The sequence below is a fragment of the Ambystoma mexicanum genome, chromosome 14, assembly GCF_040938575.1.
Source record: "Ambystoma mexicanum isolate Mex_15411 chromosome 14, UKY_AmexF1_1, whole genome shotgun sequence".
In the NCBI taxonomy this organism is placed as follows: Eukaryota; Metazoa; Chordata; class Amphibia; order Caudata; family Ambystomatidae; genus Ambystoma; species Ambystoma mexicanum.
Window position 1 is genome coordinate 185,170,934 of NC_090940.1, and position 288,358 is coordinate 185,459,291.

The following is a 288,358-nucleotide window of genomic DNA, read 5'->3' on the forward strand; positions in this document are numbered from 1 at the left end:
TTTCTTGTAGTGGCAGAACGCCGGCTACGCGGCCTCGTTAAGGAACATTGGAGTGATCGGTCCATGACAGAATCCCGTACTTCTGAAGCTAAGTGCTTAAACCTTTTGTGTGGTCAAAATGCTCTCGTGTTAATGTTTTGGGGGCATTTACCTGTGTATCTGAATCCATGGGAGCTCTCTGAGTAATGCGCTATGGTAAAATCTATGAATCTATGAATGTATGAATGTGATATGGTATTGTCTAATGCATCCAAGCCTAGAGAAGTAATCTGGGTGTTGGAATTGGTAAGCACGAGAAAGTGCAAGGTGCATGAGTCTGGCAGTATCTGAGAGTCCACGGATAGCCCAGGAGGGCTGAACATTATTTTCCCTGAACTACCCCAACCCTATCCAAAACCTCTCCCTTTCCCTCAACCCGGTTTACCAAATACCCCCTACCCATCCAAACCAGCGGACCCTAACCCTCTTTCCCCGGCGGGTCGCGGATGCCTGAGTGCTGAATATCTCAGGCGCCAAGACCCAACGGGGAGGCAGGTGTACGTGCTATCTCCGCGCAAGACAACGTTCCTGACAGGAGCGCAAGCAAAGGTATTGCCAAGCGCCTGGGTAGCACGTCGCCATGGAGGAGATTTTAAATGCCTTACGTGATTTAAAACACGAATTGCAAACTACTCGGCATGATTATGCAAACTTGGCGGGTCAGGTCCAAGCCCTTACGGTGCAAGCCAATGCCCAAGCTATTCCGTTGCCTCCGAACCCAACTCCACCTGCCCCAGTCCAGGTATCGGTGACCACGGAAGCCCCTATTCCCTTGTCAGCCCCCGAAAGGTATCATGGGGATCCACATAAATTCAATCAGTTCATCATGCAATGCCAGTTGCATTTTATTACTAAGCCAAATGTCTTTCGTACCTCCCAGGCTCGTTCGGCTTTTGTGATCTCTTACCTTGGGGGGGACGCTGCATCTTGGGCTACACCGTTAGTGTCTAAGGACGATGAGCTTTTATACCAATGGGACATGTTCCTTGAGGAGTTTGGGAAGATTTTCAATCGTAGGGCGGCGACTCTGATTAAAGATCGAGAGCTTCTTACCTTGCGTCAAGGAGGCAGGGACTTAGTTTCTTATGTCACTACGTTTAACAGGTTGGCAGTAGAAACGGATTGGCCCCAAGAGAAACGCCTGGCCTTATTCTACCAAGGGTTGCGGGACGAAACTAAAGACCTCATAGCACAGGTTGATCCCCAACCAGAAACGTGTTCAGCCATGATTGACTTAGCCTTGCGGTTAGACCAAAGGCAGAGTGACAGGAAACTAGACAGGAAGAAATGGGAGGCAAGGCCCCTACTACGACTAGATCAACAGGTCAAAAATACCAGAGTAGAGAAACCCTCCGAAGAACCTATGCAGGTAGGAACAGTGCGAGGCCCTCTCAGTAAGGAAGAAAAAGACAAGAGACGTCGTGAGAGGCTCTGTCTTTACTGTGGAAAGGGAGGACATTTTGTTCGAGATTGCACCAGCAAGCCTAAGGGAGAGCAGTCGGGAAACGAAAAAGCTCGCCTGTAAGGGTGGCCCCGGCGAGCCAATCTGAAGACACCCCTAAGGTTCTCGCTAATATTCAGCAATCAAAATTCACACATGTAACAGTTTCCGGGCACATTAGTTGGGAAGATCAGCGTATACCAGTTAAGCTGATGATAGACTCAGGAGCTACCGGGAACTTCATTGACACAACCTTGGCACATCAGTTAGGTATTCCTCTAACCCTTAAGAAGCATGAGGAAGAAGTGAAATCCGTAGACGGATCACCCCTAATCTCAGGTCGCATAACTCAGCAAACCAGGTGGTTACATTTGGAATGCGATACGCAGCATCATGAGGACATCAGGTTCGATGTCATCGCAGCACCCCAATTTGGAATGATTCTAGGGTTACCTTGGTTGGGTACCCATAATCCAGACGTAGACTGGGTTCAAGCGTCGTTGTGTTTCTCGTCAAGCCACTGCCTTAAGACCTGTCTGCATGTTGGTAAGGTGTCAACGAAGGAAGAACAAGTAATAGGAAGTACCGAAACTACGTTACCCGCAGTGTACGAGAGCTATAGGGATGTATTCAGTAAAACCGCTGCCGAGACCTTGCCGCCCCACCGAACCTTCGACTGCAGGATCGACCTAGAACCTGGTGCATCCATGCCTTGCAGCAGAATATATGCTCTAACAGAAGCAGAAAATGAACACTTAAAAGCCTACATCGAAACTAACCTAGCCAATGGGTTTATACGCCATTCTAAGTCGCCTGTCTCGTCCCCCTTATTCTTCGTCCCAAAAAAGACCGGGGACTTGAGGACATGCATTGACTACAGAGCCATAAACCGTATAACCATAAAGAACAGGTACCCCCTGCCGTTAATATCCACTCTGTTGGATCAGGTGCGAGACGCTAAGATATTCACCAAATTAGACTTACGAGGAGCCTACCATCTAGTGCGGGTGCGTGAGGGTGACGAATGGAAGACTGCTTTTCGGACCAAGTTTGGCCTTTACGAGTATCAAGTCATGCCATTCGGGCTCTGCAACGCACCGGCCGCTTTCCAGCACTTCCTGGATGAAGTTTTGCGGGGGTATCTAGACGTTTTTACCATGGTGTATATCGACGACATCCTTATTTATTCTCACAACCTGGAGGAACATCAAAAACATGTGGAAGCAGTCCTACAACGCCTAAGGGAACACCAACTCTACGCAAAACTAGAAAAGTGCGAATTTCATCAGTCTACTATAGAGTTCTTAGGTTTTGTTTTATCCCCAGAGGGCATCAACATGGACAATAAGAAGGTGAAGGCCATCCTGGAGTGGCCTTCTCCTACGTCAGTGAAGGAAGTTCAAACGGTGTTAGGCTTTGCCAACTTTTATCGACGGTTTATTAATGGGTTTGCAAAGATGGTGCAACCTATTACCCGTCTACTCAAAAAGGGAATCACGTTCCTTTGGGATGCAGCTGCAGAGACCGGTTTCCAAGCCCTGAAAAACGCATTTGCTTCGGCCCCTGTGTTGCTTCACCCAGACCCCAATCGCCCCTACATAGTAGAAACTGATGCCTCCAGCTATGCGCTGGGGGCAATTCTGTCACAAAGGGACAATTCAGGTCAATTACATCCGGTTGCGTACTATTCGCGCTCGCTACTTCCTGCAGAGCGTAACTATGTGATAGCAGACCGGGAACTTCTTGCAATTAAGGTGGCCTTCGATGAGTGGCGTCACTACTTGATGGGTGCTCGTCACACTATCACCATATTAACGGATCATAGGAATTTACAATTCCTGAAATCAGCCAAGGCCCTAAGCCCCCGACAACTACGTTGGGCGATGCTATTTGCTGAGTACGATTTTATAGTGACTTATCGTCCTGGAACTGAAAATAAGAAAGCCGATATCCTATCTCGTTACCCCGAACCAGATCCTAAAACACTTAAGGAGGAGGAACCAAGGCCCATCGTGCCTTCCGCACGCATCATAGGCAGCGTCACCGTGGATGATATATTCAATGACATTAGGAATGCAATGACTGCTCAGGAACTAGCACGATGGAATGACCCTAAGAATTCACGAACCATCAAAGAAGGACTTCCTTTCCAAGGAGCGACTTTATATTTACCTACCACAGCCATACAACTGCAAGCTATTAAATGGTGTCATGATTCGCCATATGTGGGACACCCAGGGGTTGCGAAAACCTGCGAATTATTGAGGCGTCATTTCTGGTGGCCTAAGCTACGACGAGACGTCCAGCGGTATGTACTAAATTGTGAATGTTGCTTAAGGAACAAAGCGGACCATCAAAGACCTGCCGGAATGCTGCAACCACTACCGACACCACCAACGCCCTGGCATACTGTTTCCTTGGATTTGATTGTGGACTTACCCGCTAGCCATGGCCTCACCACAATTATAGTAGTAGTAGACTCTTTCAGCAAGCTGGCTCATTTCATACCTTGTAAGGGGGATCCTACGGCCAAAGAATTAGTCAAGCTTTTCCTCCAAAACATCGTAAGGTTACATGGCATCCCTCATTGTATGGTATCTGATCGGGGTTCTCAGTTTACGTCTCGTTTCTGGCGGGCTTTCTGTACATCAACTGGTATTGACATGAGACTGTCTACCAGTTACCACCCAGAAACAGACGGACAAACTGAACGAGTCAACCAAACACTCGAACAGTATTTACGATGCATGACCTATGATAATAATGCTTCTTGGGCTGATACTCTCTGGTTGGCAGAATTGGCTTATAATAATGCTGTACATTCATCTACCAAAATAACACCCTTTTATGGTACTTATGGTTATCATCCACGATTCCAACCTGTTCTCCATGGGGCTGTTGACATGGTGCCTGCGGCTCAAACACACAGAGAACACTTAGTAAAGATTTGGAAAAATATCCTTATGAATTTAAACAAAGCAAAACTAGCATACAAAGCGTCTGCTGATAGGAAAAGACGACCAGGCCCCCAGTACAGAATTGGTGATAAGGTCTGGTTGGCTACACGGAATCTCCACTTACATAGTCCCAAGAAGTTTCAGCCAAGATTTTTAGGCCCATTCTTTGTAGAGAAAGTCATAAACCCAGTAGCTATCCGCCTAACTTTACCACCGCAGATGCGTATACACCCAGTGTTTCATGTGTCTCTCATAAAGCCGGCACCCGCGTCCATCCACCTGAAGAGACCTCCCCCCATCGACGTACAGGGAAACCCAGAATATGAGATACAGTCTATTTTGGATTCACGTATACAACATGGGGTACTACAATATTTAATAGATTGGCTGGGGTATGGACCCGAGGAACGATCTTGGGAGCCAGCGACCAATGTCCATGCCTCTCGTTTGGTCCGACGGTTTCATGTCAACAACCCTGCCAAACCGGGACCTGTTGGGAGGGGGAGTACTGTCAAGAATCCTACTCCTGTGCGAGTAGCTGGGGCATATACTGTTGCCAAACTGCCTAACAGACATAAATGCCTTTATTTCAGGGCCCTCCTGTGTCCAAGGTGCAGGCAAATAACTTGGGACCAGCCCTTCTGGCATAGAAGTCCTCAAACACCTGAAAACAAACAGAAGACTACATTTCCCAGAGGCCCCGCGCGACCGCGAGCCTCTGGGAAGCTTTGGGACCACGCCCGCTCAATCGCGCATGCGCGCAGAACCCACACGGATCCCCGCTTGCGCTACAGACTCTCCGCCAGAGAAGACGTGTCTCCGCGGGCTCCTGCAGGCTGCTGTCAGCGGGGCCATTCCCCGCCTGCGAACACTGCAGGCCCCGCTGCTTGCTTGAGATAAGTGCTTTCACTCATTGGTTGGGAACGAGGGCGTGTGGGGAGTTTTTGTGCTACTAACCCGCTCCGACTCAGGGCCTTGAAACACCGCGGATTAGGCTCCGGCACCGGCACCATTAACCCTTGGTTGGCAGACTTGCATGCCGGACTCCAATATTGTAGTGAACCGAGGCACCCGGCATCGTTAACCCTTGCTTGGCAGAGCTGCATGCTGGATTCTATGTTGTAGCGAACCGGCACCATTAACCCTTGATTCTTAAAGTTGCACGCCGCATGCTATGTCTAACGCTGTTAAGCATCAAGCTCATCGGTGTTTCATTTCTTGTAGTGGCAGAACGCCGGCTACGCGGCCTCGTTAAGGAACATTGGAGTGATCGGTCCATGACAGAATCCCGTACTTCTGAAGCTAAGTGCTTAAACCTTTTGTGTGGTCAAAATGCTCTCGTGTTAATGTTTTGGGGGCATTTACCTGTGTATCTGAATCCATGGGAGCTCTCTGAGTAATGCGCTATGGTAAAATCTATGAATCTATGAATGTATGAATGTGATATGGTATTGTCTAATGCATCCAAGCCTAGAGAAGTAATCTGGGTGTTGGAATTGGTAAGCACGAGAAAGTGCAATGTGCATGAGTCTGGCAGTATCTGAGAGTCCACGGATAGCCCAGGAGGGCTGAACATTATTTTCCCTGAACTACCCCAACCCTATCCAAAACCTCTCCCTTTCCCTCAACCCGGTTTACCAAATACCCCCTACCCATCCAAACCAGCGGACCCTAACCCTCTTTCCCCGGCGGGTCGCGGATGCCTGAGTGCTGAATATCTCAGGTGCCAAGACCCAACGGGGAGGCAGGTGTACGTGCTACCTCCGCGCAAGACAACGTTCCTGACACAATGCCACCCGATCGATTGACAACGCCCTTCCTTCCTTTGACAAATCATAGCCCAAATAGTCAACTTTCCTTTGTATGTACTGCATTTTTGACAGGGACACCTTGTGGTTATGTTTTGCCAAATGAGATAACACGGAAATGGTTACCTCCCTGCACCCTTCCACTGATTCTGCACTTATCAATATATCGTCCACATATTGTACCAAGGAGTTTCCTGTCGGTAACATAAGCTCATCCAATTGGGCTTTAAGTGCTTGGCTGAAAATAGCCGGGCTTTCTGTATAGCCCTGTGGGGCTCTTGTGAAGCGATACTGCCTCTGTCTCAGTGTAAAACTAAACAGATATCTTGACTCAGGGGCAATAGGTAGGCTAAAAACTTCTTCAAATTGTTGACGCTAAACCATTTAGCTGTACTGGGTATTAAGGTCAAAATACTGGCAATACTGGGCACCATTGGGAATCGTGGTTCCACAATTTTTTTAATCTCTCTCAAATCAATTATAAACCTGTAGGGTAGCGTCTCGACCCCTTTCTTGTGAACAGGAAGAACCGGGGAATTACAAGGGCTATTGTTACACTCTTCCACCACCCCCAAAGTTATCATGTCATTCACAATTTTTCCCAAAGCTTCTTCCCCTTCTACTGATATCCTATACTGTTTCACCCTGGGCAATTTAACACCTTTTTTAAGTTTTATCACAATTGGGTCTACCAACAGTGTCCCTACATCATTACCGTGAGCTGCCCATAGGGTGTCTGGTCCTCTGGCAGGGGGTCTACTAAGTGCTACAAAGGCGTGGTTATTTGGGTCATTTATATCCATACACATTCCTGCAGGTGAACAATAAATGGTTGCATACAATGTTTTCAATTAATCAATTCCTAACAAGTTCTCTGGCTATTTATCCATTAGCAACCATCCATTCTTCCATTTCACGCCTCCTATTTCCGCTTCCATTTCTTCACTCATAGGGGTGACTATGGGTTCCCCGCTAAGCCCAACAGATGTCTTGTTCATTCCCGATAGTGGTGCTGAGGGAACGGCCTTGATGTCCACAGAACTGTTTCTAGCCCCTGTGTCCACCAAGCATTTTACTGCAGAGTGTTGTCCCAGGCGCACAGACACATATTGCCCTTTCTGATCAATTGGCACAAACACTGCTCCCTCAGACCCACCCCTGCTCCCTCATGGTAGACTACTAGTCATATCTTGGAACCTCTGTTTCATTTCCAAACAATATACAATCTTCCCCGTCACACTGACCGTACTGTACCATCTGTCTTGGTCCCTGGTCAAACACATTTGGCCCTGGTGGCGAGAAATTTGTCCTTGGCTATGGCATCATGCAAATCTGCTGTGCGGGTTGTCTTTGCCCTCCGTGTGGGAACCCTCTTCCTCGTCCCATACTCTCTGGACACTGGTTCTTCCAGTGTCCTGGTTTCTTGCAAAAGGCACATACATTCTGAGCTAACCCACCACGTCATGAGTATGTACCTACCTGTCCCCCAGTTCCACCCCGTCCATTCCATTGTCTGTTCCCACTTGATTGATTCCCCCTAAATCCCTGGGAATCCTGCTTTAGCTGCTGCATCAACCCCTTATTCTTAAATTCCTTTTCAGCTGATCCTTTTGACTGGATCTTTGTCTGTTCATTGCGTTCGTGGTATTGGGCCATTTTTAATAGATCCCTGGGAGTTCTTGATGCCGCATGCTTTCGGCACTTCTCAAATTTCTCTGAATCGGGATGTGAAGTCCTTCCGCAAAGCTTCTTGCGAAATATCTTTGACCTGTTTCGTCTGTTAAATAGAACCCACTATGTGCTTTGAAGGCTGTTTCGAACCTAAGGAAATAGGATGCAACATCCTCGGTTGGACCCTGTGTTACTGCTGCTAGTTTTTCCACATTTACATCTTGGGGTTTAAGTACCTTCTCAAGGGCTTTAAGTACTTTCATCCCATAGTCTTTTAACTCAGGTGGGTATTCGTCCTGGGATTTCCTATCATCATTCAATTTCTGCAGAGCCACCCAATTCACGTCCACATCCTCCCTCTTTCTAAAGGGGACCCATATCTCTTTGGATAATAAAGACATCATTATATTGTCAACATCTTCCACTGTATAGTGGCTTGGCCTAAATAGTTTCATCATTTCTTTGTAAAAACCTGCTGGGTCTATATGTGGATCCGGTATGCTCTTCGTTATCTGCATGAGTTCCATGCGAGTCAGTGAGACGTATACATAATTGCGTACCGGATCCCCATTAGACGTGTTATTTGGAATGGGTTGACATTCTCTAAGAGGGTACATTTCTCCAGTGGGACCTACCTTTTCTTTGGCCGCATGTATTTTTTTCCAGGTCAACGCAGACTTTTTGTAACCGCCGGAGGTGTTTCTTTCTCTTTGATATTTCAGCCCCACTATCTAGGTCTATCTCAGGACTTGACTCTGTTGCAAAAAAAATTCTATACCTGATAGGTCATACTCCCCTTCTTTATCTTGGTCCTCCATCTTCTCTCGGGCAACCTCAAACAACTGCTCCAAACACGTCATCTGCATTGGCCACTGGTGGGCTATTGCTTCCTCCATAGCTTCTGTAACCTTTCCTTCAATTGCTTGCTTGACCAGTCTTTCTGCCAACTCACGTCCCTTTAATGATGCCTCGTTCAACTTTCGATTTCTTTCCCCTAGAACACTTGTATTTTCTTCAACCCGCCTCTCCTGTTCTCGCTCCCCCTCGTATATCTCTATTACAATAATCATCATGTACTCCCATAATTGTTGGTTTGTCCTGACTGAATCAATTCCCTTTACTGCATCGAGCTACCGTCTGGAGAGTGCGTCGGTGGCCTCACACTGTTTCCTGTCATAATCATATTTTCATATCAAGTATTTTCCTACTTGTTTAATTTCTACCGGCCTCAACCCTTCTAAGGTTTCCTTTATCTTGTCGCTCATCTGCTCACTATAGAGGTTCCTTGCTATGTCTTTCAGCTCCTCTCTTCTTTTACCACTTATCTGAACCGTCCATTCCCGACCTATGTCCTCCACACCTGCGTCATATTTCATGGGGCGCTCCCCTTCGCCGACCACTTATGTTATCATCGGAGCCGTTGCTCCCGGGAATAACAAGTCGTTCGCCTTGGCTTCCTTAATTATTTCCTCATACCGAGGTGCCGGCACACATGGATACATACCTCCACTTTGCTTAATCAACATACATCTGTCCACCTGATCACATTTCTCTTGCATCTCCTTAACATCCAACTCCCTTGCCTTTTGACTAGCAAAACGTTTTTGTTGCTTTCTTTCATTCTTATTTTGCGCATTTCTCTGTCTGATGGCTTCTACCCACCATAACCTAATGGCTTCAAATTGTGCTGGGTGGACCTTTCATTTTGTCAACTCTATTTCTACTGTCGCTATAGCTCCCAAGTGAAATGTCCCATTCTCCGGCCACCTATGCTCTATCGAGTACTTTGTATATTCCGTTCATTGTCTCAAGAACAAATTAGAGTTCAGTCTGTGTTTTATTAGCATATCAAATGATGGGGTTCCTTCGAGAGGGGCATAGCTTGGTCTCGCTATTCGTCTCCCGCGGAAAGCCAAATTACCCATTATCCCTATAAATGTAGATAATAAAATCTCATATAAACAAGCACCTCCTCGTCGGACTGGCCCTTACAAAAACATCCTTTCATCTATTTTACTTCATTTTTAAAACTCTCACGTGATTTATCTACAAAATAGATCTCAAGTTGATACTTACCAAATAATTGATACTCTTCCTCAACGGCTTTACCAATCGTTTACCTAGTCCACTCACCTGCAGAGTCTTTGGATGAAGTTCGTTGGACCCGAAGGGCGGCAGCCTGCTGTCCTGTCGTCCGACGTGACTGGCGGAGGAATGGTAACGCGTTGGTTTGCAGTCAATGGTGCGTCTTCAGTCGTAGGGGCCTCAAGACCAATACCCCTCCTACCTCGCCCGAGAAGGCCTTACCCAGTAATGGGCTGCCGCGCCTTGGGGTCCCTTCATGGTCGCCAGAAATGGGGTATACTTTCGCTCACCCAAGACCCGTCCAAGTGACCCCACGACAGAAACAGACTCAGACGGTTGGTCATGTCAAACACTTTATTCTTCCATCTTTCGAGAAAGGGCTGGACTTCTAGCGTCCTCAGAGGAGAATGAGGAAAGTGAGCTGCTTAGCATTAAATGCACGTAGCTTATATACATTTCAGTGATCATTCACTTTAATGGCTTGAACTTACACCGGAAATATTGTTTGCATAAGCACCAGAAAATGTAATCATATCATTTGTTTCATGTCCTTATTTAGAAAAAGAAAGTTTTGTAAGCACATTCTTTTTTTTTTAATCAAAAACTTTATTTGATTTTCAAACATGAATAAAAATTACTATACATCACAGGGAAGGGAAAAGGAGAAAGGAGGATAAAACAACAACGGGGAAAAGAAGGGGAAAGTAAGTGTGGAGCCTTAGCCCTCGGGACCATTCAGTCTGCAATGAGGGAGCACATAAACAGCTTGTGCATATCGGGCTCGCTAACCCGGCGTCACCTCGCCCAATTAGTTCAACCTGCTCGTTTCGTCTCTTCGGAGACTTAGCCATCCTCTTCCCATCTCTGCCAAATTTTGTTTGCTTTTTGCGGGCATCCCCTCGCTGCATACACCCTGCATTCCATTATTACACAAATGTCCACGTCCGTGACCCATTGGTCGTAGCAGGGTGTTCTCTCTGATCCCCATAGCTGCGCAATGTTCCTTCTGAGGACTGCTGTTGCGGTCGTCCAGAGCAGTTTCTCATGGCGGGTCAGGTCACCTTCGATGGAAATCCCTAAGAGGAGCTGTTTTGGACCCATTTGTACTGGCCTGCCCATGACTCTGGAAAGTTTGTCACAACATTTCCTCCATAATTGCTGTATTTTGTCGCATTCCCATATGATGTGGAAGAAAGTTCCTTCCTCCCGTTAACAGCACAGGCATCGCGTGTCCGGGGTTCTGCCCAATCGGAAGAGTGCCACTCTAGGATAATAGATGCAGTGTAGGATTTTGAGTTGGACTAGTCGGAGTCTCGATGAAATGGCCACTTCCCGGGGGTACATCAGAGCTTCCGACCAGTCCTCTGGTTATAGTGGGCCCACGTCGCGCTCCCATCTGGCTTTTAGGCTGATCAATTCAGGCGTGGCAAAGGATGTGATCACACTGTACATGGTAGAGGTGACTTTCCGCTGTATTTGGTCCTGGACAATGTTGCGTTCCAGCGGGTGCATTCTGGTATATCGCTGATGATTTGCCGGTGGGCATGCAGTGCATGTTGCAGTTGAGTATAGTGGTATTCCTCAGAGGGTGGGAGGGCGAATTCAGAGCACAGTGTTTCGAACGGGGCCAGTGTCTCTTCCCTTACTACGTCTCTGACTCTGATAATACCACTTCGGGCCCATGTGTGCCATTTGGGCAGCTTCTGTATTTCGGGGAGAAGACTGTTGTTCCACAGTGGTTGGGCTAGAGTCAATTTTGCGTCCCATCCTATGTAGCGCTGTGCTTCAGTCATGATACGTGTGATGTGAGTGTCCATGTTTAGAGCTGGTGTGCGGCACTGGCCGCGATACAAAAGTTCCATGGGAGAGGTTCTGCTATGAATGTTGATCCTTCTGATGTGCGGCAGGTTCCCGTCCCCATGAAGCATGCCATTCACCACCGCCATCTGACCGGCCCAGTAATAGGTCTGCAATCTAGGCAAACCGATCCCACCCTCCCAGATGGACCTTTGAAGGGTAGAGAGAGAAATCCGTGGGTGACCTCCGCTCCACAGCAGTTTACGAAGGTTACAGTCTATCTTAAGGAATTAATAATGTGGGATGTGCAGCGGTGCATTTTGCAGGATGTACAGAAACTTGGGGAGTGCGATCATTTTGAATAGGGCAGCTATGCCCATCAGTGTTAGTGGCAGGGAGATCCAATGGCGGGTGTCCTCTGCAAATCTCGTCACAGCTGGGTGGAGGTTCAGCACTGTGTAGTCTGTAAGGCGCTTCGTGATAATTACCCCCAGGTATTTGAACTGCTCTGTCACGATTTGGTAGGGGCAGTCCGCGGGACGTGCAGCTGCCATGCTACCTATGGGGAATAGGATGGATTTGGACCAGTTCACGTGTAGACCACTGAAGGCTCTGCATCTCTTCAACATATGAGTAACTCTGTGGCAGGAGTTGCGTGGGTTTTTCAAGTAGATAAGCAGGTCGTCCGCGTAGAGTGAGACTCTGTCCTCCCATGTCTCCGACCAGCGGAAGCCCTCCCAGAGCAGTGTGTCACGTAGGAGAATAGCCAGGGGTTTGATGGCTATTGCGAAGATCATTGCTGACAGGGGGCAACCCTGTCTAGTGCCTCTGCCCAGACTGAAAAGATCTGATTGCCAACCATTAACCCTAGTCCTGGCCATCGGGCATCTGTATAGTAATTGCGCCCAGTTCATAAAATTTGCGCCAAACCCCATGTGCCCCATTATGTCCCAGATGGCCTCCCATCTCACAGAATCGAAAGCCTTTTCGAAGTCGATTGCCAGCAAAGCCAACGGTCCTTGTATACCATTGGCTTTTTACAATGCTGCATGCAGTCTGTGGAGGTTCATGCATGTCGATCTCTGGGGCATGAAGCCGCATTGGTCTGGATGGATCAGAGAGGGTATCACCTGTTGCAAACGGTCAGCCAGTATTTTAGCAAGAATTTTGGTTTCGCTATTTATAAGTGAAATGGGCCGGTATGAATTACAGTTGTCAGGGGGCTTTTCCGGTTTGGGCAAGACGATTAGTGTGGCTTCTCTCAAATCTGGAGATGGGATGCCCCATTCTTTTGCGTGTTGGTACATTCGCAGTAGATGTGGGGCAATTACGTTGTTCCCCACCTTCCGCCACAGCTCAATCGGGAAGCCATTTGGGCCTGGGGACTTGCCGGTTTGGAGGGCAGACATAGCACACGACACCTCCTCTTCCGTTATATCCCTCTCCAGCAATGCTTGTTGTGTCTCATTCAAGGTGGGGAAGTTGATTTCATCTACTATTGACGTGTCTATGCGGGTGGTGGGTTTCTTATAGAGTTCAGCATAAAAGTCCGCAAAGCCCTGCGTTATATCTTGATCTGACACTAGTGGACCTGGGCTCCCCACCTGTAGCTGACGAACATGGCTGCGTCCCTGCTCCTTACATTCCAGACACGCTAGCATCTTGCCAGCTTTATCACCTGTTTCATATACTCGTGCCCTCATTGCAGTGTGTGCGTGTTTGGCGTTGTCAAGTGCTGTGTTCTGGAGCAACTTCTGTGCTAGGAGTAAGGCACGGTTCGTCTCGGGCGTGTCTTGGATAATATGTGATTCTTCTGCCATTTAAACCTGTTGTTCTGCCTCGTGTACCTTAAGTAGGTGCTGTTTCCTATGTGCGGACGTCCATGAGATGAGTTCCCCCCTTAGCACTGCTTTGTATGCCTCCCATAGTGACTCAGGATCTGATGCAGACTCTGTGTTTAACTCGAAATATGTTTCGGTCGATTCTTGAAGCTTGTCTATCAGGTCCGGGTTACCCAAATAGTAATTATTCAGACGCCAGCTAGGCGGTGGGGTCGGTCCAGATGTTGTAATTTTCAGCACCAACGGGGAGTGGTCAGAGATGCCCCTAGGTAGTAGATATGCTTCTTGTGCTCTGTATAAGTCAGTTGATGGGATAAAGAAGTAATCCAGTCTGGAAAGCGAGGCGTGAGCTCCAGAGTGAAAGGAATATTCCCTGGAATCGGGGTGGAGATCTCTCCATACATCACACAAACCCAGGGCATTCGTAAATGTGGCAAGTTTGGTATGTACATTGAGGTTTCTATTGCGCAAGTGTGAACGGTCTAGGGTTATGTCCATGACTTCATTAAAGTCCATTCCCATTATCGTGATGTTAGAGGTGTCTTCTATGATCAGGGGGAAATGTCGGTGAGTAATGGCGTTAGTGGAGTTGGTAGTGCGTAGATGGCAAGCAATGTAATGGAGTTTCCCTAGAGCGTGCCTGTCGCATATATGTACCTGCCTCCGGTGTCCTGTGTTACTGTGTTCAAGTGGAAGGGGAGGTTTTTGTGTATCAATATCATGACACCACGTGAACCCATTGTGAGCCTGCATGGAGTGCGAGTCTGTAGTTTGTGCTTTGGAATAGAGAACATTCTTTGCCTGCAAGGTGTGTTTCAGCTAGAAAAACTATATCTGGTGCGTGCCTTTTCAAGTATTGCCCTACCAGTCGGCGTTTGATTGCATTGCCAAGTCTGTTGACATTCCAGGCCAACAGTTTGAGTGTTCTGGCTCTGCTGGCACTATTGTTGCTTGATGCCATGACTATCTATGGACGAGAAAGTGTGTGCCGCTGGTGGCGGCGCCAGGCGCCGAGCTCCTGTGCGTTCATTTGCTGTTGCCCCCTTATTTGACTTTAATGTGTTTCGTGCTTGACTGGTCCTTTTCATAACTAAACATAATAAACCCATAACCACCCACCCTATACTCCTCCCAACTAGAAGCATCGGTCGCCCGAACATGAAAGTACAAGTTTTCAACCGGACAACTCACATAGAACCAACTAAATTAGATGTACAGGTGGCTCCCCCTTGAAAGATACAACTAGGGGGGGATTGCCACTGTTAGTGCTGACGTGGATTGTATTCTTCGGGGGGTGAAACCCTCTAACGTACGGGTACGGGGCGTTCCCGCAACCGCTTTAAGCAAGTGTGAGTTACCTTGGATTGAGCATTGAGGTGTGCTGCAATTGGGCGATGGTTCACTTCATTGTTAGTGAGGAGTGTCGGGGCTCAGTGGGGGCCAAGGCGGGGGGTCAACCCCCCCATCTTCTGGTGGGACCTGAGCCAGTGGCTGCCGGGGTGCACGCTGTTGGTCAGGTGGTGGTCTGTGATTCCTCCCACTCCTGCTACGAGAGGCCGACCAGTCTCCTTCTATGTGTTGTTCAGCCCAGCGCCATGCCTCCTTGGGGTCGTTAAAGTGAACTGTAGTCCCTTTGTACTAAATTTTGAGCTGTGCGGGAAAAAGCAGACCGTATTTCACACCCATTGTTTGCAATTGCTTTTTGAGGTGGTCAAAGGACTGTCTTGCTTTCTGCACTTCCCTGGTGTAATCGGGGAAGAAGGCGATTTTGGAACCATTGAAGGTGATTGTGCCCTTGGCACGTGCGAGTTGTAGTAATGCGTCTCGGTCTCTGAAATTTAAGAACCTCGCTATCACTGTTCATGGGAGTGCCCCTGGTAACGGCCTGCCAGATGGCATTCTGTGTGCTCTTTCTATGGAAAAGAACTTGGAGAAGGAGTCTGGATCGAATAGGTCGGTGAGCATCTGTTCCAGAAACAGTTCCATGCAGGGGTCTTCTGCTTTTTCGGGGATACCGAGTATGCACACATTATTGCGTCTGGACCTGCCTTCTCCATCTTCAATTCTGTCCTCCAGCACCTTGAGTTTGGATGTAACGTGCTGAAGTTGTTGTTGCATGTTGTGAATCCCGTCTTCTGCGGTGGAGATGTCCTGTTCGGCCTCCCCAGTGCGCGCCGTTAGCTTTTGGAGGTTGTGCCTGAGGAGGGACACATCCATACTTTTACCGTCCATCTTCTGTTCCATGGACTTGCGGGACTCCATTACATCTTTCAGTGAGATTACATTGTCTGTGTCTGCTTCTTCCGCAGATAGCGAATGGGGGTCAAAGGCCTGCGGCGGAGGTATGGTGTATTGGTCCATTCTGCTTTGAGTGGGGAGTCTTTTCGTTTTATCTTTCCCCACGCTTCCTGTTGTGCCTCGTGGATGCAGTACTTGCGCGGTGATCACCTAAAGGTGGTTGAGTAACGGTATGTACTTTGTCTGCTCACTTCTTTATGGTCTATAGGCACTCTGATCTTGATCCAAAGCCTCTGCGGTGTGGGGGCTGGTTGTGACTCACGTGTCCAGCCCGACACCGGTGAGACCTTCTGCTTTTATCTGGTTGCCTCGTGGATGTGCCTGCTATTCTTAGCCCCTTGCCACGATCATCTCTTTCTGGTGCCTCAGAGGGTTGGGGCAGTGTGTGATGGTCCCGCGCCTTATGGGGGTAGTCGCCCCCGGGCCTCAGTGTTGTGCTGATGGCCGGTTTGGAGGTATGTGACCCGGAAGGCGCCCTGCCAAGTATGGAGGTCTAAGGCGGCGCAGCAAGGCCTGCCCACTGCGTGTCTCTGATGTGCCCTGGGTGCGAGGCGCATCTTTACCTTGCCGTAGGTCCCAGCGGCGTGTCTGCCCGCCGCGCTGGCTGGTGTGGATGTTAGGGATGCTGGGTGATACTGTGACCTCTCCTCCTCCCTCCAGGGATGGTCGGCTGAGCACCGGGGCAGGGACCAGGCCACGCGTGCTCAGGGTGTCGCAGCTGTGGTGCGCTGCAGCGCTCTTCGCCTCCCACCTCGGGCCGCGTAGCTGCTGTCCGTGTGGGGCACAGAGCTCCTCTGGGCCCCTTCGGATGGGCTGATGGTGTCCTTGTACGCGGCTGCTCTGTGTTCCTCCAGGCCCCCCACAGTGTCCGGCAGTTGGCGGCCTCCCGCTTGTCACACTGCTCCGCCGCAGCACATCACAGGCCTCCCGGGCCCTCAATCAGGCCGATGCACTTGACGCCAGAGCACCGCACCAATGCGCACTGCATGGGGGCCGCCAGCGGGGCGCCCAGCACCTCCTCCGCTCTTGAGCCCTGGGCAGTCTCGCTATCTCCGGCGGGCCGCCACCGGGTGAGGAAACCTGTCGTGCTGCAGGGCAGGGGGCCCCTGATCCGCTTTTTCCTCGGCGTCGCCTGGGTGCTGCATGCTCTCCCTCCCGTGGGTCCGCCTCGGGACACGGTCGCCAGGGCCCAGAGTGCCGCACGCCAGCGGGGGGCGCTCTGTGTCTCCGTCCCCTCTGTTGGTCCACCACAGACTGCCCGCGGACTTAAGCAACGTTGGAGCCTCCCCAGGGGCTGCGCACCACCTCCGCCGCTGTTGGAAAGTAGGTGGCGGTCCGGGTTCCGCCGCAGCGCAGCCTCACTGCTTCAGTATGTTGATTAATGCGCGCTGGCGGCCATCTTTGTGGCGGGCTGGTCGGCACTCGCTCGTAACTCTTCGTGCCCTCAACCCTGGAATATAGGAGCGATTTCTGCCGCTTTTCGCACCAGTTGTGCTCCAGGGTGTCCGACACCCGTCAGGAACGTTTGTGGTCCTGTAATGCTCAGGAAACAGGCGTTTTGATCAGGATGTGCGATGCGGTTGTGGGAGCTGGAAAGACTCACGTCTTTCGCATCTCGCTGCTGGCCACGCCCCCTGTAAGCACATTCTTGTGGTAAGCTGATAAGCTTGCAGCTGTGCAAACACCAACCCTTACCCTTATCTTTGTGCGATAAATTTCTGGGAATTCACTAGTGTTATTAATGATTAATGGGCAGTTTGTCGTGCCAAACCTCGAACGCCCTTGTCCTTCCATTCTTCTCGCAATCTATAATGGGATATGTAAACTTTGTAGTATCACCTGCTCGCACGCTATCACCCTTTCCTGTTCCAAGGTCCACAGGAAGAATCTTGCCCTGACATGAGCACAGCTTGCACATTCCTGCACCTCTATATATATCCCCACAGTAGTAGATAACACGTTTTTCCAAAGGTTGGCACAACATTTTCAAGAGCTCTCCAGGGATGATATTCTCCTGGGAGGTGACTTCAATGAGGTTTTAGACACAACACTAGACAGGAGCAAATATGTATCTCATCATGAAATAAGAAGGAATTGTAGGGCATTGAATGAACTATTGAGAGAGTTTATCCTGTTAGATGTATGGAGGCTAGAGCACCCCAAAAGTTTGGATTACAGCTTCCACTCAGGGGGCATGATTTATACTGATGAATAGACTACATATTAACCTCGGGGGAGGTCACACAGTAGTGCCTGGGGAGTGATATAGGCAACATGCTAATATCTGACCATGCACGAATCACAAAATCAGTCGCCCTTGATTACACGTTCAAAATGTCATCCACATGGAAAATTAATGTGTCCGTATTTTAGAATTTAAATATAAGGGAGCAAGAAAAGGAGGTAGAGCGCTTCATGAAAACAAACAGGAATGGTGAGGTTCTGGACCTAATGGTATAGGATGTATAGCATGCCAGTCTCTATGAAGTACAAATATCTAAGTCATGCAAATGCTTGAGGAAAAGATTAAGCACCTGAGAAGGTCTTTGCGAGCTTCTGAAATGAAGGAAGGCATAGAGAGCTTCTGATGAAGACATGTGACTTGGACAAGTTAAGTGTCCGAGAGTGGAGGAGGCACTTTTCAGAACATGCTGCACATATATTGAAGGAGAGAATTGTAGTCGGCAGTTGGCTCACCAGAAGAGAGTTATGAATAGTGAAAAGGTGATCTTTGCAATCCAGTTCAGTTCAGGGGGCGTGCCATACAATCCAGACATAAAGAATCCAAAATGTTGTGCCTTCCACAAGAATATTTACACTGTGCATAAGCAAGCCCACAAAGAAGACATGGAGACCATCTTCCACAGTGTGACTCTACCAAGACTGTAAAAAGATGGCCTTGGAGGAGGCATTCTTGAGATATTTAGAATCATGGGATGTTGGTGTACATTCTGAGGAAGTAAAGCAGAAATTGTAGCTTTCTGCAGATTACCTAGTGCTAGTGGTACAGCACTTGGAAGAATCTCTTCCAGCAATGATGTTTCATGATAGGGCTTTAACTGGGTATCTGGCTTACCAGTGACCGAAGACAAATGATGAAAGAGAACATGTGAACTATGATTGCGATCCTGAAATCGGAGTTGGAGAGATGGATGTCCCTGAAACTACCACCGTGAGGTTTATGATGATTGCTCTAAAGAAGAGGGCATCACTGCAGGTTAATTACATCTTAGTGATAGTTTCACTCCCACCTGGGAAGCGACTATGTGTCCAGAAGCCGCTGTGGTTGTATTTGTGGTAATTGATGCTATCATTTTAACAAAGGGTCTTGAACATGGCAAGCATTGACAAATTCCAGAAGGCATTCACAGCACACCACATCAACACCACATCATGGTGATTCTGGAAGCAGAACCCGAAGAATGGACGAGTGCGATGCAAGTATGATTGGTCCATTAGAAACAAGGGCTGTGCTAACCTCAGTGTCAAGGAGCAAGCAAGATGTTACATGACCGGTAGAATTGGGAGACACTGCAGGAGAAAAACATTGAGGACTATAGGCAGTGACCCTGATCTAGCAGGGCATACTTCATTAAGGTTCAATCTAATATTAATATTAAAGAGAAGATGCTATTCTGGCCTGTGTGCTACCTGGCTGCAGTGAGATAGCTTCATGACTGAATAGTGGCTGGGGCTTGGATTCCATTTGAGAGGCTCTGAGTGGACAGAGGACTACAAGACTGCACGTATAGTGCATACCGTAGTCTGAGGAGAGCAGTGGAAATTGGGCAAAACCATAATACAGTTGGGGACACAGGGTCACCGATATGCAACCTTCTACAGGGGCTAGGAAAAGGAAACACAAAGCTGCATGCTGCATGGTCTTGACCTCTATGGGCAGACATGAGTGAGGAGAAATGGGGAGCGCTGTGCGGGAAATCAAATTGGTATCCCTGAACTTGAGGGAGAGGGCCAGGCAGATAAAATGTTGAACAGGGTTTACTGGATCCCAGAGAGAATTCACATATGGGGGATGAACGACTAAGAAGCTTGCTGAGGCTGCAGACACAGGAAGGCTACCTTCGAACATATGATATAGGAGTGTAACTGGGTGGGCACCCTCTTGGGGTGGATCATAGAGGTTATGAATGATGTGTTGGGCTTGAGTTGGACTAAGATTTCTTCAACATTCATTCTAGGGGATTGGCGCCTCCTAATAATACCTTACTCACAAAAGAGGTGGCTATTCAGGTCAGCGATGACAGCTAAAAATACTAAGGAGTTGGAGTACGATAGTCATGAGACAATGGCTGAATTGAGATAAGAACTATGCTCAACATTGTTGGCCTGAGAAAGTATCACTGAAGAGACAAAAGGCGTACAAACAATATGAGTCTATGTAGGGCAGGTTCTTGGATATCGTCATGTAGCTACATTGATCTGTAAGAACAATGCTTGAATCCACCACCTAGAACATATCAGTTTAAGAATCGGGTGTGCATAGCACAGGAAGGAAGGATGGGTAAGGAGACCAGGGAAGGGATGGTTGGTTGCCTTGAGCCTTGCCACCCACCTGTGTTTCTAAATTTAGCAATATATGCATGGACATAGAAAATGGAATATAATGTTAATAAAAAAGATTAGTTGTAACCTGAAGACACCAATGCTATTCCAACTAGCAAAAAAATCACCAGGAAACCACCCAGAAATCTCTAAATGCAAAGTCTGCAAACAAAAGTGAATGGAGATACTTGGCAAATCTTAAACTGATCTAAAACAGACAGCGAAATCCTAACACATGGAAGTATAGTTAAAACGGCAGGGCCATGATCAACAGAACTGGGACTGGAAGGGTGTTACCTGCCCTCACAAAGAGAATAAAAGAGAGGCTGGGTCCTCTGGGTTTTTGTCGTGCCGTATGGCAGTACCGGTCCATCTGACCTGAAAACACATTTCCTTCCATGGCAAAATTAGCTCACAGGGGCTGACATGTGTGCAATATCAATTGGGATGTGACAGCCATGATCATAGGTAGCGCCATGCACTATGCCAAAACCTGGCATAGCTTATTCATAGAAATGACCCTGCCACCAGCATGGGGTACTCATGATCATTGTAGTTTTGGTACAGGAGGCATATCTTAAATGCCACCCCTGTGCTGCAGCGACTTTGCTGTCGCTGCGGTGGTCAAATGGGCATCTTGTGACGTCTGAACCTGGTATGCGCCACAAGCAGAGTGGGTGCTGCGGATGAGGCTACTGATGCAGCAGGGCACAAGTGCACTTTGCTTTTGGCATGGAGTTGCGACAAAGGCAATCTGACTAGCTGATTAACCCTTTGGAGAAGGAATCACCTGCATCATTTTATGTGCTAATAAAAATCAAAGAAGCCAGGGCTTTACACCCTTGCCAGATGGCATTTCCTCACACGTTCCCCAGCCACAAAGGTTGAGACTCACCTTTCTAAGGGCCTGGCTCATCCTCCTGGCAAAAGTAACTACTGAGGCTATCTGCCTTGGAGTGCTGAGCCCTCGTTTTGTGTTGGATGTCCATTTCCAATCCCTGTAGAAGTATGGCCCAACGCAGTAACTTGGGGTTCACTCTGTGCATGACCATAAGCCACTGCAGATGTCTATGGTCAGTTTGGAGAGTGAAGTGAGACCCAAAAATGTAAACCTTCAGCCTGCGTACAACCCAAATTTGATACAAATGCCTCTTTCTCAATGGTGGGCCATGTGTGCCCTTGCTTGGTCAAGCTCCTACTCAGGTGCGCACAAGGTTGCTCTACTTGATCAGAGTTCAGTCTCACTAAATCTGCACCGATGCCAAATTTGCAAGCATCTTTCTGTATGATAAACTCTTGTCCGAAATCCAGGATGTTCAGAAGGGGGGGATGGCAGAGGGCATCCTTCAAGCTCTGGAAGGATGACTGACAGGCATGGGTCCAAGTGACCTTTTTCAGCAGCTTCTTTGAAGTTAAATCATTCAGGGGGAGGGCAAGAGTCCCATACACTTTAATGAAAGGCTTGTAATACCCTGTAAGGCACACAAAGGCCCCCTCTTTAGTCTGGGTGGTGGGGACGTCCCTGAGGTTGTTTCTTACCACCATCAACCAGGTGTCCCAGGAAAGTTACAGTACCCTGCGCTAGCTAGCATTCAGACACCTTGATAGGCAAGCCAGCCTTCCGCATGGCCTGAAACACCTGTTCCAGGTGGAATAGATGGTCTCCCTGGTGTTGCTGAAGAGGGCAACGTCATTGAGATCCCATCAGGACCTGGTTTACCATCATCTGGAATGTGGCGGATTCTTTTATCCGAACGGCATAACAGTGAACTGATAATGCCCATCTGGGGTTTAAAATGCAAACCTCTCTATTGCAGTGTCAGTGAGAGCGACCTGACTGTTAGGTCAATGGTACTCATGATATGATATGATAGATTATTTATAACGTGCTTAATACCCAGAGGATTCTAAGCGCGGACCCGGGGTTCAAACCTGTGTTTCTCTGTATCGTCTTGATTACAAGGCGAGTACGTTGCGCCTAAGCTATCCTCCCGAGAACCCAAGAACAAAAGTCATGAATCGGGCAGCACCTAACTGGTCTTTTAGCTTGTCTGCCCGAGGGATGGGGTTTGCATCTGTCTTTGTGACAGAGTTGAGCCCCCGATAATCCATGCGAAAGCGTACCTCAATCTTCCCACTTCTCATCCTTTTAGGGTCCAGTACCACTGGGCTAGCCCCAAAGGCCAACATCTTGATAACCCCAAAGGCCAACATCTTGGAGACCTTCTCCTTGATGGTATATTTGGCCTTGTCCAACATCCAGTGAATCATACTCTTCACCAGCTTACTGGCTCCAGTGTCGATGTCATAGACACACCAATCGATCTGACGAGGAGTCAGGGAAAACATACCCGCGTACTGGTCCAGCAAGTACTGGCAGTCTTGCCTTTGCTGTTCGGTGAGGTCTGGAGAAAGTTGAACTCTTCTGAGAGACCCGTTGGTGGGCTCTGCGTGTAACAAGTCAGGGTGGGAATCTGCCTCCACCTCTGTTTCATCATCTGTGACCAGTGCCATCACAAAGTCATCCAGGCTGTAATGGGGTTTTAGCCGGTTGACGTGGAAGACCTAATTTGTCTGCCTCAGATTCTTTGTATCAGTGAGGTAGCTCACTGATCCTTTCCAGCACCACATAGGGCCCAGTTCACTTGTAATGCAAGTCACTGGACTTGAGAGGTTCCATGATCCAGACAATCTGGCCTGGCGTGTACTCTGTCATAGTCGCCTTCTGGTAATTACAGTGCTTTATGAACTCCTGGCTGCCCTTCAGGTTCTGGGTGCTCTGTTCCCTGTACTTGGTCATCCACGATCAGAGGCCGAGCACATAGTCCACTATGTTGTGGGAAGGACTTCTTGGATTGGCCTGCCTTCCTTCCCGCACCAGGCTTAGTGGTCCCCGAACGGGATGGCCACACAGGAGCTCAAAGGTACTGAACCCAACCTTGCACTATGGCAGCTCCCAGTAGGAGAACAGGAGGCATGGCAGGAGAATATCTCATTTGCTCTGGAGTGGCTTCTCCAAGCCACCTATTATACCTTTAAGGGTCTTGTTGAACCACTGAACTTGCCTGTTTGTGGATGAAAGGCTATGGAGAACCTATAGGGGACTCCATACTCATCCCTCATTGCCTTTATATACGCAGATATGAAGTTGGATCACCTGTCAGGAATAACTTCCTTAGGGAATCGCACACAAGAGAATATCTTGTTGAGAGCCTTTGCAGCCACAGGGACATTGATGCTCCTCATGGGTACAGCCTCGGAGTACCAGGTGGCATGATCATCCATGACCAAGAAATTATGGTTTCCTGAGGAGGTTTGTGGTTCCAAAGGACCAACAATGTGCATTCCTATTCTCTCAACAGGCTGCTCAACCATGCGTGGTGGAATTAGGGGGGCCTTTGTGGCTCCACCAGCCTTGCTGGATACTTGGCAAGTGTGGAAGGACCAGACAAATGCTTTTATTTATTTATTTTTTTTTTTTAAAATTTTTTTATTGGTTTTTACAAACCTTTAAAAATCTAACGCAAAACATCCACACGTCTTCATCAAATTTCCCTTGCCCCATTCAAGTTCCTTCCCTCATTACAGCTTTCTCCTCTCTTTTCATGTTTGGTCCTTCAACCACGGGCTCCATTCCCCGAAATGCTTTCCCCTAATGACAATAAACGTGCTTCTATGGTTTCCAGCAGTCTTATTAGAGGCAGAATTAGTTTTAGATCGGTTCCTTGATACATTGAACTCCACCACTCATCCGCACACAATGATGGGTGGGCTAAGCTCCATGGTCCCAAGTGTATGGTCCTCTCAGATCTCAATTTGGTGCAAAATAAAACTAGGTGTTTTAGTGATTCAGGACCTTTTGCACATAACCTACATTCCGGGCTTAGATGGGCAAAGCTCCTCCATGATCGGAGGCGATCCTTCGTTTTAAACATGTTTAGCCTAAACAGCATAAACAGTCTGCGTGCCTGAGAGTTGGGAAATAAAGACACATACTTCTGAAGGCTGTTAAAGGCACGTGCTTCCAATGGAGCATGACTCGAACTTCCAGCAGCAGCTCTTTCTGCACAAGTCTCATCCCAGTCTGTCCGCCAGATCTTTAGTTTAGCTGCATCCGGGTTCTCATGAAGCAGATCGACCGTTATGTCGTATTTTTTCAGAATTGTCTCACATCTTTTCAACCACATCTGGCTAATTTTGGAGTTTCCAGGTTGGATATTATGAAGAATCTCAAACTGTGGGATCTGCGCTCGACTGCAGGTTTTTCGATACAAGCTCAACAAGCTCCAACAGATTCTTGCGTGCAGAGATATTAGCGCCAGTTCATATCTTATGGAAGATGTTTTCACCCCCCTAGGGAGTGTTAATACTCTCGACCAAAAGCAGTTTTCAAGATTGGCCCAGGTCTCATAAGGGCATCCCAGCGCATTTTCTGCACCATAAGACACAACCGGTATCACCTTCTGTTGGTAAAAGGCTAAGACTGGACGTAGTGAGAATTTGCCAAATTTCTTGTTAAGTATCAGGGCTTGGTTTGCGAGTTGGTTACACTTCCTTTTAGTTTCCGCAAGCCAAGGCCCGTCGTTGATGGAAGAACTAATTGTCATCCCAAGATATTTGACACTTTGTGAGAACTGCAACTTTTCATGCCCCAGTGACCAAGCTATTCTTTTTCTTCTACCTACGCCGCCGCCATTTAAGTTCTGCAATACCAGTACCTCACATTTCTTGACATTAATTACAAGATTATTGGACACGACATAATGTTGCACAGCATTCAGTTTCCTTTGCAGGCCAATTGGTGTCATGTGCAATACAATCAAGTCATCAGCATAAAGCAGCCAACTTAGATGTGTGTTAGCCACTTTCGGGGAAAAGGATTTTGCATTATTGATTGAGTCGCCAATGTCGGAGATGAACAGTCCAAAGATGGCTGCTGCTAATGGACAGCCCTGCTTTACTCCCCTAAAAGTATCAATGGGGGCGGATAACAAGCCCGAACGATCTAGTCTCACTCGAATGGAAGTCTTTGAGTGGAGCTCCTTAATTGCTTCCCTTAAGTCTGCTGGACATCCCCAGTTCTTCAACTTCTCCCACAAAAGCGCTCTATCAATGGTGTCAAATGCATATGAAAAGTCTATAAAGGCTAGGTACACCTTTGTGTTCGTTTTAATTGCCTCCATTTTAATTATGTTTATCAGTAGAAGATTTAACGAGCAACCCACTTGTTTCACAAAGCCTGATTGACGTTTGTCGACGTGTAGAGAACTTGTTGACCAAGCTAGTAGTTTCTTTTGTAACATTGTTGCATAAATTTTCCCTAACACGTCTAACAGTGCCACAGGCCTGTAATTTTTCGGATCTGATCTGTTGCCCTTCTTAAAGATAGGCACGATGATCGCACTCTTCCACGATTTTGGGGATTGCCGAATCTGTACTATTCTTTTGAAGAGTGTCTCGCACAGACTTGCCCATATCTCGGGGAACTGCTTAATCGTAAAGTTTGTGAGCCCGTCTGGACCTGGTGCCCGCGAGTTTTTTGCTTTCTGAATGATTTCTATTATGTCTTCTTTTCTAAATTCCAGATCCCATGGTTTGGAACAATCCTCAATACCGACCTCCGGATGTCCAGCTGACATATATAAGTTTCTAAAGTGCGATATCCAATCAGCCTCTGACACCATACAGGTTTGGATTGATTCTTGGGGCACGTACACGTTGTTAATGAGAGACCAGAAAGCTGAAGTATTTTTATTTTGTAATGACCTCATCAACACTTCGGCGTCTTTTTGTAGTAACATGTGTTTATGCGCTTTTAGCCAGTTCTTGTACGATTGTTTTGCAACCTTAACAGCTTGTATACGGGCCAGTTGACCCAGGGATTTTGAGTGTCTTAAATTACTACGTAGCATACGTTTATGCTTTAGCACCTCCACATCAAAGCTGTGAGCACGCGCATAGCCCATATTTTTTAGACCTACCCTTTTAGGTTTAAATTGCTGTAGCAGCTGCTCATATTCCAAATGCTGACTAACCTTACAGTAGTCGCTTGCAAGCTTTTCCAGCTCATCTTTCTTTAGGGATAGCCGCACTCTGTTCGAGGTAGCCTGAATGTTATATTGCCACATCTGCGATGGAATTTTTTCGAGTGCGGTGAATTCTGCTATCAGCATGTCATGGTCACTAGCGTTTTTCTTTGTGACCTTCAATGAGACTATACGCGGATGTAACTGCTCTGAGACAAACATATAGTCAATCGTCGAAGCCTGGTCTGCACGGCGCCAAGTATTAGCAGGGGGCATGTCATTACAGGTATTACCATTTAACATTTGGAAGTTACGAGCGGCCATCTCATCTAACCATGCCTGCTTCAAGTATATTTTTGTCATCAAGTTTGGTGTTTTCAGCAGGTCAATGTTAAGATCTCCACATAACATTATGTTGGGCCATCCTGATGTTGACACAAAAGAGTCCAATATCTCCATAGTTTCGTCTATGAAGACTTGTTCGCCGGCCTTTTTATGATTCCAGTAGATGTTGACCACTATTAGGCAATCCACCGCCAAACCTGCTACACCGGCCCATTCTAGGTGGGTAGATTGAATGAACGGCGAGTGATTCATTGAGCTTACAAGTCTCCAGCCCGAAGATCTTCTGACCATGGTGGCCATCCCCGCCATAGGACGCCCTTTACTAGATTTAATGGCGGGATTAATCACCACCTCAAAATCATTCGAGATCGGAGCTTCTGTTAGCCATGTTTCTTGGAGACAGATTACCTGCCATTCGTTGATCCAATTTGAATTGAATAAATGCGTAAATCCCCGCGTGTTCCAAGATACGATGCTGCACGTATTTCGAACCGTAGGGTTCTGGCATTATTGCTGAGAGGTGTTTGCCAAGGCCTTTGGTAACCAGCCCCACTCCGGATCTTCTGTACTGGATGTCTCGGATTGCACTCCAACATCTTTAATGGTAATCTGGGGTGAGCTTCCATGTATTGTTATGGTTATCTCGTCTTTTTGAGCCGCCGGAGCCATTTTATGAGTCGATACGTTCTTCTCAACTGCTCGTAAAGTGTTTATGCCGCACAATGAATCTTTATTGTTACCTTGACCACAGATTTTCTTTTTTCCAATGTCCTCTAGCACCTTATTCCCTAACGATGGTTTCAGAATGGATACTCGAGTTACAGGTTTATACTTATCAACCGCATCAACTGTATTAGGTGATGCTTGCTGTAATCCATTCCATTCGTATACGTCAAAGCCCAAGGAGAATAATGCTGCGTTTGCTTCCATGATTGTTGCTACAATTAAAGAAGACGCCACGTGCAGTACTACTTTATCATTTCTGATCTCATCGTAAAATTCCACAATCTTCAGGTCGTTTGAACTTATCGATCGTAGTGAGGGGACCGAGTGCAGCAATCTAACAATGTTTCCTCGGTTCAGTGTTAAGTTGTCCGAGATTTCAAGGCTCTCGATTATAATTTTATTGGTCGGCATAGACGGGGAATTTTTTCTTAGCGAAGATCTTTTACTAAATCGCACATGTTTTGGCGCTTCCTTTGTGTCTCTAAGGCAACCCGTATTTCGTGTCGAAGGCTGTGTACCATCAACTCCTTTTTGGTCTTGTGTTTTTTTTCTTTCCACATATACAAGGTTACCAACCTTCGGTGCAGTTGCCTCTGCAATAATGAAGGGCTCTTGATGGTTGGCGGCCAAAGACCTCAGCCTCTTTTCTAGTAAAGTCAGAAAGGGAGGGCTCACAGGACCTTGTGAGCATGACAAAGCATGGTTGTTTTTATTGACAATCTGGCAAATTCTGCCACCTGGCGTCGTTGGTCGACCCACATCATGAGGAGACTCTTCTTGATTTCGATCTATGTTTGTTGTAACGGGTCCCGTTACGAGTGCCTGGTGACCGTTTGTGCAAACTTGTGCAATTACGCTCATCGATTGCTCCAGTGCAATTTGTTGCTCAGTCCCAGAGGGGGACGGTTCATTTTCAAGGTCTATGCAGTCCTCGTCATCATAAGTTGACATATTCAACAATTCTATTGAAGTCTCTTGAGTTTGGTCTGTAACGACTGAGTCTGTGTTATGTGAGGAAGTTGATTGGCAGGCAGATGTTTGTTGTAAAGGCTTATTTTGCAAAGCCGAACTACATATGCATTGTTTTAATGAGCTGACTTCGTTTGGAACCACGTTGATGTTTCGCAAGAATTTACGAGCACCGTTTAGGGACTTTTGTTTTCTGCTCGGTTGATTCTTAGTTTTTTTTAGTTGAGTTATCGAGTTCACGTTTGACCTTTTTGGTTGAGGTAACATTACCACTGATGGATGACCTCCGTTAAATAACGGATAGGTAGCGGTTTGAACCCCTTCCAAATTTTTTGCAGGCGACTCTGCAGAGGAGTTTACAGTCAAAGGCTGCTTTGAACAAGCTGGCACCTGAGTATCCGTTTGCGCTTGATTCGAAGTGCTCCGGGCTTGTTCGAAGGCGGTATTAAACGAGATATCTAAGGAGGATTCGCAACCTGTACCACTAGAGGATTCAGAGTTTTCAGTTTGATGTACAGATAATTTCTGGTTTAGGTCTCTCAAGGCTTCCATCGTTTGCACAGATGCAGCAGACAGCAGTGCAGGTTGTTCTCCGCTCTTGGTGGCTACTTTTAACAGAGTGCTACTTTCACTATCCGTGAGCACTTCTTTGCCTAAGTTGACCACAGGCGGACCTTGTGCACAACTTGCTTCATTACTTGTGACCAATGGAGTTTTTAAACAACCCCCTTCTTTGGGGTTGCATTCTCTAGTTGAGAAACGCCCCTCAGATTTGAATAACGCAAGAGCTTCTCTAGCAACATCAGCCAGTAATTTTTTATCCAAGGTGTCATTTAGCTTTTGCTCCTTTAGGAGGTTAAAGGATAGATCAAGTCTCTTAGATCTTTCTTGTTGACTGTACTGTATCTGCTCACAAACTTGCTCTAAGTGGATTATCTTGGACAAAGCTAAGGCCACCGTAGTAGTTAAATCCCTTGTTGCCTCGTGCAAAGTTTCGTATAATTTCATGAACGGAGCCAACGCAATTGTTGTTGATGACAATAAAATGGCCTGCAGATCTTGCGGTGATGGGCGAGTGTCTTCATTGGGCGAGGACTCGTTGACTTGATAGTCCCTCACGTTCGTCGTTAACGGTACTTTGCAGTGGCGTATTTTAGGGAAAGGCCGTTCCATAAAAGAAGAGTCTTGAGAGTCATCTAAGCTTGTGCCATTTAATCCAGGAGATGCCGACATGGCTATGGGAATATCGTTTACTGTGTTTATGTTGTGTCGAGTCGGAGCTACCCTCTTTTGAGATGATAATAGTTGGGTAGGTGGATCATCAACATTAGCATTGGTCTCGCAGCACCTATCGAATTTTGCGCGCTTATAACACACTTTGTGCCATATATCCTCATTTGCACCTGACAGCTGGCAGTTTGATCTTTTGACTAAGGGTCTTTCCATTAGATTTGAAGACTGCGTAGAACCTCTGTTTGGAAGTTGCCGGTGTAATTTGTTAAGTGCTATCAAGTTACCCAGCACTTTGTCTGCAATTCCTAGGGAGTCTCTCCTGTTTGGGTCGTGCGCACAGGCGACCGCTTTGGGAGGCTCACTTGCGCTTGGGGTTATAACGCAGTCTGCCAGGAGAGGCTGCACCACGAACACCTCGTCATGCAACTCTTCTCCTTGATAACTGCAGGATAATCCGGCTGTCCGGGCGGGATTAGGCGAGGTCTCATAAAGAGATACCTCCGCGTCTGGCTCCTCGCCAAGACCAACTTTCTGTGAATCAGCACACTCGCCCCTGGAATCTGTTGCTCGGTGGCCTAATGTCCGCGCCTTATTCGAAGACGCGCTAGCCTTTTTCTCGCTCACGGGGCGGCCTCCAACACGGCATACAGATACAACGTTTTCCCTCCACTCTATAGACCGCCCATGCTCACCCGGCGAATCCGGCTGTTCCATCTGTTCTAAATCGGCCACAGACGCCACGGTTTGAATCCCGCCTCCTAATGCGGATTTTCCGCCTGGAATGATGTTAGCGGGCGCCGGTACCGTGAGTGTGGCCGCTAACTCCTCAGAAGATACAAAGGGAATTAACTCAGGATGTATATCAGAGCTGGTATGATCGCTGTCTTCGATTCCCATTTTGGCCTGAATTCCATTGTTTGAAGCAACGGTCTGTGATGTTTGGCCATTGTAAGCATCAGCACTTATGCCGGGTAAGTTAGTAGCGCTCGCCCCGCTCAGCTCGACTGTTTCGAGCTCACTTGGTTGTGACTCCATTGTACTAGATAGCGTATGTGGATTGGGCACGACCACTTGCGTGCATGAGATTTTGGGTTCATGAGGGGCAGTGCCGGGAGTGTGGCATCCTGGCTCCTCTGTGCTAGAAACACATGAAAAATAACGACTTACTGTGTTCGTCGGCCCCTTGATATTAGATACTGCAGACCCTCCGGGTGCCTCGCGTTTCCTTTGCGCTCGGGTCCTAGAGGCTGATGGGGCCGGTGATGGAAGTGTTGACCCAGGCATAATCCTCGGCGGCTCGCAACTCGCCAAACAGCCTAACAGCCAGGAATTAGAGTACAGCCCTTTGCTCACAGGGCTTAGCGCCGCAAGGGCGCTGGAGGCGGCCACAAGTAGGTGGGAGAAGTCAGGTGACTCCGCCAGCTGACACAATAGCTCCTCCCCCTTAAGGGCACACGCACCTCCGTGAGTACACGTTCTTTCTGTCAAAGAGCTTCTCCAGGCAAGCTTTCTTTCTTCAATATACTTCTCCAAACGAACGCTCGCCACAGCCTAACAGCCAGGAATTAGAGTACAGCCCTTTGCTCACAGGGCTTAGCTTTTATCTCAGACCCCATCTGGGACCAGCAAAAAATGGGCCGACAGCTGGTCTGCTGTCTTTGTCATCTGAGGTGACCTGCTAACGGAATGTCATGAGCCAAGTCCAACAGGAACCTTCTGTGGCATTGGGCAACCACCAAACACTGACATCCCCGTCTCAGACATCTAAGGTTCAGTGTACATAAGACTTTTCTCCTAGTAAGCTTTGAACATCTCAGGGGCTTCACCCCGGCTTGCATCTCTGCCTGCTCACTGTAAGGGTGCAGAAGAAGGAAACTGACACAAAGGTGTCATGTTTGGGGCTAAAGACTTTTATTAAAGAAGAAAGCAAGAGAAAACCTGTCTTTTCCTATTCCTAAGAGGGGGATGGTTCCCTGCCTCAACTAAGATAAGGTGTCTGTTAGGGTGTATTGTCAGCTCAAAAGTGTCCACTATTCTGTGTCAAGGAAACCCTACTTCTGTTCCTTTACACTAGAGACTAAAGAAGAAGGCAGTTCGATCTGGCCCCAGGAGAATGACTCCCTTCTCCTGGGTTATGGTCAGTTGAAACAGTTGCCAAATCTTAGAACAGTCTCTTCTCTCACACGTCAGGAGAAATGCCTCCCTTGCCCTGATAACAAAGTTCTGTACAATACTTTCTTGGTGTGTCAGGAGAATGTCTCCCTACTCCTGGTATCTTGTTATCAGTTCTATTCAGAACACGTGTTGTACTTTCTTGGTGGGTCAAGGGAATGTATCCCTTCTATTGACCAATAACCCGGGGGAATAGCTCCCTTCCCCAAGCCTTGTGGACCTTCCTGCCGGTCCGGCTTACCAAGAGAATGACTCAATTCTCCTGGTATCCTATTATCAATTCCATACAACCTGGGGGAATGGCTCCCATCCCCTGGTTTTCCTTCTCCTTATACTTCTGTAGCGCTTATGCAAACATCTGCTAAAACAACATGGCGGCGGTGCGCAGCCATTTTGGACATTCACTTCCATCACTGCAATGAAAGCCTACGTTTGCTTGGGCTCAGTAAGTGAACATGCATTTTTGCAGCAGAGGCAAAGTCACATAATGATGTAAAATAAACTAACTGTGGAAAATAGTTGTTGTATTGTCTGCTGAAGGATGAGCCAGAAAGGGATTTGGAGCGCTCTGCAGGTGCAGTAATAAGGGATACTGGGAACAAAGGCAAGGAAGGGAAGCTGGGTTTTTCCATTTCTAGCTGGTTTTTCCTACTCTGTGCTCCTTATGCGTGTGGTCTGCTCCTAGGCCAGGGGCAGTCATAACCGAGAGGGGCAGGGATTCCCCCATAATGAGAAGAGGTTTTCTTCTTGGAAGGACAGTTAGAATTTTGACCCCCGGGTGATGCAGTCTTGCAGAGAGGGAGGACGCTCGGCTCCAGACCACGTTAGCACGAGTGATCTCTCTGCCTACCTGCTCTGGGACTAAGCAGCGTTGAGGTGTCCGAGATGAAGGTGTCTTCTGCAACCATTATAACGGTGATGCATTTTCTTTATGTTTATGTATAAATGACTATATGTTATGTGTTAGTTATGTGTCTATGTATAAGGTGTGAATAAAAGGCCTATTACGAGCCATTTTCTTTTCTTATAATATAACTATTGGCCTAAGTGTGATTTCTTTGCCTATCTCAGTCCAATATCTTGTTTTGTTAACGTCTAGGGGGACGTACGATTGTGGTCCCTCCACGTGGCAAAGCAAAAGAAAACAACTTCACACCTACAACACCCACTTTAAGTTTTAGGAGAGTCTGCGACCCTGGCTTCTCTTCTTCTTTGAAATGGCCCACTTGGTTCACTTCCCTGCCAAGTACTGTCACAAGGAAGATGACGCGTATCTCATTTAGTGGGTTTATCCCTGCCACTGTGTGAGGGACTTTCCCTCTCAAGTTCTCATTATGGTACTTAGGGTCCTCAACACTTCCCTGGTGATTAACAGGCTTTGTTCCACCACTGCAATGAGGAAGAGAATATTTGTAGGCTTTCTGCCCCTGCTGTGCCACCCAAGCATTATGTTTGCAAACAGACCTAGGTATAACTGCATATGCTCTCTTGGCAGTCTGCCCTGCATCCCCTCTGGTTCTCGATGCCACCCTTTACCTTGATGAGGGTTTCAGCATGTTGCCAGGCTTCCTGGCATGATGAGCATATCATTCGGCTTCTCAGGTGTCTTGCTTTCCCTGCGGCTCCACAACGGCATGCCCAGGTACCTTCTGCTTTCCTTCCTTTTCTCGACACTGCTGTGCACCAGTCTGCTTCTGCAGACCTCATGATCAACAGACGTGGCGGACTGCCAGCGTCCTTGGAGTTCTCTGCCTCCGGATCAGCGATGCAGGATTGAATGTCCCGTGTTCGGTGCACAGCACACCTGTCGTCCTCCAGGGCTGCGCAAGATACAATGTTTGTCTTTCCATTGTCTCTTTTTATACAATATTGCCAGCAGTGTCTGGGCCCATTGTATAACTCCTTTGTCCCTTTCACATGTTTTATCTTTATTGTTCCGGGTGCCAACTGTTAGGCAGAATTATATGCAGAACCCTTTGGGAACACCACACACAATTAAGACTACAAGTGACAGTACAATTTCACCTTAGGTACAAGCCTGTACCACACAGTTAAAGTGGTAGCAGTAGCAGAGCAGCCAGACTTATCTCAAGAGTAAGTGAGCAGTATCAAATAGTTACACAAAGGACAGCAATTACTATGATTCAGGCAAACAATGGGCCTCATTACGGGTCGGGCGGTCCGGAATTAACAGTGGCGGTAAACCCACCACCACTGTTAATTCCGGACCGCCCGATCCCAAGTCCTGCAGGCGGGAGGTGATCTTCCTGTCAGGTCTGACCTGGCGGGTTGAACACCTCCCGCCTGCAGGAGGACGCGGAAACACCAGCACCATCACGAGATGGTGCCGGTGTTTCCACTTCCCCATTCCCACTGAGTCCTCTGGGTCTCAGTGGGAATGGGGATTAACACCATTCCGCCTCCGTGACTCCCGGGACACCGGGGCTGTAATGCCCTGGTCATTCCGGGAGTCACAGAGGCGGAATGGTAATACGAGTCCGGCGGTAACCAGGTGCTTTTACCGCCGCGGTTACCGCCGGACTCGTAATGAGGCCCATTGACTCAAGGTTTCTAAGTAAAAAATATATATTTATTTACTCAACAGTTGTATAACATTTCACTATTATAAGCAAGTTAAAAATCGCAATCATAAATACACCACACCACTTCCCTTAAATTCCAGACAAGTTAAGCTCACAAAATGAAGTGGGAGCAAAATGGCACTCCAGCAATTTAAAAGGGTGAGAAAGACAAAGTTATTAGAATTTAGGCAAAACCAACAGGTAAGTACTCAGGGCAATTGAACAAGAGGAACTTCAGTGAGGAGATCAGCTAGAAAAGGCTTAGGGCCAAAGTCAATGTGCCAAAAGTCTTTTGCTCAAGATCACACAGTTCAGGGTAGTTCACGGTAAAGTTTGTGGCACAGATTTCAGACGAGGTTGGTTGGTAGACAAGTTAGTTCAAAGAGAAGAGAAGGACAAGCCCTCGGATTGGAAAAAGATTTAAAACACTTTTACCGCCGTTGAACGAAACGAGCAACCGGATTAAAACGGAGAGGGAGCTGCAGCTGAAGCGGACGTTCCTGGTGGTTCCTGCAGGCTCACAGTTCCTGAAGGGACTGTCGGACTGACATGAATTAGGAAGACTGGAGGGTCCTGCGCCACCTAAGGAAGAAACCAGCAGCAGAGCAAAACAACAAATGAAAAGTGCGCTCCTTAAAACCCAAGCAGGGTCTGACCTTCCTGGCTATCCGGCCCACTGTAGCTCTGTACAGCGAATTCGACCAGAGGAGGGGTCCTGGCTTGTAGTTTGGGCGAACTGGTTGGTCCCACCAGCTCAAGGGAAGACATTTCCTGGAGGATCTTCTCTGTCGTCGGGTTCAGAGATTCGGACCTGCAGCAGGGCTTCACAGGGCGGTTCAGTCGTGGTAGGGGTCCTCTTCTTCCAGTTCCTCATTGGTTCTTTTGTTCCAGTGGCAACTCTGCCTTTCCAGTCCCAGAGACCTCCTTTTTATGCAGTTTTCCACCATTCATTCAGCCTGGCTGTCAATCACACAGCAGGGTGGCTGGCCTGACAAGGCCAGTCCCCTTAGCCAATCAGACAAGAGTGCGACTTGGGTTACCAAGGGAACCCATGGCAGGGGTCCCAAGATCCATCCCTCGCATCCTGCCTACCTAGACTTTCAGGCGCCTTAAGGAGGGCTTCTGTGCAGAAGCCCGCGAAAAGCCAGCAAACAAAGGAATCATCCCCGGTTTGGCACGCAGAGAAAAACACGAGAAAGACATTAACAAAAAGAAATGGCGGATAAACCCAGCCGGGTCCAAAATAAAATGTATTTGGTCAAGCAGGTTTATGTTCGAGGCTAATATAATAGCCTAAAACATTATCACGTTTATATAAGATAATCGCGGTAGAAAAGTTAGGGTAGTTACCACTGCCACCAGCCAAATCTTAATGTAAAGGGAGCGAAACAAGGCTCCAAGAGACACAGACAAAAAGGGATAAGAGTTAACCCTTTCCAATACACCATGTAAGATGGGGTGTACTGGGTCTGTGGTTTAAAGTGACTATATAAAGTTAATGGCAACATTACATGTTTCTGGGGGACAGTAGTCAGCCCCAGAAAAATTGAGTCAGTGGGAAGTCTAAAAGACAACCCTGTGTCACTGCACCGAAGGTGCTGTGTAACACACACAAAAAGTGGTGCTTATGGAGTAGGTGAGGCTCCAGAGCCCTAGAACACACAAAATGGTAAAAACACGCATGGCAAAACACATGTAGGAGTGGAAAAAAGGCTCACACTCTTACCAGGTGAAAAAAGTAAATCCTAGAAATCCAGCAAAGCTGCTGAGGGACTCATTAGGTAAGGGAAATCACCCATTTATGAGAATTCTCCCTAACACCAACTCATCCCAGTACTTGGATTACTTGGGTTCCTATTGTTCTTCTTCTTCCCAGTACTTTTTAGAAACTTAAAGTACTCTGCCTTATAACAGTACATAGGTCTACTGTCTAGGAAAAAGGTTAGCAGAGGAAGGAGAGTATTGAGTATGTGGGGGTGTGATGGCTCATAAGGGCTGTACCCAAATTGTCGTCCTTATCCCTAGAGGGAGAGTCTCTCCCCAAGAGATCTTCCCACATTATAACAACCCCAGGGGGGCTATTGGGTAGCAGCCTCACCTCAATGTCCTCATGGGGAAGGTCTCCCCCTTGTGGATAATTGGGGACATCTAGTGATTCATCACATCGGACAGATCTGCCAAAGTTGGACAGTCATGCTCCACCTCGCAAAAGTCAGCCTACCTTGCACCCTCAGCTAAGGACTGGGTAGTGCCAGCAGAACCAGTCTTATGCCATCATCAGCCAGAAGAGCCCTTCAACAGATGGCTGCCAGGGCTGCAACAGAGCTGCTTACTTCGCCATCGATAGTGTGACCACGGCAATCATTTTGGCATCAACTCTATTGTTTCCTGACAGACAATCTACCGGAATCGCATCTTTTACAGGTAGGCAGAGCTGAGAGGTCCCCCCCTTCAACTGAACTTCACGATAGCCAGTCGGCATCGGGTGAGAATATCGAATCCCTTGACTAATCTGGAAGGACCAGGGATGCTCTGGTCCTCTCGCACCCACTGTTGTCAGACAGCAGTGATACTTGCAGCAGTATCACAAAGTGCTGGGGCTTTGCTCCCATTAATGAACACATGGTTCTAAAGATCTCTGTGTTAGTGGGAACCAGGGCCTCTATTGGAAACCCAGTACTATTCCCGCTCATGATACTAGAGTGCATTCAGCCAACCCCAGGTTGAGTAACAATTCATTGTTTAAGATTCCTACATTGACTACTTCTTCCTCTTCTTCCTCATCCTTGAGCGTAGTGCTAACTATATCCCGTTTGGGTCTACACTTGCATGCAGGATCTCCCTTCCTATGTTTCCGATCTTCGCAGGTAAAGCAGCCTTGAGGGGCTGTGGGTGCAGACGCCTCAGTGCTAGGGGTGCCCTCACTTCTCCTTTCTGCTGGAGCAGACGATGTATTTGATGCGGTTCTCCCCTCTGACTTTTGGAGCCCTTTCTTGGCAAGAGGAGGCAAAACGTACCCTCTTTCAATCTATGTTTCTGTATCTCTTTGTCATCTGGTTTTTATACACTAACCACAGCCTTTTTCTGGACACGTGTAGCCATGAACAGATCGGCAGCCTTTGCAAGCTCCTGGGGGTCCAAGATAGTCTTGCCCACTAAATACTGGTGTAACTCTATCTCGCATTGCTTAACCTTAATCTCTAAAGCTCTTGAGGTACTGTTCTGAGGACTTGCAGAGCTTCCAGGGACTGCTGCCTTCATCTGGGCATAGGTAGACCTCTCCTCTGGAGTCTGAATAATGACATCATTTCCAACTGCTCCTAAGGGATCCACCCCACAACTCCTATTCCACCTCCTGGAGATGGAAAGCTAATTTCAGCTTTTCGAGCCTGTCAAAAATATCCTTCCACTCCTCATACAGTTGGACTAAGTCCTTGGGAGGGAGGGGGTGATGCCTAGCTTTCCTTGAGAGCAATCCTGGAGACACATCCCTCTGAAAATTTGGTAGCTTCTTTCTGGGCTTCAAGCTCCGTCTTGTGCAGCATCAAAAATTGCATCTGCTTCTTCTCTTGCAGGGCTACTCTCCTTTCTTCCAGGAGGTATAGCCTGTCGGGGTCGATTACAGAGAGATGCCTTAGGTGTCTGGCTGAAGCCCTTGAACTCCTAGACACGTGCGAGGCTTGTGACCTTTGGGAGACCACCATGCCCACCCGCAGGGAGGAATGCTGAGAAGCACTATCGCTGTCGCTCTCTTCAGAGGTTTCCATGCCCCTAGGTGTGTGGACAATAGGGCCAGGGGATCCAGCTCGCTGCTAGCCCCCAGGCAGTCCTCCATCCCCTTAGATTTCTTCAAAGCTTGTAGGCTTTACAGCAGTTCAGCCTTCCTAACGTTACAGCCATGAGGGAGACTCCTCTCTCGACAGAGGTTGCGCAAGACACTCGCTGTCAGGGTCTACACTCGGTCAGGGTTTACCTTGCCAGAAAAAACGAGCATTTAATGCATACACTTATTTTGGCTGGCTGAGCAGTAGGCACAGTTGTTTCAAATCCTACCGTTGCCAAAAGTGTGACGAATTGGATTCTGCCTCGCAGAAGTACAAGGATGAGTCGGGGTAAAATGGCCTACTCAACCCTCACACTTCTACAAACCAAACACAATGCAATGATAAAAGTAAAACAGAGACAAGCAAGAGATATACTTCCTTTGCCTTTTGTGGTAATGTGGCCAGAGGGAAGGCTATATTCTCAAGAGAGGTGTGAAGGTGAACAAGTAGTGACCCAAACAACACAGTATCGCAGACCAACATAAAGGAAATGTCCAATCAGAGTTCTATGAACATATAAACACTTTAATAAAACACACCATCTGCATGAATAGAGATTACTACACAAAAACCCACCCCAAAGGAAAGAACAGCGAAGATGCAACAGACTGAAGAAAGTAGCATTCTGAGCCTAGTTCAAGGGGTGGTAGTTAAGGTACTACTATAAAAAGGATAATGGGATGAAAACAGGAGTGGTTGTGATCTAACCATTCTCTAGGATCCTAGAGGACCATGGGGCAGTTCATTGTTAACAGTACCTGGATTCAGTTCTTGGTGGGCTGACTGATCAGACCCGGTGTCAAACGATGATGCGAGCTGGTCAGGTTTAGCTTCGGCACGTAGGATAGCGGTGGCCCTAGCAGCAAGCAGGCGTCTCGTAGGGGCGAATGCAGGTGCTCTGTGCGGTCGAGCTGTGGCGATTCAATGATGTAGGTGGGGGCGATCCCAAGAACACTTTACAGTTGGCAAGGCACAGTCAGGCTTTAGCCGTTGGAAGAGGTTGACGAGTGACGCTCCAGCTGTTCAAGTCGGTGGGCAATGGTCGTAGAAAGTGGTGATCGAGGATGCATCAAGGTGCTTTTGATGAGGTAGCAGCTCTCGGGCTAGATGGGATGTGCTATGGCTGTAACCCCTGGTTACAGTCAGCAAGTGACCCTCCAAGAGATTCGGTTCGGTTTCCGGTGTTGAGAAGTCGCTTTGGGCCCAGCAGGTGACCTGCTTCGCTAGGAGACAATGTAGTGTCGAGCTGGTTTAGATGCAGTGCAATAGTTTGGCTGGTTGGAGGAACTCAGACACCAGTCCCAGTATCTTCCCTATTGTTCAGGATGCAGGGAACACAGAGCAACCAGTTTGGTGTGATAGAACAGGGCATTTTGGCTGGTCCAGCCCTCTGGTTGCTGTGAGGCCTTCGTAAAGGACTCAAGGATAGGATACTCCGGTTCAGGGTCTGTTCTTCTGGATCAGAAGATCCGTTGCAGAGTGGTTGGCCCTGGTCCATAGCATTGGTCACTCCCGATGTTCCCTGGGGTGGCTAGGGGACAGATTTCCCTTCTGTCTTGGGCGGTTCCTTCTTCAATTAAGGCTGAGGGCTTTCGACAGTGCACCTGTCCCAACAAAAGTCCAGGTGAGAAGGTTCAGAACGTCTCTTCGCCCTTAAAGAATCCTTGAGGAACTGAGTGAATTCTGCTGAAGGGGTACAAAACCCCTACTTTTAACCCCTTCAGTGCCAAGGACGAGCTATCTCGTCCTTGGAATTACTTCCGGAGTGCCAAGGACGAGATAGCTTGTCCTTTTCGGCACTCTGTTTTGAGCGATCCCTGCAAAGCAGGGATCGCTCAAAACTGTAATCCAACCCCCGGGCTATGTGAGGGGAACTGCCCGGGGGCTGGATTACCTTCAGTTTCATGTCGGCGTGCGTAATGCAAGCCGGCGTGAAACTGAAAGTAAATTCACGGGAGCAGCAATTTTCGGGTGCAGCGGTGAAGAGAGAAGGTAAGCGCCCTTCTCCCGCTTCCTCAATCTCCAGCTGCATTTCAAGCCGGAGATCGAGGCAGGTATCAGTCCCCTTTCCAACGATACCTTGTGTGACAGCATTGCTGCTCATGGATCGGCGCAGGGGCTCGATCCGTGAGCAACAATGCACACTAGACGACCAGGGATGTGTTTACATTGAGGGGGAGCTGCTTACTAGGTAAGTGGCCCCCACCCCCCCATGGCCCCAAAGCATGGGGGCACATATGTAAAGACCCCTGGGGGCAGATAGGTGACCATCTGCCCCAGGGGTGGGGGCATTAAAAAAAAGGCCAAAAAAAAGTACGTAATGGGAAGGGAGGAAGGGGTTTGGGGGCCCTAGCCACCAGGAATTTTTTCAGGAATGGTGTTGTTGGAAAGGGGAGAATCTCCCCTTTCCAACGACACCTTATGTGACAGCATTGCTGCTCCCGGATCTGGCGCAGTGCACTCGATCCGGGGGCAGCAATGCCACTAGACACCAGGGACATCTTTTTAGTATGGTGGAGGGGGGACTGCTTACTAGGTAAGCGGGACCCTCCCCCCCGTGGCCCCAAGGCATGGGGCCACATGTATGGAGACCCCTGGGGGCGGATGAGTGACCATCGGCCCTCAGAGATGGGGGCAAAAAAAAAATAGATATCATGGCTGGTGTTGGGGGAATGCCAAACTGGACCCCCCCACTCGACCTCCAGGGAATTTTGTTTTATGGAAAGGGGCTGCCCCCCCACCCAAAATGGACTTGGGGTCATGTCATGCAGCCCTCCCTGGGGGCAGTTACCTGCTCTTAGGAAGGGGAATGTAACCCCAGGGAGGGCAAGAACCCCCCTCTTATTCAGCCCCAGGGAGGGCTGAATGAGATGCCCCCCTCCTGCATTTGGTGTGGGGGTAGAGGGTCAACCCCCAGTACATTAGAAAATTACCTGGTGGTGTAGGGTGCCCCTCAGCCCCCGCTAAAGGGCAGCCTGCCATTTTGAATTATTTTCTTTGTTTACTAAACTTGCCTTGGCGCAGAGGGGCACATTCGTGGGCCAATCTGGCCCCGGGGTGCCCAAACCTTACTGCCCCACCCACTGGGGGACCTGTCCCACAATTTTTGGGGGCCCTCTCCCCCCACCCCAAATGGAGGGGGGTATACCTCACACAGCCGTTTGTAGGAGGCCCAGGGAGGCATGCATGAGGTGCCCAAGCCACCCATTTGGGGTGAGTGGGAAGAGGGCCCTCAGAAATTGTGTGACAGGCCCCCCAGTTGGGTGGGGCAGTAAGGTTTGGGCAGCCCGAGGCCAGATTGGCACACCAATGTGCCCCTCTGCGCCAAGGGGAATTGGGTTACCAAAAGAAAAAAGTGAAAATGGTGGAACGCATTTATGGGGGGGCTGTGGGGCACCCCAAAGGGACGGGGAATTTTCTAATGGGATGGGGCGTTGACGCCCCCAACCCGCAATGGAGTGGGTGCCATGTCATGCAGCCCTCCCTGGGACCAGATATCTGCTCCTAGGAATGGACGCCTGAGCCCAGGGAGGATTGCAGGACAGCCCCCCCTTATCTGCACCCAGGGAGGGCTACATGAGATGCGCCGCCCCTCCAATTGGGGTCGGGGTGGAGAGGTGCACCCGTTTCACATTAGAAAATTCCCCAGCGGTGTAGGGTGCCCCTCAGCCCCCGCTACAGGGCAACCTGCCATTTTGAATTATTTTCTTTGTTTACTAAACTTGCCTTGGTGCAGAGGGGCACATTGGTGTGCCAATCTGGCCCCGGGATGCCCAAACCTTACTGCTCCACCCACTGGGGGGCCTGTCCCACAATGTTTGGGGGCCCTCTCCCCCCCACCTCATGCAGGCCTCCCTGGAGGCAGATATCTGCCCATAGGAAGGGGCAAATGGGTTTTCTGTGGGGGGTGAGGTTCAGTAGGACACCAGGGATGGCTTGCAAGGGGTGGGCATGCTTGAAAATTATTTGTTTTTGCTGTGTGACCGTAGGTAACACATGTTTTTTGTTTTGTTTAAAGTTTGTTCTACACGAGCAGCTGCAATGTTATGTGAGTACTGTTTTTTTTATTATTCTATGGTTAGGGCCCACTGTCAGTGGGGTGGGTGAGACTGGGGCTGGATTGCTGGTGGTGTGGGTGGGAATGGGCCGGCTGGGCAGATATGTTGGTGGGCTGGGACACAGTTGCAGGGGCAGGACACAAATTGCCCCCCATGCCAGCAGAACATTGGTGTTTCCCTGGGAGCAGATCCCTCCCATGTGGGTTGTCCGTCTGCAAGCCCAGGCTCCACATTTGGCTGTGCTACGTTTCAGATGTCACCTCCGGGGAGGAATGGGGATCCTGCCGGGGCTCCCTGGAGCTGCTGCTGTGCTTAGGGGACGGTACACCCACATGGTACATGGATGTCCAAGGCCAGGGACATCACCTCCAACCGTCCTGGAGTTGCAGCTGGGCTGCATTACAGCTTTTCCCTTCGGGGAGGTATTGGCACACTGCCGAGACTCCCTGGTGGCGAGAAGCTGTAACGCAGGGCAGCCAGGGCTCCAGCAAAGTCAGCAATAATATCCCTGGCCTTGGGCACCCTTCTCCCATGTGGGTCTTTGCCATGGGTTCTGGGTAATACATTCAGACCTCTGTCGATTCCCACAAGTGTCCTCTTTTGGGAAATGCATGGGGTTCCCTGTTTTCCTTGTTGGCTTCAACACCCTAGGCCCAAATCTGTAGGTCACATGAACAAAATGTGCTGTGCCGAAAGGCATGGGGTTACCAATGGGTTACCCTTTTCCTTTTGCGCCCCCGGTAGGTGCACCCACACATGTGAGGTACCGTTTTCATTGGGACATGTGTGGGGATGCGGGAAGGTAGGCCATGTGTTGTTCTGGCAACAAAAAAAAAACAATTCTGGCCCGCTTCGCCACGGGTGTTCTCTTTTCGGAAATGTATGGGGTTCCCCGTTTTCCTTGGTGGCTTGGACACCCTAGGCCAGTGGTCTTCAAACTTTTTTGGCCAGGACCCCCCTGAGCAAAATTTGGGCAGGTCGGGACCCCCCAGAAATGCCAAATGGACAGTATATATTGCGCGCCGTCACCTGCTCCCATCAAAGTCGCTGGGCTCCCTCATCCCACTCCTACCCAGTCGCTGGTCTCTCCCCACCCCATCACACACCCAGGGCTCTCCCCACTCTGCTCCCATCACTATCCCATGGTTCCCGCCCATTGTGCTCCCACCATAGTCCCTCGGTTCCCCATCCCGTTCCCAACACAGTCTGAGGGCCAGTGGCGGCTGGTGAATCTTTTTTAAGTGGAGGGGCATTAAGGAGAGGTTCGGGGGGGTTTCCCCCTGTGAATTTTTTTTTAAATAATAGGTTAAAATGTTGCATTGTAGAGCATACTTTTAACAAAAAATGGGTAAATAGCCAAACAGTTTGCAATTGTTGCTGGGAGTCCAGGGGGCAGGCATTGATATTTTATTTCTATCGCGCTCGTACACAAGTGTTTCAGAGCGTGACAAGGCAAGGGAGGGGAACAGAGGAGAATAAAACAGCGATCTTACTAGGCCCAGTGACATTGAGAACGCGCAAGTGTGAGGGGAAAAGTGCATGGAAGGGGGGAGAAGTGGAAAGTGCGAAGCAGAGGAGAAACAGATAAATAACAATAAATAAATAATAAAGGCAACAAACAGTGGTAGTGCAGCCAGCAATTTGCAAGTGCTACGTTTAAGGCAGCAGACAGGGTAGGTCTGATAAGTGCAGGAAGAAAGATGGTTCTCCTCAAGTTTTAGAGTAGCAGGGCGCTGTTCCAGAGGGAGGCCCCAGCCGAAGACGGAGATCTACCCCCAGCTCGTTTCTTTGATAAACGACTGACCCTGAGGGAGTTGGAGGTAGAGGAGTGAAGAGCTCGAGAGGGGAGGTATTTGCGGAGGAATAGCTGAAGGTATTTTGGACCGAGGCCCCAGAAAGCCTTGTGGACAAGGCAGAGGGTTTTGAATGATAGATGTCCGGTAAAAAGATACCATCCCTGTCCCCTGGGCCCCACTGGTCCTAACACAATGAACATGATTATGTGTATATGCAAGGCGCTGCACATTCATACAGCAATCACTCTATCATTCACATGAGCATCCATCACCATACACTCACTCATAACGCATCCATACACATGTTTAAATAAAAACAATGAACATAAACGTACCTCCTGCATTGGCCTGTGTGTGGGTGCTGCTACAGCTGCTCTGTCCGTATGTGCGAGGAGGCGCAGGAGCTCCCCCTCGGACATACAGACATGCAGTGCCCCAGCCAGCATTTCCAATGAGCTATGCAATGCTGGCGAAGCAAAACGCCCCAGCACTTGCATGGCTCAGTGAGCATGTGCGGCTGGGGAACTAAACTGAACTGTCAAAGGGAAACAGTGTTTCCCCTTGACAGTTCAGCCAGCCCAGGAGCACTCCATTAGCTGGATAAAGCAGCTGAGGGAGTGCTCACTGTTTCACTGGGCTGGCTCCTTAGCTCCTCCATAATGGGTGAGGGGCCACTATGCAGTTAGTAATGTTGACCATTGTTGCTGAATATATCACAATTTACTTACATTTTAACACAAAGCACCCCTTTGGGTACTATTGAAACAGTGGGCTTCATAACTACTCTGGCGGTAGCTGTGCCGGTAAAACCGGCACGGCTGCCACTGGAGTTGCATCCGGGTCTGGCACCCGCGAATGGGCAATTACTAGGTCATGCCGAGTTAGGCGGACATGATAATTGCCCTTTCGAAGGTGCCGGTAGATCCCCATTCCCATTTGAGCCCCATATGGCTCAAATGGGAAGGGGGAGCTCGGATGCACCGGCACCGTTAATAACGGTGCTGGTGCATCCGACGAGCTGAGGTCAGACCTGGCGGGGGCTGTCAAGCACCCACGAGCACAACTCTTACTATGGCGGAACGGTAGCAACGGTGCCGGTAGCTTACCAGCACCGTTGTTACTGGTCCGCCATAGTAGTAATGAGGCCCAGTCTGTGACTAAAGGAATGAATATCCATTTACAACTGTGGGCCACTTTTTCATTGTTGCCTGAGACAGTTTCATGCTTCAGCCCGCCCATGTGGGCCACCCCTGCCCATTTCTTCCAATCTAAAAAAAAAAAAAAAAAAAAACAAAAAAAACAAAAAAAAAATAAATTCTTTTTTCATGCTGAGCTCTCAGGGCCCCCCTGGGATGCACCCGCGGACCCCTAGGGGGTCGCGACCCACAGTTTGAATACCACTGCCCTAGGCCCACATCTGTATGGTGTGCCCATCTGGAAAAAGTGTGAAATCAAGCTGTCAGAACAGACTTGGGTGTAGGGGTCTTTTAGGCTTTCCCCTTGGCGCACAGGTAGGTGTACCCACCCATGTGAGGTACCATTTTCATCAGAACACCTGTGGGAAGGCGGGACAGTAGGCCATGTGTTGTTGGTGACGTGTTTCGGTGGGTGAGCCGAGTGAAATGTGCGGAAAATGTGTTTTTTTTGCCACATTTTGGACTTTGCCGGGGTTTCTGGTTAATACATTCTGGGCCGATTTGCGCAAGTCAGACCTCTGCAGATTGACCAAGATGCTTGCTGTGGGCATTCTCTGGGGGAGGGTGTTACTGGCCGTCTCAAAGAGAATTAAAAAGAGGCTGAGTCCTCTGGGTTTCTGTCCTGCCGTGTGGCAGTGTCGGCCCATCTGACCGAATACACATTCCCATCCATAGCAAAGTGGGCTCACAGGGGTTGACACTTGTGCGATATCAATTGGGATGTGGCAGCCATGATCATAAGTAGCACCATGCACTATGCCTAAACTCGGCATAGCTCATTCTTAGAGATTACCCTGCCACCAGCAAGGCATACTCCTGACCATTATAGTTTTGGTACAGGGGGCATATCTTAAATGCTCCCCTGAGCTACAGTGAATTTGCTGTTGCTGCAGCAGTCGAGGGGGTGTCTTGTGACCGTGAAAACTGCTTTGACAACAGATACTGATACCAACTCCACCCAACAAAGACTGACACAGCTGAAGCGAGTACAGAAAAGGTTAGCCAGACTAGGCCTTGCCGTTAAGTGAACAAGCCACATAAATCCCACCTACAGGCCTCTACGCTACTTCTCAGAAGAACAGAGGGCAAACTTCAAGATGTTGTTCCTTGTCCATGTGGGCTGTTCCCAAAGGTTCAAATATCTAAACAATGTGACTCATCTTTAAAAAGGGCAACTGCTCTACCGTGGAACCATCAACTAGAAGCCCTATGTGAGCAGAACACTGCACTACCCCACAAGCACGACCACTTCAGTTTCACCAGGAGGATGAAAGAGGCCAACTTCTACCAAGCATTTAGCATCTAAAGCACCTGAAACTGAGCAGTTATGTGAACATAGGCAGCCATTCTACAACTACAGTACCTACTTCCAGCAATGGCTTGCTCCCTGTTCTGGCACCCAGCACCGGAGAAATAATACCATAAATAAAGAAATAAATAATTATAATTATTTTTACTCATTGATGCATAGATACAGACACACGACAGAGCACTGTAAATTGGAGGACAAAACACAGCACTTTTTATTTTGTTTACAGAAGCTTGTAAGTTTTTTGATGCAAATTTATTTCATTTAAGAGGTCAAGTTTTTTTCATTATTGAATTGGATCTGTTATCTTTATGAAACTTTCATTAAGCTTTTTGGAAAGAAAAAAGCAGAGAGGAATCTTTTAATGTAACTTTTGTTCCCAAATCATAATCATAGCAATCATGTTCTCTCAACCTCCTCGATGAATATTGCACAGCCGGTCAATTGGAGAAAAGGATGAAAGGTATAAGCAACTTGACAGCTTCAACCTTGTAAACTTCGGCAAACTGAAATTCAAGATAGGTGATGTCTTGCATAGAACATTTCTCACGACACTTAAATGTTATGTAGCTTTTATCATTAACCAAGATCCCAATCTCATTCTCTCCAAATTCAAAGGCAACCTGAAATCATAATAAAAGAGAAAAGTATTGTTTTAAGTACATGCATGTTTGAAATTTGGTAGTTCGATATCATTGGCATTATAAATACATGATTCTTCAATTGTTTTTAGTTATGCCATTTTACCACTTTAAAGTATCCAACAACACATTTAAACAACTATGTACATATTTTAAACTGCAGCTATGTCTCCAAATGATCATAACGTCACAACTGCTATTCCTGTTGTTGCCAGTTTGGAACAAGTTTTTACGTCACCTACTACAGGTTGTCAACTTACTTTCTTCATAATGTGCTACTTACTCCCACAAGTCATCACATCACACCCCTCAGATAATGACATTCTCCTTACAATCTCAGCTATTTGTATATGCAAATGTAACTCAATGATTGGAAGAAACACCCTTTTAGTGTGTGGCCCATGGCATCCAAACAAGCACTCTGCTAGCCTTTAAATGCTCTGTTTGAATCTTGATTCTACTTCAAGGCCCAGAGGCTCGGATTATGCTTCACTCACAACTTTACTTCTCTAGCATCAAACATTAAACAATAATATATACAGTAACAAAACATAAAAACTACAACTCCCATTTAGTTTGACTCTTTGGTAGTCCATATATTATTGGTCTTTCTCAAAAACATGTGATCCTCATGACCAATCATCTCATCACTAGTCCCATAAACACTGAAATCATCTTGTTCTTATCCTGTTCTTCCCTGCTGGGGCAGCAAGTTAAGTAGACTTTTCATTATTATGACTGTATTCCTTGAGTGTTTTAATACTTAATGTTCATTGTTTTATGATGAAAGCAGCACTCACGTAGGCAGGATCAGTGCGAGCGCAGCGGGTTCGTCATTGTTGTCATGACAGGCCCCGGCGGTCGCAACATAACAAGCCAGCTGGTAGGGAGCATAACAGTCACAGGAGGTGATTGAAACGCAGCAGGGTGTTGTAGTTCCAGCGCTTTTTGAATCACACGTCCGTGACCGTTAGCGATCAGTGGGCAAGCCAGTGGTTAGGAGTGTGAAATACAACAAGTATATATTTATAAAATACGTCAAGATACGTCAAAGACATAAAGAAGGGTCAGGATAGACCCTGGCTTTCATGTCAGGATAAAATGCTGGACATTGTGGGATCGCTTACGAAAATCCTGCAGATGGCAGAAGATGCAAAAGAGAATAACGAGAGCATTTACCCTGTGGTTTTGATGGGGTGGGTTTAGAGGGCCTGTTGGGGAATGGCAGCAGTGCGATCACTGGAGAGAGGCGGAGATCCATCTTAGTTAAGATTGACCCAAAACTAAGCAAGCTGGCTACTTCAGAGGCGGCTGCTGTGGCCAAAGGCAAACATTTTGGAGATTCATTCATACAGGAACTAATGAGGTTTGCCAATACCTACGCTGCCTTAGATAAGGCACAAGTATCCCTGAAGAGGGTCTTTGGGAAACAGGTTTTCAGTCGTGCTGGCATAGGCAGGGGCCACTCTGCCAGCCGCTACGCATATAGCAGGTGCTTCAATGACAGGAGGCAATGGAAGGAACAGGATGGCCGTAAGCCGAACCCATTCTTCCCCTCGAGGGGAAGAGGCTGAGGAAGAGGTTGGCGGCATGCAGAACGATAACAGCATAACACATGTGAGAGCATGCGCAAGGCAGCAAGCGCAAATAGTAAACAAAGTGATACCCAAAATAGGCGGGAGGCTTGCTCAATGAATAGAGAACTAGAGTCTCATATCCAGAGATTCTTAGGTACTAGACACAGTCCAATGGTTTCACATAGATTTCTATACCCTACCAGTGCAAGTAAAGCTACCAAGGCCAATAGTGCAAAGAGAAGAAGACCAGCAGTTGCTATACATGGAGGCAAGGGGGCTGGAGCGAAAGGCAACCATTGTTCAGGTAGCAGATACCGCAGCCAGCTTTAGAAGCAATATGTTTCTGGTAAAAGGATAGTAAAAGCTGAGGCCGGTTATCAATCTAAGGGAGTTGAACGGCTTCATTTTATAAAGACATTTAAAAATGGAGGGGATCCACCTCCTTAGAGACATCTTACAACAAGGGGACTGGTTGGCCCGGATAGATCTCAGGGGTGCCTACCTAATGGTTTACATTGCAGTAGAACACCAGAGATATCTGAGGTTCCGCCGGAGGGAACAGACATGGGAGTTCACATGCCTACCATTGGGGCTGACATCGGCACTGTGGTGCTTTACCAAATTGATGAAACCGGTGGTGAACAACCTGACAGAGCAAGGTATCTGATTGATCACATATCTGGATGACCTATGCATAATGTGTCAGGTCAAGAATTTGATCAGAGATCAAGTGAAAGTCACATTAGAACTGCTACAACATGTAGGGATTTCAGAGAATTGGGAGAAATCCCAGCTACAACAAGAGCAGACCATGGAGTTCCTGGGTTTTGTGGTAGACATGAAACAGGGCGCATTAAGATTGCCTTTGGGCAAAGTGAACAGCATCAAAAAAGAGATCAGGAACACACTGACAAAGAGGTGATGTCTTTACAGGAGATAGCTAGACTGGTGGGGCGCTTGGCATCATCAATTTAGCTATATTCCCAGGACCACTACATTACAGGGCCCTGCAGGGACTGAAGATTCAGCATCTCAGGAGGGGCATATCTTATGAGCAAAGAGTTCTGACATTGTGAGAAGCGAGAGTGGAACTCGAGTGGTGGCTACAACTTATGAACGCCTGTAACAAGAGAGCAATATTTGGCTAATCCCGGGACTTAGTAATAGAGTGCAATGCCAGCCGATAGAGCTGGAGTGCCTGATGCAGAGAACTGTTGACAGGAGGCAGATGGTCACAGCAAGAACTGGAGTTGCACATCGACTGCCTAGAATTGCTTTTGGGGTCGCTCGCAGTGAGATGTTGGACCTAGGACAGGGCGCAATGTTGTGTGCCCCTCAGGATGGACAATGCGTCTGTAGGCAGATACATAAACAGACTGGACAGCATGAGATCCAAAATGCTGGTAGATTTGGCAAAGGACTTTTGGCATTTATGTCTACAGAGGAAAGTGTCAGTGACAGCAGGATATCTGCCGGGTCAGCAAAACGAAGTGGCCGACTGGAACTCCATGTTCCTCAGGGATATCAGTGATTGGAAGCTTGACGTGTAAGTTTTGCAAGAACTTGTGGCATGATGGGGCCTGTGTCAGACCAATGTATTTGCCTCGAGGTTGAACAAACAGTTACATTGGTTCTTCAGTTGGAGACCAGATCCAGAATCGGAAGCAACAGATGTGTTTCTCTAATCACAGAGAGTATGCATTCCCGCCATTTCTCAGTGACAGCGAGGACTTTGGCCCAGGTGAGGAGACAGAAGGTCCCTCTGATTCTCATCACTCCAGATTAGAAGAAACAGGCTTTGTTCCCCAATCTTTTGGACATGACTTATGACAACCCGAAGGCTCTCCCGATGAACAAATTCATCATACAGAATCCCAGAGGGAGCAGCCACCCATTGGTATGAGTAGGCAGCCTCAACCTGATTGCATGGTCAATTTCAGGAGATCCTGGGCCAGGTTGGGATTATCGGGCGAGGCTGAGTGCATTATTGAGAGTCCTGTGCTCCAGGAACAAGGAAAGCATATAGATCAGCATCTGGTGTATAGAGAGGAAAGTGCGTTCCTCTGAAACAGATGTGGTACATATAGCAAATTTCCTAGCACAAATGGGGGCGCAAGGGAAAGCTTATAGGACCATTAATACAGCACGCTCAGCAATTTCAGTCTGTCACCTGCATGTCGATGGGCAAGCTGTTGGAGAACACCATTTAATATGCAGATTGCTCAATGAAATCAAAATGCTCAAGCCACCTACGGCGAGGTATTCTCAGATGTGGGATGGCCTGACAACATGGATTTATTCGGAAAGGCACTGTCAGCCAAAGTAACAATGCTTCTTATCATGCAAGAGAGCATCTGATGTGAGAGTGTTAGAAGTTACCAGAAAATCGCTATCCCGAATGGGAGCGACATTCTATATCACAGAGAACAAAGACGCGTTTGAGGACAGTATCTTATGACTCATTCCTGAATCAACCTAAGCTATATCCAGTTCGATGCTTAACTTGTAGGATGTATTGACCCACACCGCTATGCTATGCGGCATCACCCTGCCAGTTATGGGGAAAGAAACAGCAACAATGGCTGCAAAACCCTTGTGCGCGCCAAAAACTTACAAAAACCTACAAAAACCAACAAAAAACGCGTGCTTCAGCACACAAAAAGAGGGATGCACAACCTGCCATCCATGGTACCTGTGCGGTGCAATAGGGCACACCCTGCAGAAATGTGCCAGTGGGCTCCATGACCAGCAAACAGAGTGCAGAGAGAAAAGAAGCACTTTGCAAGTGAAACTTCAAAATGTGCCTACAAATGACATTTGCTTTGTTGCCAAAAACTCAAAAATGCCCATAACACAACACTTCTCAACAATCAAAATCTTGCCTGGTGCTAAAATTCATGTATCTAATGAAGCATTGTGAAACATACAAAGTCTGTGAACTGACAGCCCATGCCAAAATCTGGGTGCAGTACCCGGGGCTACCTGAATGACAGCTGTCAGATGAGTTACTGATGAAACTTTAAAGGGATCTAAAACTCAAAAGTCTGCCGGAATAGCAAACATAAAAAGGATTTTTTGCTAAAAAGAATATAGATCTCAGTTGCTTTTATCCCACAGATTTTAAGGCTAAGAAAGTAATGTTTTTATATTTGATGCAATAAGTTTGCTTTTGCTGGATTTTAATTAAGAATAAATTAACCTTGCTGAGCTGCAAGAACTGGTAAAGCAGGTTTCTCCGAGAAGGAGGGCCTTCCACTCAGCTGAAACTCACAGGGAGGTGCTAATTGCTGGTTAGCCCAAGACTAAACAATTGACATCCTCCAACCCAGGATATTGAAGGTGCCAAGGGTCGTAAAACTGCTGCAGCCCAGGAAACTCCTGGCTGACAAAAGAAAATTCCAAAGGAGGGGGCTACTGACCATTTGGTGTACCAGGATATGTAATGGACATTTTTAGAAGGTGTAAAACTTATTATCATAAGGGGTGCAAAATCTGAAAATAGCAGATTAATTAACCTAATTGTTAGCACTACCTTTGAAAACTTAGTACAACCGTGTAGCTTATTCTGAACGGGAATGGCAATATATGTGGGTTTATGCGAAATGTATAAATGTTAGAATGGTGAAAATTTACACGCACATCCCTATGTTAAGCACACACATTTGTGGAAAGTTGCATAAAGTTTGGAAATTGTGCTCATAGCAAAAAGGACAACATTCTGTAGAAAGTTTGAAACGAGATCCTACAGCTACAGGATTTTGAGCAACAGATGCTACATAAACTATGGCATCTTTGTGTGTGATTTGTATAAAGGTGACCAATGTAGAAATGTACATTTAGTATAAAATCAGATTTGGAGACCAGTGGCTAAAGGGAGGTTTCTAAAGATTGTAAAAAAAAAACATAAAATCTGACATCATCTGGCCTGGATCCAATCACTCAAATTGCAAGGCGGCGATGAAGTTTGGTCCAATCCTAGCTCACAGGGGCAAGCTTAGCTAAGCCAGCCCATACACCCACTTTGTGATGTCATTTTAAAGGATAAATAGAGACAGCTGACAACACATAGGGACTCACTGATCCAGCCACTTTCCTGATTCCGGCGAAGCACTCTGATCCAGCTTACTACATCCAGCTTTAATATTCTTCCAGATCCAGATGCCAAATCTCTTGCCAGCAATAGAGGACCATTGATTTCCAGCAAGGCCCAAATCCTCAAATGTATTCTCTCCACCCAGTAAAGCGCTGTGTGGTGTGAGAAGGGCTTTTGAACCAGTATCCTGAAATTCTCTGGCTTGCCACCACTAGGCTTGCCTGAGGAACTCGCCATCCAGCTGATTCAGATACCCACAGACCAGGAGGGCAGATCCTGTGCAAATCCGGCGACTGGCATAGCTGATCCAGTACCGTGCCTGATGTGCTGTCTTTCCTAGACCAGACCCAATCCTATGACCAGAGCTGACGGTCCATTTAAAAAAACTATCCTGTGATCTTTGCGCAGACACTTTTCTCATCTGAAGAAGTCGAGTTTCCTTAGCAGGCAGGTCACCCTGATAAAGTGACTGTAAGATCCATGTGTGGTATTCGCTTTTTCATAGTCATCCTCTAGTATAAGCAAACCCATTTGTCATTTTAAAAAGTGCATTTCTGTTTTCTATCTCGCAAAACTGACTTTTAATAAAACCTCTATTACTCCCTCAATGTTTGTGATAGAAACGAAATTTCAAATCCTACTTGTACCTAACATCCATAGCTATCCATAGAACCCAAAACCGTTATAGCGTAAATCGTGCAAGGAAAAGTTTGCCGTGATTTTATAAATCTGAAAGTTTTACACGTGTAAAATAGCTCTAAACTGCTTCCAACTTGGACTTTAAGATTTCTAATGTTTTCTTTGGACTAAATCATTGCTTTTGCTTGTGTGCAACTGTTCAAAGTGGCTCCCATAAGAATTTAGAATAATTTAAGTATTTTTGACCACATTTGCTGTTTTGCCCAGTCAATTCTAACGACAATTGTAAAAGCCATCCTGACAGCTGACCAGTCAATTCCGTTTTTTTCTTTTGTGTTGGAAGGGGGAAAGTGGGACTGATATTCTGTTTGATTTGTGCTATTCCTGAATACCTGCTCTCTCCTTCCATCTCTTTGCATTGCCTATTGGGGGTTGAGGGGTGTTGCAGGGGGAACCTCTAATCATAGTGCTATCTGATCTCAACCAACACAAAAGTACTATTTTCTGTGCTGCATTTGTTTTGCTCATTATTTATTTCTACTGTATTAAAAATAGTATTCTGTGTTCTGTCACCCCATTGGTGATTGTTGTTTATCTATTAAAACCTATTGTGATTAAATTTCAAATACATAAATAAATATTTACCTTTGCAAACTAGCCTGATTCCTGGTTCAGTGTCACTGGGCAGGTTCCAGGAGAAGGGTGTGATATGAGTGGATTATCGTTCAGAATATTGAACTTATAGACAAAAATAAATAACGCAGAATCCTACTAACCCAAGACCCAGAAGGCCCTTGGGCCAATCCCAAACAGGGAGTCATGGAGGTAACCCCACAAATGGGACCCCTAACTCCCCAGACTACATCATCCCTGTTACAAGGGCATCAGACCCATCCTGGGCTATGTGTGGATTCCTCCCGCCCAAGGGGGGCTGGCAACCCAGGAAACGTCCCTCCTCACTTTCCCCAGGAGGGCAGTAATTCCCCAAATTCTGGGTTGAATTTCTTTCCCCGCCAAATGTCAACCCCCAAAACAACCCTTCTTTCTTTCCCCACTTTCCTGAGCCTAGACAGCCCAATCTGGGAGAGGGGAGGTCAAGGGTGGAGGGGTTCCAAAACTATCCTTACCCGGGGTATTATGGAAGAAGGGACAGTTACCCTTCCCGTGATCAACCCAGGGTAGACGAGAGGACCCCGTACCAGCCAGAGCGGGTGTCCCAACTGAAGCGGCAGGTCCAGAACATGGCACAGGATCTGGGTCACATGTTGAGGGTGCAGCAAAACCCTCCAATGAACTTGTCAAATCAAGGGTCTGGTGCTCCAGAGCAATGACGGGGAGAGAACCCCGACAACCCACCGGTTCCCAGGGAGGAGGCACAGGGGCAAGGGGGGTGTAAAGCCTTAGAGGAAGCTTCCTTCCCCACTTGTGAAAAGGCCCCTGGAAACCCAGGAACTGGAACCAGAATCTCCTGATCCCGAAAGTCTGCAACCTAAAAAACAGAGGGTGGGTACGAGAAATAAAGAGCCTAAAAAGGCCAATTTTGTGGAGGAGGTGCAAATCTTCCAATTTGAAGGAGAGGAGTCCTCAGAGGATTCTGGGAAATGGATCTTCTCCTTCAGGGATGGGGGAACTCCTCCTAAAGAAAAATGGGTCCCAAGAGATCCTGATCAAGACTGGGTAGATGTGGGGACCGAGTTAAAACCGCCCATCATCAAACCCCAGAATGACCAGCAAGAAAATCCCCTTGTTCAAACCCAGTGTGGTGACTGCCTCCAAAAAGGGGGGGGGGCAGCCCAGAATCAGAACCAGGGGAGCCCAACACTTCCCCTATATCCAATTGCTACCTTTTTCTTACAGTTTCCCAAGATCCCAAACAAAATCCTGCCCAAATCACCCCTTTGTCCGAATCCAAAGTAAAGAAATTGACCTACCAATTGGCCAGAAAATGCCCATTATCTTTGCCCCCTTGAGGAAAAGGAGGGAAGATGTTATGCCCCGGTCCAAATACAGGGGCAATGTACATTTTTGCCACTGGTGGACACTGGATCCCAAGCCACCCTTCTGTCAAAAAGGGCCTTTGATCAGCTGAATTCGGGAAGGGGGGAGAAATACCAAATCCCTCTCACCCCTCTTCCTGGACAACTTCAGAACTTCGATGGGAAGGAAATTCCTGCGAGGGGTCTGCAGATTTAGATATTAAAATTGGTTGACACAAGGTGAAACACCTGGTCATAGTTGTGACTCCAGAGGGCACACCATGTTTACTAGGGAATCACATGCTGCGTAGATTGTCTCCCCTCATAGATTGTGTAAACAAGGTCCTCTGGACCCAGACTAACCCACCAATAAAACATAGTGTCAACCATGCTAGTTTAAATGGTACATGCCACATGTTTGAACAAAAACAAAAACCTGACCAAATTGAATTCGACTTCCAGAACAACCAAATCCCAGACGTGACAGTAATTGCAGTAAGACAACCAATTGGTGATGGGGAGTCCTCTCTATTTCTGAAAATCAACCTCCCTTGAGAACACTCTGAAATTCTATACAAATTCACAATCAGAAAATCCTACTCCTATAGTCCAAAATGATGAGAAATCAGCTCAAAGCTTGGCTGATATTCAGAAAATTGGAGAGCAGTTGTTCATCCCTATTTAGTTAAATGAAGGGAAGGACGCTGTTCTCGCCTGAGTATGTGTGAACAACGGTAAGAGCTTCATCAGCGAAGCCATGTTCCGCAAACTCCCAAAAGATCCAGCCATTCCCACATTTAAACTGTTAGACAAATGGGAAATAGATCTGGAAACACCCAATTCCAAACATCTGCTGCCTAGCAGGTGTATGCTCAAAATGTCCATGGGTAACAAGAGCATAGTCCATAATTGTTGGGTCGTGCGAGATGTCCCTGCTGCATTTTATTTAGACAGTGACATTCTCAATCGCTTTGCCATTAGTTTGGACCAAATAAACTTCAAAGCCTGGTCCCAATAAGCGGGTAATCCCATGGACTTTGATGACCCAGAGAATGCATTTCGGTCAGCTCAACTGCTGCCATATGCAGTTGAAATTTAGATTGGAGAGGAAGTCGCCATCCCAGAACGGACCCGACAATTCTCACTGCAAGTAAAAATTTAAAGAGGACAGGAACTGAAAAATCCTGACGCCTATGTTTATCTCAATGCTCATTTCCAACAGCAAGGTTTGGGGGTAAACCCAACACCACTAGTCAATATAGAACACAACACCATTCCAATAGAGGTGGATAAGAGTGACCTAAAAAGTATCACTCTGGGCGCAGGCACCATTATTGGAATGGCAGTTGATGACTGACATTTTTTCATAGATTTAGGTAACAAACTGTTAGGACCAATCCCCAAGGACTGTTTTGACAGTGATAGCGACAATGACACAACACCAGACAGGATCTTCACCCGGCATGGGGGGAATTTCCTGGTGTACTCTTCCTGCCCTTATGGTAAGGAAGATGTGACCTGTGACTTCAGGAGGGATGAAGTGATCTTTCAAGTCCACAAGGACTGCCTTCCCCACCTGAAGCCATCAGTCCAAATCAGTACTTTGACCAGGGACTTCTCCACACAGCTGGAGGAGGCCGCTGATATAGCCAAACCAGAAGTCTTTCCGGGCTTCAGGCAGATGGTTGAAGAGAGAGTCAACCTAGCTGATGCCTGTGAGACTCTGGAGCAAAAGCAAAAATTGAAACAAGTTTTCTTAGATTTTCAAGATCTCTTTGCGGTGGACTCATATGACTGTGGTCGCACCGACATCCACACAACAACAATTCGCATGGACCCTGGCATGACTCCAGTGTTTGTGAAGCAATATCGCTTGCCTCTCGCATCAATGGAGTCCCTTACTGAAATAATTAAGAACCTTGAGTCCCGTGGGATAATTCGTCCAGTCCACAGCACCTTCAATAATCTGGTGCTGGGGATTTTGAAAACAAACGGCCAGTGGAGACTCTGTGCTGAGCTAAGGGAGCTCAACAAACGGGTCCATACTTCCTGATGGCCTCTTCCCTACATTGACCAAGGGCTGGCCCAGATCCAGGGGTCAAAAGTATACACTACCATTGACCTGACCAATGGGTACTGGACTGTACATGTGAATAGGGAGGACCAATAAAAGATGGCCTTTACCTTCGGGGGGCAGCAGTACACTTGTACCCGGACTCCCTTCGGATACATCAACTCTGGCAATGAATTTAACATCTTTCTGCATAAGGCCATGCCCGACTTGGGTGAAAGAGGTAACCTGGCCTATGTAGATGATGTTCTGACCTAAAGCTCAACTGTGGAGGAACACATAGCAGAGATCCGTTATGTTCTGACACAGTTGAGGGCTGCCGGAGCAAAACTCTTTCCAAAAGGCACAGTGGTGCAGGTCCCGTGTCAATTTCTTGGGGCATGAGATAACTCCTGAAGGTCTCTGTCCCCAGGAAAAGAAAGTGGAAGCACTCCAGAAAATAAAAGACCCCACAACTCTGTGGGAAATAAGGAGCCTCCTTGGACTAACTAATTACAGCGGAAAGTTCATTGAGGACTACGCAGATATCACGGGACCCCTGATCCATCTGTTGAAGGGGGGGTCAAGTGGGATTGGGGTCCAGAACAAGCCGAGGCAGTAAGACAACTCAAAAGAAGCCTCTCACAAGCACCTTGCCTAGCTTACCCTGTCAAAAACAAGGAGTTCTTCTTTGAGACAGGGTTCTCAAATACATGCTTGACTGCAGTATTATATCAAAAGCATGATAAGGTCAATAAAGTAATCTCCTATGTGAGTAAGACTTTATCCTCTGTGGAGGAAAAATTCAACGATTGTGAGAAAGCGCTCCTGGCAACGGTGTGGGCATTGAAGAATTACCGCCCGTTTATCCAGGGGGAACACATCATAGTGGAGACTCCACACCAACCTTTGCAATATCTTCAAAGCAACAGGATCCGGGCCGGAAATGTGAGTAATTCCCGAATTACTTCCTGGATTCTGTAAATGCAATGCTTTCCTGTGGAGGTCAGATATGGCCAAACAAGAAGAGTCCCCTCGCGCAAGTTCTGGCTGACTTGCATGATTATGCCAGAGCAAACTGTCTCGAGGACGAAAGTCTTAAAATCAAGGACAACATGGAGGCATACCTTAATTCCCCACACAAAGTCTATGAAGAAGACAAGTGTGAGGGAATGCCAAATGTCTATGTGGATGGGTGCTCCTACCATGTTGACAACAAAGGGGAAAAGGAACTTGTGGCTGGCGTGGAGAATGCATGGGTGAATGATGCCCCAGAACCCTCTGCTGGGTACAAAATCAGTCCCGAAGTAGTCAAGTGGCAGAGTGGATGGCTGTGAATAAAGCCATCCTCACTGCTGTCCAACACCAACTCCACGAACTGGTCATAATCACTGATTCAGATTATGTACGGAAAGGGTTCGTGGAGCACCTGGTTAACTGTAAAACCCAGAGGCATGCTATGTGCTAATAATAAACCTTTAAAACACAGAAAATTAATACAAAATATTGATGATCTGGTCACCTCGAATGGGATGGCCATCTACTGGAAAAAGATCAAGGGTCATTCTAAAGTAGAGGGACCAGACAAAACTGGAAATGACCTAGCTGATCAGCTGGCCAAAACCAGAGCCATCCAAGGGGATCTACTTGAGATCGAGTACCTGTTGGGGGAAATCCAGGTCACTGCTATCACTAGGTCCCAGACAAATGCTCACAATGAACTCTCAACTGCACAATGGAGTAAGGAGACACCAGATGCTGATTTGATTACGGCTCAGAAAGGGGATCCAATAATTGGTAAGTTTTATCAACACATTGAGGACCCTGAGAACTTTCCACTGACAGATACTGATTACATTGGGAAAGAGGACCTCAGAGTATTGATGAAATGTCCAAAAATGTTCTGAATCCAAGACGGTTTGTTGGTGAGGAAATCCATATCTGGCCATGGCCAGTGGGTGGTCCTTACCTCATTCCGAAGCCTGATGCTAAGTCACACCCATGATGCGGCCACAGCCGGTCATCGGGGGTTTCCTAGGACAGTAGAAATCTTGCGAGAGGTTGCATACTGGCCATACATGGGGCAGGACCTCGACCAATATTTGAAGGGGTGTCTTGTGTGTGCACAATTTCAGCCAACATCACTCACACCCCGTGCTCCCCTCCAAAAGAGGGGGATAACACTGCCTTCGTCAGATTTGCAAGTCGATTTTATCAGGCCCGTGATTCGCTCCTCTAGGGGGAACAAGTACATGTAGACCGTAACATGCTTGTTCACTAAATGGGTGAAATGTGTCCCGGCCCCAAATTGCAAGGCAGAAACAGCAGCTGCCCTGATGATCAATCACATCTTCTTGCGTTTTGGACTACCCCAAAGGATCGAGTCAGACCGAGGTAGCCACTTCACTACTGAAGTGATGACAAAGATGTGGGAGATACTTGGGGTCAAAAGGAAACTACAGATTGCCTACCGGCGTCCTCTAGTAGTGGAGTTGAGAGGTACAATAAAACTATTGTGAGCATATTAAAAAGGCTTGTGGCAGAATCTGGGCAAAGTTGGGACATTCAATTACCCCTTGTCCTCATGGCCATCAGATCTACCCCTTCTTCTGCAACAAAAAAGTCTCCATTTGAGCTGATGACTGGATGAAGGATGGTGCTACCCCCAGCATCTGCTCTACAAAACCCAAGAGCAGACCTTGATAATGGCCTCTACAACTCATGAGTATGTTGAGAATCTGAGAAAACGCCTTCAACATGCTTTTGTCTACGCTCAGAGGAATCTAGAAAGATCTGCAGACAGTATGAAGACCCACTATGATCTTGAGACAAGTAAAAAGGAATACCAAGTAGGAGAGCGGGTCTACTTGTACAACTTCCAAAGGAACCAAGCCAAACAGCGCAAATTCTTCCCAACTTGGTGGGGTCCTTTTGAAATTGTGAACAGAATCTCACCAGTCACCTACAGAATCCGCATCCCCAAGGACAGTTTGGCAGAAGGGGAAGATAAGTGGGTCGCCATAAACCAGCTGAAGAGTTGCCATCCCAAGCATACTTTGCGGCAAATAGAGGAGCCGACCGGAAACCCAGAGGGGGAAAATCTGGAAACATAGAAGAATCACTAATTGTTCACCGGATATGTGCAAGAAAAGTGTTAAGACCAGTAGTAAACATAGATGGGGAATATTGCCAATTATAGCCAATGCAAGTGTCTTTCCCACTGATGACATCCCCAGATGACGTGTGGACTCAGTAGTGGGAAAATATCCATAACCATGTTATGTTCTATCTTCTAGCATCTGGACAAAGAATCATCCAAAAGATTACCAAGGAGGACCACTCGTGGACTGGGAGGAAAGACCCAAGGAGCCCGGAGTGGCGCTCCATACTCCCAACCAGAACCAGCAATACGCCCAACCAGAACCAGCAATACTACTGACCAGAACCGGTGAGGAGAGCGGGAGAAGCAGCTGAATTTCTCCACATGGATAAAAGAAAAGAACATCCCAATCTCCCGACTTCCCCTTGACGGGTGGTCAAAACCAAGTCGGGCGGGGGGGCTCTGTGGGATGTATTGACCCACTGCGCTATGCTATGCGTCAGCACCCTGCCAGTTATGGGGAAAGAAACAGCAACAATGGTGGCAAAATCCTTGTGCGCGGCAAAAACCTACAAAAACCAGGTGCTTCAGCACACAAAAAGAGGGATGCACAACCTGCCATCCATGGTACATGTGCGGTGTGATAGGGCACACCCTGCAGAAATGTGCCAGTGGGCTCCATGACCAGCAAAAAGAGTGCAGAGAGAAAAGCAGCACTTTGCAGGTGAAACTTCAAAATGTGCCTACAAATGATGTTTGCTTTGTTGCCAAAAACTCCCAAATGTCCATAACACAACACTTCTCAACATTCAAAATCTTGCCTGGTGCTAAAATTCATGCATCTAATAAAGCATTGTGAAACATACAAAGTCTGTGAACTGACAGCCCATGCCAAAATCTCGGCGCAGTACCCGGGGCTACCTGAATGACAGCTGTCAGATGAGTTACTGATGAAACTTTAAAGGGATCTAAAACTAAAAAGTCTGCTGGATTAGCAAACATAAAAAGGATTTTTTGCTAAAAGAATATAGATCTCAGTTGCTTTTATCCCACAGATTTTAAGGCTAGGGAGGAGCTAATTGCTGATTAGCACAGGACTAAACAATGGACATCCTCCAACCCAGGATATTGAAGGTTTGAAGGGTCATAAAACTGCTGCAGCCCAGGAAACTCCTGGCTGACAGAAGAAAATTCCAAAGGAGGGGGCTACCACATGCTTCAAGGAGTGACAAACACTGACCATTTGGTGTAACATGATATGGAATGGACATTTTTAGAAGGTGTATAACTTATTATTAGAAGGGGTGTAAAATCTGAAAATGGCAGATTAATTAACCTAATTGTTAGCACTACCTTTGAAAACTTAGTACAACGTGTAGCTTATTCTGAACAGGAGTGGCAATATGTGTGGGTTTATGCGAAATGTATAAATGTTAGAATTGTGAAAATGTACACGCACATCCCTATGTTAAACACACACATTTGTGGAAAGTTGGATAAAGTTTGGAAAATGTGTTCCTAGCAAAAAGGACAACATTCTGTAGAAAGTTGAAACAAGATCCCACAGCTACAGGATTTTGAGCAACAGATGCTACATAAAATATGGCATCTTTGTATGATTTGTATAAAGGTGACCAATGTAGAAATGTACATTTAACATAAAATCAGATTTGGAGACCAGTGGTTAAACTGAGGTTTCTAAAGATCGTAAAACAAACCATAAAATCTGACATCCAATCACTCAAATTGCAAGTGGGAGATGAAGTTTGGTCCAATCCCAGCTCACAGGGGCAAGATTAGCTTAGCCGGCCCATACACCCACTTTGTGATGTCATTTTAAAGGATAAATAGAGACAGCTGACAACACATAGGGGCTCACTGACCAAGCCACTTTCCTGATTCCGGCGAAGCACTCTGATCCAGCTTTCTACATCCAGCTTTAATATTCTTCCAGATCCAGATGCCTAATCTCTTGCCAGCAATAGAGGACCATTGATTTCCAGCAAGGCCCAAATCCTCAAATGTATTCTCTCCACCCAGTAAAGCGCTGTGTGGCGTGAGAAGGCCTTTTGAACCAGTATCCTGAAATTCTCTGGCTTGCCACCACTAGGCTTGCCTGAGGAACTCGCCATCCAGCTGATTCAAATACCCACAGACTAGGAGGGCAGATCCTGTGCAAATTCGGCGACTGGCCTAGCTGTTCCTGTACCGTGCCTGATGTGCTGTCTTTTCTAGACCAGACCCAATCCTATGACCATAACTGACGGTCCATTTTAAAAAACTATCCTGTGATCTTTGCGCTGACCTTTTTCTCATCTGAAGAAGTCGAGTTTCCTTAGCAGGCAGGTCACCCTGATCAAGTGACTGTAAGATCCCTGTGTGGTATTCGCTTTTTCATAGTCATCCTCTAGTATAAGCAAACCCATTTGTCATTTTCAAAAGTGCATTTCTGTTTTCCATTCTCGCGCCTATCTCGCAAAACGGACTTTTGATAAAAGCTCTATTACTCCCTCAGTGTTTGTGATAGAAACAAAATTTCAAATCCTACTTGTACCTAACATCCATAGCTATCCATAGAACCCAAAACCGTTATAGTGTAAATCGTGCAAGGAAAAGTTTGCCGCGATTTTATAAATCTGAAGGTTTTATACGTGTAAAATAGCTCTAAACTGCTTCCAACTTGGACTTTAAGATTTCTAATGTTTTCTTTGGACTAAATCATTGCTTTTGCTTGTGTACAACTGTTCAAAGTGGCTCCCATAAGAATTTAGAATAAATTAAGTATTTTTGACCACATTTGGTGTTTTGTCCAGTCAATTCTAAAGACAATTGTAAAAGCCATCCTGACAGCTGACCAGTCAATTCCGTTTTTCTCTTGTGTTGGAAGGGGGAAAGTGGGACTGATATTCTGTTTGATTTGTGCTATTCCTGAATACCTGCTCTCTCCTTCCACATCTTTGCATTGCCTATTGGGGGTTGAGGGGTGTTGCAGGGGGAACTTCTAACCATAGTGCTATCTGATCTGAACCAACACAAAAGTACTATTTTCTGTGCTGCATTTGTTTTGCTCATTACTTAGTCCTAGTGTATTAAAGATAGTATTCTATGTTCTGTCACCCCATTGGTGATTGCTGTTTATCTATTAAAACATATTGTGATTAAATTTCAAATACATAAATAAATATTTACCTTTGCAAACTAGCCTGATTCCTTGTTCAGTGTGACTGGGGCGGGGTTCCAGTAGAAGGGTGTGATATGAGTGGTATATCGTTCCGAATATTGAACTTATAGACAAAAATAAATAAGGGTTTCAGTTGTGCACTACATGCTGGGCTTTGACTTGGGTGTGTGCCGGATTGAAATCACTTACTGCATACGAAAACATGACACGAGACCTGCGGCACGCAGGAGTGATGCAATTACTAATAGCATTACGGAGACCCTTTGGGTCGGTAGACCAGGCAACCCGGCGAGATCGGTGATGCAACAAGCGGGCATCAATGTAGAAAGCTATGGCGCACACTCAGTGAGAGGGGGGGATGGTCTCTTAGGCATGTAACGTAGGGGCTGGTTTGGTGTATATTATGAAAACAGCAGATTGGTCGAATGAGTCACCATTTACAACATTTTATTTCCAACAGATTGAAAGGATGACAACGTTGGTGGTACGTAAGCTTTGAACAAGCATAATCGGAACCTCCAGTTTTTGAAGTAGAATTCAGATTGTCAACACTAATGTTATAGAAAGTCATAATTCTATTAAAGACAAAGACGAAAAAGATTATCCCACCCTAACAGTCATGATTATAAATATTCTGTGTATTACTGATAATGTTTATGATACTGTATTGTTATGTAGTTGATGCTGTGTCATGGTTACCCACTCTAATAGACCAGATTCCTGAGATGTGATTTTATGTTGTGGGTTCCAAAGCAAACAACAAACCGACAGGGATCTGAAGATTGGCTAGACTTAAATGTTTCACTTAGTGTTTATCTGTTTGGACGCAAAAGTTCTAGGAAGGATCAGTGAAAGAAAGAGGATAAGAACAAGATGGTTTCAGTGTTTATGGGACTAGTGATGTGATGATTAGTCATGAGGATCACATGTTTTTGTGAAAGACCAATAATATATGAACTACCAAAGACTCAAACTAAATGGGAGTTGTAGTTTTTATGCTTTGCTACTGTATATATTATTGTTTAATATTTGTTGCTCGAGAAGTGAAGTTGAGAGTGAAACATAATCCTTTGCCTACATGTCTTTAATAGAATTATGACTTTCTATAATGTTAGTGTTGAAAATCTGAATTCAAATCATTCATGGCTTGAACCATTTTGAATTAGTTCTAACCCTACCGAGTTAGTTCATTATTGGATTCGAATTGACCCTTAACATGATTGGCATTTTCTGATCCTGGTTCAAACAGATTCAAACCTTTATGAACCTGAGGCCCTGATTGGTTTGAACTAAGTTGAATGGATTTGACTCTGAAAAAAGGTCCAACACTAGAATCCATTAAACACTAAATTAAACCCAAAGAATGTGATAAATGAAATGAAATTGAAGTGAAGAGAAAAAGCTTCCAACATTTCCAGTTAGATCATTCCAACACATATACATCCATCTCTTTGCGCTGCTTTATTCGGGGTTCAAATCATCTGAATAATTCTCGGCTTCAGTGCCAAGTGTTTTGAACCATTCTAGTCGTTTGTACCCCTATTTTTTTACATAGGTTTGTATGGTTATGATGATCTTTCATCATGCATTGCAGCCTTAGAAACTACACTACATATATCATATTCTACCCCTAACTCAGTTTGGAGGTTCATAAACATAAATAATATCACTTTCATACTCCTATTGTGTTCACTTAAAAGCATCCTCATACGACTACTCGTTATGTGATTCTCTCAGGAAGACTATATTGCATGCAGATCGCTCTGGGGTTTCCAAATCTAATCATCCTATCTTCTGTCATCATCCTTTCGTGTCAAAAACCTATTGTCCTGTACCACTCCTTATCACAACACGCCAACCATCTGACTAATCAGACACTGTCCAGGAGGCTCTAATCCTGAACACTTATGTCATTATGTTCCACTACATTCCTCATACATACATATTTTGAAAAAAAGATACATGTTTTTCAACCAGTGATGCCACTAATGATCAGTTATCCATTTTCTTGGTAACAAATGATATTATTGTTCATAAATTGTAATCAAATTTCAATTGCACATTTGATTTGTAGCAAGCAATGCTCAACATGACATGTTTCTGTTCTCAATGCCCTTTGTGCCGAACATTCTTCAGGAGTAATACAGTCTTAGAGAGAGGTGTATTCTTTTCTTGGCAAAGGTTTATGTATTCTTCCGAACAGCTATATAATAAGCCCAGTCTAATCATAAGGCCTGCACAGTTCCTCCTCACAGGAGCAATGTTAGTAAGATGTGCTGATTTCCAAGGACACAGGCTCGATCTACAGTGAGCTCTTTTACTGTAGTTGCTACGAGTTACTGAGTTCACTCAACTTGCAAGAGGTCTTCATTCCTGCTCCCAATGCTGGAATGCCCTCATTGTTGATCCGATGCTGTTTCAATGCAGCGATCACTGGCAGCAGATATCATATATGTTTAAATGCTTTAATATACTATTTTTTTTTACACAGAAATTAAATACAATTATATTTTTTTACAAAATAAATGAAAGAGTTGTACATGCTGAGAATAACTATATAAATTCAATCTGCAAGAGTGCGAGGAATACAGCCCTTATATTGAAGGATATTGTCTCCTGCCACGCATGTACAAATGGGTGGCACTTATGATTGCAAGCATTATGGGGTGTAAACAGAGGTGTCTTGTTCATAATGGGTAACATGGTGCTGACTTGCCCATGATGGCTTTAACTGTACCTGGAAACCTGGTTTCCCTATGACAGTTGAGTACTCCAGAGCACATGCCCAATGGACCATGCAAGGTCAGGGACGGTTTGCTTTGTCAGCTTTGCATAGCATATTGGGATATAAGTTGGGTTACTGCAGGACTAAACAAGTCCAAAGGCTGCTCCTGCATCTCCCTGCACATTCAGACACCCAGAGGCCATGAGATGGAGCTGCTTGGGCTACATCGATCAGGTGCAGGAACAAGTAAACTCTCCCTCTGTGCTGGTTCCCGCTGCGTGCTACGCGGATGTGGGAGGGCTGTTCTGGGAGCCCGAGGAGGGTATATTCTTAGTGTGGTGTGGCATTTTTTAAGGACATCAAGGATAAAGCCCACATGATGAGTGCGTTCCCTTATGAGACCATACTGTACTCCATTGTTGTAGCCAGTCTGGCCATATTTTCTTACTGTGACATGGCATGGTTTGCTGACATCAAGGTTAAATCCAACATGATGAGTGGTCTAATGTGGCCATACTTGTCTACATTCGTTCATTCAGTATGGACATGTTTTAAAAATGTCTAGCCAGGCTGCACCAATGTTGCCAAATATGGCCATGGAAGAACTTTTTCTTACTGTGGTGTAGAATTTGTTAATGGCATATAGGGTAAAGCCAACATGATGAGTGTTTTTATGTGGCTATACTGGACTGCATTGGTGCAGGCCATAAGGAGATCTTTTCCTATTGTGGCAGGACATTTCCTACTGGCATAAAGGATGAAGCCAACATGATGAGTGTTCTTACGTGGCCATACTTGTCTAAATGTGTGCATCTACTCTAGACATTTTCTAAACATGTCTAGCCAGGCTGCACCGATGTTGGCAAGTATGGCCATGTAGGAACATGTTCCTACTGTGGTGTGGCATTTGTTAATGGCATATAGGATAAAGCCAACATGGTGACTGTTCTTACATGGCTATACTGGACTACATTGGTGCAGACAATATGGGAATAATTGTGTTACTGCGGCATGGCATTTCTACAACCATCAAAGTTAAAGACATCTTGATGAGTCTTATTACGTGACTATACTGTCATACATTTGTACATCCAGTCCAAACATATCTTCTTACTGCAGCATAGCATTTTTACTGACATCAAGTGTAAAGCCAACATGAGCAGTGCCCTTATGTGGCTTTCCTCACCTATATTGATGCAGCCAGTCTGGACATGTTTTCTTACTGTAGCATAGCATTTACTACTGGCACCAAGAGGAATGCCAACATGAGTGTCTTATGTGCCCATACTGACTTACATGTTTGCAGTCACTCTTGGCATATTTTCTTACTGTGGTATGCACATTTTTACTGGCATGAAAGATAAAGTCAACATGAGGAGTGTTCCTAAGTGGTCATACTAGCCGACTGTGGTGCAGCCAGTGTGAACATGTTTTCCTGCTGTAGAATGCCATTTGTTTTTGGCAACAAAACCAACAGGAGTATGTTCTTACATGGGGATACTGCCATTTATAATGGTAGAGCCATCATGGACATGTTTTCATATAGTATAATTGCTGGCATGATGAGCAAAACAAACATGAATATGTTCTTATGTGGGAATATATTGGTGCAGACAGAAATGAAATGTATGGCACAGCCAGTTTGAAAATGTTTTTATACTGACACATATTGTGGGCAAGGCATCATGTAAATGCATTGGAAAATGCTCCTGTGCACTGTTGGTGACTTGGCATCGACTGGATTTTTCTCATGTGTTACTCTACAAAGCAGATTCCAAACTGTGTGGCTTTTAAACCCAATTTCTCATTAAAGGTGTGCTGTAAAATACACCATTTTACCCATTAGTTGTAAAATTTGCTTGGGGGGAGATCCGGCATTCCTCCCGAATCTCACTTGATTGGTGTGGTCTGCTTCACAAAGCTTGGTCACTACTTAATATTCGTGGGAAACATGTATGCCCTTTCAATTAAAAAATCCACCTTCTAGTACTGGCAAAAAGTGCAGAAACCCAGCTTTCCTTGCATTATCACTCCCACCTTCCAGCCTAGGAGCAGGAGCTCCAGGTCCAGGATCCGCCTCTGCTGGAGCAGCGGGCCCCCCTGCACGAAGTCCTTGCCACCTCAGAAGCATTTAGGTAAGCGCTGACTTCGGATGCTCTATACTGGAAAAATCAATCCTTTTTAATGCAGCACCATTATCTGCAGAACCGCTGCGAAGCGAATGCAAAATATGCCTGCCCTGACGAGATTTCGAGTGAGAAATATTGCCACAGCACCCTAAAGCCATCAAGGTACACGAGGTACCTAATTGTTCCAAGATGGCCGCCCACCTGCCATTGTGTGTCTCTAGTGCCTAACCTGACCCATGCACTAGGTCCTGATAGGCTGTCTTGCCTAGTTTCGACCGGATTGGTCGCCGGCAGGCGGAGCCGGCCCACCTCGTCCAAGGCCCACAGGGACAAGGCTGGAGCCTGTTTCATGCCTGGACTGATCCACTCCCACCTTCCAGCCTAGGAGCAGGAGCTCCAGGTCCAGGATCCGCCTCTGCTGGAGCAGCGGCCCCCCCTGCACAAAGTCCTTGCCACCTCTGCATTTAGGTAAGCGCTGACTTCGGATGCGCTGTACTGGAAAAATCAATCCTTTTTAATGCAGCACCATTATCTGCAGAACCACTGCAAAGCGAATGCAAAATAGCCTGCCCTGCCGAGATTTCGAGTGAGAAATATTGCCATAGCACCCTAAAGCCATCAAGTTACACAAGGTACCTAATTGTTCTAAGATGGCCGCCCACCTGCCATTGTGGGTCTCTAGTGCCTAACCTGACCCATGCACTAGGTCCTGATAGGCTGCCTTGCCTACTTTTGACCGGATTGGTCGCCGGCAGGTGGAGCCGGCCCACCTCGTCCAAGGCCCACAGAGACAAGGCTGGAGCCTGTTTCATGCCTGTGTTTGCCGTCTGCCAGACACCCTGTCCAGCACACGCCACGCAAGGTAACATCTAAGCCCTCATGACACTAATACTGCGGCGTAACGCTGAGGCGCATGACTCATGTCTCTCCGTCCTCTACTATGACGCTCACTTGTGGTACATCAGAAAACGGCAGACAGTGCGCCATAATCCTGCTCACTGCTGGTTCCTTCTACAAATTGCATCTAGATTACCTGAAACGGCCCTGTCTAACGTTCACATTAGTAAACTGTACCCTGAGTAGCCATGACCCTGCTCGGCAGCCTTACAACTGCATTTAAATTGCTGTCACTTTCTTGTCTCCTGGCCATACTAGCCACTAAGTAATTGCACCTAGACTGCTGTAACTTGCCTGACCACTGCCACTTCGTTGCATATTTATCACCTAGGAGCCCTGGACGCTAAAAGTCAATTTTAGATGACCCACTGCTTGCGCATACTGCAATTGTCACTATGTTTTAGCCCTGATTGCCAAAAGTCGAATTTAGATGACCCACTGCTTGCGCATTCTGCAATTGTCACTATGTTTTAGCCCTGATTGCCAAAAGTCGAACTTAGACGACCCACTGCTTGCACATACTGCAATTGTCACTATGTTTTAGCCCTGATTGCCAAAAGTCGAAGTTAGACGACCCACTGCTTGCGCATACTGCAATTGTCACTATGTTTTAGCCCTGATTGCCAAAAGTCGAATTTAGACGACCCACTGCTTGCGCATACTGCAATTGTCACTATGTTTTAGCCCTGATTGCCAAAAGTCGAATTTAGATGACCCACTGCTTGCGCATACTGCAATTGTCATTATGTTTTAGCCCTGATTGCCAAAAGTCGAACTTAGACAACCCACTGCTTGCGCATATTGAAATTGTCACTATGTTTTAGCCCTGATTGCCAAAAGTCGAATTTAGACGACCCACTGCTTGCGCATACTGCAATTGTCACTATGTTTTAGCCCTGTGCCAAAAGTCGAATTTAGACGACCCACTGCTTGCGCATACTGCAATTCTCACTATGGTTTAGCCCTGATTGCTAAAAGGTTGAATTTACTAGTGTTTTAAGCCCCTGCACTAAAATCAAAACTAGATGTCAGTATGTTCAAACACCCTTACTGCATCCCTACAATTTAAAGGTACCAAATGTTAGTTCACTGTACCGCCCAGTCATTAACGACTCAGTCATATTACTGTACGTATCTGCTACCCAAACTAAATACTTAGACGCCAGCTCACAGTATGCTCCTGGCATAGTCAGCAAATGTCCCCTACCTCCCTCATTAAAGTCACCCTTACCCTAATACTCATCACTGTTACATCCATCATAATGGTATTTACTTTCAAAACCAGCCCTCCTAAGGATAGAAACCTGAGACTGAGGTCCAGACTACCTAGTATCTATGAAACTGTAAGCAACCGCCAGAATAACGCCAATAGACATACAATTACCCAACCAGAAAACTTGTATCGATCAGTCAAGCAATCCACCTACACCGGTGATCAAACTTCGACTAAAACTCGCACAACTTTAGATACCCTACCACCTAAAACTTGTCAAACTACCAAACCTAATAGCTCTCTAACGCTACTAGGATCCCTAATTAATGCGAGATCAGTGGTGGCCCACGCCGCAGAAATTGCTGACATCTTAAATAATGACAACTTGGACCTATTGGCCATAACTGAGACTTGGCTTCATGAGGCTGCAGGACCAACACTAATGCTAGCAGTGCCCGATAAATACCAAATTCTCAGAGCTGACAGACCTAATGCCAGAGGCGGCGGACTAGCCATCATCTTCAAATCTACCCATCCCATCAGGCTTGCCACATCGGTCTCCTACTCATTTTCTGAAGTACTTACAGCCAAAATGTCCCTCTCTAACAACTGCACGCTTTCAATCCACCTGATATATAGACCCCCTGGGCCACTAGGTACCTTCAAAGATGATCTAACTAGCCTTATAGCCAACAACACTAAAGGCCACTCCCAAACCCTACTATTGGGAGACTTTAACCTCGGCTTTAATGAAACTAACAATAAACACATAGAATCAGTTGCAGCCCTGCTCAAGGACCACAGCGTTGTTCAAAAAGTCCTCTTCCCCTCCCAAATCAAAGGAAGGACCCTTGACTGGGTATCTGAACTGAACTGCAACATCAGTATCACCGACATTGTTCCACAGACACGGGTTGATCATTATCTAATAACCTTCTCCGCCACTCTAGATCTCCTTAGCCACAAAATCAACAACATGGTTCCATCTCTCTAGACCAGAAGCAAAAAGGATATGACTGCTGAAAATACTATCCCTCTCCTCCTTCCAGCCATATATGGATTGGAAAGTAACAACCCGGACACCCTAGTAAATACTTTCAACGATGCTATGATCAAAGCACTAGAAGCAGTTGCTCCAACCAAATTATACAATGCTAAACAGGAAGCCCACCTAAATGCCTGGTTTACGCCCCACCTCAAATCTCTAAGACTACAAAAAGAAAGCTCCAATCCATCTGGTGCCACCCACCCACCGAACATAACAAAAATAACCTAACTGAATTTGCCAAATCTTACAAAAAAGAAATAATCAAACCAAGAAGAACACCTTCAACGACAGGATCGCAAAAGCCAACTCTAACACTAAAGAGCTTTTCGCCATCCTCTGCCACTGGAATCCCCTATTCAGCCAATAGACAAGGCCCCCAAAAACAAAGTTTGGTGCACAAACATCCAAAACGCCCTTTCTAACAAAATGTCCTCGCTTCAATGTAAAATTGCTAAAAAAAAAGGCCACACTGTCACCACTGGACCAACAAATATCCCAATCTCAGGAGAATAAGACTACCGCACAGTTTAGATTCATGACTATCTCCATAATTGAAACAGAAAAAATAATACTCTCCCTCAAACCTTCAAATTGTAAGGGCGATTCCTGCCCAGCAAAATTAATAAAGAATGCAGGTAGGGACCTAGCTCCCTTCATCTCCAAGCTCATAAACTCTTCCTTTGAATCCAAAACGGTACCCACCAACCTCAAAGAATATTGGGTCCTCCCATTACTGAAAAAACAAACTCTGGACCCCACCATCCCTATCAATTACAGACCAATCACCAGCATGCCATTTCTTCTTAAAATCCTAGACAGAGCTGCCTACATACAAATCCAGGATTACCTGGAAGCTAACCACCAGCTTGGCTCACGGCAATCTGGCTTCCGCCCACTCCATGGTGTGGAAACAGTTCTGCTAGACCTCAAGACACAAATTGAGGAACTAAAGGACAACAGGAAAACAGCCTTGCTCCTCTTACTGGATTTGTCGGCTGCTTTTGACCTGGTGGACACTGCAGTCTTATGCAACCACCTCGAATCTGCCGCCAACTTCACCGGAGATGCCATAGCCTGGGTCCAATCCTTCTTAGCTAATCGCACCATGCAAGTCTTCTCCACTACCGACTCTGCTGACCCTATCAAAATAACCTGTGGTGTCCCACAAGGATCCTGTGTCTCCCCCACCATGTACAACATCTTCACCAAGCCTTTTTGAAAAGTTGGTCAGACTGGGTGTCATCTACACGAACTACGCAGATGACACCCAGATCCACATACCCCTTTCGGGCGACTACAAGACAGACTCAGCCTTGGTGAACAAGATATACTCCCTCATTCAGGCATGGATGGCCTCACATGGCCTCTGCCTGAATGACGATAAAACAGAGTTACTAATCCTAGGCTCTGAAGCCAACATCCAAAAATTATGCCCAAGCTACACATCCTTCAGCATTGATAACAACCCTATCAAGGTGATGTCTGTGGTTAAAACCCTTCGATTCTATCTGGACTCCTCCCTCACTCTCAAGAAGCAGGTCAACTCCCTCGCCTCTTCTACCACCTACACCTGCAAACTCATCCGCGCATCCAGACCATACCTTTGCAGTGCCAGCTGCATCACCCTAGCTAACGCTCTTATCATGTCTAGGTTAGACTATTGCAACGCCCTGTACTCTGGTGCCAATAAATACATCACAGACAAACTTCAAAGACTGCAGAATAATGCCCTGAGAGCAGCACTAAACATCCCCTACAGAGAGCTTGTCACCAATTGTAGGAAAGAGGTTAACTGGCTAAAAATAACGGATAGAATCCTACTTAAAACAGCATCCCTCACCTCTAAATGTCTAAACAACCTAGCCCCACTGTACCTAATGGAAAAAATCATTAGGAAAACTTCCATGCGACCCACGAGATCTGCCAACACCTCCAAACTAGAGTCTCCTAGGTGTAAACGCTCCACTAAGGGAGGAACTAGCTTTCCTGTCAAAGCTGCTCACTGCTGGAACAAATTACCGCTTGACCTCAGAACTGAACAACCGTACCCTAAATTCAGGCACAAGATAATCAAATGGCTGTGTGCTAATGACATAACTTGACTAACACTAACATCTAGTCCCCTGCTTAGATAGTCTCGCTAGAGTGCCTTGGACATCCTAATACATGCCCTGCTCCTGGACATATGTCTGTATATATTCTTGCATATATTCGCTGTCTTTTTTGCCGCTGTGTTTTATATCCTCATGCCAAATGCTGTCTTTTTGCTGTTGTGTTTTATATATGTATGCCAAATACTGTAACAAGCTTAAGTTTTCCTGTACACTGTTGCGCCCGGCTACCCAAGGGTTTGGCGTGCATTACCAAATAAATAAACCACCAAACATTATCCATTTTGTACATAACATAATGCAAACAACCAAAATTGCACTGAGGAGTCTGCACGTACAGAAGCCTTCAAAAAGCCTTTCATCCTTGTTAAGTCCATAAATGAGCACCAAAACAGGTTGTGTGATATTGTATGCATATTTGTTCTATAAAAAAGAGCTTAAGCATAAGTGCTATACAATAACATATCATTTGGCCTTGGACGTCTGCTTGGGTTCATAGTAATTTGACAATATGTATCTATACACACAGATATTAATGATATATATGGTGATCCATTCTTGTATGAAATGTATATCACATTGGTGAAATCATAACCATATTTTCCCTAGTGTACTTGGGAACAATGCTATTTGATGCCACTTTCTGTTTTCTCAAGGTGTGAAAGGTCGTGTTTCATCACTTCCCGGGATGTCACTTTGGGGTGGGTCAAATGACATCACGTCCGGTGATGTCATCAGAGGTCAAGGGTCGTGAGGCAAGGGTTGGGGGACTTTTGGAGGCGAGGGGTGGCCAGGCCAATTTCTTGTCCAAGTCCGACCCTGGAGCAGGTCTCCAGCAAGAGTTGTCAGAATTTGCCTCGACAGGAATTAAGTAACTTGGGAGATGAGCAGGAATCTTTAGCACAACTGTGATCATGTCCTTCAAAGAACATCATGCGAACGTACCAGTCATAGCCGAATTCCAAAGAAGAGACGCTGGAGGTACAATGCTAAATCCTTTAGGCTTGCTGCAACACTCCTTCCAAGAGTACTTACTGCTAGAACTTATATGAATTAGAAAGGTGATGAAGCGAACATGTGCAAGAAAATGTTATTTACGGTTAGGCACTTTGGAAACATGTTTGGTAAATCTTTGTTGCCCTTACAACCTTGTCCTCCCTTCATGCCAATGCTATGCTGAATATGCATATTGTTGAATTAGGTCACCACCATTTGTGAAATATGCATTCTTATATCAAGCACCTCCTGATGTCAAACTGATCATTCCTATGTTCACTATAGAAGGTGACTTTCATCTTATTACAGAAAATGACTTAAGCATAGAGTCAAACCTTTATATCAAATCGCATTGACTCTGGCCCAGAGCGATAATGCAACCAACCTTCCATTCCTTCCCGCGAATCTCTCCTCGTTAAACTGGCCCTCTCCACCTCGCTCTCATACAGCTTCCTAATAATCTACAGGCCCCCTGGCTACGATAGACAATTCGCAAACAACCTCTGCTACTCTATTGCCACCCTTCAACTAAACCATCCCAACGTCACCCTTCTTGGAGACTTCAACATATGGCTTGACATCCCCACCAACCCTATGACACACTCTCTGGTTGACGGTTTAGGTGCTATTAACCTCCAACCCCACATAAATGGCCCGACTCACTATAAAGGACACACTGTTGATGCCATCTTTAGCTCCAACACCAGGATTCATCTAAACCTCGCCACCCCTATCATCTGGTCCGATCACTTCATTCTCTCGTTCGCCATTCGCTCACCCATCCCCCTTCCCGTACTTGAATCTGAACCTCCTAATCTTCGCAAATAATGGAAAAAACTAACTATCGTCCCGGATCTAGCCGACGCGCTCCTCCAGTCTCCACCACCTATTTGCCAACTCAGTAAACAAGTAACCCCTGACGCCTTTGACTCATGGCTCAACGCATCTCTGATGCGGCTCACACCCTCTTGCAAACCATCACCCCGCCGTGGCCTCTTCCCCAAATGGTTCACCCCTGAGTTGAAGACCACTAAACAACTATATGCAAATGGCAGAAATACAAAACCCGGGAGAGCCGGTCCACCCTGGCCCGACACCTTTATCAGTACAAGGCTGAAATCCGGAAAGCAAAAAAAGCCCACTACAACTCCCGAATCCTAAACTGCAAAAACCTGAGCAAGAACTCCACAAAATCATCTCGGAATGCACCAAACCGGCTTGTACCACGACCGTCCCGACCCCCTCACAATCACTGTGCGACTCACTCTCCCTCCACTTTTACACCACAGCTCTCAAAAGAACAAATATTCTAGCCACCAAACTGACGCTCTTACATTCACCAGGCAATACTCCCCCCATACCGACCTGCCAACCAGCTTCAACCACTCCGCAACCAACGTTCGAATCCTTTAGTCCAATATCACCAGAGCAATTTCTCAAACTTCTATCTGCCCGCAAACCATCTGGCTCTCCGCTAGACCCTTGCCCAGCAACAACCCTCAAAGAAATCTCTGCTTCCACCTGCGCAGGAGAACACGCAAGATCCATCATAAATGCCTCCCTTTCCTCTGGTATCTTTCCCGGCGCATTCAAAACAGTCCATGTCAAACCCCTGATTAAAAAACCTTCCCTCAACCCTCTCAAGCCCAAAAACTACCGCCCCATCTCAAACACCAGGTTCCTTGGCAAACTCATTGACTGAACCGCCTACTCCCAACTAAATGCCTTTGCAAAGCCAATAATCTCCTAGACCCCACACAATCAGGTGTCAGAGCCCGTCACGGAACTGAAAATACGCCAACCTCAATCTGGGATCACCTTAAAATGACAGCAGACTCCGTGGGATGCGCCGTACTAATCCTTCTTGACCTATCCGCCGCCTTTGACACAATCAATCACGCAATACTCCTAGACCGCCTCCACGCCCTAGGAATTCGTGGAACCGCTCTTAAATGGATAGGTTAATTCCTCAAAGACAGGTACCAAATAACAATACTCTCCACATATACCTCCCAAGCCCGACCTGTTGACACGGGAGTCCCACAAGGAGCATGCCTATCCGCCCTCCTGTTCAATCTCTACTTGATCACCCTCCCACCAATAATTCGTTCACACAACATCCTGTGTTACAACTATGCCGACGCCACTCAACTAATTCCAAAACTCCTGAACTCAAAACCCAACTCCCGACCTGGCCTGGCCTCCTGCATCCTTGACACAGAACGCTGGATGACCCAAAGCCACCTCTTGTTAAACCCCTGCAAAACGGAAATCATGGTTTGTGGCAACTCCGATCTTCTTCCGCACATGCTACCCTGGCCACCCGCCATGGGCAACTCACCGACCCGCTCCAAATCAGAGAAAAATCTTGGATGCACCCTTGACTCCGACCTAACACTCTCGCGCCAAGTCAACAACGTCTCAAAGTCCTGCCACTACCACCTTAAAACCCTTACGCGCATCTTTCCATATCTCTCCTTTCCCAGCAGACTCTCCGCGGTCCAATCAATCGTTATATCAAGACTGGACTATGCAAACTCTCTATACCTCATAATCCACGCCTACCAACTGAACAAACTCCAAAGGGCACAAAATGTGGCAGCCAAAATGCTACTTGTGCTCGGCCCAAGAGACCACATCTCCCCAGCCCTTAAGACACTGCACTGGCTTCCTGTTCCGCGAAGGGTGACCTTCAAAACCTTATGCATCTCCCATCGAGCACTGCATAAAACCGGACCTCAATATCTTCAGGACAAGCTAAAACCCTATCACCCCCCACGTGCCCTAAGATCAAGCTCAGCCGGCCTCCTAGTCATACCTAAGACAAACTCAGTCAGGTTAGGCAGATCATCATTCTCAGCCTTGGCCCCACATGCTATGGAACTCACTCCCACCCCACATCCGACTAACTGAGGATTTAGCGTATTTCCGCAAACTGCTGAAAACCTAGCTCTTCCCCTAAATCAACTATACCAAACTAACCCAAACAGCCTAACAGCATCTCAATGACACCAACCCAACAAACTACCTGATGCGAGGAATTGACAGCCAGCAAACCCCTAATATCAACTAAAAGGACAATCAGAATTAACCGAATAAAATAGATCAAAACAATGAAGTGGTTAATAAGAATAAATCACACGGCAACAGTAAAGAAACTTAAACTCCTGAAATGGACATAATGCAAGAGGAGCGAACGAAATGAATGGCGTGGGTGAAATTGTTACAATAGATGAGGCGTGTGGACCGGATGAATGCGTTGAGTGGAAGAACTCACGAGTAGAAGGACCGATGACTATATCATTTGAATGAGTGTATACATCGAATGAATATGTAAACTGGATGAGTGTATAGAATGGATGATCACGTTGAGCGGTTGGATATGAAGAGGGGATAAATGCAGAGAGCGCCTGAGAGTATAGAGCACCTGAGTATATAAAGCGCCTGAATGCATAGAGCGCCTGAGTGTATAGAGCGCCTGAGTGTATAGAACGCCTGACTGTACAGAGTGGATGAGGGTACAGAGCGGATGAGCGTACAGAGCTGATGAACGTACATAGCGGACGGGTGTTCAGAGCGGACGAGTGTACAGAGCGGATGAATGTACAGAGCAGAGGGGTGTACAGTGCGGATGAGTGTACAGTGCGGATGGGTGTACAGTGCGGATGAGTGTACAGTGCGGATGGGTGTACAGAGCGGATGGGTGTACAGAGCGGATGAGTGTACATGGCGGATGAGTGTACATGGCGGATGAGTGTACAGAGCGGATGAATGTACAGAGCGGATGGGTGTACAGAGCGTATGGGTGTACAGAGCGGATGGGTGAACAGAGCAGATGGGTGTACAGAGCGGATGGGTGTACAGAGCGGATGGGTGTACAGAGCGGATGGGTGTACAGAACGGATGAAGGTATAGAGCAGATGAGTGTAGAGAGCAGACGAATAGATGGAATAGGATTACTGCGTATTAGCGAATGACTCTATAAGGCTGATGAGTACATATTGCTGTTGAATGCGTGGGGACCGGATGTGCGTGGATGAGTGCGGAGAGCGGATGAGTGCGGGGAGCGGACGAGTGCAGGGAACAGATGAGTGCGGAGGGCAGATGAGTGTGGAGGGCAGATAAGTGCGGAGGGCAGATAAGTGCGGAGGGTGGATGAGTGCGGAGGGCGGATGAGTGCGGAGGGCGGATGAGTGCGGAGGGAACTGGTTAGTCGGGGAGTGGGCAAGCGCAGAGAGCATGTGATTGCATAGGGTGAATGAATGCGTAGAGCAGAGGAAGGTATGGTGCATACGAGGGATAAAGCAGACAAATGCCAAGAGCAGAGGACTTACTCAGACCGTGTGAGTGCGCAGAACGGAAAAGCATGTAGAACGGATGAATGCATGTAGAGCTGATGAGGGCATAGAATGGATGAGTGCGGGAAATTGATGGATGGGCTGAGCAGAAGAACTTATTGAGCGGAGGGCCGCATAGAACAGACTAGTGTGTAGGGCCGACAAGTGCATATGAGCGAGAGCGGGCATATGAAAAAGGTGTGCGTAGAAGGGGATGAGTGCGTAGAGAGGTTGAGGGCGTAGAGGGGCTGAGTGCGTAGAGGGGCTGAGTGCAGGTGAATACATAGTGCGTGCGAGGGCACAAAGAGGACGAGTCCCTGGAGCGAACGAGTGCCTAGAGCGAACGAGTGCCCAGAGTAGAACTGACCTGTTGCTAGAGCAGACAAGTTGCATAGAGATACTGAATGCGTAGAGTGGATGGATCGAGTCAAGTGGAGCGCGCTGGGGCAGACAAGAGGGCATGCATGGAGCTGACAAGAGTGCATACGTGGGACAGACTACAACCCGCAGGACGGACTGGAGCGCGAGGGGCGGACTGGAGTGCATGAGTGCGTCGAGCGAACCAGTGTGTGGCTGAGATTGGGATGCATGGAGTGGATAGGAGTGCATGGAACAGACTGAAGCGCATAGAACTGCGTGATGTACATAGTATGGTCTGGAATGCAGAGAACGTTTAAAAGAGCATATAACAAATCATATCACACCACCACGCTTACTCTCCCCTCTACACCACCACTCAACTAGAGCACAGAGATACTATGACACCATTCGGTATAACTGTTCTCATACTAACATCCACCGCATTCTCCACAGCATTAAAACACTGTTGGTTACACACCCCCAAGCCAGGCGTTCTCCTCAGGTATAACGCACTCGGTCTGGATAAATCCTGCCAGAACGAACACATACTCTTGATCTCTCAACCACCACACCTACCACTAAAAAGCAGCTATTACACGAATACTGCATCAGCTGCACACATAGCCGGTGCTCAAACGCACCTTTGACTCTACTCTCTACTCCTCTCTACTCCCTCTACTGATCTGAACTTCGGTTCCCAAGGGCGTTCAACCTACCAGCACCTTCAGACCATACCAATGGTATATAAGGCGCTATATTAATGCAAAATAAAATAACATAACATAGCATAACAATCATGATGTCTTTATCGTAACCAAGTTACAACACTTGTGCACTAGCTAACTTTACAGATAATGAGTGTGAATGATTACTATGTGATTAGTTTGATGGTCATTTTGAAGAGACCGAACTCTACTGTTCGGGGAGTCAGTAAGCACAGCCCTGGAGATGACTTGCCTCTTTCACAGTCACGGGGCACATAGTAAAATCATGCGTCAAATAGAAACGGGGGAAAAACACCAACAAAGTGCATCAAAATGAAAATATTGCTCACACTCATGGAACCCCCGCCCCTTTTAAGTGGATTGTGAAATGAGAGGGCTCCCCTTTGTAAAAAATCAGTCATTTAAAGAACCACTTTGAATTTTGGCTACCTTTGACATATTTACTGTTGAGACTCATTATTAGTGTTGTAGTGATGGTAGAAAACAAGCTATTTTAAACTTCTCACATTGTAAAAAGGCAATCTAATTAAGAGTTGGCATTGCAAGGGATAGATATCCCAACAAGTGCCTTCCATGTTGGGTATTCAAGGCAGCAAACATCCCATGTAATCCTAGCGTATCATTGGCTGCTATTTTAAATACTGTAACCTTTTGCAATGCCACATGTTTTAAGGTTACCACCATGCTTACAATGAACGTTTAATTGCCCTGCAGCAATTTTCAACAATAACATTATGAATGAAATATTGACAAATGAAAGAGATGCAGTTTTAATTACCGTATAGTCTCCTCCGGGAGTGAATGGAAATGGATGTTTATCACCACCAAAGCAATCCTCTATTCCCCATTCGCCATTTTGCATTACGTTGCACACAGTGATATTCTTGCAGGTGCCATAGTTAAAGCGTGGATCAAAGTGGCACAGAATATTTTTTTCATCTTTGTGGAAATTTATTGAAAATCTGTAAAAAGACGAACATGCCATAAGTTGATGGTTGTGCAAGATTTTGAATGCAAACAGCAGACGTGTATATTCAAATATCAATTGCATACCAGATACCAATCCATCAGCCCCATCATCAACAGCAATACGATAGCTGAATGAGATGGCTAAGAACACCTAAGAACACCCAAGAACACCTAAACAATTCAATAAAACATCTCACACTATTAAAAACAAACTATTCCAGACCACCAGGGGGCGTGGAAGAAGATGGCTGTGTGAGAGGAGCTCGGCGCTTGGCCCTGAAAAGAAGTAATATAGAGGACCTAACATGACTTGGGTGGATGCCTGGAATATGCCTAGAGTGTTGCGTTGTCTAGCCCCCCCAGAACCCTGATTGAGGGGCGAACGATGAGGGACAGATCGGATCCTGGGCCGCTGCAGTGTTGCCGTCTTGGGAGTGCGAACCGTGAAGCGGAGTGACACTCAGGCCCGCCACGATCCACGGAAAGGTCTACGGAGGTGGTGCGGGGAAGACTGGAGCTGGGAGAGAACTGCAACTCCCCGCCCCTGTGCAAGCCTAGCTGACAAGAAGCACCGGAATAGTTGATCGCCCGACAGAGCTGGTGATATGGAGAGGACCTCGTGGAGGAGGTGCCCCCCCCATTATAACACAGCGGATCGCGGGAGAGTGAAGTGGTGGGCTGGATACGTCCACGCCTGGTGGTGGCCCGTAGCAGCCTTTGGTGAGGGATTGGGGAGTGCGGCCCGGACCAGCTAGACGTGTGCCCTGGCCCTTGACAATGTTGCACCAAGATGTGTGTACCCTGGGGAGAACCGGGATGAGCACACATGCCCGGCAAGGGCCTTTGAGAGGTGAGACGGTAGGAGAATGCAGCAGTGGTCCAGATACGACCCAAGCCCGGTGTGGGCCCCAGACCCACGGCGCCCCGTGGCTTAGGAGCGGGAGGAGTGGCCCGGGTCCAACACGATAGCCCTCCGGGCCCCCAGCAACATTTCAGCAAAGGCAGCCATATCCTGGTGAAGCCCTGGGAGAGCACACAGGCCCACAGAGGACTTGTAAGAGGTGAGGAGTGGTCTGCCTAGGGGGCCCCCAGAAACGACTTGGTTGGAGTGGCCTTACCACACAGAGGAGTGAGGAATCCCCACATACCTGACAAGGCAGGGCAAGAGGGAGGCAAGGGCCTAAAGACAGGCCCCACTGGAGAGGGCACTATGGCAGGGGTAGCTGGAGCCAGACATGAGACTGGTTCACTGGGTGGCATACACCAGGATATCCATGCTGTCCTTAAGTAGTTACAAGCATTTCGGGCAGAGGGCCAGGGTTCATTGGGGGACCCTCACGGAAAGAGTCATAAAGGTGGAGGTCTGGGGGGGACGCTGTTGAGCAACCAAGGAATTGGCTACCTAGGCTGTGTGCTCTGTGTGACATCAACGAAGATCCGATTCCATCGGCGGATACCTCACTTGCTTCCAGCCACAATTGCCATTGTGTGCAGCCGATACTCTGAGGCAATATTGGAGCAAATCGGTGCTGTGTAACCCAACTGCAGCCGACCGAAAATCTGACCGCCTTGCTGGATTCCGTGACGGCCTGCATGAGCTTTCCGTGTAGCTGCCCTGGGCCGCGACTGGATTAAGCAGACACCCGCTGCATCCCAGGGCTGCCCGGAGGGTTGACATCTGCGGACACTTCCCATTGCCTGAGCAGGGCCTGCTGTAAACACCGCCTAAATGTCTTCCTTTATGGAGGGTGCCGGTGCTTGGGACCTGAGCTGCGATGCGGCCGGCGACTGGGGCCACCAGGCGGGGAGTGCCTCATCCCGACTGCTGCCCCGAGGACAGAAAAAGGGGCTGCTGTCGCCTGCCCCGCACGCGCTTGGAGTCACGTGGGTGGGGAGTGCCTAATCCGTCAGCTGCCCTGAAACCCGGGAAAGGGGCTGCGGCCTCCCGCTCCGTACTTTTGCAGACCCCCGCACTGCTGGGCTTGGGACTGGTGGCGACATCACGCCGGGCTCGGCGGGTGAGCCACACTACATAGGGAGCCTCGCGACCGCCTCGTGGCACCTGGACACTGCAACCAGACATCCGTGTTCATTGAACACCCACGCACGGACCCGGGGAAGGAATATTTTAAAGGGCCATGCTCTGCTAGGGGCTCTCTGACTGCCCGTGGGACACCAGCGACTTCCCTGCACGCCGTCCCGGAGTGTGCCTTCACAGTATAGGTGAGAGGAGTATAACTTGGGGCCACACTCGAGTGACGGAGGCCCGGGCGGATATTCATCTCCCCCTCTACACTATACTTGAACTCCCGCCTGCCTCACAACTATTGCACAGAGCAGCAGCCTCAACCAGAGCTCCTATCGCCGCGCAGCCTGTCACCACCTACCGCAAGGCCCATTGCGAACAGACCCCCAGCCATCATCAGCACCTCTTATACCTGCATTGAAGCTCGGATTAGCTCGTGAGGGACCCCTGGGTTCCGGAGGCCCTGGACAAAGTGCACAGCACTATTTGGGTGCACCTAACTGATTGCTCCTCCCCAGACCCCCACAAACCTAATGAATTTGCACTGCACGCTCATTTGAATGCAAGCCCTGGTGACTACTTGCCACACCGCCATCGCCCACAGGGCCTGCTGCATATACCACTCACGTTACTGGGACCCTCCCCATCTATACCACTTGCATGGTTGTTTGATCGCCCCTCAGACTGCATCCCCATCATTGTACTTGTTGGCTGCCCCCAGAAACTGCATTATCAATGGCCCACGCCCCGCGGACTCGCCCCACATTGCTACATCTCAACTCCACTTCTGTATCGATACTGGCTACACCTGCTGAGAGCTAATTGGCCGTGGCCTGAACCACTTGAGTAAATATCACCACTGGATACCATATACTAGTGCCCAACCACACTTGCAACTGAATAGACATGTCGAACAGATCCCGTGGGGCCAAAAAAGTGGGGGCCATGGATAGGTTTGCCAAGGCAGCACCTAGGCCAGAAATGGGTCACGCATCGTCCAACCTGGAGAAGTCAGCCTTATCTCCAGATACACCGGTCCCTGACCTTAATGTAGTGATGGAATCCATGGCTAGAAACTTAGCTTCCTTCCATGAAAAACTGGACGATATGAATGCTAACGTTGCATCCCTTAAATCCCGCCTAGACCAAACTGGCATTAGGATCACGGAAGCAGAATGCAGAATTGCAGCTAACGAGGATGGATTGCATTCTCTACAGGATACCGTGGCCTCCCTCACTCGCAATATGACGTCCGTAAAAGCTAAATGCGATGATCCAGATCACGCAGGAACAACATACGGATTATCAATGTCCCCGAAAATGCCCTTAAAGGCTGCTTAAAGAACTACTTGACAACCCTGAGCTGTCCCCCTTTTTCACTGTTGAAAATGCACACCGTGCCCTGACCACACGACCTAAACCCGGAGACTTCCCCAGACCTGTCATTGCTAAAATTCTGAGCTACAGAGACAGGGACCTTATCCTCTGTCTGTCACGAGGAAAAAGGGGAGTTAAGCCTTCGCTCCCAAATAATCAGGATCTTCCCCGACTTCTCTGTGGGAGTGCAGCAGGAGAGGCGCCCGTTTCTCAGAGTTAAAAAGATGCTGAGAGAACAAAGCATCTCCTATGCAATACTGTTCCCTGCTCGACTTAAGTTCACATTCAGGGAGAAATTATAATTTTTCACAGTACACGATGAAGCGGTGAAGTTTATAGAGGCACAGATACCACTACATAATCCAGTTGAGGACCTCATGGGCAATGACAGAGACATAATCCGGTTGTTCCTGACCTTTCTAATCTTTCTATCATCTATATCCTTTGGTTCTTGTGTTGATAGGAATATGGAACCTACTGGTACTCACATCATTTCGAAATAGTCTATTCAGTTGTGGTACATCTAATCATTTAGGCTACAATGAGGTACGCTCCCGGGTGGTATATACCTCCTATACTGTAATACGTGCTGGTACCCACTAATAATGGTTGGGCTACATTTCTCATAAGCTGTTTGGAAGTTACTGTTCATGTCTGCAACTACCTTAGTACTGCTTTTCACTACTACATGTGCTGGTGAAATTAAACTGTACTTTAGTGATGCTACCGCTGGTCTCGAGTGCCAGTTCTGGTGCTCCACTACTCCTGTTTAGTTGATTGAACGGCAACAGCGCACCCCACTGCAGTTGCAATGTCTACTCTAGAGGGTTTGTTAGGAGCGGGCCCCTGTTGGGCCAGCAATGTGGCGGGACCAAGCTGAAAATGATCAGCCACCAACTGTTTGGGGGAATTTGTTGATGTTTGTGGGATGGGGGGGGCACTGCCAGTTATAACGGGGTGGTGTGGACGGGGGGCGGATTTGTTTTGAGGGTTCAAACCGAAAATGGCAGAGGTAAAGCAGCAATTCACGTCATGAAGAGGTGTTACATTGGCAATAGCCCTATTGGTAGACACACACATTAAATTATACTTGCTGGGATGTACCCTAGGACACACATATGACCATAACTGTAATGTCCTGGAATGTCTGGGGATTGAGTAACTACTCCAAGGCTCGTAAGATTGCAGCATACGCCCAAAGGCATTGCATCAAGATACTCATGCTGCAGGAAACACATACTCAGGGTCAACTAGCAATGAGTATTGAACCATCCTGGGGGCCTAATAGGTTTTACACAACTTATTCTATGCAGGCCAGAGGCGTACTAACATTAATCCATAAATCTATTAAATTCACACTGCATAAAAGTTACATTGACCCCGAAGGCAGGTACGTTGTTCTACATTGCAATATGGTAAACAGGGAATGTCTTTTGGTAAATACCTATGGTCCAAATGTGGACCCCAAGCTTTTTCGATGTCCTCACCGCTATTCTGTCAGGCAATATGGGAATCCAAATTATTTGGGGAGGTGATATGAACCTAATTCTCGACGTGGAACTGCACCTAGAACTCTGTCACGTGCGGCACGCAGATTACAGACACACTGCTTAGAACTTGCCATCCGTGACGCTTGGAGGTCCCTTCATCCCCAATTGCGTGAATACACTTACTATTCGTCCGTACACGATAGCTCCTCCAGAATTGATCTCTTTCTGGTGTCTGGTGACCTGGCGGGGAGGATAGGTAAAGCCCAAATACTTCCTCGCACATTATCCGATCATGCTCCGATCACCCTATCAGTGGACCTGGGACCATCCATACCTACATTTAGCACATAGCGTTTCAAGTCTGCTGCCCTCCTTGACATAGTATACAAAGCTGACATACTGGCAGACATTGTGACCTTCTTTGAGTGCAACTCTGCACAGGACACCACTGTTGGGGTCCGATGGGACGCTTTTGAAGTGTACATTAGGGGGATGTCCATATCATTACCATAAGAAATGACCTCAATAGATCTGAGACTAAACTGCAGGAGTTGGAACTTGACTCTGCGACAGCAGCTGACCCTACTAAACTTGCACGAATAAGTGAGGAACTTAAAGTCTTCGAAACGCATGCCATGAGAGAGGTCCGCGACTTTAGTCGCCCACAGGCTGCTTGGAAATACGGGGAGGGTGAGAGACCAGGAAGGACACTGGAAAAACTAACAAGAGGGGAATGGGGTCAGACCCCAATTTTGTCCGTCAAGGATGCACAGGGCATCCCCCAATGGGCAGACTAGCAGATATTGGAGAGCTTTGCTGAGTTTTACACCAACCTGTACGCACTGCCCCCAAAACATAGCGAGCAACATATGAGAGAGCTCCTTGACCAGATCCCTACTACATGTATCTCCCAATTGACTAGAGAATTGAAAGAGATCATTAGACCCATCTCAGATCTTCCGGAGGGCAAGGCACCATGGCCGGACGGACTCACCCCTGAGTTCTACCAGGAACCCGACAGGGGTGTCCGTTCTCCCCGATCCTTTTTCGCATTAGTGATAGAGCCAATGGCGGATTATGTTAGAGCACCTCATGCCCATAAAGGGATACGGCTGAAGGACTCCTCTGAGATCATACCCTTGTATGTAGATGATGTGCTATTATACATTAGAGACCCCGCCACCCACCTGGACCCCATTTTGTGGGATATCACACGAGTGGGCACCTTTTCTGTCTTCACGATTAATTACTCCAAGTCGGAGATTCTTCCACACACCGCCGCTACCCAACAACCAGTCTCGGAATATCCACTCCACTGGTCCCCTCAAGGAATCAAATATTTGGGAGTTAAGGTGTCCCTGTCCAAGTCTGCCTTGCTAACAAATAACTATGCAGTCGCGGCACAATTAGCTGAATCAAAAAATGAAGAGGTGACTCTCTCTTCCGTTATCACTCGCTGGGAAACTCTCCCTCACTAAGATGATCCTGGTCCCTAAACTGCGTTATATTTTTAGCAATGTGCCCATATGGCCCGGGAAACAATACTGTGCGAAGCTACACAAATCTTGGGCACAGTTCCTCTGGCACTCAGGTGCGGTCTGCAAGAAATATTCGAGATTATGTGCCAGACTCCCATCTTCATCCAGTTGAGATGTTACAGTACTACTTGCTCCGTGCTGCCTTTCGTGCCAGTTGGCCTACTTTTCCTTACAAACCTCCCGACACTCCAGAGGATGCCTATTTAGCTAACTTGAGTGGAGTCCACGATGTTGTCTCCACTCTGTACAAAATGCTGTTGGTGGGGACTCCGACCCAGCCTTCCAAAGCACATACTGAGTGGGTGGACGCACTGGAACTTGAGATCTCTGACCATCTCTGGAAAAAGATGTGTTCACACACGAATAGAGTATCATTTAATTTTCATTACCGTGTCATGCAGTTTAAACTACTGAACAGATTGTACTATACTCCTCGAAAGATCTCTAGGTTTACCCACATGGACACACATACCTGTGCCCGTTGTAAGACGGAAGGCCATTTACACATGTTCTGGACATGTCACAAATTGGGAGATTTCTGGGATGGGATCCTGAAGGCCCTCACTGACATCACTGGTACAGTGATCGATCCTAGACCACGGGGAATATTGTTTGGAGTGTGGGATACCGATGATACTAGACGGGTAGCTAAGTTCCTAAATATAAGTTGCATGGTAGCTAAAAAATGTGTACTCCAGTGCTGGAAGAGCCCCCCACCCCCCAACCTTCCAGAAGTGGCTCAAAGCACTCACCTGGTCCAGGACTTGTGAAGAGGAATACCTAACTATGCTCCCTGTGAACTCTCGCCCCAAGAACATATGGGCTGCTTTCAACAGTTATCTCATCAATGAAGCTGAAGGCACATCCGAAGGTGACTCACCTGGCCCCCACAGGACTGAACCTCAGGCCACGATGGCCTACAACTGACTGGTTCCCCCTTATGTTGATGTAATGCATCCATTTGTGTAAACTGTGTGTTACTGATGTAATGATCATACATGATTCTCTATCGTATGTGTTTTGCTGTAACCTCTGCCGATAATTAAAAATATAAAAAAATAAAATAAAGGTGGCGCTCTGGATGGAGGCACTGGAGGACACGCAGCACGCAACAGACATGGTGGACGTTGAGGTAGAGATGAGGCTAAAGGAGCTCAACGCAGGGACAGAGAGTTCCGTTGCAAGGTGTATGACTTTGAAAACAGTGAAAAGAGGAACAACCTGTGCATTCTGGGGTTCCCCGGCAGAGACGGAAATGCCACAAGACATGGAGAAGTCTGTGCAGCGGATGCTGCGCCAGCTACTGGGGGCCCCAGCAGAGAGAAAGACATCAAATTTGATAAGGTCCACCAGGGCGCAGGGTGTGGCAAGGGACCGCGCTCAGTGGTGGAATAGTGACACTATACAGCAACAAGGAAGAAATCCTGCAAAAGGCGCGCAAGCTGGACGCGATAGAATGGGAAGGAGCCCAGGTAACAATGTATCAAGACATATCGGTTTATACCCTGGACCAATGCTGAAAATGTAGAGCCCAGACGAAATGGCTCCAGGAAAAGGGGGTGAGAAATTGCTGGCGCTTCCTTTTTGCCCTGGCATTTGAGCTTGAGGAATCGCAGAGTGAAGGAGCACAGCCAGAAAGGGAAAGTCAGTGGCAGCTGAGGGAACGTTTCAAGGGTGCATTCGCCCAGCCTAAGGAGCAGAGGAAGGAGGGGAGCTCAAGACGAACAAGAAAGTCCATGGTGCGGCAGTCACCGCCTCTAAAATGAACGGGGAGGATGAAAATATGACTCAGTGGTGGGGTCATGAACAAGACTGTTGTCCCCCCGCCCACTAGTCAGGGTAGAGGAGGCAAGACCCACCGCTAGCCTCCACATACTCTGGTGACCTGGAGATATCCAGGGGTCTCTACTTAGTAGGGTCATATGCAATTTGATTGTGTGAATTTTTGTTATAGGACAGAGTGGGTGGACAGGGTGGGGGGAAGGAGAAAGGGAGGAGAAAGGGAGGGTGAGGGAGGCAGATCCAGCAAACATAGGGGAGAGCATCGGGGGCCCCACACAGGGCAGAGGTTTCTGGTATAGGAACATTTCCCAGAAAAGGAAATGGTTGAGCTAAAAGTGGCAGCCCTTAACCTTAAGGCTCTTAACTTCCCAAATAAACGGTCACTGACATATAAGCCTATAGTTATTCGTCTTGTTTCTACAGGAACCGCACTTTAGGCAGGGGATGGGGTGGCCATTGAGGAGGGGGGCGGTGGGGCTAATGTTTTGGGCTTCTTATAAAGACTCTAAAAAGGAAGGGGTGGGAATTGTGTTGGCCAGATCCTTCCAGATAAAAGGGCACCAGGAGGTTAAGAGGACGTTTGAGGAACGATTCCTCACCCTCAAGGAACAGGTACATTGGGTAATGTTCACCCTGGCCACGGTATACGTACTGAATGTGGGCCAGCTCCCCTTCTTAAGAAGTATCTATGTAGCATTAGAAGAATGGGGGGAGGGACACATGCTAGTAGGGGTGGATTTTAATCTAGTGGCCGACCAGAGGTTGGAATTGGTGGTCAGCGAGAGGATATACAACCAAGCAAATGGGGAAAGAGAATATGGGCTTTGCTAGCCTCCTAGAAGACCACTTCTGGGTTTACGTTTGGAGGGCCTCCCACCCGCAGGCGGGTGGCTACACTTTCCTTTTGCTACGCCACATGACCTATACTAGGATCGATCTCCTGCTCATCCTGAAAGAGCAGAAGAGGGACATTGCCTGTCCTAAGGTAGAGACGGTCTTGTGGTTGGATCACAAGATGGTCATGGCTTCATGGCAGTTCAACGCTAAATGAAGGGCTACCCCAGGATGGCGCTGTAATGACATTCTGCTTAGAGACGAAATTTTCAGGGAAGGAGATACACTCATTCTTCGAGACAAATAATACAGAGGAAGTCCAGCCCAATCTGGTGTGGGATGCAGCCAAGGCTACAATAAGGGGTCTGCTGATAGCAGAGCGGCCACGGAAAAAGCCGGAAAGGGGACTCATTGAAAATAGATTACCTGGGGAAATCTGGGGGGTTAGGGCAAGGCTGACAGGGAGGTCCAGTCACAAGATATTTGAGATAAGAGACAATCATCACATGCCACACTAATGGGAGAGGTAGTCAAGAAAATGATATATGCCATACAACAGTAACAAGAACAAGGGGATCATGGGGGGTCACTACTGGCCCACAGTGTCGGGGGAAATAGAGGGGACAGGCATGTGGAAAAGATCAGGGACAAAGATGGGGGATTGGTGGGAACTCAGGAAGGAATCCCTGGATGTTTTGCAGATTACTATGAGGCTCCAGAAAGACTCCAGATCCAGGGGAAGATTTGGTTAGGACATACCTGGAAAGCCTGGCAATCCTTAAGCTCTTCACAGAAGCTATTGCTGTTTTGGAACTCAAGATTACGGCAGAGGAATTAGTGACAGCAATAGGAAAATTGAAGGCCGGGAAAGCCCGGGGGGAGGATGGGTATACTGTCGATTGTTTTAAGCAATTTCAAGAATTGCTGGCAGGACAGCTGGCAAGGTCTTCAATGCCATTAGTGAGAGCAGTAAGTTTCCCCCTTCCTTTTTAGAAGCAAAAATAGTAGTAATACCAAATCCGGGAAAAGACCCGACGTATTGTCAGGCATACGTATTGTCATGCCTAGCAACTGCTCTTCGTTTGACCTATAGGCAGTGAGGGGCACCGGTTGCCAGAAGCCGGCCCCCACGCATAAGGCCCACAAGCACAAGGCCTTCCGTCTCTGTGCCACAGTGCATCAGCTAGTGCTGGCTGAGAAAACCATCGGAGCTGAGGGATCAGCTCTCCCTCCACCCGACGTCCCTGTCTACTGCAGGAGTAGCTAGACTTCGAATCCTCCTGCCTGCTAATACCGCCCACAACCAGCCATCGTTCGAGCCAACTCCTACACTGATCATCCCACGTCAGGAGACCCACCACTGGATGAGAACTTGATTTCACCTGGCCAGGCTACCTGGCTGACCAGCACACCTCACATGAAGCTGCTGCTCCTTGAGTTTTCACCTAAGATGGCTGCCACTGCCGCACACTCTTTTTGTTTACTTGGTTGCCTAGAAACCGCTCTTCATTTGGCCCATAGGCAGTGAGGGGCACCAGTAGGCAGAAGCCGCCCCCCCACGCCTAAGGCCCACAAGCACAAGGTCTTCCCTGAATGTGCCTGTCTGTGCCGCGGTGCTAGACTCCTGGCCCGCAGGCCCTGCTGATTGACTAAGTGCTAGACCGCTGTGTCTACTATAATTGTGAGTACCTTCATTGACTTCCAAACTTTGTGCCCACCCGTCAGCCTTGCCTTCCAGCATGCATTGCCTCTACAAGGTCTATACTGCACCCCCCATTAACAGGGAAGGGTGAAAAAGCATTTGTCCTATACCCTGTTTGCTCCTTCCCCAACACTCCTGTGCGAACTAGCCTACCCTGCTGGCCGAATCCCATGGCACACTACAGAGCGCAATACACTGGCCATGTAGTAGGTCGATCACTGTAATATCAAACTGCATCCCGCAAACTGTTAGAAATGATATCTGCAAACTGCTTCTTTTGAACTGTGACTATTTGTAAATGCAAATGATATCCTCCAAACTTTTATTATTTATTTGGATATGAAAAAATGCATTTTTTAAACTGTTAGTAATGATATCCTGCAAACAATTTTTAATAATCTCTGCCCAAAGCCCCCTAGCTACGCTGCTGCACTGCCCACATTTAGCCACAATTCGCTAGAAATAGGTACTGCTCTGCTCATTAGAACTGTGTTACCTGGTAGCTGCATCCTCCAAACTGTTATTACTCATATGTATGTGCAAAATTCATTCCGTTAACTATTAGTAATTGTAGGGGCAAACTACATCCTACAAACTGTCTATAACTACATATTGCTCGGTTCACGAGAACTGCATTGTGTCATTGAAACTGTGTAACACGTTAGAACGGTGCACTAGAACTATGTACCCCACAGCACTTGCCCTTCCCATGGAAGCCGGCGCTGGGAACTCCCAACTACGCATCATGACATGAGCAGACACCTACACAACTTCCACCAGCCAAGCACTCTCTTCCAGCATGAAGAAGCTGCCATCGAACTCGTCGGACATTCCTCCCCACGCCTTTTCTCCCATCCTTCCTCAGTAAGCCCCATGCCCACCTAACCCAGCAATAGCTCACTACCCATCTCCCCATTAACTTCCCAGCTAATAGATTAGCTAGGTTAAGATGCCGCACTGAACCCCAGCAGCACCCCAGGAACCGCAGACCTTCAGCCATTAGGAACCACTTTCTAGGCACACGCTCCCATCATGCACCTACTAACACTATGCCTAAGCGGACAGAACAACCCCAGCACCCCACCAACCCCATCCCTACTACGGCACCCATCGCCAAAACTGCCTCAAGGGCAACTAAACCAACTCCAAGCCAGAACAAAACCCTGTCCACCCCACATCAATGTGCCCTGATAAATTCACGCTCTCTCCCAGCCCACGCCACAGAGATACATGACTTGATCACCAACCTAGACTTCGATGCCCTCGCCATCACAGAAACATTGCTCCAAGAAGCATAAGGCCCTGCCATCGCACTAGCTTTACCACCAGGATACACCAACTTCTGGCAAAATAGACCCATCACCAAAGGCGGAGGAGTAGCCCTCATCGTCAAGGAATCCCTATCAGTCAGACTAACTCACCACTAGGTGGTAACGCTGACGCTCTATCTGTTGAACTCTCCCTCTCACCTAACTGTACCATGGCTATCCATGTCATATACCGCCCTCCAGGCCCCCTACTTGACTTCAATGGAAGCCTACTCCATATGCTAGGAGACAACCTGAAAAACACCTCAAAATCCATCCTACTTGGGGATCTCAATCTGGGTTTCAATGACCCGAAAGATAAACAAACAAAGTCCCTGGCCAGAGCACTCCAGGACATGGGCTTCATCCAAAACATCACAGACCCTACCCACACCAAAGGATGTATCCTGGACTGGGTAGCTGACCACAACTGTGTAGCAGTCATCACATCAAACACTCCCTGCCCCTGGACAGACCACCACATCATCCACTTCTCCAAGCCAACCACCGCCTCTATCCTCCAAACCAACTCGCCCGCCTACCAGCACTAGCTAGATGTTCACATAATTTGACTATGGATAGATACTAATTCTCCAACGACCCCCCCTGGTGTTTGTTGAACAATATAAAAACACCATTAATACAGCCATCAATGGCATTTCCCCCCTAGAGAGCAAGTAAGCAAAAAGAAAAAAAACACACAAACTCCTAGCTCACTAAGGATCGCCAAGAACTACGCTCCCACAAGCGCAAGGCGCTCTCCAATTGGCAAACCGACCCACAAAAATCCACGCTAGAGGCAGACAAAACAATTGCTGCAGAATACAAAAGAGCCTTCATCCTAGATAAATCCTCAGCCTTTAATTCCAGAATCTCTAACACCAAATCTGAGTCGAAAGAGCTTTTCGCCATCTTCAAAGAACTGGCCATACCTGCCACCTCCACACAAGATATGGTGAAAGATGAGGGCTGGTGCACCAGAGTTCACAAAGCCATGCTCGAATAAATAGATCTTCTGCAGAAGAAAATGAAAACCCACTTCAACGCATTGCCTTGTGCCAACAGGCCCACGTCACCCATGACAAACCATAACACTGTTCTCCTTTAGGGTAGTAACTGAGATTGAGGTACTAGACATCATCAAACAAACCAAACCATCTAAATGCCAGGGTGATATCTGCCCAGCTAATCCCATTCAAGACTGCGCAGTCACACTAGCCCCATTCATGACATCCTTTATTAATGCCTCATTTGCTGCTGGCACCGTCCCCGCCTGTCTTAAAGCGGCCTGGGTCCACCTCCTCCTGTAAAAACCCAACCTAGACCCAGACTCACCCAACAACTACAGACCCATCACCACCGTCCCCTATCTGCTGAAAATTCTGTACAAAGCCACTTATTTACAAATCCAGCACTTCCTCGAAGTGAACAATATCCTTGTCAAAAGGCAATCAGGATCTCGCCCAGGCCATGGTACTGATTCGGCCCTTTTGGACCTCAAGAATTAACTAGGGGAAATGATTGACGAGGGCAAGCCTGCGCTGCTCCTGCTCCTTGATCTAACACCAGCATTTGACCTTGTCGAACACAAGACTCTCTGCAATCAACTCGAAAACTCCTCTCAGGCCACAAGCTGGGTCAACTCCTTCCTTGAAGGAAGACTCATGAGAGTGTTCTCGGACCAAGCCTGAGCCCCACCAACCACCATTCACTGCAGGGTCCCTCAGGGCTCTTGCACATCACCCACCCTTTACAATATTTTCACTCTACCTCTTTTCAATGACTTGGATAATAGCGGCATAGCCTATACAAACTATGCCGACGACACCAAAGTGGTCCTCCCACTCACTAGCTCCAACGAACAGGACGCCGCCGCACTCTGTAAAATCTATGCCTCCATCCAGGCCTGGATAGCAGCTAATGGACTGTGTCTCAATGGGGACAAAACCGAAATCCTCCTGGTTGGGTCCAAGGAAACCCTCAACCAGCTAGACACTAAATACCGCTCCTTCAACATTGAGAATACCCCTATCACTGTATTACCAGCTGTGAAAACCTTAGGAGTCTACATTGACTCCTCTCTCTCCATGACCTGCTATGTGAGTGCCATTGCCTCCTCAGCAGCACTCACCACCAAAATCATTAACGCTGTCAAAACCTACCTATTAGCAAAGAAACTCCCTCAATATTGCCAGAGCCACTATTGGGGCCAAACTGGACTATTGCAACCTTCTGTTTGTAGGCACGTCTGCCGAAAACCTGAACAGGCTACAAATCATACAAAACAATGCCCTCATAGCAGCGCTAAGCATTCCAAAAAGGGACCACATCTCGCAGCCAAGAAGAGATGCCCACTGGCTCCCAGTTAAAGAGCGCATTCTGTTTAAAACACTAGCAATCACTCACAAGTGCCTTGCCCTCACGGCCCGTCCGTATCTCTCAGAAAATGTTGTTAGAGCCACCATCACCAGACCAAAGCGGTCCCATCTCACCAACATGCTCTCTGTACCTACCTACAACAGAGCCAAAGCGGGAGGATCCAGCTTCCTCTGTCTAGCTCCAAAAAACTGGAAAGCATTACCGGCATCTCTCAGAAATGTAACATCCCATGCTGCCTTCCGCAAGGGTCTGAAAACCAAGCTATTCAACTAAACACTGAGGAGCCTCAAACACACACCACAGGCTTCAACTTGTTCCACTGTAACCACAGAATCATTAAGTTGGCAGCTCTCCTCTCTGTGTCTCTTGCAAATAGTATTTCATATCTGTAACTTTGCACTGTTCTGTATTTTTTCCTGTCTACTATAAGCAAGCCCTAATGCAACAGCGCCACGATGCCCCAGGGCCGCCTTGTGTGCTTTACAAATGTAAAAAATGAATAAAAATAAATACAGGCCCATCTCGCTCCTCAATGTGGATGCCAAGCTTTTTGCACGGGTATTGGCAACAAGGTTGGAAACCTCCTGAAGATGATCCACCCCGATCAGACAGGTTTTATCAGGAATAAGGCTGGGGGAAGACAACCTCAGTAAAACCGTCCATGTGCTGCACTCGGCTGGGGTCAAGGAACAAGGAGCCTCGATAATATCGCTCCACGCCGAAAAGGCCTTTGACCGTGCTAGCTGGTCGTTCCTGCCGGGGGTTTTGGAGATGGTGGGAATGGGATAGAAATGGGCGAACTGGGTTTTCGGCCATATATTCAAGGCCCAGGGTGAAAATAGTAGTAAATGGGACAGAATCACAACCGTTCGTGTTGGGAAGAGGCACTCGACAGGGCTGCCCCTTGTCGCCTCTCCTATACGTACTGGTAATGAAACCATGGGAGATAGATGTTAGGGCGGATAGCCAGATCCGTGGGGTCTGGGTGGGTGGGATGGAATATAAACATAGTCTTTACGCGGATGTCGCCCTCCTATACATAACACCCCCCCCAGTTGTCCCTCCCAAAATGATTAGACAGGCTGGAGGTCTATGGGCAACTATCAGGTTTCAAAGAGAATCTCAATAAATAAGTGGCCCACCTGGTGGGACCTGAGAGGGACCAGATTGGAGAGTTCAAAAAGGGAGTGAGGTTTAATGTTAGAAGCGATGGGTTTCAGTACCTAGGGGTGAAGATCCCGCGAGGGACCTTGGTAATCTGTTCATTAACCGCCCCCCCCTTACCCCCATGGGATAAAGTTAAAACAGATCTCGACCGATGGTCCAGGCTTAACCTGTCCTGGAGTGCTAGACTTAATTATATGAAGATGGTAGTCCGCCTGAAATTCCTCTTCCTGTTCCAAATGCAGTGGTGGTTCCCCTGGCTTTCTTAGCGACAGTCAAATGCAGACTCCTGAGTTCTTGTGTGCAGCGAAAAGGCTCAGGATAGCATATCAAGGACGAGGGAGGGTTCGGGCTTGCAGACTTGAAGACCTACTATAAGGTGGCCCAGCTACGGATACTCATTGTCCAATTAGAGACGCAATCTGAGAAGCAATGTGTGGCCATGGACAATTCGATTTTCAGCCCAGGCTCCCTGGGTGAATGGCTGTGAGTGCCCCAGAAGGAGATTTTCCAAATAGAGTGTTGCAGTAGCCCCTCCTAGAAGTGATGTGGTTGATTTGAAAGGAGGGAAGTAGTATGAGATGGTTCACGACGTGGCCCTGCCCACGGAGCTGCATCTGGGCCCCCCATTATGGAATCTGATCGCAGAACCTCTTGTGGGAGAAGGGGGAGTTCCTATCTATGGAGACACTGGAGAACTGTCTCCAGATAGGTCGACTCTCCCCATTTCGCTATTTGGAGTTGAAAGGTGCTCTTCACGACATGAGATGGGGGAATAATTTGTGGAAGGACCTCACAGCTTTATAATTATTACTTTTACAGGGCAGAGACACAAAGGGTTGTATAGAGAGCCCCTCTAAAGAATTAAGGGCCCAAGGACCAGGGGACGATGGGCCAGGGATTTTCAGCAGGAGATACCTGATGGTTTATGGTTCACTATGTGCAAAAGGATCACACCCTCCACGGCCTCCCTCCAGTATAGAATGCAGGTGATTAAAATCCATATGTGGTGGGGTTGTTCCCATATAAAGATTTATTGCGGGGAGGTTCTCTCATGGAACAAGAGGATTGATGGGATTTCATGACAGCTGTCCCCATGGGGGCTCTTGTGTGAGGTATGGGATGAAAATGAAGTGTAAGACCTGGGAAATCACATGACCCGCACCATGATAGTGTAGAAACGGAACAGAACCCCTACGGAAAAGGAATGGTAGCGGAAAGTAAGAGGGATTTATGAAATGGAATATTTGACACATATCCTCAATGAGCCCAGGGTAAAGATTGGAGAGATGTGGTTACCCTTTTTGCTAAATATGGCAGCTAACTGGGTGGACAGACCGAATTAGGGAGGAAAAGCTATGGAATTGAAGGTGTCTCTAACCATTGATAGCGGCTGGGTGCTGGAGGGTGGGGGAAGGGAGAATTCATATTGGTGGTTTACGACTAGCGATCTGTTGTTAATGTTGTTAATTTCTGCATTGTCCTTCTCCATGTTATAAAATGGTAACAAAAACTTCATTTAAAAAAAAAACAAAAAACAATTCCTAGACCAAAGAATTAGCAGGGAAGACTTGTGAGAGTCTCCGATCTTTCATAGTAGAGGAAAGAATTGTGAGACTTAGAACTTCAAAACTTATAGTAGGCAACCGTGCACTGCGTAAACCCCAGTGCCCTCAGAAGAGGAATTAAATAGTTCTACCTGGTGTTAGTATACCAAGGGCAGAAGAACAAGGCATGTATGTTCGTTTTGAATGGTATATTGTCATAATGGCATCTAGAATCACCAATAGGTTCCCACAACATCCTATTTGCTGCCAAAGGAAGCGGGATGAAGCTTAAGCTTGTTGTAAGCTTCCTGGCGTGTGTGTTATAAACACAGGACAAGCAAACCTCATTGCTGAAATTTGACTGCGCGCAAGTCAGAAAGGCCTGTACAGTTCCTGTAAGCATCTCATTTACACCATCATGTTTAACTTGGTTGCTCCAAAACAATGTGACATTCATTTCTTGTGACTAAGAGACACAGAATGTGGATTTATACTGAACTTTAAAAAATACAAGGCGCAGTATTTTAATGACTTAATGGATCCAACTAGATCTCTAGTCTATTATCAAGACCAAACACATCACATAAAACAATGTTGCTCAAATTAGACTTGACTTAAGTACAAATGAAGAGCTATAGGTTATAGGGCTATATTTTAATTGTTTGACTAGTGGTGTAAGAACAGTTTCAAGACAATGAGGTTTGGCAGCTGTTGCCGGAGAGACACCCAACAATGAGCACAGCAATGTATGCTCACTCACTGGAATTTATGGTGAAGGTATAAACCCCCAAATGCCAGCACCATTCTGTGCAAACCCTCTGTAATTTGCCGGGTATGCCTTAACTGAGGGAAAAACTGCACATATTCCAGAAGTGACATAGAAGCTCAGAATCTCAGCATTGGATTGGTTAAGTAGTTTCAATGTTTTTACCATGTATGCCCACCATTTGTTCTTTTTCAGAAACCTTATGCCTAGATAATCAACTGTCTCACCCATTATAGTTTTTACTGCCCAGTATGATATGATATGGCATTTATAACGCGCCTGTACACAAGTGTTTCTAGTCACCACAAGACAAGGTAGGGAAGGCATGGGGAGGACAAGATAAATGATCCTACAAGGCCTTGTGTCATTCAGATCTTGCAAGTGCGACAATAGAAGTGCACGAGGAAGGTGAGGGGGAAGTACAAAGGAAAGGAAAGGGGGAAGTGCGATCAGGGCAGCATGGCTATGAGTGAGTGCAGCCAGGGCATCACAGCTCTGGGTAAGTGCAAGAAGGCAGGGGGTGTGCAGAGGTTACAATTACAGTCCCTAAGTGTGAGCTAGGCTAGGAGGCAGTGCAAAGGAAGACTGGTCATGGAGGAGCCTGATACCCAGTGAGACTCTGAGGGAAGCGAGCAACCATTCCGCACAGCACAGCAGACAGTTTAGTTAGCAAGGAAGTGAGAGAGAGAATGCAGAGGAGAAAAGTAGGTTCTTAAGCTGCTTCCGGAACTTCAGGTGCTCTGGTGAAAAGTCTGAGGGTGGCAGGGAGGCCGTTGCAGAGTGAGGCACCTGCAGAGGAGATAGATTTACCCCCCACTCTCTACCTGGAGAAGCATCTGACCCTCAGATAGTTGGAGGTAGCTGAGCAAAGGGCTCTGGAAGAAAGGTATTTCGGAAGAGCGAGTTGGTTGTAGTGTGAGCCCCGGCCCAGAAAGCCTTGTGGACGATGCAGATGGTCTTGAGCTTGATCCTTGCCGCCACCGTGAGCCAGTGGGCACAGATGTTACGCTCACCTGGCTCCCACAGGGGCGTCGATCGGACCCGAACAGCTGCGGTCCCCACCAACGTGATGCGTAGTGCAGAGATGACAGACTGGACTGGCCCTCCTGATCTTGTCTGCTTGACCCGTAGAAGTATTCTCCTGCAAGTGGAGAGAGGGATTTAGCCACCCGTGGATTCTAGTGATGGCACCCCCACAGTCCTCCCCACTAATCACCTCCGAAATTCCCTTTCAGTAATCTCACCTTATATTCTTGAAAGATGAGCTCTCCAACCTGCGTGGATAGCAGGGGCGCGTAGATACCAGTTACTTCACTGGTTCGAAGGCGTTGGGAGAGTTCCGGATGAGTATTGACTCTGAGGTTCCTGGCGAGGACCAAAAAGTATAATGTTCATAGAGTTCAATATGTCTGATGTTCACTCTTGTCCCATTCCTTCCTGATCTCGCAGCTGAGTCCGAGAAAAGATGGTCTTGTGGCAACTGATGCCGTTCAGGTAAGAGTCTGTATTACGCGATGCTGTCCGGTAAATGTTGCATGTGTTTAATGTGTTGTTTTCTCTCCCGTTTCAGGTGCGGCGTATGAGAATGTGGAGAGTGATAGAATATTGCCTCCGGTGGTAAATCAGGTAAGTCTATGGTGGTAAAAGAGATTGTATTTGTTGATTCTCTCGGCTCACCTTGTTGTTTCTTTTGTCCCCTAGATGCCGGAGTTCGGCGAAGAAATGATGGAGGCAGCGCCAAATCGAAAGATGCTGTGAGGACTGATGAGTATGGCGTGGTGCTGCAGCTGGCAATGCGACATGTGCACAATAATGTTCTTTCCAGGTTCGGAGACGTGATGGATCCGGAATCAGGTGAGGAATTCAAGTAATGTTCCTTTTCTAACCTTGCCTCTTCTTTCTTCCTTTTTCCTAGGAGCTCCGGATGCGGGACGGGCGTGGCAGAAGACTGGATGCTGACTGCAGGCACGGTGAGCATTACACTGCTGGATGCAGAATAACGCGAAGCGTGTGCTGCTGTTCGGGCGTGGTTTAAATAGCCTCCAAAGTAGTCCCAGGTAAGAAGTTCCCCAGAACCACACCCGAGTAAAAAATAGTCCCTGTAGTAAAATAGTCCCATCCAGGCCTCACGTTGGCTTGGATTCATTTGCAGCATGGTCTGCACGAGGTAAGTAGTGTCTATGAGCCTGGCGCCTATGGTGCCAGGACTGATTTCTATTATGAGCCTGCTGCCTAAGGCGCCAGGACTGAACCAGACAGCCCCTAGCCGGGGCTGCTGGAGTTTTAGTAAGTACCTAGATGCCTGCTCCCAGAGCTGATGGGCTTGGTCCAGAGGCCCGGGGGTAAGCATCATGACAATAGAATGGATTAGCCTGTTTATTCCTGTTGTGCACCATAAGGAACTATTCACTTTCATTCGTTTTGATTCCATAAAATCAAGATAGGAGTTGACTGAAGTTTGGAGGGCTTTGAGTGTTCTGCTTAATACAGGTCTGCATCATCCATATATGCTAACTGTGGGGTTTAAGCCCCAGGAAAGTGGGAACATCAGCAAAGCAGACTTGAAGATGTTCTTCCAGGGCATCAGTGTACAGATTGAATAATAGAGGAGCCACAACACAGCCAGAGCACACTTAATATAAAAGTCAACCCTAATTACAATTTCACTCTGCTATTCTCCTAAGCAGAGGTCAAACTGGATCCAAGGTTACAAATTGTTCAATGTAACAACAGAATTGCAAACTAAACTAATGTTTACAACATTCTGCTTTCAGCTTTTGCTGGGTACACAGAATGAGAAAATTAGCGTAGTCCAAAACAAATCTGATGGGTGACGTGTTGCCCCGTTTGCTTGGTGATTGCAATATGGTTTAGCATGGTTTACTTTAAACCATTAATTTAACTCTACTGTCTACAGGTGGTAGCTAGCAGGCAAGGCAGAGAGCGCTCTTGAGTGAACTAGATTAACCCGTCAGCCCACAAGTTTGACTTGTCTCCTTCAAAAGAGCTGAACTTTGCATAAATAATAGTGAATATACCAGTCTCTAATAATTATGCAATGTACAGGCCCATTTATGTGGGCAAGGATCAGATAACGTTCTATAAATGTAGGGCTTGCTTAAAAAGGCTTTGGCGAGTGCATATTGATTTGCATCTGTACAAAAGGCACATAGGGCCTCATTACGACCCAGGCGGAAAACCATGGTGCTAACAGCACCATGGTCCATGCCGCTAACTTACCGACTCCACCATGGAGAAAGGGTGGAATTACCACCTCATTACAAGGTTGGCGGGGCGGTAATTCCCCCTTCCTCCATGGCCCTTCCCCATTCCCATTTTTGCCCCATAGGGCTCAATGGGAATGGGGAAGGCGCTAAGTACGGTACCGCAAATTGCGGTACAGTACTTAGCACCAAGGTCCCTTTGCGGGTCCCTACTTTAACAGCTGGTGTAGACCAGCCGTTAAGGTCGGGTCCCGCAAAGGGACCTCGTAATCAGGCACTAATGGGTTAACGGCGCCGCAGCCTTTTACGGCGCCATTTACCCATTAGCGCCAGGGTTGTAATGAGGCCCATAGTGTGATCCTTCCAGAGTCTTTGGATGGAGTTGGGAAGATATGTCTGCAGGCTTTATTTTGTTGCATTTTCTGATTTCAAGTTCTCCCCAGAGAAGGTAACTTTCTATGAGAGGTAATCACTTGCTTTCTAAGCATGCCTCGTATTTAATGCAGAGGGTTTTAAAATGGATCCTGGCTGGGAGAAGCAGCCAGTTACAATCCTTTCGAATGGTGTTAACATGGTCACATGTGTGGGTGTTTGACTTGGTGAACTGGCCACAGAAATGGCAGAAGATAGAAACAGGGCAACTAGAATAAGTGTCCAGATCACCACACCCATCCAACCATCCCTCAAGGTCTGGTTTACACCGCAACCAGTCACCAGGGTCCAGGACACACCAAAAAATAGCCCCCATCCTCTAAGTCGTGACAGAACCAGTACTCCGGGTCCATGTCAAACCACAGCCAGCCCATAGGATCCAGTCCTACCTGGATAGTCAAAATCACACCACAACAAGTTCTCACAGAACTACCAGCTCTTTCCCAAAACCAGAAACAAGGTAGTTCTACCTCCAACCCTAAGGTCACCCACATTCTGCTTGTCCTCCCCTGGGCCATGCTCATGACACCTGTCAACACTGCGCCTCTTCCGGTGTATTCAATGGCTGAACTGTCTGCAACCAGTGGAGAGATCAAAGACATGTTGAATATTTTTGAACTATTGGTTGAATTCAAGTTGGAGCAAGAAGACCTTTATAGGAACTTTGTTGCAAGACGGGATTTCAGATCTTGAAAATAAGTTTTATTTCTGTTATATTTGAATTGTCATACATTACCTTGTTAATTTTGTTGAGAGACAGAATACTTTTTTTCCTTTCGTTTATTTTGATAGGCAGGTAAATTCTCGCCAGGGTGAGGATAGTGAGGCGTTTGTCAAACCTTTTGAATTAATAAAATGGCATCTTTTGAAAAACATTCACAAAGTTGTCCGCCTCACATTTCTGACCCCTCACAGTATTAAATTGGACACTGATACAGACAGGGACATCAGTTCACTGAGAGACAACGGCAAAGAAAAGTGCACCTTTTGTGATGGTTCAGGGATGTTTTGCTCCAGCAAAAAGCCATACTCCACACATAAGGGCTAGGTCAACAAATCAATCTCCGACAGATATTAGCCGTCATCCAGATACACGACACAGAAAGGCAGACATGGGACAGCCCAGACAAGGGCTCAGTCATCCAAGCAAAATGGACAGGAAGCACCATCCCCTGCCACATCACACCCCCGTTGGCGGGTGGATCAACCACCACCGGCATCAATGGCAAAAGATCACATCAGACAAGTAGGTGCTACAAATAATAAACGAAGGACACATCATCGAGTTCCTCACGTGGCCGCCAGACCTACCCCATGCGCATGCAATACATGCCACGGGGCCCAGCTCAAGCTAGAAGTGGACACATTTCTACAAAAAGCCACTATAAAGGCTATTCTTCACAATCAAGGAGGGATGAGATTCTATATACGCCTTTGTTTGAGTAAAGAAAAAGGACAGACAGTGGCGCCCGCTCCTAAACCTGTGGGTTTTGATCACATTGGTAAAGCGCATAGGGTTCAAAATGATCACACCCCAAAGGGGCCTTCTTTGGCTTCAGAAAGCGATCTTCTAGCTACAATCCACCTAAAGGATGTATATTTTCACATACACATTCATCCAGTGCACAATCGCTACCTGGGTTTACAGTAGGAGACAAGCATTATCAGTTCCGGGCGCTTTGGCCTACGGTGAATCCCAAAGATCTTTGCCAAATGTCTTGCCCCGGTGGCAGTACACCTAACAAGAGCAGGTGTACAAGTCTTTCTGTACCTTGGCAATTAGCTCATTAAAGCAAACTGAAAGGTACAGACAACCAGAGTGCTCCATCAGACGAAAGAGACCATCAGAAATCTAGTTTTTCTCCATCATCACAAAAGGTCAGTAGTTAAGCTGGTGTAGAACGCCCTCTTCATAAGCACAGAACTAGAAACCAACATTCCGCAAGTCAGACCTTCATCCAAGAGCAGAGCAGCTCTCCCATCCGGTCAATGGGTTCTTAAAAACACTCACGTGCGTCACTACAAATCCCTGCTGGGCATTTTGTTATCATGTATATTTCTAGTTCCTACTTGCAGGTTGAGAATGAGACCAATCCAGGAAGAACACAACCGACAATGGATTCAAGCATCGGGCTCGTGGGAAGACATTGTGCATCGGTCACACACTTTCTACCAAACTCTACATTCCTGGTGGGTGGACAAAAAACCTAGAGCAAATCATGCCTTTTTCAGGCCCCCACTTCCAAGCTTTCATCTCGGAACAGATGCGTCACTGTCAGGATGGGGAGCCCATATTGGACACTTGCAGGCCAAGGGCACATGGTCCACCCAAGAGTCAGAATTGTACATCAATATCCTTGAATTAAGAGCCATTCGATGGGTTCCGGAACACTTTCAACCGGTCCTCACAGCGAAGGTGGTCACCGTACAGATGGACAACAGAACCTCAACGCATGACACCAACAAGCAAGGAGGTATCATATCTGCACTGTGGTCTGCAGGGACACAGCAATATTCTGACATATCAACTGAGCAGGGACTTTCTCCACATCCCACAAATGGCATTTTGTATGGGTTGAGGTCCAATGAATTCTCAAAAGATGGTGAGACCTCCACATTGATCTGTTTGCCGCCAGGCACAAAAGCGAATGCCCTCTCTTTGAATCCATGTAGCTAGAAGAGGACTCATTGGGGGTTGCCTTCTCCCTAGCATGAACTGGCGAGTCTCCAGATGCCTTCCTGACGATGACCTGGTTAGTCAGGGCACTGAGGCATGCAACAACAAAAAAAACTGCAGTATGATTTTAATAAAACTAGCATGGGCACAGCAAGTCTGATATCCAATTCTCCTGCACAAGGCGAGTCCCACACCCACCCATTTCAGAGTGCACCAAGCGCTACTATTGCAACACAACAAGCAAATCCTTCACCACACGGCACGTTTCTCTCTCTCAGAGCGTGCTTGTTGAACTACAAAAACACACCAACCCTACGTTGCCAGGTAAATATTGGAATATTGTTTGAGCATCCAAGGTGCCCCATGCATGCCAAATGGAAAGGAAGAAAACCGGTTTACAACCTGTGGTGGGACACAACAGCTGGACCCTTCATCGGCCACAGTAAGCAAATTGCTGCCCAACCTGATTCACTTGGCTACAGCTGTCCGGTCACAGGATTGTGTTACGGTTAACATCCCGACATCAGGCCTTAATCCCAAGGTCCCGGAGTTACATCCTCTGTCTCAAACCCTGCAGTTAAAACCTTCATAAAGGGTTTGCCGGTGACCTTCCCACCAGTGCCACCACTATATATATTTACTTATTTTGAAATTACGCAGGATTCCCAGTCTGACGGTCGGGAATATTCAAGTATTCCAGGCTTGGACGCATGTTGCGAAGCAACAACAACTCGGGAACTACATTTCCCAGAAACCTTAACGACACATTTAGGGACACATCAGGCACTTCAGCGCCGGCGCTTCCATGTCAAGCCAGTCTACGCCAGTCCACGGCAAACACCGGCAATCTGCATAAACACGCTGCCCAGCATTAAGCAACCTGCTGGACATCTACACAGGTATGGGTTACCGAAAAAATTTGTCAACTGTTAGCCCAGACAAAGCACCTACAAAATCAGCAACTTGCCCAATCCTACATAAATGACAGAAATGCCCTTTTTAACTCAGCCACACTTACAACAGAACATATGCTCCCAAACATCTCAGTTGAGGCAGCCAATACCGAAGCATTGTAGCTAAAACCAGATACCTCAAAGGAGAATACATTAAAGCAAATAAACAAAGAAAATTCCTCAAATTTCCCATTACTGATAATAGTATTGCTAAACACAAGATCTTTAAACAAGCATGCCCAAGAAATACACAACTTTATCATTGAGGATACCTTGGATATCCTTTGTCTCACAGAGATATGGTTACAAGAACCTATGGGACCCAGTATCGACATTGCAATTCCATCAGACTACATAATTTATGAGAATCAGGTAACGGAGGCGGAGTGGCAATAATAGCCAGACAGAACCTCCAACTGTTTCCCGCTCCTATACATTGTACAGGATGCCAAATATTGCACCTTAAACTGACCCCCACCAACACAAGCTGCATAAACATTATAGTCATTTACAGGCCACCTTCGCTGGTCTCAGACTTTGATGAAGAATGAATTCAAATGCTAAACAACCTCAAAACCACCAATACAGAGACCATGCTCCTCAGTGACATTAATAGGTGGAGAGGAAACACCAAGAACAAGGAAGCCATTAACCTAGAGGCAGAGTTACAAAACTGCTTGTATTAATTAATAAACAAGGATTCTACCTTCACCTGAGGCAACCAGCTAGACTGGATAATCACCAATAATATCAACATGACAGTAATGACAACCTACCAATGCATCTGGTCAGATCATTACAAAATTGAAAGTAGCCTTGCACTAAAGCAAAAAATGGAGAAACCTAATAATGCTCCAAAGTTTATACAAGGCAGAAACATTAAAAAAATAACACCCTCTTTACTATCACAGAGAATAAACCATGCAATGAACATCACAACTGACGATGACACATGCAAGATAATAGTGCAGACTTACAACACATGCTTCCAAAAAATGCTTGATCTCCATGTCCCAATAAAAAATAAACAGATTAGACCTAAAGTAAATCATCAAAACTGGTTTAATGAAGAATCCAACTCACTCAAAAAAGAGAAAAGAAAATTAGAAAGAAAATAAAGACCCCACCAAGACTAACAAAAAGAACTGGAACAACACTGACTCCATGTACAGGAAAAAACTTACAGAACTTAAAAAGAATCATTACAACGAGCAGATTGCCTCTGCGGCAAACTCTACAGGGAATTTATTCCAAATACTAAAATCCATTGAAAAACCAAAATCTCTCTCTCCACCTTTCCATTCTTCAACTGAGGATTGCGAAAAGGTCCAAATGGCCGTCCATAACAAAATCATCAAAGCTTGAGAAACAATAACAAAATGCAAGAACACCAGTCCCCCTCTTCCGGCTTCCTTACATGAAGAAATCCCAAAACAACATAGCCTAAAATTTCAGTTCACCCCAATATCGATGGAAGATATGGAGAAAACACTTGCTAACATGAACTGTACTTCTTGCCCAGAAAATGCAATATCACCCAAATTAATACTGGACAACATTGACGTGTTCACTCCATTCCTTAGAAGAATGGTCAACACCTCTTTCATTGACCGTACTGTCCCGGCTGCCATAGAAACAGTTATGGTAACGCCCCTACCAAAAAAATACAGAACTGAATCAACAAGACCCTTCAAATCTTAGGCCAATCACCAACTAATTTTCTTTTGAAAACACTAGATAAAATTGCCACATAACAATTGCAAAACTATGTGGATGATAATAAAATTCTCCACCCACAACAGTCGGGCTTTAGAAGAGCCCATAGTACAGAATCTGCATTGCTCGATCTCCAGTCGGAAATGCTAGCCATCCTGGACAAAGGCAAGTCAGGCTTACTAATTCTCCTGGACCTCTTGGAAGCTTTCGATTTGCTGGATCATCGGAAGTTCCAAGAGGCCCTGGAATCATCAGGTAATTGCTCCCAGGGGGCTATTGACTGGGTGTCGTTCTTTCTCTAAAACAGACATTCTATGATCAGATGGGGCGAGCACGCCTCATCCACCAGGCCAGTAGATTGTGGCGTCCCACAAGGGGCAAGTTTTTCCCTGCTGCTCTTCAATCTGTACTTGCTTTGCTTATGTACCCTGCTAACACAACTAGGCGTATTTTTTACCAACTTCGCCAATGATACGCAGTTGGTTCTTGAGCTTAGCGGAAATTAAAGCCACATATAACATCATTGAAACATGGATGAAGGCAAATTGGATGTACCTTAACGGCACCAAACCAGAGCTCATGATTTTGGCTCCACTAGTGCCAGAAAAAAACTTGACACAGCCTACGCCTCATTCAAAATCAAAGAGACGATGATCAAAGTCGCTAAAAAAGTAAAGACTCTGGGCATTTACAGGCATCACTGGGGGCAGAGGCCCAAGTTGCCTATCTCAAAAGAAATTGCCAGTTCCACCAAAGACTTCTTAGAAACATCAGACCTCTGCTCAATAAACAAAACAGCACAACAATAGCTAGGGCCACTATACTCTCCCGACTCAAATGGAAACTCTCTCCTACTCGGAGCCAGCAACAAGTGCATAAAACAGTGGCAGATAATTCCAAATAATGCCATAAGAACTATAACTGGCAAAACTAAAAGAGAACACATCACAGGCGACAGGAGTGACCTTCAATGGCTGGCCATCGAAGACCGGATTGTATTTAAATCCTTGACATTAGTCCACCGCTATTTACACAGAAAGGCCCCAGAATACCTTAAGAAGCAATTCACCCGGTATGAGCCTAATCGCAACCTGAGATCAAGAGACAAAGGACACTTACGTGTCAATCCAGCAAAAAGAACAAATGGTCTAGGCAGGTGCTTTTCTTCCAAGGCTATCACCAAATGGAACGAGCTGCCCATGAATTTAAGAACTGAAACAATAAAAAAAAAACAATACATAAAAGCATAGGTACCGAAATCTAACCTTCACTAGCTGTTGTCCTGTCACAAAGTCCTCTGTCATTTTGTAATGCGCTCTGATGCCTGCGAGCTGCAGCGCTATATAAATTCATAAATAAAAAAATAAAAAATGTGAATCTATGAAAGATACCAATGCTGGACCGGACAAATACAGTAAGAGGTAAGTAACTAAGACTTCTAACTTGCTTTGGCCAACAAGTGACTGAGGTATATCTCTCAGAAAGCTGCTTGGTCTTTCTCTGGGTCTGATTCCACCACTGTTGAAGTTATGGCTCTCCGCTCTGGTTCTGGTCCACACCAGGGTCTGGCATATAGCTCTGAGCAAGCTCCTTGTACTTTTTCTTTGCCTGGTCCTTGCCAGCATCTGATGTTTAGTTCTCAGCAATCTCCTTGGTCTCCCACTGGGTATGGGCCTCACCAATGTTTGAGATATAACCCTCAGCATGCTCTTTGGCCTTGCCCAGGGCCTGTCTCTGCCAGTGTTGGAGACAGCTCTCAGCAAACTCCCCTTTTCCTTCTATTTCTAATTTGACTCCTTGTTTTGCCCAAATGAGGGTCACCCAAAGGGAAATGCAACTGCTCGCATTTATGGCAGGTGAGTCTGCCTGATCAATGATTGTTGCCCTGGACTGTATTCTCATTTCCTAATTTCTTTATCCTGCAATTGGTTAGTCCACCTTTGTATGCTAACAATTTCAGCTGTGATTGGCTGTTGTGAATGTCCCGCCGGGACAGCCACCCTGCTGTGTGAATGAGAGCCAGGATGTGTGAATGGGGGAAAATGCATAAAAAGCAGGTCTCTGGGACTGAGAAGGCAGAGTCGCCACTGGACCAAGTGAACTGAAGAGAAGCTGACAGAAAAGGACCTCTACCACGACTGAACCTACCGGTGAAGCCCTGCCGTGGGTCAGAATCTCCAAACTTCGGCGACAGGGAAGATCTGCAAGGAATCTTCTCCCCTTGAGCTGGTGGGACCAACCAGTTTGCCAAAATGCAAGCCAGGCCTCCCTCCTCTGGTCAAATTTGCTGTACACAGCTACAGTGAACCGGATAGCCAGGAGGACCGGACCCTGCTTGGGTTTTAAGGAGCGCACCTTTTATTTGTTGCTTTGCTCTGCTGCTGGTTTCTTCCCTGGGAAGTGCAGGACCCTACAGTCTTCCTACTTCGTGTCAGTCCTACAGTCACTTCAGGAACCGTGAGCCTGCAGGACCTGCCTGGAACGTCTGCCTCAGCTACAGCCTTCTTCTCCATTTAAGGTACTGTTCAAATCCAGTTGTTCGTTCCGTCCGACTGCGGTAAAAGTGCTTGAAATCTTTTGCCAATCGGAGGGCTTGTTCTTCCCTATTCTTTAAAGTAACTTTCCGTCCGACCAACTTCGTTCTGAACTCATGGCAAAGACTTAACCACGAACTACTCTGAACTGTGTGATCCTCTGCAAAGACTTTGGTCCATTGACTTTGGCCCTGGCCTCTTGATTTGATTTCCTCACCATAGTTGCCTTTTCTAGATTGCCCTGCTTACTTACTTGTTTGTGCTGCTCATTTTGCTCACACTTCATTTTGAGCTTAACTTGTCCAGAATTCATTGGGTGGTGTCTAGTATATTAAAATTGTGATTTTTCAACTGCTTGATAATAGTGAAATGTTTTATAACTGATGTGTAAATAAATGTATATTCTTTTACTTAGAAACCTTGAGTCAGTGTTTGTTTGAACCAAAGCAATTGCTGTCCTTTGTGTAACTATTGATACTGCTCACTTTACTCTTGAGTTAAGTCTGGCTGCTCAGCCATCGCTACCACTTTACTGTGTAGTACAGGCCTGTACCAAAGGTGAATTTGTAATGTCACTTGTAGTCTTAATTGTGTGTGGTGTTCCCAAAGGGTACTGCATATGATTCTGCCCAACACTGGTGTACAGCGGTGAGGATCAAGTATAGTGATTACACTTAGAGTGCTGCTATTGCCTTGGATCAACTAACCACAAGGCTAAACATCACTAAAAAGCAATATTAATCATGTCCGATATGGAAAGCTACAGTCAGGAGACCCTCTTTAGTTACACTGAGGATTATCTGAAAATCCTGTGTAGAAATAGTAATCTCTCAGTTAAAGGCAAAAAGTCTGAATTGATTGAAAGGTTGTTAGAGAAACAAAGTCTGGAGGGTGGGTGTGAAATACCTAACCCCTCAACAAATGTGGAAAATGATGAGGATGATAATGTGTCTCTTATTGATGAGTAAGATTAGGCTGGCGTGTCTCACAATGTAGGTCGCACTTCTCCTCTGCCTGCTCAGAAACCTCAACCTTTGTCCACTGGGACCCCTACAGGTCCTACACTTAGTCCTGAATTCATTGCTCTAGAAAACATGAGGCTTGAATTGGAATTTAAACGTCTAAATGCTCAAACTGAACACAAGCATCAAGAACTTAAGCTCAGAGAAATGGAGATGAATCATGCTTTAGAAATGAAAAAGTTGTCTTTGGAAAATGCTTCTCTCCCAGAGTCTTCTAGGTTTTCCAGTCCTAAGAGACCCTGTATGCCTAAAGAAATTGTTGGTATGTATGAGGTTAAGCTTGATATTTTGGATTGGTTGGCAATGTTTGAATATAACCATGGGATCCAAGACATTACAGGGAATCAGTTGCTTCCTTGGCTCTTCTCTAGGCTACCCACTGTTGCATCTGATGTTGTGATGGAGTTGGGGGAGGTGGATAGGATGGATTATGAGTGTGTGAAGCTAGCTTTAATTGCTAGATTTGGGAAGACCCCTTCCCAGTACCTTAAGAGGTTTAGGACCCTCAAAAAGCATGATGGTACCCCTTGGGCTACCTGGGTATGTGAATGTTTGAAAAACTTAGATGGTTGGGTTAAGGGTTACAGAGTAAACACTTATGAAGGTATGAGAAATCTTGTTATGTTGTAGTCAATTTATGATGCCTGCTCTCCTGAGCTCAGACAGCACTTGGCTGATTCTAAGGAGTTAGATCCAAAGAAGTTAGCTGAGGCTGCTGACTTGTGGGTTGCCAACAGGGCTACTCACAAGGATTCCGGGGCAAATCAGAAGAAGGATGAGGGAAAGCAGCCAAAGAAAGATAACAAGGAGAATTCTAATACTTCCAATCCAAAAGAGGGCCCCAATCAGCAACATAAGGGTAAATCACAAGGGTAACCGAATCAGCTAGAGTACCATCTGAACCCAAACCAGATGGAGGTCAGAACAAGCCCCCATTCATCAAAACATTTGGGAAATGTTATGTTTGTGGGTCAAATGACCATGTGAAAGGGGATCCCAGATGTAAGGGTAAACCATCAGGGGTCCGCGCTGTCTCCTTAGCCTTCTCCCCAGAGGAAGAAGTACCTATGGCAAGTGGAAACTTTCACCTACTGGCTGATGAACCCATGAGAGTCTCAGTCAGTGTTTCTTTAGTGTCCCTGGGTTTGTGGGAACAACAGAATTTAGATGTCTATAATTCCATCCCAGATAATACTAGAGAGTATTATAAAGATAGTGTTCTTGTGAATGGCCAGGAGACTCCTGCCATCAGAGACACCGAAGCCAGCATAACTGTGGTTGATGAATCATTTTTTAAGGTGGAGGATGTTGCTAAGGCACCCAAACGCCTAACCAAGTTAGCTGGAGGCCCTCTGCAAATGCTTCCCCAGTTACCAGCTCTCATCCAGTGTAATGATATGACTGTTAAGATACCTGTTAGTGTGCAGAGTGAAGTGCCTGGGAGAGTCCTGTTGGGTAATGACCTGAAAACTCTTGGAGTTGTGTCTAGCACCCCCAGGCCTCCCAGTAAAAGGAAACCGGAGCTCAGTAGGCCTGCAAGGGAGAGGACCTTGAGGGGCTCTCCAGAGGAGTTGGTTGCGAAAACCTTCACTCCCAGTCCACAGGAGTTGCTCACTGCTATTTCTGGAAAGAAAGAGGCAAAGGGGAAACCCAAGACCTCCAAGATAAAGACAGCTAGCACCCATGTGCTACCAACAAGGACATCCCTAAGATTGTCCAAAGTCAAACCTGTGACTCCTGTACCTGCTGAGGCAGAGTATGAGGTACTGCCCTGTGTGGTTGATCCAGTTTCTGAAGAGTCAAATCTGGAGGAAGACATTGATTTAGTTGGAGATCTCATCCCTGTTGACCATCCTGAGCTGCAGTCTTTGCTGGCAGAAGGTGGACCCAACAGGGCTCAAGTCAGCAGAGGACAAAGAGAGTGTCCTACTCTTAAAGGACTTTGCCTACAGGCAGCTTCTCAGCTCGATGGGCAAGAGCCTGGGAAGAATAGGTTGCACTGGGAAGATGGCCTCTTCTACAGTGAACCAACTGAGTCAATCCCTGGAGACTGCAAAAGACTTGTAGTACCCCTAGAAAACAGAGTCCAGTTCCTACAGTTGGCGCATGAGATACCTTTGGCTGGTCATTTGAGTTTCAAAAAGACCAAGGAAAGGCTCTCCTTATACTTCTACTAGCCGAAAATTGGTTCAGAAGTTGACAAATTCTGTAGGAGCTGTCACATTTGCCAAACCTCTGGCAAGAGTGGAGTGAAGAATATGGCACCCTTGGTGCCTCTCCCAGTGGTGGGAGTTCCTTTTGAGAGGGTGGGCATCGACATTGTTGGTCCCCTTGACCCTCCCACATCTTCAGGAAACAGGTTTATCCTGGTTGTAGTACACCATGCTACTAGGTATCCTGAAGCAATACCTATGAGGACTGTTACGGCTCAGGCTGTGGCTAAGGCTCTACTTGGTATTTTTACCAGAGTAGGATTTCCTAAGGAAGTGATATCCGACAGGGGATCCAATTTTATGTCCCACTACATGCAAGCCATGTGGAAAAACTGTGTTGTCACTTACAAGTTCTCTACAGCCTACCATCCACAGACACATGGACTGATAGAGAGGTTTAATCATACTATGAAGAGCATGCTAGGTGCTTTAGAGGAACCCCTTAAAAAAAAAGTGGGACCTTCTACTGCAATGCTTTCTCTTTGCTTATAGAGAAGTCCCTCAGGAGGGAATTGGTTACAGTCCCTTTGAACTTCTCTATGCCCATCTATTCAAAGGTCCATTGGCCCTGATTAAGGAAGGGTTGGAGAGTGCTCCTTCCCCCAAGCCAGTCAGAGTGACTGACTATGTGATCTTTCTCCAGAGGAGAATGTCACACATGATGGCAGAAGCTAGTGATAACTTAAAAGCAGGTCAGGCTCTGGTCAAACATTGGCATGACCATAAGGCCAGCATGGTTGAGTTTACTCAAGAGCAGCTTGTATTAGTTATGGTGCCAACAAGGCAGAAGGCCGTGCAGGACAAATGGATAGGACCCTTCAAGGTTGTGGGTAATCTTGGAGAGGTGAATTCTTTGGTGGACTTAGGCAGACCTAAGGAGGCTCCCAAAGTCTTTCACACCAACCGTTTGAAGGCATATTTCTCGAGACCAGAAGTGGGAGCTTTGCTTCTAGCTTCAGCACAAGAGGAGGAGGAGAGTGAACCTCTAACTGACCTGCTCAGAGGCCATCCTTTGGATGAGAACATAGAAGGAGTCAATCTCTCTTCTAGTCTGACATCTGAACAGCAGGATGAGTGCACGTTTCTGTTGAATCAGTTTGCCTCCCTGTTTTCACTTTCACCAGGCTTGACCCCTTGGGGCCAGCACAATATTCTTTTATTCGTTTTGGTGACTGCTTACCTGTGAAAAGCAGAGGTTACAGAATGTCAGAACATGTGAGATCCCACATCAAAGGAGAGGTCAACAAGATGCTTGATCTCAGGGTTATAGAGCCCTCTACAAGTCCATGGTCTAGTCCAGTTGTTCTAGTACCAAAAGCAGGATCCAAGGAGTTGAGATTCTGTGTGGACTAAAGAGCTCTAAATGCAGTCACTAAGACTGATGCCCATCCTTTGCTGAGGACAGATGAACTGGTGGATAAACTTGGTGCAGTACATTTCATCTGTCGTCAGGCTATTGGCAAATAGCCCTGACAGACCATGCCAAGGAGAAAACCGCATTCTCGACCCCAGCATGCCTCTACCAGTTTAAGGTTATGCCTTTTGGATTAATGAATGCACCTGCTGGCCAATCAAGTTCTGAATGGGATGGAGGACTTCTGCATGCCATACTTGGATGACATTGCAGTGTTCAGCCCTACTTGGAAAGAACACGTTGATCACTTAGGATATGTTTTGCAGGCTCTTGAGCAGGCCCATCTGACCATAAAGGCAAGCAAATGTCAAATTGGTCAGCGCAAAGTGGTCTACCTTGGCCATGAGGTAGGAGGAGGTGAAATAAGGCCATTGCCTAGGAAAGTACAAGCTGTACAAAACTGGGCCACCCCTCCTACTCAAACCCAAGTGAGAGCCTTCGTAGGTCTCACTGGGTACTACAGGAATTTCATTGAGAACTATGGGACCATAGCTTCTCCTTTAAATGTAATCTCCTCTCCGAAATTCCCTAAAAAGGTAAGATGGAATGAGGAGGGCACTCAAGCCTTTGAAAACTTGAAGAAAGCCCTTTGTCAAGCTCCAGTCCTAAGAACTCCTGATTATCACCAACCCTTAATTGTGCAGACAGATGCATCCAATACAAGTATAGGTGCAGTCCTTAGTCAACTGGATGAGAAAGGAAGGGGGCACTCCATTTGCTTCATCAGTAGGAAACTAAAGAAACCAGAAACAAGGTGGGCAACCATAGAGTGTGAGTGTTTTGCCATTGTGTGGTCTCTGAAGAAGGTTAGACCATACTTGTATGTGTTAGGGAAAATTCTCTTCTAAGGCTAATTTCCCTTAGCTATAGAGTCCCCCAGCAGCTTTGCTGGATTTGAAGTGTTTATTTTTTTCTCCTGCTAAGAGTGAGACCCTTTTTTCCCACTCTTAGACAGATTGCTAGTGCATGTTTTAGGCTATCTTATGTGCTTTTGGTCTATGGGGTTTTTCTCACCCTCATAGGAATCATCTTTTTAACATGTGTGGTACGTAGCACCCTCCGTGCCGTACCACAGGGGTGTCGTAGTGACCCCCAAACATCGACTCCATACCCTGGGACTGACTACTGTCTCCCAGGGCATGTAAAGTCCCCATTGACTTTACTAGTTAATACTTATGAACTAAACCAGTACAGCCCATCTTACCATGGAGGTACTGGAAAGGGTTAATAGTTTTTCCCTAATGTTAATTTTCGAGGGGGTACCGTACAGTCCCTCTCTCAAAAGTTTCTGGCTGGTGGCAGTGGTTACTACCGTAAATATTCGACCGCAAATATTTTCCTATGGGATTTTCTCATTATTCGAGGCTACCACTTTTACTGACAGCCTCGAACATACCGCCGGTTTATTGTAATATTAACTTTACTCTGGTAGGTTTTTATTGCCGGAACTTTAATAATATTTCTTTCTCGTGTCTTCCTCTGAAATCCTAACCCAGGTCGGGGATCCTTTGCTCGTCCTTTTGGCGGGCTTCTGCACAGAAGCCCTCCTCTCGGCGCCACTGAATATGGGGTAGACAGGATGTGTAAGAGGGGGAATAGGCACCCTGGACAGGGTTGCCTACGCAACCCAAGTCGCACTCTGCCTTGATAGGCTGGGGGGTTCTCCCGCCAGGAGAGCCACCCCACTATGTGAGTGACAGCTAGGCTGTATGAATGGGGGTCTTGCTGCATAAAAGCAGGGTCCTGAGGACTGGAGGAAAAGATGTTGCCACTGGAACTAAGAAACCGAAGAGGAGAGAAGCTGAAGACACCAGTAATGACTGAACCACCGGTGAAGCCCTGCTGCAGACCCTCACCACTTTTCTCCAACGACTTGAGAAGATCTTCCTCTGCAACAGTCTTCTTCCCTTGAGCTGGTGGGCCCAACCAGTTCGCCAATCACCTTCCAGGACCTGCCTTGGTCAAATCGCCAATGCCCTGCACTTGGAGACCGGAAAGCCAGGCACCTGTGCACCACGACCGCGATGTAAATGAGCGTACCTTTTATTCGTTTTGGCAGCACCGCGGCTAGCTTCATCCCTGGGCATTGCAGTAACTCGAACCTTCCTCCATGACGAGAGCCTCTCTTCCTCTGCTGGATCTCCCGAACTGCAGGAACTGCCAGAAACTACCGCCACCGCAGGAGCCTCTTCCACTTTCAAGGTACATTGTTCCGCCAGGCCTCCCGTTTCATTGGGTATTGCTAAAGGTGTTTTAAATCCTTTACTTACCTACTGGGTTGGCTGCCCATATCGCCTAACATTGTCTTTTACCTTCTGCAACCGCCTTTTCAAATCGTTAAACAAAGACTTGACTGCAGCTACTAGAACAGTTTGATCCCTGGGCACATTCCAACTAGCACTACTACTCCAGCCTCCAACATTACACACCTTTATTGCCAGACCATGATCTCCTGGCTCGCCACTATCATGTTTCCCTTTTGCATCACGTTGGACAATGTACCCTGCAGCGGCAACAGTTACATAACCTATCAGGACGGCCTAGCCAAACTTGGATGCCCAAGACACCACCCCATCCCCTGCCCCACACCCTTCCTACCATCCGTGTCCCACTTCCTATCCACTCACCACCAGCCTCGTACTCCCCTGTTAACCTCCCAGCAAACACAACACACAGCCACCCTAGACCAAACACTAAGCCTCACCATACCAAAATGAACACCAAACACCCTGCCCCATCCAAGCCGCCTGGCCTAACCAGCTCCTCCTTCACTCCTAACCTCACAGCCCACAACGACAGACTAGGCACCAGGCTCCCCACCATAACCACTAGGCCCAACGCCAAACCTAATACCAAAACCAATACGAAGCACAATGAGCCTAATAAGCCCATACCACCCCCAATAAAAGGAGCCCTACTCAATGTCAGATCCTTGGCTGCCCACCCCACAGAAATCGCGGACATCATTCTCACCAATGATCTCGATTTCCTAGCCCTAACAGAAACGTGGCTTCATGAGGCATCCGGAGCACACTTAACGCTAGCCATCCCAGACAAATATTCCATCCTCAGAGCTGATAGACCTAACACTAGAGGAGGAGGCGTAGTGATCAACTACAAATCCTCCTTAGACTTCAGATCAACCTCCTCAGTATCACTCACATCCTGTGAGATACTCACTGCCAAATTGCAAACTTCCCCCACAAGCACGATCACCCTCCACCTCATTTACTTACCCCCAGGCCCCACTGGGGTCTTTGAAGAAGACCTCACATCTCTTATTGCTGAAAACATCAAACCCTCAGCACAAATTATGATCCTCGGGGACTTCAACCTTGGTTGCCAGGACCCAAACGACACCCATGCTGCATGAACTAGTTAATGTCCTAACAGAACATGACTTCTCACAACTCAATGTACTCCCCACCCACCAAAAGGGCAGAATCCTTGTCTGGGTAGTAACCTACAACTGCAACACTACTTCCAAGGACCCCCAACCTCTTGCATGGACAGATCATCACCTGATCCCCCTTGAGGTCAAAATGAATCATGTACTTCCCAATAAATACCCCCACCAGAAACAAACGCAACATCAATGCGAAGCATTACTACCTGTGGTCCTACCCACCCTCAACGCTCTCCCAGCCAACGCTGACTTAAACCTATTAATTGACACCTTCAATGACTCCATGGCTAAGGCGATGGACACCATTGCCCCCCTGAAACTACGCAAAGACAAGCCAAAAGCTCATCTGAACTTGTGGTTCACCCCTGAACTCAAATTACTCAGAAAAAAGAAAGCTAAGACACAACTCACATGGAAGACCAACCCCTCCGTGGAAAACAAATCTAACCTCACGAACATCTCCTCTCTATACAAAAGCGAGATAATCTGCACCAAAAAAGAGGTATACAACACCAGGATTGTTCAGGCAGGGCCCTCCATTAAAGAATTATTCAAAATTCTGAAAGAACTAGAAAACCCTATTTCACCCGAAGACACCTGTCTGAAAGACAAATCCTGGTGCACTAGCATCCAAAATGCCCTCAACAACAAAATTACAGGACTCCAAACCAAAATAGAGGACAAACGCCAACAACTCTCCAATAACAAGGTCACCAACCTTAGCCTTCTTACGCCCAACAATACCAGTTCGGGCTTCACTTTTAAGAAAGTTACCACGGCTGAAGCCCAAAAAATTATCACCTCCTTAAAACCATCGAACTGCAAAGGGGACAGCTATCCCGCCCAGATCATAAAAGATGCAGCTAGAGAGCTTTCCCCCTTCATCACCAAACTTATTAACCTATCCTTCATCAATAATTCAGACCCCAGCAACCTAAAACAATCATGGGTTCTCCCACTCTTGAAAAAACAATCCTTAGACCCAACCATACCCACCAACTATAGACCTATCACTACTGTCCCATTCTTACTTAAAATCCTGGACAGAGTTGCCTACATTCAAATTCAGGATTACCTGGAATCCAACCAACTGCTAGGAATACGTCAATCTGGCTTCAGACCTCAACACGGAACAGAAACTGCCCTTGTTGATCTCAAAAGCCAGAATGATGAAATTAAAGACAAGGCAATGCCGCAATTCTACTCCTCCTAGACCTCTCAGCGGCCTTTGATTTGGTCAGCCACAAAATCCTCTGCAATCACCTAGCCACCGCAGCTCACTTCTCCTCCTCTGCCATCACCTGGATACAATCTTTCCTGGCAAATAGAACCATGTGAGTCTTCTCAACAACAGCTGCAGCAGACCCATCCCCATGTCATGCAGGGTCCCACAGGGCTCCTGTGTATCCCCCACTTTGTATAACATATTTACAAAGCCTCTATTTGACCAACTGGACCGTCTGGGTGTCACCTACACGAATTACGCAGATGACACCCAGATACTCCTCACCATCACAGGTAATTTTACCAAGCAGACGCCACCCAGATCAACGAAATATTCTCCATCATTCAAGCATGGATGGCCTCTCATGGCCTCTGCCTGAATGATGGGAAGACTGAGCTCCTCATCGTCGGCTCCCCCAACAACCTAACTAAACTTAGCCCCAGCTACAATAACATCACGATTGATGGTCACATCATCCCTAATGCCAAAAGCGTGAAAGCCCTCGGCTTCTACCTAGATGCCCACACTAACCTCTCCAAACAAACCAATATGATCGTCTCAGCCTCTGCCTATACCGGCAAGCTCATTAGGGCCAGCAGACCCTTCTTATCATCCAATAGCTGCCTCACTCTCGCCAGTGCCCTCATACAATCCAAGCTGGACTACTGCAACAGCCAGTACCTAGGAGCTAATCAATCTATAATTAACAAACTACAGGTACTACTACTACGCGCAGCCCTAAACATTCCCAGGCGAGAGCATTTCTCCACTGCCAGGAAAGCCTGCAAATGGCTCTCCATTCGCCAGAAAATGGACTTGAAACCATCTGCCTCACGTACAAGTCCTTCAATCACCTAGCACCACCATATCTAGCTAACACATTCACCATGAAACCTACCACCAGAACCACCAGATCCTCCAACACGCTATGCTTGACAGTGCCCAGATTCCACTTAAAAAGAGCCGGAGGAACCAGCTTCACAGTACTTGCCTCCCAACTCTGGAACACCCTACCCCTCAACATCAAAACCATTGAGTCCTTACAGATCTTCAGGAAGCAGGTTATAAGCTGGCTCCTGACCTAATAGTAGTACTACTGACTCCTGACCTCACATCGCCTGCTCGGTAAACTGCTGCATGTATTATAAATAACTGCATATTGAAATTGTACCTTATATGTATATAATATAAGTATGTATGTATGTATTCATTATGTAACACAAAGATATTTATCTATTATGTAACCGTCTTCTTAAAGCGCCCTTCTACCTCTGGGTTTGGAGCACTATACAAATAAATAAAACAAACACAAACAAACAAACATTGCCTTGTACTACTGACTCTGGCAGAGGCCTATTGACTCTGGCTAAATCTGTTACAACTGCCTTCTCTAGATTGCTTCTCACCTAGAAATGTGTTGGTGCACCTAACTCTTATAACCACCTTTTTCTACCCTCTTTTTAAACTTGTGAAGTGGCATTTTGCTCGGTTTTCACCTCAGTATTGCTTATACTAAAGTACTGCCTTGCCTAACTTGTTCACAATCTACTTGGGAAGTGCTGCTGGTGTGTTCTAGAGTCTAAACCTGTAGAACTTGTCCTTTACTTGCGAGAGAGGGGCTCCCGCTACCTTTGTAAAACTATTTTTTAAGGAACCTGGGATCGGTAACCCTAGGTCTCCTGGGGGCAACCAGACATGGTCTCCCTCTCACTGTGCTCAGAGAGGCATCAGCTTCACCTCACTGATGATCCCCAACAAGGGTGAAACACGTGTATGGGGTTGCTGGTGGTACTCTCGTTCAGATTGGAATTGCCATTGTATTTCGGTGCTGGACTGCACCAGGGCAGGACAAAGACTGATATGCAAATGGATATTTCCCATCTGTGAAAGGCACAGTGAGTAAAAGCAGTGGCTGCAAACTCTCAAGTGGTTAATAACCACTGAACAGGTTATCATGTCTGTTCTTGCGAGAGAGGGGCGCCCGCTACCTTTGTAAAACTATTTTTTAAGGAACCTGGGATCGGTAACCCTAGGTCTCCTGGGGGCAACCAGATGTGGTCTCCCTCTCACTGTGCTCAGAGAGGCATCAGCTTCACCTCACTGATGATCCCCAACAAGGGTGAAACACGTGTATGGGGTTGCTGGTGGTACTCTCGTTCAGATTGGAATTGCCATTGTATTTCGGTGCTGGACTGCCCCAGGGTAGGACAAAGACTGATATGCAAATGGATATTTCCCATCTGTGAAAGGCACAGTGAGTAAAAGCAGTGGCTGCGAACTCTCAAGTGGTTAATAACCACTGAACAGGTTATCATGTCTGTTCTTGCGAGAGAGGGGCGCCCGCTACCTTTGTAAAACTATTTTTTAAGGAACCTGGGATCGGTAACCCTAGGTCTCCTGGGGGCAACCAGACGTGGTCTCCCTCTCACTGTGCTCAGAGAGGCATCAGCTTCACCTCACTGATGATCCCCAACAAGGGTGAAACACGTGTATGGGGTTGCTGGTGGTACTCTCGTTCAGATTGGAATTGCCATTGTATTTCGGTGCTGGACTGCCCCAGGGCAGGACAAAGACTGATATGCAAATGGATATTTCCCATCTGTGAAAGGCACAGTGAGTAAAAGCAGTGGCTGCGAACTCTCAAGTGGTTAATAACCACTGAACAGGTTATCATGTCTGTTCTTGCGAGAGAGGGGCGCCCGCTACCTTTGTAAAACTATTTTTTAAGGAACCTGGGATCGGTAACCCTAGGTCTCCTGGGGGCAACCAGACGTGGTCTCCCTCTCACTGTGCTCAGAGAGGCATCAGCTTCACCTCACTGATGATCCCCAACAAAGGTGAAACACGTGTATGGGGTTGCTGGTGGTACTCTCGTTCAGATTGGAATTGCCATTGTATTTCGGTGCTGGGCTGCCCCAGGGCAGGACAAAGACTGATATGCAAATGGATATTTCCCATTTGTGAAAGGCACAGTGAGTAAAAGCAGTGGCTGCGAACTCTCAAGTGGTTAATAACCACTGAACAGGTTATCATGTCTGTTCTTGCGAGAGAGGGGCGCCCGCTACCTTTGTAAAACTATTTTTTAAGGAACCTGGGATCGGTAACCCTAGGTCTCCTGGGGGCAACCAGACGTGGTCTCCCTCTCACTGTGCTCAGAGAGGCATCAGCTTCACCTCACTGATGATCCCCAACAAGGGTGAAACATGTGTATGGGGTTGCTGGTGGTAATCTCGTTCAGATTGGAATTGCCATTGTATTTCGGTGCTGGACTGCCCCAGGGCAGGACAAAGACTGATATGCAAATGGATATTTCCCATCTGTGAAAGGCACAGTGAGTAAAAGCAGTGGCTGCGAACTCTCAAGTGGTTAATAACCACTGAACAGGTTATCATGTCTGTTCTTGCGAGAGAGGGGCGCCCGCTACCTTTGTAAAACTATTTTTTAAGGAACCTGGGATCGGTAACCCTAGGTCTCCTGGGGGCAACCAGACGTGGTCTCCCTTTCACTGTGCTCAGAGAGGCATCAGTTTCACCTCACTGATGATCCCCAACAAGGGTGAAACACGTGTATGGGGTTGCTGGTGGTACTCTCGTTCAGATTGGAATTGCCATTGTATTTCGGTGCTGGACTGCCCCAGGGCAGGACAAAGACTGATATGCAAATGGATATTTCCCATCTGTGAAAGGCACAGTGAGTAAAAGCAGTGGCTGCAAACTCTCAAGTGGTTAATAACCACTGAACAGGTTATCATGTCTGTTCTTGCGAGAGAGGGGCGCCCGCTACCTTTGTAAAACTATTTTTTAAGGAACCTGGGATCGGTAACCCTAGGTCTCCTGGGGGTAACCAGACGTGGTCTCCCTCTCACTGTGCTCAGAGAGGCATCAGCTTCACCTCACTGATGATCCCCGACAAGGGTGAAACACGTGTATGGGGTTGCTGGTGGTACTCTCGTTCAGATTGGAATTGCCATTGTATTTCGGTGCTGGACTGCCCCAGGGCAGGACAAAGACTGATATGCAAATGGATATTTCCCATCTGTGAAAGGCACAGTGAGTAAAAGCAGTGGCTGCGAACTCTCAAGTGGTTAATAACCACTGAACAGGTTATCATGTCTGTTCTTGCGAGAGAGGGGGGCGCCCGCTACCTTTGTAAAACTATGGATAAAGTAGCACTGCCCTCTTGGACAAAGACAATTTGCTGGAGAAAAAGGTTTGCAATTGGGCTAATTTATATACCCACAATCCATTGCTGATATGGCTCAGAACTGGAGGTGAACTTCCGGCGATGGCTACTAGGGGCGCTGTGGAGTGTGTGACTTGGCTCTTATGGATTTTCCTATTTTCACATTTCAGGTAAAAGGTTATTTTTTTCCAAACCTTTTTAAACCCACCATAACTTTGTTGGTGTTGCTAAAAACATGGTCAAATGCTCCAACTACAAAGTTCCTCCTTCAATATATTAGGGACACTGGGAAGTGGGAGGAGCTTTAGCAGAGTTGCATGACTGACAAGAGAGACAAACAGCAAACATCGTCTCTCCAGATGGGGGTGCGGGGAGAAGAAGCAGGCGCTGTCAGGACTATACTGCACTGAAGCTCACTAATAAGGGGGAAAACAATTATCTAGTTGTCCTGAAAGCCTTTCAAGATGTCTTTCTTGGGTTGATTAAGCCATTTATAAAGTATCACTTCCCTTAGACAAAGCAATTTCCTGGAGAAAAATATATGTATTTGGGCTAATTTGCATACCCACAATGCCTTGCTGTTGTGGCACAGATCTGGTGGCATGTATATATATTTTAAAGACACCCAGCATAACATAACAAATCACTGAATCCAACTGCCTCTCAGTGGACTTAAATTGCAATATTGGAAGTGAATTTTAAAACGTTTTCGCAAAAAGAACTATATGCGTCCTAAAAATGGGACCATTTTCTCTTGGTTCGTGTTGCAGTGCAGCGCCCACGATGTGGGTATTCTATAGTCTCCAAAAAATATCAAAACAAATATTAATGCTTAGGGTCTTCATAGTGTAGCATTCAACATGAAAAGCCATTTGGCAACATGTTCCTCTATGGCCATAAAAAAATCATTGCCGTGTTAAACTAGACTGAATTATAGCTGCCACTCCTGCCCTCTAAGGGACAGGCTTAACACTCTTCTGGCCCAGGGTGGCCAGGCAGCTTGGAGAGCCACAGTCCTGACCCTAAGAGGCTTGGAGGCTAAACCACAGAGACTCACTTGGACTGACGGCTGTGTCCGTCAAGGTCACTGGTAGTATTTGGGAGTATTAAGGAGACGTGGAGGAGGCAGGACTCTACCCATTCCTCCCCAGGATTAGGAATGGCTGTGCAAGAGGGCAAGGAAGGAGCAAAGAGAGAATGACCGAGTCTGGCACTTGTACACAATCACAATTCTAATCCTTGGCATTCAACCATCCCTAGCCTTGGGAGAGAGTTCAGCATTCTACACGCGTGTTACCTGAGCATTGTCAAAGCACTGTACTACTGTGGTCAGTGCTGGAAATGGAAAACATGTATGGGGGAACTGTCACCTCTTTGGAGGGGCGAGGCTTTTGGAAGAAAGTGGTGAGGACAAGGGGCATGGTCCCCTGCCAGGTTGTGCGCCACAGTATCTCTTCATAGAACCCAATCCTAGCGATTTGCATAAAAGCAAGGAGCATTATGGGAACATCATAATGTGTACAATTTAAAATGTTAAACATGTCTTATAGTGATTCAGTAAGAAGCGCTTTTAAGTGTATAATGGACTCTTGTTTTGATTAGTCACAACATTCACCCTAATAAAGAAATGTCTGTAAATTACAGGACATATATACCACATACATGCTAACATTCTGTAAGCAAAAATTTGTAGAAATCGTAAAGTTTCAAAATATTTAAAAAGTCGGTATTTGTTGCCACTAAATTGGTAGGACTGCTTAAAAAGTGGTATCCTACCACCTAAATCGGTAGGGTTGGCAAGTATGCTCAGCATGCTCTTTGGCCTCGTCTAGGACCTGCCTCTGCCAGTGTTGGAGACAGCTCTCAGCAAACTCCCCTTTTCCTTCTAATTTGACTCCTTGTATTGCCCAAATGAGGGTCACCCAAAGGGAAATGCAACTGCTCACATTTGTGGCAGGTGAGTCTGCCTGATGCAATGATTGTTGCCCTGGACTGTATTCTCATTTCCTAATTTCCTTTATCCTGCGATTGGCTAGTCGACCTTTGTATGCTAACAATTTCTGCTGTTTTGGTTTCTCCTTTATTATGAGCCAGTGTTAGGGAGAATTCTTCAGAATGGCTAAATTCCCTTACCTACTGAGTCCCACAGCAGCTTTGCTGGATTTCTAGGATTAATCTTTTCACCTGGTAAGAGTGTGAGCCTTTTTTCCCCACTCTACATGCGTTTTGCTGTGTCTGTTTAACATTTTTGTGTTCATAGACTATGGAGCTTCACCTACTCCATAGGCATCATCGTTTTACCGTGTGTTACACAGCACCTTCAGTGCAGTGACACAGTGTTGTCATTTTCAGATTTCCCACTTCAAACTCCATTTTCTGGGACTGACTACTGTCTCCCAGAACATGTCAATTTGCCATTGACTTTATTAGTCTTTTTAAAATCCACAGACCTAGTACAAACTATCTTACATAGGGTCCTGGAAAGGGTTAATAGTTATCCGTTTTTGTCTGTTTCTCATGGAACATTAGTTTGTTCCCTTTTCATTAAGATTTGGCTGGTGGCAGTGGTATCTACCATATTTTTCCTACCGCGGTTTATTTAAATAGCCTTGGTAATGTTTTAGGGTATCTTGGTAGCCTCAAACTTAAACCTGCTGGACCACATTTACTTTTATTTGTTTCTGGCTGGGTTTATTTGCCATTTCTTTTTGTAAAAGTCTTTCTTGTGTTTTACTCTGTGTGCCAAACTAGGTTTGGTTCCTTTGTTCGCTGTCCTTTGGCGGGCTTCTGCACAGAATTTTCTCCCCTTGAGCTGGTGGGACCAACCAGTTCGCCAAAATGCAAGCCAGGCCTCCCTCCTCTGGTCAAATTTGCTGCGCACAGCTACAGTGAACCGGATAGCCAGGAGGACCGGACCCTGTTTGGGTTTTAAGGAGCGCACCTTTATTTTGTTGCTTTGCTCTGCTGCTGGTTTCTTCCCTGGACAGTGCAGGACCCTCCAGTCTTCCTACTTCGTGTCAGTCCGACAGTCACTTCAGGAACCGTGAGCCTGCAGGACCTGCCAGGAACGTCTGCCTCAGCTACAGCCTTCTTCTCCATTTAAGGTACTGTTCAAATCCGGTCGTTCGTTCTGTCCGACCGCTGTAAAAGTGCTTGAAATCTTTTGCCAATCTGAGGGCTTGTTCTTCCCTATTCTTTAAAGTAACTTTTCGTCCAACCAACTTCGTTCTGAACTCATGGCAAAGACTTAACCATAAACTACTCTGAACTGTGTGATCCTCTGCAAAGATTTGATCCATTGACGTTGGCCCTGGCCTCTTGATTTGATTTCCTCACCGTAGTTGACTTTTTTAGATTGCCCTGCTTACTTACTTGTTTGTGCTGCTCAACCTTTGTCTGACTTTGTCTTTCCCTCCCTTTTAAATTGCTGGAGTACCATTTTGCTCACACTTCATTTTGAGCTTAACTTGTCCAGAATTAATTTGGTGGTGTGTAGTGTATTAAGATTATGATTTTTCAACTGCTTGATAATAGTAAAATGTTTTATAACTGATGTGCAAATAAATGTATATTATTTTACTCAGAAACCTTGAGTCAGTGTTTGTTTGAACCATAGCAATTGCTGTCCTTTGTGTAACTATTGATACTGCTCACTTTACTCTTGAGATAAGTCTGGCTGCTCAGCCATCGATACCACTTTACTGTGTAGTACAGGCTTGTACCAAAGGTGAATTTGTACTGTCACTTGTAGTCTTAATTGTGTGTGTTGTTCCCAAAGGGTACTGCATATGATTCTGCCTAACAGCCAGTGGGCTTATTGGTAGCATTGGAATCTGAATAGTTTTTGTCAAACTGCGGCAGAAGGCTTAGGAAAGCTACCCGCAACTTTGATGTCCAATGGAAGTGGAGCATCGGTTCAGTGGCTCCACCATGTAAAGTTATTCCTTGAAGAGGTTGAGGCCCCTGTGTCAGTCTGTGTGGAGCGGCAGACTGGTAGGCATGATCTTTTGTGGTGTTCAACGAGTCAGCAGAAGGAAGGTGGGCTCTGTCTTGCAGGCAGGTTTACTGAGGTCGGGTTTAGCCGCTGCATATCTCATATGGGCATTTTATGATATCTCAGGGGTAAAAGCAGAAGTGGGTGATTGTGAAAGGTCTGCTGATTAAGAAGCATATGCGCAACAAATCAGAGGGGAGGGGAAACATGATATGGGTGATTGGGAAAAAGGCTGCCTTTGATGGAATAAGCAGAGGCTTTGCTGGATGCTTGGTGGTATCAACCCTTTGGGTCAGCTTATCAGTGTCCTTTGGGCAGGAAAAAGTGATATAGGGAATCCTCCCATTACCTGTACCTACTATAGCATGGGAAAACAGGCAGACATCGAGGGTTGTCCAATGTGTTGTTATCACAGGACACACACACAAACTGAGGTGGACAGCATGGAGACTGAAAAGGGCACAAACAGACACACACCTCCCTTGGAGTTTCAGGCCAGGCCTTGAGCTAGAGAGCGAGTTGAGAAGGTCACATGGTTATGGTAGATGTTAAAGGAACACTGTTAAAGGTAGCTGTTGTCCTTTTCAACTAATGCTCTCTACAGCTATGCCTCTCTGAAATAGAACCTGCCTGCCCCGTTTTTGACTCTATTGCCACGGTGGTCAACAGTCCTGTCTTTTTTTCGTTGCTGTTTCTTGTGTTTGTGTTTGCGCGTCCTGATGCCTGCGGGCTTCAGCGCCCTAACAATTAAATTAATAAATAAACATCACCAGCGCCCTGGGAGCATGACAAATGGGCCCTGTGTTAGATAGTAGAGAAAAAGCATCTATGCCATTTGCATTCAAGGGTGTATAGCGGGAACATGTTAGAATAACAAACAGCCAAGGCGGAAGGAAAGTAGGAGGAATTGAGGTTTAATTCAGGAGGGAGACTAAAAGCAGGATAGGGAATAACAGAGGTAGAAAAGATGAATGGACATATATTGTGGGTACTTTGCTGCTGGAGGAGCATGATGCAGAAAACACCTTAGCCTAAATAAAGGAGACACTGGCTTGAGCGAACATCCAGCTATGGAAAAGAACAAGACCTGAGGGAAAGGTCACATTTGGGACAGAAAAGACTGGAACCCTCATTGAGACCTGAAAAATGATCAGGATGCAAAACGTTACCCATTGTAGGCAGACATTCACCCACAATCAAACATGTTTTAATTTTTTTGGTTCAAGTGGTCATTGATTTGTTTTCTGTCTTTTGGGCCTGTACATTTTCCAATATATTTCCAGTAGACTCAGTGCTACTGTAAGTGTACTACTGAATGCCCCTGCTTTTGATAGGCGGGCAGCCATACCCTTTCCCCTGCATCTGCATAGAGGAAAACCAGGCTGTTAGTGAGGTTTAGTTTAAGGTAAACTGCTAACATACATGTCTGAATTAGACTGAAGCACTTGATACCCTTAGGCATGGTTGTGGATTGGTCATGCAACATCACCTCCTCCAAACAGAAAAGCAAGATGGAAGTGCAATACTCATGCCCCAATCAGAAAGACAATGACATTGACCAATAAGGCAAGCACAACAGAAAACCTGAGAAATGTGTGTGCATGAGATCAGTGAGAAAATTCATCTATGGGTTATAAGGTATAAAACAGGGTCACCATCTCACATACAGCAGCAGAGGTGTTGGGGTGAATAATGGGGTAGAGCAACAGCTTTGCATGGAGCGTAATACTTTCTGATGGGGCCTAACTGCTGCCATGGCACTGCCACTGCATGTTATTCACAAACAAATGCACACGGTATTGAGATGCTATTAGGGCGCTCACTGCAGTCAATAAATTGATGTTGCTAAGCAACCAAAAGATCCCCACCCCTGCTGTTTGCCCAGTGTATTCCCCTGTCAGGTTCCTACAGTGTGATATTGAAAGCTGCTGACCCTGCGTCACACTGGACTAGAGTTAGCTTGATGCCTGAAATTGCAGATCACGTTTGTGAAGCTAAGTTTAAAAGTGCTTGTATTAGTACTTGTCTGCATGTTTCAAATGTTATGAAAAGTGTGTGTGTGTGTGAGAGAGATGAAGATAGAGAGAGGGGGGGGGTTTGAATGAATGTGTGCTTGTATGCAGGTGAGTGAGTATGAGAGTCACAGTGCCCACATGTATGTTTCGATGCGCATCTCTGTGAGTGCGACTGTATGTGCAAGTGCATGGGGAATCCACTTTGTTTCATGGTGAGCGATATTTCACCAGCATTGTGGAAGTGAAATAAAGTGACATATTGTGGGTGCATCTTCAAGAAAGTAATTTACACTAGGAATGCTGGCATATCTTTTTGATCGCAATCATTAAAGTGATTAATTGTGAAAATGCTGGCATATTTGGATTTTGAAGTAATTTACAATTGTAGTGCTGGCATGTGTTGTGGACGCTGTATAATGAGTGTGATTCACAGTTTCAATACTGGCATATGTTGTAGGGGCAACGTCATCAAAGTGAGTTACAATATGAATACCGGCATACATTGTGGCCACAGCAAAGTTATATACAGTGTCAATATTTGCATATATTATGGATGCTATGTCGTGGAATTGATTCACAGTGCCAATGCCACAATGCCTTGTGGTTGCAGCTTTGTGAAATTGATATACCTTGGCAATGCTGATATGTGTAGTGAGTGCAACATCGTGTAAGTCATTTACAGTGCCAATACCAGCATACATTATGGGTGAAGCTTTATAAAAATGATTTACCCTAGCCATGCTGGCATATATTGTTGTGCCACAGCTCCATGAAAAGATTTACTTTAATAAAACCAGCATTTATTGTGGGAGAACCATAATGAAAGTAATTTACTGTGGCATTGCTGGTATACATTGCGGGCGGATGCACCATCCTGACCCTGATCATTGTGATATGTTGGGAATGCTGCTTCTTGAAAGTTATTTGTAGTAGCAATGTTGGCATATATTTGTGAGCACAGCATCATGAAATTGATTTACAATGGCAATGCTAGCATATATTATGGGCACAGCATCATAAAATGCTTTTTGACTGTTGGTTACCTGGCATGTGTCAGCATTGCTTTTACCCAATTTTTCTCAGAAATTGTGCTTTAATTACACTATTCCAACTCATTATTTAAAAATATTATCTTGAGTGGCGAAGCCCCCTCACCCCTAATTTATATTGTGTTAACCTTGCTAGGCTCAGTCCCGCACACTAATTTTGGGAGCTATTTAGCCCATGCATTGAAAATATTCATCAGCTACAATTGATTGTAATTAATTAGAATGCTTGTGCCCACTAGGAAGTCGGCCCCCTGCCTCGTCAGCACCAGAAACTGCCTCATCCACTGCTTACATTCATGTTCTCAACCTCATTTAAGTATTGGATAATGAAAGAGGGGCAGAGTGGTGATCCTAATGTGCGCATGTTGCACATTACAAATCGCTACTAAATCAGTACATTTCTGCACCACAAACACTCATCCATAGATTTGGGTACATACCTCTCTGCGTTGTCTGGTACATGCAAGTCCACTATCAATCGTGTGATAGGTTGCAAAGGACCACTTAAAAAACACTGCTGTGGATGAAAGCATATAATTAATACAAATGTGTATTCATGATACCCGGCATTTTTTCTTCAAAATGTTTATGATGTTTTCACACCTATTTTTGCTCACTAGAGTTCATTAAAGTTTGCATATCGAAAATTCTACCTGATCACACCCACATCATACTATATGATAAACGGCCAGATATGTTTGTCTGAAGCCGGCATGCACCCACTTCGCCTGTTACCACCAGGGAGGTACCATAAGGGAGCTGGTGCCTTATGCATACAACAATATGACTTCATGTTGCACAGTAGAGACTGCCTGCTTTGCCTATTATCACCGCTAGAGGGAGCTGTTGCCTTATGCATACAATAATAAGACTTCAAGTTCATCTTCCAGGCAAACAAAATGTGTATTACAACAATGATAATATGCAATTATCTGCAGAAAAGGCCCAAGACAGGGATACCACTTGAACAGCATACTTCAAGTGCCATACACTAAGAAAACATATACATTAAAAAAAACATATAAACCCAAACTCATTAGATTAAGCACCATATTTCCAACAAAATAAATTACTTTTTTCTCCATACAGAAGGTGCTCTGTAAATACAATTAGTTTCAGCATATCACTCTGCCACAATGTCTCTATTAGCACTCTGAAAATGTCTTTCTTCACACACTTTGGCCCGTGTACCTGGGCTGTTCCACTAGTAAAGATTATATTCTGTAACTGGGATAAAATGACAGAAATATGCAAAAAAAGAAGAAAGTTGCTATTAAAGCTTAATTTAAGAAGGCAGTTTCAATGATCACAAATAGATTAAATAAACACTCACAGGTGATATAATGCACTCACTACAGTTAAAAAATGATCACGCTTAATCTGCTTTCAGAATAGCAGAACAGCTGAATAAAAGGTGCTGAGCCTGCATCTAAATGTTATTGTCTCCCTAATTGACTTATGACTGATAAAAAAAACTATCTTGTACCTGAGTAACTTTCTTCTGGAGTGCAACATAGCTTGCAGAAAATGTGACCACATGCAATACAAAGGCTGCACTGGATAGGCTGAACAGGGACATCACCCAGTGTACACATGCACAACTGGGTGATATGTGACCAATGACAGCCAAGTCCACACAATGTTCAGAGCTTCTCAGAAGTGAATCAAAAGGTGATTGATGTCCACCTGATCCTGACTGCGCCTGTTCCATGCACAATGCAGAACTTCCATTTACAGTCCATACATCCCCAGAGAATTCACAGGGAAGCTGTGCATTACAATTATAAATGTTACCCTACAAAGGGTGTGTCAAGCTTAACACTACTGCTCCTGAGTCAAATATACTACCTCACAAAGAAATCCATCTACGCATGTAAAGTGAGGTAGGCAGAATGTGCAACTGTGATGACATGCAAATTGCACATGGATGGGGATTCACAAAGGATCCCTTATGCACAAGGCACAATTTGCACCTACTGTATGTTACATGGACCTTATTCATAAAAAAGAGAAAATTATCAGGCACAAGTCTGAAGAGAGGGTCCCAGGAAGCGCCCTTATGGCCCCTATGTGAATGTCAGCTTGCAGGATGAGGAATGAAAGGTGTAACTCGCTCTTTGGTCTGTCACCGACTACCCCACAGATATGAGAAGCGCTACTCACTCAGACAACCATTTAAACCATATCCAGTTGATGATTTCAAGCAGACTGAGGTCTCATCAATAGACCAGGTAAACTGACAATAAGGCCATATATTGATGACATCATTAGTGACATCATGACATAGCCACGTTAGTCATGAAGCAAATATGCAACCATGAAGCTACACAAACATGCACTAGTGTTTCTTATAGACATGAAAAACATGCTTATGACTCCTGTAGGTAGAGGACGGATACATTTACAAAACGCTTAGAACCTTTCATTTCTTCGCCAAAGCGGAAACAGAAAGATGCTGAATACACGTGGACCAAGCTTGCACATGCTTTATTGCAACTAACCATTAGAAGCCATAGAGACACATAGGGCGCCTAAAGGGTGACTGAAGTGAACCAGGAAGGAAATATAGGCCTCAGATACATGGAAGGGGAAGCATTATCTCTTCAGTACAAGGCGCAGAGCTGGTGTTCACAGCACAGGACAAGTGTGGGTGGAAAGCTCCTGGTTCCCGAAGCAACAAGCCACCTGCAAGAATTCAGATGAAAAATCCTTATAATTACGGACAGAAATGCTTCATTTTGCAGTCCTCTCACATGTGACCCAGCAGAGCAGGACAATGCTCATTTACTCGTGGTGGGAATGGAGCCGTTCCCAGCAAGACAGGGAGTGGCATGATACAAGTGTTGCTCGCCATAACTAATCTGCGGGCACTCTCTCAGGCTAGGTGATCAACAGTCACAACAATATGGAACACACAGCCCTCCATGTTCCTTCCCAGCACCTTGAAAAGGTACACTGAGCTCTGTGCACCAGACAGATTGCCAGGCAACTGCTTTAGCCTATCCGGAGTCTCCCTTCATGAGATGTGATAAAATGTAGCATGGGCCAATGCTCTTCCTGCGACTCTGCAACAGTGTAGTTGGCAACGTTTTTTGGGTGGTCCTAGATGGAGCCACCTGACACGGCTTGCCAATTAGTGTGTGCTAACCCTTATAGAATACATATATATGTAGCCCAAACGTACCAACAGCAGCATCTCTTAGATTTTGGGAAGGGAACTGATTCTGTGATGTCACACCTGTACAAAACCGTGTGACACATGCTCAGAAGCTGAGAATGGTGGAGAATTGATTTTCCTGTGTAATCCCTGTCTGTTCATGGATAATAAAGACAGCAGATTTTCCCCCATGGCTGAGTCTTCCGTTCTTGCAGTGGGAAGTATTTAATGGGCCCAAGTGTCTCAGCTATTTACCTGAACAAGTACTGTGAGTTCCCCACATGCCAGTCCTTAACAGCTGGCAACAGAGGATGGTCGCTACATCTGGGTGGCAAGAGGGCGTCTCGTCCCGCTGCAGGCCTGGAGGGCTGTGAAATGACACGCAGAAATTGAGAGTCACACAGCAGGTGCACACCGTGAAGAGGTCCCCAGGAACCACATTGGAGAAAATCCTGCCACTTTCCATTCGACACCCAGCAGACCGTAAGGGCAGAGCGGCAGGTTGGGAGAGAGTTGCTGTCCAAGTGACATCAGCGGATCACAGAGTGCAAGTATAGACTCAGCTATGTGTCAAAAAGGGGAGGGTTTTCAAAGGTTTCACTTCATGGTTGTGCTGGGCACTTGGTCTAGCAGGGAGTGTTGTTGTTGAATTTTTTTTCTTAGGGAACATTCCGTCTTGGAGCAATCAGCTTTGGCAGTCAGCTTAGACGATTGACTTAAGGGTATGGATGACAAAAGGTATGTAAATATCGGATTTCCTGTGGGTTGAGAGTTGTAGCTCGCATCATGTATGATGGTATTCCTGTGAACAGGGGTTAGCAGACGAAGCTGGCTTGTGTCACGAAAGGTGCTCTCCTGGTTAAGTCTCGTGGAGATGTTTTATCTATAAGGTGATGCTATAGGTACAGGATCACATGAATGATTGGTATTCCCTGTTGGTTAGGCAGGAAGGTGGCCATGTACATGTTATTTATGTTCTTTCAGGTTTGTCATTGTGTTCGAGGACTGTATAGGCGGACAGATTAAAATGGGCAGGAGTTGATGATTTCTTCTTCGTTGTAGGTGACGTCACCAACAAGGTTCTTGTGTAGGACTTGAGGTGTACTGGAGGTGCACAGCTTTAGGTGGATAAAAACTACAGTCAAGGTTCCAAACTTTGAGGTAGAGCGTGGAAAACGCATGAGCAGGGTTGTTAGGTGAGCCTTTGGGGCGGAGAGCTGCAGAAGGGCAGTGCACGAAGCACACCTGTAGTAATGGTTTTGAGACGGAGGGGCTGATGTTAAAGTGGTGATTTAATGGTCATTAGAGGTACCAGTAACGTGGTACCAAGGTTAAAAACTGAATAAAAGTGCTTCAGTAAGTGGAGGTGTCAACATCCCGATTTGAGGTCAAGTAAGCATTGACAAATGTTGTATCCAGTTGTAGCAGTGGAAAGCCAGGGATTATACCCCATGAGGGAATTAAAAGCAGCATTAAAAGCAGCAGTGGGATACACCAATCTGTCATTTGAACCTACAGCGTATAGTAAGAAAGAAGGGCAAAGCAAGGGGGGGGCAGGTGACTAGGGGAGGGCAGAATGCTGGCACAGAAGGCAGGGAGCGCAGCGAGATCCAGGCAAAGTAGACGAACAATGACCTGGAGAAAGAGGGAGTTAATGAGGGGCAAGAGGCAATAGTCCCAAATGAATGGGTAGGCAGACAAATATTGCTTAAACTTGATGGGAAGACCGCAGGAGAGGTAAGGTGCGTGAGCAGAGAAGTCATGGGCAACAAGGACAACTTGTTGTATAAGCACCTTACAAATGCACAATATGATAAATAAATAAATAAATAAATACAGGTTGACTGACGTGACTGATGAGGAACTGTTCAAAGACGATTGGTCAGATCATGAAGTAGTGTTTGAAATAAGCATTACATAGTGCGTGACAGTACACTACAGGGAGGTACCAGAGAATGGCCATGTTGCAGAAAGCACCACCACCATTTCTCGAGGAACACGTGGGAAGGACACCCTATTATGCGAGGCTACTGAAAGGGATAGGGGCAGTGAAGATAAAGCTTAAACCAGAAGCAATCTTACCAAGGGCGAAACAGTATCCCTTGTCAAGAGAAGCAGATGAGGGCATCTATGAGACAATTGCCCCATTTGTGAAGCAGGGCATTCTAGTACCATCGGAATCACAGTGCAATACCTTAGTTTACCCTGTGAAAAAGGCAACAGTGCGGTCGTGCTATTTTATCCCGGACTTGCACCCTTTGAACCAAATTGTAGAGGCAGAATTTCCTTTAGTACTGAATCCAGCAACAATTTTGTGTAGCATTCCCACACAAGCTACCCATTTCACAGTTATAGATTTGATGAATGCTTTCTTCTCTATACCACTTCATGAAGTCACATGACTTAACTTCCTTCCTTTATAGAATTGGAAGTGGAAACATAAAAGGTTACCACAGGGGTACTGCAAATCACCCTCCATATTCACTAGGGTCTTCCAGATGGACCTTGACAACCTACAAATGGAAAGCACCATCATACAATATGTTGATGACATTTTAATCTGTAACAAATTGGAAACACGGTTCAGAAATGACTCAGTACATATGCTTACAGTATTAGCAGAAAAGGGGTACAAGGTAGATAAGGCTAAATTACAGTTGCCAAGAGGAAGTGCTGTACATTGGGCAAATGACATTGCAGGAAGGGCAAAGAGTGACACCAGAAAGGGAGCAGGCGATCCATAGAATGCCAAAACCTACGACAATAAGGGGAATGCAACAGTTCCTAGGGCTCTGTAATTATTGCAGAGCTTGGGTGTTCGACTATAGCACATGCACAAGACCTTTGTTAGGTGCACTCAAGGAAGCACAGAGAGTGGATGGTACACGCCAATGGATGGAGGAAATAACAGGTGCATTTGAGAAGCTGAGGAAAGCACCTGTGTTGGCGATCCCAGACTAGAAGGACACATTATATTTGTTCTCACACTCCAATGGGGTAGTGATGACCGCTGTACTCACACAGAAGACCACTTTAGGACACATGCCATTAGCATATTACAGTGGGGAGTTAGATCCAGTGATGAGGGGACATTACCCTTGTGTACAAGCACTGGCTGCTGCTACATTTGCAATAGAGAAGTCAGCGATTATAACAATGGGCTGTAGCACCACGCTTTGCGTGGGGCATGCCCTCTTCGCAATCCTCAAGCAGCCTAAGAGCACGTTGACCATACTTTGACCACACAGAGTGCTTCGGGTTATGAGGTGATCCTCTCGAATTCAGCCATAAAAATAGTAAGATGTAGGACAGTGAACCAATAAAAGAAGACTGCATGCACAATTGCATCACATACATGGAGCAATATGACAATCTTGTGAAGGTGGGGGAAAAGCTGCTTGAGGGGGGAGAAATGCTTTACATTGACGGTTCCTCAACGATAGACCAGACTATAGGGAGAAACATACAGGGGTGAGGATAAGAGTAGACTGGGCAGCTGAAGTAGCAGCAAGCGCAATGTTGGCATCACATTTTTCAGCACAATCTGCAGAATTAGTGGCTCTCATATTGGCACTAGAAGTACGCAAGGACAACAAAGTGACAGTGTATTCCGATTCTGCATATGTGATGTCTACACTACATGTTGGGCTGTCACAATTACAGACGAGGGACTTCTGACGTGCTGATGGCACAGCGGTGCAGCAAGCACCCCTATTGGACAGATTCATAAACACGCTCCAACTCCCATCAGACATAGCGGTCATGAACTGCCAGGCCCACACGAGAGGGGAAGATGCCGTTTCCAGGGGAAACAAAGCAGCAGATGCGGAAGCAAAGCGTGCACAATATTTTGTTGAGATTTCAGACTTCGATACTCCATCGAACACACATATCCGTGTGCTCATGATGGTGTTACAGGAAGGATGTAGCACGTTGCAGGTCACGCAGATAATGGAACTACAGGGACATGCACCAAGGGAAGAAAAGGAACTATGGATGAGAAAGAGATGCTCTGTATCCCCAACAGATGACCTATGGTGACAGCAGAGTACAGGCAAGCTGATGCTTTCATTAACATTATTACAGACTACACTCACACAACTGAACCATCCTATTCACATGACTCACATGGGAAAGGATGTACTTGCTGCTCACATTGGGGAAGAGTGGTTTTGCCCCAACTTAACGGAGCATGTTGCTGCCTATGTAGGAAATTGTCTGACATGCAAACATTTCACAGCGGGACATACTTCAAGGATAGTGGGAGGAGCCATACCACGCCTCAATAGGTGCTTCCCAACATCTCCACTTAGATTATATTGATATGATTCAAGTATATGCAAGGGGTATTGTTACATAATAGTTGTTGTGTGCCCATTGTCCCGATGGATCAAGGCCAGTCCTTGTTCACACCCTGATGCTCACAGAGCAGCCCCATTCCTGATAAGAGAGATATTCCCATGCTTGAGGGTATGTGAGGACCTGCGGTCTGACAATGGCCCTCACTTTGCCAACAAGTTATTTCAACACATTACGTCTCTATTGGGGATACAGCAAAAGTTTTCCTGTGCCTATAACCCACAAGCGAATGGGGTGTGTGAACGTTTAAGCAGCCTGTTGATGGATAAAATAGGCAAGATAAAGGCCACTCTAAATAAGAGTTGGCGCAACTGTCTGCCTCTGGCCCTGTTCACATTGTGCAACTAGCCTGGGTCCCACCATCATTTAACACCACACAAGGTGGTAACCGGACGGTGCATGCAACTCTCCCGGGCTCCTCCCACTAGGGCTTTAACTGAAGTGTTTGGTAATGAGATGCATGAATATGTTGCTTCTTTGATGGTTAGTGCATCTTTTATTTCTCACCAACTGCAGGCACGGCAGGAGAGGTCAAAGAAGAATGAAGAGGACAACACCCCAGACATGAATGAAAGCCACTTAGCACCACCACAATCATACCCAGGGAACTCTGTTCTTCTTTAAGACTTTGCCAAGACCTTGTTTGAGCCCAGATGTATTAGCCCATGCACAGTGGAAGAAGCAACTGATCACCCAGTCAAATTGTCAGGGAAAAAAGCCTGGAATGACATTGGAGGTGTGAAACCCTGTCAGGCAGAAACCTCTCCCAGGCGCAAAACAGAAGCAGACAATGTGGTGCAAGGAGAAGAACCAAATACTAATCCAAGACAAAGACAAGAAGAAGAGTCGCAACCACGGATGACCAGACCGAGGGCCAGAGAATTAGAGCAAGGACTTTACAGATACCTAGATTAGACACAGTGTCTTTTCCTTACAAGTAGCTATTCATCGTGAAAGCATGATTGTTATTTTCCTTTTCCATGATTTCTCAGAAGCCCCCAAAGTTTCACAACTATTTCAAATGCTTCGTGTTACAGAGTGAATCTGGAAGAAGGGTGCCTCCAGGTCTATTCTTTCATGCCTTTTTGCTTTACTTGGCACAAGCCTATCCACGACTTAATTGAGGAAGCCCAACGGTCATTGAAATCCTAAGCAACACCAGAATCTGTATTGTGTGGGAGCGACTGTTCTTCATCGCACTTGCACAATACTTCATCCATAGAGCTTGATAAAATACATATTAACAACATAATCACGTAAGTCATTTCAGGTGGGTTTTCATCACATTTGGAGGAATGCAAGAAGATACCGAAGAGGATTAAGTCATGGGTAACTTTGCTTGAAGTGCAAATATTGTATGTTGTGCCTTCTGCTGTCTCTACTTCTTTACCATCATCCTTGTACGAAGATTGATGTTTACAGATGCACAAGCTGTGACCTCTACGAACATGACCCCAATACAGGGAGGCACAGCAGCCATGTCAGGTCAGGTAATAAGCACTACCAAACCAGTAAAAAGAAGAAGGCACAGTGCAGACTTAGACATAAGTCAGGTTGATTGATATTTACCTGATTCGGCCCAGGTATCCAATAACATGTGGTATAAGCACATGACCAAAATCGGCAAACAAACCACTCGAGAGAGCTGTTATGTCTGTTCTCTCATCCCCTATGCTATGAGTACTTCCAGAATGTTTATGGCAACTGAAATCCCAGCGACAACCATAATGCCTCATTCATCTATCGTTATGCACCACAAGAGGATGATTCTAAGGAAAAAGAGCTACTTTGAGGTGGATATCCAAAAAGACGATTCCATATGAAGATAATGATATCAAGACTCAAGAAATGATGGATGATTATTGAAAGATCGATCAGGCAATAGAATATATAACTGAAGATCCATAAACGGGAGAAACAAGGGTAGTGACACGAAAGGAGTTACCATGTCTCAAAGGGGGACAAGCAGAAATAGGAGGAGAACCAGGATGTTGGGAAAGATCACAGATGCTGGTGTATGGACAGGTATACACAGCTGACGGGTGGAAAGAAGGAGTGGTGGGGAGCAAGACGCATACGCTCCTGACAGTTCCAGTTTGAGTAGTACAAGAAGAAAATGACAAGTGCCTGAAAGGATGGGAAGCAAGCGTGAAGCTTCTAACATGGGTAAAACATGATGCTGGGCCAATGCCCATAATACCAATCAAAGGAGTAGGTCTATGCTTCCAGAACGATGGTCCAGTGAGAGTTTGAGAAAAACAGGAATGTTAGCAGATATCAAAAGTTCCAGGCATGAAGGTCAGAACAACAGTATTGACGGATCAGTATTGGGCCTGCGGATCAAAAGTATATGTGGTACTAGCACACAACTCAGGAGGGACGTGCTCCCTGGTGCATCTGAACACACCAGCACTAGTAGTACCCTAAAAGGACATCAAGGTAGAAGGATTTCCCAAGATGGATTCTAGCAAGAGGAAGAAGAGGTCTGCAGAGCTGATCAGGGTAAAGAGAGGAAACTATATGCATCATCGAAAATGGAATAGTCCCGTACATGCAATACCACCAGAGCACAGACTGTTTAGCAGAACAGAAATATTCTTTACATCCATCATTCCAGCAGTGCAAGCTAGCACAAATGCAAAGTGGCTCCAGATCATGAGGTGGGAGCTGATGCATACAATTAATTCAACCGTCAAGTGGTTCAACGCAATCAAAGAAGAACTCTGAGCAGTGAGGTCAATGGCGCTCCAGAACAGATATGTTCTAGATCTACTTACAGCCATGGAAGGAGGCGTTTGTGCCAAAATTGGGTCTTCTTTTTGCACATTCATTCCAGCCAATGATGAAAACAATGGGACACTCACGGAAGCAGTTACCAGGTTATCCAAGATGCATGCCAAAATGGAGGCAGAGGCAAACGCTGGAGGAGAAGATGAAGGTTGGCTATCGTACATTTTCTCCTGGATACCAACATGGATGGCCAACGGGCTGAAGGTAGTAGCAGCAGCTGTAGTATTAATACTATTGACCTTCTGTGTTATCAAGATATGCATCACACAATGTCAAAAGATGACTGAAAAGACTATAGTGATGAAAGTACTGGTAGTCTTAGAAGCAGAAGACGATGATATAATAAAGGCTTGGGATACACTGAGGGCTCAAATAAAAGATTGCCCTCTGTTTCCGACAGGGGTATGGTTCCAGTATCCCAAGGATTACTGCAGGAAATGGGTTAGGTTGTGGGATATATTTACCCACTCAGCTGTACTCTCTTCCATAACCAAGCTGCACTTCAGCAGAAGCAGCAAAATGGCTGTGCTGGCTCCTGTGAGCACCACTGACTCACGGCAAAACTGCGTTTGGCAACTACAAAAAGATGGCTGCACCATCTTGCCAAGCATATATTGGGCATGAGGGAATAAGGGGGAACACTGAGAAAGCTTGCCAGTATATTCTTACATGTACAAAAGAAGGGGAGTGAAAAAGCAGTGCTGCTTTGCTGCTGCAAGCCCAAAGTTCCCATATGAAAAAGGGAAATATTTACATTTTAAAATGATGCCGCTCTGATGCACTTTTTCCTCTGTTCCTCCTCACAATACTTTTATTAATGAGACCTTGCCATGCTTATCCACATTCAAATTCTGTTCCAACAGGCAAGAGCAGTATTCGTGAATGACAGGCTGTCGTTCAGATCTGAAGAAATCAAAAGAACCTTTACATCAGCTACACAGGAAACACTTTACTTTTTAGCTGCAAAATGTCAAGGATCAATGCGTAAAAAAGTCCCTGGCTCGCTGGGCCTATGTCAATTTCAGTGCATCTGTGTTTTAACCCATTGCTGCATACAAGAAGCTAACTATGGCTACAAAACAATGTGGGAATTCAGAGGAAAGAGAAAAAACGAATTTGCAAGGAAAATGTCAGCAGTCATCACAGGATTAAATGTACTTTTCCAAACAAAGAAAAATACTTGTTTAAAAGTGTAAGTTGGATAAGGCCCTGCCCTTATCTAGCAATGTGAAGGGGTTTTGTTCTGTGAAACATATATGGGAGATCTTATTCAACCGGCTTTATTCTGATTTATAACAAAAATAAATAATATAAGGAATTAAATTGCATTTGCTACATGGGGGAAATCAGCCCCAAACAGGTTTCTGCTTGGGGGTTGCCAGCAACAGAAGGCCCCTCACAGTAGATACTAGAACACACAAGTGATAATTGCTACCTTTGGCAGAATTTTATCTGGGCTAAGGCCTCTGCCAAAGGAAATTCTGGGACACCAACCTGTGAAGTGGAGGGGGCCATAAACATTCAATCAAACTGGGAAACCCCCTCCCCACACTGGGCTGAATTGACTGTTGGTGATAGCTGAAGAGGAAAAATGTTTCTAGTGAAGGACAAAGGATTCCCATTTGTTCCAAAACACTATTTTGTTAAGAAACTTTTAAAGACAGTTTTGCAACAGAAATTTGCAGAAATGTAAAAAGTTGACTGTTTAAATGTAATTTTGTGGGTTTTAATTTAAGAGGTTGTAGCCTTCACTGCCACCTTGGCAACAGAAATGGCAGAAAATTGGGTATTCCATGGAAAGTGTACCTAATGCCAATGTGAAAATCAATTCTGATATGCCTGATGATAATCCATACACATGTATAAAGTTATAGAATTTTAGGCCGAATATTTCACACTAAAAATGACTAAAAATTATTAGAAGGGTGAAACAATGTCTCACAAACTGGAGAGTTGAACTGGCATGCTCTGCATAAAATATGTAACCCGCTTATGTAATTTGGTAAAAGGCCTCCACTGTACAAATGTGCCATTTATGGCAAAACTGGATCTTAGTTAAAGTAACTGTGGGAGGTTCTGGACATTGTAAAACTCACATCATAAATCTGACATCATGCCCTTGAAACCCAACCAGCTGACTGGAAGGCGGTAACTATCACCCCTGACCAATCCAGTTGTTTAGAGGTGTGCTTAGCTAAGCCTGCACTACCGTATAATTCTATGATGTCACCATTCTCTATAAAAAGGGTGGCTGACAGAACTCTAGAGACAGACGCTTTCCTGAATTTCCTGCGCCTGCATTCCTGATCTTCTACATTCATCTTGCCAGATCCCACTGCAAAGCCAAAGCATAGCAGATTCCAGATTCCACTGCAAGGCCAAAGCATTGCTGACCATCCAAGCAAGGTGTCATCAAAAGTGGGGCTCACCTGTGCTTCGAGATCCGATTCGCCGGAGGAGAGGTCGGATCCGGAAAGAGTCGTTGCCGAGAGATCAGGCGTTCCTTTTTTTGTGAAGAGATAAGGTCTGTTCCGGGAGCTCGCCACAATTGTCGTGCTGAGTAACAGTCACAGACAGAAATGACAATCCCCCTGTGCAGACCACAGAGGGGAAAAAGCCTGTGGCACAAAAAACCCCTATAGATGGAATGGCAAGAAGGTGTGGAGGTGATGGCTTGTCCGATCCAGTAGAATGACTTGAATAAATCAAGTTAGTTGAAAAGTAACTTTTCTTTCTGCAATTCTGATCCTGAAGGCTGATGTGATGGAGGTCCAGCGGACGAAGAAGGCAAGATGCAAACTGGGAATTGTGGTTCTGAAGAAAAAATGGAAGGCGGAAGAGTACCAGAAACAGGAAGATGAAACTTCGGTGGAAAAATAGAAGGAGAAAGGAAACCAAGGAAAATATCAGGGGGGAAAAGATAGAAGGAGGTTAAGTTGGTTTAAGAAAGAGAGAATGGTACAAGCGCATAAGGTCACCGTACTAACGTGTAAAAAAGAAGCCCCTACAAGTGGGAAACTTATTACCCCCAGAATGAAGGCACCGAAACGGGAGCAAAGTGGTCAGGATACCTGGGAACTCCTGTAAGGAAGGTAAGGTAATCAAAGGGACTGAAAGAGGCGGAGTAAGAAAAGCGGCGAGCGCCGCGACTGAAAGCGAAAGTAAACAATGTCAGAAACCCTCGGATTACTGCATGCAGATAAAGGTAATAACAGTAGACAGATAGGCAGGAAGAAATGAGCTCTGGAAAGAACGCTACGGAGGGCTTTCAGGAAGAAACGAAGGAAGGCTGGAACTATGAGAGAACCAGAGAGCGAGGAAACCGCAACACAGTTGCAACGCACTGAGGGGGCGTGGTTTCCCTGCATTTAAAGGGGAAGAGATACATAGTTGCAGAGAGATAGAAACAGGACTAGCAGAGTTTCCACCGGGACCACATCTTCCATGAACCTCCTTTCATGACAGTATGTCCCCTTCTTGGGGCGACGGGCCCGGGTTTGCCTGGGTGAAGGGCATGGAACTGTCGTAGACATCTGGGGGCGGAGATGTTGGTTACGGGTTCCCAAGAGTCTTCCGCGTGAGAGTATCCTTTCCAATGAACCAAGTACTGTAGTCTACCTCTATGGTAACGAGAGTCCAGAATACGTTCCACCTCATAGACTTCTGGCTCCGGTTTCTTATTTTGCAACTGTAAGACCTTCCGATGGTGGGGATCCGGGAGATAGGTCTTTAACAAGGAGGAATGAAAGACTGGGTGAACTCTGCCTAGCTGAGAAGGCAGTCTCAGTCGAAAAGCCACCGGATTGATGCGGGCCGTGATGGGGAAGGGACCCAAAAATTTGGGGCTCAACTTGGAGGGATGAGTCCATCTAGGTAAGTATCTTGTTGATAGCCATACCTTATCTCCCACTTGCCATCCTGGAGTCTGAGTGCGGTGAGCATCAGCTTGGAGCTTATATCGGAGACGACTTTCCTGTAAATTAGTGATGGAATTCTTTTGTATCCTAGCAATATCATCCAGAAGAGAGTCCACCGAAGGTATAGAAGAACTGGGGATGTTACTCAAAGGGAAAGAACGAGGATGACGACCAAAAACACAGAAAAACGGCGACATCTTGATAGCAGAATGAACAGTGTTATTATACGAAAATTCTGCCATGGGGAGGAGAGATGCCCAATTGTCCTGTTGTTCATTGGCGAAGCAACGCAGATATTGTTCCATGGTTGCGTTGAGTCGCTCCGTTTGGCCATTGGACTGAGGATGGTATCCGGAAGTAAGAGCTTGTTCTACTCCTAAAAGAGCACATAAAGTCTTCCAAAATGCTGAGGTAAATTGTGAACCTCTGTCTGACAGGATCGTTTCTGGTAGACCATGGAGACGTACCACATCTCTCAAAAACACTTGTGCCATCTCGGGAGCAGAGGGAATCCCCTTTAAGGGAGAAAAATGGCACATCTTGCTGAAACTGTCGATTGTGACCATGATCGCTGTGAATCCCTTTGACCTGGGAAGATCCACCACAAAATCAGTAGAGACATGAGACCATGGAGTCAAAGGTAGTCTTGGTTTATGTAACAAACCCGCCGGTTTAGATGTGGATCCCTTACTTCTGGCACAGATAGGGCAGGAATGTACATAAAGTTTGATGTCAGTAAGCATTTTCGGCCACCAGAGCATCCAACTTATGAGTTCGGATGTGGCGGTGACACCCCTGTGTCCCGCTATCTTAGAATCGTGACCCCAATACAGGATTCGTGCTCGTAACCTAGCATCTGGAATGAAAAGTCTCCCCTGGTAAAACCATAGATCTTCTTTGGTAGTTAATCGGCTTGATAGGCTTCTGGGAAACGGAAGTAGGGCTTCTGGAGAGGCCTTCTTGACAACTGTCAAAAATTTTGAAATGACCTGTATAAAACGGACTCTGGGAAACAATACCTCGCCTTCAAAAGGTGGATTATTGAAGGTGTTGGGACTGCGAGATAAACTGTCGGCTAGGATATTCTTGCTTCCTGGAAGGTATGTTATGTAAAAATCATATTGAGCAAAGAAGTATGCCCATCGGGCTTGGCGGGGATTCCTGCACTCCATGTTTTGAAGCACCTTGAGATTACTGTGATCGGTGCGTATCTCAAACTGATGTCTTGATCCTTGGAGGAGATGTCTCCATTCAGAGCAGGCTTGTTTAATGGCCAACAATTCCTTTTCAATTACGAAGTAATTGATCTCGCTGGGACATAGAGTGCGAGAGAGATATGCGATCGGATGTTCCACTCCATTATGTTCTTGCTTAATCACGGCTCCTAGGGCTCCAGCAGAGGCATCAGTCTCAACAATAAAAGGTCGACTCTGATCGGGTTGTTTCAGGATGGGTGCAGAACAAAAGGCTTGCTTAAGCCCGCAGAATGCCTGTTCAGCTAAAGAATTCCATTCGAACCGAACATCTTTCTTTAATAAGGCTGTAATAGGTAGTACCTGCTCCGAGAAGTTGGCGATAAATCTCCTGTAAAAATTGGAAAGACCTAAAAAGGCTTGTACCTCTTTCACATTGCAAGGAGAGGGCCAGGCAAGAATTGCGGAAACCTTCTTGGGATCCATCTCAACTCCATGTTTGGATAGTATAAAACCTAGATAAGGTACTGAAGATACTGCAATGAGACATTTCTCCGGTTTTGCAAATAGCTGATGACGTCTTAATCGCTGCATGACCTCCGTGAGATGAGCCTGATGTTGGTGAGGGTTTCGCGAAAAAACCAGGATGTCATCTAAGTATATAATAACTGAGACAAATAGAAGGTCAGCAAAAAGGTGGTCCATAAACCTCTGAAAGGCTGCCGGGGCGTTGACTAGGCCGAAGGGCATCACCCGGTATTCGTACAGTCCAAAGGGAGTACGGAACGCTGTCTTCCATTCGTCCCCTTCTTTAATCCTGAGAAGGTGATAGGCACCTCTGAGGTCAAGTTTGCTGAACAAGCGTGATCCTTCTACGGCTTCCAATATATCCCTTATTAGAGGCATTGGGTAGCGATCCTTCACTGTGATCTTATTCAGGCCCCTATAGTCAATACAAGGACGTAATTCTTTCGAATCTTTCTTGGAAATGAAAAATAGAGACGCCCCAGCTGGAGACTTAGATGGTCGGATGAGACCGTTTTGAAGGTTTTGGTCCAAATACTCTCTTAGTGCTTGTTTTTCAGGAATGGTTAAAGAAAACATGCGTCCAAATGGGACCTAAGAGCCAGGCAGAATATCAATTGCACAGTCCTCGGGTCTGTGTGGAGGCAAAGTTTTAGGTAACTTGTCTTCGAATACGTCGACAAACTCTTGGAAGATAGAATGGATATTATGGACTGAAAGTGAATCTGATGAGAAGGACGGAAAAGTCACCACAGCTTCTTTCATCTTGTTCGAAACCTCGCTTCGGAAAACTCTGCATCGTTGATCACAGTACTCGGATTCAAATTTCAGGGTGTTAAGAGACCAGTTGATCGTCGGGTTGTGTCTGCGAAGCCACGGAATTCCCAGAATGATTGGGAAGTGAGCTGCTCTTATAACATCAAAAGTGAGGGTTTCATGATGATGGGAGATACAAAGCCGAAGGTCCACTGTAGCCTGAACAATGGGTCCAGAACTTAACGGACGGCCATCCACACCTTCTACCTTCTGTTCTTCCGGTTTATCTACTAGATGGATGCCTTCTTGTTTGGCCCAATGAATATCAATGAAGTTTCCTGCAGCTCCACTGTCAATAAGGGCCAAGACATCTTTTTTTTGTCGGTTCTTCTTGGATATGGTTGCTTGAAGAACCATGAGGCGAGAGTCCTCTCCTGATGTTTGTGCACAAGGTGAGCCTTTGACTGAAACCCTGTAAGCGGCTCCTTCTAAGACCGGGGTCAGTCGTTTCCCCGACGTCGTGGAGGAACCTCAGGACAATCCCTCAACAGGTGAGAATCAGAGGCGCAGTAAAGACATAAACCCTGGTCCCGGCGTCGGCTTCGTTCTGTAGATGACAAAGGTCCCCTGGCCATGCCGATTTGCATCGGTTCGTCACCAGTACGGTGTGAAGATAGTGGTAGGGATGAAGGAGATCCGGATACAGGTAACATTGGGTTTCGACTCCTCTTTTTCTCAGATCTACGCTCCGATATCCTGTATTCGATTTGGAGTACCAGCGTAAAAAGATCAGCCAAAGTAGTAGGTCTGGGTACTCGCGCCAACTCGTCTTTCAGATCCTCATGCAAGCCCCTTCTGAAGGCTGTATATTGGACTGGTTCAGGCCAATCTACTTCTGCAGCCAGTCGTTTGAAACTCGAAATATATGACAAAAGATCCATTGTACCCTGTTTAATATCAAACAAGGCTTCGCTGGCTGCGATTCCGATCTCTTGTCTCTCAAAAGTCTGTCGAAAAAGCGTAGTGAAGGCGTTGTAGTCTTGTAGAATCGGATTATTGGATGTAACCAATGGGGTGGCCCAGGCCAGGGCATTTCCAGTCATGTTAGAGACGAGAAACCCCACTCTGATGCGATCCGAAGCGTAGGTAGCCGGTCTAAATGTGAAATATACCATACAGGCATCCAGGAACTCCTTGACTCTTTTGGGTGCTCCATCAAACTTCCCAACTGCTAAAGACAAGGGTGGAAGATCAGTATGGTGGGCGTCTCTGGCAGCGACTATCTGGCGAAGAGTTGCATTCTCAGCCTTAACCCCCTGTACTTCCATAGACAGGGTCTGAACTAGGTTCAGCAACTCCTGGACCTGTTCTGCCGTAGCCATCTTTGGGCGTTGCAAACTGTCATCAAAAGTGGGGCTCACCTGTGCTTCGAGATCCGATTCGCCGGAGGAGAGGTCGGATCCGGAAAGAGTCGTTGCCGAGAGATCAGGCGTTCCTTTTTTTGTGAAGAGATAAGGTCTGTTCCGGGAGCTCGCCACAATTGTCGTGCTGAGTAACAGTCACAGACAGAAATGACAATCCCCCTGTGCAGACCACAGAGGGGAAAAAGCCTGTGGCACAAAAAACCCCTATAGATGGAATGGCAAGAAGGTGTGGAGGTGATGGCTTGTCCGATCCAGTAGAATGACTTGAATAAATCAGGTAAGTTGAAAAGTAACTTTTCTTTCTGCAATTCTGATCCTGAAGGCTGATGTGATGGAGGTCCAGCGGACGAAGAAGGCAAGATGCAAACTGGGAATTGTGGTTCTGAAGAAAAAATGGAAGGCGGAAGAGTACCAGAAACAGGAAGATGAAACTTCGGTGGAAAAATAGAAGGAGAAAGGAAACCAAGGAAAATATCAGGGGGGAAAAGATAGAAGGAGGTTAAGTTGGTTTAAGAAAGAGAGAATGGTACAAGCGCATAAGGTCACCGTACTAACGTGTAAAAAAGAAGCCCCTACAAGTGGGAAACTTATTACCCCCAGAATGAAGGCACCGAAACGGGAGCAAAGTGGTCAGGATACCTGGGAACTCCTGTAAGGAAGGTAAGGTAATCAAAGGGACCGAAAGAGGCGGAGTAAGAAAAGCGGCGAGCGCCGCGACTGAAAGCGAAAGTAAACAATGTCAGAAACCCTCGGATTACTGCATGCAGATAAAGGTAATAACAGTAGACAGATAGGCAGGAAGAAATGAGCTCTGGAAGGAACGCTACGGAGGGCTTTCAGGAAGAAACGAAGGAAGGCTGGAACTATGAGAGAACCAGAGAGCGAGGAAACCGCAACACAGTTGCAACGCACTGAGGGGGCGTGGTTTCCCTGCATTTAAAGGGGAAGAGATACATAGTTGCAGAGAGATAGAAACAGGACTAGCGGAGTTTCCACCGGGACCACATCTTCCATGAACCTCCTTTCATGACACAAGGCCTCAATCCAGAGATCCCACTAAAAAAATCCCAATAAAAGGGAAAAGCTGTGGTATTCTTTTGGGAAGCATCCTGAGACCAGCCTGGCTTTTTGCCCACTATCTGCATGCTCGCTGGAACCCTGCCATCCAGCTGTCCTGTTTATCCGGTGACCAGACAGGCCCAGCTGTTGTTCTGCTAGGGGAGTCCGCTGCTACCTGGTGACCCGAGCCCTGGAGTCTAGAAACCAGTTGACTGTGCCTAATACCAAATTTAAGAGCGGACTGTGAGTATCCCTCACCCCATAACACATAGTCTACCCCATCTTGACTTGTGTCTTTGTTCCACTCTCTAAGCAACCCTGTCCATACCTTCATAACTTGTATAGACTGTTCTAATTCTCTGTGTAGCCTGTTCTTTTTCATAGCGTTAGCACAATTCTTTCATTCACCTCATCTTGTAACTCATTAGTAATATTTGCAGTAATTCAAATGAATGACCACATAGATCAGTACCCGGCAGGAAAAGGTTGACGTCGCGAATCAATCTTTTAATGTACCATGGCTTTCTTTAACAGTATAATATAAATAATTTAGTTTAAGTATAATTTGCCTTTCATTTTTAAAACCGATTTTCTCTTTTAACTGCTCTATTTTCCTAAAAATGAACCTCATTCTACCTTCCAAATCTCTCTCAATTCACCAGCTACAGCCCTCCTTTTACTTTTGTATTGTCCCTGTGCAGTGCATCTATCACCCTGCCCATAAACCGCATTCCGATTCAGTGGTGTTCACCCGTTTAAAAAATAAATGTTTGGCATTTTAAAATGTAAACTAGAAAAAAATGCAACTTTTCCATGTGTGAATTCGGCTGCACTGGGTTTTCAATTTCAATCTGTTTTGTGAACTGTATGCTTTTCTGATACCTTCCCTTATGGTTGATAGTGAGATAACATCCCTAATGCTGTGATAAAATATATAAATATCGTTATTTAAGCACACATATAATTCATTATTTATCAAAATCTGAGTGTCATTTTAGGCCTTTGCAATTTGTGAGGGAAGGTAGGATTTTGATTCTGTTTCCTGCCTCTTATCCCTGACTACTTGTTGCCTCTTTCTATCCACTCAGAATTGGATTATTTGTGGGTTGAGGGAACATTGCAGGGGGAAACCTTAATTGCGGTGCTATCTATCCTAATTCAAAAAGTGCTCCTATTAATTTGCGCTTTGGATATGTTATACTAGAATGTTAACTAAGTGCATTACCTCCATTTCCATTGTCATTATCACCCCATTGGTGATTGCTGCCCAATAAAATGTGTGTGATTTTTGTGAATTTTAAAAATAAATAAAAATTGTATTTTCACCAACCGGCCTGGTTCATGGTCCATTGTGACCCGGGGTATTTGAGGGCGTGTGAGACAGCTCGGGTCCGGCTCAATTTGAATTAATTGAAATTAAAGAAAAAGCATTCCTATTGAGCACCACATCCCAGGCTAAGACCAAGTGTCCTGGTACAGTGTTTGACGCCCAATTGGAATCCTTAACAGGGAGTCCTGGGGGAGATTGCTGTTATGTGATATGCAGTTTGGATGATCATGCAAGATTCTATGGACACCTAGGAGGGGTAACCAAGAGCTGGCTCCCAAATCTGAAGGTGAATAAGGCTGGAGTTGTGGGTGAGAGGGGGGACGGAAGAGAGGGTCCCACAAATGGCCCTTATGACCCCTATGCAAATGTCAGCTCAAAGGATGATGAATGAAAGGTGTAACTCACTCTTTGGTCTGTCACTGACTACCCCACGACCATACAGATATAAGATGCGCTACTCACTCAGCCAACCATTTAAACCATATCCAGTTGATGGTTTCGAGGAGACGGAGGTCTCATCAATAGACCAGGTCGACTGACAATAAGCCCAGGTATCCATGACATCATTAGTTACATCATGGCATAGCCACGTTAGTCATGAAGCAAATATGCAACCATGCATGAAGTTACACACCCAAGCATTAGTTAGTTTCTTATAGACATGAAAAACATGCTTATGACTCCTGTAGGTAGAGGACGGATACCTTTACATAATGCTGAGAACTTATTATTTCTTCTCCAGAGTGGAAACATGCAGATGCTGAATACACGTGGACCAATCTTGAACATGCTTTATTGCAACTTACCATAAGAGGACATAGAGACACATAGGGAGAATATAGGATGGCTGAAGTGAATCAGGAAGGAAATACAGGCCTCAGATACATGGAAGGGGAGACATGGTCCCGGCAGCGCGAGGCGCAGAGCTGGTGTTCACAGCCAAGAACAAGGGCGGGTTCCTGTTTCCTGAAGCAACAAGCCACGTGCAAGAATTCAGACTAAAAATCCTTATAATTACAGACAGAAAGGCTTAGTTTTGCGGTCCTCTCACACGTGACCCAGCAGAGCAGGAGAATGCTTGTGCACTTGTGGTGGGAATGTTGTTGTTCCCAGCACGACAGGGAGTGCAATGAAACCAGTGTTGCTCACATTAACTGCAATCTGCAGGCACTCTCTCAGGCTATGTGATCAGAGAAGTGGCAAAGAACACACAGTCCTCCATGTTCCTTCCCATGACCTTGCAAAGGTACACTGTGTTTGTGATCAGAAAGGGTCCCAGGCCTTGGAAGACCTGCATTAGCCAATCCAGAGGCTCCCTTCATGAGATGGTATAAAAAGTTGCACAGGCCAATGATCTTTGTGCAACCCTGCAACAGTGTAGTTCGCAAAATTTTATGGGTGGACCTAGGTGGAGTCACGTGACATAGCTTGCTAATAAGTGTACTTACCCTTATAGAATACATATGTATGTAGGCCAAAAGGACCAATAGCAGTATCTCTTAGGTTTTAGGAGGGGAACTGATTCTTTGTCGTCACACCTGTACAAAACCGTGTGACACATGCTCAGAAACTGAGATTGCTGGAGAATTGATTTTCCTGTGTAATCCCTGTCTGTTCTTGGATAATAAAGACAGTAGATTTTGCCACATGGCTGAGTCTTCTGTTCTTGTGGTGGGGAGTCTTTAATGTGCCCAAGTGTCTCAGCTATTTACCAGAACAACTACTGTGAGTTCCCCACACTCCAGTCCCTAGCAAGTCCCTGGAAGTTCAAAAAAGTAATTCCTGACTATTGTATAGAAAACTATCTGCTTACGGGGAGAGGTATTCAAAAAGGGAAATGTGTTTGTGCATATTTTCCCATTGGCCAAAATTGAATTCCAGCTTGAAAAATGGCTAAATTGATGCAGGAACAAGTGCCTGGCTATTTTTTCATGAATTGCAAGGCCCCATGTTTGTTTGTAGGTGTGTCCCTGATTTCTTTGATCGTCATTGTCCTTCCCTGGAGGCACCCGTTTTGCATACGCAAAGCTTGTGTTCATTGAAGTACACTGCCCTCCAGCCAATTAAGTCATATCTTTGTGTGCACAAATTCCATGCACTGATCACAAAAGGCACGCATGTAGTTCTATGCACCAGACAGCAAATGCCCTCATTCAATGTTTGTGAATCAAGCACAGTTTGTGGCAGCTGCTATTTCTACATTTTTTGCAGCTGCAAAAATAAGCTAGAATAAGTACCTATAAAGTGTCTGCAAGCTTCTCGATTGGACTGAGTTTCGTTGCCATTTCCTGTACACACCTGATCCCTCCCCTACTATCATTGCATGACATTCACTTCTACAACTTCGTCCAAACCTCCAGCCCCTACTCAGGATAAGCTGAAACATACACATGTGCATATATCAAGGTCCAGGCCACAGCTGTTTACATGCACAAAAGCACCCTGCCCCAAGTTCCTGCCAACCTGCCTTTGGTGGAGACATTGAACGCTTCACATAGTCCTCTCTTGGGCAGTGCCAAATATATGTAATCCATTGAGGAGTCTAGAATGTGTGTTCTCCTCTGCAGAAGCCCTATTCCTGGCATATGCCCTGTAATGATGCATGAGTAGGAGGAAGCAGGTCGCCCATTTGTTTTCAGGAAGATTACTACCAACATTCTATATCAAAAGTTTTTTAAATGTTCAGATGAACAAGTTAGATTTTGAAATCACCTGAACATTTTGAGCACAAGGCCAGCTTTGTGTTTATCTCAAGAAGGTGTTCCAGAGAATGCTTGCCCATCATTCGACTGGTAGCACTCACCCCTGTGATTTTTGCCCATTTCTGTTGGGGGTCGGTGGGGGCAGAGGCAGAATGTGTTTTTTAGATGTTCACCACTGTGGAGGGATCTTTGAAGCTTCTAACTAGTCAATTCACATACATTTCTACTGATAGGTTTTTTACTGAAGAATGGTGGGGGAGTCCGCCACACCTCCCCCAATTACCGTCTCACACTCATTTCTGTATACCAAATCCCAACCAATCATCTATATTTTAAAATACAGTAAAAAAAAAAGGTAAATAATGCAGCAAAATGTAATTCGACCATCTTGATAGTCAAACAAAATGTGGAATACCCTGTGGGGATGTCTCTGAGATGCACTTCTGAGAACTAAATAGGGGCGAATGTAAGAAGTGCAGAGGATTTTCTTTTTTCATTTGGGTCCATTGATGAAATTCTCAAAGATGACCTGCACATTTCCACAGGGGTTTGGGCGGGCTGAACAGTAGCACAAAGATGTTCTGGCCAGCCACCTTGCATGCGTTAGTGTTGGGGGCCTTTCCTCTCACTGTCAAAGGCGGTAAGAAAGAGAAGTGCATGTCTTTCCGTTTCAAAGGATGGAAATGCAGGTGAAAGAGGAGCAGCTCAGACCACTGCTCTCACACTTCGAAGAAAATGCATGAAAGGTTCAGAAAGGAGCATCTCCTATATTGGGTCTGCCCATGTGCCTAGTCCAAACAGGTCACTTATTAGGCGCTTATACAGTTAGCAAAACTGTTTCAAAGCGCCCACAGGGCAGACAGGATGGGGACAGGGTAAGACAATGTAGTACAAAATAATGAGAATAAGGGAAGGGGAGACAAACCTACTATGCTTGTAAGTGTTCAAAGTGGGGAGGAGAAAGTAAGTGCAACCACTAATTCGTGTGTGAGCCAAGTAAGTGCAGTAGAAAGACAGTGGCTGGGATAAGAGATGTGGGGGGGTCAAGGCCCTGAGGACACATAAGGGCCCTGCACATCAGTCACACAGCTGTAAGATTAGCAGAGAAGCAGGAGGTAAAGAAAAAGGTCTTCAGGCTTTTTCAGAACTTAAGGAGGTTTTGCTCAAGATGCAGAGGGAGAGGGAGGCTGTTCCACAGGAGGGAGCCAGTCGAGGAAAGTGATCTCCCACCAGCTCTCTGTTTAGCAAAGCGCTTAACACGCAGGGAGTTGGTGCCGGAGGAACGGAGGAGTCTAGAAGGAGATTATTTGGTCAGGATGCATTGAAGATAGAGTGGTCCACAGCCCGAGATAGCCGTGTGTATGATGCAGAGGGATTTGACTGGGAGCCAGTGAAGGCTTTGTAGGGCAGGAGAGATGCAGTCCCTGGGCTTCAGTCCACGGATAGGTCTCACTGCCCTATTCTCCGTTAGCTGGAGGGGTTGTAGCGTGGAGGAAGGAATATTAAGGAGGGGGCTATTGCAGTAGTCTAGCCTGGAGAGAACCAGAGCATGGGTGACATTGAGTCTCTGAGGGAAGGTGAGGAAGGGTAGAGTCCCTTTGAGAAAGAAGAGTTGAAAGTAGGACTTCTTGACAATGTCCTAAATATGAGGGATGAAGGAAAGGGAGGAGTTGAAGATGACTCTGAGATTCTTGGCCTACAGTGGAGGGGATTTGGGGGGAGGGGTCTGCATGGAGGAATGCCATGGAAGAAGTATGGTGCAGGGGACACAATAGGGAGAATCTCTGTTTTGCTGGCCTTGAGGCAGATGCATTCCGTTTCAAAAGATGAAAACGCAGGTGAAAGAATAGCAGTTCAGACCGCTGCTCTAACACTTCAAAGAAAATGCATGAAAGGTTCAGAAAGGAGCATCTCCTATATTGGGTCTGCCCATGTGCCTAGTCCAAACAGGTGTAGGGGATGTCTTTGGTTTTTGCTGCATTTCAAAGTGCATTCCATTGGTGAGCTTGACATATGCATTGACATGCGCAGAAGCGTTGTTCTATTTGCACAAAAGCGCAAACAGAACGAGCAATGGCATCTGAATGTGCACACCCGAGATGCACACATTCGTTTGACCTTTGTGGATTGGGGCGCACATTTCCTTTGGCCAAATGAGAAAATAAATAATACAATGGTGCAAAGATATGAACGAATCCATGTTGGACAATTTGTGCTGCTTCAGTAATACAGCCTAAGAGAATATGTTTTATTTCATTGAATAATATCGATAATTTCTGTATGAAGACATAATTGGAGCAAAGGCATAGTGGATAATTTGTTGTATTTATACAAAGGAAAAGGGGATCTGCAGGGTAAGCTCCAAATCCGGCAGGGTCTTCAGGTACATAATGTTTGGTTCCACTGTAAATAAAAACGTGAGCAAACTTATGTTTTGCTGCCTTTGCTCCACTTTTCAAATTTCTTTGATTCTGTCCATCCTTGCCTTGGTATTCGAGCACTTTCGAGCTTTGGATTTCTCTCTAGTTCTCTATATAACGATCTTTATGAAGAACATATGGACAACCACCAAACCTAGCACCTCAGGCCCAGGTGTTTTCCCAAGTATTTGAAGCCCACTCTTTGTGTTCTACCTCATTTCAAGTGCCTTGAAGAGCCTTCTGGTGGTATAAACGAGTTCGGACAGAATTGAGCTCACTCCATTTCTTGTCTTGTAATAAGCCTGCATAAGAAATGGGCATGTGGCTCAGTGAACTAATGCATCCACAGGAGGGTCCCGCTTTGACCTCATGGCCACAGGTTCAAATCCCAGCAGGTCCACTCAGCCCTTCATCCTTCCGAGGTCAATAAATTGATAAGTACCATTCAGTTGTATAACAATAAACATGTGTTCTGAGTGTCAAGACCCCCCCCCTTGGGGTGAATGTGTGCTTTACAAATACGCCTGTTGTGTTCTAGTGGAGCATGCTTTTTCTTGGTTTTATTCTTACCAAACACACCTTGACTTTGCATAGAAGCAAAACCTCTTTGCAGCATTCTTCAATGCACAATCACTGAATGTGACATTACAGGCCCACTCCAACTCCCACCAAATTGGCCTAAACATCACAGTCTAATTGCAAAAAAAGCTAATGTTTACAAGAAATACAGAAATACAATGATGCTCAGGAGACCATTGGATTTTTTTTTTTACAAATCAAGAAACATACATGAAAAAAATATATAAATGTAAACTTACAACTTTTTTTTGCTTAACACCATCAACATTCTTTGGCCTAGCGGGACCTGGACAACCCTGCAGAGGGGAAGAAGACTCAATATGACTTAAAAACAACCAAAAAAGCATACCAAGTAGGAGACAGGGTCTACTTGTACAATTTCCAAAGGTCCCAGACCAAGGAGCGGAAATTTCTCCCCAGCTGGCGCTGACCTTTTGAAATTGTAGATAAAATTTCACCTGTTGTCTACAGAATCCGCATTTCCAAGGGAGAACTGACAGAAGATAAATGGGTCCATATTAATCAGTTAAAAAGTTGTCACCCTAGGCTCACTTTGCAGCAAATAGAGGAGACATCTGGAGAATAATAACCAGACAAAGAAGAACCAGAAGGGTACAGATAGGTTTAGAGGTATAAATATTTAACAGGGAGTGTGTTTCTTCATTGTTAGGATGAAAGGGATTCCCCAAAATTCTAGCCAAATCCATAGTTATCTGTGTCTTGGGACTGATCAATTACCTTTAATGCATAACTACTAGCAATATTAAATGTATGTGTGTCCCACTGTTGTCCACCTCCCTGGAGGGCATTCAGTGGGAAAATGTAGTAACTGGTTCTGATTTATTTAATAGATTCGCACTGGTTCCACCCATTCATCACCAAGGAGGAACTCCCCGGGGACTGGGAAAGGAAAGAACAAAGGAAAAGCCAGGGTGTCGCTCGACACCACAGAGAAAGACAACGGGAGGAACGTGGAGTACCTACCGATGAATCCCACTTTGCCCTACTCTCCCTTGACAAGGAATCTCAGGCGAGTCAGGGGGGGGATATATTTACCCACTCAGCTGTACTCCCTTCCATAACCAAGCTGCACTTCAGCAGAAGCAGCAAAATGGCTACGCTGGCTCCTGTGAGCACCAATACCTCACGGAAAAACTGCATTTGGCAAATACAAAAAGATGGCTGCACCATCTTGCCAAGCACACATTGGGCATGATGGAACAAGGGTGCACAATGAGAAAGCCTGCCAGTGTGTTCTTACATGTACAAAAGAAGGGGAGTGAAAAACCGGCGCTGCTTTGCTGCAAGCCCAAAGTTCCCATATGAAAAAGGGAAATATTTACATTTAAACATTATGTCGCTCTGATGCTCTTCTTGCTCTGTTCCTCATCACTATACTTTTATTAATGAGACCTTGCCATGCTTATCCACATTCACATTGTGCTCCAACAGGCAAGAGCAGTATTCCTGAATGACAGGCAGTTGTTCAGATCTGAAGAAATCAAAATAAGCTTTACTTCAGCAACACGACAAATCCTTTACTCTTTGGCTACAAAATGTCAAGGATCAATGTGTCAAAAAGACCCTGGCTCTCTGGGCATATGTCAATTTCAGTGCATCTGTGTTTTAACCCATTGCTGCATACAAGAAGCTAACTACGGCTACAAAACAATGTGGGAATTCAGAGGGAAGAGAAAAAACGAATTTGCAAGGAAAATGTCAGCAGTCATCACAGGATTAAATGTACTTTTACAAACAAAGAAAAATACTTGTTTAAAAGTGTATGTTGGATAAGGTCCTGTCCTTATGTAGCAATGTAAAGGGGTTTTGTGATATGAAACATATATAGGAGATCTTATTCAACAGGCTTTATTCTGATTTATAACAAAAATAAATAAAATAAGGAATTAAATTGCGTTGGCTACATGGGGGAAATCAGCCCCAAACAGGTTTCTGCTTGGGGGTTGCCAGCAACAGAACGTCCCTCACAGTAGATACTAGAACACACAAGTGATAGTTGCTACCTTGGCAGACTTTTGTCTGGGTTCAGGCCTCTGACGATGGAACTTCTGAGACACCAACTTCTGAAGTGGAGGGGGCCATAAACATTCAATCAAACTGGGAGTCCCACTCCCCAAACTGGTCTGACTTGACAGTTGGTGGTAGCTGAAGAGAAAAAATGGTTCCAGTGAAGGACAAAAGATGCCCATTTGTTTCAAAAGATTATTTTATTAAGAAACTTTTAAAGAAGGTTATTTTTGCAAAAAATGTGCAGGAATGTAAAAAGTTGACAGTTTTAATGTAATTTTGTGGGTTTTATTTTAAGATGTTGTGGCCTTCACTGCCACGTTGGGTACAGAAATGGCAGAGAATTGGGTATTCCACGGAAAGTGTACATGATGCCAATGTGAAAATCAATATTGATATGCCTAATGATAATCCATACACATGTATAAAGTTATAGAATTTTAGGCTGAATATTTCACACTAAAAATGACTAAAAATGATTAAAAGGGCAAAACAATATCTCACAAACTGGAGAGTTGGACCGGCATGCTCTTGATAAAATATGTAACCTGCTTATGTAATTTGTTAAAAGGCCCCAACTGCACAAATGTGCCATTTATGGAAAACTGGTAACTGTGGGAGGTTCTGGACATTGTAAAACTTACATCATAAATCTGACATCATGCCATTGAAACCCAACCAGCTGAGAGGAGGCAGTAACTGCCACCCCTGACCAATCCAGTTGTTTGGAGGCATGCTTAGCTAAGCCTGCCCTACCGTATATTTCTATGCTGTCACCATGCTCTTTAAAAAGGGTGGCTGACAGAACAATAGAGACAGACTCTTTCCTGAATTTCCTGTTCCTGCATTCCTGATCTTCTACATTCATCTTGCCAGATTCCAGATCCTATTGCAAAGCCAAAGCATAGCTGATTCCAGATTTCACTTCAAGGCCAAAGCATTGCTGACCATCCCAGCAAGGCCTCAATCCAGAAATCCCAGAAAAAAAATCCCAACAACCAAAGGGAAAATCTGTGGTATTCTTTTGGGAAGTGTCCTGAGTCCAGCCTGGCTTTTTGCTCACTAACTGCATGCCCGCTGTAACCCTGTCATCTAGCTGTCCTGATTATCCGGTGACCAGACAGGCCCAGCTGTTCTGCTCGGAGAGTCCGCCGCTTCCTGGTGACCCAAGCTCTGGAGTCCAGAACCCAGTTGACTGTGCCTAATCCCAAATTTAAGAGCGGACTGTGAGTATACCCCACCCACACATAGTCTACCCCATCTTGACTTTTGTCTTTGTTCCACCCTCTAAACAACCCTATCCATACCTTGATCACTGACTGTTCTAATTCTCTTTGCACCCTGTTCTTGTTTCCTAGAGTTAGCGCAATTCTTTCATTCACCTCATCTTGTAACTCATTAGTAATATTTGGAGTAATTCAAATGAATTTCCACATAGATCAGAACCCGGCAGGAAAAGGTTGACGTCACGAATCAATCTTTGAGCATGCCGTGGCTGTCTTTAACAATATAGTCTAAATAATTTAGTTTAAGTATAATTTGCCTTTCATTTCTAAAACCGATTTTCTCTTTTAACTTCTATATTTTCCTAAAAATGAACCTCATTCTACCTTACAAATCTCGCTCAATTCGCCAGTTATAGCCCTCCTTTCACTTCTGTATTGTCCCTGTGCAGTGTATCCATCACCCTGCCCATAAACCGCATTCCGATTCCGTGTTTTTCACCTGTTTTTTGAAAAAAACTTTGGCATTTAAAACTGTAATCTAGAAAAAAATGCTACTTTTCCATGTGTGAATTCGGCTTCACTGGGTTTTCAATTTCAATCTGTTTTGTGAACTGTATGCTTTTGTGATACCTTCCCTTACGGTTGATAGTGAGATAACATCCCTAATACTGTGATAAAATATATGTATATCCTTATTTAAACACATATATAATTCATTATTTATCAAAATCCGAGTTTAGGCCTTAGCAAATGGTTTAAAATCTGTTATTACTAATTTATTTTGTGAGGGAAGGTCAGATTTTGATCCTGTTTGCTGCCGCTTATCTCTGACTGCCTGCTGCCTCTTTCTATCCACTCAGAATTTGATTATTTGTGGGTTGAGAGAACATTGCAGGGGGAAACCTTAACTGGGGTGCTATCTATGCTAATTCAAAAAGTGGTCCATTTCTTTTGTGCTTTGGATATGTTATACTAGAAGTTTAACTAAGTGCATTACCTCCATTTCCATTGTCATTATCACCCCATTGGTGATTGATGCCCCATATTAAAATGTGTATGATTTTTGTGAATTTTAAAAATAAACAAATATAGTATTTTCACCAACCGGCCTGGTTCATGGTCCATTGTGACCCAGGGTATTAGTAAAAGGGGGTGTGAGACGGGTCGGGTACCGGCTCAATTTGAATTAGTTGAAATTCAAGATAAAGCTTTCCTATTGAGCACCACATCCCAGGCTAAAACCAAGTGTTCTGGTCCAGTGTGTGACGCCTGATTGGAATCCTTAACAAGTGTAACCCTGAAGGAGATTGCTGTTACGTGACATGGAGTTTAGACGATCATGCAAGATTCTATGAACACCTGGGAGGGCTAACCAAGAGCTGGCTCCCAAAGGTGAAGGTGAATAAGGCTGGAGTTGTGGTTGACAGGCCGACCCGCGGGTGGACTGAAGAGAGGGTCCCAGGAATGGCTCTTATGACCCCTATGCAAATTTCAGCTCAACGAATGAGGAATGAAAGGTGTAACTCACTTTTTGGTCTGTCACCCACTACCACACAGATATAAGATGCGCTACTCACTCAGCCAACCATTTAAACCATATCCAGTTGATGGTTTCGAGGAGACAGAGGTCTCATTAATAGATCAGGTTGCATGACAATAAGCCCAGATATCCATGACATCATTAATTACATCATGGCATAGCCACGTTAGTTATGAAGCAAATAAGCTACCATGCATGAAGTTGCACAAACATGCACTAGTTTTTTTCTAATAGACATTAAAAACATGCTTATGACTCCTGTAGGTAGAAGACGGATACATTTACATAATGCTGAGAACCTATTATTTCTTCTCCAGAGTGGAAACAGCCAGATGCTGAATATACGTGGGCCAAAAGCGCAAACAGAATGAGCAATGGCATCTGAATGTGCACACCCGAGATGCACACATTCGTTTGACCTTTGTGGATTGGGGCACACATTTCCTTTGGTCAAATGAAAAAAATAATAATAATACAATGGTGCAAAGATATGAACAAATCCATGTTGGACAATTGGTGCTGCTTCAGTAATATACGCCTAAGAGAATATGTTTTATTTCATCGAATAGTATCGATAATTTCTGTATCAAGACATAATTGGTGCAAAGGCATAGTGGCTAATTTGTTGTATTTATGCAAAGGAAAATGGGATCTGCAGGGTAAGCTCCAGATCTGGCAGGGTCTTCAAGTGCATAATGTTTTGTACCACTGTAAATAGAAACGTGAGCAAACTTATGTTTTGCTGCCGATGCTCCACTTTTCAAATGTATTTATTCTGTCCATTATTGCCTTGGGATTCGAGCCCTTTCGAGCATTGGATTTCTCGCATGTTCTCTCTATAAGGGCCTTTATGAAGAACATATGGACAACCACCGACCATAGCGCCTCAGGCCCAGGTGTTGTCCCAAGTATTTGAATACCTCTCTTTGTGGTCTACCTCATTTCAAAGCCCTTGAAGAGCCTTCTGGTGGTATAAACGAGTTGGGACAGAATTGAGCTCACTCCATTTCTTGTCTTGTAATAAGCATGCATAGGAGATGGGCATGTGGCTCAGTGAACTAATGCATCCACTACAGGGGCCTGTCTTTGACCTCATGGTCACAGGTTCTAATCCCAGCAGGTCCACTCAGCCCTTCATCCTTCCGAGGTCAATAAAATGAGTACCATTCAATTGGATAACAATACTCATGTGTTATGAGTGCCAAGATGGCCCATCGGGGTGAGCTTTACAAATACGCTTGTTATGCCATAGTGCAGCCTGGTTTTATTGTTACCGAACACACCTTGACTTGGCATAGAAGCAAAACCTCTTTGCGGCATTCTTCAATGCACAATCACTGAATGTGACATGACAGGCCCACTCCAACTCCCACCAAATTGGCCTAAACATCACATTCTAATTGCAAAAAAAAGTTAATATTTATAAGAAACACAGAAATCCAATGATGCTCAGGGGTCCATTGGATTCTTTTTATTTTTTTTTACAAATCAAGGAACATACATGGAAAAATATATATAAATGTAAACTTACAATAATTTCTGGTTTGGGGACGATTGTATGAGTAAGTTGAGGATCGATGAAAACAACTTCAGGATACTTTTGCGTACTCTCAGCGGAATCTGGAGAACTCTGCAGAGGGGATGAAGACTCAATATGACTTAAAAACAACCAAAAAAGAATACCAAGTAGGAGACAGGGTCTACTTGTACAATTTCCAAAGGAACCAGATCAAGGAGTGGAAATTTCTCCCCAGGTGGTGCGAAATTGTCGCCTACAGAATCTGCAAACCCAAAAGGAGAACTGACAGAAGAAAAATGGGTCCATATTAATCAGTTAAAAAGTTATCACCCTAGGCACACTTTGCAGCAAATAGAGGAAACATCTGGAGAATGAGAACCAGACTAAGAAGAACCAGAAGGGAACAGATCGGTTTAGAGTTATAAATATTTAACATGAAGTATGTTTCTTCATTGTTAGGTCGAAAGGGATTACCCAGAATTCTAGCCAAATCCATAGTTATATGTGTCTCTGGACTGATCAATTACCTTTATTGCATAACTACTAGCATTATTAAATGTATGTGTGTCCCACTGCTGTCCACCTCCCTGGAGGGCATTCAGTGGGAAAATGTAGTAACCGGTTCTGATTTATTTAATATATTTGTACTGGTTCTGCCCATTGAACACCAAGGAGGACCTCCCCGGGGACCGGGAAAGGTAAGAACAAAAGAAAAACTGGGGTGTCGCTCCATGCCACAAAGAAAGACAATGGGAGGATTGTGCAGTACCTCGCCCTGATAATGGAAGGACTCCCCCTGATGAACCCCATCTTGCCCTACTGATGAATCCCACTTTTCCCTACTCTCCCTCGACAAGGAATCTCAGAAGAGTCGGGTGGGGGGGAATTTGTGGGATATATTTACCCACTCAGCATTACTCCCTCCCATAACCAGGCTGCACTTCAGCAGAAGCATCCAAATGGCTGCGCTGGCTCCTGTGAGCACCACTGCCTCGCGGCAAAACTGCGTTTGGCAATTACAAAAAGATGGCTGCACCATCTTGCCAAGCACATATTGGGCATGATGGAACAAGGGGGCACACTGAGAAAGCCTGTCAGTGTGTTCTTACATGTACAAAAGAAGGGGAGTGAAAAGGCAGCGCTGCTTTGCTGCAAGCACAAAGACCCCATATGAAAAAGGGAAATATTTACATTTTAATGCTCTTTTTCCTCTGTTCCTCATCACAATACTTTTATTAATGAGACCTTGTCATGCTTATCCACATTCACATTGTGCTCCAATAGGCAAGAGCAGTATTCCTGAATAATGGGCTGTTGTTCAGATCTGAAGAAATCAAAAGAAGCTTTACTTCAGCTACAGAGGAAATGCTTTACTTCTTGGCTACAAAATGTCAAGGATCAATGCGTCAAAAAGGCCTTGGCTCGGTGGGCCTATGTCAATTTGAGTGCATCTGTGTTTTAACCCATTGCTGCATACAAGAAGCTAACTAGGGCTACAAAATAATGTGGCAATTCAGAGGGAAGAGAAAAAACAAATTTGCAAGGAAATTGTCTGCAGTCATCACAGGTTTAAACATACTTTTGCAAATAAAGAAAAATACTTGTTTAAAAGTGTATGTTGGATAAGGCCCTGCCCTTATCTAGCAAGGTGAAGGGGTTTTGTGCTTTGAAAAATATATGGGAGATGTTATTCAACAGGGTTTATTCTGATCTACAACAAAAATAAAAAATAAGGAATTAAATTGCATTGGCTACATGGGGGAAATCAGCCCCAAACAGGTTTCTGCTTGGGGGTTGCCAGCAACAGAAGGTCCCTCAAAGTAGATGCTAGAACACACAAGTGATAATTGCTACCGTGGCAGACTTTTGTCTGGGCTGAGGCCTCAAACAATGGAACTTCTGGGACACCAACCTGTGAAGTGGAGGGGGCCATAAACATTCAGTCAAACTGGGAAACCCCCTCCCCACACTGGGCTGAATTGAGAGTTGGTGGTAGCTGAAGAGAAAAAAATTGTTCCAGTGAAGGACAAAAGATGCCCATTTGTTTCAAAAGACTATTTTATTAAGAAACTTTTAAAGATGGTTATTTTTGTAATAGAAATTCGCAGGAATTAAAAAAGTTGACAGTTTTAATGTAATTTTGTGGGTTATAATTTAAAACGTAGCCTTCACTGCCACCTTGGGTACAGTAATGGCAGAGAATTGGGTATTCCACGGAAAGTGTACATGATGCCAACGTGAAAATCAATACTGATATGCCTAATGATAATCCATACCCATGTATAAAGTTATAGAATTTTAGGCCGAATATTTCACACTAAAAATGACTACAAATTATTAGAAGGGCAAAACAATGTCTCACAAACTGGAGAGTTGGACTGGCATGCTCCGCATACAATATGTAGCCTGCTTATGTAATTTGTTAAAAGGCCCCAACTGTACAAATGTGCCATTTATGGCAAAACTGGATTTGAGCTAAAGGAACTGTGCGAGGTTCTGGACATTGTAAAACTCCCATCATAAATCTGACATCATGCCCTTGAAACCCAACTAGCTGAGAGGAAGGCAGTAACTATCACCCCTGACCAATCCAGTTGTTTAGAGGCATGCTTAGCTAAGCCTGCCATACCGTATAATTCTATGATGTCACCATACTCTATAAAAAGGGTGGCTGACAGAACTCTATAGACAGACTCTTTCCTGAATTTCCTGTGCCTGCGTTCCTGATCTTCTACATTCATCTTGCCAGATTCCAGATCCCACTGCAAAGCCAAAGCATAGCTGATTCCAGATTCCACTGCAAGGACAAAGCATTGCTGACCACCCCAGCAAGGCCTAAATCCAGAGAGCCCACTAAATAAATCCCAATAACCAAAGGGAAAAGATGTGGTATTCTTTTGGGAAGCATCCCGAGACCAGCCTGGCTTTTTGCTCACTAACTGCATGCCAGCTGCAACCCTGCCATCCAGCTGTCCTGATTGTCCGGTGACCAGACAGGCCCAGCTGTTCTGCTAGGAGAGTCCGACACTACCTGGAGACCCGAACCCTGGAGTCCAGAAACCATTTGACTGTGCCTAATCCCAAATATAAGAGCGGACTGTGAGTATCCCCACCCCATAACACATAGTCTACCCCATCTTGACTTTTGTGTTTGTTACACTCTCTAAGCAACCCTATCTATAACTTCATAACTTGTATAGACTGTTCTAATTCTCTGTGCACCCTGTTCTTGTTTCATAGCATTAACGCAATTCTTTCATTCACCTCATCTTGTAATTTATTAGTAATATTTGGAGTAATTCAAATTAATTCCCATATAGATCCGATCCCGACGGGAAAAGGTTGATGTCGCAAATCAATCTTTGAATGTACCGTGGCTTTCTTTAACAGTATAGTCTAAATAATTTAGTTGAAGTATAATTTGCCTTTCATTTTTAAAACCGATTCTCTTTTACCTGCTCTATTTTCCTAAAAACAAACCTTGTTCTACCTTCCAAATCTCTCTCAATTCACCAGCTATATGCCTCCTTTCACTTCTGTATTGTCACTGTGCAGTGCATCTATCAACCTGCCCGAAAAACGCATTCCGATTCAGTGTTTTTCACCCGTTTTTTAAAAAAAACGTTTGGCATTTAAAACTGTAAACTAGAAAAAATGCAACTTTTCCATGTGTGAATTTGGCTGCACTGGGTTTTCAAATTGAGTCTGTTTTTTGTGAACTGTATGCTTTTGTGATACCTTCCCTTATGGTTGATAGGGAGATAACATCCCTAATACTTTGATAAAATATATGTATATCCTTAATTAAAACACACATATAATTAATTATCTATCAAAATCCAAGTATAATTTTAGGCCTTTTTGCCTCTTATTTTGTGAGGGAAGTTCGGATTTTGATTCTGTTTGCTGCCTCTTATCCATTACTACCTGCTACTTTCTATCCACACATAATCCAATTATTTGTGGGTTGAGGGAACATTGCAAGGGGAAATCTTAACTGGGGTGCTATGTATCCTAATTCAAAAAGTGCTCCAATTCATTTGTGCTTTGGATATGTTATACTAGAAGGTTAACTACGTGCATTACCTCCATTTCCATTGTCATTATCACCCCATTGGTGATTGCTGCCCAATATTAAAATGTGTGATTTTTGTGAATTATAAAAATAAATATTGTATTTTCACCAATCGGCCTGGTTCATGGTCCATTGTGACCCGGGGTATTTTGTAAAGGGGTCGGGTAGCGGCTCAATTTGAATTTGTTGAAATTTGAAAAAAGCATTCCTATTGAGTGCCACATACCAGGCTAAGACCAAGTGTCTCGGTCCAGTGTGTGACGCCCGATTGGAATCCTTTACAAGGTGTAACCCTGGGGGAGATTGCCGTTACGTGACATGGAGTTTGGACGATCATGCAAGATTCTATGGACACGTTAGAGGGGTAACCAAGAGCTGGCTCCAAAAGCTGAAGGTGAATAAGGCTAGAGTTGTGGTTGACAGGCCGACCAGAGGGGGACTGAAGAGAGGGTCCCAGGAATGGCCCATACGACCCCTATGCAAATGTCAGCTCAAAGGATGAGGAATGAAAGGTGTAACTCACTTTTTGGTCTGTCACCGACTACCCCACTACCACACAGATATAAGATGCGCTACTCACTCAGCCAACCATTTAAACCATATCCAGTTGATGGTTTCGAGGAGACAGAAGTCTCATCAATAGACCAGGTCGAATGACAATAAGCCCAGATATCCATGACATCATTAGTTACATCATGGCATAGCCACGTTAGTCATGAACCAAATATGCAACCATGCATCAAGTTACACAAACGTGCACTAGTTTATTTCTTATAGACATTAAAAACATGCTTATGACTCCTGTAGGTAGAGGACGGATACATTTACATAATGCTGAGAACCTATTATTTCTTCTCCAGAGCGGAGACAGCCAAATGCTGAATACACGTGGACCAAGCTTGCACATGCTTTATTGCAACTTACTATAAGAAGCCATAGAGACACATAGGGAGCATATAGGATGACTGAAGTAAATCAGGAAGGAAATACAGGCATCAGATGCATGGAAGGGAAGACATGATCCCTGCAGCACGAGGCGCAGAGCTGGTGTTCAAAGCCAAGGACAAGGGCGGGTTCCTGTTTCCTGAGGCAACAAGCCACGTGCAAGAATTCAGACTAAAAATCCATATAATCACAGACTGAAAGGCTTAGTTTTGCAGTCCTCTCACACGTGACCCAGCAGAGCAGGACAATGCTTGTGCACTTGTGGTGGGAATGTTGCTGTTCCCAGCAAGACAGGGGGTGCAATGATGCAAGTGTTGCTCACCTTAACTGCAATCTGCAGGCACTCTCTCAGGCTAGGTGATCAGAGAAGTGGCAACAATATGGAACACACAGTCCTCCATGTTCCTTCCCATCACCTTGAAAAGGTACACTGAGCTTTGTGACCAGACAGGATCCAAGGCCTGGGAGGACCTGCATTAGCCAATCCAGATGCTCCCTTCATGAGATGATATAAAATGCTGCACAGGCCAATGATCTTTGTGCGACCCTGCAACAGTGTAGCTCGTAACATTTTCTGGGTGGCCCTAGGTGGAGTCATCTGACAAGGTATGCTAATAAGTGTACTTACCCTTATAGAATACATTTATATATGTAAGCCAAAAGGACCAATAGCAGTATCTCTTGGGAGAGGAACTGATTCTGTGTTGTCACACCTGTACAAAACCGTGTGACACATGCTCAGAAGCTGAAAATGCTGTAGAATTGCTTTTCCTGTGTAACCCCTGTCTGTTCTTGGATAATAAAGACAGTAGATTTTGCCCCATGGCTGAGTCTTCTGTTCTTGTGGTGGGGAGTCTTTGATGGGCACATGTGTCTCTGCTATTTACCAGAATAACTACTGTGAGTTCCCCACACTCCAGTCCTTAACAATTCCCTGGAAGTTCAACTTGGAAAAAAAAGACAAAAGTAAATGTTCATCAAAATAATTCCTATTGTATGGAAAATGATCTGCTTACAGGGAGAAGTATTAAAAAAGGGAAATGTGTTTATGAATAATTTCCCATTGGCCAAAAATGAATTCCAGCTTGAAAAGTGGCTAAATTGATGCAGGAACAAGTGCCTTGCTATTTTTTCATGAATTTGAAGGCCCCATCTTTGTTTCTAGGTGTGTCCCTGATTTCTTTGCTCGTCATTGTCCTCCTCTAGACGCACCCATTTTGCATACGCAAAGCTTGTGTTGGTTAAGGTACACTGCCATCCTGCCAATTACGTCACATATCTTTGTGTGCACAAATTGCATGCACTGATCACAAAAGGCACGCATGTAGTTCTATGTACCAGACAGCAAATGCTATTTCTGCATTTTTCCAGCTGTAAAAATAAGCTAGAATAAGTACCACTAAAGTGTCTGCAAGCTTCTCGGTTGCACTGAGCTTCTTTGCTCTTCCCTGTACACACCTGATCCCTCCGCTACAATCATTGCATGGCATTCACTTCTACAACTTTGTCGGAACCTCCAGCCCCTACTCAGGATAAGCTGAAACATACACATGTGCATATATCAAGCTCCAGGCCACAGCTGTTTACATTCACGAAAGCACCGTGCCCCAAGCTCCTGCCAGCCTGCCTTTGGTGGAGACAGTGAGCGCTTCACATAGTCCTCTCTTGGGCAGTGCTGAATATGTTATCCATTGAGGAGTCTAGAATGTGTGTTCTCCTCTGCAGAAGCCCTACGCCAGGCGCATGAACTGTAATGAAGCATGAGCAGGGGGAAGCAGGACTCCCCTTTTTAGGAAGATTACTACCAACATTCTATATCAGAGTTTTTTTAAATGTTCAGATGAACAAGTTAGATTTTGAAATCACATGATCATTTTGAGCACAAGGCCAGCTTTGTGTTTATCTCAGAAGGTGTTCCAGAGAATGCTTGCCCATCACTCCACTGGTAGCACTCACCCCTGTGATTTTTGACCATTTCTGTTGGTGGGTCGGTGGGGGGGCGGAGGGAGACAGTGTTTTTTAGATGTTCACCACTGTGGAGGGATCTTTGAAGCTTCTAACTAGTCAATTCACATACATTTTTACTGATTCGTTTTTTTTACTGAATAATGGTGGGGGAGTCCCCCAGACCTCCCCCAATTACCGTCCCACACTCATTTCTGTATACCAAACGATCATCTATATTTTAAAATACAGTTAAAAAAAGTGGTAAATAATGCAGCAAAATGTAATTCGATCAGCTCGATAGTCAAACAAAATGTGGAATACCCTGTGGGGATGTCTCCGAGAGTTAAATAGGGGCGAATGTAAGAAGTGCAGAGGATGTTTTCTTTTCATTTGGGCCCATTGTTGAAATTCTCAAAGATGACCTGCACATTTCCGCAGGTGTTGGGGCGCGATGAACAGTAGCACAAAGATGTGCTGTCCAGCCACCTTGCATACATTAGTGTCGGGAGCCTTTCCTGTCACTATCAAAGGCGGTAAGAAAGAGAAGTGCAAGTCTTTTCGTTTCGAAGGATGGAAATGCAGGTGAAAGAGGAGCAGTTCAGACCACTGCTCTCACACTTCGAAGAAAATGCATGAAAGGTTCAGAAAGGAGCATCTCCTATATTGGGCCTGCCCATGTGCCTAGCCCAAACAGGTGCAGCCGATGCCTTTGGGTTTTGCTGCATTTGAAAGTGCATTCCATTGGTGAGCTTGAAATCTGCATTGACTTGCGCAGAAACGCTCTTCTATTTCCACAAAAGCGCAAACAGAATGAGCAATGGCATCTGAATGTGCACACCCGAGATGCACAGATTCGTTTGACCTTTGTGGATTGGGGCGCACATTTCCTTTGGTCAAATGAGAAAAAAATAAATAATACAATGGTGCAAAGATATGAACAAATCCATGTTGGACAATTTGTGCCGCTTGAGTAATATATGCCTAAGAGAATACGTTTTATTTCATCGAATAGTAGCGATCATTTCTGTATCAAGACATAATTGGAGAAAAGGCATGGTGGCTAATTTGTTGTATTTATGCAAAGGAAAATTTGATCTGCAGGGTAAGCTCCAAATCGGGCAGGGTCTTCAAGTACATAATGTGTTGTACCACTGTAAATAAAAACATGTGAGCAAAATTATGTTGTGCTGCCCTTGCTCCACTTTTCAAATTTCTTTGATTCTGTCCATCCTTGCCTTGGTATTCGAACCCTTCGGATTTCTGTATCTTCCCTCTCTATAAGGGCCTTTAGAAGAACATGTGGACAACCACTGACCCTAGCGCCTCAGGCCCAGGTATTTTCCCAAGTACTTGAATCCCTCTCTGCGTGTTCTACCTCATTTCAAGTGCATTGAAGAGCCTTCTTTTGGTATAAACAAGTTGGGACAGAATTGAGCTCACTCCATTTCCTGTCTTGTAATAAGCATGCAGAGGAGATGGGCATGTGGCCCAGAGAACTAATGCATCCACTACAAGGGCCTGTTTTTGACCTCATGGTCACAGGTTTGAATCCCAGCAGGTCGACTCAGCCCTTCATCCTTCCGAGTGTCAATAAAATGAGTACCATTCAGTTGGATAACAATAAACATGTGTTATGAGTGTCAAGATGCCCCATCGGGATGAACATGTGCTTTACAAATGCGCCCGTTCTGTCATAGTGCAGCATGCTTTTTCTTGGTTTTATTCTTACCGAACAACCTTGACTTGGCATAGAAGCAAACCTCTTTGCAGCATTCTTCAATGCACAATCACTGAATGTGACATGGCAGGCCCACCCCATCTCCCACCAAATTGGCCTATACATCACATTGTAATTGCAAAAAAAAAGTTAATATTGATAAGAAACACAGAAATCCAAATATGCTCAGGGGTAAATTGGATTTTGTTTTTTCAAATCAGGGAACATACAGGGAAAAATATATATAAATGTAAACTTACAACTGGTGCTTTGGTGCACCTAAAACCAAAATAAAACAAAAAGGTTATGAGTGGCTGCTTTCAAATTAATGTTGTGAAATATTGTCCACAAAGAGCATTACTTTAAAATATTAATATTAAAATATTAAAAAGTAAATTACTAAAACGTATGATCACCAGACTACACACACATGCAGTGTACATGAAGCAATATGTACATTAGCAGGCACAAAGTAGCTTCTTTCTCACCATAGATACCACCGGCAGCCGAGACAGTTTGGGGCAGCTTTGTAAATTTTCTAGTTGAAATGATTGTAGTCCTATTTCTGCTTCAGATGCTTACCTCTAGTCCTATTTCTGCTTCCATTGCTTAACTCTAGAACCATATCTTTTCGAAAGGCAGCTTTAACCTGCGGTTCACTTAACAGTATAAAAAGTGTATTTCCGGCAATTAATTGGGGTACTGAGGGGCATATTGGATACGTGGATCTCTTTGAACCGGGAACACTATTCATGCTGTAATCATTTAACTTTATAACATAAATGTCAATTGACTCTGTTTGTGTAGTATATCTTTGTACTGATTTACAACACCTAGTACAGTATGTGCTGACCTGGCCCAGAACGTTTTGCAGGTTTGGATCCTGTGAAAGTTTCTAAATCTGTCAATGCTCCTGAAAATACTAGGAGCCAATCACAGAGAAGAACTGTGGCACCTTGTCATTCATGACTTAAAATGGTACAAAGGGGAAAGTCCTATTATGTTAGGGTGGGATCCACCCTTTTCAGGGAAACTTCTCATGTGTTAGAAGCTTAATAACAAAATGATAACCTCTCAGCAAGACAACCTCTACACCAGAGGAAAAACCTATGCCATCATATGCTCGACATACCATTCTTTCTTCTATTCTTCTCGACCCGAGGAAACACTTATGCCATCATATGCCCGACACACCATTCTTTCTTCTATTCGTCTCGACCTTTCCGCAGCTTTTAACACTGTCGGCCATCTACTTCTTCTTTCTACTCCTCCCTTGGTTTTTCTGTGTTTGTTTTTAGGTGGGTTAACTCATATGTCTAATCTTTCTTACTCGGTGGGCCAAACCTCTCCTCCTAATATCCCTCTTTATGGGGTCCATCAAGGGTCTGTCATTGCTCGTCATTCTCCCTTTACATAATCCCACTCGCTACGCTTATCTCATATTTTCATCTCTTTTTTCATCTATAAATCATTTCATCTTTTTCGGACACTCTACTGAGTCTCATCCCGCAAGACAGGATGCTCACTGGCTCCCGGACAAAGAGCGTATACTCTTCAAGACCCTTGCCATAACCCACAAGTGCCTATCACTCACAGCCCCTCTGTAGCTCTCTGAAAAAAAGTATTCCGAGCCACTTCCTCCAGACCTAAGCGATCACACCACACCAATCAGCTCCACGTCCCTACCTTCAAAAGGGCCAAAGCAGGAGGGTCGAGCTTCCTGTATCTAGCGCATAAACATTGGAATGCCCACCTATACCCTTAAGGAATGAGACCTCCCACGCATCCATCCGCAAAACACTCATAACAAAGCTCTTCATCTAGCGCACCCCACCTCATCAAGCCTACACCTGTATTGATCCTAGGAAAGCACAAGTTATCTCCGGCTCCTCTGTCACCACAGAACCGTGGGGCTTTAAAGCTGCACACCATGTAAATGTCAATGTAACCGTATACCTTACTTGATCATGTACTTTCCTGTATCTTGTTCACTGTACCCAAGAACACATACAGTCCTGCCTGTGTTTTTCATGTAACTAAGTAAGCCTTACTGTAACAGCGCCACGATGCCCCAGGGCCGCCTTGCGCTTTATAAATGTAAAAAAAAACAAATAACATTTTAAAAAATGTCAACACCTCTACCCCTGAAAATCTGAGGTTATTTTCTTTCCTGCTACTTTGATTCTTCCCCCTTTTCCTCCTCCCTTTCTTTCTTTTCCCCCTCCTGCCTCTCTTTTTCCCCCTTTCAGCTTGCAGCCTAGGTGTCATCTTTGCCCCTCTTTCTTTTTCCAGCTGTATTTCTTCCACTGCTCGCTCTTGCCGCTGTGCTCTTTTTAATGTTTGCAGCACCCATCCTTGTCTTTCTTTTCATGCCTCTACGATGCTTCTTTCCTGCCTGGTCTTCTCTCACATCGACTATTGCTTTGCCCTTATTCTTGTTCTTCCTGCCTCTCGTCTTACCCTTCTTCTCTCTGTAAATAATTAATCCATTCATGTTCTCTTTTCTCTCCCTCCTCATTACTCTATTTCATCCTCTTTTCTTTCTATATCCCGCCTTCCTTTTGAATCTTATCTTCTTTACCATTTCCTTTCTATTGTTTATTATTGTGTCCATGGCCTTCCTCCCCTCTACCTTTCTTCACTAATCTCTCACTGCTCATCCTCCTGCGTGCTGTGCTCTCAGAGCCAACTCGTTTCTGTCCCCAAGCCGCCCTGCGCATCGTTCGTTTCCACTCCTTCGCCTTGCTTGCCCCCAACTCTCCACCTCTATCCGTTCAAAGTCTTCTCTGTGTATCTTTCAAACCAATCTAAAAACACATCTTTTACTTGCTCTCGCAAATAACTGATTATACTTTTTGACTGTTCATATGTTTGGAATGCATTACTCATTTTGATTGTACTGTTTTTTAAAATATAGGTTCTTCTGTTCAACGCTTTGGCGAAAGCGCTATACAAATAAATAAAACGTATAAAATAAAATAACATTAACTATTATCTGGAGTGGTTGCACGCTTTTTTGTCAATATTATGCTGAGTTTCTCTGTGCTGCTGTCAGCCTCTTCATGATTGTGCTGGAGAATCTGGCAGAGAGTACCCAACCGCATCCTCCTCCATGGCCAAAGCTTAGTTTAGGAGATTCCCAAGATTGCCCCCCTGGATTGCTTATACACACAGAAATCCCACTGGAGCAGGGGTTTCTACTGGAGCTGGGGTTTCTGTGACTTTTTCTGCGTCAGGCAAATAATCTGAATTGATCAGTAATTCGGCCCAAATCAGTGGTTTATCGTAGATAGAGTTTTGGAAATTATCTTGAATTCCCTGTAATTTTTTTCAATTCTCATTAAGTATTCATATTTCACTTACAGTCATATTTTGTTCCGTGAAATCCACCTTAGCTCTTAGGATCCGTTTAAAAAGTTATAAGTGATGTTAATTATGTAGTCATTCAGGAGATCTGATGCGGGTTATATGCCACTGGATCATTCCTGTTTTTCTATTCTAATGTTTCCTTCAGATACTTAACCTCCTGCTTGTCTTTTTCAAGTGCATAGTTCACCCTTCTTAAACTGACTTCAATGAAAATACTTAGCCGGACCATCACATTTTAGGGTTTTGACTCCCTCAGACCGTGATATACTGATTGATTGATTATTTATTTTGCGCTTTCACACAAGTGTTTCAAAGCGCAACCATGCATGGGAGGGGAAGACAAGACAAACAATCTTGCTAGGGGTGGTACATTCAGATCATGCAGGTGCACAGAACAGGAAGTGTGTGGGGACAGGAAGTGCATTAATAGGGAGCAAGTGCACCCATTCCCATCAGAACATGGGTTAAGTACAGAGAGATACCACTCTCATGGGTCGTAACCAAAGTGCAGTGGTGCTGCGGCAAGTGCAAGGCCTGGAGGCAAGTGCAGTAGACTGGCGAGTGAGGCCTGGCGCCTGTGAGGCTCTGAAGGTACACCAGGCAACCAGTCAGCAAAACTGAGCAGAAGTAGAGGAAAAGAGTGAGAGAGCAGAAAGAGGTCGTTACCAGGGAAGAGGATGAGAGAAGGAGGCGGCAAAGAGGAGAGTCTTGAGGAGTTTCTGGAACTTAAGGAGATCCGACTCCAGGCAGAGAGAGGCAGGGAGGCAGTTCCAGAGGGAAGCTCCAGCAGTGGATAAAGATCTCCCCCCATTAAGCAAAACTGAGCAGAAGTAGAGGAAGAGAGAGAGAGAGAAGAAAGAGGTGGTAGCAGGGGAGAGGGGAGAGAAGGAGGAGGCGAAGAGGAGAGTCTTGAGGAGTTTCCGGCAGTTAATGACATCTGACTCAAGATGAGGAGAGGCAGGGAGGCTGTTCCAGAGGGAAGCACCAGCAGTGGATAAATATCTCCCACCAAGTCTCTGCTTGGTGAAGCGGCTCACCCTCAGAGAGCTGGAGGAAGACGAGCAGAGGGCTCGGGAAGGAGAGTATTTAGGAAGAGAGCGATGCAGATAGAGTGCTCCCAGGCCCAAAGGGTCTTAAACTTAATCCTTGCAGCCACAGGGAGCTAGTGAAAGTATGTCAGAATTGGAGAGATGCGGTCCCTGGACTTGAGTACGAGGATAAGTCTCTGTTCTGGATGAGTTGAAGAGGACGGAGAGTAGAAGAAGGAAGGTTGAGAAAGCAGCTGTTGCAGTAGTCCAGCCTAGAGAGGACCAGGGATCTAGAGACAGTGAGCCTCTGGGGGAAATTAAGATAAGGTAGAATCCCTCTGAGAAGGTGCAGTTGGTAGTGGGACTTTTTAGAGATATCTGCAATGTGAGACGAGAAGGAGAAAGTAGAGTTGAAGATGACCCCAAGATTGTTTGCCTAGTTGGTAGGTGGAGGCGCAGGGCCAAGGGAGGCCTGCCAGAGAGAAAGAGGCAAGGTGGGAGCAGGGGTCCAGATAAGGACAATCTCTGTCTTACTGGCATTGAAGCAGAGGTTGTTTGTAGTACACCAAGACTGAATTGCGGACAGACAGTCAGTTATGAGTGAGGAAGAGGCCCAGGGTAACTTGAAGGAGAGCTGCGTTTCATCTGTGTAACACTGAAAGCTGGAGGTGAAAGTGTCTATCCTGGAGGCCATGTAGCCATTGAAGAACCAGGGTGATAGGTTAGATCCCTGGGGTCACTGCATGCAGAGAGAGTGATAGAGGAGAGAAAGGACCCCAATTCCACCTGGGATGGGTGGTCATAGATAAAGGAGGTTAGCCATGACATGGCCTGATCAGTGATGCCCAGGGTATCATGGAGACTTGCAATCAGTGAGTTGTAGTTTACTGTATCGAAGGCAGAGGATAGGTTGAGTAGAATGAGGACAGAAGGAGAGTTAGAATCAAGATTTAAGGGCAGATCCTTAAGGGTGTTCAGAAGAGCATTTTTCATGTCTCTAGATGCTCTAAAGCCAGACTGATGGTCATGAAAGCAACCAACAGATTCAGTGTGGAGGGTAAGCTGAGAAATAGCCAACTTCTCCAGGAGTTGGCCCAGGAAAGGAGTGATTGAGATTGAGCGATAGTTTGCCAGAATGGATGGGTCAGCAGAAGGTTTCTTGAGGAAAGGTTGCACAAGGGAGTGCTTAAGAGCAGTGGGGAAACCTCCAGCGGGGGAAGGAGAGGTTGCAGAGGTCAGCCAAGGCTGGGGCGAGAGAGTCAATGTTATCCTTGATGGTTTTAGAGGGACAGGGGTCCACCTCTTTGGAGGAGGATTTCATAGACTGTACTTATCTAGTGACGTCCTCAGGAGTGATAGGGGAGAGAAATGAGCGAAGAAGGGGAGGGGTGGGGTTGCCAAGGGAGGTACAAGAGATGCTGGTATATGAGGTGGTGAGGGAGAGAGGATAGGATATCCTGCGGCAGGATTACTTAGTTCCTTGCAGACTTTGAAACGTTTGGCTGTGTTATTGGATGACACAGAGATGTAGGCTTGAATGAAGACTCTTTTTTTGGAGCGGATGCAGAGTCTATACTGCCTTTGAAGGAGGCGGCAGGTCAGTTTGTCAGAAGGTGTGCCCGAGGAATCCCATTTCCATTTGGCTGCCCTGCAATTCCGTTTAAGGGCAGCCAGTTCGGAGCCATACCAAGAGTTGCACTTTTTGGTAACGTTCAGTCGTACCCTCATCACAGGGGCAAGAATATCAAGAGTATTGACAACGAAAAGGTTAAAGTTAGAGGGGTGCCGCGTCAGGGTGGGATTCAACCACAGGAGTAGAGGGAGCAGAATAGGTAGAGACAAAGGAAGCTACTGACACTCTTTTCATCGGTCGGTATGACCTTGTAAACAGGAGGCAAGGGCAATTACCGGGGCATTGCAGCCCTGGCAGATCCGGTAATTTCCCATTGCCGAGTGGCAGAAATAATGACTCCCCATTACCATTTGAGTCCCATAGGACTCAAATGGGAATGGGGAGGACGGTAGCACCAGCACCATTCAGAATGGTGCCGGTGCTACCATCAATGTATGCGGGTGGGTGCCGTTCCACCCACCAGGTCAGACATGGCGGGCGGGAAGGCAACCTGCCCGCAGAACCCGTAGTTTGCCAGTCCGGAAACAACGGTACTGGCAAGCTTACTGGTACCATTGTTTCCAGACCGGCAAACTTGTAATGAGGCCCAATGAGTTCCAAGTTTTATTCGTTTTAAACTCATTAAATACAGAGATGATGCTCAAAACGTGCTCTCCAGTCACATGACCTAGATGGAAATAGACTTGGGCAGACGATGCTGAGACGAGAAGGTGAGAGCATGCTCACACTCCCTTTTTATTCCCAGAAGTTTTGAGGCCGTGTTCAAAGGCTAATTGAATGACAGAAAGTAAGAGTGATGATAGATGTTGGGCTAATCGGGTGGGGAGGCGTGGTCAAGCCCAAACCACCAACACCCGGGGTACCAGTTTGCGTGCTGCTAGCAAGTGGAATATTCCAGAAGGGTACAAGCGTGCCAACCAATTATAGAGGGCCACGTATCAAAGAGCCCTATAGTTTGAGATCCAATAAATCCTTGTGTATGAGGATGACTTGCACTAGAGGAGGGCTTAGTTGCCCACCTGACAATAGAGATCTAATCACAACCCCATACACCATAGAAAGTATATGTAGATGTTTCCCGGTATCCAACTACAATCCAGTTTAAGTTTTATAGTTTGCCAAGTAGGATGACATCACTGATGATGAATATTTGCTATATAATTATGTTTTTTATGAAAATCGTTGAGACATTATCATTAAAACGTCAGTCGATGTCCGTTGTACTCCTGTTTTAGATAATTGTTAATAAAACAGTGTACCTTTCGCCAACTTCCTGAGTCGATCTTTTTATTGATGTTTGAGTAACTTCTGCATCCCCATGCATCCTATAAGAGCGGTAGCGTACCTTGTCTTACAAGGCCTACGGAATAGTATGGAAAAAGAGTGAAGATGAAAAGAACAATGAAAGGGGAGTAACAAGCAAGCCTCCCACAACAACTTCTCCCTCGCTCCCAGCCACATTACTCTTAATCCCAGGGTCTCCAGCAATGCTCACAGGAAGGCAGGTCTTGTTGCATCCACTTTGGTACCAAAAGAGGTAGGTACCCTTAACTTCCTTGCCTCAGAATAGCCAAGTCGTGCTGCAGCATACCTCTGTAGCCATTCATGCTCTGGCCCCAAAACCCAGCAGTATGCAGACATTCAAGATTATCAGACAGCCAGGGCGGGATGCATGCTGACGTGGCCACCCCCACTTTAGAACCCTGCCTGCCATAGGTGAATACTCTCAGGGACACTTACGGGATGAGGGAAGTGGCGGAGAGGGTGCCATCACAATAGTGGCTTACAAGGTGGAGGTTACAGCAAAACAGTGATGCAGGAGCTCTGACGCCGAACCACCTGATGGGCTTCATTTCCTGAAGCACACGGCGGGCCGATGCAGGGCAGCAGTACACCATATTATTTCTAACATGCATAACTGACACTCGATGTGAAATGACACAAATTATTATAGGAATTACTAAGGTTTGAGAAATCTCATTAGGAGAAAGTCGGTGTCAGAATCCAGGAAGAAATTACACTAGCTTCCGGTTCACCAAAGAATACAGTTCAAGCTTCTGTGTCTGATCTTCAAGCGTGTACATAATCTGGCCCCGTCCTACCTAGTGGACAAGATCCAAATGTACATCCCTAGAAACCTCTGAGATCCATGGCCTTGAATCAGCTAGTGATCCCTACCTCCAGATCTGTCCATTGGGGGTCAGAAGGCTCTCGGTAGCTGGTGCTCGTGCGTGGAATGGTCTTCCACATCAATAAAGGAAGCTAGAATCGTTGACAGTCTTTAGAAAGCAGCTAAAGACGTTTATTTGAATAATGCTATGTCAATGATCACGAGCCATCTAATTCAGATTAGATCTGCGCCTAGATGCGGCTTGCTGCTTGGTTCCTCGGGGATATGTGCAATACAAATAATAAATCAAATAAAATAAAGTGTAGTCGCAGCTACCCTCATTCACTCGATGTTATTAATAAATATTATACAGTTTTCTGTATCCTACGGATTTTCAGTGTTAGCAAAAGAGCGAGTCATTGAGTTCATTTAGATTGGGGGAACTGTACAACTAAATTTCCGCTTTGCAATGTATTCCACCGCAAAGAGGGGAGCACAGGAGAAACGCTTTGAACACACAATCCAGAGCAACGCAAAATATAGCTTGAGCAGGCATTGAGGCACTTTCTTATATTCTGTACATCCATACTAAGCACTCTAAGCACTATGAGATATGGAGTGAGGTGAGTAGCAGATCTCCGACTCCCCCATCCAGGCACACATTAGTGAGTGGGCCTGGGTAGGATATGTGAGGTGGTATGAGATTGTGTGTTTGTGTATGGGTGCGTGTGGGTATGTAGTGAGTGTCTATTCCCTGCTGAGTGGGTTAAGAGTGGGCAAAAGCCACAGGTTTCCTATGGGACGGTGCTTTACCCAGCTACTGCACCTATCCCCCCGCTACTGCATCTATTCCCTCCCTCCCTATTCCCTCCCTCCCCCTGCTACTGCATCTACCCCCCTGAGGCCTTTACCACCTTGGTGAGATGTCGGATTGCTTGACAGTGAAGCCCTCCTTCCCGTGGGGATGCGTTCCCCCCTGAGAATATAGGGTTCTCATCGACGTCCACCTTGTTTTTGTACATATACTATTTGCCATATTATGGAAGGCATGTACCACCCTCCTTCCTACCATGCCCCCCAGCCCAGTGAGAGAGAGTTTTGTGTGTGTGTAAAATACAAATATTTGTATTTCTTAAAATAGTAACTACATCCATGAAACAAAAGGTTTGAATTCAAGCAATGTAAATTGTACTTACATTGTGATAAGAAGGCAGGAGCACCTGGCAGATAAAACAAACATATATTCATTATTAATCCATAGAAATGTGCTAATTGTGCACCATCTATAGTGCTGCTCTACATTTCCATACTCCCAAAACTGACATGTACTTTATGCAACCAGCGCAGATTTTACACTTCTATTTAATAGATGAATGTTTAGAAATGCACATGTAATGAATATTGCATAGTTGTAAAGTAAATTAATAATTCCACTTGCACAAGTGAAAGCACCTCCAGATGAATATACTTTGGAGCCATAAACCATGGCATGTTGATCTGAAAAGGTGCATTTCTTGAAGTGTGAAACACTGACTTCACCTGTAGAGGATGTGGGACATAAAGTGCAAGGCACTCACTGCATTCAAAACCTTGCTTGGATCTCAAGCTTGAAGTGAGAAGATCCCCCACGCTCCACCTGTTTGATAAAGCTTACACACATCTGTAGTTGTGCTTTATCACATCCGGAAAGTATGTGTCAAATCAGTTTGCGATGTGGTGTCACTTTTGTGGCGAGACAAATACTTTTTGCCCCCTATACAGTGGCATAGCAGACCGATAAATGTTGGTTTGGAGGGTTGTCCAGAGCAATGCCAGAGGTTATGATTTATTCAAATCCTTCAGCCCTTCAGCCCATCAATTTTTAGTTTTGCAAAGCCTGAAGCACAAGCAATGACACAGGTGCATCTGGTCGTTGTCTTCATGCTGTCTGAGAACATGTCCTGCACCAAAACTCCTGCAGATTTACTTGTCTCCTCCAGATAATTTGCTTTAAGTTTCAAAGAGTGTTGTGACTTGTGTTCCCTACTTTGGTCTTTCATGAATGCTTGCCTGAGAGAATGCTGATGGAGTGTTATGCCTATGGAATGTTGTGGTGTGAGGGCCCCTGTAAGCTCCATGAAGGTCAGTTGGAGAGAAACAGCCTGTGAGAGAGGAGGCCAGCGGATGTCTCCTATTTACCTTCCTATTTACTTACCCTTGGACTTATCTGATGTATATACCTTGTCACTGGAACTTAGTAAAGAAGTTCAGTTCCCTTCCGGAGTATCAGACCTTTCATTTCACCCTGCAACACTAGCGACGAGCTGGCTTGAGGGAAGGGCCAGGAACCTGCAGCTGTCCAGAGTGAGCAGTGCCCAGAAGGAAGGACGTGGTTGAGACCAAGGAGGGCACAACCACCGGCCTCCGCCCCCCAAAGGTGAGCTGACCCCTGCCCAATAGCCCAACAGCAGTTGCATGGGAGGAAGGAGGCAGCTGGGGTAAAAGTTAACTGTAGTAGCAGTTGGAATACCAGTGGGGCCACCTTACAGATTCTGGCCACTTTAAGCATCTTGGCAACTGAAATAGTAGTGAGCATCAGTGGGGCCACCATTAAGTATTTTGGCCTCTGGAAAAGGAGTTACAAAGATTTGTTGCATTTCCCAGTGGGGCAACCGTGAAGAATTGGTCACAGGTTCACAGCGGGGCCACCTTACAGATGTTGGCCACTGGAGCAGACTTTCCAGTGGGGCCACCTTACAGTTATTTGACCACTGGAGCAAAATTTTCCAGTGGGGCCACCTTACAGTTATTTGGCCACTGGAGCAGCATTTCGCAGCGGGGCATCCTTGCATTTTCTCGCCACTGGAGTTAACATATGGTAGCAGCTGGTGTAACAGCATTTCCCAGTTTTTGGCCACTGGAGCAAAACACCTGCTCATTGGCAGAGATACAGCCTGGGAGACATTAATTAGCTAGAGGATCAGGCACCATAGGGGCTACCTTACAGCACCATGGGCTTAACAAGTATGCAGTTCAGGAGGTGGGCACAGACAAAGGTGAGACAGTGAGCGCTCACAGTCATCAAAGGAAAAGGTACTGTTGCAAGCATTTAGTTCTGTGCCCTGCATGCTGTTCGGCGTCAGAGGAGGCATCTACTCATTGGAGGGAGACTTGGGGATATTGCAGGTGGTGTGGTTCTATCCTTGAGGCTCTTGAGAGCACATATCTCATGGTTTTGGAATAACTTGATCCTGATTTTTTGGCTTTTTTGTGAGAGCTTTCAGTATGTAACAGAGAATACTGACTTGGCTATTTGTGTGATGTGAGGCCTGTGCTATGTCTGGGGTCCTGCCTGGTTATGCTTGGCTCAGTTCACTTTTGGCTTGGTTGTGGTTGAAGTGTTTTTTGGTGTGGTTGGCGTGGCCTCTGTTGAGTCTTAATGTTTTCTTATCATTGATGGTTGTGACAACAGTGCATTAATTAACAGGATGTATCTAGTACTAACATTTTCTTCCACAGGACCAACGTGTACTTTATGGACTTTGTCACAAAATGTTTAGTGTTTCAAGATTTGAATTGCAATTATCACCTTGTGTGTGGATGAGGGTGCTGTACATTGGGAGAATGGCAGAAGTTTTCCTTGGTAACAATTTTTGGGGTTTGGAACCTGGCACATGTTTTATAGGGGTGTTCTGCCACCTGTGCCACAGATTTTGGGGTTTGGAACCTGGCACAGGTTTATAGGGTTTTATAGCAGTGTTCTGCCACCCATGTCACAGATTCTGGGGTTTGGAACCCGGCACTAGTTTCATATGGGTGTTCTGCCACCCATGCCACAGATTTTGGAGTTTGGAACCTGGCACTAGTTTTATAGGGGTGTTCTGCCACCCATGTCACAGATTTTGTGGTTTGGAACCCGGCACTAGTTTTATAGGGGTGTTCTAACCACCCATGCCACAGAGATTGAGGTTTGGAACCTGGCACCAGTTTAATAGGGGTGTTCTGCCACCTGTGCCACAAATATTGGGGTGTTGGACACCACACTTGAGGGGGTTTCCTGCCCGTGCCTTGGGGAGTTGGACACCCGTACCTTAGGGGGTGGTCCTCTCCGCCTGCCGTGCACGGAGTGGGTGCCTGTGCTCTGTGCAGTTTGAGCTTTGATTATTCTGGTAGTATACTAGAAGATGAAGGGTGTGCTGTGTTTCAGTGCGCCTTAGTTGCTGGCAGCAGGATGAATGAGGGTGTTGTTTTGGGATCCTGTGGCAATGCTGGTGTGTTAAGAGTTAAGGCTGGTTGGTTGGTCTGAGTGTCTGTGGTAGGCCTGCTACAGATTATGAGTGTATTAGATGGATTGGCCGGCCTTGCAGGTCGCTAAAGGGACTATGCTGGTGGGAGCATGAGGCATGTCTCCTTGTTCTTCGGAATGGAGTGAGTGGGATTTGGATTGGTGTTTTGTTGTTTGGAGTGGAGGTGGCCAGAGTCTTGTTGGTTTCATACTGTGGTCGCATTACACTGTGTATTTTCCCTCGCACTTCTTTCCGTACCTTTATCTTGGTTTCTGTTGAGGAAGGATATGGGTTGTGTCTTGTGTTCCCTGCTTTGGTCCTTCATGAATGCTTGCCTGAGAGAATGCCTGATGGAATGTTATATCTATGGAATGTTGGGATGTGATTGCCCCTGTAAACTCCATGAAGGTCAGTTGGAGTGAAGCAGCATGTGGGAGAGGAGGCCGGTGGATGTCTCCTGTGTACCTTCCTACTTACTTACCCTTGGACTTACCTGGTGTATATACCTTGTCACTGGAATTTGGTAAAGAAGTTCACTTCCCTTACCCGAGTATCAGATCTTTCATTTCACCCTGCAACAAAGAGCTTTTTGAGGGTAATGATTTCCCCCTCAATGACGCAGCATATCTGAATCTGTACTGTTATAGTTCATTTGCTCCAAGATGGTTGGGTTATGGTGGGTCAGCAACCATTTCCTCAGTTAGTAGCTACCAGCTGTTGTGTAGACATAAGTATTAGATCATTGTGCAAGTGTCTACCCTACTGCTGTGATGTGTTAACCTACCTTAATCTGTTGTCCGAAACACCACTAATGGGACACCAAATTTGATCTGTGCCCATGCTAATGTGTAAGAACAGGTTATCATGCCGCGTTCATTCTTGCAGAGTGCGCCCTGACTTTTTTGTATGTAAAAGGAACTTGGGGTTGCTCACCCTTACTTACCTATTGTTATCCAGGCGTGGACCCCTTGCTCACTGTGCTCAGAGAGGCACAGCTCCATCTCAATGATGAGGCCCGACTAGGCCGAAACGCGTGTCTGGGGTTGCTGTTGGTCCTCTTGTTCAAAGGAAAGTTGCCATTGCATTTTGGTGTTGGGCTGCTCAAGTGGGTGGGACAAAGACTGCGATGCGAATGGATATTCCTCCTTTGTGAAAGGTACAGTGAGATAAAACCAGTGGCTGCCGACTCTGAGTGGGTACAATCCCACAGAACAGGTTATCATGCCGCGTTCATTCTTGCAGAGGGGCGCCCTGGCCTCTTTTTGGCGTGTAATAACTCAACTGCCCTACACAATGATCTATTCATGCATTACTGGATATTTGGAAGGTGCTTTATGCTGTTGTCTTTGCTGGGGGCGTGGCAAGCGAATATAATCCTCATCATGATTATTGGGGGATGTGCACCTAAACTGGGGAATCACTTACCGAAACATATCCGCCTTACTCCAAACCATTTAGAGTTCCATCCTAATATTTAAACATTCTTAGTGCCACGGTACGTAGGTTGGTACTTACATCTGGTGTTGGATTTTTTTTACAGCGCTAAGATATCTTTGCAAGTTGTATGCTGCGCTATACAAAAAACAACTGTTATGCCACACCATAGCATGCTGTGCAGCGTTTGGGTAAACAGAAGACATTCAATTGTAAAACCCTCACATGAGCCCTCATATCATGTGTGGAGTATGTTAAAAGATCACATGTTAGTGCCTCGCAGGTCACTCTTCTCGCCACAAAAGCGGGTATTTGGCCAGAGTACAACTTCCCAAAGATATTCCTAAATTTAAAATAGCTATAAAGCTCTCTCTGATAGTCTTGCTTTATAGCTCCATGAGTCCTCCACTTGGCACTCTTTCTGGGCAAGATTCTCAGCTTGGAAAGAACTTTTCCTGTGATCATAAAGTGCACCTTGTTACGAGTTCGGCCGGTGCAGTAAAAATGTGGTAGTAATTACATTACTGCCCCTTTGCTTGGTGGTAATAGAATTACCACCACTTTTAGTGCACCGCTGAATTCCAAGTGTAGAGTTAACGTAAAGGATTCACCTGCTGCAGAAAGCTGGAGGTAAATCCTTCACTTTACCTCTAGTAATCACAGGAATTACAGTGTGGAATTATGGCTCATGGTAAATCTAACAGTGTAAAAACACAACTCCTATGTGAGAGTACTAAAAAAAACATAGACAATACTGCCTTTTTCATACATCTACAGCTTCTCACACACAGCTCTGCACACCAAAATGTGTTTGGTATTTTATTCGAACCTTTGCACACGCGTGCGTTCACTGAATTCAATTCGATACAAAAAATAATACAAATCCATGAATACAATACAATCATAAAAAAAATAATCAGAGTGGGTAATAGTAGGTGAGGCAATGCTGCACTCGAGCCCAATCAGCACACTTTTTCTGGACTGGCCGCCATTTTAAGCTGGACATTGTATAACGTGGCAATCAGGTAACCACTGTCTTTGAAGGCGTGCACATGAGCACCACACTGGGGTCTGTGGTGCTGGGGCGTGTTTGCAGGAGGGAAACTCTACTTTAGTATTGTGATGAGCGACAGAGGTCGCACATGACAACCTGTTTACGTGCTGTGTGCCTGAAGTCTCAGTATATATATATACAACGGGTTCTAAGAGCCCACAAAAAGTGTGTTAGCTAGGCGTGAGTGTAGCATTGCTTCACATACTAATCCCCACTTGACAATTTTATGTTTTTATGAGTGTGTTGTATTCATGTATTTGTTTTCATTTTTGTATTGAATTGAATTAAGTGAATGCACTTGTGTGCGAAGGTTCAAATGAAATACTAAACACATTTTCATGTGCAGAACTGTGCATGAGAAGCTGTGGATGTGTGAAAGAGGCAGGAGTGTCTTATTGTTTTTTTGAATACTCTTACATAGGAGTTGTGCTTTTACACAGTTAGCTTTTCCAGAGGTTGGGGAGTACAAATACTGGGCCCCGTTGATGTTCATGGTAAATCTGCCATGACTCCAAGAAAGGGGACTTACACTGCCATATCACCACTCATAATCCTGTTGTAATGCCATGTGACTGAGTGTGATATAAATGTATAGACATTTTTATTTCACCTGATGAAGACCAGCTAGATAACTGTGACTGAAACAGGTTTCACAGCCTGGCGTGCTGATGATTCACCTTCAGGGAACAAGCAAACCCAGTTGTACATGAAAGTTACTGTGTGTGTACACAATGCTCTCATGCACATGTTTCTTTCAGCTCTTGCAAAAATGAATATTATTTGAACAATCGATTAAGACTATTATTGCACGTTGAACACATGCAAGACTGATAAAATGGAGAGTTTCTTTTGTATCTGCTACCCATTTCATAAGCTAAAGTTTACCTCCAAAAAAGAATTGCACACATTGCCATTTTGTAACCTAAACAATCTTCTGCAATTGTCAAAGTAATGATTTCTAATGAATGGAACCTGGGAGGAATTGCGTGAACATCATTTATTGCCCACTATGCCATTGCAATATTTAAATCTGTAACCACTGATCCAGTTTAATATTCCTAAAGACTAATGAGGACTTGTTTTTTTTTTAGATCTGAGGCCAGGACAGTGCTCCTCACACAAATATGAAAATGTAACAAAAGAGATCCTTCTACCTCACTCTCTCCTCTTAAATTAGATAAATCCTCATATTGGCCCCACGAGGGTGTGCAACATCACAAGACAACCAAATTACACTTTTGGACCCATGGTATTAGAAAAGATATATATATTTTATTTTATTTCATCATATCAATTTTCATACTGTTCTTAAAAATTGTATAACCTCAATAGGTGTACAATATTGTTTTTTTTAAAAAAAAAAACACTCAAATTCATTACCTTCATAAAGAACAGAAGAATAACAAAATACAATTGTTGAAACAAGGAAAAAGTGAAAGGATCGGTATATGAACTGAAGCCACCTGAATGCACAAAAATAAACCTTCACCTTGATAGTATCACTTAGCTGATTGCAAAGAAAAATATCCAGAATTGGCAAGAAAAAAGAGAAAAACATTACACTTAGATTTCATAAAAACACATTAAGAAACCACTGTACAAATCAAAGAAGAGCAAATGACGCTACTAGCAAGAGCTGTATAGGTATAACATTGAGCTATCTAGTAATTAACCCTTATATTAGGTAACAGGATTACTTAGTATTTTTAGTAACTACAAGCTCTAAGTGCTCTGTTGTAACCGTGTCTATAGTCATGTGGTCTCGTTAACCCGACATGTTTCATTCCCTAGGTATATGTATCTTTGGTAGGGAATTTCTTCAGGGGTTTTTTGCTTCAAAATTCAGACGGCGTATCAATTGCCGGACTTGTATAGTGTTGATTCTCTTAAAACCGTATTGGATTGACCGAAGGTGCAGCCCTCGGGGGATTCCTTCTTGTTATGAATTAACTATAACCACACTTCGAACTTGAAAAATTGCAAGTGAGGTAAATGGCGCTTCTGATAAGTAGAGCGCTGGTTCCCTGGATGGTTGAAATCACAGATGAAAGACAGAAGGGCAGCCTTGAATGAATCTTCCTATCGATCCCTATTGGGCGTGTTGCAAGTAGTCGAGGCTGCATTTGAATTCCTCTAGGCTGACTCTTTGACCACGCTTCTTGAGTATAGCTTTCTAAAAAGATGCTGTTTAAATCGGCTTGCAGCATTCTTTGCCGAACGCCATTCTCACAGTCAAATCTATTTGGATCATATCTCATTTAAGAGGAGAGAGTGAGGTAGCAGGATCTCTTTTGTTACCAGTTTAATATTCCACCTCCTTATATCCCATTATATTCCCATGAGAATGTAATGTTTTGTCATCAAAGAATACCTACTGCAACTGATTAAGTACATTAAAACTTACACACATCCATCATTATACTGTTCTGGACTAAGTAAAATGGTATCAGGTAATATAATCGTGGCAAAAATGTTGCGGTAAAAAAATATCGCAGCAAAAATGCCACCGCTTGACCCGGTAAAAGTATGCCCCATTATACCATTTAAGGTGAGCAGGGGTTGCTGGGGTGACCCCGCTCCCCTTAATTGGTATAATGGGTCTGGGGGTTGCGGGGGTGTCCCCCTCATGTTTTACATGGACTGTGGCGCAAAAACGGCAGCATTTTTGCCGCAATATTTTGTTACCACAGCAATTTTTGCCGCGATTATATCACATGGAACCAGTAAAATGTGCCGTCTAGGCTTTCCAAAAGGCCTCTGGGCTCCACGCCAGAAGCCTCCCTACTTCTCCCACCTTTGTACTAACAGAATGGTGCTGTGTGTGGTGGCAAAGTAGTGTTGGGCTGCAGGTGTCAGAAGGACCTGGCCTTCTGAGGTGGACAGCTCTGGAGCACGCCTCCTTCTGGTATTCATGCAGCATGGGCTGGACGATTGGGGTTCACCCTCTGTTCTGATCCACTTGTGAAGATACTGTAATGCCCTCGCCCCCAACACCAGGAACCACTTACTTGCTAGTTGTGGCCAAGCATGCAGTCCTGTGGCAGCCCACATGCTGGAGACCTCTTGCTTTAATGAACTGCTTATGAATGAGTTAACCAGGGCTCCTTAGTGCATCTTTTACCGCTCTTGCTGAGAAAACATTTAGCAAAGGTTAAATATTGGGGGACATTCATAGGCCCAAAGCACCAGAGTGAGAGGTTTGCCAAAATCAATGCCGACCGTCAATCACCCTGCCAGTGTTGTCCTTTGTTAAAGGATGACCTGTGTGAATTTCCTCGAAAATGGATCTCCGTCAAGATCAGAAGATTTAAAATATTCTCCTTCATCAGTGAGATACTGGAACTCTGCGCAACTGCATTTAACGCTTGCAAAAGTGTTTCTCTTAAAACAAAACTAGAACATTTCTTTGAACAGCTGTGGGCTTTTCTTTTAAGTATTCTTTTCTCAATACAAGCAAGCCTGCAATCATGAAAAAACGGGTATGGGCCTAATTCACACATATTGCACTGGAACAAATCAGGAAATGATGACAAGAGCATGTCCTATTTGCTCCTGCTACATGGTATATTTGCTCCTGCTACATGGCATATTTGCTCCTGCTACATGGCATATTTGCTCCTGCTACATGGCATAGTTGCTCCTGCTACATGGCATACTTGCTTCTGCTATATGGCATATTTGCTCCTGCTACATGTCATACTTGATCCTGCTACATTGCATGTTTGCTCCTGCTACATGGCATGATTGCTCCTGCTACATGGCATATTTGTTCTTGCTACATGGCATATTTGCTCCTGCTATGTGTCATACTTGCTCCTGCTACATTACATACTTGCTCCTGCTACATGGCATGTTTGCTCCTGCTACATAGCATATTTGTTCCTGCTACATGGGATATTTGTTCCTGCTACATGGCATATTTGCTCCTGCTACGTGTCATACTTGCTCCTGCTACATTGCATACTTGCTCCTGCTACATAGCATACTTGTTCCTGCTACATGACATATTTGCTCCTGCGACATGGCATATTTTCTCCTGCTACATGTCATACTTGCTCCTGCTACATTGCATACTTGCTAATGCTACATTGCATACTTGCTAATGCTACATGGCATGTTTGCTCCTGCTACATGGCATATTGGCTCCTGCTACATGGCATATTTGCTCCTGCTACTTTGTACTTGATCGTGAAAGACTAAACCTGGAGCAGATCTGGAGGTGACTGTAGAATCTCCAGAAAGCACTTGAGCAAATCTTTGTTAATCGTGTTTACACTGAAGCATCCCCAGGATTCTTCAGACACCTGCAGATTTGCTCCTGTTCAACACTTTTTAAATCAGGCTTAATGTAGATGGTGCAAAGCTGAGTGGTCCACAGTGCAAACTTGTGTGCTTTGGTCCCTGTGCATCTTTAGACAGTGAGGTTCTGACAGTGCTAATTAACTTCAGGTTTTCTGGCACCACAACACAACCAGCTTTCGAACCGTAAAACGTTTCTTGACATATAAATCTGTTTAAATAAAAATATTGCAATACCATTTGGAGGGCAACAGTGGACTATTGTGTAGCCATTGCAATATTATAATTAAATTTAAAAAGAGAGGCCATGGCTGGAAGAGGATTCTTGCACTAGTGCAGTTGTATGGACATATATTTTCTCGCCCTTGAAAATGAGCCCCTTGACAAAAGATGCAGTGATTAGCAAAGGTTTTTTTTTTTGTTTCTTAAATAAATTAGCAGAGTTATTTTGTTATTCTGTTAAAAAGAGACAAACGTGTCAAAATTAAAGATAACACATCAGAAAATACATGTTGATTGTCTTCAAAATAAATATTACAAACCTTAGTAAAAGGATCTGTTCGTGCTGCTTTCTGGCTCCCTCACCCCTCGGCCCTCCCCCCACAACCCATCTTGCTGGAAACCCAGCACAGCTGCAACCTTTGCTGCTACTAACGGCAATCTGCTCGTTCTCCAGTGAGTTGAAACACCCTTAAAAACGGCCTGAGGACAGATTAGAGAAACTTTGCACTAGTGCACGCTCAAAGTATGCACGGTATTAGCACTTGTGCAAAGTTTGCCCTATTTTTAAAAACACTGGGTCACATTAAAAAACCATTGCACCACCACAAGTGCAGTTTGGTATATTAAAAGCACCAGGGCTAAAATTGCCCTAGTGCTAAAAAGATACATTTTTGATGCAATTTTGCATCAGGGAAAAGTTTGCTCTATTGCCAATACCATGCGCTGGTGCACAAATGTAGTGAAAATGCATCTTTTTTGCAATAGGGCAAAAATGCAATAAACAGTAGCTTTCTACAGGCTTACATTTTGACACATGGAGTTACGTTTCTTAAGCAAATAGTGCAGCACAAAGAGACATTTACAAATGAAATCAACATTTCAAGATCTCAGTAGTTTTAATATTTCCTGGTCAGAAATAGAATAATTACCCAAGCAGGTCGTGTGGTCTCTGATTTGTTCTGCTAGCGTGTGGCGCTCTGCAGGAAAGGTGGTCAGTTATTCCCAGAACTCACTCTTTTAAAGCCCTCAACCAGCAGTCCCGCCTCCCGCCTCCTGCTTTTGTTTGCCAAATGCTTGTCTCAGCAAAACTCAGACTGGAGTTTGTATTTTATAATTAATTATAAGAAGCAAATAAAGACATGCCCTACAGCAAGCGTTGTCATTATTGCTCAGATAGCATTTTCATGTTTAAAGAATATAAACTCACAGAGGAATCATGTTTTAACCCCATGGAACCTTTTTTTTTTTAAATGCACCTGAACTAAGCCCAATAGTGAATTGCTTCGTTATTACATTCTGTTAAGTTATATTCCTCAATTATAGCAAGTATGTCAAGAACTTAGGCTGGTCTGGAGGGAGAATACTAATGCTCCCCAATCACCGTTCCCACCGGGGAAGGGAGCTCAAGCAATCAGGTGGCTGGAAACATCAGAGTTAACTGCCATTGACCACCAGCGTTCCATCAGCCCCTTGCCCAGGTGCCTCCTTCTTTTTTCTGGTGTATCGGACCTTGACACCCAGAACGTCCCACATGTCCCTACCCTGCCCCCTTTGTGCAAACTTCATGCACAAAACCCCCTCTTGGCCCTCCAATTTACCTGCCGGCTGACTACGGCTGCTAAGCTCTTTCCCATTGTCTGCGCCAGGATGCTGCAATCAAAACAGAAAAGTAAAACATCATTGTTCCTTTGGACATCATTGTACCTAAGCTCGGGCTAGCAGTCCATTCCTTGCCTTGCATGCCTCTAGACCTGAGAGTGATAGCTATAATCTGTGCCTTGACCCAGGTCTTGAGGAGACTGCCAGTGTCCCATGCCGCAGTTTATTGGTCTTTGAAAACAATGAAGAACCCGGTGCTGGGGGATGTATGGAGTTAGAACAATCCTACAAGCAGAACTCAAACTATTTACTCTGATGTATAGGACACATTTTCTAGGATAAAAGATTTGTAGTATCCCCGAACCAACTATTAAATCTGCTTCACACTGATGTCTGCTAAGGAACGCAATGTGTACGCTCGAAAATACCCTGCTCTGTGTTGATAGCCTACGAGATAAAATACTTTTGAGAGATTGATAAAAAAAAGTGTCGATCAGGTGTAGTTTGTGGGTATCATTTAAAGGGCACCTCAGGAGCAGTGGTATGTCCTACTGAACAGAAAAACTGAGAGCTAGGACTGTAAGACTGAAAGACACAGGAACAAAAAGAGTCATCTGAGAAGATTTCAATATGATAGATGTGAATTGAAACTGTGAACTGCTGGCAGTCAAATAAGAAATATCATGCAGAATGGGCATGATTCATAATTATTGGGAATCCACAGAAAAGGCATTCCTACTGCTAGCATACACACCAAGAACTTGAAGGATGCACAGATAAGCAAGATGCGTGCTTCTCTAGGAAAATAAACAGGGAACAAACCGATTTCTGCAATGACCTTTACCAGGAGAACAGCAAGTTGGGTGATGCTGAAATCAATGAATTTATGAGAAAGGCCTAGATACCGAGATTCTGACAAAATGAGGCTGCAGCCTTGATTCACCCGTTGGAGGAATGTGAGGTCAAAAATGTGATCAAGGGCTTGAACTCTGGAAAGATGCCTGGTCTGGACAGATACCCTGCAGAATTGTTTAAACTGTATGAAAACAGGCTAGCTAATCTGTTGCCGAAATGTTCCAAGAATTGAAAGAAAAAATACCTCCTCCAGCAATGAGCCGGGAAATGATAACGGTTCTCCTTAAAGAAGGCAACGCCAAACACAGTTGCCCCAGCTAAGGACATGTCCATTGATTAACACTGATGCAAAGATATATGGAAAAGTGGAGGTAAACAAACTGAGTATGGTGTTGCTGAAAATCGGATCCATGTAATCATGTTGCCGTGAAAAAGTCGTCAGGTTCTGGCGACTTTTTCCTGGCTACCAAAATTATTTCCCCAAATATTCTAGGAGGGGTATAATTATATATTATTACTTCCAGTCCTAGAATATTTGGGGAAAGTGTTTGATAGCCTGGAGGGTGCATCATTAATGCATTTTTTTTTAAAGTCGCCAACTTGACGAATTTTTTCATGGCAACATTATTACCCGATACCTGAAAATCATAGACAAAAATCGAGTAGCTTAATAACTGGGAGAGAGGAAATCTAATACTCTACTTGTGTTCGATATTCAGAATATGGCAAACAGTTTGAAACGTACTTTGTCAGTAATAAGAATAGATGCAGACAAATCATGTGATCGGGTCAACTCGAAGTTCATGTTCAAAGCACTGGATTTGTTTGGGTTGGATGCAGTATTTATTGCATGGGTGCATCCATTAAATAGCAACACAGAGACATGTGTTTCTATGAATGGCCGTCATTCAGTAAGTTTGAAACTAGAAAGTGGTACAAGCCTAATACTGCCTCTAACGCACTTATATTTTATCATTATCCCAAGAACCACCAACTGAGGCTATAGGTGAGTCAAATAAAATAAAAGGAATTTGGCCAGATGGCAAGCAGATCCTAGTGACTAACACAGAAAGCACAGTCCCTATCCTAGTAGAAACTCTAGCAGACTATGGGCCTCATCACGAGTTGGGCGGTAACGCCGGTGCTAATAGCGCCAGTGTTATCAGCCCTACCGCCAAACCCACCGGCGCTATTAGCGCTGGATAACGGGTTTGGCGGAACGGGTATTGCCCATTCCCCACTGAGCCCATTCAGGAATTCCCCATTCCCCATTGGGCTCAATGGGGAATTTTCGCACTCCTACCGCCGGCAGATTTCCCTCCGGCGGTATGAGCACCGAAAATGGGCAAATTTTTCGGCGGTTTTCGCCCCAGCTCGGAACTGGGGGAAAATCTGCCAAACCATTGATTTGGCGGACCCTTAAATCTGGCGGTAACAGTGCTACCGCCGGATTTAAGGGTTACCACCAAACTCATGATGAGGCCCTATGGCTCTTTGTTAGGGTACAAAGTGAATATGAAATAGTCAGAGCCTTTCCTTCTTTCAGTGAACTGTTTCCAAGCCCGTCTGGTATACTGGGGGATGGAATTGTTGGCAGAGCCTTTTTAATAGCTGGTTTATGAATTCCAGACAAAGGTCCTATGTAATTAAAGCTAAGCTTTAGAGCCTGCTAAGGGATTTTGCAACAGACATGGCAAGATGGAGTAAACTAAACTAAACTTTTCAATAGGGGGTTATATCTGAGAAAAGGAAGGTGTTGCACCAAATCCTGTTTACATTTAAAGTGGTGTTAATCCTCGTACCACAGGATTGATGTAAAAGGCTATGAAAACTTCAACAAGACTTCATATGGTGAGCAGGAAAGAACCTATGGATGTCTCTGCAAAGGATGTGTCAGCCCCTTTTAATATTTCAGCTGTATCAGTAATTGGTGCTTCAACTCCTGAACAGATTTCACCTGTACACATATTGGTGTAGGTCTTGTGGATTGGCTGGCTTTGGTTGTGACTATGACTTACTGATGTATGACTAATTCTGTGGGGGTCTGTACTGCCACATCGCCAAAAGATGGTTTAAGAACTTGGTTCTCCATTTTGGTTGATGTCCTTTCCGGTAACCATGCATGGAGTGATCTGCTTGACAACAACCTTTAACTTTTAGTGTAACAGTCCAGTGAAATTCATCAAATCGATGTCATGCCTCCAGAAAATGTTTTAACATAAGGTCTGTTTTAATTTTGTTTTTGATGCAACTTCTGTGTTTGATCATATGTGTTTTGACTTTTCACATTGGTTTCTCACACCTTTATCTCTAGCCAGAGAAGTTAATCAATTATTAGGCATAATGTATTCTTGCGACTGCAGTTGTAAACACACAAAACATTATCATTCTTATTGCATTTTATTCATCCTTCCTGAGTGGGGTTTTGTGTTCCCTCTCTCGCAGTGCCATGTGGGAACAGTAGATATATGATCTACCACTTAGTTATTTTGAACTCATTATGGATGGAGAAAGAGAAAAATGGCACTTTACAAATCAATACATTAAGAAATTGATTCAATAAATTGTGTTTGGTATATGACTAATGTAAAAGAGATTTTCAGAGACTGAATTAATACTCTTTCCACAATGTTCACTGTAGAGCAATAATGTCCCCTGAAGAATGTCCGAACTAGAGGAAGAAGGACAGAAACAAGTAGGGAATTGAAAGAACATGTGATAATAGTAATTAATTTACTAGTGCCACGTCATAGCATTTAATAATTCTTGCCTCTATAGTTGTTTGAGTTCTCAGCACTTGCTTCATTTTTAAATTATGGTGTGGGTGAAATAGTTAGATACTTTTTGTGCATTATTATTAGAACATGTTTCAAATGAGTGTTTTGCTAAAATTTATGTAAGTTTGCTAAACATATGCTTCTCTAGATTTAGTCTACCTCTAGTATTAGCAATGTAACTATGTTTAGCCCAATACATTTTAATATTTCAGATCTTTAAGTTGCTTTTTGGGAAACAAAATGGTGTTTGCTCACAGCTAAATTATCTATTAAAGAAAGGAAATTATTTAAGTGTACTAACTTTGCAAACTGGCTCTTTTTAAATCTTACAATGTTCGTTTCTAATGATTACACCTAGTATATGTTATAGTCGTATTAAGAACACTATACTTGCTCTTTATCTAAACCTTGAAAAACCATACTAATTATTTTCTGATTAAAGGTGATCATTACAACTTGGACAGTTTGCCACACTCATTTTGGTCCTGTGAGTAAGAGCATCAGGACAAATACCACCAATAAAGGTTCGTGGCTGATTTACATCAAATCAAAGAGAAATTTGAGAAGCTTTATGACAGATTTATTTTAACAAATATATCTTTATTGAAATCTTTGTTAGCTTGAATCACCAAGTACATTATGCAAATTGGGCTTGGTGCTAATGAAATCTTTCTCAACACTCGCCCAAACATTAAAGTGTTGAAACTATAAATCATATCTACTCACTAAGAAAGCCTCAAGCTTTAGATGTGTGGATACAATGTCTGATATCTTGTGATACATTGGAGTACAGAGGACCATATTGAGCCAGAATCTGAGAAGAGGAGGGGCTTAGAGGCGAAGCTGGGCTACGTGCATGCCCAGTCCCCAATGTACAAACGCAATTAGGGAATAATGCATATAGAATGATTTCTCAGATTGACTCCAATCTGCCCACATTTTCCTTAGCTCCTAATATCTTCTGTAAGCGCTTCAAGCAGTTCGAGATTGGGGGACCGCCAACAACCTCTGCCTCAAAATCAGAAAAAACAGAAATCTTGGTTTTATGTTCTCCCTTCTTGGTTCACTCCCCTTAAACTGGCACTCAATACTAGGCCCACCCAGAAGAACAACCACATTTGTTAAAAAAATTGGCATCAGTTTGAAACATACATGACTCACTCTTCACAGATAAGCAAGATCTCTCGCAAGACCCAGTTTTAGATTCGTATGCTTCGAGATATTTTCCTGTACCCGATGATTCACCAGAGAGTGGATCTTGAAAGAGCCTTAGTTAACTCAAAAATAGACAACTGCAATAGGGTTTAGCTAGATTACCTGCTTTATATTTAAAGTCCTCTGCTTTTGTTTCACGTAGGCTCCATAACAGAGGCTGTTAATTCATCATAAAACGTTTTAGCCAACCACTCAATCAAGAACCTTAGGTCCTCCAGAGACAATGGGCCTCATTATGATTTTGTCAGTATCCTGGCGGCATTACTGCCAGGATACCAGCAAATGGTAACATTGTTACCGGCACTCGGTCCAGCACAATTACCTCTGGATTACGAGTGCCGGTGGTAAATCCCCATTCCATGGAGTTCCATAGGGGAGATATGTACAAGGGGGATGTTTAGGGACTTTGAGGACTTGACAAAGATGGAGAGGCTCCCCAAGGGTCCATTCATAAATTATCTAAAGCTCGTTAAGATTGTGAAACGTAGGTGGCCAGACTGGCAACGGGAAAGGGAGCCTACTAAGCTGTTGTTGTTATTGTACGAATTGGCGGATGGCTGAAGACCTGCATCCAGGTTGCATGGGAACTTTTTTAATGGTGCATATGAGACAGGCACCAAATTGACAATGCAATGGGAAACTGATCTTGGCTAGGCACTGAGCGACGTGCAATGGGACAGTGCACTATACTTTGTAAAAAGGGTCTCCCGCAATGTCAAATTCTGCCTTCTCCAGCTTAATCTGTTACATATATCATGCATGACTCACAGTAGAGTTGCTGTGTTTGATGCTAAGGTGATGCCTAACTGCCCATGGTGTAACAATGACAGTGCGGACAGTGCCACACAAATTGTACCAAAAGTCTGAAGGTTGTGGCAACGTTACATTGGGTGAAACTGCAGCACAGCAATAGGAAGGTTCACCACACGGGTGATCACAATCAGCCGCCTGTGATACTTCTCTTCTGCTTCCACTCTTGGGTGAAGCATGCAACCCCCGGGCCGGCAACTCAGCACGCTGGGTTAGGGCTCTGCCTCCAGTCGTGCAGCCCACTCTGCCACACAGCAGCCCTGCAGCGTCACCGGCGACATGCTGCAATCCCTGGCAGCTCCAATGCAGTCCCGCACTGCGTGTCCCTGCTTCTGAGCGACACTATCAGCAGAGTTCCTGCAGCATCCCCCAGCTGCACAATCTCTCTTCCCCTCAGCCACAGTGCACAGTAAACTGCCACGCCCGCCATCTTGTCGGCACAAGGTGCAAGCAGGCCACCTACTTTGCAGCAGCTCCAGGCGGTGCCGCCGATCGCCAAATTTTGCACAAGGCTTGCGATTCGCTCGAGAATGCTCCGGTGTGTAGATCAGGTCAGATACAGGATCCTTCACACCACAGAAAAGATCAACTTCAGGATCAGAGCAGGAGCTCACAGCAGACATGTCCTCACAGCATGGGCCAGGGCCACGCCCCCATGGATGTTTCACCTATATCGACATAACAAAAAAGTTAGCAGTGGTTGTGGTGTAGTCGAACTGGGCCCGATCAAGTGAGCAAGGGGAGACCCGCGCCACCATTCCGGCGCGAGCAGCCGACAACACAAGTTTGGTGCATTCTTTCCTCTGTGCGAGTAAGTGAGAGAGAGAGAGTAGGAGAGAGAGAGAGAGAGAGGGAGAGAGAGACGTATGAATGTCGCCTGACCTCCCAGTATGCATCAGAGGTCGGGAGGTCTGGCGACGAGGTGGTTTGAAGCCATGTGCAATGTACCAAAAAAAGAAAAAAACAACAGTAACGCGCCACTCTGCTGACTGCACAAACATTACACCACAAACACCAGCCTGGAAGAGCTCAAAGGCCATCATTATCATCACAGTGTCCACACCATCACGAGGGAGACACAGCAGTGCGCCCAGATGCTGTAAAATCTTTCATCCTAGGCGCAGTGACCGCGTGGAAAACACGTGTTGCCCAACAGGTACAGCAAAGAACGGGAAAAGCATGCAACAAGCTGCCAGCGGGCCCTTGCAAACACCACCAGGTGAGTCAACATGAACAGCCCCCATACTAGCCCATCCACGGCAAGCAGTGGCAGCGTATTGCAAAGGGACAGTAATTTCAGACTGGACAACCAAGAAACCATGCAAACAAACTTTATAAAGCCGTTTAATCCATACACCACGGCAGCTGCCCTCAGATGGGGAATATGGCTCCAACAATTTGAGCTACACCTACAAGCCAGAAACATTGCTGAAGGTAGGAGGAAATGCATGCTTCAACTACTAAACATTGGCGCTGCAGCACTACGTCTGTTCAACACACTCCCGAACAGAGGGACAGCAGACGAATACAACTCAGCAAAGGTGGCACTAAAAAACAAAATTCAAGCCAAAGCTGAACTATGAAAGGTTTAATTTTTGCATGACCCACCAGAGGGAGAAAGAAAAGATTGACAACTTCCGTGCACGGCTTAGAGAACTGGCGGTCGGATGTGAGTTCCCGGACAAAGACTTATCAGTCCGTCTACAGATCATTAACGGGTTGTCGTCCGAAAAACTACTGTCGGAGAAAAACCTCCTGCAAGACCACATACTAGCTATGGGGAGAATCCGGGAGCGCACGGACGATCAAGTGGCAGTCATGGAAACAGCAATGCAGCGTCTGCCCCTTGACAACACACAAAACGAAGAAGTAGCAGCAGTCTGAGGCCGACAAGAAGAAAGGCGCCCCAACAGCACGAGACCGGGACACCCGCCAGGACAAAACGGCACCTGCAAGTGGTGTGGTGGCCCCTGGCACAGAGGCAAGCCATGTCCGGCCCTAAGAGTAACATGTCAGAAGTGCAAAAGACTGAATCATTTTGCAGCCGTTTGCCTGAACCCCACACCCCCAAGGGACCCGGGGCAACAATACACCTCCAACCGGCAACAAAGGGGAAGAGGAAAAGCTAGAGCGGTCGCCCAGAGACCGCCCAGCAATAGCAAAACAAATGACTCCTCGGATGAAGGTGCATGCCCTGACAGACGCGAAAAGGAAAGACGGAAGAAAACCAAATGAAAAGAACATTGAGTACACATGATCTCTGCTATAAAGCCTAACAGAACAAAACACAATCGGAAGAGAAATCAACCCAAACAACCATTGTGCACCATCCTGGCGGATGGGAACCCCACCAGAGTGGTCATAGACACAGAAGAGACAGTGAACATCATGGTCACCCACACTAACAACACACTAGACCCGCTGCTGACGGTCCAAGACAGACGAATGAGACTCTTTGCGTATGGGTCCAAAAAGCCCCTACCAGTGGCCGGGTCTTTCCGTTCAGACCTAGCATACAATGGAGCCACATGCCAGGCCAGGATACATGTGGTAGATGCAGGACTAGAAACACTGCTAAGCTGTCACATCGCAGAAAAATTGCATCTGGTACACTTTGCATTCAGCGTTAACCCGCCGGAAATAGGCAACCTCTTAGCAAAGCACCACAAAGTATTTCAAGGAATAGGATTCCTCCGTGGGAGAACAATCAAACTACACATCGATCCAACGATCGAGCCCAAGGCTGTGTGACATCACTGAGTCCCCTTCATATGAGGGAGGCTGTCGAGAAAGAGCTGGAGAAGCTAGAGAAGCAAGTGATAATCTAGAAAACGTCCGGGCCCACTCCATAGGTGTCACGATGGTCGTCGCCCAGAAACCACGACAACCCAAAGCTGTAAGAATATGCATCGACAAGAGGCTGCCCAATATAGGCATCGGTCGGGAACGCTATGTCACCCCAACCATCGATGAGCTGATCGTGGACCTAACAGGAGTCAAAGTCTTCAACAAACTCGACCTAAGTTTGGGCTATCACCAACTATGCCTTGCCAGAGAGTCCAGCTACATCACAACATGTTCATCCCACCTTGGCCTCCGAAGATGCAAGCGGCTGAACTTTGGTATCTCCTGTGCGGCAAAGGTCTTTCAGAATGAGATCAGGAGAGTGCTCCATGGCCTTGCCGGAACCACCAATATCAGCAACGATATTTTAGTATATGGTACCCCGACATGCGAGCACCATGAGGGACTGGCTGCTGTCCTCCAGCGTCTAGAGGAATCAAGCCTCACTCTACAGGCTGAGAAATGCGGGTTTAACAGAAGCGAATTGAACTTTTTTGGCTACATATTCAACTCCGACAGGGTGTCGCCAGACCCAGCCAAGTTCTCAGACATCAAAGGAGCGAAAGCCCCCACGTCAACATCAGAGGTGAGGAGCTTTATGGGCATGGCCACTTATTGCACAAGGTTTATCCCCGACCTGGCCACCATTGCAGCACCGCTGAGAGAACTCATGAAGAAGGAAAAGCAATGGGAATGGGCGGAAAAACACCAACAAGCAAACACCAATCAGGCCACAGAACTCCTGGTAGACGCCAGCCCAGTACGGTTAGGAGCAGAGCTCACCCGAGTGGACAAAGATGGCCGAGTATACCCAGTTGCTTTCGCCAGCCGAGCGCTAACAACGACCAATCAAACTATGCCCACATCGAGAAGGAAGCACTGGCGATCTTGTGGGGCTGCCGTCACTTCAGAGTATATCTCCTAGGGCAACCAGCAAAAGTATTTACGGACCACAAACCACTGATACCGATTTTCAGGGGATCAGCACCTCACCCCCCAGCACGGCTAGAAAATTGGATGCTCCAATTGTAGGCGTTTAACATTGATGTCTCGTTAAGAGCTGGGGCAGACAATCCGGCGGATTACCTGTCTCGCTACCCGCGACCCACCACCAGACAAGAGGAAGAGCAAGCGGTCGAGACGGAGGAACATGTATGCCATGTGTTTGCCTGCGCACGCCCATGAGCTCTAACTCCGCAAGAAATAGCAGGTGAAACAAAGACATACGCCTGCTTACAACGAACAATTCAGACTATCCAATCAGGAGACTGGAAAAATGTCTTGACCGCGGTGGCACAACGCACCCCGGCTGCCCAAGAGAAGCTACAAGCATTATTTGGCATCTGCCATGAGCTCACAGTATCCGAGGAAGGCATTGTGCTGAAGGGACACCGGATTGTCTTACCTGGGACCTTGGAGGAAAGAGCCCTGAAACTGGCACATGAGGGCCACCAGGGCATTGTGAAGGCCCAGGCATACCTGAAATCAAGAATGTGGATGCCGCGGATGCAGAACCGTGTGACTGAACTAGTTGAAACCTACGCAGCATGCCAATCCTCGAGGAGGCTATCAGCGCCCGAACCCATAGCAAGCGCACCTAGGAGCCAAACAAGGTGGTAGTCGGTGAGCGTAGACTTTTGTAGCATCGCGGGAGAGGGGTACCTCTTTGTCCTAATCGATGAATTTAGCAGATACCCAGAAGTGGAGCACGTCAAGTCCACAGATGCCATGTCAGTCATCACTGCCTCGAGAAAGTATTCACAATACACGGTATAGGCAGGAAAATGAAAAGTGACAATGGAACACTATTTAGCAGCCATGAACATAAAAACTATTTCTCACCAACCTAACTGTGAAACACCGGAATATCATCCCGTGCTGGCTGCAAGCAAACGGTGATGCCGAACATTTCATGGGAAACCTAAACAAAACCATAAGAATTGCGAAAGATCACAACCAACCCTGGCTGCCTGGCGTATACAGGTTCCTCCAAACACACAGGCAGACCCGCACACGTCCACAGGAGTAAGCCCAGCAGCATTGATGTTCGGAATGCCAATACAAGCCAAACTGCCGCTCCACCCGAGCTGGGTGAACCCCGATCCAGACATACCACTCATCGAGGAAAGGTGAGCCAGGAGGAATGAGAAAGAGAGACAAGCCTGACACGCACAAGACAGGGAACTGCAGCTGGGCGATACTGTGGTAGTGAAGACCAGAACACCCCAGAAGAAGTTGACGCTGACATACGAGTCACGCCCATGGACAGTACAAGACACCAACCACAACATGGTAACAGCTGCCTGAGGGGCAGAAGTAGCGACTCGAAATGTATTCCATTTCCGAAAGGTCCCAGCTACACTGTGGAAGAACAGTCAAATCCGGGAACACCAAGTGAAGATCCCCCAGCCGATCACAAGACACCAGCGAGAGCAAGCAGAATTGCATCCCCGCAAGTGAACCCGGAGCAGGATTCTGTCCAAGCACAGGACTCCCCCGCCACTGGCCTCAACAAGACTGAATTACCCGAGAGAATCCACTCAAGAGATTAGCTTCAAGAGAGGCCCCGGCCCTCGTCCCGGCTACAAGGATATGTGCTGCAAGGGATCTAACACCAAAGGCCTAAGGTAGAAGAGAACTAGTAAGAGACATTGAAAATGTTTTATGTTTGTCAATTGTTCTAGGTTTGGGAGGAATGAGGTGTAGTCAAACTGGGCCCGATCACGTGAGCAAGGGGAGACCCGCGCCACCTGACGAGGGCGGAATAAAGGGTATCGCCCGGAAGGCATTCATTCCGGCGCGAGCAGCCGACAACGCGAGTCTGGTGCATTCTTTCCTCTGCGTGAGTAAGTGAGAGAGAGAGACGTATCAATGTCGCCCGACCTCATAGTACACATCGTAGGTCGGGAGAGTGAATATCACAATGGTGTTTGCGCCTAAATCACATAGGAGGTTTCGAAGATCTATCACTACCTATGTAGCTTCTCATGGAAACTAAAAGCTGCAAACAATCCCAGGACCTTGAATCACTCATTTTAGTAATTTCAAACTCTTTGCAGCAATCTATGAACACCTGAGGAGTAAGAAGATCTTGTCCGAATGGATCTTGCATAGGGTGTGCCAACCCCTCCCCCCACAACTGAATATAGATAACATGGTAAGCAGATCATATACCTTCACTCCCCCATCCATTATTGCAGAAATCAGGATTAGAGTGCCTTTATTTAAGGTAAAAAGTGCACATGGCGCTGTGCATATTTGGGTTAGGATGCCCCCAGGAAATGAAGGGTGCTTTAAATATCACACACATACCATAAGTGTATAAAGATATATTATGAATAAAGGATACAAAGTGAGAGAGATGTATAATTAAATAAATAATAGATCCCTGAAGAATAAATACAGTGTCAGACAAAAATATATTTCAAAATATACCCGAATACCTCTGGGTCTGGTGCCCAATATAAATAATTAAACAAACAAACAAACAAAATGGATAGCTCCAGTGCAAAATGGTTTCCAGGCCTCAGCCAGGTGTGAGGGACTATGGATGATGCTGAGAGTTTTCAGACAAGCAACAGAGGCTGACACATTCGAGTCTTTGGTAGCATCTCACAGTGAGGTCATTAGGTTTGTTAAGTTAAAAAGGAAAATTTGTAGGCAAGCAAGACAAGATTGTGATAAAGCCAGATAAGGAAGCTTAGATACATACATCTATGTTCTTATTGAAGAGGTCATGCAGACTATTCTGAAAGACCAGCTGTATTATTTTGGCAGCCATGAAATCTGCTCTAAGGGACTACAAAGCACTGACCAACTTGGCAGGACCTCAGCAATCAGATAAAGATTAGATATCGGTGTGTCAAAATGTTCTTGGCAGGAGTTGAGCACTGTCATAGTTGTGTCCAGCCAAATCTAAAATAAGCATATCAGTTTCATGCATCAGAGAAAATTGTGGATGCCAGCTATGCTAATGTGGACTTGCTGTACTCACAAGATAAACTAGCCAATGATACTGCAGGAATGTTTTTCTCTGACTAGGGAGAACTATCAGATTCATACCCTGCACAAGGTAGTCATTTGCATTAACATGTTGCATCATTGAAAAAGACTATAAAAACAGGTTAAAGGCAAAATGTCTTTGAGTGTGTCATGTTATTCCAACACATAAAGGCTATTATGAAATGCTCCCAGGCGTCTGATTTTCTCTTGTCTCTCTTTGAGGAGTGTTCATGTATGTCTGGTGCTTGTTGGAAGATGGGGAGCAGGGCCATCAGTTCACATGACGCCCAAACGTGGGGCCCTAAAGTCTTTCATAAGATTCAGGGACAACAACCCAAGACCCTTTTTCTTGATCGTGGTGTGCAGGCGGACAGGAGGAGATGCCTGAAAAGATGATAGGTGAGTGACAAAATACAGTATGATCTCATTTCTGTCAGGAGCATGTCCTCAGGACCGCCAGCATAGCACACCTGGCATCTATGAATAATATTATGTATTGTGAAAGACAGAGGAAGTAGAAAATAAATAAACATGTTTATGTACAAATAAAGGGGAATTGTGATAATTGTGAGCAACGGGAAATAATCATAGAGATGAGAGAGACTGCCTAAAGATTCCTAATTCAAAGAGCGTTAGAAGGAGACATTTCAAACTCCAGCAGGATTAGGGTGAAATATAAAACGTGTGGTCAGGATCACATAAGGTGATGTCTTAAACCCTGTATAGGGTAAAAAGGCGAGGGGAGAGGTGATCACTGTGTTTGTAATGTGTAAATGTCTGACTAGTCTAAATGTTGTTTGTTGAGTAAACTATTGAAGAGCGATAAAAGTGTGAAGAGTGGAGAAGTAACAGTGATTAAAGATAAAGTATAGTAAAACGATTGGCGCCAATCAAAATGACAGATAGGCTATTGAAACAAGAGGGTTGAGCAGGGATTGATGGTGCTTGGTCATATTTGTTGTTAAAAGTAATGATTTAAGTTAAAATAGAGGCTTTATTTAAGGATCTGGTAAATATAGGCAGTCAATTGTGACTTGTCATTATGGAGGACACTCCTCTCATGCACCTATGCAAAACACCATTTGTGTTACACATATTAAACAAAGGATTGACATCAAGTAAGGGGTTAAAAATAAATAAAATCAATATGCACAGAGATACAACTCCGGACAGATTGGATACCTAAGAACGATATAAATTCGACTAATAGAATATGTAAAAGAAGGAGGATGACTAAGCCAGAAGTGGGAGATTCTGCGAGCAGTTCTCTGGCTAGGAAAGCGTGCAGTTAAATGTATTCCTCACTCTGGGTTGTGAGCTAAAACAACTGATTATTTTTTTACTTTGAACAATGGCATACCCAAGGAGTGAAAAGAAGATAGAAATGTATTTATTTTAAAGTACAATGGGCCTCATTACGAGGTTGGAGGTAGCCACAGCGCTATTTGCGCCATGGCTGCCTCCAAATTCGTTCCGACTCTGCCCTGGTGAATGGAGCAATTACCGGTCCATTCCAAGGTTGGCGCGACCGGTAATTCCCCATTCAGCAGGGCCATTCCCCATTCCCATTTGAGCCCCCATAGTGCTCATTGGGAATGGGGAAGGCGCTAATAACGGTACCGCAAATTGCTGTGCTGTGCATGTTATTTTAACATTGTATTGGGTAACAGGGGTGGGAACCAGATGGGAGCAAACAAAGTTACTGTTGGGGGGTACATACATACAAGGATTAAAAGAGAGCAAAACACATGCCATAAACTTTTGACAGAAAAGTGATACATATATATCTTAGATTATGAGAATACAATATGGTTGAAGACACTATTGATTCTTTAGAAGTGTCTTTTATGATACCTACCATGTTGAGATAGAGCATTACATTGCGTGGGGTGACTGAGATAGGGATGCATAGGTACACTGCATATAGGGGAGGGTGGACACTGGGTGTAGTGGTTGAATATTGAACACTGGTTGAATATCGACCAGAAGGGGGAAATGTATAGGGTGTGGCAACTCCTCCCCCCTCAACTGAGTATAGATAACATGGTAGGCAGATTAAATAAATTCACTCTCCCATCCTTTTTTGCAGAAATCAGGATTAGAGTACCTTTATTTAAAGTAAAAAGTGCACATGACACTGCGCATATTTGGGTTAGGATGACCCAGGAAAGGAAGGATGCTTTAAATATCACTCACATAGCATAAGTGTATGATGATATATTATGAATAAAGGATACACAGTGAGAGATGTTAAATTAAATAAATAATAGCTCCCTGAAGAATAAATACAGTGTCAGACAAAAATATATTTCAAAATGGATAATTCAAGTGCAAAATGGTTTGCAGGCCTCAGCCAGGTGTGAGGGTCTATGAATGATGTCAAGAGTTTTTAGACAAGCAACAGAGCCTGATACATTGGAGATAGTCTTTGGCAGCATCTCGCAGTGAGGTTAAAAAGGAAAATTTGTAGGCAAGTAAGACAAGATTGTGATAAAGCCAGATAAGGAAGCTTAGATACATTTATCTATGTTCTTATTGAAGAGGGCACAACATGTTTCATGCAGACTATTCTGAAAGGCCAGCTGTATTATTTTGGCAGCCATGAAATCTGCTCTAAGGGACTACAAAGCACTAACTAACTTGGCAGGACCTCAGCAATCAGATAAAGATTAGATATTGGTGCGTCAAAATGTTCTTGGCAGGAGTTGAGCACTGTCATAGTTGTGTCCAGCCAAATCTAAAATATATCAGATTCATGCATCAGAGAACATTGTGGATGCCAGCTATGCTAATGTGGGCTTGCTGTACTCACAAGATAAACTAGCCAATGATACTAAAGGAATATTTTTTCCTCTGACTAACGGGACCTGTCAGACGCATACCATGCACAAGGTAGTCATTTGCATAAACATGTTGCATCATTGAAAAAGACTATAAAAGCAGGCTAAAGGCAAAATGTCTTTGAGTTTGTCTTGTTATTCCAACAAATAAAGGCTATGATGAAATGCTCCCAGGAATCTGATTTTCTCTTGTCTCTCTCTGCGGAGTGTTCATAGATGCCTGGTGCTTGATGGAAGATGGGTAGCAGGTCCCTGAGTTCACTCTTGATCCATAGGAATCTGTAGGGACACATGAAATAATGACGGGGCCATCCAGCTGACAGGCAGTTGAACACAGAACAACAGGATTAACAGCTATGGAGAAACCCTCAGAGACAGAAAAAAATTATAAGAACAAACCCTGGGCATCTCAGATCTGGCCTGGCGTGGCTTGCCTCCTTCCTTTCTGACCATCCTTCCCAGGTGGAACTTGGGTTCTTTCTCTCCTCTATCACTCTATCTACTTTTGGTGTCCCCCAGGGATCTAACGTAACACCTTGGTTCTTCAATGTCTGCAAGGCCCCTCTGGCCCACAGGATCTCTACCTTCACCTCTAACTTTCACTGTTATGAGGATGACACGCAGCTCTCTTTCAGGCTACCCTCGGCCTCTTCCTCCTCCTCGCTCATTCCTGACTGTCTGTCGGCAATTCAGTCTTGGTGTGCTGCTAATGGCCTCTGCCTCAATGCCAGTAAAACAGAGAATGTCTTCATTGAGACCCCTGCTCCCGCTTTTCCTATTTCTCACTGGCCGGCATCTTTTGGCCCTGCGCCCCCACCTGCTAGTGAGGCAAATAATCTGCGGGTCATTTTTGACTCCTTTTCTCCTTCTCTTCTCACATATCGAACATCTCCAAAAAGCCCCACTACGAGCTGCACCTCCTCAGAGGCATTCTACCTTTTCTCACTTTACCCCAAAGGCTCACCATCTCCAGAGCCCTGGTTCTCTCTAGGCTGGACTACTGCAACAGCCTCTTTATCAATCTTCCTACTTCTACTCTCCATCCGCTACAACTCATCCAGAACAGAACCGCAAGACTTATCCTTGGCATCAAGCCCAGGAACCGAATCTCTCTGGCACTGAAATCCCTCCACTGACTCTCTGTGGCTGCTAGGATCAAGTTCAAAACCCTCTGCATAGTCCATAAGGCTTTCTGGGGCCAGGGCCTGCACTATCTACAACGCCCTCTTCCTAAATACTCTCCTTCTAGAGCCCTCCGCTCATCCTCCTCCAACGCTTTGCTGGTGAGCTGTATTTCCGAGCAGAGATTGGGGGTAGATCTTTATTCTCTGCAGGTGCCTCCCTCTGGAACAGCCTCCCTGACTCTCTCCCACTTGAGCCGGAGCTCCTTAATTTCTGGAAACTCTTCAAGACCTTCCCCTTCTCTTCCTCTTTCTCTTTCCCTCTCCCCTGCTAACCTCCTCACTTTTTCTCTCCTACCTCACTCCTCTTTCTCTTCCCTAACTCTATTCAGTTTTTTGCTGACTGGAAGCCTGGTTCACCTCCAGAGACTTACAGGTGCCTGGATCCCGCCAGTCTTGGCACTTGCCTGCGGCCCTAGCACTATTATCAGCTCTACTTCACTTCCAGCATACATTCCATGAGAGGGGTAACCTCTCTGCACTTAACCCAGGCCCTGCTGGACTGGGCGCTCTTGTCCCTCACCTCCTGCGCACTTCCGTCTGTACACCTGCATAACCTGAATTTACTAGGCTAGAAAGTTCTATCCTGTCTCCCCTTTGTCTCCCCTCCCTAGTTTGGTTGCGCCTGAAACATTTCATGCACTTGCACTAGGAGAAATGCTGTCAGGCCTAGTACGCTAGTTACTTTTTTGTTAGATCATTCGGAAACCTCAAGGCCTAAGAATGTCTTCTGTATCCCCTTGTTCCCCTCCCCCTTGGAGCACTTTGAAGCACTTCAGTTGTGTATAAGTGCTGTACAAATAAACAATTACAATTACAAATCACCCAGACAATGTGAATATATAATCTTCCAAATATGAAGTTCAGTTTGCTTGAACTGCTTTAGGCAAGGGTAGTACCAAAAGAAAATAAGTTGATACATTAATTTGGCAAAAGTCATTTATTTTCAAGCTTTTGTGGTCTTGAGCACTTCCTCATGCAGAAATGGAAAGAGGCATTTCAAAAGCATAATGGCTTAATTAACCCCTTCTGGGATTTTTGATTCCCTTACACATGCCTGCCTGTAGGCCTGATTTGTAGATTGTTCAGAGAGGCATGCATTACAGATGTTCAAAAAGGCAAACACATTGCAGTCTTCTGCGTTGGAATGGCACAATGTGTTATTACATGTTTCGGGGGGCAAAGGAAAAGGGAAGAAAAACACACACACACAACCCACCTGTTGGAGTGCTCTCTGGAAGGCAGGAGGGGATGTGATAGTGTCAGTCCTGTTGATGCCCTGTGTATGTTAGGCCATTCCCTTTGCAACACTAATGGTGGCACAATCATGCACATGCCATGATTGTGCCGTTAGAAGACCGGTATGGAGAAGGGACAAGTAGTCATAGGTTAAGTCTTTGTCTCGACACCGGCTCGACCACCGGCTCGACCACAGGAATGTGTATAGAAACCTAGCTTGACACTGACGAGTACTCAAGACAAAGAAATGAGGTACTGCGAAGGGTCCCTGGTCCACCTTTTGGGACCTTAGTGACTCCTTCTCTGCCTTTTTCTTGTAAGACATTCCTGAACATTGACATTGTGCTAATTAAAGGTTTGATCACCCCGGCTCATCTACCCTGAGCTGTACAAAAGTCTGCATTATCTGTTTTCTTTTAAAGAGTATAGATTGTATTCGTTATTTTAGTTATTTGATTGCATTTTTATTGTTTAAAAAGTCTATATTTATATAGAACCTTGATTGAACATTCTTTTATTTTATAGTCTATGTACTATAGTTGTTAGGGTTGCTATGGTTACCCTCTCACAGCCCTCCTGAAGATAGTGGGACCCCTGCCTGCACTACAGCATAAGGACTGTGCCTGCGTCACCTTTATAATTGGGATCACTGCTGGTTTAGTAATAGTGTGGGGCTCAAAAGACAGTTTAGCCACTACTCATCCCTGTACTCCGACAAAGCAGCAGCTATTATGTCACAGTACAAAAGTGCAAAATTGCATTATACCAATTAAAAAAAATAGTGCCAAGGTCCATTATGTCTACATTGCACAGTAAAGCCCAGTTAGTACATATTGCCCCATTTCAGGATGCACACATAGCATGCTAAGCCTAGATTTAAGGAAGCATGTTCGCAGAGCAAGGGCGCATCCCTGTGTGGTAATATTGCACAATAAGGTAGGATTCCACAAAGGCACCATTGTGCAGTAAGGACATAGTTATGTATGGCCAGTTGACATAACATAGCAGATTGCAGAAGTCCAATGAGCACAGGGAGGGCAAATTCCATTTGTAGGCCTGGATTTCAGTGTGTCCACTGGTCAGAGTACAGGCAGAGTACAGATCCCCAGCTAACACTACATAGTACGATTTAAGCATGCCTGGTTCACATAGTACGTCCAAATTCCAGTATACCGAGTTACCGAGTTAGCACAAGGACATTTACTCGCTTACATTTCATCCCACTCATAATTCCTGCTCCCCCCACACAATCTTTAATGTTTCTCCATGTTGAATTCATTGTTCAGGCGAAATGGCTATGCTGTTGTAAACCGAAAACTATTTGTTAATGGAGCACACATTTTTCAGATTTTGTGAGGTGCTTTTCTGACCAGAAGTAATTTTCCACATAATGGGGGAGCCGAATTGTACAGTGACATGTGCTAATTTTGCTTCACCCTCTCAAAATGTTTCCCACCCCTAGTTAGCACAATAAGGTCACATTTCAGTGTACCGAGTTAATGCAGTAACCACATATTACAGTATGAGAAGGTAGCATAATAAGGTACATTTCCTGCATGCCCAATTAAAGCAGTGAGGGAAGCTGCCACCCTGTCTACTAGTTAGTATAAGAGAGTCCTTTATTGCCAAATTAGCACATTGAGGCCACATTCCAGTATGCCAAACGACCCTAGTCGGACCAGATTACAATTTGCCCAACTAACACACCATGGACAGATAACAGTATGCCTCTTTACCAGATTATGTAGGCCTAGTTTCCAGAGTATGGCCGACTCCAGAGGTCCAGTTAGCACAGATTAACATGTGCTCAGTAAACACAATGAATGGAGATGGCAGTATGCAAAGTTAGGTTGGCGGGTCGACCTTCCAGGAACCACAGTACGGGTAGATTCCAGCATGCCTGCTTAGCATACTGAAGCAAATCTACATAGGCCCAGTTATCACAATGTAGCCAGATTCTATTAGACCCAGTTAGCAAAATAATGCCAGTGACCAGCTGTAGAGTAGGTAGAGGTGAGGCCTATGGAGTTGATCTCTGTTTGGCAGGAGGGATATGTGGTGTGGGGTCTTAAAGACCACAGTTTTTTCTCCCAACCTGTTATCCAACCAAATCAACGCTGACATGAGCCCTGTCCCTTCTGTGGAACCCAGTCTGGGAGTGACAGCGGAGGTGGCAACATGGCTCTGTTTCAGAGGAGAGGTGGGTGCGTTTGGGAGTTTCTATCCCCATTAACCCTCCTGTCCCTTCTGCCCAACACACTCTGGATCTTACAGAAGTGACTTGGGATTCTCTGGTGGATAAGGATTGCCAATACAGCAAGCGTCAGGGGGTTTGATCTGGGTTGGGTGTGTTTTGTTTTATATGACCGTAACTCAAGGGGCGACGGAATTGGTTGGGGTTGGGGCAAGTTTCGATTTTGTTAACAGAGTATTTTGGCAAGCATGAACCTATTCCCAGGGGCATCTCTTTTTATAAAATTGTGTGCATGGAACCAGGAAGGGAGACCAGAGGTAATGAAGGGCTGGACATCTTGGGCATACCGCAGTCAGGGGAAGGGTGACACTGTCTCTTTCATGCTACGGTTAGCAGGAGAAGGCAACCTTGCCCAGGGGGCTACCTTTATATCCGTAAAAGATGGACTTCTTAAAAGGGTAGGTCAAACCTGTAACTTGTATCGACAGAATTAAGGGCCATTAGATTAAACCCCGGTGAAATCCCTCTCGAATTGGGGGAACGAATTAAGAACACGGTATCTCTTTGGATTAAAAACAAGACCATGGAAGAGTTGGTAGAAATTATCACTCTGGAGCAATTCACCAATTCTTTGCCTCCTTTTACAGAACGCAGAATTGCAGCTAGACCGACCCACCCTAGTCATGGCTTTTGAGACTGCCAAAAACCACTCAGATGCAGTAAAACACTTTCACTCTGTACACGGAAGCGAGGAGCGGAAAGATCACAAAACGCCTTACCGCTCCCAATCCCAGGTACTAGATAAAGGGGAGGGGTCTCTAAAACCAAAGAGTGGATGTTGAAAGAGAATAGAATTCAGAAAACCAGACCCGAAGGGTACAGAGGAAAGCAGGAGAGAGGAACTTAAAGGAATTAAACCGTCACCTCGGCCTAAGAGGGTTTGAGTGGGAGGAAACAGAGGCAGATCTAAAAACATTCAGCATATGTCTATGCCAGTCTTCAACTGACTTTACATTCGAAAAAGCCTTGGTCGATGGAAGACCCGTAAAGGCACTAATTGATTCAGGCAGCAAGCAGACCAGCATAAGGGCCGATTTGGTTATAACAACAGACCTAGAGAATGCGACTCTAGTTAAGAGTCACATGTGTACACAGAGATAAAGAGGTCTATCCCAAGATACCCATGTACATTAACATTAGGGGAGAATCATGGCTGGTGTCATCAGCCATTATTCCTAGGCACCCCGAAGAAATAGTTGTAGGAAGGGATTTCCCTGTGTTCTCCACTCTCTTACGAGATCTTCCAGAACCTCAAAGGGAAGTTGTACCCCAAGATTGTTGGACATTTGACTGTTACTCCCAAACCTCTTCAGTGTGGGAGTGGCTGGAAACAGAATCTCAGGAACCTACCATTCGCCAAGAGGTACCCTCAAAGCCTCAGGAATACCTAATAACAAAATTACCACATTGATTCCAGTTTGTAGGATACGTTTGGGAGACAAATAGGAACACCCCGCCTCTACTGGAACAGAGGAAAAGAAACCCATGGAACATGTAAAAGTCCCAGGATACATCTTTCCCTTGTTATCTCCAAGGTCTTAAAATTGGAGGATCTTGGAAAAGACCAAGTGTATCCACATCTCATAGGGGAAGGGTATGTGAGAAACCAGAAGGTGTCTCACCCGCTAGTCCTCGGGGATCTGTCATCCAAGTGGCCAGGACACGGCCATCGCTTTTGGATCCAGTTCCTGGGGGTGGAGCAGTGTGAGAGGATCACCTGGGTAAGGGGTCTTCGAGGAGTGGGAGTGGGACACCTGATGGTGGGACTCAGTATCCCCCTCCCTGTAACACCTTTAGCCCATCCTACCCGGTAAGGTATTTAGGAACTCTACCCTGTGTCCTTTCCCTTCATGAAAGGAAGGATCAGGCAAGGTTAGGCAATTACTGTTAATCACTCACACATGACTTCCATTAAACTTCTTCACATGGATAAAAATTGGAGCACGAGAGCACACTCTGAGCGAGGCAAAGCACACAAAGGAACAGTATTTCCCCAACATCAGCTGAACGAGGGAAGAAGGATGTCAAACCAAGAAGGGTGCGCAAGGAGGGAGATACCTTGACCTCTCCGGCAAGAATCTGTTGTTTTCCAGAACCCTTCAGATTAGAAAGCGTAAGGCCAGGAAATCCAAGAATCCTGTATTGTGTGTCAGAGATACCCGGGGCCCTCCTGCACGATTGACCGAGTCGGGGAGGAACAGCAGCCACTGTGGTACCGTCCCTGGCACCAAGATCAAACCAGTGCTAGAAAGATCAACACAGCCAGTGAGTTGGGGAGACCGATGCAAGACCGGTCTGTGTTGGAGTCAAGGTTGCAAGCAGCAACATTTTATAAAGCGGCAATAAGGAAGATTGGTTACACGTGTGATGAAAGACGCGAGGAAAGCTTAATTGCTGATGGTTGTTTGAACATTTACGGGGAAAGATACAATACAAGTGACAGAGTGGTCTGGCACCACGAGGGTGCTCAATCGAAGGTCTCTGTAAGGGATCCAGCCAAGAAGTGGCAGAAAACGAAAGTGGAAGATTTGTAGGAACATTGTGTGAAGTGAATCGAAGTAGTCGTTTAAGCAAAACCCATCGCACATTCGAAAGTCTTTGATTTTTGATATAAGGAGGAAAACAGAGAAAGTGAGATTACATGTTCAGAGCCCGGCACAAGGCAGACCAATTGTGAACATTGTGCTAAAGGGGTCCGAGCCCCCATGAGGTAGACCAATTGTGAACATTGTGCTAAAGGAGTCTGAGCCCGAACGAGGGAGATCCATGGTCCGAGCCCGATCGGGGGAGACCAATTGTGAACATTGTAGTAGAAAAGCAGTCGGAGCCTGAAGGAGGGGGAGACCCCTGATGAAAACTGGAAGCGAGAACTTGTGAATGTGAAAATCCTGATAAAAAAGTAACTTTGGTGCTTGTTTGTTATGACAGGCCCTCTGCAGTAATGGAGTGTTATTGGGAAAGAGGCTTTGGCAGACGGCCCTGATACATATGCTTTGAACTGGATCCTCATGGCAGAAAAGCCAGAGTGTGTGCGGAGCTGAAACGTCCACCTTGCCCTGTGCTGAAAACGTGGGGAAGGGAAGCCAACTGCTCAAATATCCTGACATATTATTTCTTTAACACTTTTCTTTTTGAATAAACTATTGCCGCACCCCATTTGTATTTAGACGTTAGGATTGGCAATAGGTTTATTAGTATAGGCCCTTTTATTTTGACAGAGACTCGACTAGGACTGCGTTATTATTATTTGATGGTCATAGCTTGCTCCCATCCTTAGATTTAGGCTTGAATAGGCATTCAACCAACCCATTGAAGTTCAATAAACACCCTTGAACTGTGATCACTTGTGTCTGTCTTCACTGTTTGATACCATGCCTTCCTTACATACATCCACATGTTGTACATTTTATTACAAACCTGTTATGCATGCTTCAAAGGCTACTTTTTCACGGCTTTGAAATGTGCATAATAGGAGCCTACATGCCATGCTTTAGGTGTACTAATCAGTCCTAAGATTCAGCTGACAGTTGTGATTCCATCAATGGCATGGTGGCGAGTATTATTCCATCCTGGTGCCCACCGAATAATTGGTATATCCTTTGTTTCTCTCGCCCTAGTTGCTGGGGACCAGGGTGATCAGGCATTCTATTAAGGGCCATGGATGAGGACGGTGGGGTAACTTCTGGCGATGCAGTCACTGATTAAAAAGAGGATGACACCAGGTGTAACAGGAAGTTATGGAGCACACCAACCAGAGATTGGACAAAGAGATGGAAGGAGCATGGACTAAGGATAAGTCTTTGGAAACATTTTGAGAATATTGTTTTTTCTTGTTGCTGAAATATAAATAGGAAAGAGAGTGCAGGAGCATAATAGGAGCTTCTGTGCCATATCTTAGAATTCCTATTGTGCCAAGTTAGCACTGCAAGGCTAGTATGCCCACTAAGCACTGCAAGATCACATTCCATTAAGCCCAGTTAACATTGTAAGTGCTAGCGGTAGCCAAAAGGATACCTCTCAGATTTTGGAAACCTGGTCACATCTTGTCTTTTCGTCAATGAGTGAAATTCTTCAGCTGTCTACATTTGATTGGCTTATCTATCATTCATCGGCAATCGGGACATTTAAAAAAAATGTTTTGACCTTAATCAAGAAGCGCCAACCAACGTAGGAACAAGCCTATTCAAACATAACAAAAGATATCAGAAGGAGCTTTGCAGAACATTAAATCCAGTTTTCAGTAGAAAAAAGCCTTCCTTTACCTTATTGAGGGATGGAAATTCAAGTTTGACAGCAGCAGTTCAAGCCGCTGCTGTCACGCTTTTAAACAAGTATTGGCAATGCCAACAGCTTTGTATTTTGTATAGGCATTGGAAATGCACTTGCCAGGCACTGCCTTAGTGGTATTAACTGGCCATTGATGGTAGCATGTGAAAAATTGTGCTAGTACCTGTGTATCTAATAACATGCCTGGCAAATACCTAATACTTATACACAAGCCAAAACTGTTGGCTTTGCCCTTGTTTTTTTAACGGGACTTCAGTGAAGGACATAGTGCTTATGCTTATAAATCGAGTGGCTGATAGCAGATCTAGTTAAGACATTTCTTTATATCAGTAGCGCATTTACAGGTACAATTATGGTATTAACTCTCAGAGGACTGCTTCAAAAAAAACACCGGCAGGCACTTGAGTGCACAGTTTTATGGTAAAGCTTAATTAATACAAATATATGGGAAGGAATGTCGGGGTGCACTTGTAAAAGTATATCTTTATCTAATTCTGGGAAAAATACATATAACAGTAAATTGTAGATAGAGAGAAAAATATGACAGATGAAGAGTGCTAAATAACTTCTAAATTCATTATCAACACATATAAAATAGATTTATTAAGGATAAAAACAACAATTTACATTACAAACATTCATAATATTAAAGAATCAAAACTAGCAATGGTGATAGTGACTTTGCTTCTAACCTAAATGGTTGTCTGCTGTTGAAACAGTTTCTGTCATGTCCGTAAAGTTGTGAACTCGACTATCGGATAATAATATGTCCTCTGGATGATCTAACACCTATCTATATATACAGAGGGTTGTGCTCTCAACATGTTTCTGTTCCTAGTCTGTTATTCATCAGGAGATGTCCACTTATATGTCACTCTTAACTTTCCATATTAGTTTTTAGGTATCACCGTAGTTTGATAAAGTTTTAATACTTCTTGAGCTGAGATGGTCTTTGGGGGCGATTAATAAAATGTATTATTGAAGAGTAGACTTCTTAATAGTCTTCTTTGGGCAAATAACCAAACAACACCTGTAAGCTTTGTGTCTCTCTTCATATGCCTGGTCTCCCTAACTGCACTGATGCAGTAGTTGTGGCTAATAGGTTGTGGAAAGCACCACTGAATTGCTCAAACTAAAAGAATACATCGCCGGGTAGAAAGGACCCTTTTATGAGGTTGCCATTTTGTTATATGTTTCTGCCGTTTTAGCCGCCATTATAGCTCCTTGCTTCTAAACTGAGAAATATACTTGCATTAGGGAAATAGTTTTTATGCTGAGGGAGAAAATGCACATTAGCACATAACGAACATTGTGGAATGGAATCATGCAAGATCGCTTCTGAACAAGCGCCAGGCCTTGTTTGTCCGCACACAAGATAAGGGAGGGAAGCTTCTCTGCGTAAATAGTCAAAGTTTGTTCTGTGTTCTGGAAACAAAGGCCGTCCGAGTTTCTTCTAGATAACAAGTCGTACACAATGACTTTTGCCTATCCTTGCACATTTTTGTTTGTGGTCTGCACCGTTAAAAGCAGATGGGACAATAAACATCGGGCACATTTTCTGAAAGCTGATGGTGTGTGTAATCGGATTATTTAGCACAACAATCGACTTTCTCACATATCGCTTCCAGAAGTGAGGGAGATAAAAATCAGACCGAATAGTTTGGCCACCTGTGATCTCAGATCTTGTGCTAAGGGCCGACAGCCTGGCTGTGAAGGAGTGATAAGCAGGGAAGCCATACACCGACATCGGTGGTAAGTGTCACATTTTGCTCCTTCCCCACTGCCACTGTTACTGTACGCACCTTATTTAAATTATACCTTGCTGTCCTCTTTAAACACAGCACAACTCTCACTTGTGAATGGGATGCCCACCCTTGAAAAGGAGAAGCTTTTCAGTTACTTAATGATGTTTTAGGTTTGTATTGTTTGTTGTCTTGTTTTTTTTGTTGGGATGTTGTCGCCACCCCTCTCCCTTTGTTGTTTCTGGGCTATTGTTGACACTTTTTGCCACTCCTCTCCGTTGTTCTCTCTGGGGCGATTATTGCCAGTTCCTTCCCTTAAGAATGGGTAACACCTGGTGGTGTTGAATATGCAGCTGACACACCTACAGTTCCCCCCCTACAGTCAAAATGGAGGAAGCCTATGATGCAGAGTCAGTGAAATGTGTGGTTAAGTGGCATAAATGTACTGCTGACAGGCAGGGATTAAGGAATTTTCACAAACTGGGGTTCTTTGATCAAGTGAAGTTGATTTTGTTCATGTCCGACTGGACGCTAAGGGATATAAAGCTCGCCCATAGGAATGGTCACCCTTTGCACTTTGGAATAAAGAATCATCACATAAGGCAGAGGCACTTTTACAAAAACACAGGAAAGAAAAGTTCAAGTTTAAAAATGATAAAATAAAAACTGATAAAAAAATGAGCATGCTTTTTACCCAGTCCTCACACCCATAAGTGCAAAGCCTACCAATGATAACGATCCTACACCTATCAGTTATCCCTCAGAGGCACGACAAAACCAGGAACTTCCCTCAGCCCCATCTCAATCTCCAACTGCACCATCTACTCACACACCAGGGGCATCAACTGACAGCACTACTCCTGAGCTTTCCGACAACTCAGCCCAAGTGCCACGTGCAGTACAAGAATACAGAATCATTTACAGAGCCTGGATAGCGCTGTCTCTCTTTCCGCAAAGACTCCTCCCGAGTTAAGGGAGTACAGGAAAACTAGGGGGATGGTTTTAATAGATATAATGGATTTGAAGAAGACCTAAGAGAAGTCATGTTATACACAGGTATAAATATTGATAGAAACAATGGAGAATTACTGCACTATGTTTTAAATTGGTTGGAGAAAGATGACGAGTTAGGTGCACCACCACTTAAGCCAGAAAACATACCACAGCTGCAGGGGGCAGTCATTGGAGAACATGAGCACCCAGTCAGAAAAATATCAGCACCCAAAGGGTTCCAATCTCTTCCATAACACATAGCACGGACACCAGATTAAATACGGTCCTTCAAGGATGCATTCCCGCCACTTTGCACAAATCCCAAGATGTTTGTCAGGGAGCTAGAAAGCATTATAGATTCCCACAACCCTACTACCACAGATTTAGCAGGATTACTTAAAGAAATCCTCACCCCAGAGCAGGAACAAACAGTTAGAGAAAGGCACTGTGGCCCCAAAACTTTAAAGATCTATTGATTGGGAATCAGGCTGGTACTGATCGAAGACTAGTTATGAGAAGACTTGAGACACAAAGGGTGCCGTATTAAAGGCGGTAAGAGACCTAGCATAGAGTGAGGCTGGATAAAACAGAACACCCTCAGGATTTCGTAGCAAGAGTTATTGCCACATTAGAATATCATTCTAATATAGATGATGTCATCCACACAGCCCCTAAGCTTATTACACAATATTTTGTTTGGAGGCCTTCTCCCAGCAATTAAAAGTGATGCTGAAAAGGCAGTTAGTGATTGGAAGTGTAAGGAGATGCCAGAAATAATACCAGCGGTTATGCACATGCACAGTTTACATTTAGAAAAGAAAACCAGAAGACAGAAAAGCAGTTTACTCTAAAGTTGGCTCAATTTGACCAACCTCAAATACATGTCCCTGTGGGACAACCCAGTACTGGAGGTCTCAGCACCAGGGGGGGGCGAGGAGAGGGGGCACCCAACCGACCTCAGAGAAATGTTTCCCCATTCAGACCCACCCATTCCAGCCCCCACAGGGTTCACAATGTCATTGCTGACAAGGGTTTGGACACTGGAAAGCAGAATGGGTTTACACCATCCATGCCACAGGGCCCACCCAATGCATATGGAAAGACAAGCACATCTCAACAGACATCCTGGTACCCTGGGCCACTAGTACTGCAGCAACAGCAACAAGGACCACCTAACACTCTTAATATGCAAAGGCAGCACCAAAATCAGATGAGTCAATTGAATCCACGAGTACCTCCCTTCCCAATGGGCTATTCAGAATTCTCATGTTGACATAGGATGCCCCAGGATCAGGCATTACTGCACACGTTTACAAATTGGACATATCAAATCCTTTGTTGCCAGCTGCAACACAGGGGCACCACGCAAACCTGCTAGTAGACACAGGAGCTTCAAAAAGTAACCTTAAAGCACAAACCTTTCCCTTACCACATTTAGGGAAAGCTGTAGTTACCATGGGAGTGGTGGGTGTCTGCCTTTACATCCCTACCTTTCATCACCCCAACCATGTTAACACAGGGGCCCCTCACCACTATACAGGCATTCCTGCTCATCCCAATTTCCCCTAGAGATGTTTTGGGTATGGACTGCCTCAGCATCATGAGTGCAAGAATTTACTGCAGACCACACAGCTCATATATTCATTTACCTCAACATCCCGCCTTGGCCATAGATCGCCGCACAAAAGTAGGACCATATTGTTTAGCAACACATACTGAGTTGCTTGCAACTTCACAGGCACGTTTGCCCGATTGGCTACAGGATGTTTCAAAACAAGTATGGTCCACCGGTACAAATGATGCAGGACTCGTTGCTTCTTGTGATCCAGTAGTGATCCCTTTAAAAGAGAATGTCGCCTTCCCTAAAGTGAAACAATGCCCCCTTATGCATCAGGCAATACAAGGGGTTGAACCTATTATCCACAACCTATTGACACATGGTATGATACTCAATATGGACGAGTATGTATGAACTACAACTGTCACGGATGCTGGCAAAAATCACCCTGCAGGTCCTGATCCCTTCCCTGGCAGGATGTTGGAAGTCTATGGCTCCAGGGAAACCCTCTCCTGGGAAGAAAACCCTGTAGCGTGGTTTGTGGAGTTGAAGGAACGCCGTCGCTGGACCCTGTGGGAAATTATTTCTTGTTACAGGTACAGTCCTTTGTGAGCCGACGTGCTGAGGAGCCCAGAGAGCTGCAACAGGATAAATAGGGATTATTTCAGTTCTGCGGCGGGTAACCCTAGTGCCGTACAAAAGTGATTTCAGAGGCATACCGTAATCTCGGGTCTACAGGCAGGAAGGTGAGCAGGCAGTGGAGAAAGAGTAAGCATAGCTGAGGGAACAAAATCTGATAAAGGAAATGACAGATTAGAGGAAGTATAGAGGAGGGGAAGTACAGAGGGAATATATCAGAAAAGCAGTAAGAGGCTAGAAGCGAACTTACAAGTGGCTCTGCTAGAAGTAGCAATGCACTGATGCTCCTGCATCCAAAGCACAAATACTCTCTGGACTCCATGCTGTGACACTACGAGAGTGCCGTCCTCCTTCCGGCACGCCTCCTGTGGGGGAACTAGAACAGTGCATGGCACTGCAGCGGCCATGTTGCAGGGACACGTTCTGACAAATACGGAGGAAATCCTCCTCCACCTGGCCCAAGAAGAACATCTGCGAAACCGAGACATAACAGATGGAGGGTAGTTCAGGACTTGAGGGCAATTAATGAAATTGTGCCTTTGTGGCCCCAGTGGTGCACAAGCCACTTACGATGCTATCAGCAATTCCATCAAGCACCACTGTTTACAGTGTAGTTGACTTATGTTCAGCATTTTTCTCAGTGCCTGTTGCACCCTAGTCTCAGTTCCTATTTGCTTGCACCTTCCAAGGGGATACCAGGATTGTCAAATCACTTGGACTATGCTTCCCAAGGGATTTATACACTCCTCTACAGGGACCGAAATTGAGGGCCACTGAGTGATTTTTAGCTCCTGGCAAAGATAAAAGTGCTCCTGGTAATCTCTTTGAAAGTCCAAGGCACTAGCTGGTTTCAGCTCCTGATGAATTAGCCTCCTGGGAACATGCATAAATCACCCCTATCATCCTCATCCAAGTGACACTTGACTTTCTAGCATTTAATGCGTGTGTACAATTTCAAGCATTTTTCCTTCAGCTGTTCTTTGAAAGAAAGTAATTCAGTTTCACTCCTTTTCTTACAAAAAGCTTGTAAAGCCTTTCTTTTAGAAGGACTAACAATATATTTTCTTGCAACACTTTGCAACACTTAAAGGCTAAAAATTAAATTATAAACTGCTACGCAATGCCATCCAATTACTTACTGCAGGAATCCCCACTGTGTTTCTTTGTTTGAGCGCACTATAGCTCTAAATGGAGAATACAGATTTTAAAAAGCACTTATGTAGGTTTTGCTTGCAAATCTTTCCACTTACACGTTGACTTTTAACTCATTGTAATGTGCTGTAAGGTACAGATAATTCCAGTTACAAAAGAGTTACAAGCTATGCCTGCAATTACAGCTGGACAGTTGCCTTAATGAGACCTTTCACTGCAACAATGAACAGAGGTTATTGATGAAGTCGTCTAACCTTTGTCATTTTGTTAAACAAAGTTCTGAAAAACATTCCTGCTGCTGTAAAACACATTTTTCCAAAAATGGCCTGTTTCCTTCAAACCTCTACAAAATAAGCATTAAGTCTCATACATGTCAATAGAAATATCAAATGGGACCAGGCTTGTAATGTTAGGGCAACACCTGTGTAACAGGTTGTCGAATAGAAACAGAAATCTCCCATACAAGTATGATGTATATGTCTCCTTAGAGAAACCACATCATTAATTGGGCGAGTTGCCTTTTATAAATTACTGTTCCCTAATGTTTTAGTGTTGTACCGCCCCTCACCCCCTTTAGCCCCCTCTAAACTTTTGTAATTCAACCTGGTGAACCTCAATTCCCTTCCCGGGATATATCTCCCCACCCAGGTAATACAGGACTATTTTCCAAATCCTGGTAGAGTGCCAACAACTCTAACTAGGAACCAGATCGGCTCTTGTTTTTGTGCCGCCCGCATGATGAAATCAGCCACAACAGCAGGGAGCACTGCAATCTTGCCATCCTATTTCAAGGGTATGCTGACACCCTGTAGCTCCTCCCTGATGCCTTCTTTGTTAGTTTAGCATGTGGGCAGCAGGCTCCTCACCAGGGTAGCGGTCCTTGTCTTTCTTCTTTCACCTAATTGTGATGCAGAGGATCTGCCATGATGAAAACATTTCTCCTCCCGTGCGGCTGATAAGCTTCAGGTTTTCATCACAGGGTGTGCACCAGCCACAGCAAATCCTCACAGGAAGTGCCTCCACTCTTGACGAACATGACTGAATTCCCTGATTAGTCACTGCTTGCATTCCCTGTCAGGGGAGGGAAGGAGCCTATCCCCCAAAACCCCTGCGAGTAGCCAGTGTGAGGACAGGCTCCTCCCAACCCTTCCTTACCTTCGCTGATCGCGGTGTGGGAGCTGCAACAGAGAGTCTGCTGCAGTACGAAAATTCCACAGAGACAATAGCCCTTTGTCTAAATACAACAGTCAGAATGAATATACAAACATCCTGACCCAAGGTATTAAGTGAAAAGATAGGAACCAGGAAAGGAGATGAAAAGCTCATGCACAGCGTCCAAAACAGACAGCAAGAAAGCCAAGAGGATGATATACACAGGTGGGATACACAAGTCCTGATGTAGGCTTACGTGTGATACAGCAAAACCAGTTTTTTAACCAAAACAAGACGTCTCCAACTGAGAGACCAACATGTAGTTATAGACCAGGCAACTGCTGGATGATCTCCAAGCTGGACGCAACTGCCGCAAGGAAGTACAGGAAACAAAGTCTGCAAGGACCTGACCCGCTGAACCCAGTTTGCATGAAGGAAGGAACAGATTCTTCAAGAAATGGTTCAGGATCTTAGGGTACAGAAGTAAGGAGGATAAAAGAACACTCCAGACGCAGGGTCTTAGGTTCCAATGGGGAAACAAAAAAAAGAGAAAACGCCATGGATATCACCAAAACAGGTATGTAGCAAGCAAGGACAATCCAGTGTGAAAGATGAGGTCAGGATTACCGGAATAAGCAGTTCATTTTGTCGAAGCAGGTAAGGAAGAGCCAAATCCAATCCAAGATATATAAGATAGAACAGGATAACAGGAATAAAAAAACAAAGCACGGGAAGGCAGGGTGGCCACTCGTTCTTAGTATGGTAATCGATTGGGAAGCAACGTCCAACAGCTTCCCGTTGGATTTATTTCTGGTTAGGGAAGAATACCGGCCATTCATTGGCTAAGCATGTTGTCACCAGCCAGCCTCTATCCATAGGGACAGGGCTTGCCCGAGTTGCCATGGCAACTGCCAACACTAGCATCGCGTAGCGATCCGCAAGTGCTGACGACGAGTGACGGACTGCCGTTCCTGGTGGCTCCTAACAGTCAGGCCGAGGGACGACATGACTAGCGTAGCAGATAGCAAGCCCAGCGCTGCCCCACCAAAAGAGATGCCGGTGGCATGGTCTGCAAAGTGAACCACCGCAGCACCAGCAGCCGTGTACCAGCAAAACCTGGCGGGGAGGCACCGTAAGAGCCAGCCCACCCGCAAAGACCTCCCTGGAAGCTGCAGTCGGAGTGGGCAGTGGAACGCGTCAACAGGATGCTGTAAAGAACTGGTGGAGTGGTCCTCACAGTATCTGTCCCGATAAGTAGCAGAGAAACTTGGGCCCATCAAAAGACTCCCCACCACAAGACTCAGCCATGGGGCAAAGTTTACTGTCTTTAATATCCAAAAACAAACAGGTATTACACAGGACAGCAATTATCCAGCATTCTCAGCTTCTGGGCATTTGTCACATGGTTTTGTACAAGTGTGACATCACAAAATCGATTCCACCAGCAAAAACCTATGGGGCGCTACCATTGGTCAGTTTGGGCTGGATACATATACAAACCATATAGGTTAGTGCACTGATTGGCCAGCCGTATCAGGTGGCTCCATCTGAGATCACCTCTAAATGTTGCAGACTACATTGTTGCAGGGTCACAAGAAGACCATTGGCCCATGCAACATGTTATACCATCTCATGATGGATTGGCAGAAAGCCGGTCCTCCCAGGCCCTGGACCCTGTCTGGTCACAGAGCCAAGTGTACCGTTTCAAGATAATGGGAAAGAACATGAAGGGCTGTGTGTTCCATATTGTTACAACTGTCTGAACACCTAAGCCCTGAGAGAATGCCTGTAGGTTGCAGTTTTGGTGGGCAACACTTGGGTCATTCCACTCCTTGTCTTGCTGGGAACGGCTTCTCTTCCCACCATGAGTGAACAATCATTTTCCTGCTCATCTGGGTCACGGGTGAGAGGACCACAAAACAAAGCTCTCCTGTCTGTAATTATGAGCATTTTTAGCCTGCATTCTTACAGGTGGCTTGCTGCCTCGAGAACCAGGAACATTCCACCCGCCCATGTCCTTGGCTGTGAACACCCGCTCTGCGCCTCGGGCCTCAGGGGTCATTTCTCCCTTTCCATGTATCTGAGGCCTGTCTTTCCTTCCTGATTCACTTCAGTCACCCTATAGGCTCCATATGTGTCTTCATGGTTTCTTATGGTTAGTTTCAGTAAAGCATGTGCAAGTCTGGTCTATGTTACTCTGCTTCTTGTGGTTTTGCTTTGGCGAAAGAGATTAAAGGTTCTTAGCGTTATGTCAATGTATCCGTCCTCTACCTACAGGAGTCATAAGCATGTTTTTCATGTCTACAAGCAATAAACTAGTGCATGTTTATATAGCTTCATGAATCTTTGCATACAGACTTAGCCTACCAGACGAACCACTGCCACAGTTCGCTTACAAACGGGCAAATAACTTAAGGGACCAATTGGTCCACTCTAGATATGTCAAACCAGCCCCCAGATTGGGGTTGTGGAACCTAACAACTACTGTAGGACATTTTCCTTGTGGGAACTGCACTTCATGCAGATTCGCCAAAAAAATCAAAGAATTCAATATCAATGACCGAATATGGACACTACGCAGCCTCACGAAATGCAAGACCAAACAGGCAATATATATAATTGAATGTCTGTGTGGCTTAAGATATGTGGGTCAAACACAAAGACCCATACAAGTGAGAATATGTGAACACAGATCCAGGATTAGGTGTAAAAACCTAAGTGCCCCGCTTGTCAACCACTATGTTGAGGCACAACACACAGCAGATGCTATACTTCGGTGGATTGTGGACACGGTTGGAAACTCAGTTAACAACACCAGGAGCCTCCTACAAAAAGAGGACAGATGGATCCACAGGTTGGATTCATTCCACCATGGTCTCAATGAGGAGCTCATCCTCTCTGCATAGAGGCAACCGTTTGATAGCTGACAGAAAATCCCTCCTGGTATCAAATTACCCAAGCAACCATGGGACCACAAAGCAACAATCTGTGACTACACTGACAGTGGGAGTTTTGATGCACCCCATTCTCTAACATAGATCGGTGAGCTATATATACACTCCCATTGTCTTTATGCACATGACATGATGCTGACACTGTGTTGCCACCTTGGGGTGCATTCAACTGGAATGACCCACAGGGGCTACCCTCTAGGGACAAACATCATAGAAAGAAAGTTCAAAATCTTGTGTACTTCAGCTACCACTGTGAGTAAGAAAAACACTTGATGTTGATATTGTTATGCCTGCGTGGGCACACTCAAATAGGAACCACCCATAGGGATTCCCCACTCAGCCACCACCATGAAGAAGAAAAACTTTTGATGGCAATACTGTAATGCCCCCTTGGGGTCCTCTTGAAATAGGAACCACACACGGGGGTTCCACACCAGCCACAAGCATCATGGCAAGATATTTCCCAATCACTTGAGTAAAGAAAAATACATTGAGGGTGACACTGGCATGCCTCTTCCAGGCGCACGTGAACTGGAACCACCCACAAGGTTTCCCCATCAACTACAAACATCCAGGGACAGACGTTTTTGGAACTATGGGACATAACAAATACACTTTCCACTTCGCCCACAGCAATAGTTAGATCCATACACGTTCCCGCATCTGCAGGTTTACAGACAAAGTATTTTTGCAACATTAATCGCATCAAGAACAAGAATAACACATGTGCACAAAAGTATCCAAACACCCCTACATAACTACATCAGCACACTTAGGTGTCCACTATAACCAGGTGACACACCCGCCAGTGTATCCGCAGCCAGCCTAGGCTGGTCGATAAATGTTGAGATCACTCTCCCTGAATTCCCTTATTCTATGAATGCCACTCCGGCTAGACGCCATGCGGCAACTATGGCAACCGTCCCTTCCACCAATGCATACTCACAGGGGGTACCGCACCATATACATCAATACATTTGGTTAGTCAGTGGGACTACGTGAGCAAGCAGCCACGTTTGTACACACCAGAGATGAGGCACTTACACAACACTATACCACAGCAACACAGTACAAAACTGAATTGTAAAAACTACCCTACCCCCCGAACGCGGCAACTACCGAATGGTTACAACGAGTTGAGCCCCCATAGACGCTTCCGTCTGTGCGCATGCACAGCTTGACTGAGGCAACGCAGCACGAACAAGCGGGCCGACCCATGCACAAGTTGTTATTGTTATTGTTATTTTGCATTTATATAGCGCCTTATATACCATTGGTATGGTCTGAAGGCGCTGGTAGGTTGAACGCCCTTGTGAACCGAAGTTCAGATCAGTAGAGGGAGTAGAGAGAGTCAAAGGTGCGTGTGGGCACCATGTATGTGTGCAGCTTGTGCGGTATTCGTGTAATAGCTGCTTCTTAGCGGTAGGTGTGGTGCTTGAGGGGTCAGGAGTATATGTTCGTTCTGGCAGGATTTATCCAGACCGGATGTGGCTGCGTTAGGCCTGAGGAGAACGCCTGGCTGGGGGTGTGTAACCAGCAGTGTTTACATAGAGTGATGTGGAGTATGTGACGGATGTTGGTATGAGAACAGTTATACCGAATGGTGTCATAGTATCTCTGTGTTCTAGTTGAGTGGTGGTGTAAAGGAGAGAGTAAGCATATGGTGGTTATATGGTCATTCGAATGTTTTCTAAAATGTTCTAAAGAGGCTATTGGGAACACTTCTAAATTCTACTTTCTCAGAGAGGCTATTGGGGACACTTCTAAATTCAACTTTCACAAAGAGGCTATTGGGCACACTTCTAAAGTCAGTTTTCACAAAAGGCTATTGGGGACACTTCTAGGTTCAACTTTTCACAGAGGCTATTGGGCACATTTCTAAATTCTACTTTCACAGAGAGGCTATTGGGGACACTTCTAAATTCTACTTTTCACAGAGAGGCTATTGGGAACACTTCTAGGTTCAACTTTTCACAGAGGCTATTGGGCACATTTCTAAATTCAACTTTAACAGAGAGGCTATTGGGCACACTTCTAAATTCGATTTTTCACAGAGGCTATTGAGGACACTTTTAAATTCAACTTTCACAGAGGCTATTGGGCACACTTCCAAATTCAACTTTCCACAGAGGCTATTGAGGACACTTCTAAAGTCAACTTTTGACAGAGGCTATTGGTCACACTTCTAAATTCAACTTTCACAGGGGCTATTGGGCAACTTGGCTATTGGGCACACTTCTAAATTCAACTTTTCACAGAGGCTATTTGGCACACCTCTAAATTCAACTTCCCACAGAGGCTATTGGGCACACTTCTAAATTCAACTTTTCACAGAGGCTATTGGGGACACTTCTAAATTCAACTTTAACAAAGAGGCTATTGAGGACACTTCTAAATTCAACTTTCCACAGAGGCTGTTGAGGACACTTCTAAATTCAACTTTCACAGGGGCTATTGGGCACACATCTAAATTCAACTTTCTCAGAGAGGCTATTGGGCGCACTTCTAAATTCTACTTTTCACAGACGCTATTGGGCACACTTCTAAATTCAACTTTTCACAGAGGCTATTGGACACACTTCTAAATTCAACTTCCCACAGAGGCTATTGGGCACACTTCTAAATTCAACTTTTCACAGAGGCTATTGGAGACACTTCTAAATTCAACTTTAACAAAGAGGCTATTGAGGACACTTCTAAATTCTACTTTCTCAGAGAGGCTATTGGGGACACTTCTAAATTCTACTTTCACAAAGAGGCTATTGGGTACACTTCTAAATTCAGTTTTCACAAAAGGCTATTGGGGACAAGTGTCACCGGCGATCTCATCCTGCAAAGCACAAGTGATTTTCACAGTAAGTAATCATCATGAGGGGATGCACAACGGCAATACACGCTAGATTTACAAACTGGCAAGACGTTTCTCCATATATTTACAGCTTCGTGTCTGATATGACCAATACATGCAAAACTGAGGACTGCAGCAACCTGCGTGCCTCCACAGGACCCAAACGCTAGCACAATTAATTTTTCTTGAGAGGAAGAAAAATTTCTTGCCACTGCCAGGACAGGGAATTCAGAACCTGCACACAGGTATGAGTCTGATAACCACCAGTTTACAATCACAGCATCACGTGCATACTAACCATTATAATTCGGCTCTCCAAATTTATACAAGAATATTCACGCCGGGAGCTTTTTCTAACGCGGGATAATGCCTGTAATCCTGTTATAAACCTGGTTAATCCCAATCCTACTACCCTTCTGCTAGCATAGTCATTTGCATGATGCAAACCAGTAATGGGGTTTTACTTTTCAAAAACAAGACATACCCTATGACTTTGTGTTACCTATTACGGCCCCATATATATGAGATGTGTTTTCCCTACTTGCCTTCCCAGATATTTGTATTTGAAATTTGGCTGCAAACCCTGAACGAAAATAAAGGGGATTCAGAATGGCTCCTCGAACAACCTCTGGAACCACACGCAAGGTACTACACATGAAGCACACCTACCTATGTTTGCTAATCCAATATATATCCCTGTGTGCTAAAGAGTGCCATAATAGACACGGTTTTAGTCAAACTATGTCTGTACTCTCACTCCTTTAGTGACATGACCCTCCAAGGACAAGGGATCAAGTGACAATGAAAGCCAGTCCACCCTGTCCATAGGACTCTGTGTATCCGGAAACAAGGTCACACGCTTTTAATACCCCTGTCTGAGATACATGGTGAGTACTGTGTGGACTCTTGCTTGAATATTCATTAGCAGTCTTTTAGAATGTTCTTTTAGGGAAACCGATTCTTGTGTCTTATACGGAACACTGATACAGACATGTATTTTTCTTCTGCCTCCTTCCCATTTCGGGCCAAGAGTTTCACTCGCCCTGAGGAAGGCTGAACATTGATGCAACCAACTTTGGAAAGCCGAAACGTGTTTCAGTGCTCACACACATCTTTTGTATTCCTGATTAAAATGTATTTGAAGTACTGTCCAAAGTATCTAGATTTCAAGGGATATACACGCTGGCAGATTGGCAGATTACTAGAGATGATCATATATTAATCATGTATCCAGAATAGATCAGTACATTCTAAAATAATGAATCAGGAGTACACAAACAAGGATCCTGATACCCCCTTATAGTAGGAATAAGTCTACTATTTAGGAACAAACACAATAATTTGACCCTAATTAATGTCTTTTCTGTTACCAATTTTCCAAATCATTATGCTCATTTTTGTTTTACAAGTTAAATATTCTTCATCTTCTCACTCATTATAGATTTAGTGTTCACTGTATTTACATTTTCTTATATATATTTTTAACCACCAATTGATTTTGCCACTTAAATATGTACTTGTCATGATTTTCTGTATTATCAATAAATGTTGACAAATAGTAGAAACGTTTGGTGACTCTAAGAGCACAGAACAAGTCTAGATAAATTGAAATGAACAATCCAAAAAAATTGTATTGTCCTATATGTGGATCCCCATCTCTTTTGTGAATCATCGCATCTCCCTTTTCTGTCTGGTTCTAGCATCCCCTGTGTCTCCCTTTCCTCGTCATCACTTTAACGTGCAAAATCCATCTATATTTCTGCTACCCTTAAAGAGCATCCCTCATCTTCTCTGGGTCATCGCTCCCTAAGGAGTCGTTCAGCTTCTAACTTCCTTTTGGCCTTCTTTATTTGTGCTTCGTTTTCCTGCTTTTCTTCTGCCTTCCTTTTTGCTATATCTTCAAGCTCTCTGTCTTCTCTTTTCCCTCTCCTCTCGCTCTTGTGCATCTGCTCTTTGTTTCTCTCTACGCACCCTTTCATTCTCTTCCTTTTCTTCCCTTTCCTGTTTTTCTACTTCCTCCATTATTTTTGCCCATTCTCTCGCTTCTTCTGTGTCCTTGTTACTTGTGACTTCTCTGCTCCCGCACCCTGCCTCTCCTGCCGTTTTCCCATCCAGTTTAAGCAATATCTGTCCGCCTACCCATTCATTCGGACCTATTGACTTTTGCCCCTCATTGACTCACATTTTCGCCAGGTCATTTTCTTTTTTTCTTTCTTTCTTTGTATGTTTATAGAGCGCTGAAAGGCCGCAGGCATGAGGGCACTTGACATATATCATACAGATGACACAACGAACAATAAAAACAACACAAATGCCATAACACAAACACCTGAACACGAAGCTTAACAAACGATAAGATCAGTGGTCGAAGTGAGCGGGAGCAGTCGGGAGCGGTGCTCCTCTACTTTTTTAAATTACCCTTTACAGCCCCTATACATTCATTTTAAAAAGAAACCATCCCATAACGGTTTTGTTTTAAAATAAAAGTGTAGGAAGAAGTTGAAACTTGCACTTTCAGTGCACTGCACTTAACCTTCCCTTAAACAGCAGGTGCAACTGTTTGGTGGTGTGCATTGTGTGTGGGAGGGGACGTGATGATGTGGTTTGTGGGGAGTGGGTGCAGACCAGCAGGGAACATAGTTCCACTACTTCTTTTCGTAAACTTCGACCACTGGATAAGATGCTTGGAAATGGCTGTGTACTACCAGTCCGAACATGTGTACAACCCCAGGGTTTCCGCTGCTGCCCCTGTATCCTATATTTGAGGAGGAGGAGGGGGAGCCGATGGTGATACACCTTTGGCCTCTCGCTGGCTCAGCATCCATTGTCACCTTGCCAGGTCCCCTTCCTCACACTGAATCATCCTCCATAACTCAAAAACGGCTATTTGCTTGCTTAACTTTTTCCCCTTATAAACTGCATGTGAGTAAGTGTGTAATTGTTGCTGCACGCATTTGGAAAAGCACCCCTCTTTGGAACGGGGCTTTGCTACTTTGCCCTCTGTACCGCAAGGCCCTTCCGTACTATACTTACAGATTTTGTCCTTATATCGCGGGAGATGCTTGTACATGTGCTGTAGGGGTGTGTCCCTCATGTTATTAACTGAGTAAAACATTTGTAAATATTTACTTGACCTCAAATCAGGATTTTGACACACCCACTTATTTATTTATTTATTTATCTACTTGGGTATTTGTATCGGTATTTGTATCGCGCACCCAGGGGTATCTGGGCACATTCTTGATATCAAACGGTTACAGCAGTACATAGGGGGTTAACAATTATTGCTACAAAAGTGAGTTGTAGCAGGTAAGTTAAAGTATAAAGGGAACATAAGTGACAAAAAAATGCATCATATATACCAGAACTGTCAATCATTACAAGTGGATAAATTGAGAGGTAGATTGGTACAGATACAGGCAGTGCAATTTAGAGATGACGGGCAATCTAAATCTTAACACTTTTGTTGGAAAAGCCAAGTTTTCAGTTTTTTTCTAAACGTACAGTAAGATGGTTCAGCTCTTAAGGTCAGGGGCATAGAGTTCCACATTTTCACTGCTTGGACTAGGAAGCTTGAACCTCTGGATTTTTGTAGTTTAAATCTCGGTATATTTAAGAGATAGACGCGGGTGGACCAGGTGGGTCTTAGGCTAAGATGTTTAGCAAATTTATTCGAAAGATATTTGGGCACTGTCTTGGATAGACTTTTGTGCGTTAGGGAGAGTGTTTTGAACACTATCCTGTGCTGCACCGGGAGCCAATTGGCATTACATCTGGCAGCTGAGATGTGGTTATTCCTGGGTATGTTGAGAGCCACTCTCAGTGCATTATTTTGTAGAACTTGGGGGTTTTCTTAGGTTCCGTTTGTTAGTTCCGACATATAGAGTGTTGCAATAATCGAGTCTGGAAACTATGAGGGCTCTGGCCAGAGTCATACAGCTCTCAGATGACAGGAAGGGTTTACATGCATTATTAAGTTTGGAAGTGTAGGCCATTGCCGAGGCGGTCACATTAACTTGTTTAGTTAATGTGAGGGCTGAGTCCAGGTAAAGGCCAAGTGTTTTAACTTCTTTGGAGACCTTGATGTTAATATTATCGATATTGAATGAATTAAAGTGGGCATCTAGTTTGTTTAGTTGGTTCTGAGAGCCAATGAGAAGTAACTCATTTTTGTCATCATTAAGACAAAGGCCGTGGATAGCCATCCACCCCTGAATGGTTTGGTATGTACCGTTACGTTTTTTTTAGTCTGTGTCATAAAAGCCAGTGACGGGAATGAGAATTTGGGTATCATGTGCGTAATTAGTGTAGGTGACACCCAAGTTGTCCAGATGGTCAAATAGAGGCTTCGTAAAGATGTTGTATAGGATGGGTGAGATACAGGAACCCTCTGGGACACCGCAGTCCCCTGAGGACGGCTCGGCTGAAGCTGAAGATGGAAAGACCATCATGGTCCTGTTGGAGAGGAAAAATTGAATCAATTCAGATGCTTTGTTGGAAAAGTGTGCCGCCATGGTCAGATGGCTGCACAGAACTTTATGGTCGACCAAGTGAAAGGCTGCAGATAAGTCTAACAGGAGTAGGAGAGCTAGATTGCCATTATCTTTATTTTCGTCCATTTGCAGTTTAAGGTCTATGAAGACTGATTCAGTCCCGTGTGCTGGTCTAAAGCATGATTGACGAAGGCCTAAAAGATTATTAGATTCTAGGTAATTTTGTATTTGCAGGTAAGCTGCCCTGCCCAGTATCTTTAGTAAAAATGGAAGAGTCGTGATGGGTCGATAATGTGTGGCAATGTTGGGGTCCAGTGTTGTTTTTTTTAGTAGAGGGAGGACTCCAGCATCCTTCAGTTTGGAAGGGACTGTGTTAGATTCGAAAGAGGCATTGATAAATGACGTAATGAAAGTGGCTAGGTCTTCAATCACATCTTTGATGACTGAAGCTGGGCCAATGTCACCTTGGCATCTAGATGATTTGTGTCTAGATATGATTTTTTTTACTTCTGTCACAGTTACAGCTGAGAATTCAAATGGAGTGATCTGAGTTTGGGGGTCTTCCGTGGGTTTAGCAAATTGAATGTTCATAGGTAAGCTCATTTTGGTTTTTTTTCAGTTTTGGTTTGAAGAAGTTTGATTTTGTCTTGATTCCTGCACCTCATGTCCCCAGCCCTCCAAGATGTCAGGCTGGAGCCAGGCCACGATCACCTACATGGCCCTCAAGGGCCTCTCCATCCCTCCAAAGACCCACTTGGAGTCAGACTTGGCGCTTGTGGCACCAGACTCACTTACTCCCATAGGATAACATTGGGGATTGGACTTGTAGTGCATTGATTGGGACAAGATGGATGCCCCCACATATTTCGGTTCCCAGAACTGCATGTGCGGTCTAGTCTTTTGGGTGTGGTTCAGCCCAGAGACACCTGGGATACCCAGAGACTATTTAAGCCACACCCAGGTTGAGAAACATGCTTTGCGTCATCTGCACCTGCAGCGTGACACTCACCGTGTTCGGATCGGTCTCCAGTAGGCCTGCATCTTTCTTCTCCGCTCAGCTCCTGCAAGAACAAGAACACTGTTAGGAACAGCCTTACCTTGTGGCGCTTCTGCCCATCATTCATCGCTCCTTCTGTTCTGCGGGCAACTTCGACAGTGTCATTCCCATCCCGGCACGCCGCTTCCTAAGGAAAAGGGAAAAGAACCGAAAAAAGGCATTAGTATGCATTCTACAAATCTTCGCTTATTTTTAAATACTGTACGAGCTTCAAACGCTTACCTGAATCCCAGCCGCTCTGGGGGAACTCTGTCTCCGGAACTTCTCATCCATCTGCAAGAGGGAAAAGACACTCCAGGTTAGCGTGGAAACATCTAGAGGTGCCGCATACCGTGCTTACCCACCGCATTTGTTCTTCATAACCGGTCCACGCTGAAAACGTTGCAGCACCTAAAAGACACAGAAAAAGAACTCAGTTCAATGCAAATACGAAAGCAGTGCATCGCGCTCTCACTCACCTTCAGCGCTACTCATCTCAGCAGCACGCCGCCATCCCCGGACGCCGACCATCATCTAAGGAAGGAAAGGAACAAAGTTAGAGAACTGTTCAAAAGACTCATTAAACTTACCTGTCGGACTCTTGCCAGTGAAGTAACTAGGCAGCAACGAGCCCGCATCAATCAACGCGCCCCTGCGCTGAAAGCAGGACGGAGAGCACACTATCCAAGAAAACAAGGTGAGCTGCTGATCAAAGGGAAGGGTTGGACCCTGGGGAAGAAGGGGTTCAAGCACACAGAGACAATAGGGAGTTAAACTCTACCAATCCTGTGTTTCAGGCCCAGTCTCCAGTCGAATAGCCTCCAGGGAAGGGTTTGAGGTCGTAAGAGGTCAGAACAGGCTGAGTGACGTCCCCGTGGATACCAGGTGAGCGTTACAGAATGCAAAGCCTCACATCAAAATCCACCTGGGCGTCATGGAAACGTCAGAAACCGACCAGTTAGCCCACATGTTGGGACAGCTACGTAACGAAGTACATGCAGCCAGGCAGGAGACCAACACCCTGAGGAGAGAGCTGATAGTAGCCAAAGAACGCACTGATGATTTAATCCGGAAACTTCTCCAGTCACAAGCAGGGCATGCACCATTGCCGGGAAGCGTGCCCTTGATGCCAGCACCATCAGCCAATCCCCTTCAGATAACCCTTCCTGGGGCAGTTCCCTTGGCCCGCCCGAATGATTTACGGGGGATCCCAAGAGGTTTGCAACGTTCATGAACCAGTGCCGCCTGCACTTCCTTTGTAGGCCAGGGGCCTTTCCGAATGACCAATCACGGGTCGCTTTTGTGCTATCCTACCTGAGTGGTAGCGCCGCAGACTGGTCTGTACCCTTTGTGGCCCAAGACGATCCTTTGCTGCATGACTTCAGGGGCTTTCAGCAGGAGATGGAAAAGCTGTTCGCCCGTCGTACTCATGGGCAGGCATTAGACAACGAACTTCTGTCCCTACACCAAGGTAATTAAGACCTATTAACATACATAGCCACGTTCAATAGACTCGTAGTTGAAGCAGAATGGCCATTGGAGAAGAGAACCACGTTATTTCATTGGGGGTTGCGGGGGGAGCTCAAGGATGTTCTCGCACAAGTAGTGAACCCCCCGAGAGACTGCTCAGAATTCATTGACCTTGTTGTTCAACTGGATCATAGGTTGCAGGACCGAAGAGCAGATCGAACCAGACCGGACCCTCGCCCTATGTATGTGCGTTCAAAGGACAATACTGCCCGAACAACGGAAGGTTCAGGAGAACCAATGCACATCGGGGGGTCAGATCCCCCTTGACTAAAGCGGAAAGGGATAAAAGGAGACAGCAGCAGTTATGTCTGTACTGTGGAAGGTCAGGTCATTTCCTTAAAGAGTGCCCTGTGAAGCCACCGAGGACGGTAGGGGCCACAGACAAGGAAGATACCATCAAGGAATCGGAAAACTCCCCAGCCCGGCAAGTGCAGGGGTCCACTTGTCGAGCGAAGAAAGTGAACTACAGACCTCCCATTTTGCACTATCTGTGGTCTTGATCAATCACCAACAACCATCTTGGATGCACGCAGTAAGAGCATACATAGACAGTGGAGCCGTTGGGATTTACATCGACCAGGATCTTGCAGCAAAGATGGGGCTTCCATTACGCCCTAAATCAACCACCGACACTGTTACCATTGTCGACGGCACGGAAATAGCTTCTGGTCCAGTATCCCAATGCACTGCAGCTTTAACCCTTCTGCGCCAGGATGGACAATAAGAATCTATCGTTTTTAACCTCATTAAGGCACCACAGTTCCGGTTGATTTTGGGAATGCCATGGTTGGTAGCTCACAATCCTCGAATCGATTGGCGAGCAAAAGAATTGGCCTTTTCCGAGACTTGCGCCCACTCATGTTATCGCCAAGAGAAACAACCAATAGACACCAGAACCTCCACGCTTGCGACTGTGGCAATCGGCACCCTACCAAGTGAATACCAGGACTTTCAAGATGTCTTTCAGAAAGAACAAGCTAATACCCTGCCACCGCATAGACCATATGATTGCCAAATCGACCTGATACCCAGCGCACAAATCCCTTGTGGGCGAATTTACGCACTCACAGAACCAGAAAACCAGCACCTGAAGGCCTATCTTGACCAATACCTGGCCAACGGGTTCATCCGTCCCTCAAAGTCTCCAGCAGCCAGTCCTCTATTCTTCGTACCGAAAAAGGAGGGAGACTTGAGAACATGCATCGACTATCGCGCACTAAACCAGATTACCGTAAAAAATTGCTACCCCCTGCCACTGATCCCTGAATTGCTTGATCAAGTCAAAGATGCCCAAATCTACACAAAACTAGACCTGAGGGGGGCATATCACCTTGTATGCGTAAAAAAACAGGGGGACGAATGGAAAACCGCTTTTCACACCAAATACGGCTTGTACGAATATCAAGTAACGCCCTTTGGCCTTTGCAACGCGCCTTCTGTATTTCAATACTTCATGAACGATGTCCTATGGGAATTGATTGATGTCTGTGCTCTAGTGTACATCGACGATATCCTAGTATATTCCGCATCAAAGCAGGACCACGTTAAACACGTCCGATCAGTATTGGAGAAACTCTGTCAGCACCAGCTCTACGCCAAGCTCGAAAAGTGCTCATTCCACGTCTCTGAGGTGGAATTCCTGGGCTTTATTCTCAGCTCGAATAGAATCCGAATGGATGTACACAAGGTAGATGCTATCCTGAACTGGCCATCCTCAAATTCATTCAAGGGGGTTCAAAGTATGCTTGGTTTTGCAAACTTCTACCATCGGTTCGTCCGAGGATATTTGCAAATCGTGCAACCCATCACATCATTACTAAGGAAAAGCAACAAAAAGTTCCAGTGGACAACAGAAGCCGAGGAAGCTTTTTAGGAACTCAAAGCAAGATTCACATCTGCCCCAATCTTACGCCATCCTCTCCCTGATCTCCCATACCTGGTGGAAACGGACACCTCAAGCATGGCTATGGGAGCCGTCCTCTCACAAAAGGACCCCGAAACGGGTCAGTTACACCCTGTTGCCTTCTGGTCATGTACATTCCCACCCCCTGAACTCAATTACGCTATCACAGACAAAGAACTCCTGGCCATTAAGTCAGCCTTTAAGGCATGGCGGCACTACCTCTTGGGCGCCAGAGACACAATCACCGTAATAACTGACCACCGGAAACGTCCAGTACCTAAAAACAGCAAAGGCCCAATCCTCACAACAACTACGTTGGGCTCTTTTTTTTGCTGAATATGACTACGTGATTACATTCCGACCAGGGGTGAAAAACGGGAAGGCCGATGCCCTTTCCCGTATGGGGGTGGAAGAGCAAGGGTATCAGACCCCTGACCCAATAGCAATAATCCCGAGTGACAAACTCCTAGGAATCCCAGCAACCATAACTCAGAAAGAATTACATGAAGAAATCCAAAACCTCATGAGTCTGGAGCAATTACAAGCGTGGAGTGCACAAGGAGAACATTACATGATAAAAAATCAGTTGCCCTACTTCAGGAATCGTTTATTCTTACCAAACCAAGAACTACGAGAACAAGTCATGTCTGGTTATCATGATTCCTTGATCGAGGGCCACCCCGGAATCGCTAAAACCCTAGCCAAGGTAAAACGAAATATTGGTGGCTCACGTGGCGTAAAGACATTATCCAATTCATCCTAACTTGTGGAGTGTGTGCTCAAAACAAGTCATCCAAGCAGAAACCGACTGGGCTATTACAACCATTGGAAATCCCACCAGCAGCCTGGCACACGTTGTCCCTCGATATTATTACTGACTTACCACCCAGTCAAGGGTTTGACACTATTCTTGTGGTCATGGACCTATTTTCAAAAATGGCACATTTCATTCCTCTTAAGGGGCTCCCAAATGCTTCCACTCTGGCAAAGGTATTTCTTGAAGCCATCGTACGGCTCCATGGGTTTCCTTCAGTCATGGTCTCAGACCGAGGTACTCAATTCGTATCTAACTTCTGGAGAAAATGCTGCTCTATTGCCCAGATCGACATCCGGCTATCCACCAGTCACCATCCCCAAACGAATGGTCAAACTGAGAGGACAAATGAGACGCTCGAGCAGTATCTGCATTGCATGTTACACCAAGCTGAAGGAAGCTGGTTCGACCTATTATGGATAGTTGAATATGCTTATAATAATTCCCTACACACCAGCACTGGGCAGACACCCTTTTATACCATGTATGGCAGGCACCCACATACTTCTGAGTTGGACGTTCCTACAACCCTGGAAATGCCAGCAGTCAAAACCTTGCACACAACCATTTCTCAAACCTTTAAAAGGGCAGCTGAACACCTACTTCAAGCTAAGAATCGCCAAAAGAAGTTTTCTAATCAACACCGAGCAAAGGCCCACAACTACCAAGTGGGAGACAAAGTCTGGCTGGCGTCTAAGCATGTGTCCATTAAAGGAGCCCGAACTTTCTGTCCAAGATACCTGGGTCCATTCACTGTCATACTGTGGCGGTCAGACTAGCTTTGCCGTCAAACATGCAGATTCATCCTGCGTTCCACGTGTCTCTCCTTAAACCTGTTCAACATGCGACCCGGGTAGCAATGCCACCGCAGCCAGTAGTAGTCGCCGGGGAGCCAGAATTCGAAGTCGAGGACATCCTAGATTCAAAGTATGTCAGATCCAAATTATACTACTTAGTAGACTGGAAGGGGTATGGTCCACAAGACAGGACATGGGAGCCTTGTGAGTACATCCATGCACCTAGCTTGCTTAGACAATCTCATCAAAACCATCCAAACCAAACCAGGACCAGACACAAGAGCCACCTTGAGAGGGGCCTTGGGGAGGAGTGCTGTCATGATTCCTGCCCCTCATGTCCCCAGCCCTCCAAGATGTCAGGCTGGAGCCAGGCCACCAGGGGCGTTGCTAGGGGGGGGCTAAGGGGGCTATAGCCCCTGATCTTTTGGTTGTAGCCCCGGATAGAATCTCAGGAGCTACAGCCAAAAGACTAGCTAGCCCCCGGTCCCAACAGTTCCGACATCAGCTTAGCCCCGGGTCTTTTCCAGACCTAGCAACTCCCCTGCAGGCCACGATCACCTACATGGCCCTCAAGGGCCTCTCCATCCCTCCAAAGACCCACTTGGAATCAGACTTGGCGCTTGTGGCACCAGACTCACTCACTCCCATAGGATAACATTGGGGATTGGACTTGTAGTGCATTGATGGGGACAAGATGGATGCCCACACATATTTCAGTTCCCAGAACTGCATGTGCGGTCTAGTCTTTTGGGTGTGGTTCAGCCCAGAGACACCCGGGATACCCAGAGACTATTTAAGCCACACCCAGGTTGAGAAACATGCTTTGCGTTTTCTGCACCTGCATCAGTCTCCAGTAGGCCTGCGTCTTTCTTCTGCGCCCAGCTCCTGCAAGAACAAGAACACCGTTAGGAACAGCCTTACCTTGCGGCGCTTCTGCCCATCATTCATCACTCCTTCTGTTCTGCGGGCATCTTCGGCGGTGTCATTCCCATCCCGGCACGCCGCTTCTTAAGTAAAAGGGAAAAGAACAGCAAAAAGGCATTAGTAAGCATTCTGCAAATCTTTGCTTATTTTTAAATATTGTACGAGCTTCAAACGCTTACCTGAATCCCAGCCGCTCTGGGGGAAACTCTGTCTTCGGAACTTCTCATCTATCTGCAAGAGAGAAAAGACACTCCAGGTTAGCATGGAAACATCTAGAGGAGCTGCATACCGCGCTTACCCACCTCATTTGTTCATCATAACCAGCATCCACGCTGAAAATGTCGCAGCACCTAAAATACACAGAAAAAGAACTCAGTTCAATGCAAATACGAAAGGGGTGCATCGCGCATCGCGCTCTCACTCACCTTCAGCGCTACTCATCGCAGCAGCACGCCGCCATCCGCGGATGCCGGCCATCATCTAAGGAAGCAAAGGAACGAAGTTAGAGAACTGTTCAAAAGACTCAGTATACTTACCTGTCGGACTCTTGCCAGTGAAGTAACTAGGCAACAACGAGCCCACATCAATCAACACACCCCTGCGCTGAAAGCAGGACGGAGAGCCCACTATCCAAGAAAACAAGGTGAGCTGTGGATCAAAGGGAAGGGTTGGACCCCGGGGAAGAAGGGGTCAAGCACACAGAGACAATAGGGAGTTAAACTCTACCAATCCTGTGTTTCAGGCCCAGTCTCCAGTCGAATAGCCTCCAGGGATGGGCTCAAGGTCGTAAGAGGTCAGAACATGCTGAGTGACGTCCCAGTGGATACCATTTGACCGTTACAGATTTTGCCCAGTAAGGTATTCTCTATGTTTGTGCAACAAGTTGCATCTTTAGTGCAGGATTCTTGTGGTGTCACAGGTGATTCTAATTTGCAGATGATGGCGAATAGTTCTTTGGTGCCAGAGTTGGCATTCAGTATTCTTTCATTATAAGTAGAGCTTTTGGTCTGTAGGATGGCTGTTTTGTAGTTGTTGGAGGCGGTGGAGAAATTTACTTTATTTGAGTCTGATGGGTTTCTTTTCCAGTGCATTTCGGCTGCTCTGTTTTCACTACGTGGGATTTTGAGACTAGTGGTGTACCACGTATTTAAATGAGCAATCGGTTTGGCTTTGCGCACTTTAAGTGCAGCTACTTTATATATGACTTGTAAGATAGTGTGATTATAGAGCTCAACCAAGGCATATGGGTCTAAACTGTTCGGGTTAGTATTATTAGTGATAGGCAACAATAGTGGCAGTAGCTTTTCATCAGTGATGTTACATTTGTACCTTGTAGCTACTGATGGTGCTTGACTCAAGGCAGTGTTTGCAAGGGGTTTATTCTGGATCGAGAAGCATATGACATGATGGTATGAACAGGCACATGGCATGTTGGAGACGACCTTAGTGGCACAATTGAGATCAGCCAGCCATTCAATAGTTCTACCATTATAGTGTGTGGGGTTGTTGATTCTGTGAGAGAAGGCAAGTTCAGTAATGGGTATTTATTTATTTATTTATTTGGATTTATAGAGCGCACATCTGCCCAGGGGCATCGTGGCGCTAAAGAAGTCTTACTTGTTACAGGCATACATGGTGAATAGACAGATACACAAATTTGCATAGAAGCATATTTTCATACATTTGCTGTTATTTCCATACATACAGTGGTGAGAATACAGGTGAGGTGGGGTTAGTTGAACAGCGTGGTTTTGAGTAGTCTACGGAAGGCATGGTATGATTGTTTGTTCCTTAAGGCGGTGGAGAGTGCATTCCAGTTTTTGGGTGCTAGGTGTTGAAAGCTGGACCCTCCGGCTTTGCTTCTTTTAAAGGTGGGTACATAGGTCTGGTTGGTCATGTGTGACCTGGTAGGTCTAGTGGAAGTATGGGGGGTGATCCTTTCAGAAAGATAGGGTGGGGCATTGGCAGAGAGGCATCTGTGGGTGATGGCCATGGATTTGAATAGCATGCGCTCTTTTATAGGTAACCAGTGTGCTTCTTTTCTGGCTTGGGAGATGTGCTCCCTTTTTGGAATGCTCAGGGCTGCTCTTAGAGCATTGTTTTGCGTGACTTGCATTTTTTTAATGTTTTGTGCAGACGTACCCAGGAAGAGGGCGTTGCAGTAGTCCAGTTTGGTACCTAGTGTGGCTCTGGCTACATTCAAGCAGTTTTTCGAGGATAGGAAGGGTTTAACGGCGTTGATTATCTTAGTGGTGAGTGCAGCAGAAGAGGCTACGGCATTGACTTGCCGTGTCATAGAGAAAGTGGAGTCAAGATATACTCCTAGTGTTTTTACTGCAGTGGAGACTGTGATGGTGGAGTTATCAGCGTTAAAGGATTTGTATAGAGGCGGGAGTTTGTTTAGTGTTTCTTTGGTGCCAACTAGTAGGATCTCTGTTTTGTCCCTGTTAAGGCAAAGTCCATTGGCTGCCATCCAGGTTTGAATGGCTGTGTATATTTTTGTTAGTGCTGCGGCGTCTTGTTCATATACCCCAGTAAGGGGGAGCAGGACTTGTGTGTCGTCAGCATAGTTGGTGTAAGCTATGTGGCGATGGTCGAGGTCATTGAATAGTGGGAGGGTGAAAATGTTGTATAAGGTGGGTGCAGTGCAGGATCCCTTTGGAACGCCACAGTGGATAGTGGTTGGGGTAGCGTTTGCCGAATCAGAAAAGACTTTCATAAGTCAACCCTCGAGGAAGGATTTGACCCAGGAGAAGGCTTCAGGCGAGAAGTGAGCTTCATTTTTCAGTTGCATGCCTAGGATGTCATGGTTGACCAGGTCGAATGCAGCAGATAGGTCTAATAGTAGGAGGAGAGCCGGTTTGCCTTTGTCCATGATGTCGTTAAGTTGGATTTTAAAGTCTAATATGGCCGATTCGGTCCCATGCCCCGGGCGGAAGCCCGATTGCCTTTTGCCTAAGATGCGATTTTCTTCGAGGTAGTGCTGTATTTGTGAGTAGGCGACTTTGTCGAGGATCTTGAGCAGGAAGGGAACTGTTGTGATGGGTCTATAGTTGTTGGCGTTTTCTGGATCTAGAGTGGGTTTCTTGAGAAGAGGGCGCACCCAAGCTTCTTTTAGGCTGGTTGGGACTGAGTTTGAGTTGAAGGAAGCATTGATGAAGGATTTGAGGAATGGTGCTAGTGTTTCAACGCAGTCTTTGACTAGTTTGGCGGGGCAGGCATCGCCTTTGCAATTGGAGGGTTTGATTCTGTTGACGATATTGATTACCTCTTTGTCTGAGACTTCTCTAAATTTAAAGGGTGTAATGTGACTTATCTTTTTGTTCTCTTTCACTGTTTCCTTAAGGGATGCAGCTACAATTTCCTGAGTGAGATTTTTGTGATGGTTTAAGATTTTAGCTTGGAGGAGTTTGATTTCTTTTAGAAGGGCTGATTTTAGGGTGTTACACCAGGCTTGGTCTTTGACAATCTCTTGGGACTTAGTGGCCGGTGTGGAGAGTTCCTTGAAGATAGTGAAGAGCTCTTTGGATTCTGAGGTGGTGTTGCAGATTCTATCATTATATGATGCAGATTTGGCTGCTATAATGCTTTTTTTGTATTGGGTGGCCAGTGATTTGTAGGATGATAATGAGGAGGCATTGGGCGCTTTTTGCCATAAGTTTAGGGCTTTGCGTTTTTTGGTTCGTAGTTCGTTTAGTTCTACTGAAAACCAGGTATTGAGTGTTTGGAGTTTTTGGATTTTTTCTTTTGTAGGGGGGTGATGATGTCTATGGCAGTGCTAATGGTAGTTTTGTAGATATCTGCCAGTGCAGCTGGGTCAGATGAGGCAGGGAGGTTGTTCGTGAGAGGGACTAGATAGGGTGAGATGCTTTCTTTGGTGAGGCTCTTGGCGCTCCTGGCCATGGCTGGGGGTGCGGGCGTGAGTTTTTTTCCACGAGTTGTTAGGTAAGGGGATGAAGAAGTGAATGAGAAAGTGGTCGGACCATGGGGTAGGCGTGGTGGAGCTGATGTCGATGCTGCAGTTGTGGTCAGCTACCCAGTCAAGAGTGCGCCCTTTACTGTGGGTAGCATGGAGAACTTTTTGTACAAAGCCCATTTCTTGGAGAGCTTGTGCTAGCTTGGTGGATGGTTTATCTTTCTGGTCGTGGAGTCCCAGGTTAAGGTCTCCTAGGAGAATGGTTTTGGTGGTTGTTTTAAGGTTTTCACCTAGCAGGTGTGTGAGGTTGTCCTGGAAGTCCAGTAACGGGCCTGGTGGGCGATATACTAGATTAAGAGTGATAGTGGTGTTGGGAGATAGTGCGATCTTGGCTGATAGAGAGTCAATGTTGTCGCCTAGTTTGGAGGGAGTTTGTCTTAATTCAAGGTGGTCTTTGACTATGAGTGCCACTCCCCCACCTGTGGATAATGTTCTGTCTTGTCTCAGGATGGAGTATCCAGGTGGGATAGCTAGTGAGATGGCTGGGCCGGCGGCGATGTGTAGCCAGGTTTCGGTGATGGCGAGAATGTCGAGGTCAAGGTTGGTGAGAAGGTCATGGATTTCGGAGGCGTGGACGGGGAGGGATCTGGCATTAATTAAAGCACACTGTAAGTCTAGGCAGGGTGTGGGAGTGGTATTGGGCCTTTTGGCTACTTTCTTGAAAGTGGTCAGTTTCTTGTGTTCAGGGGTAGCTTTGTTTTCAAATCTGCTTGGAGGGGTTTGCTGTGAGTGTCTGGAGCGGAGGCCTAATTTTTGATTTCTAGAGTTCGTGGTTCTGGGGCGTGTTGAGAGTTGGTTGGGTTTGTGTTCTGTGGGTTTGGTAAAAAAATGATGGGAGGAAAGGCGTAGGGGGATGAGTGCGGATGGTGGGGGTGTGATGTTGGCCATGATGGGTGAGCACAGGGTAGCAGTCATCTGTGCGTGCAGTCAGTTAAGGCACAGCGTGGCAGTCCGGTAACAGAGGTTTCGGCACAATGCTGCAGTTCCCTAGCAGTGTAAGGCACAGGCACAATGCAGCAGTTTCCTAGCAGTGTAGGGCACAGGCACAATGCAGCAGTTCACTAACAGTGTAAGGCACAGGCACAGTGCGGCAGTTCACTAACAGTGTAAGGCACAGGCACAATGCGGCAGTTTACTAGCAGTGTAAAGTACAGGCACAATGCCGCAGTTCACTAACAGTGTAAGGCACAGGCACAGTGCGGCAGTTCACTAACAGTGTAAGGCACAGGCACAGTGCGGCAGTTCACTAACAGTGTAAGGCACAGGCACAATGCGGCAGTTTACTAGCAGTGTAAGGTACAGGCACAATGCAGCAGTTCACTAACAGTGTAAGGCACAGGGGTGTGTGCCTTACACTAGTGGCAATGCAATGCAGCAAATCACTAATATTTCTGGGCAGCGGCTAGGAGTTACGTCTGCGCTGAGACAATCGGGAGTACAGATACGAATGTCACGCTAAGGAGCTGCGTACATTTGAATGCGCATATGTATGCTCTGTAATGCATCGTAGAATGGCATAATGGTACTCACAGCGGTTTTTGTCCATGATGAGGCAAAGTTTGTTTGTGGTCATCCTAGACAACTCGCCACGCGCCGAACACGGCGAACAGGGGCAAACAGGGCCTTAGAATGGCCTTTGATGCCTTTGATTTGTATTGGCTAAGGCAAGGGCGTTATCGTCATTGTTGCCATTGAAACCTAAGTTTAAATCGCCTAGCAGCATGATTTGAGAGTTAGTTTTAGCATTCTGTGTCAGGAGGTGTGTGATGTCGTCCTCGAATTAGGTTGTTGGCCCCGGGTGTCTATAGATGAGGTGGATTAGTATGGTGCGGGAGGCAGTAAGAGGAAGTTTGACACATAGAAGTTCACCTGACGGAAACAATTGTTTAGGTAGTTCATCAGACCAAGTGAATTTTTTGCTATGAAGGCTATTCCTCCACCTCTTGCATTTTCTCTGTCTGACCTGATGATGGTGTAGTTGTCAAGAGTAGCCAGAGAGAGGGCAGGTCCTGCCGCAGTGTGAAGCCATGTTTCTGTGACTGCCAACTAATCCAGATTATTGGCGAGGATAAGGTCGGCCACATCCAGAGCATGGGCAACAAGCGATCTGGCGTTGATAAGTGCGCCTCTGATGGGTATGTTTACAGAATTTTTAGATAATGTTGTAGGAGTCTTAGGAATTTTGTCAGCCAAGGGTGAGTTTGTAGGTAATGTGGCGCTGCCCCTTTTGCAGGGACGCACACGCGGCAGCGTGACGTTGCACGCCGCCGCGTGCATCATAAATAAAGGGGGCGGTTCCAGACGCGAGCAGAGCGACCGGGAAGCACAAACAGCAAGGACATGTGTCGTGTGGACCTTGCCAGGTTTGGGGGCTTACGGGCATCGCACGGGGGGTCTGGACAAACCCCCAACAGTGGCGACGAGGATGGGATGCTGATGCCTGGGCCCAGCGGTGACGAATTTCCATAATTTTTCCCTGAAACGGAATAAACGGACGTTTCGTTTCATGCCGTGGCCGTGCATCGCACATGCGGCTGGCGGCCATTTTGTCAAGAAGGCCGTGGAACTTCACTGAGCTCCGATTTGAGCGGTGAGTGGCATCCAGGCCTAATTTTTGGACACACTGCTAGCGGGCAGTTATACTTGAGTGCCCATGCCCAATTTTTTGTTTTTTTTTTCAAAAATGTGGGTCTCCTACGTCGAGTGTAAGCAAGGAGAGGGGCTATTATGGCTGGGCCTGCATAGCCCTATTCATCTTTTCTTGGCTCAATTTTTGGGACATCTACTCCCACTGGGTGCTACTGCAGCTGGGGTCTTTCTTGATCTCCTTCATCATCAGGCTGGTGAGGTTTTTCTTCATCTTCTTCATCATCAGTGAGGACTGCTGCAGTGGTGGACCCTCAATTTTCTTCTTCTTCTGGTTCTTCATCAGGTCTAGTTGCTGGGTGGGTGCATGTGGCAGCCTGGAGAGGGAGGCATTGCACCATCATCATCATCTTACCCCAGTTTGGACTTTTCATTGTACTGGTTGGGGCATCAGAACTGTGCTGTGGTGGTGGGTGAGTTGCGGTCCCCAATGTCCAAGGTGGGGATGCCTGTGCGCTCAGACCCATGAGTGACTCTGAAGATAAGGACGGTGGGCTCCCGGTAGCCCAACAGCTTCCTCAGGATGGCAGACAAGCAGCAGCTCCGCAGCAACTCCCTCAGGCTCAAGTAGGTGTAGCAGCTCCGCAGCAACTCCCTCAAGCTCAAGTTGGTGGTCAAGCTCCTTTGCCTCAGGTGCTGCCGGTGGTACAGCAGATTGCTCAGCAAGGGCCTCCCATCATGGCCCAGGCACGTGCCCAGGCGGCCCTGCAGCCCAGCCCTGAGTTCGACGTATCGGCCCCGCCATCCAGCATTGCGCCCAGATGGAAGAGGTGGGTCGACCGCCTCGATATGTACTTTAGGGCTGCACAAGTGACAGATGATGACAGCAGGCTGGCAACTATGCTGTATTCGGCAGGGCCTTCGGTCCAAGGGATTTTTGAGGCACTTCCACCAGGTGATGGCTCCTATGGTGCAGCAAAGACTGCCCTCCAGGCCCATTTTCTGCCTCTCGCCAACTCGGACTATGAAAGGTTTGTGATGCTGTCGGCAAAACAAAAGGAAGATGAGATGTTGGATACCTTTTATGGACGCCTGCGTCGCCTCTCGCTAGCATGTGCGTGGGGAAACGCAGATGACATGATATGAACTATGCTGATCCAGGCGTTCTCCTCTGGGAAACTCAGAAGGCAGGTCCTGAGAGAGCCGGGAATCACTCTGACACCGCATCCTCGAGCTGGGCCGGTGCCATGAGGTGGCGGAGGCTCGGGCATCCAGGATGGAGGCGGGGTCCTGCTCAGTTAAGTCTGAGGAGGTGTGTGCCATGTGGCGGGGTGACAGAGGATTTAGAAGACCTGGGGCAGGTCCCCGCGACAGAGCAGGAAGAGCGGGGGAATCGTGCCAGAAGTGTGGATATGATCTTCCTCACCCGACTTAGTGTCCGGCGGCGGGGAGGACATGTGGTAGGTATGGACTGCCTGATCATTTTTCGAGGGTGTACAAGGCAGCCCTGCCTGTGATGGTGCCGAGAGGCCCGGTCCGGGTTCCAGCGCTAAAACCGCCTGCCGAATGTGGCCCAGGTGGACCAGAGCGCGGAAGATGCCCAGGTGGAGGAGGCAGAGGAAGAGAACATTTTCTTTGTCTCCAGCTTGGGAATCCTGCAAGGAAAGAACCACAGGCAGCCGAGATGTGTGGTGGAGGTCAACAACTCGCCAGTCCCGGTCCTGGTAGATACCTGGGCATCGGTCAATGTGATGGCCTGGGGGCATTATGATGCCATGGACTTGCCCCCTAAGCTACTCACACCGAAGGCTCGCATATTTGCATTTGGGGGACTAGAACCGATCCCTTTGGATGGGGCCTTTGTGGCGAAGGTGGAGCACGAGGGCTCGCAGATCAAGGCCCGATTCTACGTGACACCAGTTAGCAATAACACTCTGCTGAGCTGTGCCGCCACTGAGGCCCTTGGAATCGTCAGCTTCGCTTACTCGGTGTACCTCGAGGACATTAATGACCTGCTCGAGAAGTATGCCGCTCTCTTCAACGGTATTGGACGGATGACTGGTGACCCCGTCCGGTTGCACATTGATGATTCTGTGCAGCCCATTGCCCTGAAACACCGCAGGGTGCTGTTTGATCTTCGTGAACAGGTGGACAAAGAACTGGACAACCTGGTGGACCTCCACATTATTGAGAGAGTGTAGGGCCCGACCCCCTGGGTGTCCCCGATTGTCGTGGCAAGGAAGCCCAAACAACCTGACTCTGTACGCATCTGCGTAGATATGAGGCTGCCAAACAAGGCCATTAAGAGGGAGAGGCATCTTACCCCTACTATCGATGACATTATTGCGGAAGTGCAGGGGGCTTGCTTCTTTTCCAAGCTGGCCCTCCAGGCGGGCTACCATCAGGTCGTCCTCCATCCTGAATCGAGGTACATTACCACATTCACCACCCACCGGGGTCTATACCGCTACAAAAGACTAAGCTTCGGAGTGTCTTCGGCAGTGGAAGTCTTTCAAAATATCATCTGAGGCGCCCTCGCAGATCTGGAGGGCGTACTAAACATCAGTGATGATATCTTGGTGTTCGCGAAGACCGAGGTGGATCATCTGAGGAAGTTGGCAAAGACATTCGAGAGATTGCAGTCACTGGGCCTCACCCTTCATAGGGACAAGTGTGAATTCCTGCGCCCCTCCATTGAATTCTTTGGATTCGTTTTCAAAGAGGGAGAGGTATCGCCCGACCCCAAGAAGGTCCAGGACATTAAGAAGGTGCAGCCGCCCGAGTCAGTGTCCGATGTGAGGAGCTTCCTCTGTATGGTCACTTACTGCGGGCGCTTCATTCAAAACCTAGCCTCAAGGTCTGAACCTCTCAGGGCACTAACGAAGAAGGAGTCTACCTGGCACTGGGGCCCACTTGAGCAGGCGGCGTTCGAGGAAATCAAAGGTGCGCTGGCCGCTGAGGATACGATGGCGTTTTTCGACCCTGCATTGCCATCGGAAATCATCGTGGATGCCAGTCTGTTTGGCCTGGGTGCCGTATTAACTCAGATAGATTGTGACGGGGGTGTCCGGCCAGTGGCCTATGCCAGCAAGGTGCTGTCTGAGACCGAACAAAGGTATTCACAGATTGAGCGCAAGGCACTGGCAGTCCTCTGGGGTTGCAGGCACTTCTGGCTCTATGTCCTGGGACGGCCGGTGACAGTCGTGACTGACCATAAGCCCCTGCTTCCCATTCTGGCTGGGTCATCCTCAAAGCCACCGGCGAGGATCGAGAGGTGGATGCTCGCTCTTCTAGAGTATGGGGTCACCTTGGTGTACAGGCCGGGGGCCAACAATGCAGCGGACTATCTCTCCCGGCACCCGGGAGTGCGTGGGGGAGTGGAATATGACACCTGATCAGAGGAGGCTAATGATCATATCCGAATGGTGGTGGTGGCGGCCACTCCCAACGCCATGCCCCTGGCAGAGCTAGAGGCTGCAGCTGCCGAGGATGAATGCTTTCAAATCCTAAAGCAGTCCATGCGACAGGGGTCATGGAAGTCAGTGCTAGAATCCTTGGCAGGGCGGACTCAGGAAGCCAAGACCGGACTGAAGCAGCAGTGGAAGGTCAGGGAGGAACTGTCATTCTCGACATCGGGCCTGCTGCTCCGAGGTGACCGAATAGTGGTTCCTCAGTCGAAGGTAAAGGACGTGATCAATCTAGCCCACCATGGACACCAGGGCACCGCGAAGACCAAGGCCAGGCTGCGTCTGAAGGTTTGGTTCCCGGAACTCGAGCGGAAGGTCGACAACTTCGTGGCAGCCTGTGTCTGGTGTCAAGCGGCATCCCCACTACAGAGAGAACCTGCCATTGAGGCGATGCCCTGAGGCACGCGACCTTGGGAAGTGGTCCATGCGGACTTTGGGTCGACGACCATGGGTACCCACTTCCTGGTAATTGTAGACGAGTACTCGAGGTATCCCGAGGTGGAGTTCGTAGAGTCTGTGACGTTCGAACATGTGGTGGTGGCTGTGGAGAAAGTGTTTGCGGCTCATGGGTTCTCCCACACGCTGTGCTCTAATAACGGGGCACCCTTCCAGAGTGAATGGTTCTTGGAGCTGATGGAGAGTTGCGGAGTACAACACCTGAAGATAACTCTGTTGTGGCCCAGGGCAAATGGAGAGGCTGAAAGGCTAATGCGGACACTCAACAAGACTTCCAGGATTGCCCAAGGACAGGGACAGTCCCTCCAGAGAGCTCTTTATCAGTTTCTGCGGGTGTACCGCACCACCCCACATCCATCCACGGGGGTGGCTCCAGCGGAGGCATTGTTCAAGCGCTGCCCGCGGGGTCTACTGCCCGAGGTCGGGGAGAAGGAGCCGGGGGTGATTGACAACCAACAGGTCGAGGTGGACTGGCAGCTGAGGATCGAGCAAGAGAACTTGCGAAGAGGGCTTCGCCCGCAGCGGTTGGAGTCCGGGGACGAAGTGCTCATCCGCAACTGACACCCCCACGGGAAGCTCTCCCTCCCCTATGAGCCGGAGCCATTGGACGTTATGGCCGTCAACTGGTAACTGCATCTGACAGAAGGTCTGCCATCACCAGGAATGTCAGCTTCTTTAAGAAGCTGGGGGATCCTAGAACTGAACCACCTCTGGAATCGGACTTGGTGGAGATGCCAGACGACGGAGGAGGAACAACCAGCACACCAGAGTCCCCTGTCCGGGGGGTGTCTGAGGAAAGGCTACCCGTGCCAGAGGTAAGCGGGAGGTACCCCCAGAGGGCTGGGCAAGGGAAACCCGCTTACCTCAGCAATTACGTGCTGGGACAATTGTCTGATCAACCTGAGTCCGGGGATTGCTGATTAAGGGGACCCGGGTGGCTGATAATAAAGGAGCCAGTGGGGAAACTGTATTGAAAGGTTGTATTCCTAAATTGTGTGGTTTGCAGTGTGTGTTGTTATGGTATTTCGCGTGTCCTCCCGAAAAAGGAGGAGTGTGGCGCTGCCCCTTTTGCAGGGAGGCGCACGCGGCGGCATGACGTTGCACGCCACCACACGCATCATAAATAAAGGGGGTGTTCCTGGACGCGAGCAGAGGCACCGGGAAGCCCGAACAGCAAGGACGTGTGTCGTGTGGTCCTTGCCAGGTTTGGGAGCTTACGGGCATCGCACGGGGGGGTCTGGACAAACCCCCAACAGGTAAGCTGTTCCCAAAGGCTGTAGGAGTCCCAAGATCATTTAGATCCACTAGGGTGTCGTGCTTTCAGTTAGGCAGGTTAGAATACACTTACTTAATTTTTCACCTCTATACCATGTAATCAGTACCCTTTATGACCATTAAATTACCACATTAACCTCAGCCTCAGTTCAAAAGCATTACAGGTGTGCTCCATGCACTGCCCTTCTGCAGCTCTCTGCCCCAAAGGCTCAACTGACAACTCTACTCATGCGATTTCCAAGCTCCGCCCCATAGGCACGCCCACTGTTTCAAAACTTGATTGTAGTTTTTATCCACCTAAAAGCTGTACACCTCCTGTGCACCTCATGTCCTACACAACAACCTCATTGGTGACGTCATCTCTACAATGAAGAAAAAGTCGTTGATACCTGCCCCTTCAAACTGTCAGCCTATATACTCCCAGAACACAATAAGAAATCTGACAGAACGTAAATGACATATACACGGCCGCCTTCTTGCCTAACGGTATTACCCAAATTGTTTGTTTACAATTGTTCGAATGAACAATTGACTGAATTTAAAGGGTCACAATTGACCTTTTCACAATTGACCGTATATATATATATATATATATATATATATATATATATATATATATATATATATATATATATATATATATATATATATATATATATATATACATATGGGGTTTGGGGCGGGTTTTGTGGTTCGGTGGGGGGTTGCGGGGGGTATATGTTACAATTGACCTTCGCAATTCGGTCAATTGTGAAAAGGTCAATTGTCATTCGAACAGTTGTAATACGAACAATTTGTATACAACCTGCCTAACAAACAGGGAAACCACTAATTCACAGTTCTGCACCTATAGCATCACCTTATAGATAAAACGTCTCTGTGAGACTTAACCAGGAGAGCACCTTCCGTGATACAAGCTAGCTTTGGATGCTATTTCAAAAAAGGTAGCAGGCGCTCCTCTCCAGAAAGAACAAGGCATGATAACCTATTCTGAGATGAGAGTTTGCAGCACACGCTTTTTGCTGTACCTTTCATAGATGGGAAATATCCATTTGCATATCAGTCTTTGTCCCGCCCACATGGGTAGTCCAGCACCGAAATGCTATGGCAATTCCTCTCTGAACAAGAGTACCTTCAGCAACCCCATACACGTGTTTCAGCCTTGTTGGGCCTCATCAGTGAGGTGAAGCTGCGCCTCTCTGAGCACAGTGAGCAGGGAGTCCACGTCTGGTTGCCCCCAGGTAACTTAGAGTGACCAACTTCGGATGCTAACCCCTATACACAGGGATACCGTCATTCATGACCCAAGCTAAAATGCTTAACCCACAGGAAATCTGATATTTACATACCTTTTGTCATCCGTACCCTTGAGTCAATCGTCTAAGCTGACTGCCCAAAGTTATTACCACAAGATTTGATTTTTCCTTAGCCATGAACAAAAGTTCAACAACAGCACTCCCTACCGAACCAAAACCTGAACACAACATCAAGCAGAACCTCTCCATACCTCCCCTTTTTGCCATTTAGCTGAGTCTATACTTACACTCTGTGGTCCGCTGACGTCGTTCTGACATCAACTCTACCCAACCTGCTGCGCTGCCTTTTTACGGTCTGCTGGGCGTCCCACGGAAAGCGGGCAGGAATTTCGTCAAGGCGGCTCCTGACGACCTCTTCATGGTCTGCACCTGCCGTGTCACTCTCGATTTCCATGGATCACCTCACAGCCCTCCAGGAATGCAGCGAGAGGAGATGGCCTCTTGACGACCAGACATAGCGACAATCCTCGGCTGCCAGCTGTTAAGGACTGGTGGTGGGGACCTCACAGTATCTGTCCTGATAAGTAGCGGAGAAACTTGGGCCCATTAAAGACTCCCTACCATGAGAATGGAAGACTCAGCCATGGGGAAAGGTTTACTGTCTATAATATCCAAAAACAAATGGGGATTACACAGAAAACAGCAATTCTCCAGCATTCTCAGCTTCTGAGCATGTGTCACACGGTTTTGTACAAATGTGACATCACAAAATCGATTCCACCCCCAAAATCCCGCGGGGTGCTACCATTGGTCAGTTTGGGCTGGATACATATACAAAACATATAGTTTGGGGAGTGTTGGTGGAGAGTTGACTGCAGTCCTTGCAGTCAGTGCAGTCTGTTGGCATGTTTGCACTCCAGAGCTATATTCTAATGGAGTGACGGTACCAGAGAACTCGCTAGACCTAAAATCAAACTAGGAACTGTGTTGTGTGCTGTCTCCAGTAGATTTCTAATATTAGGATTCTCAGCGGGAGTGTGTACGGACTGTACGATTTGAGCCCCATAGTCTGTCAAAGTGTGCTTTTTAATGAGGTCCCGTCTCCGTGGTTGAAGTGAGAACAAGCCAGTTTATAAAAATCACCTCAGCTGACTCGAATGTAAAGACTGCATCAGTTGTGGCAGCAGAAACATTCCTTAATCCTGAAGTTAAATTAAGCAAAGTGGTGGATTCAAGTGATCTGCCTGTGGGCTGCAGATTCTTTTTACTATTGCAACTGCTGGAGGAGGAGCCCTAATCTCACCCCTTCAAATCTGCAAGCACATCGCGGAGCACAGCGCAAATTGTGAAATGAAGTAGTGAAGTGAAGTGGTCTGCCTGTGGTCCGCCTGAGGGGCGTAGGGGCCAGAGGAGGATCCCTTAACATTGGGAGCTGCTACGTGTCCCTCCGATGTGGCGATACCTCCAAATCACTTCTGTGCTTTCAAAGGTGAGCTAATAGCAGGCTTTTTGCTTCACTGTTATTTTTGAAAAGCACCGAAACCTTATAACTGCTGTTAGAGAGAATTCTCTGTTAAGGCTAATTTCCCCAACCTAGTGAGTCCCCCAGCAGCTTTGCTGGATTTTTGGAGTTTATTTTTTTCCTCCTGCTAAGAGTGAGACTCTTTTTCTTCCACTCTTAGACATGATTTGAGAGTGTTCCTTTGACTTTGAATGTGTTTGATGGGCTATGTGGTCTTTTACTCCATAGGGCTTCATGTGTTTTGATATGTGTGTTACACAGCACCCTCAGTGCAGTAACACAGGGGTGTCATAGTGACCCCCAAACATATACTCCATACCCTGAGACTGACTACTGTCTCCCAGGGCATGTAAAGTCACAATTGTCTTTACTAGTCTCAAATTGTGAACAGAACCAGTACAAACCATCATATTGTGGAAGTACTGGTAGGGGCAATTCGATTGCCCCTGGGTCTGTTTTCCAAGGGGGCACTGTCCCATCCCCCCTTGTCTAGTTTCTGGGTGGTGGCAGTGGATACCATGGAAATATTCCACTGGAATATTTCTTATGGGATTTTTCTCATTGATTTTAAACACACCACTTTTTGGTGCAATGTTAAAGATACCGCCGGGTTATTTATTTAATATTTATTCCCCGGTTGGGTCTTTTTGCCAGGACTCGGTTTTAAAATGGCGTTTGTGTTCGCTTCTGTGTCTACAACCCAAGTTGAGTCCTTTGTTCCACTTTTTGGCGGGCTTCTGCACAGAAGCCCTCCAAAGTGGTGCCACTCTGTCTGGGTCCACAGGATGTGTGCGATGGGGGAGTAGGCGCCCTGGACTGAGTTGCCTTGGCAACTCAAGTCGCACTCTTGTGTGATTGGCCCAAGTGTTGAGCCGCCCGGCTCACAAGTTAGCATGTTTGATTGACAGCTAGGCTGAATGAATGGGGGTTTTCTGCATAAAAGCAGGGCTTTGGGGACTGGAACTTCAGAAGTCGCCACAGGACCTAAGAATCCAAAAAGGGAGATGCTGAGCTGACCTGCTACGACAACACGACCGGTGGAGCCCTGCTGAACCGACTCACCACTTCCCGACGACAGAGAAGATCTTCCTCCAGGAGAGTCTTCTTCCCTTGAACTGGTGGGGTTAACCAGTTTGCCCCTTTTATGTCTTCCTGGACCGTCCCATGGTCGAATTGCCCATGCCAAGCACCCCGGCAACTGGATAACCACGTCTCACCACTAACGCGAATAAAAGGGTAGCACCTTTTAACCAGAGGACTCCGTGGCTGGTTTCTTCCCTGGCAGTGCAACAACCTTCAGCTTTCCTCCACGTCGAGATCTTCTCTTCCTCTGGATGACGCCGCAACTTGCATCCACTGCCAGGAACAACTGCCCCCGCTGGACGATCCTCTCAATTTCAAGGTACTGTGTCCGCCTGGCTTCCCTTGCAACGGTCTGTGTGGTGTCAAGTAAATCCTCACCTTTCCACTGGGTTGCCACTAGGCTGGCTAATCTAACTTTTCTGAACTGATCCAACTCCTCTTTTGAACTATCTACAAAGACTTTTTAAAGTGTGCCTCTATTGTGTGACCTTGGACACATTCCGCCTTGCTCTCTCCAAGAGTGGGCCTGGCCTATGACTCTGTTGCTCTCCAGTAGACCCTGCCTTTTCTGACCTGCTGTGGTTGTTCTCAAAGTTCTGGTATTTCGTGTGTTTCTAATTCTGCCTTTTCCCTCCCTTTTGATTCAACTTATTAGAGTGCCTTCTTAGGTTAAGTGCTCACCTCTGTCTGTAAATAAGTGGTGTTTTCAACCTGAGACTTGTCTAATAAGTAACTAGGGATGTGTATATAATAGTAGTGACTGTGTTTGAACTTGCTTGACATGTTAGTGCCAGTGTATTCCTATAAGTGTGTTTTTAAATAAATAATTCTATACTTTTATACCAAAGCTCTGGTCAGTGTTTGCTTGCCCTACTGTATCTTTGTACCTAATGTGTATGCCCTATATACTGCCTAACTCTTCTTGAGAGAAGTCTGACTGCTCAGCCACAGATACCAGGTAAATCTGTGTGGTACAGACTGCTACCAAGTGGGTTTACTGCCAACACCTGTAGTCTTAATCTTTTTGCAGTGTTCCCAAAGGGAACTGTACAGGATTCTGCCTAACAACTGCTCATTGGCATTGCAGCATACATCCTTGGTGAACTTTGTTAGTACCAAGAACTAAGCAGTACAAAGTACTATTTCTCCCCCGCTGCCTCCCTTTTCCCTCCCCTTACCTTACTTTCTTTTGCGATGCCGGGCAAAGTCCAAAGTCGTGTTAAAGTCCTAGCAAGTCGGTCAAAGAAATCTTACGGTTTACGCTCAGAAAAGACAACAATCTATTCAATTACCGCAGCGGGTGAGCAAGCAGTTATTGAGGAGCAAAACTGCATAGCCCAGGTATCAGGAGTCACAGATAGTTGTAGAGGTACAATGGCGGCATATTTCCCCATCAAAAGGAACTGCCCTGCCCAATATGTACCCTCAACTATAGCTGTAGAAGTTATTAGCACATCCCAGGGAAGTACGAGCATCTCTACACACAATGTTGACTACGGCTCTCTCCTTAAAATGTGCTATGCATTACAGGGTGGTACCCTGCATGCCGTAGAGCTTCAGAGAACCAAGCACTGGTTCTATCTGCCGAGGGGGGTGAATGAGGAAGGACACCCAGAGCCACAAGTGGTGGAGACAGATGGGAGTGCCGGGGATGCCCTTCCTAATACCGCCACCCAACACAGATTGTCAGCAAGTCCCAATTTGCATTACAACATGGAAAGAAAATCCACATTATCTGACCTCATTGCCAACTTTTGTACGCATGAGACTTCTGACTGCGTATCTAGTAATGGAGTACTGCAATTCGTTGTCAATATTCTGCTCAAACTTTGTGGGTCAATGCACAAGGATCTGAAAAAGCAGGGGGTTTCAATTACTCAATTGTCTGAGATGATGACTGAGCAAAACCGTGGTGTTGTCCAGGCGCCTCCAGCGTTCGAATGAGCCAATTAATTTACAATCTCCTGCTCAAACCGTTGATGATGTTGAGATCATTAACATTGACCCCCAAAACACCAACGAGTCCGAAATTAATTCTCCAACAAACTAACATTCCAGGAAACAACAAAGGCTGGCCAAAAGGCTCCAGGTGAAGGCCCTTCAGACCACAAGACCCAGACCCCCACAGCCAGTTTCCCCCAAAAAACAGCCTCTTAACTTAAAAGTCAGATTGGATACTAACATGAAATAAAAAAAAGAGCAGAAACGAGCAGCACGCCGCAAAAGGAGGTCCACCCAGAATGTTGGCAGTTTAACTAGCTGGCTAGCAAGCAAGGACAACCCCTAACAAATTATCTCTTCAGCGCAGCCAGCACCATCAAGAAATGGTAACATTAAGCTTTCCAGTTATAAAAGACCATCAAATGAAGATATTAACCTTCAACACCACAGTATCCTCCGAAGTAGATCAACAACCGAATACCAGTAGCGTGAAAACAGTGGAATTGGACCCAAAGATCTCACGATTGGTCCAGTGGTAGAAGCAAGGGGGACCAGAAAATTAAACCTCTCTGCTCTGATGGCATTGTTTAACAAAATTCCGTCAGTGAGGATCTTAAATTCTGGTGATTTTAACTTTATTAAACCCCTTCGCTCCCAACCAGGGAAAATACCAAGGATCCACTGTTGCCTACCTGAGACTGCCTCACTAATCCATCAGCATCAGGCATCCCTTGTCCATCTGGGATTCGAGCTGGACAAAAAAAAACTAAATTGGTGGAGGTCTCAATATGTTGTACTCAATGTAAAAGATCACAAACATACGGAAAAGGCTCTAACATAAATATTTTGCCAAATGCTGGAACAAAGTTTGACGATGCAAACGGTTGGAAATGGCTCCAGAGAGTGATCCCAAAAAACAAAAGTTTAACCAGTGTAGCTGTGCAGTCCCTGGTTGGAATACCAGGGGCTTCACACATTGGTACATATGACTTGTGTACGGCGGTTACTAATAAGTCACGAAAAATGTGTGCTACAAGAGACATGGGTCACCTTTAACATTGAGGTAAATGGTTTTGTTATACATCAAACAGTGGCTGCTAAGGGGAATGCGGGTCGCCCTGCGGGCGGGTTATTGATTGGTGTTAGAAATGATCTTAACCCCAAATTGATTTTTTCAGGCCCGCCTGGTGGTAATATACTGGCAGTAGAGGTGGTGTGGTAGCAGTGGTGGATTGGAACAACATGCTACACTAATAGTAAACATCTACGATCCTTCAGGTACTAGTACCATAGAAGCTATGTTTGATAACCGGGAACATATTTTGTTACAATGTGGGGACTTAGAAGCAACTAACCCGATTAGCCTCTGTGGCGATTGGAATGCTAGATGTGTGGACAGGGCAGGTGGAGAAGAGTATAAAATGTGGCCTCATATTGTACCATCTTGCACCAAAACTCTAACCCCAAGGGTAAGCAGTGTCTCAGCTATCTCCAGGAATGGAGCCTGTCCTTACTAAATGGGTGGACAATAGGGGACCGTCCTGGTGTAAAAGGCTACCCTGGATTACTTTGCCAGTAACAATTGTTTGCTGGAACGGGTAATTTCACTGAAGATGGCCTTTAATGAATTTAGTGACCACGTAATGCTTACCCTGGTTTTTTACGCTAATAGTAGTGATATGGAGGTACATTTGTGTGGTGATCTGATGCCTAACCATGCAGGAAACCGCGTCAGTTGGAACTAAATAAAAATAACAAAGTTATGAGCCACTGTCTTTTCTCAAGGGTGATTTGATTCGAGAAGGCTCAAAAGCAAAAATGCAGATGAAATTGAAGAATGGCTCTACCAGTTGGCACATGCCGCAGGGGCATGTCATAGGAAACCTCCATTAACCAGTAATACTAAATCACGTAAAACATTCGATATAGAGATTCGTGATCATAAGCGTAGGAAACGAAGGGCCATTCAGGCTTTAATAGTGCATGGTAGGCCCCATGGCCCCTTGTTGACGGTGCAATGTGCAATCACAGTCATAAAAAGAGACTATCAAGCCTGGTTAAAACATCACCAGGTACTTATTCTAACGACTGAATGGCAGCAATTTGTCCAATCTTTAAAATCACAAGACACTGGGGAAATATGGAAAATCTTGGCCACAGCTCAGGGTGTAAAGCTAAGATAAGTAAAAAACCCTATATCTGGGGCCGAATGGAGTAGTTAAATCTCCACTAAATGTTTTGATCCTGCAGCGCCCAAAGGGACTGTAAGATCAGAAGTGCCTTGGCCGCTGCCGATGAGTAGGAACATTCTGGTGACTGCCATTCTAAAACTTAAGACACCTAGGGCACCTGGCCCAAATGGCTTAACGAACATAGTTCCAAAGGGGGACCCAGAAAACTGGTCTCAAGTGCTGCTTATACTGTTCCCGTGAGTATGTAGAGAAAGAAAGATACCGACCTCATGGCAGCAGTCTGTTTTGATTGCTGTCTACAAGAAAGGGCAGCGGTCAAATGTTAACAACTACAGCCTGCTGTCTATGTTGGATGTCACAGGTAAAATCTTTGCTACATTAGTACTAAGAGAGCTGCAGAACTGAGTGGACGCCCAACAACATACTCCACCCAGCTTATACTCGCTTTCGGCCTAAATCTGGCACTACCCATAACATCAGAGCTTTAGATTATCTTCCACAGACTACTCGTAGTAAGACGGACACTGCATTGTATGTTGCATTTGTGGACTTCAGAAGTCCTTTTGACCAAATGAATAGGGATACACTTTGGTCCAAACTTAGGAAATTGGGATGTCCTGATTGGCTTATGCATATTTTGATCCTTCGCCATAGCGATAACAGAGCAAGAGAGAGGTTGGATAATGAAGGAATGGTGACAACAGCTGTATCCCTAAACACGGGAGCCAAACAAGGGTGTGTAGTGGCGCCCTTGCTGTTTAACTTATATCTGGCTGACCTCCTATCATGCCTGCTCAATAAAGAAAATTGTCCCCCTGGGTATGTTTTATGCAGACAATCTGGTTCTATTTGACCGAACTTACACCGGCATGAACAATTTGTTAAACAAACTTGCGATTTATGCCCAACAACATAACTTGACCATAAACTTAGAGAAGACCAGCATAATGGTGGTGTCAAGGTAAAAGGTTAACAGGACAAGGATGGACACCTTGCTTGGGACCATCGATTATGTTCAGTCTTATCCTTATCTGGGACTAGAGATAAATGCTCCTGATTACAGCCATATAATTAACAACAAAAGTAGAAGAGCAAGCAATTAACTCTCCAGGCATGTAAGTTTGCAAAGAGCCCCGCTGGATACTGTGAGAAACCTGAGGGTATTCTCCCAAGTAGACCTCGAGAATCCCTTATTCAGGTGGCCACGGAATGGCTGGCGCTCTCAGATCCCAACCCTGGATATGGACGAGCGAGGGAGGGATCACCTGGGTAGGGGAGCCCGGGGTTATGCTCAGGGAATTGCCCCAGGTGAGACGCAGCAGATGATATACCTGAGGCCTTTGTAGGCTATAATACATTTACCCACCTTCTTGCCGTTGAATCTATCTTACACAAACCTACCATCCCCTCCGTATGTAACAAATCCCCTAGGATCCCACACCCCGTTGCATTCAGAAACCATCTCTCTCAGAATCCCTGCTTTTCTGTTCCCTATCCGAATACTCTATCATTCTTCTTCACGTCCCTCTGGTTATTCTGTTCCGAACACCCAGTATACAGCATTGACAGCACACTACCATCCCCACAATCCCCCCTGTTCAGATCACAATAAAAACTCTGGTCATTCTTGTGCATTCCACAACCCCTACCGACCCCCTAGTAAGAGAACTATAATCCCAAGTAACACCTTTTCTCCGTCCTACTCAGGAACTCTACCACCCCCCTTTTCCAACATGAACATTTATTTTCCTTGTAACAGACAACAGACTTGTAGTAAAACTGTTTACCTGATGTGTCCCGATGCAAGGGTCAGGCAAAGTCAGGCAACTGACTTAAATCGCACACACCTGACGGCCCTTAACTTTCCCATAGGGATAAAAGGTGGAACAAGACAGCACAGTACGAGCAAGGCAGACCGCACGACGAGACCGCTATCCAGGCCTGGCAGTTCAAGAAGAGGAGAAAGGCAGCGAATATCAAGAGGCTTATGGAGACCCACGAAACCTCCACAGAGGGAATCGTAAGACCGAGGACAATAGACCAATTGTCCTGCAACAGATGTCAATCGTACACCGAATGTATCGACGCTGATAAGCCGAAGCGAGGGAGCCTCCTGCTTCCATGGTACCGGCCTTGACTTCAGTTAAGACGAAAGCCAAGTGGTTCATCACAGCTGGTGAGTCGAAAGGGGAACCAATAAGAACTGAGCTGTGGTGAATGAATGACGCAAAGTGGCAAAGTTAAGAGGAATTCAAACAACTGTACAATTGTAAAGGAGAGTCCAGCTGCAGAAGGGGACCGGCACCACGTGGGTGCTGCTCTGAGAAACTCTGGTTGATCCCCGTCTGAGTGAAACTAAAGATACCAAAAGGCCGTAGGAGTGCCGCCAAGATAGGTAAAAGTGGTCAAACAGGAGGTCTAGCAAAAGCCACGTACAGTCGAAAGTATTTGACCTAAGAACCATGAAGAAAGCAAGGGAAGTGAATCCCTTGAACATTGAAAGTAAATATGAATGTGAAGTTGGCAAGAGTGAACCTGGAAGGCGGATGCTGACGAGAAGGGGGCACGTTTAAAGTCCCAAGAAACAGTGTGTTGACAAGAGTGAACCTGACCAAGGGACGTCCGCTGGAACTCTTTAAAAAGCCTTTGAGATTTGTGAAAGGAAAAGCCATAGTGAAGTCAGTGGAGGGAAGCTGAAAGCAAAGAGGGGTCTACGCCCAGAAGAGGGGGACCCAGGGTGAATCCATCACACAGGAAAAGCCATAGTGAACCCGGTGGAGGGAGGCTGAAAGCAAAGTGGGGTCTGCGCCCAGAAGAGGGGGACCCAGGGTGAATCCATCACCCGAGAAACACGTAGAACAGAACTTTGTGTTTGTTAGTTGTTTTGTAAACCTATCAGGCCCTATGAACCAGGAGACACAACCACCGAAGGCCTTGATATCGAGAGGAACAAGAGTCAGCACCCAAAAGAGAGGGAGATAGGGGTGAAGAATCCTCACCCTAAGTAAAACCAGGAAACAAACTTTCATTTTTTTGAAGGAACTTTTGGTTTGTTATTTGAATTCGTCAGACCTTCGAGGGCAAGAGTCTTTGAAAGTTAAAGAGACTTGGCCTTCGAGGCTCCTGATAAACTGGAACAGAAATGCCAACTTGTGCTGGGAAAGCTTGAGTGTGTGCTGTGCTCCAAGATCCCACTTTACCCTGTGCTCAAAACGTGGGGTACCACATCCTGACATATTATTTGTGAACATTTCTTTCTTATCTTGAAAACCACCCACATACTTTATTTATTAGTTATAAGGTTTGGCAATAGGTTTCTTACTATAGGCCCTTTTTACTTTGACACCCCGCCACTTGGACTGCCTTATTTTCATTTGGTGGTCGACTCTTGCTCCCATCTTAGATTTAGGTTTAGATTAGGCGTTTTTCCAACCTGCATACAGTTTAATAAACACCTTTGAACTGTGTGATCACATGTGTCTCTCTTTACTGTTGCCGCCATGCGTTCCTTACAATACTCCATAGCTGGCATAATCATGCTTTATATGCAGTGCTTTGTGCCTGCGGTACTCTATGGCCTTGACACCCTCGCCATGTAGGACTACTCCTGGTTCAATTAACTAGAGGGCTCCTTCTGGCGTGAGGTACTTGGATTGGGTCCCTCGTGTTCAATAGAATATATACGCTTGGAACTTGGGCTGACTTCACTGAGGGGAATGGCGTTACGTGCTAGAGGCTGTTTGTACATTAAATCTAGATCCTGCACTGCCTGTAAGCTATTGACAGGTGTGGGTCAAAGTTTTGACGGGGAAGCCGTACTTAGGGGCTCGAATTGTAAGTTGCTGAATGAAGCACCTTTATTGATATTAACTGTATTCCAGACTTCAACAAAGGCACACCTTACATACACATGAAAAAGTCTTTTGAGGGGCAATTTAACAAATGGGGCTAGTGCAATAACTATGGCCACCATTCAGAATTAAAGGTTTACGAGGCTGTGGCCCACGCGGTCCATCGTTATAGGAGGACACAGCCCTATTTATTGTTGTACCCAGATCCTGCGATAAGGAAGTTCTTATTGCAGCTACGGACAAACCAGTTACCAGTATTGGCTCTCCGTGGACCTCAGTTGGGCATAGCTGTGCAGGACCGCTTTTGTCACATCTGTAGGCTGTCAGACAAAGCCAAATTGCTAGGCATGTGCTGACTCAGTGTATGAGTATGTATATCCGGGCCAGATACGACAGTCATAGATGAACTGTCCTTCCCAATCCTGGCCAGGTAGCTGGACTCTATGGATAGGAGCTATGAGTCATTAAACTTTGAACTTCATGAGGTAAGACAGGTGCTGATGGATCTGATGGGAAAGGTAAACTTTCTCGGGGGTTTCATTGTAGCATCTTCAAGACCAGCATGTCTCCAAGCATGTTGTGTGAAGCCTAAGGTTCTGATTTCTCCTAATACTCTTATCCCACTTGCCACTGCGGGCTTTAGTGAAGAGGTGTTGATGCATCCGGAGAGCTCAAAAGAAGATGCTTTGCCCTCAGTTTAATGTTTAGGGGGGTGGAGATGCACAGACAATAAGTAGTAGTCATATACACTATCACCCCCATGAAGATGGTAGAAAAGGGAAACAGGTAAAAGAGAATGCAGTTAAAGAATTAAAAAATGGTAAGTTACTGAGTAAGCAGAAACTGGATTGTAGAACTGCCAGCACCAGAGATGGCAGCTTGGAAGCTGTGCTCCTGTGCCCTGTTGTTTGATCCATCTCTGCTACAATAACTGACCCATGTTCAACTGAGGTTTCCCAACCTGCAAAGAGGCAGAAAGGTGATGAGGATACTGAAAAAAGAGATGACAAACTACTGGACCTCATGACTAAAGTATAATTGGACATTGCACAGATCAAGAATAAACTCTTCAATGCTGAAGACAGACACATGGAGCTGACAATAAAGGTGATCACAGTGGAGGAACAACTTACTTCAATGTATGACAAAACACTGAGGATGGCTGACCAGATAAGAAATTTACAAATTCAAAATGAGAAAATGGCCCTCGAGCTATCAGAGCAGGAGAACTTTTCCAGAAGAAACAAGATTAGAATTGCTGGATTTCCAGAGAATGTGGAGCGGGACAACCCCATGGCTTTCCTGGAGAAGACACTAACTACTTTGCTTAACCCGGATCCAAAGATAGCTTTGGAAATGGAAAGGGCCCATAGATCATTGGGCCAAAAACCTGGACTGGATCACCACCCCAGGTACTTTATTGTGAAATTTCTAAGATACCCCTGGAGGCGCTGATGGGAGCGATGGAGACGGCATGAGTGAGTTGTTCGTAATAGTTTGTGAAGTTGAGCTGGGCTAACTTCTGACTATACGCCCCAAGCTATCCTCCCTATAACGAGGCAGCTGCTGCTTGTTAGATGCAGTGAGGGATTTAACAAGCATGTGCTGGCGTGTGAAACAGAGTCCCTCTGGGGCACTGATGGGAGCGATCGAGACGGCACGAGTGAGTTATTCGTAATAGTTTGTGGATTCGAGCTGGGCTGACTTCTGACTATACGCCCCAAAGATTGCCATTGCCATGACTCTTGCACTGTTCTTTTTTACATTTTCGAATGATATTGCAAAATAGAGGGCAGTTAAATAGCAGGGAAGTCTCTGAAACATTGGCAAAGGTTCTAGGAATAATTGCGCATAATTCATATCATCTGCATAACTAGGTACTGAAACGTAATGCATCTTTCTCCTTTTATCGGGCTAGTATTCTTTAAGTGTATAAAACACTGCCTGCATAACCTGATAGGTAGTTAAGAGTGTAAAGGTTTTGAAATGTTCCACACGTGGCTCTGGGATGGAATGACAGGTTTACTAGGGATTGTTGCAAAGATGTGCTATTCTACATGAATAATATTAACAAAACAGAGGCATGGGGTTTTGGGGTATAGTTCTGATGAGAGGACAAATTGTATATATTAGTGCTTTTAAACAGCCCATTGTTCTATGAACTGACGGTTCAAAAAATATATTTGTTTGTGTGTTTTTGAATCTGTGTTTTTTGTTTGTCTTTGATATGGGGAAAGGAACATGCTCTGAATATTCTGCACCATTGATACACGTCCACGCTGTAACAGGCTTAGGAATTAGAGTCAAATATACTTTACATGTACCGTTGAGTCATCACAGCCAGCATATCAGGAAATAAGATAATGCACAAACATACAATGTTTTACACACATAAAGAAATTTATCCTTGTAGATGGGATTGTTAGCGCTTGCTACTTGGAATTTTAAAGGCTTAAACTGCCTGAAAAAACAGAGAAGCATTTTATCAAGCATTTGGAGAGAGAGGGCAGATATGGTCCCTTTACAGGAAACCCACTTGCTAGAAAAACCTGAGAATTTACTAAGCAAATCAAAGTATGACAAGGTATTACTAAACTGTTATTCTTCTAAGTCAAGAGCGGTGGGTATTCTGATTAGGAAAGGACTGGGAATGGCTATAGAGAAAGTGACAATGGATGATGAGGGGAGAATTATTTTGGTGGACGTGAGATACGAAGGAGAGTTGATGACTTTGGGTTCTGTATATGCACCTTGTTCTGCAGTGGTGCCTTCCTTCTGAGTCTTAAGCACACTTCTGCGAGGTATGGACGGAGAATATGTTATTCTGGGGGGGTCTTTAATTGTGTACCAAATCATAAGGTGCATAGGTCCTCTGCATGCAGGTTTATGAGCTTGACCATGAACAAAGAATTTCAAGGGTTTGCGGAAACATTTGATTTAATTGACATTTGGAGGGGTGAAAGAGAATATTCATGTCACTCCAGTTCACGATTCCTATTCAAGGATTGATTACTTCCTGATCTCGGACAGTTTGATTGAAAAGGCAGCTGAAATGAGTATAAGAGAACAGGGTTTATCGGACCATTCAATGGTGACGCTAAAATTAGAAATGGAAGCTCATCGGTCTGATTTCTTTAGGTGGAGGCTTAAAGTGTTCATAGTGAAAGATGAAAAACCTATAAGGCCTTGAAGACTTTTATTTCCTTCTATTTTAAAGAAAATAACGGGTCAGCAGATAGTCTGATATTATGGTATTGGTTCAAGGCTTCAGTTTGTGGTGAATTAATGGATTGGACCTCTAGGGCAAGGAAGTCAGGAATGGAGAACTTAAAGGGAGTGGAGATGGAGCTAGGTGATCAACAAAACAAATATGCCTTGTCCAAAGACATGGGTGACAAATTAAATATGGATACACAGGCGGAAAGGGGCTTTTTTTAATGAAGCAAAAATATTGGGAGGAGGCAGACCGAGGGATTCATCTCCTAGCAAATAAATTAAAGGACTTGATGGGGAGATTGTATATTTATAGGTTAGACAATGGGTCAGGTGAAATGGTTGTAAAAAAGAAGAACATTTGTGATTGTTTCTAGAACTTCTATACTTCTTTATATGCAGAGGAGGTTCAACCCTCTAGTTTGGATCTAGCTAGTTTCTTCTGAAAAATAAGCATTCCGAGTCTGTCTGAGGATGGAAGGAATTTGTTAGATGCCCCTATAATACTCTGGAGGTCTTAATGGCAATAAATCAACTTAATACCGGGAAGTGCCTAGGCATGGGTGGATTACCTATAGAATTTTATAGATTGTTCAGTTCAAAGCTGGCACCCATACTTTGTGACCTATATAACCGTTTTATGATGGATGGGATTCTCTGTCCACCTATGAGAGAGGCGATTGTCACTTTGATTATAAAAGCCAGCGAGGGATAATACTAAATGTAGTAATTACCATCCAATCTCGTTGCTCAATGTGGATGCTAAAATATTCACTAGAATACTAACTAATAGGTTAGATAAATATATGGGGGATTTACTTGATCTGTCCCAGGCAGGGTTTATGAGGCAGAGATATGGATATGATAACATCAGAACGATAATAGACATTATCAGGCTACCAGAAGCTAAAGTTGAAGATGTTGTTAATTTTTATGGAGGCTGAGAAAGCATTCAACCGCGTTAATTGGACCTTTCTGAATTACACATTACTCGAAATGGGTTTCGGGCCCTTCTTTCTAAACACTGTTGGTGCGTTACAGTGCAACATAACCACTAGAATTTGGGTGAATAACAAATTGTCTACATCATTCCAGCTGTTTAGGGGTATGAGACAAGGCTGCCAGCAATCACCTTTTCTATTTATTATTGTATTGGAACCTTTGATAGCTTATATCAGACAAGAGCAATAACTTCTGGGTCTAAAAGTGGGAGACATGGAGGTTAAGGTACTTGCCTATGCAGTAGTCCCGGGAGGATAGCTCAGCGGCAAAGTGTTTGCCTTGGAAGCAAGACGACATGGGGACTTTTGCAACTTTACAACAATATATTGGTTACACCACCTGCTTCATTTTTTGTGTATCTTAACTATATGTGGGATCAAGGGTTGTGCAGAGTATTGCTTCAACGGGCTCAATCTTGTAGAGATCCGTTGGATAAAATGGAGTCATCAACTGAGGAGCTAACTACAAAATCCAAACAAAACCTAGATAAAAAGGGCCTCATTACGAGGTGGGCGCAAAGGGATACCAGGCACCGCTGAGGATATTGGTGCCGGTAATCCCTTTGCGCCCTATTCCGAGGTCCCTTTGCGGATCCCGCTAAGGCCGCCTGGTTTTACCAGGCAGCCTTAACGGGAGCCGCAAAGGGTCCAGGGAGCAAATAACGGTACCGCAAATTGCGGTACCGTTATTTGCACCTTCCCCATTCCCATTGATCCCTATGGGGGCTCAAATGGGAACGGGAAATGGTATTTTACATGGGGATTTACCAGTCCCGCAAAGGTCCAACTAGACTGGTAAGTCCCCAATGAATGAGGGCGGACTCTGTACCGTTATTGGAGGCAGCCATGGTGCTATTAGTGCCATGGCTATCTCCAATCTCGGAATGAGGCTGTATAGATATGCATGGATACAAGTGAGGTCAGAGCTGATGGCGTATAGCTGCTTTAATGGTAATTTCTCCTGGATGGTAAAAAAAATGGCAATGTGCTGTCACCTTATCTAAGTAAGCATCCATCTTAGAGAATTCTGCTGCAAAATCTTAAGGCTGAAATTAAATCTTTGTCCGACAATGGAGGTGCTTGGAATTCGAGGCAAGGTTCCCAGGGGTGCACGACTGTGTCAATTTTGTAACTTGGAGGATAATTCTCTGAAACATCTATGCATTTTCTGCCCTGCCCTGTATAATTTGCGAGAAGAAAAAATGGGATTGTCTCTACTACCTGAGGAAGAGGGTCTCTGGAAAAGGATTTTAAACGCCAATGAAATATTGATTTTAATAAGAGTTTTAGAATTTGTGATAATTGTTCTGGATTTTTAAGTGTGACTACGGGTACACTTATTTATTGTATTATATATATATATTCATGAGATTTATTTTACTGTTGATTTGATTGTTGGAATGTGTGAAAAGTTCAGTTTTGAACTAAAACGCACGATAAATAAATAAAAAATAAACAAATATTCAAAACAGGTCAGTGCACTGATTGGCCAGCAATATCAGGTGTCTCCACCTGGGACCACCTCTAAATGTTTCAGACTACATTGCTGCAGGGTCGCAGGAAGATCATAGGCCCATGCAACATTTTATGCCATCGCTGCTGGATTGGCTAAAGCGGGTCCTCCCAGGCCTGGGACCCTGTTTGGTCACAGAGCTGAGTCTACCTTTTCAAGGTAATGGGAAAGAACATGGAGGGCTGTGTGTTCCATATTGCTACCACTGTATGATCACCTAAGCCTGAGAGAGTGCTTGTAGGTTGCAGTGTTGGTGGGCGGCACTTGTATCATTGCACTCCTTGTCTTGCTGGGAACGGCTTCTCTTCCCACCACGAGCAAACGCGCAATGTCCTGCTCTACTTGGTCACGCATGAGGGAACCGCAAAACAAAGCTCAACTGTCTGTAATTATGAGGATTTTTAACATGGATTCTTGCAGGTACCTTGCTACCTCGGGAACCAGGAACTTTCCACCCGCCCTCGCCCTTGGCTGTGAACACCCGCTCTGCGCCTCGTGCTGCAGGGATCATGTCTCTCCTTCCATGTGTCTAAGGCCAGTCTTTCCTTCCTGATTCACTTCAGTCATCCTATATGCTCCCTATGTGCCTTCATGGCTTCCCATGGTTAGTTGCAGTAAAGTATGTGCAAGCTTGGTCTACATATACTCTGCTTCCTGCGGTTTTGCTTTGGACGAAAGAGATTAAAGGTTCTTAGCGTTATGTAAATGTATCTGTCCTCTACCTACCAGAGTCATAAGCATGTTTTTCATGTCTATAAGCAATAAACTTGTGCATCTTTGTGTAGCTTCATGAATGGTTGCATATTTGCTTCATGACTAACCCGGCTACGTTGTGATGTAGCTAATGATGTCATCAATACCTGGCTTCATTGTTAATAGACCTGATCCATTGATGAGACTCTGTCTCCTCGAAACCATCAACTGGATACAGTTTAAATGGCTGTCTGAGAAAATAGCTCTTCTCATATCTTTGATACATTGGTGCAGTCAGTGACTGACCAAAGACCGAGTTACATCTTTCATTCTTCATTCTGCGAGTTGAGATTTGTATAGGGGTCATAAGGGTCATTCCTGGGACCCTCACTTCAGTACGTGGCACCAGGGGGTGCCATGAAGAACGCAACACTGGCTGCAGCAGAGAGAGCAACGACACAGCCAAACACTAAGCTGTTGCGGCGTCCCACAATAGTACCAGCAATGTAAGTAGTGACTGCCACCACCACTATCCCACAAGGGAGTAATTTTTTAGGGGCCTTATTGCGAGAAAAAAAAACTAGCGAACCAGGGTGACCATTAAGGGGTAGAGGCCTCCACAGAGACCTAAATAAATACCAAGGCGCTGTGCGCCATTACAGGCTCTGTGTAAGGAACGAATTAGACTGCATGATGAAGGGGGCAGGGCTTACAAGCCTTTCAAGGCCCCCTGACGCCCTTCCCCTGTCACTCCCCCTGGATTAAGGTAAGTGGTTGGATAGGGCACATATCCAATCCAGGTTGGGAGCAGGGTACATGTGTTTGTGTGTCCAGAGTGGATTAGTTGGGTGAGTGCAGAGTGGGTTAGTTGAGGGAGGGCCAGAGTTGGTGGAGGACATCCGAGAGACCAGAAGACTCAAGAGCAAAAGTAGTAAAAAAGCTATAGATGAGAGGGGTCTGTAGAGTATTTGTGTGTGAGAGTTGGAGAGTGTGAAGAGTATAAGTAGAGTAGGAGTAGTAGCAGAGGTGGTATTAGTTGTGGCAGTAGTAGAGTAATAGAAGGAGCAGGAAGTAGAAGTTGCTATTAGTAGCGAGTGATGAGTGTTAGTGAGTGGTAGTCACCGTTGGGGGAACATCAGTAGTAAGAGATAGTCATGTAGTGGAGAGGTGGTAGTTGTGGCAAGGAGTGGAAAAATACCAGCAGTGGTAATATTGGAGAGAGAGAGGTGTTATAATGGAAGAATAGCAAGAGGCAAGGAAATGGAGGAACGGGGAAGAAAAGACAACAGCGGAATTAGACATAGGGCCTCATTACGAGTTTGGAGGCCGCCATGGCGCTATTAGCCATGGCTGCCTCCAAACTCGTGTCCGGGTTCTCGGAATAGGGACTTACCGAGTCATTCCAACCTTGGAGGACCCGGTAAATCCCCATTCTGAAAACCATTCCCCATTCCCATTCGAGCCCCCATAGGGCTCAATGGGAACGGGGAAGGAGCTAATAACGGGCCCGCAAATAGCGGGCCAGTTATTAGCTCCCTGGTCCCTTAGCGGCTCCCGCTAAGGGCGGCTGGTAAAATCAGCCGGCCTTAGTAGAACCCGCTAAGGGACCTTGGAATGCGGCGGTAGGGGGTTAACGGCACCGGCATCCTTACCGGTGCCATTAACCCCTTAGCACCACACTCGTAATGAGGCCCATAAAGAGGTAGTTGGAGGTAAAATTAACAGTAAGATCAGGAGTAGGAAGAGAAGTAAGATCAAAAGCTCGAGGTGGAAATGCAGAGAGATTGGAGGGATAGCGGAGTGGTGGGAGGAGACCGCCTCAAAGACCAGTGTAGTGAAGGGACAGGTAAGAACAAGTTACAGAGACAAGAGAGTGACACTGGGTGAAAGAAGGCACAATCCCTCACTCCCTAGAGTACTAAGTGGGCTAGGTCAGGGAAAGACTCAAAGGCCCAAGGGAGTTAGTTAGAAATTGCTTAAGGGACTATTGCCACAGCCTCTTTCTAAATCTGCCTGCTTCTACTCTCCGCCCTCTGCAACTCATTCAGAACAGGACTGCAAGACTGGTCCTTGGCCTCAAGCCCTGGGATCGTATCTCTCCAGCCCTGAAATCTCTTCATTGGGTCCCAGTGGCTGCAAGGATTAAATTCAAGACCCTTTGCATTGTCCACAGGGCTTTCTAGGGCCTGGGTCCAAAATACCTTCAACTCTCCCTCCGTAAATACCTTCCTACTCAAGCTCTTTGCTCCTCCACCTCCAACTCCCTCAGGGTCAGTCGCTTCTCCAAGCAATGAGTTGGTGGTAGATCTCTTTCCTCAGCCAGGGCCTCCCTCTGGAACAGCCTCCCTGCCAATCTGAAACTTGGGGAGAACCATCTCCGGTTCTGGATGCACCTCAAGACCTTCCTCTTTGCTTCTGCCTTTGCTCTCCCTCTCCCCTGCTGATCTGTCTGCTGTGGACCTGGTTTACCCTCTGATTTTGGGCCCAGGTCCATGACCACCCAGGCACTGTGCACCTGGTTTACCCTCTGATTTCGGGCCCAGGTCCATGCCAACCCAGCCACTCACCTGCACTGCCCCTGGCAACCCTTGCATTTGGGTCTGTATCTGTTACCTCACAGTCCCCTACCTGCACTTACCAGACACCCCTTGTCTGCGATCATAACCTGCACTTGCCACCTTGCTGGCTGCACAACCTTTTGTTGTTGTATCCCATGCTCAGCACTTTACATCCCTCCCCTCTGCCTTGCACTTCCCCCTTCCCTCTCCCCTGAACTTGCACGTTCTCAATGTCACTGGGCCTAGTAAGATCATTGTTTTGTCCTCCCTTGTCCCCCCATTGCCTCATCGCACTCTGAAACACTTGTGTAGGAGCGTGATACAAATAAAATATCAATATCAATATCAAAGTCACTTATAGAACCTTATAGAACATCAGACAGATAGGTGTCCACATTGGCTAGAAACTAACATCCCAGGAAGGGACGCCTGTGCTAGGGAGGGAGTAGACCGGTGGGAATTAGAGAGCAAGGCATGGCCCTAGCACCAAACTTCCCAGAGAACCTGGTAGGCTCAGAAAGACCTTTTTTTCATACCAACTCAGAGCCATTTAATCTGTCCGTAATTTGGAATAAACACCCTTGTAACATGATCAGTCTCCCAAGTGGTTATTTGTGGCAGGCAACCCTGTCGCAGTAGGTATGAGTGAGTACTTATGGATGTAATGGAGTGAAATTGGGTCTGAGTGTGAATTCTTGTGGGTACATGCATACATGTTCACCATTACATATGAAGAATGTACAGGGGTGTTTTTGCCAATTGGTAGGAGTACCTGGGGATATGTTACAAAATACTGGGGCATAGAAGGTAATTGCATGGACATAATGTGGTTCATAGACCAAGGCATGCCAATATCTTGCATGTGGTGTTTGGAGCAGAATATATGATAGAAAAACTTAGTATACGATGTGCGCAACTGGACATATAAGTTGCTGGGTATTGTGTGCTATTATCTCAACCGCGCTCATATGTACACCCATCTGAACACTACACAACATATTCACTTAAAACAAGAAATACCTATTGGCTTCTCCAAGGCTCTTTATCTGTTTCTGTAGCCACCTGACTTACTATGCCTCTGCACGGTTCTATGTAATATTTCTTCATTTTGAAGACGGAACTCAAAAAGACAGTTTTTTTTCAGATGATATTGTGTGGCCTTCAAAATGCTGAAATATCACACTCTAAACCCCCACCCCTTGGAAGGTGATCCCTCCAAAAACCCCACCCTCTTCCGCACCTGCTGGATTGCAATGAATTTGGAGGGTTACAACCTCCAAATCCTCCTTTCTTTCCCCACTCCCCCCTTCCCAGCCCAAAACATTCACCCACACTTTCCACCACTCACACAGGCAGACAAACATTCCCCCTCCTCTCTTCGAGGAGTCTTTCTAAATCGATTCTTTTTTCCAGGTGAACAAAAACTATTTGTTCACTCCATTCGCTCTATTCATCCAGCAATGGGCACAAAAAATACACAAGTATCCACCTAAGTGTGTGTCAACACCTCCATGGGTTGTGCCATGATGCGCATACCGACAGTGATTAGGTGGTCAAAGCCAAAGCCTTGGTTTGCCCGTACAGCATTACATCTAAATGACCTAACCAGTCTCTAGGGTCCCAATGCACCAAGGGGGCTGTTCAGGGTTCACAGTACCTGGTTTCAGTTCTTGGTGGGTTGACAGAGTCAGACCCGGTGTCGAGCATTGATGCGAGCAGATCAAGCTCAGTTCATGAACATTTGATTGTGAATGCCTAAGCGGCAAGTGGATGGCGAGTAGGGACGGGCTTGGCTTTTTATCGTGGTAGAAGGCCAGCTCTAAAGCATGCAGGTTGGGGCGGTCCTATGATCGATTGGCAGTTGGGCGAGGCCGAGTCAGGCTTTTAGCCACTGGGAGAGGTCGATGAGCAGTTTGAGTCGGCGGACGACGGTCATCTAAGTCATGATCTTGGGTGCATTGATGTGCTGGTTGATGATGCAGTCATTAAAGGGCTAGTTGGGTTGAGCCGTGGTTGTAACTGCTAGTTAGAGTCGGTGTGTGAGTCTCCAGTGATTTGGATTGGGTCCCCGCGTTGAGCAGTCCATTCAGGCCTGCCAGGTAACGAGCTTAGCTAGGGCACGATGCAGCATCAAGCTGGTTCAAAGTACAAGAAATAGTTCAAATTGGCGCAAGCGCCTTTCCTCTCGTTCAGGGTGTGATGAACACGGAGCGATAGGTGCGTAGTGGTAGAACAGGGAACTTCGGCTGGTCTGGTCCTCTGGTTACTGTGAGACCCACTCAGGGGGACTCAAGGACAGAAAGGTTCCATTCAGGGTCTGCTCTCCAACCTTTAGGAGATTCCGGTACACATTGGGAGGTCATGGTACAAAGCAGCAGTCACTCCCGATGTGCCCTGGGAGTGGATAGGGGACAGACCTTCCTTTTGCCTTGGACAGCTCCTTCTTCACCTCAGGCTGATGGCTTTGGAAGTATATTTATTTATTTGTATTTGTAAAGCGCACATCAGCCCTTGGGCATCGTGGCGTTGTTACAGGTAGGCTTACTGGTTACAAGGGAGGAAAAAGCATTGCAGTTACATAAGATTATACATTTGGTTCTTTCTTAGAGTTACATAAGGTTATGCATTTGGTTCTTTCTTTCTTTGTTCTTTCAAATAGGAAGTTGCATTTCCTATTTGTCGTAGGATTTCATACATTGAGTAGCAGGGTAGACTGAGGTGTCGAGAGATGCTTATGTGAATAGCGTAGTTTTGAGGGATTTGCAAAAGGAGGGTAGCAACGGTTCTGCTCTCAGCGTGTTGGGTAAGGCATTCCAGAATTTAGGAGCTATGTAGGAGAAGCTGATGCCACCAGCTTTGGTTTTTTTTATGGCGGGTACGTAGGGTTGGTTGGCGTGATGGCTTCTTTTAGGGCGGGCATAGATGTCCTAGGTTATGGTTTCTGATAGGTAGGAAGCAGCGGAAATTGATGCATTTGTGTGTGAGTGTGAGGATTTTGAAGTTAATCCTGTCTTTAACTGGGAGCCATGGGCATCTCGTCTGGCTTGAAATATATGTTCATTTTTTGGGATATTTAGTGCATTGCGGAGCGCATTGTTCTGGACTACTTGTAGCCTATTGATGTTTTTGTGGAGGTGCCTGCAAGAAGGGCATTGCAGTAGTCGAGTCTTGCTCCTATGGTGGTTCTTGCGATTGAAAGGCAGTCTGAGTGGTAAGGAAGGGTTTTATAGCATAAATCAGTTTGGTGGTGAGGGCTGAGGAGAGGAGATGGCGCTGACCTTTCTTGTCATTGAGAAAGTAGCATCTATGTAGACTCTGAGGGTCTTTACAGAGTTAGAGACTGGAATGTTTGTATTGTCGATGGTGAATTGGGAGTATTTTAGGTTGAGTTTGGAGAGGGTTTCCTTGGGGCCTAGGATGATAATCTCGGTTTTGTAACCATTGAGGCAGAGACCATTGATTGCCATCCAGGTTTGTATGGTGGCATATATCTGGAATAGGGCTTCTGCATCTTTGTCATAGTCACCAGTGAGAGGGAGGATGACTTGGGTATCGTCGGCATAGTTTGTGTAAGCTATGCCAAGCGCGTCCAGCATGTCAAAGAGGGGTTTGGTGAACAGGTTGTAGAGAGTGGGTGCAGCGCATGAACCTTGGGGGACTCCACAGTTGGTAGTGGATGGGGCTGAATTTGCTTGTTCAGAGTAAACTTTCATGGTTCTTCGTTCTAAGAAGGATGAAATCGAGGAGGAGGCTTTACATAAGAAGTGGGCTGCGTTAGATAGGTGGGATTTAAGTATGTCGTGATCGACGAGGTCAAACGCTGCAGAGAGATCGAGGAGGAGAAGAAGTGCAGGGTTGCCTTTGTCCATTATTTTAGTGATTTGGTTCTTTAGATCTAGGAGTGCAGTTTCTGTGCCATGTCCTTTGCGGAAGCCTGACTGTCTTATGCCCAGAATGGCGTTGGATTCTAGGTAGTGTTTGATTTGGACATGCGCTGCTTTGTTGAGGATCTTGAGGAGAAAGGGGACAGTGGTGATTGGCCGGTAGTTGTTGGGGCATACAGGGTCTAAAGTGTTTTTTTTTTTTTAAGAGTGGGCGAACCCAAGCCTCTTTCAGGCTTTGTGGTGCAATTCCAGTGGAGAATGCTGTAATGATAGGGACCAGGGATTCTGCGCATTCTTTAATGATGGTCGGGGGACAGGTGTCCCCTTTACATGGGGAAGGTTTGATGTGTTTGAGGATGTCAGTGACTTCCTTCTCAGTGATATTCCTGAATAGGAAGGGAGGAATTTGATTGGTAGGATTGGGTGGGGAGGGTGGGCTTTGGTAAGGAATGGTTTTGCGCTGTACTAGTATTTTTCTTGCAGCAGGTTCACTTTGTTTAATAGTGCTGCCTGAATGTTGGAGCACCAGGTTTCGTCCTTGATGATTTCATCAGGGCTGGAGGCCGGGATGATGAAGTCTTTAAAAATCGAGAATAATTCTCTGGATTTGGAGCTGGCATTAGATATCCTATGGTTGAAGGATTCTGATTTGGCTGAGAATAGGGCTTTTTTGTATGAGGAGGCGATATCTTTGAATTCTTTCAGTGAGGATTGATTGGGGGTGGATTGCCATTTTGCTAGAACTCTGCGTTTATTAGTGCGCCGTATAGATAGTTCTTCTGTGAACCATTCATTGGATTGCATAGATTTCTTTTCTTTTTTTTCTTCTAAGGGAGCTAGGGACTCAGTTGCTTGATTGAGGGCTTGGGCGTAGGTTTTGGCCAGAGATATGGGGTTGTTGGAAAAGGAGTGTTTTAATTCTTGGATGTTGAGTAGAGGTGTGAGGTTGATTTTTGTGAGCTTTTTTGAGCTTCTGACTTTAGCCGGTGGGGCATATGAAAGTAGCTTTCGAGTGTGGATTGTGGGAATAGAGAAGTGAAAACAGTGGTGATCAGTCCATTGGAGGGCTTTTATATTGGTGATGGTGGACGAACAGTTGTGGTCTGCGATCCAGTCAATGGATCGGCCTTTGCAGTGGGTGGCTGAAGTGACTTTATGGTCAAATCCAATGTTGGATAGTTCCTTGGCTAGTGAAGCAGCTGCTGTGTCCTTTGGGTCATGCAGGCACACGTTGAGATCACCTATCAGAATGGTTTTGGTTGAGCTGTTTTAAGTTGTTACCTAAGGCTTGAAGGAGGTGCTTTTGGATGTCAGGTGAGGAGCCTGGTGGCCTATATGTAATGAAGATGTTAATGGTGCAGTTGGGTGAGAGTGACAGTTTGGCAGTGAGGAGGTCAGCGTTATTATTCAATTCTTGGTTGCATAGTCTAATGATGAGGGTATCCTTGAAGATGAGGGCTACGCCAACGCCTTTGGTTGAATTACGGTCCTGTCTCAGTATAGTGTAGCCTGTAGGGAGAGCAAGGGAGATGGATGGGCCTGAGGCTTCATGAAGCCAAGTTTCTGAGATGGCCAGTAGGTCTAGGTTATGTGTGGTGATGAGGTCATTGATCTCTAGTGCATGAGCAGGGACGGAGCGAGCGTTGATGAGTGCGCAATTGAGATCATTGTGGTGTGTATTGGGTGAACGATGTGCGTGTGTGTTATTGTTGGGGATGTGGTATGTTGTGGGCAGTTGACTGAGAGGAGGGGAGAGAGTGGGACTGTGTACCACCTGGAGGCTGAGAGGAAGTTGTTTGGGGAGGTGGTGGGAGGGATGACCTGGGTGTGTAGGGGGGTGGTGGTTCGAGAGCTGAGTATGGAGTTCCTCATGTGCGTAGTTGTTAGGCAGAAACCTGTGCAGTTCCCTCTGGGACCACTGCAAAAGATTTAGGACTACAGGTGTTTGGCAGTAAACCCACTTGGTAGCAGTCTGTACCACACAAATTCACTTGGTAGCTGTGGCTGAGCAATCAGACTTCTCTCAAGAAGAGTTAGGCAGCATACAGAGCATTCACAATAGGTCAAGAGAACACAGTAGAACAAGTAAACACTGACCAGGGCTTCGTGTAAAAGAGATATAATTATTTATTTAAAACCACATCTAGAAAAACACACAGGCACTAATAGTAAGCAATTCAAAAACACGGTCACTAAAAGATATAGGCCCTCATTACAAGTCAGGCGTTAAGGGTTTGGCGCCGTTAACCCTTAACGCCTGATTCACACTTTAACGTCTGTTTTTTGCAGGCGTTAAAGTCCAAGGCGCTAAGCGACCTTGGTGCTAATTACGGCACCGTAATTTATGGTGCCGTAATTAGCGCCTTCCCCATCCCCATTATGCCCTATGGGGCAAAAATGGGAATGGGGAAGGGCAAATGGTGAATGGGGAATTACCGCTCCACTCACCTTGGAATGGGGCGGTAATTCCGCCATCCACCATAGCGGAATCCGGCATGGACCATGGTGCTAATAGCACCATGGTCCACCGCCTGACTTGTAATGAGGGCCATACACTCCCTTAAAAGAATATTAGACAAGTCTTAAGTAAAGCCCCACTTATTTTCAGACAGCGGTGAGCGCTTAACGTAGATGGCACTCCAATAGTTCATTTTAAAAAGGGAGAGAAGAGCAGAGAACAAGTTGAAACAGATCCCAACACTTTTATCAGAACATAACAAGAGAGGAAGGCAAAGTAAATCCGTGAAGTTAGAGTTCAAGAGGCCGGATCCACTTTCAGAGGATCCAAACGAAATGTGTCCAAGGTCACATGGTTGCAGTGCACAAAAGTCTTGTAAAGGTTCAAAAAGGAGTTGGGCCAAAGAAAGGGACCAGTTAGAGGGTCAAGGCGGCCAGCCCAGTCCAGAAGGTTAAGGGGTTATTATTACCTTGTAGCAATCTTTAGAAAGGGAGGCCTGGCGGACACGGTACCTTAAAGTGGTGAGAACGCTCCAGCAGGGGCAGTTGTTCCTGGCAGCGGGTGCAAGTTGGTGCTTCGACCGGGGGAAGAGAGGATCTCGTCGTGGAGGAAGACAGGAGTCCGTTGTACTGCCAGGGACCAGCCGCGGAGTTTCTCAGGTTCAAGGAGCCGTCCGGTTATTCGCGGTTCAGTGGTGAGTGGCTATCCGGCTGCTGGGGTGCTTGGCACGGGCAGTTCGACCACAAACCGGGCTGGGGTGCGAAGAAGGAAAGGTAAACTGGTTGTGCCCACCAGTCAGGGGAAGAAGCCTCTCCAGCCGGGAGATCTTCTCTGTCGTCAGGAAGTGGTGAGTCGGTTCTGCAGGGCTCCACCGGTGGTGTCGTCGTGGTAGGTCGGCTCAGCTTCTCCCTCGTCGGATTCTCAGGTCCTGTGGCGACTTCTGAAGTTCCAGTCCCCAAAGCCCTGCTTTTATGTAGAAAAGCCCCATTCACTCAGCCTAGCTGTCACTCAAACATGCTAAGTGGTGAGCCGGCCGGCACACCACTTGGGCCAATGACACAAGAGTGCGACTTGAGTTACCAAGGTAACTCAGTCCAGGGTGCCTAAACCCCCTCCCACACCCCCTGTGGTACCCGGACAGAGTGGCACCACTTTTGGCGGCTTCTGTGAAGAAGCCCGCCAAAAAGTGCAACAAAGGGCTCGACTTGGGTTGGAGTCACAGAAGAGAACACAAACGCCATTTTAGAATTGAGTCTTGGCAAAAAAATACCAACTGGAGAATTAATATTAATTAAATAAACCGGCGGTATGTTCGAGGCTATGAGAATTAAATAATTAAAGTTGGTAGCCTCGAACAATGGGAAAATCCCATAGGAAAATATTTGCGGTTGAATATAAAAAGTAGTTTCCACTGCCACCAGCCAAAACTCGATCAGGGGGGACGGAGACGTGCCCCCTCGACTAACAGACCCTGGGGCAATCAAATTGCCCCGACCAGTACGTCCACAATATGATGGTTTGTACTGGTTTCTGTTAATAATTTGGGACTAGTAAAGCCAATGGTGACTTTACATGCCCTGGGAGACAGTAGTCAGTCCCAGGGTATTGAGTCTATGGTGGGGTGTCACTATGACACCTCTCTGTTACTGCACGGAGGGTGCTGTGTAACTAAGATAGGAAAAACACATGAGACCCTATGGAGTAAAGGACCCCATAGCCCATAAAACACATCACCAGTCAAAGGAATACCATAAATCATGTCCAAGAGTGGGAGAAAAAGAGTCTCACTCTTGGCAGGAGGAAAAAAACAAACTCCAGAAATCCAGCAAACCTGCTGGGGGACTCACTAGGTTAGGAAATTCAGCCTAAAGAGAGAATTCTCCCTAACAGTAGTAGGCAGAGTGCTACGGTGTAGAGAGTGTGATTTGGTGAGAGCTCTGAGTCTGAGGAGCCTGGAGTGAAGTAGGGTTTGGACCTTGGGGTTGGTGGTGTACAGGCTGGGCTGAGTGTTAAGTCTAGATGTAGAGGTGGCTTTCCCCAAGTGGCCCTGGTCTGAGTACGTGGTGGACATGTTATTAGTTGGCCAAAGAGGGAGTGTTGTGAGCATAATAGAGTGGATAGTGAGGTGGAGTGTGGTGCGTAGTGGAAAAGTTGAAGGCTGTTGTGGTGTGGAGTGATGCATTGGTGCAGATGCGGAGACAGAGTGTAGATGAGGTTAATCCAGCAGTGACGCAGCAGATAAGTACAGTATTACAGAATAGTGGCTGAGACCACAGTGTCAGTAGAAGAGCAGTTATACAGAGGTTGTCAAGTATCTTAATATATAGGACAGTTACCAGGAGGATAATGGCCCTGTATTAGTATTGGGCATGTAGTAGTGTACCTAATTGGCTATTAGCAGTGCCAGGCGTGATTGCGAGAATGGCTGTACTAGTCTAGTGTAGTAATACAGTCAACATAGAATTTTCAAGATTTGCGTGAATCTGAGTACAAAATCTTATAGGGTTATCCAAACAACATAGAATTTTCATAGAATTGCGCAGTGCACATTTCTTAGTTTGATTATACAGTGTGATGATCAAGTGGGGGCAGTGGCTGGCTATATGGTGGGGTGCGCGTCACGTCCCACTTGTGAGAACAAAATGCTAACAATAGGGCGATGAAGAAGAGCGGTATAATATCAGGCAATGCGTATGCAACATGTTAAGAGAGCGTACATTTACCAAAGTGTGTAGAGTCTGTCTTTCAGGTCTGTGGAAGCGGAGGCATTCCGATTAACTGGAGCAGCAAGGTTTTGGTTTGCAGATGAGGGACAGCATAGCGCCTGGACAGTGAGAGCGTCATGGGCTGTAAAATTATACAGTTGGTTCAGACAGGACTCCCCGGTAAGGAAGGCTCGAGAAGTGAGGCTGCAAGCTCGACGGGCAGCATAACAGCGCCTGGAGCCTGTTGCGCTCTGTCAGCTCGGTTAGCAGCCTTGGTCTACGACCTTGGGTCGTTAAGCCGGCTGCGCCTTCCGGCTGATGCTGGTTGGTTAAAGGGAGTTCGCAGCAGCCAATCAGCTGTGATCAAATGCTGCGATGCGGAAGTGCGGTCAATTCGGCAATCGCACCTCCATTAAACAATATAGATTGCCACGTGGGTGTCCATGGCGTCCCGATCAGGTAAGGTGGTGAGCAGATGCGGAGAGCAGGTTCCTGCTGGGATAAGGAACGTAGCAGAATAAATGTAGGGTACAGCTACTCGGATCCTTCGGTGAGCGATGGCACTGAAAGTGGGGATCTGGGCAGCTACAATGGCCGCAGTGGCCTTACCTCCACTGCCTTGGGAGGGAGGGCTGCTCCTGCGGCACAATATGCAGCCGAGCTCCTCTTCGAAACAGGAAGGCACAACATAACTTTCCCAAGGGAAGTCCAGTGAGTTCTTTCAGAGTGAATCTGTGGGTCTTGAGATAATCCGTGAGCATCTGGAATGTGGAGAGGATCTTTTGAAGGCAACAGTCCTCAGGTTATTAGGCTAAATCTAGCCTGCCTTAGTGATCCAGTCCCTGCTCTTGGATGGAATGAACTTCGCCCATCTGATGTCACACTCAAAGTGCTTTGCTCCAGAGGAAGTGGAGGGGACAGGAAAGGGAAAGAGAGACAGAGAGAAATAAAATGGTGAAGTCTCTTTCCAGTGACCAGAGCACTCCTGCCTACCTTAATCCCGCCCCTTCCCTTCTCACTAAGAACAGAAAGCCTTTAGAGATGCAGAACTCTGGTGTGAGGCTACTCCTTTTGAGTGGACGTGCTCCTTTGATGCCTGTGCATAAAACTGTATTTGAATAGAGAAAAGAATGGTCTGTACTTTCAATGTTTGTACAATATTGGGATACAGCATTTTGCAGTCACTAATTACAGATAGCCCTCAGTTTCGTACTGACACTCACCTGGGGTCTGGTTCAAAATAAGGAGTCAAAGTAGAAGAGAGGTCAAACTATTAAAAACTCAAATGTCTCAAAAAAGGACAGACTTAGGGCTGCCTATAACATTGGTAAAAGTAACTAATAGCCTAAAACACAATGAAAAACTGCTGATGTACACATTCATAACGCCAGCGTCCTTTTTGTTTGTTGTGTTATGAACAAAGCCAAGTTTGCAACAGTGTAAACATCAAGTGAACACCAGATTCTACAGCGATCTTTCTCATAAGATACAAATGTGTGCCTTTTCTGATGCCAAAACAATGTCCATGTGAGCCGATGACAGGCAAGTATAGAAACCTAAATCCTGATTTATAAAAAGTGATATTGAATTTCTCATGACTGAGATCCAAACAGTAAAATATCAAAAAAGGAATGCTCTAATAATGGTCACTCTCCTTACCCTGGCCTGTACGAACTGAGAGAGTCCTGCAAAAATGGACCCTCACAGCAGTGATATCATGACAAATATTTTAAAAAGATCCAAAAGGGACAGCATACTGTGATAATTCAATAAGTGTCGTCACTTCTCCCAAGGGGTGCCCTTTCCCATGAGGCTACGGAGGTGACGACACCACCCAATATTATCCATAGAGGCGGTTTTATGCGGGAGGACTTCCTGCGGTGGGACTCCTCTCTTGGGGATAAGGACAAACACCTGGGTAGAATCAAACACAACACCCCAACCCTCCCAAGCCTTTTGCCACCATTCCATCAGCCCTCTTTTCCTATCACTCCTATTTGCTATAGTCACAGTTATCCTATTGTTTTGACTGAGATGAAGAAGATCAACTGCAGCATGAAGATTAAAAACAGGTAGCCACAAGGATGAGGTGGGACACAGGAACAATGAAGAGCAATACCAACGAGGAACTGCAGCGGTATAGACTTCCACGGAGGCGTGGTTCCGCCTATGCCACAAAACACAAAGAAGGACTGCCTATCAGAGAGACACAGCCAACCAGGATGAGAGACAGTGAAGCCTAGGAAGCAAGAAGGAGACACAGAAAAGGCCAGGATGGAGCCTGGAGCAGTGCACCCCCAGAGTCATGAGGACAAAGGGACTCCTTCCCCCAACGGCTTCCAGACGGTAACGCAAAGAGGAAAGACATTGATACGAACGCAAGAGGCAGCGTCCAGACCATCGCTCCAAGGAAGATCCGTGAGGCTAAGGCGCTGAGAGACAGAGATGCACACGCAACACGCAGGGTAAGAGAGAGACCTCAGGAAGAACCGGCCACGCATCCTGGGAATGAGGAAGGTACCGGGAGAGGCACGGGGACCGGTAGGGACTGGGCAATACAGGAGGCAAAATCCCTGTATGAAAATAACTAGCAGGGCTATCTTCCATGTGTCAGTACTTGGGAAGCAAGGCAACCAAGGCAACATGAAGAGAGGGGAAGTGAACCAGGGTCGGAGACCCAAACCAACAGAGCTATACGAGTCATCTTCCTCATGGCAGTAGTTGGCAGGGAAGTGGGCCAAACCAAAGAAGAGAAACAAGGGTCGAGGACCCTAATCAAGAGAGTCACACGAGCCCTCTTCCTTGTGGCAGTACTTGGCAGGGAAGTGAGCTAAGTGGGCCTAACCAAAGAAGAAGAGAAACAAGGGTCAAGGACCCAAACCAAGAGAGTGATATGAGTTATCTTCCTCGTGGCAGTAATTGGCAGGGAAGTGGACCAAGTGCACCAGACAGAAGAAGATGAGAGAAGCCATTGTGGTGGACACTCATAACATTCAGAGATGGGTGTTGTAAGTGTGAAACTTAATGAGGAGAAGACCAGGAGAAGAGTGCCATTGCCCCTGGTTATAAGAGATTGGTTTGCAGATACCAGGAGAAGCGAGTCATTCTCCTGGTAACTTGGACCAGGCGTAAAGACCAACAGGCCTGGAGAAGGGAGTCATTCCCCCAGGTCTTTTTGAGACTGAGACCAAATGCCAGGAGAAGAAAGACATTCTCCAGGCCCACCGAGATAATGCCAGGAGAAGAGAGACATTCTCCAGGCCCACCGAGAAAGAGAACATTGTTTGATATTCTTTTGGAACTTTGTGACCTGGGGAAGGGAGTCAATCCAGCAGGCTGTTTGAGACTGACCGCCAGGAGAAGGGAGGCATTCTCTTGGCCCAACACAGGAATGTGGTTGGACCATAACTCAGAAGAAGGTAGGCATTCTCCTGAGATCAGAACAAGACTGCTGTATGCTTTAGGGTGTAGTGTAAGGGCCAGAAGTAGGGTATTCTTGACAGTGGATAGTGGACATTTTTACTTTAAAAGACATCCTGACAGTCACCTTAGTTCTATAGTTGAGGGAGAAAAACTCCTCTTAGGATTAGTGAAAGATAGGTTTTCTCTTGCTTTACTACCTAATAAAGTTATTTTGCCCCAAACATGCCTTGTGAAAGAGTCCTTCTTCTGCACCATTACAAACATAATTTGACACAACGGCCCACCGGCACGTGTGCGTCATCAAACGGGAGCATATTGTGTTGGACTCACAGGCCCACTGAACAACAGCTGGAGATAAATTAAGAGTATTGGCTATAGTAAGTTCTGTAATGCCATTGTAGCTACAGAGAAAATAGAGGCAGCAACAAATGGCAATTGCTTGGAAAGCATACCATCTTTTGAGTTTGAAATGTGCACAGGAGAACCAGGCGATGGGGGATAGAAGTGGCAGAGTGTGAGGAAGGCATGGTATCAAGAGGTAGACACAGGGGGCCTCATTACAAGGTTGGCGGTCCAGTAACAACGGTGCCGGTAAGCTACCGGCACCGTTGTTACCGTACCGACAAACTAAGAGTTCTGCGGGCGGGTGCCCTCCCACCACAGTATCTGCCCTCAGACTTTGACGGTAGCACCGGCACCATTGTGAATGGTGCCGGTGCTACCATCCTCCCCATTCCCATTGAGTCCTATGGAACTCAAATGGTAATGGGGAGT

The 288,358-nt window shown here is 45.9% G+C and overlaps 1 protein-coding gene across 1 annotated transcript; it reads right to left on the minus strand.

Moving 5' to 3' along the window:
• Nucleotides 1–46,865: 46,865 nt before the first annotated feature.
• Nucleotides 46,866–193,069, minus strand: LOC138527271 (16 kDa beta-galactoside-binding lectin-like). Its single transcript, XM_069638366.1, has 8 exons — nt 193,023–193,069; nt 182,016–182,039; nt 172,940–172,958; nt 164,008–164,106; nt 157,922–157,978; nt 131,912–131,988; nt 81,313–81,496; nt 46,866–47,359 (listed from the first exon to the last, which is right to left on the minus strand). Coding segments are annotated over exons 2-8 (621 nt in total). The 5' UTR covers nt 182,018–182,039; nt 193,023–193,069; the 3' UTR covers nt 46,866–47,176.
• Between the last annotated feature and the right edge of the window lie 95,289 nt (nt 193,070–288,358).

Excerpts from the sequence above, each read along its gene's own strand:
- LOC138527271 (XM_069638366.1), bottom strand. Across the intron at positions 131,989-157,921 it reads GTGTTAAGCAAAAAAAAGTT|CAGTGTTTTTTAAGTGGTCC; the intron begins GTAAGTTTACAT and ends TTTCATCCACAG. Across the intron at positions 81,497-131,911 it reads GTACCAGACAACGCAGAGAG|ATTTTCAATAAATTTCCACA; the intron begins GTATGTACCCAA and ends GTCTTTTTACAG.